The 288,358-nt window shown below is 39.5% G+C and overlaps 3 protein-coding genes and 1 long non-coding RNA gene across 5 annotated transcripts; 2 read left to right on the top strand and 2 right to left on the bottom strand.

The window, feature by feature from the left end:
• Positions 1-8,422: 8,422 nt before the first annotated feature.
• C1H5orf22 (chromosome 1 C5orf22 homolog) lies at positions 8,423-21,470 on the bottom strand. Its single transcript, XM_054633177.2, has 9 exons — positions 21,316-21,470; positions 18,769-18,914; positions 16,751-16,900; positions 14,361-14,820; positions 13,687-13,749; positions 12,565-12,686; positions 11,605-11,671; positions 10,877-11,016; positions 8,423-9,691 (listed from the first exon to the last, which is right to left on the bottom strand). Exons 1-9 carry the CDS (start codon positions 21,418-21,420, stop codon positions 9,559-9,561), a joined length of 1,386 nt encoding a protein of 461 aa, XP_054489152.2. The 5' UTR covers positions 21,421-21,470; the 3' UTR covers positions 8,423-9,558.
• Positions 21,459-95,784, top strand: DROSHA (drosha ribonuclease III). Its single transcript, XM_054641348.2, has 33 exons — positions 21,459-21,536; positions 23,134-23,253; positions 24,390-25,247; positions 27,655-27,747; positions 28,682-28,913; positions 29,470-29,611; positions 32,062-32,216; positions 35,598-35,678; positions 37,364-37,450; positions 37,558-37,644; positions 40,489-40,560; positions 42,105-42,186; positions 43,360-43,434; positions 46,734-46,903; positions 51,458-51,582; positions 55,279-55,378; positions 58,302-58,409; positions 63,234-63,341; positions 65,687-65,825; positions 66,511-66,571; positions 68,471-68,530; positions 70,465-70,564; positions 72,828-72,930; positions 75,874-75,944; positions 77,015-77,059; positions 79,829-79,986; positions 81,548-81,653; positions 85,212-85,353; positions 86,323-86,405; positions 86,519-86,622; positions 88,615-88,707; positions 89,505-89,551; positions 92,492-95,784. The coding sequence occupies exons 3-33, from the start codon at positions 24,397-24,399 to the stop codon at positions 92,620-92,622; spliced, it is 4,011 nt and encodes a 1,336-aa protein (XP_054497323.2). The 5' UTR covers positions 21,459-21,536; positions 23,134-23,253; positions 24,390-24,396; the 3' UTR covers positions 92,623-95,784.
• A 17,954-nt stretch (positions 95,785-113,738) lies between these two features.
• Positions 113,739-224,951, bottom strand: CDH6 (cadherin 6). 2 transcript variants are annotated; one of them, XM_077181870.1, is made up of 12 exons: positions 224,747-224,951; positions 173,180-173,535; positions 143,373-143,667; positions 141,849-141,968; positions 139,719-139,886; positions 138,015-138,202; positions 136,422-136,675; positions 130,568-130,704; positions 125,979-126,100; positions 125,063-125,180; positions 124,724-124,975; positions 113,739-120,934 (listed from the first exon to the last, which is right to left on the bottom strand). In XM_077181870.1, the coding sequence occupies exons 2-12, from the start codon at positions 173,405-173,407 to the stop codon at positions 120,444-120,446; spliced, it is 2,373 nt and encodes a 790-aa protein (XP_077037985.1). In that variant the 5' UTR covers positions 173,408-173,535; positions 224,747-224,951; the 3' UTR covers positions 113,739-120,443. The 2 variants fall into 2 exon arrangements, with proteins under 2 accessions (XP_077037985.1, XP_077037986.1); XM_077181871.1 differs by lacking the exon at positions 224,747-224,951 and adding an exon at positions 224,364-224,498.
• LOC143694592 (uncharacterized) lies at positions 138,172-143,467 on the top strand. The gene is made up of 2 exons (XR_013183162.1): positions 138,172-138,294; positions 143,248-143,467. It is a non-coding gene; the product is annotated as an uncharacterized LOC143694592 (long non-coding RNA).
• Positions 224,952-288,358: the final 63,407 nt, after the last annotated feature.

Consider the following 288,358-nt stretch of genomic DNA (forward strand, 5'->3'; position numbering starts at 1 on the left):
AAGGGCACAATGCACGCATTTTGCAAACAATAGCTCATTTTTCCTTTCTACCAGGAATTTAGTGGTACATGACATCAAGTGTCTTAACTATCAAATACAGGAAAAACTTTTGTGAAACAGCCTCATGTTAATTTCCCTTATGGAATAGAATGATAAAATACTTTGGGTTAGGAAGAGCCTTTAAAAGCCTTCTTGTTCGACATCCCTGGAAAGACCAGGATACCTTCAACTTGTTCATGTTGCTCAGAGCCACATCCAGTCTGACCTTGAACTTTTCCTGGTAGGGCATACCTAGGCTTACACAGTGTCAGGGTCTTTTCTGCCCCTCACTGCACTCAACCAGAGAGGAAGCTGACTTTCAAGCAGCTCCTGAGACCCACACCACAGCTTCTTCACCCTCTTCTGCTTTTCCCTTCTCACTGTCACACATCCTCTTCATCAGCTACCACTTGTTACAGCCACTAAAAACCACTTCTGCCTTGTGCAACTCCCAATTCACCCACTGCACTCCCTAGACCCTCAATTATATGATTTACCCAGCAGAAGCAGACTTGGGGCATCTCCTTTGAAAGGTCTGTCACCACTCTTAATATGCTTTTTCCTTTTTATCAGAGAAATGTTAAACTATATACACATTTAATGAAGGGTAAAAAAGCTAAAAAGAGAGCTATAACTAGTTACACTGAGATGGGGAAACAGAAAGAAAAAATTTATACCCACTGGGTGAAGCAGCTGTTGCCCTTACAGCAGGTGCTTTAATGCCTGCAATTACTTCATACCTAGACATTGCTAAGTGGCACACTGAGCACTGTAAGCAAAAGTAAATGAAGCATTAAGGTAGCCAGTGAAAAGCCTTTCATTTCCTCAAGTCAGCAAAGACGTATAAGATCACATAAGAACTAAGAAATTTTATTTAGAGATCTAGAAGCTTGCAGATGGCTGAAAGAGGAAAGCCTGACATAAGTTAGCACAACAATTTAATATTCCAGGAGAATAAAAAAAAAGATTGGTTTTTTTTTGGGTTTTTTTTTGGTGATCTCTTCCTAAGTTTTGTCTCAGTGTGCAATTAAAAACTAGTGGAAATGAAATTTGCTGTATATACATATTACTGATTACTTAATTTTGTAGGAGGCAATGTCCAGCCCTTTTAAATTCTTGAAGTTCCAGGTTTCACTTTGCAAGGCAAATTGGTGAGACAACCTTTAGCAGCTGCTTTATTTGCCAATGAAATAGTCTTCTAAAGTAAAAAAATGGCTCAATTTGCAAAAGGATCATGCTGGTCGTGACCTTCATTTAACCCATAGAAAATAATTTATCTTCAGTAAAGGGCTGATTCAGATGGTTTTGCCTTTGCTGCTGCTGTTGCTAAAAAGCCCAAGATTCTTCTCAGACTGTCAGACAATTTATTCTCAATCTCCAGCAATGTGAAACTCATCAATTTCAGATTACCTGGAAAACACTGTGTTAAGAGCCCACATTTTTTTCTATCATCTCTCTATCCAATTGTTAGGAAAACCTCCAAACCTAGTAAAAGTATATTCACAGATAAGTGTCATCAAGGCATGTATTTTTCACAGGCTCAGTGTTGCATGGAAATATCTTATCTTGGGCAACCTGTGTTTCAGGGAACAGCTATGTCCATTGCATGTGTTGTTGCTGATCTTGACCTTAACTGTGTTTTCCTGCTGCAGATATTCTGGAGCTGTCTTTGGTTCCAAAATACTCTGATTTGCTGATCCATGAATTTCCCTTCCACCTCTGCTAATCCACCCAAGAATTTACAGGAAGAAGATCAAAAGGACCAGCCAGCACTCATCTGGGGAAAGGGAAGATGGAGAACAATAGTCACACACAGTCCCACCATATGGCGGTGATAGATGTCTCATTCCTTTAGAAGGCTACACATTTTGAGAACTTCTCTAGCTCTGCTACAGACCAAATTGTTTCTCTTGGTCTTCCATCTATGGATGAATAGGGTTTAAAGTGTTCATTCACATCCTTTCACATGATGGTTTATTACACAGGGCAGGTAAGTAGGTCCGTCATTGTCTTTTCCTTCCAGGACTGGAGAATCACCAACATCATCTTTTGTTGTCCTGAAATCTTCCTCAGTTTATGATGTAATTAAAGCTTCCAGACTAAAACTGGGATTGTTTTTCTGCCTCATCAAGTATCAATGTGACTTGTGTGTGTGACTACATTGAATTCTTGCTCCTGGGAAAACATAGAAAATTGTTTTGTCCAGAAATTTCTCCTCAGGCTTATGCTTTGCAACTGGAAAATCAGTTTTCCCAACGTGCCAAATACAATAACACATTGTTTTCACTTTGTGTTTCATTTTACATTCTTATAATCTAAAGAAAACAAATATGTTTTCCCTCTCTATAGCTATCATTGTTTAAAAAGAAATACGTATACAACTTGACCTTTACCAGCAGACTGATTGCATCTAGTATTATTCCAGCCTCAGGAAATACATAATTCTGAAAATCAAAATTGTACCATCAAAGCATAGCCACAGCATTGGTCCTAGTGGCCATGGGGAGAACTCTAACAGCATAAACAAATTTGAGATAATGTCAAAGGCACTTAGTCGTCATCTTTCACAAACAACTTACTAGATCCTGTGTTTTCACTGCTAAATCACAAATACAAAGAACCACAGATACAAACATTTTCTAGTAACAAACATGATAAATAATGGAATTACATTTCCCTCTTCCTTTTTTCCTTTACTCAGTGGAACACTCACTGTGATTGTGAAGGTTCAGTGAAGTATAGGTTGATGAAGATTGATGTATGTTTAAAATTAGTCTTAATAAAAGATGCACTGCTGTGCACTGTATCATTACAGATGGTGAGTACAGTTGCAGGTACACACTGATGTACTCATCAGGGATTGCATTGTACAGATTCCAGCTATGGAATTTAGCTACAGATTCTTCTAGGATCGGAGAGCAATGAGCTGTTGATAACTCTTTAAAATGTTTTCTATGGCCAACTATCTAAAGACATTGGTGACATACTTGTCATACGTACCCTAGGTTTACAAGTTAAATTGCATATTTATTTGTCTTAATTGATTAGTAATATGCCATACAATACAATGATAATTTTCTTTGTATATCTAATGTGCTGCCATTTGCCCATGACAGGATGGGAAGGAGAGTCTGGAAAAAAAAATTAAATCCTGTGTTGAGATAAGAACAGTTTAATAATTATAACAAAGCATAATATAATGATGATAATAATAATGATCATGACAACAACAATAATACTAAGGGAGAGGAAGAGGGCGAGCTAAAACCCAATTGAAACAAATTATACACAATCCAATTGCTCAGCACCTGCTTGCTGATACCCAGCCTGTCCCTGAGCATCAGTCAGACTCCTTTCTGTGTAACTCCTCCAGTTTATATCCTAGGCATGACATTCAGTGTTATGGAATAGCCCTTTGGCCTTTTCAGGTCAGCTGCCCCAGGCATACTCTTATTCTTATATATCCTAGCTACTGCTAGGATATTTTTTTTAAAATTTATTTTTCTTCTGAAGTATGCAAGTTGTAACATTTTGATCTTATTTCAATTAATATATTAAAATTTTGAGATGAAAATACTTATATTCATACATTGCTTTAATCATACAAAAAATTAGGCTCCACATTGAAGCATATACATTTAAAACATAAACAATGTTGACCGACCCAGTATGAAATATTTTTATAGATTAATAAAATTACAGATAAAAATGCCAATGTTTCATTATTGCTGGTGAATCAAAGAAGAGGTGAATTTTTCTAGTTACCTAAACAATTATTACAAATTATTAATTATAAAATTAGGCACCAAAAATAAGACTGCAAACTACAAAAGGGAGAAATGGAAATTTGAGGAAGTATCTTTGGCAGGTTGGGAAAAGATGTAAGACACAAAAGAAAGGGATTATAGATCACATTTATATTTGGAATTTTCTCCTAAAAAATCTTAAAGTGATCAGACTCTCTTCTATTTCCAGTCCCATTTCAAACATTTATTGGCCTGTGGCCGGCATTTACCAGGATTTCCTTAGAAACCTGATGAATCACAGGCAGCAGCAAAAATAAATAATAGTGGGAATTCATCCCCAATAGCATTCAGTGCTTCAAAAGTGTTTCTTCTCCATGAGGCCAGTCCCTGGTATTTTGTTCACTGAATTGTCCTTCATTTCAGCTGTTGGACCTAATTATGAGGCTATTTTGGCAACAGGCTTGAGCAGCATGGCTGTATAAATAGTTTCTTAGTAAGATTTCCTGTTGATGATTTTAGTGTCACTTGCTCTGCATTGTGCACAAGGTTATGGTTTAAAGAATGAGGCATTCAGGGCATAGAAGTGTTCTGTGTCTTATGTGTTTTTAAAGTTTAGTATTGATCTGCTGTCTAGAGTGAGAAAATATCAAAAGAATTAAAGGCTTAGAAGGAAAAAAGGAGAGAACCAAGGCAAGGAAGTAGATCTAAAAAATCCAAGAATGAGTAGCTGGGACGGGAGGGAATAGAGTTTTGTTACTAGAATTGGTAGCCTCCTTGAAATCTGAGAAACAGGGAGAAAAGGGAACTATTTCTGGATTCCTGTACTGTCTAATGATACATGGAGTGACTTATTAGAAAAGAAGCAACATCCATAACCTCATCAAAGGCAGAACTTTTAATCTGCAGATTTCATTCTGTCGAATTTCCTGTAAGAACCAGAGTACCGTATGTATTTTACAAATGTATTTCACAAATGTATTTCTATTACTGCAACTTATAAACAAGGAAACTAAAAGCCTTATCAGTGAAGTATTTCTGTCTGACATGATATTGTTACATTCACTAACACTTTTGGACTATCTGGGAAATAGAAGTCACTAATGCACCGTCTTTAGACTTGTACTTCTAAGGAACTTTTATGAGCTAGCTTTGAGCAGTGCCATATTAATTTAAATAAAAGAGCACCTAGAGGTACAGAAACAAAAATGCATCCATATTCTGACTTTAGTTACAGACTTACCTAAAATGCCACTTAAAAAAAAAATCAGGATTTACTGAGGAGGATCACCCAGATCTCATTTTAAGGACTGGCCTGGAGCGATGGTAGAGAGTAACTCAGAGAAGCTAGTGATCTTACTGGAACAAGGGCATCTGAGTCTGGGCAACTGGAATTACACAAATGATATCAGACATTCAGTGTCAGTAGGAATTGGGTAGCTGGTGACTTGTACTTAGAGTGAGAAAATAAATAAAGATGAAGTAAAAAGAAGAAAGTCCCAAGGCGGGCTTTGATACATTAAAGTCAGGGATTTGAGTTAGCTTGACCATTAGTATTCAGAGCTGAGCAAAATCAAGCAGCAGGGAAGGACCACCTGGTGCAGGGCACAGTGTTCCAGAAGGCTTTTGTCTGCCTTGGAGTCTTATCAAATTTGTGTTGTCCAAAGCATGTTTAGAAGCAATTACAAGAAATGCTGGAAGAGATGCTGGGTAGCAAGCAGAGTACAAAGGACATAAACACTAGAAAATAATGTAGTACAGCAATATTCAGTATAATATTTGTATTAGTAACTCTGCTGGGAGATATTTATTGACCGTACATTGTGACATCATACAATAAATAAATACAAGATTTAGTACTGCCTAGGGCAGGCAAGAGATGGACATATTTTAGACTTGTTTTGGGAGACCCAGCCCTAAGTTTGCAATCGACCTCATTCTGTAAAACAGTGAAAGACAAACACAAATTAGTACTTATTTGTTTTGGCAAGGACCTTGAGTAAAACAGCATGCTAACACTTCTGCTAAAGGCATGAAATCCCTAAGAATGCAGCCCAGCAGACAGTGCAATCCCCTGTGGTAGAAGATGTGCAAAACCATCAGGACATTCATGGAAGCTGTTGAAAATACATAACTAGCATTTTGCAAGGGAAGGCTGGAATGATTTTTCTCTCTCCAGTAAGATGGCTCCTTCCTTGAGAGGGTAAGTACTCCTGTTTGAAATAATTCAAGCTCAAAGGAAATTGCAATAAAACTGTAAAAATAATACCCAACCACTACACAAAACCAGACAAAAATTCAGACCAGAGCCACTTCTTGAATGCTTGGGACTACAGTGTGTAAAGCTTTCCTTTGCAGATGAGATCTCCTTTACCTGAGAGAGGGAGGAGTTGGGAGTCCCTTTAAGTCTGTGGGGAAGTGAGCACCAGTGAAGGGGCCCATCACCTTCCAGAGCTGTGCTTGCGACAGAAAAGCAGGGCAGACAGTGGTCCACAGCCTCAAAGGCAAGTAAGGATTAACAATAGCTTTGGGAGGCTGATATGATTCTCCCTTGGAGTCATTGTAAAACTAAGCCTCTCTCCCAGGACTGGTCTATGGCTGAACCTGATGACGGTGAGGGAATTTGTGCCAAAGCAGGAGCTGGGACTGTGTTTACTGGGTTCCTGACTATCTACACTGGGGGTGGGAGCTGCACCTCTGCTGTGAGGACAGAAGATTTCCTCTTGCAAGAGACATTGAAGCTGAAGGCAGAAAATGAATGTTTTTCATCCTTCCTCCTGAGAATGGGGTTGGGACTTACAAAGGGTTTGTGGCACTGATGGGGACAAGAGGGGCCATCAAACAGGACAGGACGGCACCTTCCAGTGCTGTTCCTTGGATGTTCCTTGGTTAAGGAGAAAGGACCCATATTCTGGGTCTCCTAGAAATAGCTATACAACTGTTTAGATTGGAAAATACCTCTAAGATCATTGAGTCAAATCATTAACCCTGCAGTGCCAAGTTCACCACTAAACCATAGCCCTAAGTGCCACATATGCAGATCTTTTAGATACCTCCAGTGAAGGGTCTCATCCCTCAAGACTCATCTTGCTGGAGAAGTATCTTCTTCTTCCTCAGTAGCAGCAGAAAGAAGATATTTATGGAGTTGACTCTTCAGCCCCCACAGTCCTGCTCTGACCGAGGCCAGGGCGACTGACTCACAGCATCATTACCAATAGACAGGAAGGGACAGAGCTGCCACAGAGACTGAGACAGAAGCCTCAAGGAGGGGAAGAAATGGTAACAGAGAACACAGTAACCTCCACCATCTGACTCATCCCCTGTTCATTCTTCTTGGAAAAGCTCACTTTGTTCCAAAGTGACAAGCTGGGAATCCACAGTGCAGCTGGGGCGCAGAGCTGACAATGCACAGGGAAGGCAGAGGCTGCTCAGCATATCTGGTTTAAGGCCCTATTTCATTCTGCACACAAATGTGCGTGTGGCTGCTCAGGGTGATGGTGCATCTTGGAAGCTGAGCCACAATTACAACAGAACTATCTCTACCACTGAGGAATATCTGCAAATGCCCTCCAGTGTGGGCATCCTGTGCTGCCAAAGAGAGCAGCAGAGCAGGCAGAGGCATCTAGACACAAGAGCCAATATGAAGCTGCTGACTTAGACAGTGCTGCTACGCTAATATCCTCAGGTGGGTTTGTTTCTAATGGGCCTTCATGTCCCATCCTTGCAGCACTGATTAGAGGAGTTATGCACTGTGATTTCACTGTTTTGTTCTGCATAATACACTATTCTGAAATAAGCTGAGAGGAAAATGAGGCAGACACAGGGAAAGGAGGATTTGTGCATCTGGTTAATAAAGAAGCCCTATAGGGCAAAAGAAAGAAATAAGAGACACCTGTTTCTGACTTGGCTTGATTACTTTTCATCAAAGTAAAAAACAACCTTGCAAATGTCCTTAATGTAGAAATTAATGTTTTGTTATTATGTGAGACTGGAGTTTTCTGGCATATACACAGTCTGTGTAAGTCAGATATTTCAGATGATAACAATTTGACATTCATAAACAAAAACTATGCTTGAAAGATAGATTTCTTAATTAACTTGGAAAACAAATAGACAATTCAGGATGTTATTTTGATCCTGCAAAACTGTGAACACATGTGCATGAACCAGCATAGGCAGGGCACAGGAACAACCACAAGACCACAGATAAAATGCAAGGAAGTAAGTTTAATTTTGTTACCTCACCAAACAAGGCACCCCAGAGCAGCATCCAGGCAGAGATGCAGGCACTGTTGGGTTTGGTCCATACTAAAAGTTCCCCCACTTGGATCCCTCAGCCCTGGCTGCCACCAGCATTTTGCCCTCCCTTGCCCTGGCTTTGCCCAAGGAAAACAGGTTCGCACCTGCCCACCCAAGAGGGGCTCAGCCATGCCCCACATGGGTTTTTTGTTTTCTACAACCTTATGAAAAGCCCACCATGACTTTAAAAAAACCCAATCTTTCCACAAGCAGCATATAACCTGATTGCACTTCAATGCTGCATGCAATGTATGGCTGTTTATAATTGATGAAGTATTAAGGATATTGGCTCCAAGGCTCCTTGTGACAGACGCATCACAAAGCCACAAAGAAAATGGATCCATGGTCATGGAATTTATTCTACTAGAACAAATATTTTAAAGGAATGATATATTTACAGTCTATAATATAGTCTTTTTTACCAACAACAGAAGTAGTAAAAAACTCTAAAAGTGCACAAAGTCTTTGTAAAGCAAAGTTAGCAAATGAACTCCATTATTTCAGAAGAAACTACAAGCAAAATTTATTCATAATAAAAGACCATATTCTAGGTAGCATTTTCCTGTTTCAGTTTCATTCCCAATAAATGCTGTGGGTTTTTTTCCTCTGAAAGTGCCAGTTTTCTCTATAAGTATATTGATTTCTAAGTTAAGTAGTTCTGAAACTGTTATTTCCTAAATAGCAATACCCAAATGAGTGAAAACCTGGAACAGAATGTTTTGCTGCTGACTTCAGAGAAGCAAAATCTTTGTTTCTGAAGAAGCCATCAATTCCTTACAGGATTTAAAACATAAAAGCATGCACATGCACACATACTTTTTATCCTCAAAATAATGTAAAAATGAAAATACCAAGCCCAATGTCTGTACATTAGGGATATTATCTAAGCCACCAATAAAATACTCTAAGGCAAAATAAGACATTAGTGAAACAGAAAATAAACATAAATGAAATTCTATGGATGGGCCAGAAGCTATGAGCTGCTCCAGAGAAATGAGAGGGTCATCCCAGCACAACAGAGAGGAAAGATCACTACAAAGACCAACAATTTTAAGGGCATTTTTAAAACCAGTTTTTAAAAGACATAATACAACTCAGGAGCAAATCTGTTACCAAATTACAAAAAAACATACATAATAGAAAAACATTTTAAGAAATTATGTATTTTATTTCTTTTACAGACACAAAGAAATGGGACATAACCCCTCAATTTATAGACAAAAAGTCGTTTCTCTTGCACCAATTTTACAAAACAAAACATTAAAAATAATAATTGCAGCACTAATCTGAACAAAGCCAAACAGGTAACAGTTCAGATGCAGCCGATGTGGAGAAAGCAATGCAACTCAAACCCTAGCTTGGTCAGCTTGGGTTCTAGTGCCACCTGCTGAAATAACAGCAGTCTTCCCCTTGCAATCACAGCTAATGAACAATTTAAAATAATCCTCTGCACTAGACAGCAACACACAAAGAAAGGTCACGAAGAAGATGAAGTGCTTGAGTAATCAAAGTGCACATCCAATGAGCCATACACTGAACGTAGTAAATCGAGAACCTTCTCTTGAATGATGTCAACCTGCTCTGAAGGGCAGTAGTCATCCAAACTTGATCTGTAAAAAAAAAAAAGAAAAAAAGCATGAGAATACAGATATCATACAGATATCACAACCATAACCCTGTAATGCCCTGTGGTGAGGCTGAAGCTTCTTTCAAACTGTATCAAGTTTGGCCTCCCAGTATCCCTTTGAAGCATAGTGCTGTGCTTCTTAGCACTACATGTTAAGTTTAATAGAAAGTCTGCAGCAGATCAGGAACATGATCTAATCTTTCCTGTTCTACTTTCTTCCTGAAACTGGTACAGAACACCCTGGCAATCAAAGGTCAAGGAAATTATTTAATTAAAGGACACATAGAAAATTTAGATTAAGAAATTGAAATGCTACTGGTAAAGTAGGCAGGAAAACTTGAAAAACATCTTCACAATACCCGGCATATAGCATTTTTTACAGTATCTATTAATGAACTTCAAACAGATACAAGTAAAAACTGGTTTCCTGAATTTTTTATCTGTTAAGATCTACAGAGATGATTCTGGTTTCTCCACAGCAGTGGATAATAACCCTGCAATTGGCCCAGGGAATAGAGTTTATTTTTTTGCAGGCATTAGCCATACTAGTTCTTGTTGCCAAAACCAGTTTCATATCAGCTTCTGCTATTGTTGCTGGCGCTTTAAGAGCACAATTAATATTTCTGACTGATTAAATGTCAATATTTTTTCAAGAGGCACACTGTGGTATTCAAATTAGATTTTTTCAGGCCAGTTCTTTGGTTCTCCCAGGTCTCTGGCTTCAAACTCCATTCTGTTATTCTAAATAAAACCTTTACAGTTCTGGAAGCCTAACTTTTACCCCATAATAAAGTTTTACTAGAACTTTGAAGAATATAAATGCCTTTTAGTCTACTAGATGAAAACTCATTCCAACAAAGTTTCACTGAAAAAAAGAAATCCTATCTGTAGTACAACAAACCCTAGAGTAAGAGAGTAAGGAAGGTGGGATTTCAGCCCAAGCCACCTTTGCCCTAATTAGCTCAAGTAACACAAGTAGAGATGTATGAACTCCAGTGACAGCTATCAATCCCAACATACACAAGGCCTCAACACAGCCCTTATATAACCTGTGCTGAAGCACTGTCAGGCTTCCACTTTAAAAGAACTAGTGCTATGCTGACAGGATCATTTAGCTTCATAAGCATAGTCCGGACATTTTGAAGTGAAAATATCTGAGCAGTCTTACCGAGCAACTGTCACCAGTGTGGGCTTGGGCAGATCTGTCAGTAGAACTTTAATGGATTGTATGAGGCCTTCGATCTCGTCTTCAGTGCTAACATGGTGAGGAAGCTCCACATAATCACAGGTCAGACCAGCTTGATGGACCTGTGGGTAAATTAAGGAGAGATTTCATTTCTGTTGATGAATTATTGATATACTTATGCATGTAGAAAGTCTTAAGGATACCATCCCTAGCCCGTCAAGTAACTTGTACCTCTTCACACAGGGGGGTTTTCCCCCCAGCTTGTTCTTTAAACAAGTAAAATTCTGGAGGTTGTATGGATTGTTATCTCCAGTACACTGTAACTCTTTTTATGAATTCAGAGTATGCTGCAGCCCTTGAAGATGATATAGCTGTGATACGTTATAAATAGGTACCTTATTTTAAGTTCTACAAAGGAAACCAACAGACTGGTGAAATTTAGCCTCCATTCACAGGATGCAGCCCAAGACATCACAGTCCTGGGAGATCACACTAAAGTTCCCTAAATATAGACAGACAAGCAGACTAAAATTTTAGCAGCTTTGAAAGGAAAAGCTGGTCTAAGTAATAAGACATAAAACCTGAGGAAAATTACCAAAATCAGAGGAAATTCTGAATTCAGAAGCAAGTCTGAAAGGAAGTATGACTCTCTCCCTCTCTGCTGAAGCTATGCTTTTGACATCTGTCTGCTTTCTGCTTTTGTCACCTACCATTTCATAGTCTGGGCTTTCCATCCTGGTTTTCAAACTGTGAACTAGTTGAACAAGTGGCTTCATCCTGGAGTTAAAACAAAACCAAAATTTTTTACAAACAGTTGGAAACATTTATATACCTTAAATGGCTAGGAAAAAAAAAAGGTGAGGAAAAAAGAAGGAAGTAGAAATGATGGCCTAGGATTTGAAAAGGAAATTTGCTCCTCTGTCATCTTGCACTTGCAAAAATAGAAATTATCAGTATTATTGTACTGTTTCACCAGGTCTTTCTTATAAAGTCCCTATATTTATACCTGCCTCTGGCAAATCTTCCTTGTGCTTCTTTTAGGGTATATCTGCAGAGAAGCTGTTGCAGCTGAAAAGTCTTATGAACTTTATAGGAGACACTTCTTGTCACTGTTGTTACAGAGGTTGTACAGTAACTGCTGCATTTGATGTGGAAAATGAGTGATTTTCCTATGAAGGAAAAGCTCAGACTTTCCCTGTCTTTTTTCACCTGAAAACTTTTCATGTGAAAACATCTAGTTTAAAAGCAGAGTGATGCAGGTTCAGATGTTTAATGGAGACTTGCTCAGGTACAGTTCCATTAATTTCCATTTTTCCAAAGAAAGCAGAACCTTTGGGAGCACCAAAGAACTGCTTCTCCATGTCCTCCTCGGTTTGTTGCCTTTTTTGAGAGTTGTGCTGCACATTGATGACCGAGGTTTTAGTCACCAAATATGCCTCCATCCATAGACAATAAAACTTGCATGGATCTGTACAAGACTGAGCTTCCAAAGCTTACAATAGTACTGAAGACAGTAGACTGCCTTTCCTTTTGTTTTGTTTCTTTCTCCTCTAGGACTAAAGAAAAAAGCGTATACTTGCAGAGATCCTTTCCTTCTCTGTTATCAAAATGCTGGACTAATCAGTTCTCAAACTTCTATTTGCAATTTAGGCCTCTTAGAAACCTCCTACCCAGGATATGAAGCCCATTTCTGTAGGGTTTCTTCGTCATCAGTGTCACACAAATCCGCAAATGCTGCTTCCAGATCTTCCAGCTGATGAACGCGGGTTTCAACACAATCCAGCAAGTCTTCCTTTAAATAAGCATATACAAAAGTATGTTAGGAAAAAAAAAGAGCTAAGAACATCATGACTTTCCCTATGATTTAATTTCTGTAATGATTGATCTACTGGAAGTGGGGAATCAGAAACAACTGATTCATTCCTACAGCACATCTTTTCAAGAGGATCATAACAAATGCCTGCAGAAACTGTTGTACCTTCAGAATAAATCATCTCACTTTGTCCTGGTTTTCCCACTACAAATTTTAAAAAGCCACCTTTTAAATATGTATCTGTTTTTATTCCTGATTAACTAAGAAACATAAAAATCTATCTGCCAATATTCAACATATCTTTATTTCTTTATTCCCACATATTAATTAGGTTTCATTTATTTGTGATAATTAAATGTGCTGAATCTCTCAGTATTAGTGTTCAGATGAGATTATGAAAGCCTGTATTTCCATGTTTTAGAAGCACACAGCACATAAAATGAAAAGTACATTACAGTACTTTTTTGCAGGACTTAAAGTACAGCATAATACCATCCTTTCCACAACTGAACAAAAAGGTAAAATACCAGTTACACATTCATCACAGCTCTGACAATCATGAAAGAACAACAAGGGAAGGAACGGGAGAGCCTGGAGGGAGGTATAAAAAAAAAGAAAAAGAACCAGCCACCAAAAAACCAAAAAAGAAACACCCCACCTAAACCCAGTTAAACCATAAAAAGAACAAGTTTGCTGGTGACTTATTAGGTTTTCATTCCTTCCATGCCAATTACCGTTTTGTTTACAGAAACAATTTTTGACACTCTTACTAAATATTTATGCAATTCACATATTCAATCAAAACATTTAATAGAAAAAAAATTCTAAGATGCTGCTGATTAGCATTTGGCTGCATAGCTTAATGTGAGACCACTTCATTAAGCACCTTTGATAGGTTCCTTCCTGTTGTCGTAACTCATTTTCATTGGGTAAATAAAAAGAATCATTCCTTCATACGTTCCACAAGGAAGCATCATACCTCTGTTGCATTTTTTTGTGGCTTCTTGAAATTGTACAACTCTTGCAAAAGCTCATATTCTGTCTTTGAAAAAGAAAAAAACAGTAAGAAAATGACTCTTCAAATGAGAAAACCAATCCTCAAAGCCTTCAATAAAAGATCATTTCCCTACTCTAGTATGGCAGACAATAATGAGAATAACAGCCTTTCATTAGGACAAGCTACCACTCTTTGGATAATCAACACTACTGTGCCTTTTGAAAGGCAGTCTCCTGATACCATCATGGCTTTCTCAGCACAGGTTATAGAGGGTAAAAAATGACAAAGGCTATCATCTCCCCCGATGAATCTTGCTGCGGGTATTTGGAAGGTAATCTCTGGGAACCCAAGCATAGCTTTTATGTCCCAAGCAAAAAGCAGAAGTTGAGTATATCCCTGAGTTTGAACATACACTCAATATTGATACCAAGTGTAAGAAACTCCTCCTGTTTGGTGGTTGAAATTTTTTACCACATACATTCCCTTAGAAATACTTCTTTAAAATGGAAATACCTCTTCAAAATATTACCATGAATCATTAACCATGATCAGCTAATCTGCTAATTTAGCTTAGATGAGAGTTTCTCCATAGACATAAATATTAGGGCTGGGACTCTTTCGTGAGTGGTACGAGGCTACTCAATTTCCATACTTACCTGTGTGTACATTTCTTTAAATGGATTTTTAACTGAAAAAAAATCTAAGTCGATGTCCAAAACATATGCATCCCCCTTCTGCAGTACTTGGCAGACATCTTTAGCAATGTCCCTTATTGGGCATTCACTGTTTTTAAGATGGCTTGAAGCTGAGTCTTCTGCCAAAGTTTCTGCCCCATTCAGGGCACCTGCATTTTGCATTTCCTTTTTCTTCACACTCTGGGTGATGTGATCAAAGTCAGCAGGAGCCACTGAAGAGGCAGAAGTGGCACTTGCTGTATCACCTGTATTTAGCTTCAGTCTTTTAGCAGATGCTACTTCACCACTTCCTTCACCGCTGTTTGATGATTCAGTAGGATTGATGAGAATGACATGCAAATTTAAAGGCTTCTGGTTTTCCAGCTGATCAGCAGGAACATAAAGACCATCACTTAAGAAGTAATTATCTGTGCCTGTAACCCTACAATTGACAATAAATCCCAGTTAATACACATCTTGGCAAAGAGCATAGGAAAAAGCATTTTATACTTTAGGGACCCAGAGCAGAATGAATAGATGTTTGATGGCTAATGAAAGCCATAAAACTGTGTAGACAAAATTATTTCTTTTAATCCTCAGGTTTAAATTATATTAAAGTTTTTTCTACTTCTTTATTGTGGAATATATTAAAATTCACTCTGTATTTATTATAATAGCCCTACAAAGTTTTAATGGATAAGAAAAAGATAATGCTTTATGTGCTACTAAGATTAATTTGAAATTGAATTGCATTTTGAAGACAACATCCAGAATTGACAAGATACTATGGCACATAAGATTGCAAAGCTATGGATATTTTGTCTTGTTTTGTAATTTTCTGGGAAAATTATGATAGTTGGGTTTGCAAAGTGCCCTGAAATGCATAAATATTTACTTAGTGAAACTACAATATTATGAATCCGTAAGTAGAATTTAACTTTTTTTTACCCCCAACACATTCCCTAAACATGGTAACTAGAGGATAAGTAGCTAACTATCAATTGAATCCACTTAAAAATCCCACAAAACAACTAACCAGCCAAAAGCAACACTAAAACTTCTGCTTACAGTGAAAATTTAAAGAACAGGATTTTCAACCTGTATTGCAGTACATTAAGCCTTAATCATCATAAACTCAAATTACAAATAAGATTAAGAAGTGTGAACTGCTGGCTTGTGGTAAGGCCTTATTTGAATACAGGGTATCACCATCAATCAACCACAAAGACAAATCATTTCCTAAGCAGGAGAGATTTGAAGTTCAGTTCCCCAGTGTCTTGTGGATGGATTATCCTCAGTTTGTCAAGGTCAGGGGCTGGATTACAACCCCATCTTGTTGACTAGGCAATCACAGCACATCTTCCCAGAAATTCTGCAGGGTTCACCATGAGATCATAGTGCATTAGTGTCCACAAATGATGAGGCTGTATCTATTGCCTATCCATCTGTCGTCATCAAAACTTTCAGGACATTTGTATTTATGAGAACTCTCTCTCTTTCTTCCTTCATGGTTTTGGTAAGCCTAGAACCTTGAAGAAAATGAACCCAACTGTCTTCAAAAGGAAGTCTGAAATGTTGTTTTCTTGACTGCTAAGGCCACCAGTGAGAGAGCTACTCAACTATCGTGACTTATTCCTATATATTGGCTAAATGATTAAAGTAACAGAAAGCACTAGCTATTTTAAAAAAATCATTTAGGTTCCCTTTAGGCTTCAGATTCAGAATTGTAGAGCTTTAAGTGTTTTATTTAAAGTGGTAAAACAAAGCATTTCTCTGCTGTTTTCCATTAAACTTGCTTCAAAAGATTTATTTTGCTATGCTCACAAGAGACGTGATTTGCAAATATCCCCTAAGGCTGCACAAAATCCCAACACTGTGAATATGGTGAATGCAAAATTATTATGGACTGCATCCTGCAGAATGATGAGGGGCTCTGATTCAAACTTGAATCACAGAATAATTAAGATTCAAAGAGAAAACTGGAAGTTTCTAGTCAATCATCTGATCAAAGCAGAACTGACTTCAAAGCTAGGTGAGGCTGCTCAGGTGAATTGTCCTTTATCACATGATGGAGAATTCACTATCTGAGTGCCTGTTTCAGGGCTTAACTAGATCAACTTCAAAAACCAAAAAAACTCCAAACAAACAAAAAACCACACCCCATACTAGAAAAACAGTCATGGCTGATACCAAATAACAATATTACTAGTTAGACCACAGACTAAGTTGATACAAGTGTAACTGCATTAGGTTCTAAGGAAATTATAAATACAAATTAAATGTTCATCTTTATCCAAGAAAACAAAAAAATTCCAGTGAAAAGCTATAGAGATGGCTTTTATATTACTAGTATATGTCAGCAGACAATTTACCTGATCGTTGTTGTTGATACATCTTTCCCAACTAGAAAACTGTGTTTCCCTTCTGAGATCTGCTGAGCCCAGCGAGGGTGAAGCCACACTACTTGAGAAATATGGCCAGCATAAACAGCAGGCATAATCCAGTTTTCAATACTTAATTCACTGTAATCAGTAGAGAAAGACAGAAGATAGCAATGTTACTTTCCCTACAAATAAAAATGGTCAAGAACACCACAAACATCTTCCACATCTTGAAGGCCCCCATGCAAATCATCTAAAACTAGTACTCCATGTAAGGGTAACATCAACAAAGAAAGAAAAAGAGGGAAATCTTTATTCATAAGACAAACCAAGAATGTCTGTAGTAGGTATAAAAAAGTTCTGACCTAGAGTGAAATTGGCTTCACTCTTAGCGTGGCACTATGATTATAAACTCCTTAGTGCTGGACCTGGCAGTGTTAGGTTAATGGCTGGGCTCAATAATATTAGAGGCCTTTTCAACCTTACTGACTCTGTGATTCTATGCCCTTTATCTCTTGATACATGAGAGGAAAATGCAAGGAACATCATCAACATTGTTGTAAATAACTTCAAACTGACCTCATGAGACTGTTTTACTGTAAACTGCTCCAAGTGTATTTTAAATATCATCCCAATAATTACAGTGAGTCAATCCACATCCACAGGATTAGCATCTTTCCTCATTATCAAGACCCCATTTTTTAGGTGTATGATGCTAGCTGTATCCTGGGCTGCAGCTAAAGAAGCATGATGAGCAGGTCACAGGAGGGGATTCTTCCCCTCATTCTGCTCTTGTGAAACCACACACCTGGAGTGCTGCATCCAGGTCTGGGCCCCCCACATAACAATTACATGGTCCAGAGAAGGCCACCAAGATGATCAGAGGGCTGGAATGCCTTTCCTGTGAGGACAGGTTGAGAGTGTTGGGGTTGTTCAGCCTGGAGGCTGCACAGAGACCTTATGGTACCTTCCAATACCTCAAAAGGAACTACAAGAAAGCTGGAGAGGGACTTTTTACAAGGGCAAGCAGTGATAGGACAACGGTCTACACTGAAAGAGTGTGTGTTTAGATTAGATATTAGGAAGAAATTCTTCATTGTGAGTGTGGTGAGACACGCCACCCAGGCTGTCCAAACAGTTGTAGGTAACCCATGGCCAGAAGCATTCAAGGCCAGGTGGGATGGGGACTAAGCAATCTGGTCTAGTGGAAAGTGTCCTGGCCCATGGAAGGGCAGTTGGAACTAAATGATCTTTAAGGTTCCTTCCAACCCAAAGCATAAAATGATTTTGTGATAGAGTCCACAAAACCTTTTATTCATCCAATAAAGAGAACAAAATATTGACTCTGGCTAAGGTGATTCAAGTATATCAAATGCATCAGCTTGTAATTGCTGTAAATCACCATAATACTGATGCAAACAGTATTTGAAATACTGTTTATTTATTTTAAAATTTTATTTAAAAATATTTATTTTAAAATAAACATTTATTTATTTTAAAACAGGAAGAGCAAGACAATAGCAGAGATCATAGTGGCTTATTACCTATCTACCTTAGGTGGGGGAAAATAGTGGTTTTTATGATTGTAATAGGAACATCTTGTTCTACTTCACATATTCAGCATGCCAACAAAGGATGTGCTATTTCAATCTCAAAGTCAGTTTTTCAGTGTGACAAGAGAAAGACTGTTTCATAACTACAGCTTTTCAGACAAAGCATGCATGCAAGTGTGTTTTCCTGTTACCCAGAGGAACCACTTGGGATAACACCATCATACACGGTTGAGCCAATATGCAAAGCAAACTCATACATCTTAAATTGCTTGATAGGCAAGGTAACTTTTGCCATTAAAAAATAAAGTTTCAGCAAAAGTGAAAAGACAGAAGATACAACTTGAATCTGACTTTTATCTCTTTTGTTCATCCTTCCTAGGCAGTCACAGCAATATCCATTGTGAATCAAAGGCAGCAAGAATTAAAGTCTACTCTGATGCAGTACCCAGGACATACCTAAAAAGAGCTTCTTTGTCAAATACAGTGTCTGCAGGCATATTCACAGGAATAAGAAGGTCTGGATGGGAATCAAGATGAACAAAACTGATGTTACTGGCAGGAAGATGCTTTGAACCAATGGCACGATAGATGAAAGGCAGCACCTAAAGCAACACAAACAAAAACATTTTAATGATAGCCAGTGGGCTGAAAAATGCAACAGCTTTAGCAGTAAAACCACCAGTACCACTTTTATTCCTTTAGAATTTGGATTTGAGGGAGGAGACAGAATACAATACAAAGGGGAAATAAGTCCAGTGGCAAGACAACTCATAAACAGTAATCATTATAAGTCCAAGTGTTCCAGATGAAAAACTGCTGAAGAATCACAGCTTTACACCCTGTTTCCTTCTTTATAGGAAGTCTTGTTTGCAGTAGCTCTTCTCACTAGCCATTCAACTCAATTCCTAGAAGTTTGAGGGTTTTTTTCCATTTACAACTAAGACCCAGGAATGCCTTTCCTCTTCTGCAGATCATTGCATTCTTTCTCCATGATATAAAACTTCCTCACCATGCACTGGTGCTATGGAGATAAAAACAGTTTGCTCCTTATAAGTTAACTGATACAGATTGAAAACCGACCCTACCATGATTTAAACTTTAGCTGACCATTAAACCTATTCCTCTTGAAGAATTAATTCCTAATCCCTCCGTGACTGTTTGCAACAGAGACTACCTTTCTCAACTGCCCAACTTTATTCCCTGCTTAAGTTCTTCACTCAGAAGTGTGAAAAACAGATGAGGCAACTCACCAATTTACAGCATAGCAAAGCACTGAACTGCAATAGCATAGGGTGGTAAAAATGAGAAAACTGATGGCTGATTCCTCTTGGAGCTGCAGTACACAGACTCTCTTCCACAGTTAGAAGGCATCAACTGCCTTGGCTACCAGAGCAAATCCAACAAGGATTGTGAATCACAGCCCTATTATACAGGGAATGTGAAGACTGTAAGAAGCAACAAAAATTATGTCTGATCTCTGCATTACCACAGCAACTGAGCTACTTTTTTTGGCATAAAACTGATTAAGATGACAACCCCTGCACAATGCATAGGCATGACCATAAAACATATGTATATTATTGCAATAGTAGATAAAATAAAACTAAAACCAACATGGGTTCCCTGGCCCATGGCTTTTACTTCTTTGTAAAAAAGAAGCAATCTGGCCTACTAAACAACCAGTATTTACAATTAAAATTGAAGCTTTACCTCAGGTAAGTGCAACTACCGATTGCAAGAGACAAGAGAGACTTGTAAGTTCTCTAACCTTGCAAGTTCTCCTGATTTGGATTAGAACAAAATTTCCTTCAACCCAGCTGTTAGTATTAATCAGTCATGATGCAGCTACTGACAACTTGCTCTGGAGGAACATCACTGTCAGCAAGGCTGATATAAAATTTTCTGTGAAGTTCTTACACTTTGGGACAAACAGCCATTTATGTTTTACGCAAGATAGACCAATTAATCCACATTCCTACAATGAAAACATTTTAAATTAAATATATAGTATTAATAGAACTTTAAGCTAATGAAAACCAGAAATATAGAGACTAAAACAAAGAAGGATCATTAAGAGGAATTATGTCAGAATTCCTATCACAGTGACAGTCTAAGTCCTTGGCTACCATGAAAAACCAGCTATCACAGCATCACATATTCACTGAGTCTTAGCAAAAATGAATTGTATTAAAGTACTTAAAATTTGTAAAATTATTGTCTTTAATAAAATTTACTACATTAATACTTTATCTTTGCAAAGAATCTAGTAAAGAATCTGTTATTTTAGGATTAAAGCCTCAGTTTATGCTATTATAAAAAACCTTACGAAAAACCAGATGCAGCAGTTCAAAAACAATTCCTCCTTCACTCCCTTTTTCAAAGACTCCACGAAAAAAAAACATAGTTCCAGATTTTTAACATTTCTCGTCAAGTGGGAGTCAATCTACTAGTTGGGATGGGATTATATTTACTTATCCTCTGCTGACATGCCATACACTGGGTAGGGTTGAGTTTCCAAGCACCCCCCTAATAGCTAGCAAATTATAACTGCAGTGTAACGTAAGTATTATTTCTTTTAAATCACAGCAATTAATGATACAAAGAAGACAAAAAACCATTCGGCAATGAGTGCTTTAAAAGATGTCAAAATGCGATCATGGCAATAAGTAGCTCAGTCGCTGAATCGGGAAGGAAAATCAGGTCACCTGGGCGCTCAAGTTCATTGAGGTTTCAGCAGCGGAAGGGAAGGCAGCTTTAGGGTTTGTGTGCGGCTGCGGAGGAGGGCCGTTCCCAAGGAAGCGCCCGGAAAACCCGCACACAAGACAGGAGAGCGCATCTCCTGGGGAGGCCGCCGGTGACCGCACCGGGCACTTCTCTTGGCTTCCATCCGCGCCGCGGAGAAACTCACCAAGAGACTCACACGAACAGGAACAAACGAAACCGCTCCCCATGCCCCACCCGGGGGAGTCCCCATCGCCCGGCAGCCCAGCGCGGGGCACTCACATCCTGGTGGTCCTCCACCACCCACACGGGCAGGGCCGGGTAATGCCGCCGGGAGGCCGCGCCGGGCCGGGAAGCGCCGCCGGGCCCCGGCTCCGCTCCGTTCATGCCGTCGCTCCCCTCGGGCGGGCGGCGCTTCCGCCCGCAGCGCCTCCCACCGCTTTCCTGTTCCGGAGCCGGGGCGCTGCAGGCGGCGCTGGCCTCGGCGGCGGCGGGGGCGCCAGGTGAGCTCGGTGTGCTGGGCTGCCCGCCGAGGAGCGGCGGGGCCGCCTTGGGGCCGCTCCGCGCTGCTCGCGGGGCTCCGTAGGGGTCGCGGCCTGGGCATGGCGGGGGCGCGGTCCCGGGGTCGAGAGCGCGGTCCCGGGGTCGGGAGCGCAGCGGCTCCGCGGGGCTGGCGGGGTCGGGCTGGTGGGGCCGTGCGGCCGAGCAGAGCCCGGAACGGGGAGCGGGGCCCGGCCGGGGGCGGCTCAGCGCCTCCGTGCCCCGACCCCCGGGCCGTCGGGAGGCGGCGGTGGGGTGAGGCCGGGTGGCACTGGATGGGTCAGGTCGGAAGGGACCACAGTGGGTCGTCGGGTCCAATATTCCTACTCCAGCAGGGTCATCCCAGAGCACATGGTCCAGGATTGTGTCCAGACAATTCTTGAATGTCTCGGGTGAGGGAGACTCCGCTGCCTCTCTGTGGAATCCGTTCGGTGCGCGGGAAGCCGCACACTTAGAGAAGTTCTTCCTCATGTTCAGGTGGAACTTCCTGTGCATCAGTTTCTGCCCATTCGCTCTTGTGCTGTTGCACGGCACCGCCGAGAAGAGCCGGCCTCCATCCTCTTTGATACCCTCTCTTAGACACTTACAGACATGGATGATGTCACCTCTCAGTGCTCTCTCGTCCTTGTGTCAGTGCCCTGTTGCCTTCAGCAGGGCATCTGCACGGAGAGGCGAGTTTATTCATTGTTTTTTAGGGGACCAGTGCTGCTTTAGAATGTAATGGCTCCCGTCAGTGCAATAAAATTCCTCTTTAGGTGACAGGGGAAGGGGAGTTTGCCCTTTTCTGTGTTTTTGAACTTACTTAACTTTTATTTAAAGTTGAATGGTACTTGAGTTTGCAGCAGAGGGAGCTTTAAAATAATTTGGGCATGTAAAATAGTTTCTTGTCTTCTTGAATCTTTTTTCCAGTTGTGATACTGTGCATCCCTGAAGGACTGAAATAAAGTGGTAGAACAAGAGCAGTTCTCTGGTGGCAGGCAGATCTGAGAGCTGATAAACAAGACCCTTTGTTTGAATGCTGTGACATGTTAGAAAGGAGCCCACCTAAAGACAAGGCACTGTGGTATGGCCTGTTTAAATAAAATGTGTATGTGAATGTTAGCAAAGTCTAGAACAGTCTTCTGTTGCAAGCCTGAGTTGTGTAAGAGCACAACAGGAGAACCAAAGCAAAATTAATTCAGCATCTGATGGGTTATAATTAGTAATATCAAAGGGGTGCCCTATTGCCACACAAAATGGACACTGACTTTCTTTTTTTTTCTCCTCTGGTTTGTTGTGGCTTTTTTTTTTTTTTTTGAGAGCCCTTACAATATTGGAGGGTACTGAGCAGGTACAGGTACAGGCTGACTGGAAGGAACAAGTGGCTTTATACCATCATGGCTGCTGTCTCCTCAAAGTGTGGAATTCTCACTTACATTGGCCCTTGGTTGTTCTGGAGAGGGAATGACCACTACCAGTTCCAGTGGCTTCCACTAAGCCCTGCATGTGAAGAGTCCTCTTGATTCCTCCTCTTTAATATCAATCCTTTGCCCCTGTGTTTCTTTTCCTTTCTCCCTCCAGTTCACCAGAAGCTGTCTACTTTCTCTCAGCAAGTGCTACATCTTTTACTGCAGTGTCACCGGAATGCAGCTGAGAGTGGTGCTCTGAGCAGTCCAGGTCGGCCATGTTGCACTATAGCAGGTGGGAGAATATTCTGTGCATGTACTTCAGCATCAGCAAAGCCTCAGCGAAAGGGAGGCTTTATTTTCTTTTTCTGGTGATCTTTCCAATTGTGTGTGTGTATGTCTCCCCTTTCTTTCTCGCTTTCCCTTACGGAAAACAGGATTTGACTTCTGGAAGTGCTTAGGTAATTTTTTTCACCTCTCCTTCCATTCCAGCCATAGATTTTCTTTAGTGTTTTTCCCCTTTTTTCAGGTTTTGAAACTTAACATTGTTACTAAAGAATCAATTTAAACTTTAATGAAGCACAGTGCTTTCATTTATAAATGTTAATGCCTTAAATACATGCCTAGTTTTCAGTAACACTTAAGCCTACTTTAAGCAGTGATAGTTTCTCAAGAGTAGCAGGGCCAAGAATGCTGTTGAGGGATTTCTTGGGAATCATTTATTTCAACAGAAGTTAAAGAATGGCACAGTCTACATGATTTTTTTTCATAACCTATAAGATGTGTAGCCTGTTTTTCCACAAAAATATAACTACCTCACTTAAAACACTTTGAAGAGTCTGTTGAATTCAGTCCTTTAGTACATTGGGGACTCAATAGTGAGTGTAAATTGCTAGTATTTAATTTAAAATTTACATGATTTGTTGGGCCAGGTGGCATGCACTGAGGTGTTAGTTAAGTCATTCTGCCCAAAGTTTGGAATTGTGCTCGAGAGAGAACTCTTTGTTATGCAACTTTGTATGTACTAATAACTGCAGTTATTAATAATGAGTGATTTCTTTGGTGTGGGGTATCCAAAGATTTTATATCAAAGTGTCGAAGTGCTAGTGGAGGTGCTTGTATCGTTGACCTGTCATCATAACAATAATTTGTTGAAATTACATTGCCTCAACTGGTAAAGCATGATCTAGCTTGGGTTCTGGCTTAAAGACATAAGTGCTTTCATGGATTAGAGGCTTGAAGGAGTCAAAAGGGGCATAAATAGCCTGCACTAATGGTCTGAGGAGCACAAAGCTCCCAGTGAAAGTGGATATCATTTACTGCTTCTGTTAAAGGAAACTGCAGTTTCAGCACATCAGTAGCTCCTGCAGATGCATTGAGGACATCTTACAAAACCTGTGTGACTCTGGATTTTTATTCTCCTCAATAAAGGTGAGCCATGTCTTTCCATTCTGGGCGAGGATGTCCCCGTGGCCAGGGGGGACCAGGAGCAAGAACTTCAGCACAGACCTACCGCCCTCAGAACCTGCGGCAGCTTCACCCACAGCAGCCCTCCGTGCAGTACCAGTATGAGCAGCAAACTGCCCCTCCAACAACCTACTCCAACCCTCCCGCCACCGGTTACATGCCTCCCAGGCCAGACTTTGTGCCCTATCCTCCTCCAGTGCCCCCTTCCACACAAAATCCCATCAGCCAGTGTCCCATGAGGCCACCATTTCCAAACCACCAGATGCGGCAGAGCTTCCCAGTGCCTCCATGTTTCCCTCCCACTCCTCCACCAGTGCCAAACCCTAGCAACACTCCCGTGCCAGGAACACCTGCTGGACAAAGCACCTTTCCTTACATGATGCCTCCCCCCACAGTACCACACCCTCCCCCGCCGCCAGTCATGCCACAGCAGGTCAGCTACCAGCCCGTGTACTCGGCGGGCTACTCGCAGCAGTCCTTCCCGCCGCCCAGCTTCAACAGCTACCAGCACAGCTCCCGCTCCTTCCCGAGCAGCACTGCCAGCAACAGCGCCGGCAGCAGCCACTTCCGGCACACGGGGCAGTACCAGGGAGAGAAGTCCCAAAGTGAGCGGCGCTCCCCGGACAGGAGCAAGCACTACGATGAGCACCGGCACCGCGAGCACGGGCACATGCACGGCGACAGGCACCGCTCCGCTAACCACGGGGATCGTCGGGATCGCGGCCGCAGTCCGGATAGGAGGAGGCAGGAAAGCAGTCGGCACCGGACGGATTATGACAGAGGAAGGATATCGCCTCATCACAGAAGTTACGAGCGAAACAGGTAACAGTTATCTGCCTGCCGGGGGGGAGATGTCATCATTGGTGTGTGTTTGCATCAATGTTCTTGCCTTACCCTTGTTTGTCCCTCTAGCTCGGGAAGTTGCCAGTAGTCAGGTGTCATGGAAAAATTACTGTTTAGACACCTTCCAGGTACACTGCTTTGCCTCACGGTTGTGAGCTGGCAGACCTGTTGCTCTTGTCCACGGAGATAGTTTTCAAACAAGAGCTTCTTTGCATCCCACTGAGTGGATTGTTGAGTAGTGCTCAACATATTTACCTTAGAAATTTATGCGCATGTAGCAGGAAAATAGAGTTGGCACTCTAAAACTATGGAAGGTTGAGTCTTCCAAACAATTAACCCCCAGCACTTCAGATTTCAAGATTTAGAAACCAGAGTTAGGGTGCCAGGTGTTACTTTCTTTCAGTAAGCCTTGTATTTGTAGAGAATACTGATTTGGTGAGGTTTATAGTCTGATAGGGGCCCATAGCTAATACTTGCAGTTAGGTGTTTTGGTGAAGAGCATGTTGTGTTCAGAGTAAAGACCTCAGCAAGCCAACCCATGATCTCAAGAGGACTGAGTTGAAAAAGAGTATGGGTGAGTTGCAGGCTTCACTGATGTCATTCAGAGTGTGCACTACTTCTTTGGGATTTATCACGTAATGTCTCTCCCTCTTCTTCATGGACACAAATAGCTTGGAAATTATGGGCTGACCTGATATAATTTGCTGTGGCACATTTTAGAGCAAACCGTCATCAGTTAAATCTTTCTCATATCTTGGATTTGTTCTGTTTGTAGCTCTTTATGTGTCTAATGAGCTTTGCCAAAATAGTGAAAGAGCTACTGGCAAGTAAAGTATTTATCAGGGTTCCTGGATCACATGCTCTTAATTTTAAAAGCTCAGAATTTTTTCATAGCATATGTAGAACATGAATTTATACATAAAGCCTGCGTAAATGAAGCCCCTTTGATTTTAGATATGCAGAGACTTAATTGCAGAACCTTAAGACACCTGCATTCAAACAAAACCACACAAGCCTCACACTCAGTAAGTTTACTTTGATTTTTGAAAAAGGATTTTCGTGGAACTGAATGCAACTGGCATTAAGGCACTGGCCTTTTCTGTTTAACGTGCTTGTGTAGTTTTCTCCTTTTTTCTGCATAATTTCAAGCTTCAGTTTTAAGTTTTAAAAATGCATGTTTTCAGTAGCTTCTTTCTCAAACACTTTTGGATTGCTGCATTAGACCAACAGCTTCCAGATCTACTTGATAATGTATCCACTTATTTTGATTCAGAACTGGTTGCCAGACTCGAGGTTGATTTTTTTGTGCAGCATCTGTCTCTCAAGCAAGTCAGATGGCGTAGAATATGCTCTCTCTGAAGATGGAAATCCATGTCTGAACAAGGCACCAACAAACAAGGATAAATGGGGCTGGGGAAAAACAATAGATAATTTATCTGAACTTTTTGCTTTGTAAATTTGCATTGTTTCATATTTCATATGCGTGGAAACAAACATATATATATATATATATATATGTTCATGAATAATTTTAACTCATTCTGTTAACCCACCAAGCCACTTGAGGCAGCTGTTTATAATTCCTAGTGTATCAGCAGACTAGAAGTTTTAACAGATGCGCAATGACTTACCAGCTGTTACCAGAGTATAAAACCTGCCTGTGTGATCTTTCCTGCCTAATAAATACAGTAATTTCATAGAATCATTTAAACTGGAAACTGTCTTTAAGATCATCAAGTCCAACCTGTAACCTAATGCTGCTAACTCCTCCACTTAATTGTGTCCCTAAGTGCCACATTACATTTTTTTAAAGTGCCTTCAGGGATGATGATACCACCACTTTCCTGGGCAGCTGTTACATTGCTTGATAACCCTTTGAGTGAAGAAATTTTTCCTGCAATCCAAATAAAATCTCCCCTAGTGCAGCTTGAGGCTGTCTCATTCTGTGCTTGTTACCTGGCAGAAGAGGCTGACCCTCCCCTGGCTACACGCCCCTTTCAGGCAGTTGTAGAGAGCAACAAGGTCTTCCCTGAGCCTCCTTTTCCTCAGGGCATACAACCCCAGCTCCCTCAGCTGCTTTGCCATTCATAACAGGAGAAGAGGAAAAATGGTCCTGTGGGGAATTCATAGATGTCACCTCTGCATGGTGTGAATTAACTCTAGTATTGAGATAGATGGCTTTGTGACAAAGGTGGAGAACATGGACGCTTGACTGTCTTTTACAAGTTTCCTGAAGGTCAGTGTTAAGATCATCTGGGCTTTTAGCAGTCAGCATGTGGATGTCATTTTGTATAACATGATCTTAGGCTGCTATTGTGTTCCTTTCAGGTGTAGAATGTACGAAATGCCAGATTTCTCATTTAACTCATTTTTTGAACTTTTCAAGGGAGCGGGAGAGGGAGAGGCATCGTCACCGTGACAGCAGAAGATCACCATCACCAGACAGATCCTACAAAAAGGATTACAAGAGAGCAGGAAGGTAAGGAAGGCTGCATGTGGTCTCATGAGCATTTGAGGCTCAGTGCATCCACTCATGTGAGGTTTTGTGTTTGCATGTGAAACCCAGAAAAAATGAGTGTCTTAAATTAATAATCTACTGATGCATGCCAGTTATCTCACAAACTTGTAGAGTTAGAAACAGGATTAATCTCTGGAGACAGAGAGTTTCATTATTGTATCCTAAAGACTTTCTCTTAAGTCTTCTAGTCTGTAAAGTACCAAAATTATTTAGAGTCACTCTAGGTTATCTTTTAGAGGCTTTTCTTATATTTATATTTCTTATATTTAGAGTCACTCTAGATTATCTTTTAGAGGCTGTTCCTTTCTGAAAGTTAAAAATATTGCAACATTATTGGTTTTGTAGGCAGAGGAGATAAAAAAAGTAGGTAGTTTCCTTACTCCTCTTTCAAAAGCATTACTCTTGTGATGAACCTTGTGTTGTTCTAAGGTGTATTAGAGTAACAAAAGTGTTGGTTCTGTAGAATCCTTTTAATAAAACTCAAGTTCTTTTGTCAAACCAATAGTTTGTGGGCTGTGCTTTGAAACTTCTTACTGTAACTTCCAGTTATGACTGATGTGACTTAGTTTTTACCAATGAGTTCCTAACTTAAAAGAAATTCACCTAGAATGCAAGTAAGAATTTTAATTTAAAATGGCATGTATTTTTTTTTTTATTTATTGAACATGGCTTAAAATAAAAAGCACGTCGAATTTTAAGTCATTTTTATAGTAGTTCAAAACTACAAATTACTCTTGTACTCTTTATGGTGCAAAAGTAAAAAACTTTAAAAACTGGAATGACAACTAGATTTTGCTGCAATTTATATGATAGAATGACTTACTGATCTGAAGCAAACTGGTTTTCATTTTAAAATAATAAAGCGAATTGCTTTTGTTTGCTTTCTCCCACTAAGCCGGTCTCCAAGCAGAGAGAGAAAGAGAACCCGGTGGGAGGAGGACAGAGAAAGGTGGTCTGAGAACCAGAGCTCCAGTAAAGAGAAAAATTATACTGCTGTCAAAGACAAAGAATCAGAAGAGAATGCATCAGAAAAAAATGAAGAGGAAGATGAGGAATTGCTTAAGCCAGTCTGGGTTCGCTGTACCCATTCTGAAAGCTATTATTCCAATGACCCTATGGATCAAGTGGTATGTCAGCGAGAACTCTAAAATGACTGCAGGCAGTCCTTTATAATATGAACCCCTCAGCAGGATCATAGTTTTGTGTCATTTAATTCTTCTCTCTTCCCAATCATCTCAGTATTTTAACCCTGTTAGGGCTTCATTTGTTGCTGTTCTCTGTTTTTATCAGTTCCTTCTGTCTGTTAGCATTCAGATAAGTGGTACATGGAAGAGGCATACCTTTTTTCTTGTCTTCAGGAGGGAAAGATCTATTTTTTCCCTGTTATACACTGTGTTTAACCTGTGAGCAAAAATGCCTCAAGCACCATATATTCCTGCAAACTCGGAGAAGTGCTAGAAGTGCTATACCAGCAAATGAAGTAATTTCTTTGCTAGTTCACCTGGTGAAGAAATGTAATAATATGCTAAAGCTTTATTAGGTGTTCCCATGTTTCACTGAAAGATCTGTCTTTCCCACCTTTTTGGGTTTTTTCATGAAATGCTGATAGATGTTGACTTCTTGTGCTATTTTAACACTGTCCTTTTTTTGTTCCGTTATTGTTCTAATTTCTTTTATTAACAGGGGGACTCTACTGTGGTAGGAACAAGCAAGCTCCGGGATCTGTATGAAAAGTTTGATGAGGAGTTAGGAAAGCGACAGGCAAAGGCCAAAGCAGCCAGGCCACCATGGGAGCCACCAAAAACCAAGCTGGATGAAGATTTAGGTAGGCTGAAATGATGACAAAGCTCTGAAATGGACTAATCTGCAGTCAACCTGTTTTGGCAGTTGTGTGTATTTAATAACGTTGATAAGTAATTTTAAATCCCTCCTTTGTATTTCATATCCATGGGAGTTTTACTGTAGCTTTTGATTGAAGTAGGGCTAGATTCTTTACCCAGAAAGCCTAGGGGGAAAAAGGGAGTATTGAGCACTACCAAATGCTAATTTCTTCCATGGCATGAAACACCCTGAGCATGATCAGATAGTCCAGAGAATGGCATATGAAAGGCTTTAAGGAGCTCCTGGTTTTACATTTCTAAAGAGTGAGCAAGAGTAGTGGTGATAGACTCTGTGCTGTAAAAGCAAACATCTGAATTTTTCTTCAGTATTGTATTTTTGTTGTGCAACTGTGCTTAGTATGGTCAGACATCTGCAGAAGTTTCACAACATACTTTATCTGCATTATCTTGTTCCACCTATATGGATCTTCTGACAGTGAAAAACAGTGAAGATGCTGTATGGATCTTCTGACAGTGAAAATCCAGCAGCATCAAGTACTGGGGAAATACTGGTTGAATTAGCAGTGCAGAGGTTTTTATAGCAATTTGTCTCCTCAGATGTCAGTGAAAGCTATTTTTCTTGGTTTGTTTTGTGAAAATTGTTGTTCTTTTCATACTTCCAGCATTTCAGTGTTTCATAGCGTGTTTTTTAGTCAGTTGCCTTAGTTCAAGAAATTTGTAGGCATAGCATGATAATTCAGATAATCTGTTGGGTTTGTTTTATAAATATTGCTTCATGTTGGCCAGGTGAGCTGCTTCAAACTCTCAGGTCTCATCTTAGTAACTCATTAAAAAGTCGCATATCAAAAATTCCAAAGCTGAAATACAGGCATAATTACATGGTTACGTGCTGATGGTATAAAAAGATGCAATGAACAGGAAAGCAAAAAACTAAATACAGATGAAATAAAATGTGAACTTACTTTTGTAAAGGAGTTCTTCACATTTTTTTGAAGAGTGAATTTGCATATATTTAAACTCCTTCAAGAATCTCTAGCAAAGTTAACTGTAGGGTTTTTTAGGAGGTGTTTTTTCATGTGTGAATGAATCAAGGACATGGCTGCTACACTCAACATACCTGTGTAAAGCCCTCATTCCTTAGATCTCTGAGGAAGAAAGCCTGCTGCTCCAGGCTAAAATATGATAGAGCCAAGGGCAACTTCTGCATTTTTTTTTTCCTCTCTTTCTGGAGAACCCTAAGGCTGTATGTCTTCATTGCTCCCCTGGGCTAACTTGGTGTCCGTGCCAGCTTCTCCTACAGCCATGTAGGGTCTAGTAGTTTGTCTTATTTTGTACTTCAGTAAAGGCTGTATCTGTTCTGGCTTGTGTTAGCAGCAATCATGTGTTTCAGTGGGATAGCAGTGCCCTTTAGGAGCACTTTTAGATCATGAAAGGCAGATGATGGAAGAAATTCTTTACTGTGAGGGCAGTGAGACACTGGAACAGGTTGCCCAGAGAAGTTATGGATCTCCTATCCCTAGCAATGTTCAAAGTCAGGCTGGATGGGGCACCGAGCAACCAGGTCTAGTGGGAGGTATCCTTCTCCATGGCAAAGGGATTGGAATTTAACAGTCTTTAAGGCTCCTCCCAACCCAAACCATACTATGATTGTATAATTTCAATGCATTACATCAAAAGGTTCTGTGTTAGTCTCTTGAAACTCCAACTTACTCTCACAGTTTCCATGCATTCACGTTTTGCACCTGAAAATAGACTTTACTATTAATCAGATGTATATCAGAGAACTTTTAAAACTTTAGTTATTTGTAGGAATACATGTGCATACTTTGTGAGGAAACTATTTCAGCTGGGCATAGATGACTTATGTAAACCATGTGTTCCAAGGATGTATTTTAATAACACCTTATGCCAAATTATGAACCGTGTAAAAATACATCTTGAGAAAAAAAAGGGAAACATTTTCCTAGTGATGTTCTCTCATTTTCTCTCTCTCCTTTTTCTTTCAGCTAAGAAGAGTCTTATGTTCAGTAAAAATGTGTACTTTGAAATCATAGTTTCACAGTATTTGAATAGTAATATATTTGCTCTTATGTCAAAACTTAAAAAAAAAGGAAGAAATTTTGCCTTTTAGTCCAAGAATAAAATAAGCTTTACTTGCATACTGGTAAATGTCTTGGCTGTGAAGGCATTTATTTAAATTGGAGCTGAGGATATCTGTGGAAATGAGTGACTAGAATTCATGCATAAGAAAGGGAGTTACTCCACAGTACCACAGGAGATTAGAGATACTGAGATCAAGATTTTTGTGTGGGTTTTTTGTTTTTTTTTTAATGTTAACTCCAGACTTTAACTCATGATAGAAAGTGCATTACTATGGAGAAGAGAGCATGTGGACGTGTTTTTCAGCCATCTTTATTTCTTCTGTGTGAATCAGAGAGCTCCAGTGAGTCAGAGTGTGACTCCGAAGATGACAGCAGCTGTTCCAGCAGTTCAGATTCGGATGTTATTGACGTCATTGCGGAAATTAAGCGTAAAAAAGCACACCCTGATCGTCTCCACGAGGAATTGTGGTACAATGATCCCGGACAGGTAGGGTGTGAGGGAAAAGTACTGGGTGTCCAAAGGTCACTCTCCCAATACATTGAAAATTTTGTTGTCAAACATGCAGAGTGACTTCTATTTCAAAATGCTTTATTTACTCCTGTTTTCCCTTTTCTCTCTCATCTTCAAAGCACTTCACTTTTGATTTCAAGAGTGTGGTTCCAGCTAATTAATCCTGGGGATTATTCAGTTGGAATTATGTCTGACAGTGTTAATAAAAACTGAATGCTAACAATATGCTAATGCTGTCCTTTTAGCCTTGAGATAAAGGTACACAACTGAAGAAAAGGCAATATGTTTACATCCTTTACAAATTTTTCACCTTAAGCTCTCGGCTCATAATGATAAATAATGTTTTAAATATGCAGTTAATGCTTCTAATTTCTTGTCTAATGGTTCTTTTGTAATTGCATGGAGATTGTAGTTCTCATTAAATATAATTGCTGAGCTCATGAAGTGCTGTTTTGAATGTACACATTGCACAGAAGACTAGTTTTTGTTTGCAAATCCACTATCTTCATCTTTCTTACTTAAGTATTTTACAATCTATTCTCTCATTTCATGTGGCACCTCAGTAAATTTATTTTTCTGTCACTTTGTGTGATGTATGAGTTTAGCATGCAACAAATCATAATGTGAAGAGATACTGGAATGCATATTGCCACTGTGGTAATTCAAAAGTCTGTTGAATATTCTATTACAGATTCATATTTATGCTTCTAGTTAAAAAATGATTGAGCATAGCTAGCTGTTTTTATTTGTATGGAAAACAAAATTAGCAAACTGTTCAGATATTTAACAGAAAAATTTGTGTAGCTCTTGGGCACACTTCAAAGTAATGTTCTATGAAGAATATTAACAGAAAAAAAAAGTGAAATGACTGTAGATGGAATAGATCCGGGAATGTTTGGTATATGAATTTCCTGCTGAAAAACGTACTTTACCAAAAACTTTCTTGGGACTGACTCTTGATCTTTCTTGAAAAGGCTAAAATCAATCATGGTGAGCCTGTCAGTGCTTTACTACTTCTGTGTAGATTTTATTTGAAAACATTTTATGAAGTTTTTATAGGTATTTATCTGCTTTCTGTCAGTAAGTAAAACAGGAATGATTGCCATGCACTCTGACATGTACAGGTACACCATCTGACATGGAACTAGATTTGTGGGATGGATCTTCCCCACCCTTCAATCTGAGAAGCTTGTTTGTTAATTTGGATAATCTCCAGCAGTGCTGACAGTTGCCAGAAAATAAATTGTTAAATTCAATCCCACCACAGTGGCTGTTGCCTTACAAATGTGATCTGCTTGTTTGTGTTGCTCTGTTGGTCAGAGAAGGCATTGCCTATGTAAATTTGTGTTCTCTCACCATCATTTTACCATCAATTCCTGATGGCTCTCTGCAATCTCTGCATTATTTTTCTATGAGCAGTGTTGTTAGGGACAAGATAGATATGTATGTGATTGCTTCTCAAGTCTTGGGCTTTACAGCTGCTTCACATCTCTGTCAGTTTTGGCCTGTGTGTTTGAAATAATGGAGGCTGTATTCGTGCGGAGCAGTTCTAAGAATTAAGGATGAGATTTTCAGAAATACGTGATGATTATTTAAATAGCCTCAGTAGATGCTTCTTTTTGGAGCACTGATGAACAATTAGCTGTTGACTGCTTTTTTAATTCTCTTCTGTCTTGTTGCTGTACAAGCCACTGAGAAAGTATGCTTCTCCTGTGAGCATGACTCTATTTCTTTGAACCAGTTCTTTCCTTAAGGGTCTCAAGAGAATGGGAAAAACTGTGCCAACAACAAGCTGTCACATCACTCCATTGTTAAGGTTGGCTGACTAAGTTTCCAAAGGAGTAGGGAAGTGTCCTGCTTCTTGTGTTACTTTGCACATACACATTGTGCCAGTCTGAAGAAACTGAGGTTAACATCAAAACTTAAAGGTTGCATCCCTCCTATCCCAGCTGCCTAAAGCTAACAATGACTGTGGTTTTGGGATTCTTCCTTCCTGTGATATCTTCATGTTATATTTAACATGTGATGATGCCATTTAGCTCCACCGTGGATGCTGTTTATATTTTCAGACTACTTGTAATAGCATGGAAAGTTCTGCTAGTTTTTCTATTGCATTGCAAGTTTATTGTTTGGTTGGTTGTTTTTTTTCTCTAAGGCTAAAAGAAGTTTTGTGACGGTGTTCACAGGGGTTTTCAGATGAGGGAAGAGATCAGAATTTGACTCCATATTTCAGAAGGCTTGATTTATTATTTTATGATATATTTTACATTAAAACTATAATAAAAGAATAGTAGAAAAGATTTCATCTCAGCTAGCTAAGCTAAGAATAGAAAAGAATGAATAACAAAGGTCTGTGGCTTGGACAGAGAGAGAGCCAGCTCTGCCATGATTGGCCATTAATTCCAAACATCCATGAGACCAATCACAGATCCACCTGTTGCATTCCACAGAAGCAGATAAATATTGTTTACATTTTGTTTCTGAGGCCTCTCAGCCTCTCAGAAGGAAAAAATCCTAAGGAAGGATTTTTAATGAAAAGATGTCTGCAACAAAGTTTAACTTCTTGGATTCAGGCTTTGATTAAAAACGGGGGTTGGGAACTTAATTTGTTTTTCTGGTTTATTTCTGGACTTCTTATGTTGGATTTCTGCAATGAGCATAATGTAAGAGCAGAAAGCTTAAGGCTGTTGCAGTAGTTGATAGTCTGCATTGATCTTTGTCATAAAAGTGAAAAGAAAGACACCAGCTTTATGATGTATTGCATTGGCCCTTTTTGGTATAGGTGCTTGATGCACCCATACAGAATACTCAAGTGATATTTTTTCCTCTTTTATCTTTTTTACTGATCTGTTCACAGGATGGATTTGAAGTGTTCCCATCAGTTCTTTAAAGCACCAAGTAAAATATTTGAATGGCCTGCATTTTAGAGGATAGCCTTGTTCCATGGCAGAGGGCTTAGTTGAGGATGGATTTTTCCATCAGAGAACTCAGTAGAACTATTTGAATATGGAGAATTCAGCATGTAAATATTGACACATGCATGTTTAGGACCTAAATTTTGTTTTAGGCAGTCAGCATGCTGTTTGTGTATATAAGCAATGGAAAAGAGGTATATTATAGCAGGGTGGTAGAATTCTGCTGAGAATGTTTTTCCATCTTGTGCTTCTGAAACAGTGATGGAGTTCTGATGCTGCTGTGCATTATACTACAGTGTTTTTGGTTTTATTGGCTTAAGAACATCCACTTAATCTAAGCATGACAGGCTTTTAGAAGCATCAGCACTCAGGCCATTAAAACCAACATACTTTTCCAAAACCACTTTTCGATAAAACCAGAATCCTATTTTGTTTTTGACAGATGAATGATGGACCTTTGTGCAAATGCAGTGCTAAAGCCCGGCGAACAGGAATCAGACATGGCATTTATCCTGGTGAAGAGGTATTAGTAATTCTAAGGATTGCAATTATGAATACAAACTTGCAGCTGTATACTCCTGCTTGGGTTGATTTGAGGGGGTTTTCCCATGATTTATGGGCTGAGTGAAAAAAACCTCTTGTGCAATCTTAAATCACTTAGTTGCACAACCTCACATTTAAAATGCAATACTGGTAATGAAATCCACCTGGAAACTATAGAAAACTTTTGCCTGTGTTTGTTTAGCTTTAGGATTGTTTGGGTTTTTTTTTTTTTAAGTTTCTAAAACATGATTGTGTTAATAGAACTTGTGATCAAAGATCTGCTATCTTCTAGTGGATAATTGTGTTGCGAAGGGCCCACTTTGTGAAGTGATTGCTTTAAAGCAAAGTAAATAATAATTCTGCTGCTGAAAGAAGCAGGAGGCTTGTCAGGAGGCATTCTTACCTTAGCATGTAGGCTTTACTGCTTATCTTTTTACTTTCTCTTGAAAAATTTTATTTTTCAGTTGGCCTTCTTACGTATATTTACTGAAATAATTTTTTGTCTGCAGTTAAGGAGTTAGGAACATTTCTGTGAATTATTTGAGTTCAGAAAATTCACTTTGGTCTGAAGCTTACTATAAATTTCTCCAGTTCAGGATCTATTCCTCCCCATGTTGCATCTAGGGTTCTTGCTGAAAAGGAACAAAATTTAGGAGGCGAAAACTAGTATATATAAAACTTGCTGCATGAAGGCAGCTGCTCCCTGGAACAATGCCATCTGAGAATACCGAGGTTTCACAAAATCTTCTTGGATATAATGCTTTTCACAGTGTCCAGTAGGTGGAACTGCCTACTTTTGAACTAGCTTGTTTGCAGCTGCCTTGTTGAAGCTTTTTTGTGAGAAGCTTATTTTGGGGTTGAAGAACCACCTTCCTTACTGCCAGAGCAGCGTAGTGGTGTAGCTGTCTTGCCATCACCGCAGGCCAGCTTTTGTCCTGCGGTTCAGAAGAGTACCCTGCTCACTGCAGTGGTTTTATTCTTTTTCCCAGTGTATTCCAAACAGGCTGGTGGCAGCCTCTGAACCGCAAGTTGTATGTAGGGCATATGAAAAAGTGATTTTGTCTGACTGTTGAGGGGTTTAGGTCTTTACACAGGACTGCTTCAGAACAAGCTGGAAGGAAACATGAAATCACAGGTGTCTGGCTGCCTTTGGATCTCAAAGTCAAGCATTACAACCTGGGAGATAAGAGTGGTATTACCAGAGCGACCTCTGTGATGCTAGACTAATCCATTCTCTTCAGGCCTCAGATTTCCCCCAAGCAAATTAGCTGATACCTGTCTATCTTGATGATGTACTTCCAGATCTTCTCATGTGATGTCCAGGCTCCTCTTTGTGAGCTTTTAAAATATGTTTCCTGAAAAAAATTTATATAGGAGGGGAAATCAGTCTGGAACGGCTAACTGTTCTGCGTAAGAGAGATGGAGAGTTAAATGAAAAAAAAAAAGCCCCTTTTTTGCTTTTGAATAGCTTTAAAAATATTTCTTAATGTGAAAATGGAGATAAGGCCACACTTTCCTCCTTCCCAGAATGCTTAATTATGACTACCTGCTTTTATTTAATTTTTCCTAATGCATATTTCATGCTTATTAGAAATGCTTTATTCTCTCTTTTAATCTAAATTTGCCTTGACTCTACACATAATTCTACTTATCTCTTTCTTTAAGCCCATTAAACCATGTCGTCCCATGACCAACAATGCTGGAAGACTATACCACTACCGAATTACTGTGTCACCTCCCACAAATTTCTTAGTAAGTAGTTTATAAATAATTCAAACTAGGACTTTGATTTTGTTTTCTGTGACAAAAGTCATAGTGCTTCTTGCTTACTCCCTGGTGGTTTTGTTTGCTTTTTTAAGACAGACAGACCTACTGTTATTGAGTATGATGACCATGAATATATCTTTGAAGGGTTCTCCATGTTTGCACACGCCCCGCTGACAAACGTAAGTATGGCCATTGCTACATAATTGAAGTTTCATACAGGGGATTTCTTTAGAAGGTGCTCATTCTGCCTTGAAGCAAAACCTCTCTCTAACAACAATACATGTATGCTACAAACATCTTACCAGCACTGGGCATAGGGGAAAGATATTTGTACTAATGAATCTCAGGTTTTGTCTTGACTGATTGTGGTCGGCAGTGTCTTTGAACTGTGACTGAAGCTGTGATGTGCATCGAAGAAATATTTTTATGTGTTTCATGGTTTGGAAGTGAATTAAACCATGGAAGAACTTTCCAAGACTGCTAATTGAATTTAAATTGACTGAGTGGGTTTATTAAGTTGGCAAAGTTTAAAAAATAGCAATAGCAACAAAAAAAGATTTTCCTTTTAACTGACAAAAGAAATTTTCAGAGATCCACTCTAAAGGGTTTTCTCTCTTAAAACTTACTGAGATGTATCCAATACTTTGTAACAGCTGTTCAGCTTCTTCAGGATCTAGCAAGTTACAACTTTTTGTAAAAGTTGTAGATATGTTGTACAGGTTTTTAATTTTGTCTTTTGAAAGCACATGTAACAAGAAAATTGGTACCCAACTGCCTTGCTTTCCAATAGAAGCTGAGTTAGCCAAACATGAATGGAAAATACGCAGATTCTTAATTTCAGTACACTTGAAGATTTTTTTGTTATCTTGGTAATTTCAAAATTTTCTCAAAAAGTTCAGTGTGTGTTAGTTTCTATGTTTTTTATACCTATTACTAGCTACCTCACCAGTGCCACAACTCAGTGAATGGTTATCAACACAGGATGGAACATACATAATGGATATGATAACCCTTCACTTCTGGTAGTCAGGGGAAGGGAGTCTTGTTCAGAAGTCAGTGAGAGAGTGGAGTTCAGCCTCTGGCATGGCAATGGGAAGCACTGCTACCCAGGATCATTAACTCAGCCTCGGGGTTCAAGGCAAATTTATCTCAAGGCTTTATGTTTTCACTTTGCAAATGAGTGAAAAGGAGAAGTTTTGTTTTACTCACATTAAATAATAAGGAGATCCCCTTATCTTTAAAATTTTTGTGCCTACTGTATGACAGGAAGGCAGAGAGTTATGGAAATCTTTAATATACAGGCAACAAGGAAAACTCTTCTTTGATATGAGTAGTTGGTGAAGCTGTAAAGCTTACTGTAAAATGCATGTTTACATGCATTTCCAGATAGGGGAAGTGATCAGCTACAAATGATTCTTTTTGACAGAGTTGAATACAAAGCCACGCTGTGGTGCCAATTCCTGTTAATAACAGATATAAAGCCCTTTGGAAGGAATCCCTTGATGTCATGAGATGATTTTGGCATACAACATAAAACCTGCTCTTTGAGGGACACTTCGGAACATTTTTGGTAAAATGGAGCAAAAGGTAGTAAAAATAGAGATCTGAACACCAACATCAATATCTGTAGTATGTAATCTTAAGTTTGTATAATTAGGGTTATTACTGAATTTGTACTGTTATTATTGAGTAATAATTGAGCAGCTCAAGTATTAGGGAAAATGATTAGTACAGTCGTAGAAAAAATTATTTTTATATTTAAATACCAAACCAATTTTATAGTACCAACCATGTGCTCCTTTAAGTGTATTTGCTTGTGTACATGGAACTCCAGTTCAAGGAGATCTTAGTTGTGGTCACTTCTCTAAAGTATTCAGCTTCTAGTTTAAATTATGTGTTAGTAAGTAAACAATCTATCTGTGTTTTTTTTAAAGCCTCACTGATTTAAGTGTGACAGGTTTTCATCTGCTCAGATTCTAAATGGTATATTTAGCTTCCAAGGTTTTGGGAGGGTTTTGTATTCACATTTAATACCGTATCAAATTGTAAGAAATGCAGTTTTGTTTGGTGCAGCTTTGTAATTTATCAATCTATCAATAGATTTTTGTAGATATCAATAGATTTTTGTAGTCAAAATAGTCTAATGTTTGACAGTGAGCTGTAAGAAGATGCAAGCAGAATATTGCACTTAAGCTATGTACATTTATTTCATTGCAACCCCAGCACTGTTCAGATATTTATTTGTGTGCTTATAAATGTAAAATAACCTTGGGTTGCTTCACTTTCACAGATCATGGAATTGTTCTAACATTCTTTCATACCTTTGAGGCCAGTGAGTAGTAAAATTTGGTAAGAGCTGTAGATACGTAAGGGAAAATTAGGCATTTTTGTAGTCTTTTAGGAATTTAGCTTTTTTTCTCAGAAAATCCTATTAAAAAAATGAAACACCTTCAGCAAATTATGGACTGTAAGAAGGTGAAAAAAGGAATTAAATGTTTGTCTTGCTAGCTAGTTGGATGAAGTTGAGAATATTTATGGCATGAATTTAGTATAAAACTGCAATTTATTCCTAAGCTATCGCATTTGACTTAAAACTGCATTTTAAGACAGTACAGCTGACACAATTGGCAGTGTGCTAAAAACATCTTGCTTTCAGATCACTCTATCAATCTGACATGATGTGTCACAAACAAATTCACTTGCAAATATCCAATTGAGGGAAGATAGAGGTTTACAGGCATACTTTTTCTCCCAAAGAAAATTTCATCTCCAGTAGATGGCATTATTTAACTTTCTTTCACCATCCCTGCTGTCAGCACTGTGTTTTATTATTGAGGTGAAGGCTAGAGCTGGTACTCCCTTTACACAGGCTTGTGTTCTTGTCTTTGCATGATCCCCCAAAGCAGCTGTTTTAGTAAGGGCCCTTTTCAGCAGACAGTAGTACCTTTGCATACAAAATTGTGTTAACAATACATTTGATGCTGTATAGTTTTTAATGCTGAAAATTTTCTCTTTTCTTCCAGATTCCTCTATGCAAAGTAATCAGGTTTAACATTGACTATACAATTCATTTCATTGAGGAGATGATGCCTGAGGTAAGATGGAAAATTAGTCTAAAAGTCAGAGTAGGTTATGAGTTGTTGATATGTTTCATGGATTAAACTCTTTAGTGTCCCACCTTGTGAGATCTTAAGAGACTGGCTCTGTTCTGAACAAGTGGCTGAAACAGAACTTGAATTTATAGGTACTAGCATAAATCCATCTACCTAGGCTATCATATATTAAAATCAAACAATAAGAAGTGCTTATATCATAGGTTCCTTTCATTTTAAGTTATATGCAATATCTGTAAATTGAAGTAGGCATTACCCTTGTCTTATATCTGACAAAAACAAGTCATGTGGAGGTACTTCTTTGCCAGGACCGCATAAGACAATGGTGGAGCTGAAACTTAATCAGGAGTTTGAAGCTCTGAAGATTGCTTATCAGTACTTAATATAAGCTGTTGCCAAAACAAATTTCCTGTGGCTACAAACAAAGCACATTGACTTCATAATCTGTTTGTGGTGGGGTTTTTATTACTAATTAATGCCTGGTCAAGCCAGTTTGCAAAGTAAATTGCTGCAGTGGAACAGTGTGTATGGGGTACAGAAGCACCTCTGCATATTAACTATGAAGATTGTATTTAATTTAGTCATATATATTTACATTTTTCTTTCTAGTTTTCTCCTTTTCTGTTGCTCAACAGCATCTAAATTTGTGCAACAGCCCTAAAATGCCTCAGAAAGAATAATGTGATCAAAGCAATTAATTTCTTGATAGTGAATGTACTATGTTGTCTGCAGATCTTGAACTGAAACAACAAATGGCCACCAAGCAAAATAGGGAAGTCACCATTTGGGAGGGCTTCTGGGTAAATGGCTCCAGCATTATTTGCAGACTATCTTTACAAATGATTTTTGAAAGAGGTTGTGGTGTTGAGTTTGGAATTTACGGCCAATATCATACATGCATAATTTATATCAATCTGGCCTGATTCTGTTTGTTCAGGAAAGTTTCTATGTTTGTTTGCTGAAGGAGCCACTTCTTCACTTGATGCAAAGAATCTGGTTTTGGGTTTTTTTTCCCCATTTCATCTTTTTTCTTTTTCTTCTGTTGGCTATTTAGGTCATAATCCTCAATTTGTGTTGTACTCATACTTGCTATGGAAGTGATCGTGATACCACAGATTGTGATTTATAAACATTTATTATGAGCATGTGGGAAAAAGTGAACTATGAAAAAGAATATTTCTCAGAAATGTGTCATCTTCTTAGCTTGCTCAGGTGGAAGGGGTTTTAGTGCTTGGCAGATTATTGCAGATTCATAATTTTTACCTACACTGTTGATTTGGTCATTGAGTGAAAAGGATTCAATACCATTCTTTCTTGACAATGCTTTCTGAGGAGACCACTGTGCTACGTTAGAGTAGATGATCACAAATATATCAATACTGTTTACAGAACCCAGCATCTAGTGGTTGGCAGATGTGAAGACACTGGTTTTTTTCATTGTGTTTTATTTAACTATATATGAATGGCATTATTTGTATTGCAGTATTATATATTTATAGTTTTATTCTGTTCTTTTGTTTCTCCAGAATTTTTGTGTGAGAGGCCTTGAACTGTTCTCTTCATATCTATTCAAAGATATTTTGGAATTGTATGACTGGAATCTTAAAGGTAGTGTTCTCTTAGAGGGGGTCCTCAAAATAGCAATGTATCTGCTGTTTTCTATGAGAGGGACAAACTTCAGCTATTCTTCAAGAAGATGAAATTAGAGTTCAATAGTGTGAGCTGTTGCAATGAAAATGCACAAACTTGGCACTGTAGTCTCACAAATAAACTGAATTGATCCATAACTTTTATATTTAATCAAACAGTGAATATTACTGCATGTTTAATATTGCACAGTATCATGTGCATGATATTTTGAAAGTCAAGGTGTCAGGTAGAGTATTCTCTTATTTTACAAGGTAACAAGTTGCTCATACAGTATTTTTCTGCTGTCAACTCAGAAAGCAGTGTCATACAGACAACTGTGGAGAGTTAAGGTTATCATTATAGCTGAATGTTTGTGTCTTTTGACAAGATGAAAATGCTTCTTTCTGCGAAGACCGCAACAAGGGAGAATGGTCTAAAAGAGAAATGAGAGTATTAGAGGAATTGCATTTCAGTATCTGTAGGGTGTCTTGACTTTGTCTGTGGAGTTGCACTCTGGACTTTATGTAGTTAAGCAGAGGAGCACACAGGTTTAATAGATTTTGTGCAGCCTTTGGTTTGATACTAAATATATATACTAAATATATTCTAATATCAGTATTGTCTCTCCTGTCACTGCTTCTGATTGTTCTTTCTTTTTTTAACACCAGGTACTTACAGGTTTAGTTTTTATTTTCTTGCAAAGCTTTATATAATGAATAGGAAAGTGAAAAAAAAAAACCTCACAAAACAGTACTATGGAAATTTCCTTGTTCTCTTTGTTATGGTGAACAAAAACCACCTCACTAATTGGGAGGAGATAAACTTGTGCTTGTACCTGTAAGACTTAAATGTAATAATTAATTTATTATATAAACCATTTTTTTTCTATTACTGTTTTATCTAAAAGTAATGGGTTTTTTGTTAGGTTCTTATTATTTTTAAATTATTTAGATTTCTTTTAAATTGTGTGAAAGCTTTCACAACAAGTTGTTTCTCTGTTTTGTTTTTTTTTGTTACTTTTTGGATTGAAACTTAAGCCCTATCAAATGTAATCACCATTCATTGATTTTTATCTGCAGCAAAGTTGCCTCTGTTCTCCTTTTGCAAATACATTGCTGTTCATAAATTTTCTGTATTTTTTTCGTATTTAAGGTCCTTCACTTGAAAATGATTCTATTTCCTGTCCCAGATACCACTTCATGCCGCGGTTTGTGAGATTTCTCCCAGGTAATGTTTGTATTATATAGCTTTATACAAATTAGATCTAAAAATCTTATAAAAAAAACAAAAACAAAACAGAAATGAACCCTATCCCCCAGAAGAAAAACCTCCACAAAAAAGCCTTTATTGCAAGTCAAATAGTTCAGTCAGTGCAGAGATCTGGTGCTTCTGCCTGAAGTCTTTAATGCTTGATGGCAGTGTGGATGGTTTACTCAGAACTGGGATTCAGATGGGCAGGCTAAGTCTTGCTTTCAGCTTTTGTGTCTGTAGTCATTTTAGGCAGTGCTGGGTCCTCCTTTGGCATGCTCTGTGATGGAGCTATGACATTTGAGGAGTGCTGTTATCTAATTTTGCACATTTCATGTGGCCCCAGCTCTTCAGGGTACCATGTGGTTAGATCACAGTTCTTGATGTGCAAGGGTCAGCATCAATGGCACCCCATTGCCAAGCATGTTTTTCTGATAGTTTCTTTACCCTAATGCAAGCTTAGACCTTGTAGCAAATAGTGAAAGACAAAAGCTATCATTCCTATGCAGTTCAACCCTGGCCTGCCAGCAGAGGACAAGATTCCATGTGGAGCGTTGCGCTCATTTTGAGTGGATAGCTTACGTAGGCATTTAACGCGTCCTAAGACACCAGGACAGACTTTCAGTTGATGTAAATGTCATGGCTCCATTGAAAATGTCCTGCTGAGATCCTGCCAGTGATGGCTCCAGGAGGGTTGTGTTGACAGAAGGATGTGTTTCAGCTGTGGGATTTAGGGTGCAGATGAAATAAGGAACAACCTTCATCAAGAGGGCTGTGACCTGGAGGTGTTTTCTGGTCTGGGCTTTGAAATTTTATTGGGATATTAATTATAGCTGGTGCAAAATGAGTTTTGGCTTGTTACTGTAGAGAGTACTGATGGCTAGATGACTATTTCTAATTGTTGTTCCTTCCTGGATACACAGTACTCAATCAGAAGCAGAGCTCTGAGGTTTGCTAGCAAACATTGATTTGGTTTTGCTGAAGCAATTTACAAAATAAGCTATCAAGCCACATGTGGCTGATTAACTTGACCTCATCACAAAATGAGAACAAGTTTGTCCTGCCTAGTTTGTGTAGCTTGAGGGTGCTTTCCTGTTCAGGGTTTTAATATTCTGATTTATTTTTTTTTTTAATTTTAGATTAGAAGTTAGCTCTTTCTGTGCTGTTGGGTTGTTTACTGATAGGGAGAGATAAGTCTCTGTAATATGTATTCCTGTGTATGTGTGCTGCTTCTTCTTTAAGGTCCCCAGCCTTCTAACTCTTTTTAAAAAAATGTCTTTTTTCTGATATTCCTGGATATGTAGTTGCCTTTTAGCATCTTTTTGACAGGTTTTTTTTTAATCAAGCTTTCATTTTTTATTGATTATTTTTTGAAGTATCCTTGAAGATTTTTAATTTTCAGAGAGTGGAAATCTATTTCCTTCAGGTGTGTTTGCAGAACACTTCTTAAGTCTAATCAAAGAAGATGTTGGTGCATCAGATCTCCACACATCCATCAGCTCTCTCTTTAAAGATAGGAATGAATTACTGATTTCCCATCCCTTCTACTTTTTCTTTCTTACTTTCCTAACATTGTCTAAAAATAATGAGGTTTGGGATGTCAGGTTTTCTGTGTGGATTTTCTTAGACACAGGCCTTGGAGTAGCTCTGACCTAGTCATATCCGGTTTACTGAGATGCACAGCATGCAGAACAGTATTCACTTTCATAGGTTTTTATGATGATAAATATATTCAGAGAAAAAAAGCCTAGGAAAAACACATTTGAGGTCCCAAGTACTGCATATTCTGATATAGAAAGAGTCTCTGACTTTGGCACAGCCATCTGTAGCAACCTGTACATAATCTTCCATGGGTAAGGATACACTTACATTTTAGTGATTGGTGGGTGGGAACTACCTCTTGTGTAAGAGTATAATCCAGTTGTTGACAGAGAGCAGTCTTGTAAGTGGAGTCCCCCTTTAATTTGAAGGAAAACTTTGCACATTCAAAAATCTGTCCCTGTAGCTATTTAGAAGTATTTTCTATTTTCAGTGAAGTTTGGGGTGTATTTTCCCCATTTAAGATTCCATCTTGGAGTTTGGGTGAGTTAGCTGTTCTGAGAGGCCAAGTTACACCATTGCTTGTCATCATTTCTGTGCAGTAGTGCTGTACTCCCAGCAGAAGTAAGAGAAGGGCTTGGTTCCTTACATACCTTGCAGAGGACATCATCTTACACAGTGCTGCTGTTGTGCAGCAGCTCTGCAAGGCTTTTCCATCATGCCTGGGATCACACTCCTTGTGCTGTGGTGTCATCCCCCATATTGCTCTAAGGTTTTACTCCTGGTGTGTCACCGTTTCTCTTTTGTGGGTGTAGTGATAGAGAGAATATACTCAGTGGCTGGACTCTATTGTGTCTGCTCCTTGAGGGAGGGAAATCAGCATTTGTGTTCTGTGGGGCTGAAATGCAAAGATTCTTTATAGCTGCAAATTAGCCCTGTTATTAAAGGAGAGAATTAGAGAGATGTATGTCAAAATTTTTACTGACATGAGCAGACTTAGTGAATTTGAATAGTCAGTGGTCTGAGTGATCACTGAGTGGTGATTTGTCAGAACCATCACTCACCTTCCCTGTTTGCATATTCACATCTATACCTGGTTACCTGAAGCCAGGCAGGTTATGGTGTCTTCTTTTATTACAAGCAGCCTGTGCTGTGCATTTTTCCTGGGGACTCAGAGGTATTAAGTAATTTTCACATGCCCTTGATTCATTTAGTGACAGAAGACAGCATGAGGCTCTTTAGTCTTCATTACTGCAGTTATGGCATGTAAGCACTACAGATGAGTTTAAAGTGCAGGGATAGCTTACTACATTCATCCAGAAGTATCCTGTAAAATTTTGAGTGTACTTTAAAAAAGCTGCCTAACATCTAAACGCTTTTTAACTGCTGTTGTGAAAAGAATGATAAAATTGTGAAAAGGAAGGTATAACTGGACAGCATATCTGATTGTTCTGCTTGCTCATTTTAAAGTTTATTCAGGCAAGTTAGGAACTTCAAGTTTACAGTACGATGGAACTGTTACTCTTGCCACCATTACTGTTACTGCTTTAGTTTAGCAATTATGTTTATGTGTGAGCAGTATTCATCAATAAAACATTTGCCTTCATATTTGTCAAATCATATAAGCATTTTGTATTTTATTTTGTTCATACAAATGCTTTGTGTTCTGCATATTTTCTCTTATGCTCATGCTTTAGGAATGAATCTCTAAAATGTGTTTTTTTATTTATGGTTTTAAGATGGAGGAAAAGAAGTACTCTCAATGCATCAGATTCTTCTCTACTTGTTACGATGCAGTAAAGCTCTGGTGCCTGAAGAGGAGATTGCTAACATGCTTCAGTGGGAAGAACTGGAATGGCAGAAATATGCAGAAGAATGCAAAGGGATGATCGTTACCAGCCCTGGCATGGTAGGACAAATAAATAATTTTTTGTTTTTTTGAACAATCCAGTGACATGTACATGTCTTCTTTCAGAGAGTTTGTTACAGGCTAAAATAGAACAGAAAAAGGTGACTAGTGGCAGTTGCAGATTGCAATAGGAACAGTTTATTGACTGGTTCTAACCCTGAATTGTCCCCTCTGCTGCTGTACTAAAGGGTGTATTTTCAGATGGGCACTGTTTCAATGTGCACATTTAAAGGAAGAGCTATATTTTATGTGTGTAAAACTTTCCTGTTTTCTCAGACATTCTTTATGTGCATGATCTCATTCTCTTTTCTCAGACACAGCACCAGAGAAATAGTAACTATTTGCTATTTACTTTCCTCTTCCTCTTTTGACCCCCTATTGACAGCTCTGTTTAATGTGTGCTGTCCAAACACTGGCTTGAATATGGAAAAGGTGTTTTCTGCCCATGTAGTTTTTTCCACGTTGTTTCTGTGCTGCTCTCACTCATACTGGGAATTTTGTGTACGTTAATTAATGCATGCAATAATTTTCAGTACCTAGTTTGAAACCCCTGTGGCCTTATTATTTTTGGAACAATTGGTATTTTAAAGCACTTGTTTTCTGCACACAGCTCCTTTCAACTCCGGTGTGTATGTGAATTCAGCCCATTATTCTTTTAAGAAATGTGGGTCACAAGAATAGATGAATGTCCACTAAAAACTGCAGGATTGTATTTGTATAGTTTGCAAAAGAGTATCTTAGAGGCATATTTTGGACCTAATATTTGAGACCGACACGCAGCTTTGTCAGTAGTAATACCTTTCTTTTTCTGACTTCATTTTCCTCCTTTGCTCATAGCACAAATTCTTAGTTTCTGAAGAAAAAGTGTAACTTGGTACCATGCCTAAGAAGGAATCTAATTTTTTTTACTGAAAAACCTGTCCCCAAACTGCAGTCAGAGTGACATGCTAAATAAATTTTTCCAGTTCACATTTTTAAGTATGGCAGCATAACATAAGTAAAATACTTAATAAGCTAATAATAACTTGGGTCAGATAATTTTCTCCTTGATTTCATTCTGAGTGAAGTAAAACTTTTGAAACAACAAGAAAATTAGGCTGTTTCTGGAAACACGAAATACAAAAATACACATGAACCCTCGCTATGGAAAATTCTGCCTCAGCTGCTTAAAATGGTTGCTAAACCAGAATCCCATAGTAGAAGTTGTTAGAAAACCTCAACAGCCTTAACTTGCTTATGGTTTCTGTGATACAAGGTACAAGCCTGTCCACAATTGTCAGTGTCTGAATGCTATGCCCTGACATAACTTCAGTTATTTTGCTGAAGATATGCTGATTTCAGCTAGCTGAAAACTCCCTTTTTTGTTTAGCATGGAGGAACGCATATGCGTTCCTTGCTTGTGTCACGGAACTCTAAGTGTCTGTGTGATTTGTGAGCTGTGGCGTTAATTCTGAGATCCTGTGTGATTTTCTACTGGCAAATCTTGCATTCTACAAGGCAGCATCTTTAGAGACGTGTGGACATCAAAATGTGTAAGCATAAAAGAAATCTGTAGTGCTTTGAAATGTCATGTTATAATGGCATCATTAGAACGTGTCTTTTCTCTCAAGATTGTCTTCTTAGTTTGTGGATTTTTCCTGTACATTGCAGCATACTGCACTGATTATGAATGTAAGTGAAAAACAGAGTATGAATCTATTACCTATGCATTTTACAGCATTAGAAGATAAAACAGTTCTGTTGGAGAGACAATATGAAACTGTTTCAGAAAATGACAGCTCTTCAATTCAGTTACATCCACTTGAAACAACAACGTAAAAACACTGAATTTTATTTTGTTGCACAGCATTTCTTCAGAAATAATAATTCCTCTTGTGATCAAATCTAGGTTTTATGTGTGTGTTTTATTTTCTTTTCAGTGTGAGGTGTATATATGTGCAATGTGGAGAAGGGAAAAAACTTATAATAGGATATGAATCCCACTTAAACAACTAACAGTATTTCAGCATTATTTAAAATTATTTTGCTTATTTATGGTGTTTCATTAGTTCAATGAAACTTTGTGTTGGAATAGACTTAGAAGTTCACAAATTTTAATCATCTTTCATACTTCGCTCTTCCTAAAATATTGATTCCTAAAATATCTACTATGTAGATATACGTATATATTAATATACTTCTGTACTGCATCTGCATGCTATTTCATGTTTTGTTCTAATGTCAGCAGAGCCTTGATTGATGAGATTTGGAGTAGGAAACAAAAATAACAGGCCTCTATTCTGTTAGAATTTCTTTGGTTTTGATGTGACTTTAAAGGCAAGGTTGTGATTATTGGATAGTCTATCAAAGCACTTTTAAAAGAGCACAGGGATAAAGCTCTGGAAGAATAACATCTAATTTGCTTGCATCCTGTCTGCTGGTGTGCAATTTATACTCGATGTTTCTGTATGTTGCTGTTTGTTCATTTAACCTTCAGAAAGGGCGCAGGAGAGAAGGCTGGTGTTCATGATGAAATAAAAAAGCATAACCCAGCTACACCCCTCTCATAGCTGTCAGTGAGGGAGCAGTTGTGATTAGGTCTTGGAGAAGTTCTTTTGTCCTCGTTGCTGTCAGCTCTCTGTGAACAGCTGTGTAACTGATTGACAACTGCAAGGAACTGTCATGGAAATCAAGAGGAATCTGGTTTTGAGTAGTTCTGAGGTCACACATTTAACACAGACCCTGCTACATGCATAGTGAAAGATGTCCTTTTTGCACTTATGAGTATTTCATGTTAAAGTATCTAAATTGTATCTGTGTTTTTTTAATTGCATTGAGTATAATTGGTATGTTGAGTACAATTATTGTTTAAAATTCTGTTAATTATATTTTGCTGACCTGGTTCTCAAAGGAGTGGTGTATCAAGGCTGCTTTTTTAAGGGGTACAGAGATGGGAGAATTTCCTCAATTTAATATTAAGGGTAGGGAGAACCAACAAACAACTTATGAGGAGACAAACTTCTCAAGCTGGTTTTGTGCAATCTCCAAAAAAATGAAAAACAACCCCCTAAAAATAAACTAATCCTTAAAAATCAGGACTTATAAGCTCTTGTCTAGGGGACAACATTCTGTCTGGTACAAATCTTGCCCATTATTTTCTTTTGGGCTTTTTTTGTTCTACTGCTTTTTTATAAGAAGTGCTGTGGGGAAGACCTTTATTCTCTTCTCCTCTTCTCTTTTTTTTTTTTTTTTTTTTTTTTTTTTTTTTTTTTGTGAAACCATCAGCTTTAACTAACTAATTCAAGTAAATTAACTATTAACTAATATAAATATTTTTTTCCTCTTTTTTTTTTTTGGCTGGGGAGATGTAACTTTATGTTCAGTCATCTTGTCTAAAGGGAAGCTGATAAGCATTTTCCCTTGGAAAATATTTCTTTATCTTAAAGCCAAGCATTTAAGTAAGTTTGGTTTTTTTTTTAGAATAGGTTGAACTGTTGCCATATATAGAATTGACTTTGCTTTTCCGTGTGGAAAATTATTCCTGTGAACAGTTTTACCAAGGTGGTTTGGAGGGTAAAAGCTTTGTTCTTGACACAGTTTTTATTGTTTTGTGAAGAGAATGGTGAGAGCTGTTTCTGTAACACTGAAACTCATCTTTGAGCGCATCTTTACAGTGCTAAATGAGACGTTCTGAGATGCAGGTAACTAGAAGTAAGGTGCTTTTCCTGAAACCTAAGACAAGCAAAATATATTGGCCTCATCCAGCTGATTGCAAAGCGGGGAGAAAGCAGGCATATTACAAAGCAGCTTGACAGGTAATGGAGAAGTTGTTTACTTGGAGACAAACTGTGCACCTTCAGCTGAGTTTTTAAATATGCTGGGTAAGTGATCAAAAGCTCTGTGAGCAGCATGTCTGCCACAGTGACGAGCAATTACTTACTCTCTGCATTCAGAGAGCTGAAGTTGCCTTCTTTTGCACTGTCCTTTTTACCAATAAAAAGAACTTCTGTTTTGAACTGTTAAAAGGGCAAAAGTCTCCTCATTATACAAGACTATATTCCTCCTTGTACACATCAGCCTAGGAGCCTTTTCTGAGAGTAGTATGACAGATTTTTGTTGATACTGTTTAATCAGTGTGATTGAATGGATCTAATAATGCCTTTATTTGCTTTGGGAAATCATGAACTAAAATTAGAGAGGTAAACTGATCTTAGCAAACTGCTCAGGCATGTGGGTTTTTGGATGCCAGAATGCTAATCCTAATTTTTATTTCTGGTGTGATGCTTGACCAGAGAAAGTTGTTTTAAGTTCTTGGAAATAGTAAAAGTAAATTTCCGGATGTTTAAACTTGAAAGGCCTTTTTTGGTTCTTTTTCTTTGAGTGTTAGGTCAATTAACTTTGTTTCAGTTATTGTTGTTGCCAAATGTTTATAATAGTATTAATGATTAGTTTAATGTGCATTTTACCAAGTTTGGAATGTTGTTGCTTCATGTTTCCTGGATAGTGTGGGCTTGAGGCAGTAAATTTTCCATGGAGCTGCTGTCAATTTAGTTGTATTTTGTTTTTTTCTCCTAGAAACCCAGCTCAGTTCGTATTGATCAACTAGACCGCGAACAATTCAATCCTGATGTAATTACCTTCCCTATTATTGTGCACTTTGGGATACGACCTGCTCAACTCAGTTATGCTGGAGATCCTCAGTAAGATGCTTTTCTTTCTTTCTTTTGTTCAGAAACTCATTACTGTTGTCATTTGTGCCTTAAATAGGGCTTGGTTATGTGCTTAGTTGAGTCCAGTATAAAGCTTGGCACTTATGATATCAGACACAAGCTCCTGCAAGTTAGAAAATACGAGGAATAACTTTCTCTCTGGAATACTTCAGGATCTGCTGAATAATCATGCATGCATGTGTGGTATGAAACTTTTTAACCTGACAACAGCTCTTCTGGGTCAAGCAAAAGGTGGTTTCTCAAGCTCGATGTTATTTCTCTGAGAGGCCAGTGGTGGGTTTTCAGAGACAGAATAGTGTAACAGGAAGGCAGAGAAGCAAAAGTAGTTACCCAAGCTTCCTAATGTCTGTAGCATATAAATTTATGAGCTAGAAGATGTATTTAGGTAATTTTGTTAAACAGCCATGAATGGATGTTTAAAATTTCTCAAATCACTGTTTGAGTCTTATGCTACTGACAGGGAGAAGATTTCAGGTAATCACTTCACCAGTACTGCTGTGCATCATATGCAAAAGTAATGATTTTTATTTTGGAGCTGCTGCTTGATTGTTTAATTAGATGTTCTTCAGGTCTCACATCAAATAAGGAATAATATAGCCATTTCTGTTTGATTACTTCATGATGTTTGTTTCTTGCATACTGCTATATCCTACTTAATCATCTCTTTCTGTGCTTTGAAGGATCATGTCTACATAGTGTTTCCTAGCTTGGAAGCTCTTGGAAGCTCTTTTCTGTGCTTTTTATATCCTGTTAGAGTTTGGGAGGAATGTAGAGAAGGAGTGGAGAGGGAATCAGGACTTCAGGCAGACCAAGAAATATTGTTTTACTGTGAATTGATGAAGGGACGCAAAAGTGATGATTGGATTTTGTTCCTAGTTCTTTTCTTAACCTCTTACTATTTCAGGGAATTCTTCCAGTGATTGGGACATATGCTTTCTGCATTATGACAGTATAAAGCCTGTCTCTGCTGTATGTGTAGTTAAGGTTGTCTTTTTCCTCAATGCAGTAGTTTAAAAATGGTATTTCCCAATTAAGTACTCCCACTAATGAGTGAACCACAACCCCCTCCCTTCCCCTTCCACTGAGAGACACAAAAAAACAGAGATCACAGGTTGAGAGAAGAATGATTTACTGGAAACAGCAGTGAGGCAAGAAAATAAACAGTTAACAGCAACAATACTAAAAACAAAAATGTAGAAAGAGAGGATGATTTACGTGCAAAATGCTCAACAGATCTGCAGTTTTGAGGCCCAAACACTCATGTGCATGTATGACAGTTATATTGTTTTGCAACTGCTTGCTGAGGATTTTAAATCCAACATGGCAGGAAGTAGGAATATTGAGTGCTAATCCAGATAATAAAATGGGGGTTTTTTTGGCTTTGATCATCTCTTTTATTTTTAAAATATATCTCTTTTATCTTTTTATTTTCTTGTCCATAAAAAGGAAATAATTAGACCCAAAAATGTAAAAATTATCTCTACTTTGATGCTGAGTTTATTACTAACTGTAAAGTTCTAGTATTTTCATTGAAAATAGTATAAAGAGACAAAAATTATTCTTCCCACACATTTTTTTTTCTTTAAAATTTAGTCATGTGTTTGATTTTTGTTTTGGGTTTTAACCTTGGAGCTGCTTACAGAACATAGGTATGTTTTATTTTATCAAAGTAACAAAGCATTTTTGTGAAAGACCTCTGTGGTGCTGTCATGAATGTCAGGCTTAACTTTGGTGTATGTGCACCCAGAAGAGATTTTCCTCTAATGTGTCTTTTCTTTGTGGTGTTCTAATACAGAATTTTTTGTAATGGTAATATGTTTATTAATTCTCAAACTTAATTGCAATAACAAAGCTTGTTTCACCCTTGTCAATACTTGCAGAAAAATGTGAATTGTAGATCACAGTTTCGGGCTCTTGGTTTTGGGTTGAAACTTCCTCAAGGCATTTGTTGTTTTTGTTTTGGTTGATTTGTTCATTAACTAATTTTTCTTTTTTTGGATGGTGATTTGTCAAAAATAGATGTGCTATTCTGCAGATTGCAAAAGTGTGGTGAATGGAGCATGAGAAAAATCTATGTATTGACCATTTCAGATGTATTTGTAGACTGAAAAAATATCAGTATCTCCAGAGGCAGAGAGTATACATTCAAGAATGCTGCAGAGAAATAGCTAGGGAAAAAATGCCAATAAGAAAAGATTTGTTTATATGTCTGTGAATGTAGGATGCTGGGAAGATTATGAAATAGTAAAAGAGCTGCTGCTTCATTGACTGCTAAGCCACTAACATGAAAACTTCCTAATAAAACAACTGCTCTAAGTTGTTGTTGGGGAAGATTGTCTTTTATAATGTAAATACGTGTAAAAATTAACTTGGGTAAACTTCTTTCCTCTGGCCTCTAATTCCCTGCTTCCTATTCAAAGTCTGATTTATGGTTGTCCTGAATACAAGGACAACCTAAGGACACGGGGTCCTAAGGACAGGGTCCACATTTCCTAAGTGTAGGGGAATAGAATATAAGAAAATAAAGATAGTGTAGGAAGTAATCTTACCCCTAAGGAGTTGCAGCTGGGCCAATTATCAAAGATTAGGAACAGGCCTAACTTTAACAGGCCACAGCTGTAACCAGTGAGAAGAAGAGTGCTGTAAAAGAGTGGGGTGGCTGGTTGAGAAGGGAACTGGAGTCAGTTGGCTCCTTTGTGAAGAAGAAAGAGTCAGTGCTCTGAGGAGCTGCCCATGAGAAACACCAAGCAGGTATGAAACTCTTGTGGTAGGAGACAACAGTATGGAACCCCTGCAATAAGATGGCAACACTAAGGACGCAGAGTCTGTGTCACGGTTCGCTTTGTTGCTCCTCCCATTGTAACTTTTGGAGCTGTTGGTCAATTGCAGCTGAATATAATGTTGGGATGCGGTCTCCAAATGGAGTATGTTCTTACAAATTTGGTGAAAGTTTGTGTTAGATCACTGTGGGACTCCCACCAAGGAAAACATTGTAATTGGGGTTCACGTGTAATTAGACACTGCCAAAATAAGAAAAGGCTAGATGATTGGAGAAAACCAGAAAACTTAAGTATGTGCCAATCACAGAAATAACTTGAATTGCTCTTTCCATTCAGTGGAAATCCATAGGGAACAAAACTTTCATTTCACTTTTCACAGAGGAACTTCATGTTGCATGTGACTTGTAGAGCTCTTCCTTATGTGCTTCACTAAAATGTTTGAGCTGGTTTAAGGACAGACACTTCCTGGGGAATGGTACTACTCCTTTGCAGTGAGTGATGGGTAAACCATATGGAGAAGGAGTTTTCACCTGCCTGAATTGAGTTAAGGGGCAGGCACGTCTTTTCAGCATACAGAGGTGGCCCTTTGGTGGGTATCTGGGAGACCTGGGGTCTGCCTGGATCTTTGCTGTTCTTTACCTCACTCTGAGCACTAATGCCTCCTCTCTGCTTCCTGGCCCACCTTGCTGGAGCAGCTACCCAGGCACTGTCACCTATCAGAAATGACATTGAGATTGTTGTGTTTCTGTAGCAAAGAGATGCTTGTAGACGTTCTTTGTGTACGTTGTGTACATTATTAGCAGTTGGTGTGTTCCTAATGACAAACAGGGAGAGAGAGACTTTGGTTCACTGACCAAAATATTTGTTTTCTGGTTTTGTCCTTCAGATACCAAAAGCTGTGGAAGAGTTATGTGAAGCTGCGTCACCTGCTGGCTAATAGTCCCAAAGTCAAACAGGCTGATAAACAGAAATTATCACAAAGAGAGGTATTCTGGACCTTCCTATGACTGATAATTGAGCATTGTAATTTGGGATGGCATAAAGCCATATGACTGCCCTGTTTATGGAAAGAGTAGAAATTGTTTACAAAACATTTCCTGTCCAGACTCTTAAAACAGATTTTATTTTTATCTATGCTTGTTATTGAATGGAGGTTCTTTCCTTTTTTCTTGCTGTCAAACTGCTGAGAGTTTTTTACCCAATTATAGAAATTATTGTTATGGAACCATAACTTCTTTATAGCTGTTGCCATTAATGGTTTCAAGAATTAGCATAGAGAAGGACTTTTTATTTCATAATGTACTTTTAACTGGCTCATAATTTTAAACATTTCTCTTCTGAAATAAAAACTGCCACACGTGTGTGCATAGACCATAATTTATTAGGTGGTATAGTGACATTGCTTAGGATCTTTGACTTGAAATCATCTGGTTGTTGTATGATAGACAAGATATTTTTCTCATTTTGTTTTTTTTCCTGCAAAGTGATGAGCAGTAAGCATTTCGTGACTGCAGATGCTCAACCAATTGGGAATTAAAAGCAGAAAAACAAAGACTCCTAAATATAGCCTAAACTAACCTATTTCTATAAACCCATGGACTGAAGCTTTGAATTTGTCTGGTGCATGTCTATTGGGCACTCTTAATTTGACAGCCTGTGTAAAGAATACACAGAGGAGAGATTACCTTCTCAAGTACGGGATGGTATTTAATTAAGTGGTATTGTATTTTTATTTATTCATTAGAAACACTAATTATTCATAAAATCATAGACTAGCTTGGGAATGATGCTTGAGAATCATGGAGTGTGATTCCTGAGACTTCCCCAGTTTATTGGGGAAGTCTCAGAAATTGCACTTTTGGAATTGCTTTTGGTTGCAGAAAGTGTTTGATACATATGACATTGCACCTGATCTTTTTCATTGTTGCAAAGCATAGTATGCTGTTGTGTGAGCAAGTGTTAGTAAACATTTTATTTATGCTGATATTAAATAACCCCTTGGCTTCCTTACTTGTAAATGGAAAAAAAAGTCAAAAAGCCCCACAACATTGTGACTGAACTGTGCCGCAGTTGTAAAGGAAAAAAAATCACTGTCCTTACAGTGTGATTTTGTTTGCCACAACTACACACAGAGCAAGCAGAAGATCACTGTTTTATGGGCATATTTTCATTAGGGGGTAATGGATAGCTCATTTGTAAAATTGTAGTGGATTGTTTGTAAGGGGGTGATCATATTTTGCTCCAGAAGATAAAATGCTCCTTCGTTATTTAGCACTTGCTGGGGACTGCTGATTTTTGTTTCCAGACTGTATTATCTCAGATAACGAGTTTTACAAGTAGTTTGCCAAGAGGGAGGCATACAGGGCTGAAGCAGAAACTTTATGTGAGGATAATCTATATATTTGTCAGTAGAGGCGTCAGTAACTCAGAAGGAGCTGTAGGACTGTACCTGACTTGTACAGGGGCTTTTAAAAATTATGAATCATGTATTATGGAGTGCTTCTGAGCCAGTCAGACTGAGATACAGCCAGGTCTGGCAAACACTGTAGCACCTTTCTCAAGAAAACTCCATGACACACCTTTGACAATGCACAAGGGGTGCAGTTCTGGCAGCATCTCTGTTCCCTCTGCCATCAGTCATCCACCACTGTGAGGCTGTACAATGATATTATTTGTGACAAGGCCATGCCTGGGGCTTTGTTCCTCTAACCTAACTTTGAGCATTTACAGCAGGTGCATAAATTAGGACCTGAAGGCTCACTTTGAAGTCAGTGGAGGGAAAAATACATTTTTGAAGCCATTTATCCCCTTCACTGAATATAAAAGGAACCAGGGCTATCTAGCGTCCTACCCTAGGCACCTTTTTACTGAGGTGTCTGAGGTTTGATGAATCTGTGTCTGGACAGATGCACCTGTTGGAACTACTCTGTGAGTCTCTGCAAATCAGAAAACAGAGCCTCTTCCTGCCCAGGCATGCTCACAGGCTTCAAACTGGGAGCTGGAAAGAGACAGCTTTGAGCAAATGCCCTATAATGAGGAGAGGCAGGATAAGTTGCAGCTTTGAAGAGCTTTGTGTTCTGAAGAAGGCAGAGCACTGAGGGGTTAGTTCATGCTCTGTGGAGAGCTTGCACACCCCAGGGCCTTATAGTATTGGAACCAAGAGATTCTAATCCTGGGCTGATTTATTTTACCTGTTTTTCTTTCATTTCATTTTTACAGAAAATATTTTCTTTCAATGATACTGTCAAAATCTTTTAGTGATTTAATGCCTCTAGAAACCCTATCATGGTTTCTAGAGACAAATTGTTTGCACATCACCAAAATAGCCAGTGGTCAAGGTAAAACGTATATTTAATAATTTTTATTGAAATAAAATTGGTGGATTGCAATCAGCATAGTCTCCAGGACTGGTGAATGCTGACCCCTTTCCCAGACTGGGCAGAATGACCAGAATGACATAGCTGAACAGGAACTGTTGCAAAGTAGCCAAGATGACAAAGCAAAGCCTGTTTTGCTCCTCCTGAACGTTCAGACCAGGAGTACTCACAGTGACGGACATGAACGAAAAGCTTGTTTTGTACCTCTGGTAAAGAAAGTTCTTTCATTATAAGGACTTTAGCTTTCTTACTCATGTATCATTTTAGATGTATGAGTTGGACTGGTTTGTTTTATCATTTGCAGCACAGAAAATGTAGTCACCTCTGTTCTCTCCTTGGTCTACCAAAATCCCCTGCCTACACTGTATTCCAAAACATCTGCCAGTCTGGGAGTTATCAGATGTGTGCCAGCCTTAGAAACTGCTGGCCAAAACTGAACCTCACCATGGGTATTGTGTACATGCTGGTGTGTGCATTGCTGTGCTTTGTTGTAGCAAGCTCTTCACAGGAGCTCTGTTCTCTCCCTGCTTAGGAAGCACTGCAGAAAATTCGCCAGAAGAACACAATGAGACGTGAAGTGACTGTGGAGTTGAGCAGCCAGGGCTTCTGGAAAACAGGGATACGCTCTGATGTCTGCCAGGTGACTGAACCGGAGAGATGCATTTTCATTCTTGGTAGCTGCCATTTACCTTTGCAAGGGTTTCTTCTAGACTGAGGAACCAAATAGAAATGAGTACCTCAGTAATATCTATTGATCTAGGGAACTATTCTAGTGTTCTGTCCACCCCTTCTAAACACACAGAAAGGGTAATTTAAAATATAAAATTTTCTGCCAGGGGTTGATTAGTGCAAAGGAGAGAGGTTAGGAATGGCCAGTTTGAGGCTGGAGGTTTGCCAAATATTGAGTCTAGTGTGGAACTCTTAATCCATCGGGTTTTATATAATTTATTATATTTTTAATAATTTTATTATATTATATTCATATTTTTAATTTATTATATCTTTCTATTTAGATAGCTTTTAAAAACATCCCAAGTTTTACATCAAAGCATGAAGAAATATCTTTTTACTTGAAAGTAAAAAAAAACTAAAACCCTGCCACAATTACCTTTTAAGGTGAGCCTCAGTAGAAAGGTATCTTTCAGATACTCTGTTTCATATGCATGACATCTCCAAGGAACATATCTCTGTCAGATCCTGTTCTGAAGCAGTTGACAGCAACCAGCTTTGTGATATGATAAGAATAAATGCAATTTTTATTTAATTTTGTATTAGTAAAATTTGAGTAGTAGTAACAGCCACATAATTATGCTAGAGATATACTTGCATTATTTTTTTAGCTGTTGCTTTGATGATATTATTTAAGAGTTAAATGCGTGCAACTTCATATTAGCTTAACAATGTGGAGTATAAATTAGGGGGGTTGCTAGGCAAGGGTATAGGTAGAAATTTCATTATAATCTTAAAAGTCAAAGGGGAAAATTCTAGAGTGAGAGAAATGCTAGTAACTAAAATTGCTTTTCTTCCATCTGAAACATTTCTTGTGATTCTACTATTGCTTCAGAAGTAGAGGGAGAATAGTGGCACAATATCTCCTCACATAGCTCAGGCACATCACAGCCATTCCCTAATTTTTCTATTGTGAACTGTATATGTTTTTATAGCTTAAGTAAACAGAGTAAATTTCCAATTTGAAACTGTTCTGTGTTATTCATATCTTTTGTGATTCATCTCCTAATGTCTTGAATATTCCTGTCTCATTTTGTTGAAGGACAGCAGAACACCAAAGAATGATAAAAGTAAAGCTGTTTCACAATTTTTGTGCCCATCTGCAGCTGTAACATCTAAATCAGCCAGTTCTGGTATGAAGGTCCTTTGATTTGATTTCTTAGAGAGGCCAAGAATAGGCAACTCTGTGTCTGTAAAATGAAAGATTACTGCTGTTGCTACATGCTTTTTCCCAGATTAAAGAAGACTAAAACTAAATACGCATAAATCAGCTCTGGGGGCAGAGCTCAAGTGCACTGATTTAAAATTACTGCTTTTAAAAGCATTGCAGTTTAGAAGATTGAAACTCTTTTAAGTCACTCGTGATAGCTTATACTTGCTCCAAGTTCCATGTAGCCCTAATGACACTGGTCTTTGCTGTCTCAGAAATGAACTGCTTGAAAGGGGAGGAAATATGGTGAGTGGAATGTTCTAAAAAAGTGTAAAATGTCTGAGTTCTGACAGGCTCACTTGAGGTTACCCAGTATATCAAGTGTAGTACTTGGCCACTGAGCTGGGCAGCATGTAGTCACTCAGTGTGGCAGGATCTGGCCATGCTGAGAAGACACAACCTCTGTTCCCCCTCTCCACCCACACCATTGTTGCTGGTGAGCCCTCAACAGCAGTGTAGAGTGTTCAGCATTTCATGCATTCCAAAATATTTCAGCTCACCTGCTTCCCCTTAGCAGCTTCAGGTCAGGAGCCCCTGCTGTCTTGGGGGATGAGGGCACTATCTGAAGGCCCTTGAGAGAGTCTCTGCCTTGCCATGCTAGCTGCAGCAAGAAAAGGACATGCAAAATATTTGAAATCATACATATTTTAAAAACATCTCTTCAACAGAGATAAATACATAAAACATCAGAAACATTCAATAGCCATAGTCCAAGGTGATGGGTGTTGATTGAATCAATCCATCAATCAGTTAGTGCCAGGAAAGCAGCATTTTGTCAATATAACTTAAAGAGTCAAATTTAAGTCTTTCTGTGTGCTCCCAGGTGTCTTTCAATTCTTTTTTCACTGCACCACAGCTGATAAAAGTCTGAAACTTGGTATCTCAGTCCTCAAATGCAGGGACACACATATTGGTGTGAAGAATGTTAAGTGTTGCTTGAGGAGACTCTTTCTGTCCAGTATGGTGGAGTTTAGAGGCAGGGAAGCCCAGTTGTCCTGTGAAATAGTTTCAGGTTTGGTTGTTTTTCAATTAATTCCTTCCGTAGGAAGGAATTAATTGAAGGAACACATAGGAAGCACATAGTTTATATGGAGATAAAAGGGATGTTTTAAAAATACCCCCAAAAAACTGTAAATAAATGACATGGTAACAAACTAAAACTTCTTAATAACACTTCCTAATTCTGCTTGGAGTGGTTTTATATTTCTCTGCCATTTGGAGATCCAGGAAGTCTTTTTCTTGCGTATTGGCTGATTATTTCATCTAAGAGAAAAGGACCAGGGAAGAGTTCCTAGTTAACAGCTGGCTGTACATGAGCCAGTATGTGCCCAAGTGGCCAAAAAGCCCAAAGGCAGCCTGGCCTGTATCAGCAATAATGTTGGCAACAGGAGCAGGGCAGGGATTGTCCTCTATACTCAGCACTGGTGAGGCTGCACCTTGAATCCTGTGTCCAGTTCTGGGCCCCTCACAGCAAGAAGGACATGGAGGGACCTGAAGCGTGTCCGGTGAAGGGTCTGGAGCACAAGTCTGATGGGAAGTGGCTGAAGGAGCTGGGAGAAAAGGAGGCTCTGGGGAGACCTTATCACTCTCTACAGCTGCCTGAGAGAAGTTTGTAGTCAGGTGGGAGATGGTGTGTTCTCCCAGGCAGCATGTGACAGGACAAAAGGAAATGGTTTCAAGTTCTACCCAGGGGGTTTAAGATCGGATATTAGGAATAATTTCTTTGCAGATAAGGTTATCAAGCATTGTAACAGGTTTCCCAGGAAAGTGGTGAAGTCACCATCCCTGAGGGTATTTATAAAGGTCTGTGGAGCATGGTTTAGTTGGTGGAGTTTACTTCAGCAGTTGGACTCAATCATCTTAAGGGTCTTTTCCAAAGTGAATGATTCTGTGATTACCTTCCAGCCCTGTGTTTAGTTCTCAGGAATTTAATGGTCTTTTTCTTAAACAGAAAGTCTTGCCATTAGTTAGTCTTAATTTTTGATCTTGTAACATTCAACAGTTTGTATTTTCTGCTGTTCTGTCATTAGTAACCTGCAGAAATCTCTAACAGCATTTATTCTGTAAATTATACGTCATCTACTTCATATGCTTGTTTTTCTTGCTTCTCTCCATGCTATACTCATTTCCTCTAATCATACACAGTCCTTTTTCTGAATTAATTATGACAGCCCTCAGATTTTAATGCCCTTAAAACACACCTTTATTTTGAATATATTCATGTTATGTCAGTAATAGGAACAAGTAGAAAAAACTAGTTCACAAATGGTCACATGCATAAAAGTCTTCAAATCCTGCATTTCTCCTGTTTCTCTCTTCATTCTTATGCAAGAATTGTGATGTTGATATCATACTTGCTATAGTACTCTACTCATAAACTATACTAATTGCTTATTTCAACCCAGATGCATCCAAAGTCAATATTAGTGGAGAATTCCTTAGAAACACTCAGAGAGGGGGACTGCTATTGTTACAAAATAGAGTTGTTGTTTTTTTCAATGTTATTGATAGTTTCCCCAACAGGAGAACATTGTCTGTTTCTTAGACAAACAGCAACCTTTCTGATATTTTTTTAGCACATTAAATGTGCCAGACTACAGCATTTCAAAAATCCCACAATTCTTCCTCAAAAGGAAGTGAAGCAAGGGGCACAACTGTACTTGAAAATTGAGTACCTACTGTTGTTTGGTGAAAGCTGGCTAAAGTGGTGTAAAGTGTTTCTTCCTTAATGTAATGAGGCAGAAGGGAAGCAGTGTTTCTTCATTTTTGAAGCAGGGTGTTAAATGAAAAGGTACAAATATAGTGTTGTATTCAGTCATAGCTTCTTGAAATTTGCTGTTACTGGTGACTGTGACGATGTTCACACGGGTCCGAGGATGAGGGAGGAGACGAGGATCTGACTCTTATGTTTCAGAAGGCTTGATTTATTATTTTATGATATATATTATATTAAAACTATACTAAAAGAACAGAAGAAAGGATTTCATCAGAAGGCTAGCTAAGAATAGAAAAAGAAGGAATTATAACAAAAGCTTGTGGCTTGGACTCTCTGTCTGAGCCAGCTCACTGTGATTGGCCATTAATTAGAAACAACCACGAGACCAATCACAGATCCACTTGTTGCATTCCACAGCAGCAGATAATCATTGTTTACATTTTGTTCCTGAGGCCTCTCAGCTTCTCATGAGGAAAAATCCTAAGGAAAGGATTTTTCATAAAAGATGTCTGTGACAGGTGACCAGGTAAAAAAAGACATTTTTTTACCTCATTGAAGTTGCTTAAGTAGAAGACTGGATTTATATATTTATTTCTTTAGTCTGAGTGGGGCTGTGGAGATAAAAACATATGATTAAGTGCGTTAGTAAGTGAAGTATGGGAAACTATGATTTTTTTTTTTTCTTATTTAAACCAAAACAGTAAACTAGAATTGTAACAATTGGGAAGTGTTTGTATTTTTAGCTCAGTCAACTGAATTTTCTGTACAGTAAATTTGAATGATTTTGCTTATTGCATTTGTTTTTTCAGCATGCAATGATGCTTCCTGTCCTCACCCACCATGTCCGCTACCATCAGTGTCTGATGCACTTGGACAAATTGATAGGCTACACTTTTCGAGATAGGTGCTTGCTGCAGGTAAGATAGGAAAAGAAAACCCCAACATCTTGCTGGTTTCTCTCCATATTACTGAGCTCATGAAGTGCATGGCATTGTCACAGCTTGGATGGACCTGATTACTTGTACTGCAGATCTTCCGACAGTTGCAGTTTTCCCAAGAGACTTCTAAATAGAGATATCTATTGTTCACATAGATATTACACCTACCTTTGCTCCCATGGTAGATCTGGATTTGCTTGTAATGTGTAGCAAGACAAATGCAGTTACTAAAAAGACTGTCAAGTACTCATTTCTGGGTAAGTTCCTTTTTTCAGGTATTTATAGAGAATACAATGTTATTCTCCAGATGAGTGGATGTGCCCTGCTTCTTGTTTTTATAGCCAGTTGCTCCAAAAGAGAATAGTTAAAACATTGCCCTTTTTTTCATTTGTAGCTAGTGAATAGAAATTTGCAAACTTCTGTTTAGCTCTTGATTTTTGCAAGCACATGATGAAATTTTTTTTATTAAGAAGCAAGAGCAGGAACTGGAGAGGAGAAGTTCTTACTTGTTTTAGATGCATCCATGTCACATAAGCAGCCTTTTATGTTAGTGCATATTTGGAACTGATTACCTCTGAGGCTGGTTCTTTGCATGGTGGCCCCTTTCCTCTTAGACTTTTTTCTGAGTTTACTGAAGGAAAATGGGGACTTCTGTTCAGAGCTTCCTTCTAAAGTAAGCATCATCTCTCTCCAATGAGTGGACTAACTTCTAAACATGGCAGTTTTTGTCTTTCTTTACAGATTTTACTCCCGAATTATTTTAAGGAAATGTCTTTTCTCACAGCTTCTCTGGTTTCTAGGATTTGTTTTCCAGGCCTTTTTACTACTGCAAGTTACATTAAACATTGAGCATTTTCTAGGATTTGGTTGTTGGCAGGTTGTCTTTGTTTTAATGTCAAAGATAAAAATGCACTGATGAAAACTTTCAGAATGTTGAGGCCAAACACACAAACCAACAAGTAAATTTAATCAAAAAGAGATGAGAGCATAAAAATAAAGTGTTAATCATGTTTGGTTGTAACAAATGTGCTTTTTTAATGCTTTGTCCCTACACTCATTTATTTAAAACCTAAAAACATTTTCCATAGCAGGAAGAGCTTTTTAAAAATGTATATAGTATCAGTAATTTGCTTGGGCATAGGCAATGTTTGATGTATAATTCTGCATTGATTGTTACCTATTTTATCATGGTATATTCTTTTTAAAGTACAGGCAGGTTAAAAAAAGATTACACTGAATTATCTATTCAGAAAAGCTGTAATGTGTCATCTAGTCCAGATGGAGCAGAATTTCAGAATGTGTGATTACAACAAATTTAGTAATACTATCAAGGAATTAAAAAGGACTTGGAGAAATTCTTATTGTTGATTAAATATAATTTTACTCTTTAAGTTTTGTGCTTAGAAAGCAACAGACAATGTTTGAATGAATTACTGAATGTCTTTGCTCAGTCTGCAGCACCAGTCCTGCATGCATGTCAGAAGTAACTTTCTGCAGCTTGCATTTTCCAGTGTTCTCTCTTTTTTATACGCAAGTTTTGTGTGCACATACTTTTATACATGCACAATATTTTGATCTGTGTATGTGTACAGAAGGAGAAAATCTGTGAGTTTGCAGGATGGAGTTCTGAAAAACAAGCTGTAGTTCTATTTACTGCTGCCATTTCTGCAGTTGTGATGTCAGCAGCAGAGTAAGCTTTTGGTGATCTTTGGTGGTACATAGGTAAAATAGGACCAATCCTGTCATTCCTCTTCCATTTGAAGAATGAGTCCTCTATAGTCATGAGGGAAAGAGTTCTTCTGTGATTAACTCTGCCAAGAATAATGTACTTGTTGTTGTTTCATTCCTTGAGCTAGGAGAGTTTTATAGATACTTAAGTAATGTAAATATGGATGGTTGAGAAGCTCTTTTAATTACTTATTTTTTTAATATGAATATTTATAGTTCAGTGTTAGAGTGAATATATTTTTAAATAAGCAAATGTATTGAAATCAGGTCAGCAAAGCTGGTAAGCAAAAGCCTTAAAGCAAATTGACAATTCATGCTTTTTCTCTTCTAAACTAATTTTTCTTTAAAGAAAAAAATGATGAAAGTTAATTAGTTAAATTGATGATTGAGCAGAAATGTTCCTTCTTTCTGACATCTGAAATAGCTCACCCTACATTTAAATTGCTGGAACCAAGTTTCTGATTGACTGCATCACTTTGTAACCTTTCTTCAAACTGAAAAATAACTATTACTAGCTACTGGTCTAAGATAATGTTTTTCTTTCATTTGCAAAAATACATTTAACCCTTTTTTTTCCTGTATGTGTTGCACTATAGCTTGCCATGACTCACCCAAGCCATCATTTAAATTTTGGGATGAATCCGGATCATGCCAGAAATTCCTTATCCAACTGTGGGATTCGACAGCCCAAGTATGGAGATAGAAAAGTTCACCATATACACATGAGAAAAAAAGGTATGCTATTTACACCACTTACATTTTAATTTTTCTCTTACCTCACATTTAATCAGTAAGAACACCCTTTGTTCCATTATCATTTCCTTGGCCATTTTTCTTTTGAGAGATGCCTTTAGTAGAAGATTTCAATGATTATATGCAGACACTGGTGAGGTCTTTCTAAAAGACTGGATTTTGCAAATTAGTCAGCAAGTAAAGAGCTGAGAACAAGCAAGGGTAATAAATGGGAGGATGTATTTGCTTAGATTTTTGGCAAGTACAGTTTTCTTAATTTGCTGCTTAACATGGTGAACGAACTGGAATATATTTTGTAAATGTTTCTTACTAATGTGAATGTGTGGTCTGTCTGCTGCAAAATATTCCTCACCCCTTTTTAAAGTATATTCAGTGATAATGAAGTAAATTATTTGTTGTTTATGTAATGTTTAGAATGTCCTTTTCATGCAAAGGTGGTATTTATCTGGCTCCCTGAGTGCAAAAATTCAATAATGTTGTTATGGGACTGTGGTCAGTTAGGCAGAGAGCATTGGTAAGGATTATACTTTATGTAATGAGCCCTGTAAATAACAGGATAATCTTGTGTACAGCAATTACGAAGTAACATTTTGAGTAATTGTTTTCTACATTTATTCAAAGTGAATTAGTGTCTGTTTACTTAATAGTGCATTGTTTATGTTTTTAGGGATAAACACCCTGATAAATATTATGTCCCGTTTGGGACAGGATGATCCAGCTCCTTCCAGGTAATGAAAATAGTTGTTAGCAAGTAGGGAAGCTGCTGCAGTGGGAGATATTTAATAGAAACAACCAACTTACTGTCGGCAACAGCTTTGGCAAATAGTTGAAGTGAAAAGTAATTTTGAATTGACTTTTATATTATGAAGGTGTGCTGAGCCTCCATTAGCAGTGACATAGTAAATGTTTGGTCATGCCTGCAGAAAATGTCTGAGGAAGGTTTTAACAGATAATTCTATCATTTTTGTTGATCCTTGAAATGAGGAGGACTAAAAGGCTACCTTTTTGCTTTCTGCAGAATAAAGATTTGTTGTTGTTGTTATCAGTGCTATAAATTGGATTCTTCATCATGTTTTCTCACAGTAGCACCTTCCTGGCATGGCACCTTGTTAACAGGAGTGTGGTGCTGAGCATGGGCTTTGCTGATTTACTATTCCAATTTAAAGACAGATGCAAAACCCATTAATGTTTTAATGCAATAATCTGTAAATGACCACTAAGAATTTTGTGAGTATAAATATAGTTTAAGATGTGGTTTACAGCCACAGGCACCATATTGAGCTGAAGTTGAATACACAAAGCTCACAAAGCTAATGCAAGAAGCAGTTGCATGTGAAATCTCTTAAATGCATGAGCTAGATGGCAGTGTGTATTTTAGTCAGCTAGTGTTCTAGCTGGACTCAAGAGCCATCATTTTGAAAGAAGCTTGGGAATAGGAGAAATTTAATTCTGCATAAATTATTGTGGCACTGTTCCCTAAATGCTGTTTCATCTAGACTATGCCCTTTTCAAGCTTATTTGAATCCTCTAAAGGTAACATAAGGCTAAATTGCATTAATTCTTATGAAATAACACAAAAATGTAAAGTCACATTTCTGAGACACGTGTGTTTTCAGTTATGTTGCCACACAGAGATGTAGATTTGCTCACACACTACTGTTTTATACAGCAGAAGTGCTTGAATTCTTTCAGCCCATAACAAAGGCCTGCTATTTCAGAAATTACGCTAATTATATAATTGTTGGAGGAGTGAATATTACAATAAAAGCTGCCAAATACTTGACAAGAATCTTCTGGATTAAAAAAAAATCCTGTGGCAATTGCCTTGATTCTGTTACAATCATATGTGAAATCAAAAATGGTGCTGCTTACTTGCTTTGGTGTCTAGAGCAGAAATTTGTATGTATTCAAAGACAAGCTCACATTCTTTTTCAGCTGCTTGCCCTTATTAGTCCTTTGAATATAAGCAGGCAGACAGCTTGAAGGAAATGAAACTTTATGGAAAACAAAGGTAAATCAGGAGCAGTAATGAAAGAAAACAGGAAATAAAAGATTCTAATAAGTTAATGGCATCTTGGGATGCATCTCCTGGTGCAGCCATTCTTTCTTTTGAGCTCAGAGGAAGTTACAGAAAACAAGGCATTTAAAGGTGCTAGAGAAATCCAAGTTGCTATTCCCTCTGCCGTAGCAACGATCTGCTACAGGGTTGTCCTGCCCTGCAGGTGTTAAAGTTAATTACGTAGAGCTCCCTAGCGTCATGCACAAGGCTTGGAACAGGCTTTTTGTTTCAATCATCTGGTGCCCTCTGATGGACAGAGAAACCTGACCTCAGTGCCAGGCAGCAGTCCTGCTTCCTTTTCCCATTTTGTGAAGCTTTGACAATAGCTCAGAACAGAACATATGGAAATTTCGAAGGTGGTGGTGTCAGTCCTGAGTTTCATGATTGACATAGTTATTACTCTGTTTTGGAAAGGATTGTAATCCAGAGAGGGTGTGGGAGGCTGCAAAAATTAGCATCGTGACTGATTAGCAATCAACTCTGATTTTTTTTTCTGTTTTAACTGTGTTGTGTAAATAACCAGTATGTGTTACTTAGGTTATGGTGAACTTTAAAATGCCTTTTTCAGGATTAACCACAATGAGCGTTTAGAATTTCTGGGAGATGCTGTGGTGGAGTTCTTAACAAGGTAAATGGGGAATTCTTCAACAGTTCTCACCTTTGTATGTTATTATTATAGTGTTGTGTTCATTGAACTTTCCAGTGTCTACTTTCACTATGAATGTTTGCAGTCCTGCCTGATATTTAGACCTGCTCACCTGAAGACAACTCTCTTGATAATTCTTCCAGTGGTCATGATAAAACAAGAAAGATTACAAAATAGAAAGTTAGAGTTTCTCTTTCATGGAGTGCAGTTGGTTTGGGTTAGAGATTATTCAGCTGTAGACAAGTTGAACTTTTTATCCTTTTTTTAAAGGAAAGATATTTTTCCTAGCATGCTATTTTGTTTCCATGGGTTCTTTTGGTCTAGTTGCAAGGGAGAAACATTTATGGGTAATGTTGAATGTGTTGCAGTCCTTGTATTTCCAGTAATTAGGGCTGTAGCTGCCATAACAACTTAAATAGTTAAGCACAAATGCAGTCTATTCAAAAGTAATGAAAAAACCTCCATGGTTCATCAAAAATTTCTCCAGTTCTGGCCTGAGTATTCTGAAATCAGTGAACAATACAAGCATATTATTAGTTACCTCCATTGTTCTCCGTCACCTTACTAGAGGCAAACAGGTTGCACAATGTAAAGATTATAATCTATTTTCACCTGCTTTGTTCTACTGTTTCAAATAGGGGTGTAGTCTTGTTTACTGCTAATTTGCTCTTTAAGCCAGTTTGTTACATGAACAACAAAACTGCCTTTATATCTCTGTTCTCTACTAGCCATTAGCTACGTGATATTAAAAACTATTAGCCTATAAAGGTCTCCACTGCCCTTAAAACTCATGGCCTTTTCTCTCATACAACAGTACAGGCTAATAAGATGGAAGACTTGCTGATTAAAATGTCTTGCATTTTTCATTGTCATTGTTCATCAACCATCAGTTCACTTTCTGAGCTAACTTTTGTCTCGATTCAGGAAAAAAATGAGCTCTATTTTTGTTCAATAGAGCATGTAAGCACCTATTTAAATCTGATTTTTTTTCTACCTCTCTTAACTTCAGGTGTCTGCTGTTGTGAATTATGATGCTTGATTGGATTGCCTTGAGTTTTATGGCAGTTTTTGTCCTTAAATAATCTTGCATCCATCTGCATTTTTCTCCCTGTGTACTAGCTTAATAAAATATTTTAATAATTATTGCCATACAGTGCCTTAATTAGAGAATGTTGAAAATCCTCTATGTGTTAACTTTTTTTGACATGGGTTAGATAGTCATAGATGAAAGTATCCAAAATCATTTATTCATTACACAGATCTTGATGGGATCAGTGAATTACTTTCGTTTTGTTTCTGTTTTATGAAGAACCTTGCTAGCATGATGACAAATACCATTAAAGGCTGTTAAAAGCTTGTGATTTTTACTTCTTTGGTTTTTTTTTGGTTGTGGAATAATGACTTCACACATTTGATAAATCCAGGCTGTTGAGTTCTGGTCTTTGTTTCCATTAGCATTTGTTAAAGTACTTTAAGAAGCATGTATAAACAGATAGGTGTCCTGTTGGCAGCAGCAGCAGCACCTGAAAGCGCTGTGTACCCACAGCATGGCGTTTCTCAAGGCTGAGGCTTCCCTTGTGCTTTATTCCTCAGCATCCTCTAGGTGTCAGCTGTGCAGAACCCTCTGCTGCTAGACAGAAACCTGAGATGAGGGAACTGCAGGGATTTAGCCATTATGTGCTGCCCAGCACAGAAGCAGCACTCTTCCTGCTCTGCTGCCAGTGCTATCCCATCAGAGAGGATTGGGCATTGTTTGGATGTTTTATCTTTACCTTACTTAAAGCTGAGTTCCACTTAAAGGGACCCACCCGTATTAGCCACTAGGGTCTGAGGGAAGGGCACAGTTCTCTACAGGTGTATGTGGTTCATCTTTAATCACATACTAACAGCATCTGGTTTGCTTTTTGTTTTGCCAGTGTCCACTTATACTACCTGTTTCCCACTCTGGAGGAAGGAGGATTAGCTACGTACCGCACTGCCATCGTACAGAATCAGCACCTGGCCATGCTGGCTAAGGTACAGCTCTCTGTGCCTCTGTGTTGGACACCCATGCTATGAGTGTCTGTACTGCTTCTTGAGGGAACCACCTGCTTTGACAGGCAGTTTTCTTTGCTGTGTTTTGTGTACGAGATTGGGGATGCAGGAACCCTTTTCAGTTTGAAAGTACATTTTAAAGATAATGGAAAACTTTGTTTTCTCCTAAGCATGCTTTTGGGAAAAGTGATTTTTGCAGGCATAGAGATGAGTTTTTAGCCTTTGTTGAAGGTGTGCCCGTACTTGCCTTTAATTTGCACAATTAATGAAGCTGACAGTAGAACTTCAGTGAAGAAAAAGAATCAAACTTATAAACATGTTGTTTATAATTTCTGATAGACTGTGTAGGGAGAACGTGGCAACAGAAGCTAGAAAATATGGGGGGGAAAATGGCACCTGCTCCAAAACCTATGCAGTCATTTTCAGGTCCACTGTAGACTGTCAGAATAGTCAGCAGTATATTAAACAAGGTTTTGGAGAAGAGTTGTGTTACCTCCTAGGAAAAATTAAGATGCCTTAGAATTTTATTTAATTTAGTTCTGTGAACGATGGAGCTTTTTATATTTCTGTATATGATACTGGTGCATGGTAATATCATACATAAACTTGATTCAATCTATTCATAAATATGTAGATATTCCCTTATACATTCTTGATTTTGTTATTTTTTTTTTAAGAAACAGTCTGAGACTATTACTGATGTAATTGATTATGCCACACATGTGCACACAGTGTCCACTGTGTGCTGCTGATAGTTTTCAATCTTTCCTCTCTGTAATCACACAGTTCCCTAAACAACCTTATCCAATCTTGGGATTTTGGCAAAAACTGCAGGATTTCTAACATATCATCTTTTTGCTCAGCTCTCAGGAGAGGCACAGGGTAGGCAATGAACAGAATCATTTTCTTCCACGTCTTTTTTTATTAATTTAGGTAAGCATGAATTGATTGAAACATTTCATATCAGGGCCTTGTTTACAAATATGGTATTGCCTGACATTTGAATTAATGATACTATTTTTAAAACTGCATCAGGAAAACTCATATATTCTTAAAGTCTGTTCACAGCCTTTATCATTGTACAAGAACAATTTTTGAAAAATTTTATTGCAATATTTTTAAAACTGTAGGTGCAGCTGTAAATATTAGATATCTGTAAATTCCAAATTTTCCTCTCATGTGTCTTATATGATGTGCCTGGTTTCTTCCCCTGCAGTGTCATATTGCATTCAGTTCTCTTAATATATTTCTCAGCCGCTCAATTTCTCTTGAACTTGTGGAATGCTGTTCATAACTAAGAAGCAAGTGATGAGTATAAGAAGTTGAAATTTTATATAAAACAATTAATATTCTACTCTTATATTGACTCTAGCAAGTGTGGCTGTGCATTATGAAGTGTGATGGAACACTGTCAGTTGTAATTCACAGTATTCTGGAGCAGTGAACAGGCTGCCATTCATTGAAAATGGGAAACTCTTTTTGGCAATTGAAACATGTCTAAACCATGCATCTCAAACAACTTAGTATCCAGCTTTACCTCTCAAACATACTCTGGGAGGATGAAGTTAAAAGTTAACAAGAAATTAATCAGTAGAAACTTAATACCCAGCTGGGAAGAGCCTGTTCTCATACAAACTTTGCAAGATGCATAAATCTCTTCTTTAAAAATTCCAATCATGGTTTTGTGTCAAAAAGACAAATATGTAAAGAGAATCTAGGGGCTCTTGCCTGCATTTCTATAGCAGAATTATCATACATTATAGAAAATATCTGGCTTACTGTCTGAGATTTTGACTGGCAAGCAGAACTATAGTTCAGGCAACAGAAGAGTGTTAATGATGCACTTTTGAAAGGACAAAGGAAGCTAGGTGGCACTGCAGATTAAAATATGAGCCTTCTCTTGCAGTTCCCAGAGGCTACCACCTGTTGATGGTCTTAGAGGAAAAAGCCAGCTGTTCAATGGATTGTGTCTACCAGAGTTCCTATTCCTCACTGTTCTGCTTCAGTTTCTTTTGGTTTGATAATTCTAGTTTTTCCATGGTATCACACTCCAGTTTTTACCTCTCATAAAGAAGGAAATTTTTTTAATTTTAGCCTCTGTCTGAACTGAAACTTTGGAGAAAAGCTTCATAGTTCCTTCAAACCTAGTAGCTGCATGATGACAGTGTAATTGAACTTTAATGACTAAACTGGTACTCTTGTACTTCTAAAGCCATGGTTTTCACTCTTTCTACGTATTTTGCAGAAGCTGGAACTGGAACGATTCATGCTCTATGCTCATGGTCCAGACCTTTGCAGGGAGTCAGATCTCCGCCATGCTATGGCAAACTGCTTTGAAGCCCTCATAGGTAAGATATTTGCATTTGTGTGTGGGGGCAGGTACATTTTATACCTGTCTGTGTGCCATGTTGACTGTGATGGAGGAGATGTGGGCCTGTTGAGCAGTGCCAGTAGGTGTAGGCAATAGTAAGGCTTGTTGGATCATCTTTGTCCCTTCCCCTCTCCTGCACGTATGCCACATGTATAAACACATTGAGTGTGTAGTACAACCATGAAAATCTCACCTTCCATGTCCTGGCTTCCACACACTGAAGGTGAAGCTGTCTCATGTCACTGCAGAACTCCACCTCTCCTGTGCCAGTGTGGCCTGACACCTGCCCCCTGTGGGAGCAGGGGAGCAGTTCAGTCACTGTGGCCTGGCAGAAGATAAGCAGATTCACTGCTTCCAGTAGTGCTTGAACAGACCTGCAGCCTCAGCCCTGAATTGTAGCAGCAGCTTGCTCTCTGAATGCACCAGGCACTCCCAACTGAGTCACCAGACTACTTTATCTGTGCCCTGCTAGCCTTCGGTGAATTTGCAGAGTAAATACCTATTAGTCTTTGCATTTTTCTTACAGGTAAAAAGCATGGCAATACGGCTGGTGTAAAAAAAGCTACCTGCTAGCTGAGGGTGAAGGAGAGTTGTGTCAAATTTGCTGTTGGGCACTAGGATGCAGATTAATGACTGGCTGCATTGGTTTATAGGTTTATATTGCAGAGGAAATCAGGGCCTGACCACAGTTACCAAGCCAGGAGGGTGAAAATCTCATTGGTTACGTCTGCACAAGCTCTGTTTTAAATAGCAGATTTTTATGAACCTTTACTTGCTTGAGTACACAAAGCAAGTTAGTCTCACTGGTTTGACTTCATATTCATCAAGATGTACTGTACAAGTTGCTAGCTGTGGGAATGGTTTAGCCCTGTTACCGGTCTTTATGCACTACACGAGCTCCTGAAGCATTTTGTCCTGCTTTGAAAAATAGATCATAGTTGGCTGAGTTGTCAATAGTTCTGTGCATTCTGCCTTGGGCCAGATTGCATTTCCTCTTATCAAGAAATAAGAGTTTTCTTTTTAACTCTGTTTTGCTTTCCATGAATGCTTTGATCTTTAATTTAAAAATAAAAAGCAAACAGAAGAGGAACACTAGATATGTATCTGTGTCTTTGTTCATAGGCTTCAGCCTGTCTAGGATGTAGTGATGAGAACTATTTGGCAAGCATTGAGATTTGCTGAGAGAGCAGGCTTGCTATTTAACCTCTAATACAAAGCTGTTCAGCAAGTTAATTGAGCAATAAGATTTTTTCAGTGCTGTAGCTAAAATGTGGGAGCTTGTTAAGGGACTATAAAAGTACATGTAGGGTGTGGAGCTCCTACTTTGAGGCTATTCTACAAAGTCTGGTGCTTCATCACGAAGTCCCTGTGATGAACATAAAAAACAGAAGTATGAGCAGGCTGCCTAGGAATTGTTTAAAATTTTGTGCTCTCATAATATTCTTCTTCCAGATTAGTCTTATAAACCCCCAAACTGTTCTTTGAAGAGTCCAAAGAAAGTAGGTGGCCTAATGAGGAATCAAAGGGGAAGGGAAAGGCAAGGCAAATCACGTTCTTTCTCTGTGTTCTTGATGTAGCTGTGTATTCCATTTGCTTTTATGCTTACAATAACAAGTTTGAGATTTTCAGAAGTTCTCCTGTAAAACACATTAGAGGACAAAATGTTGATACTAATTTAAGAAGTGCCTGTGCAGATATAGAGTATATAGGGTACACAGGAAAATATGTGAAGTTTTGCAGAGCTTGTTACTGATGGACATGTGGAGAGAGCTGTGTGTGAAGTTTAAAAAAAAACAAACATGATCTTCAGAAACTGAGACATGCAGAGATGCCCTTTCCAGCTCAGACAATAAATTATTGTGGTACCAGTAAGGAAGGAGGCTCAAGGAAGACCTTGAGCTTTGCAATAGTCCCAACACATCATTTATATGCAATGTAATCTTATTGCAAGTATAGAATAAATGGTAATTGTTTGTTAGTTATTGAAATTCATTTCATGGGTTTCCCTATCTGCAAATGTTGTTGTGGTTTATCCCCAGCCAGCAGCCAAGCCCCATGCAGTGCTCGCTCACTCCTCCACCAGTGGGATTGAGGAGAAAATCAAAAGGATAAAAGCTGGAAAAGTCATGGGTTGAGATAAAGATGGTTTCACGGGGAAAACAAAAGCTTTGCACACAAGCAAAGCAAAAGAAGAAATCATTTCACTGCTTCCTATAGGCAGGCAGCTGTTCAGCCATTCCAGGAAAGCAGGGCCCTGTCACACATAATGGTGACTTGGGAAGACAAACACCATCACTCCCAACACAACCCTTTCCTCCTTCTTCCCTGCAGTTTATATACTGAGCATGATGTCATACAGTCTGGAATATCCCTTTGGTCAGTTTGTCCTGACTGTTTCTTCCCAATGTCCCAAGCACCCCCTAGTATCCTCTCCAGTGTGGCAATACCAAAAGCAAAAAAGGCCTTGACTCTGTGTGAACCCTACTCAGCAATAACAAAAGCATCTCTGTTTTATCAACCTCTGTCCAGCAAAAATGGAAAACGTATCCCTGTACAGTCACTGTGAAGAAAATGAGCACTGTGCTAGCTTAACAGCACAATTGTCTAGTTAGCTGTTTACTGGAAAGTACTTCTGGAAATATAGGTTAATTTGTATAAACTTTGCTCTTTGGATGTATAATTTTCTATCACTGATATAATTATATCAGGTTTTTCTTTGCATTTTATGACTGTTGATTTACACTGGTGTTTAATGTGCTTTAAATTTTTCCAAAAAACAGGTGTTGCTACAGAAAGCATGCTTTTAAAAATGAATGTGTTGGAGATGAAGAAGTCCAAGATCTTTGACTTTCTCATGCTTAGTAATTTTCTGAATGCTAATTGCATTATTGACCTTTGACATATTGGTCCCCTCATGTAGGAGCTGTTTATCTAGAGGGAAGCCTAGAAGAAGCAAAACAATTATTTGGACGTTTGCTCTTCAATGAAAAGGTATTTATGTACTTACATGATTTGATTTCCAGTTCAAAAAGAACTTGATGTGCTTTCGTCTCCATTGTTTTACTTAAGAATCACAACTGAACAGAAATACTGTTTTATGCAGTTCCTGGAAATTGAATTAAAACAGCAAGCCCTACTGATCCAGGCAAAAAAATTATGGTATTTTCTCAGGTGTGCTTTGGGTTGCTTGACTTGGGTAGAGAAAGGGTGGCTGGTGTGGGAAACGTGACAGCTTCTATTCAAAGTGCTGCTCTGAAAACATGAATGGGTGCTGCAGATCCAGGTGTTTGGCTCTGAGGGAATGATGCACTTGTCGAGCAACTATTCCGTTTCATCAATTAAATCATCCTTCCCTAAAAGCTTTAAACATATGTTTGGAGAGAAAAAAGAAAGGAGGGTGTTTCATTCAGCATTTAGCCAATTGCACAATTACAGTGTGCAAGAATAGATCAGGCTGTATCTTAGATGGCTGTTAGTTAGAACATGTTCTGTATAAAGGTGAAGGAAAGTACCCACTGCTGGGACAACACACATGGCAGTGGTGAGAGGATGAATTGTGTATTATTTTCCTTCCTTTAAGTCAGTGAAATGACAAAGCTTATTAGAAATAAAAGTATTTCGAAGCCTATTGTAAGTCACTGTTTATTTGCTGCTTGGTGGCTGTAGTGAAAGAAGCCTTTATGAAATAGAAGAAAATAAGTGAGATTTTTTTTTTTCTTTTTCAGTCCTTTCCTTTGGAGAAGTCAAACTTGCTACTGAGGAGTACTTGCAAATAAAGTTAGTCCTGAGGCTTAAACAAATCTTTTTCTTCCTTTAACCACTTTTTATGTGGTTCAAGGATTTTTCCACCTCTTTGACACAAGCTAATTGGGAGGACTACAGGCAGTTTGAACAGCAAATACACGATTTTAAAAATTAGTTTGCCAGCACTATTGAATTTGCAATAAGCAGAGTCAGCATCTGAAATAGTTCAGTATTTCAAGTAATGACATTTTATTTAGTACTGTGGAATTTGTTAAATGACTCCCTTGAGCATTAAAGGCATCTCTCATTGTTTGCAGGACCTGCGGGATGTATGGCTTAATTATCCACTACACCCACTCCAAGTAAGTGTATCCCTTTCTGTAATAAATTTTGCTGTTCTGCTTTTTTTTTTCAGGGATGCTTTTCCATAGGTTTCCATTGTGATGACATCTCAGAAATTGTGCTAAAGAGTAGCCAAAGGAATATATATATGTTTTCCTTCATGTTTGGCTTGTGATTTGTTTGGTTGTTTTTTTTAAATAAGTAGTGAGTTTTTGCCTTGCTGAGAATTAATCATTCACCTTTCCTTGGCTCATGTTTGTTGTATAACTGTGCCTGTACAGTAAATCAAATGAGAGGTAGTGTTTTGACAGCTTCTTGTTTGTTTTCTCAAAAGTGGAGGAAAAGGGTGCAAGAACAATCTATGAACATTTTTTCTTAACCTAAAATTAGGACTGAAACCTTAATAGTAGGAAGGCATATTAATTGAATGCCATAAAAGTTTTGATTTGATTCTATTTTGATTTTGTGTGTTTGTGCCCATGCAATGATAGTGTGGTTGTTTCAGTGATTCCAGTAACTTTAATACCATGTAAATGCTAAAATTACGAAGATGTCTGAAGGCTAACTTATCCTCCATGTATCGAAGGATACAGGTTCACAAGCTGTCAGTTTGAGGCTGGAAGTTGGGAGATTGATGTCCCAGTCCATTCTCCCTTACTGAATTCTTGGGCAGACATAGAGCAAGTCTCAGAGCCTCTCTGCACTGTGCCTCCTTGTCTTCAGTGCAAGCAGGAGTGTGCAAGGTTGCTGCAAAAAGAACAGTGAATGCACATGCAAAATCTTCAGTAACAAAGCAGTGCATGTGAAGAATTTTTACAATCACTTCCCTCTGGGTATAAATACAAAATACTCTTAATGGAAGATAACATTTCGAGATTCGGCACTAGCTGTCCTGCGTGGTGGCACACAGCTCCAAAGAAGATTGTTCTTACTGTGAATTTCTTTCTTTTCTCTTACTTAATTTTAACCTTTTTATCCCTGCTTTCACATAGACTTGCACTCTGCTTAGAAATTAGCAAGTCAGTGTAGGAAGCATATAATTTCTTGCTTACTACCTTGACTTGTGTGATGAAAATTGTTTTCTTCCACATCCCAAAACCATCTTAGGGGGTTTTGCCAGTAGGCGAAACACAGGCAACTTGGGCTTGCCTTTTGGCACAGCTAGTCTGAAAAACGGTGTTTTTAAAAACTACTAAAAATCACCGTGACAATATGCCTAATGAGATCCCAATCAATTAAAAAAAAAAAAACAACCCTAGGTAAGATAACAGAGTTATAGGTCTTCAGTTCTGTGTATTTGGCAGTAGCCAAGTCTGTAGAAATGGTCTAAAAAATAATTAGTGGTCATCTGGATACATATGGACTCAGAAAGAATCAACATGTAAAGACAAGTCCTGCCTCACAGATGTATGGGAAGTTTTAGGAGACAAAACAGCAATGATAATGCAGATGATTCTGTCTGCTGGGTTTCCTGAGAGGCTGTTGGAAAGACAGTCAGGAAAGGCTTTTAAAATTTTATCTTTTTTTTAAGAAGCAATAAAAAAAAGCAACTTCAATGAAAAATGTCAGTCCCTACCAGATTAAAAGGAATGGCTGAAACTTAAGAAAGGGAGAACAGGAGTGAAATGACCACATCTTGCAAGGAATGGTGATCACTGGCAGATTTCCCTCGGGATCTTTGCTCGAGTACAGGCTGTTCTCATTGACAGCCTAGGGAACAGGATGAGCAGTGAGGTGGCAGTTTGTTGACAGTACCAAATTATTTCAAGTAGCAGGGACAACAGCAGACTGCAGAATTGCACTCAGGTTGTGAGAATGCAAGGGTGACTCACTGTGGAGTTTTAAAAAGCAGTGTAAGTAAATAGAAGGGGCTGTGCATGATGAAGCAAAAAGTCTCAGCTCCATATGCAGCTGAACTCCAAAATGACAATTATCACCCAGGTGTGGAATGGTGCAAGGGTATGTAGCTCTATGAAAGTGTGAACTGAACGCTCTGTACAGAAAAAAGGCAAATTGAATGTAATCAATTAATAGAAAAGGGGCAGACAACAAACCAAGAATTATTTCGATGCCAGTTTAAAAATCTCTTGTTATTCTTAGTTTTCTTTTAGGCATCCTTCTGGTAATTCTTCCTCTAAAACATTACTATACCAAAGAGATGCTCAGAATGGGTAGAGGAAATGTTTAAGCCATTTCCCAGCTCCACAAAGGCATTTAACAGTGTCATCACAATAAGGACATCAGACAAGAAACTGATAAGAAAAGATATTGACCCAAAGCAATAATTTTAACTTTCTTGTGTTAGTGTGCCCTTTTAAATTTCATATTTAAAGTATTTATTCTTGATTTTTGATACTTAAGGGAAGTGGAAAAAATTGATTGGGATTTTGTCTCATCTTGACATGCTGTCAGTCTGCCAGCCCTATTCTAATAATTTTTGAATGTGTTGCTCAGTTGCAAACAATGTGATAATGTTAGAAAATATATATACAATTGTACATATTTTGTGAAAGTTTGTATTATGCTACAATGCATCCACATGTAGAGACATGCAAGTGATGGGCTTAAATGCCTCAGCTGTTAAAGAAGCATACATCAGAGCTCATCTTTTCCTTGGCTTGTAATTACTCAAGACCAAAAGGCAGAGGAAATGTGGTTTTCTCAGTTCAGCTGTCCATGGAACTTGTTCATTGTATTCTTTGCCCTTGATTTAAAGAATGCTTGCTTTTCTCTGAAAATTTCTGCAGCAGTCTGAGTTTGTCATTACTTACACTTCATTTTTCTTGCAGCTGCAGGAGTCCAATACTGACAGGCAACTCATTGAGACCTCTCCAGTTCTTCAAAAGCTTACGGAGTTTGAGGAGGCAATTGGAGTCATCTTTACTCACGTTCGACTTCTAGCACGTGCATTCACTCTGAGGACAGTAGGCTTTAACCATCTGACTCTGTGAGTACATGACAAGAGTCCTCATGTAGCTCTGTTGGCCCTTCTGTTAGAGTATTTCAGATTGCCTAGTTTGTAAACAAACTGTGTTACATTTATTTCCTGAAATAGAGCAGCCAGCCCACCTGGCTCAGTGTGCCACCTCTGACAGTAATCAGTAGCAAATATCTTGGGAAAGACTGTAGAAGGTGTTAGAGACCTATCCTGGTGTTTATTTTGAGCTTTTTGCATGACTGATACTTGTACTTCACTCCTGAGATCTTAGCAAAACATACCTGGAGGTACGTTTGGGCAGAGAAAAGAAGTAAAATTACACTCTTTGATCCAAGCACAGCCCTTGTGTTCTGTTGCTTGCAAAGCTGCCAGGCCCTGTTTTCAAGCAAACAGTATTACAGAATATGCTGAGTTGGAAGGAACCCATTGGGATCATCAAGTCCAACTCCTGGCCCTGCATAGAGCCCCCCCCCGGAATTACACCCTGTGCCTGAGAGTGTTGTCCACACACTTCTGAACTCAGACAGGCTTGGTGCTGTGACCACTTCCCTGGGGAGCCTTTCCAGTGTTAAACCACCCTCTGGGTGAAAAACCTCTTTCTGATATCCAGCCTAAACTTCTCCTGACTCAGCTCCATGCTGTTTCCTTGAGCCCTGTCTCCCTGTTCCCTGAAGAGAACAGCACCCGCCCCTCCATTCCCCTCTGCAGTGAGGTGTCCCATAGTCCTCTCCAGCTGAACAAAGTGACCTCAGCTGCTCCTCAAACGGCTTCACCTCAAGACCTTTCACTATCACAGTTGCTCACATTTGGACACTCTCTAACTGCTTAATGTTGTCTTTTTACTGTGGCACCCAAAACTGCCCCCAGCACTTGAGGCAAGGCTGCTCCAGAGCAGAGCAGGACAATCCCCTCCCTTTCCCAGCTGGCCATGCTGTGCCTGATGCCCCCAGGACACACTTGGCCCTCCTGGCTGCCAGGGCACTGCTGACTCATGTTCAAATTGCCATTGACCAGGTCCCCCAGGTCCATTTCCACAGTGCAGCTCTCCAACATCTCATTCTCCACTTTATACCCACAACTGGGGTTGTCCTAGACAGAGAATCTGGCACTTGCCCTTGTTAAACTTCATATCAGTGCTTACCCTCTCCAGGGTCTTGTATGAGTTTAAACCCTGATCCTTTTCTTTCTTGTGAATGGACATTTTTCTCTGTTGAAGTATTGCATTCATTAGTTCATTTTCTTAAAACAAGTTTGAGATAGAGATCTTATCCCAATACAGATTTGATGTTAACTGCTCTTCTCCTTCATTTTCTCTGTGATCTCTAATCTAATGATTGCATTTATTTGTAGCTATCCCACATTGCTTTTTGCCTAAGTTGGTGTTACTACAGTAATGAGCTGTGTTTCCATCTCACCTGATTAACACTGAAAAATTGTCTTAAATGTGTTTGGAAATGAGCAAGGCTCACTTTCAGATCACTCTTCATTTTAATTTGTGTGTGCATGCTGGTTTTGGTTTTTTCCTCATGAGTGCTTATTGATTTTGCTGCACTGATGTCTCATTTTTCAGAGGCCACAACCAGAGGATGGAATTCCTGGGTGACTCCATAATGCAGTTGGTAGCCACAGAGTATTTATTCATACATTTCCCTGATCATCATGAAGGGCACTTAACGGTAAGACTGCCATCAATCATATTCTCCATAAGAGCAAGAGTGGGATGGAGACCGAAATTATCGGAGCAACCAGTGAATTGTTCTGAGCTTGATTAATAGAAGAAGCCTCAGCAACCACTGCTCTTAATAAGGCTTTGTTAATTTTAAGTCATGAGCACTGCAATGAATAGAAAATGGTGATTTATGACTCCACTGCAATAATTTCTGTTCAGTCTGTGAAATTGATCAAAAATTTTAAAGATGTCAGTGATAAAATTGAGGGCCAAGACTAGTTCTTGTTTAAAGATGGGTGTCTTAAACCATTTATTTAAATAGATGTATCATGTGACATTTTTTTATTCCTGTCTTCTAGTCTGTTGAACATGCATACAGGCAGGATTATACATCCTGATAAAAAAGATTTACAATTTATTTTAGTCTGCTTTTCCTCTTGTCTTCAATCTGAACTTCCTGAGGTAGCTTTTGAATTTAATTTTAATATAGTTATAGTCATCTGTTGATTGCTATAGCCTTTTAGCCTCTCTTATCTGGACTTTGAACAACTAAGTTTGGAGACCTTTCAACAATTTATTTTAACCACAGCATGATACTATAAGTAGATTTTTCCTGATTAGCTCTGCAGCTGGCGAGTTGTGGCTTTCTCTGAAAGTAACAAATTTTCTTTGGCTTACTAAATTTTTTTAGTTTACTTGATCAGCTTGTTAGTTTACTTGTACCTATATCAGGAATGTTAGTCAAGTTTTCTGGGTAAAGTTAGGAGGTAGCAAGTAGCCTAATTTTAGAGTGGTTCCCTCAGATCAATAAAGGCATGACAATGCTAAGTCTCTAGCAGGCAATGTGTTATCAAGAATATGATTCTTAAATCTTTTGGGCTAAAGCTGTTTACAAGAGGAAGAAAAAATGACATGCTGGGACTAAAAATTACTTGAGTTTTTCTTTACCATTTCTTAAGTTTCAGTTATATTTGTATGGATTCTTCTGCACCATTGAGGAGACAGGATATAAAGACAGGATATGGTGGTGTTTTTTGCTTTCTACATGACTTTTAAGAATGTAGGCATCTGTGCTCTTATAACTCTTGCAAGAACTATTTGGCCAGAAGAATATGGATGTTGCTGTTAATGGGTGTAAATGCTCAGAACAGTGATTAGAATGTCTTTTTGTTGCTTAGTGTAATGATTAGTGAGTTGGAAAGTACAAGTTGCACACATTCAGTTTTTAGGCAAAACTGCCAAGTTAAGAGTGGAGTGAATGCTGAAAACACATAAAAATACAAAGAAGCGGGCAATGCCTAAAATAAAATTGAACTGTGGAGATGTGTTCATGTGTAGAGAAAATGATCTTAAAATGTTTTTAAATTTGATGACAAATGAAATGAGACATTTGAGAAAGGAGGCTGATAAAGTAGAATCTGAAGAGAACTGCAAACACTAAGCTCTTTCTCATGTCATCTGGGGACATACTTAAATTTGAAGTAATAATAGAACATCAACTAAATGGTGTCTGGTGTGTTGAGGGCAATTTTGGTCAAGGACTCTACTTGACTGGCAATGCAGTGGCTTCCCAGTATGGAGTGATTGCTTGTCTGTAAAATAATTATGTTTAAGAAAAAGAAAGGAGAACATAGTCTCATCTACATACTTGGAGATAGCCAAATAATGTACCAGAAGAGAAGTTGACATTTTGTTGAATGTTGGAAGATACAGCTTCTCTGGTGCTGAGTTATGGATCCATTCTTTGGTACAGTCGTGAGTAGTAGTATGTTGGGTGAAGATGGAAGAATTAGGAAAAAAACTGCTTTGTAATTAAAGCCAGGCTCCAGTTGAGCATATCATGTATCACAGCATCTGCAGTGATGCAGGCTGTGTGTTACCAGTGTAGAGACCAACTCTAAAAAAGCTGTTGGAAAGTCACAGGGACTGTGTCTTCTCTGTGTCATTAAAAGGAATTGAGTTTCTTGCCTGATCACACTTTTAGAGGAGGCAAATTCTAATATAGAGCAAATTGATAACCACAGTGCTAAGAGGATAACTGGGCTTTTTTTTCTATCTCTAATTCACTGGGTTGTGTATGTGTTGCTCTTTGTTTTATGATACTACTAATCATGATTATGGATCCCATAAAAATAAATAGTCTGCAAACAAAACAAAAGAAATCCTTCTTCTCCCATTACAAGAAACAGATTTTTGTCATGGGACACTGCACTTCTGTCTCATAGGTTACATATTAGGATACTGTACTTATATATTGTTGGAGAAAGTAGAGTTTATTTATCTTAAGGACATAAAAGGAAAGAATTTTGATAAGGAATAAGTAGTAAATGAGTTTAAACAAAGGTTAGGGAGAGAGGTAATAATACTATCTACAGTTTGCCTAGTTTACGAAGATCAGGTTATGAGTATCTGCTTCATACATCATTGACAAACAAATTATGAACATACTGTTACTTGTTTATCTGTTGTGAGAGATGAAGTATCAAGTGCAGCAAATAAATCCTGATTTTTCATAAGCTCAGTTGACATGCTGGAGCCAGGTAGCATATAACTTGTATCTAATAAGCTGAGCAAATGTGATATGGAAGACAAAAAAAGGAAAAAAATGTGTGTGCAGCATCTCAACTCTAGATTGCACATAAACTGTGGAAAAGGGGGACATTCTTTACTTCTCACTCCTACCTCCTGTAGTAGATGTAACTTCTTTAATGCTGTTCCATTTAAAGCAAAAAAGCAGGAAAAATTCTGACCTCTCCAAAGGTTCAGAAATTCTCCCTAAAATTCCAAAATACTCCTTTAAGCTGTGTGGGAGCTCTATGTCTTTGTTAGAGCTCTATGTTTAAGTAATGTGTCTGGAGCCAAGGTTAAGTATTTTCATGACACATCCTTGACCTTGTCATATGTGGAACACTTTAGGGCAGACCTGTGTCCAGCATGCATCGGCTCAGCTGTGCTGCCTTCTAGCAGAGCAAATAGTGCATACAGGCTGTCCATCTGTGTGTTTTTTTCTTTGGCCAAAGGAATGGAGCAGCTTCCTCTCTGCTCATTCTGAAATACTGAACTGTCTTGCTTTAATGTGTATTTGTTTGAGTACCATCTATTTATTTATTTATTATTTGGTGGACACTGGGGGCTGTTCCATGAACTCCAGAATATTGTTTACTTACTCTTTATGTGGGAAAATGTACACAACTGTGTATTACTTAAACTAGAAAACTGCAGATTAGCTGAGAAAGTACAGGCCTCATGAAGACATGGTACATAGTTGCAAGGAAGCTCACAAGGAAGCATTTTAAATGCATGACATCTATACCGAAGTAATGTGTCCATAGAATAGTAAAGATTGGTGAGAAGAATTGAAACAGAAAGAAAAATCTCCAGTAGAAAGAGTGACAGAGTGTGTGTCTATATAAATCACTTGAGATGCCCTGAATCTAAATGTCAGTGAACTGAGAGAAGTGAGAAACCTCCAGGATAAAAGTAACTTTTTCTCCCCAGCTCTCCTAGGTTTTGTAGTTTATTATGGGTAATTGTTACTAAGGAATAGAACTTCTTTCTTTTGCAGCTGTTGAGAAGTTCTTTGGTGAACAACAGGACACAGGCCAAGGTGGCAGAAGAGCTGGGCATGCAAGAGTTTGCCATCACTAACGACAAGACAAAAAGACCTGTAACTCTTCGAACTAAGACTTTGGCTGATCTCTTGGAATGTGAGTTAATTTGGTTATAATAACTTCGTACTTAATGACTTCCTTTTCCTTGGGGCTTGTTTAAGAAAGCCATTAGAAATCCCCTAAATCGCTATTAAAAATGTATGTTCAGGTTTCCTAATGATTTATGCCTATACCTCTGAAAGCCAGATCTTTGAAGACTAACCTAGATTTTTGAAGTCTGTATAAAAGCATGAAGGACACATAATTGCAGATAGAAATTTGAAGGCTTAGAAATTGAGGGTTCGAGATGACCAGGTCAAAAGCATGTGTTCAAAGTTAAAGCTTACACTCTGAGTTGAGCTATTTAACAGCAGTTTCAGTGTTTAATTAGTATGTTCTTGACACTGTTGGAAGACAAAATAGTTCCTTAAGCAGGTGAAGAGTTCTGTGGTTCATTTGTCTGCATTTGAGGAGGTTTTGAAATGGTCACTCCACAAGAGGAAAGGCTACATGGAAATGAAATTATTTTTAGTCAATTTTTGGAAGTTTATGCTGCCTTCTTTCCCATGAAATGGAAACAGTGATAAATATTCTGCAAAGAAAGTTAATCCCTGTCTTGTATATTTTGATGTGTTTTGCAAGCCATTCAGACCACTTGGCTTTTGCAAAATCCCATAAACAAATGGAAATAGCACACAAACAGGAGTGATTTATATCTAAATTATTTTATGGAACCCAGTAGTGATTTATTTGTAAGTATTCATGGTCTCCTGGTTAAAATGTGAGATTAGAAGCAGTGTTGTTTCCAGCACTTTAAATGACTGGGTGGATTTGGGTAAATCACTTAATCTCTTGGTCAACTTTATTTTTTTTTTTCCCCAAGTATGCAGGATAATACCCTCAACAGATCACTGCTCTGAAACGTAATTGAATATGGCTTTAAAGTACTCAGTGATACTTGTTTCTAAAAGTGAAATCCAATAATGCTCTCCTTGGAAGAGTGACAGTACCTTTTTTTCCCCCCAGCCTTTATTGCTGCCCTGTACATTGATAAAGATTTGGAATACGTTCACACTTTCATGAATGTTTGCTTTTTTCCACGGCTAAAGGTAAGATCAGTCGATTTCCTCCTTTCCTGCCACTGTATTTTAACACATTGTGGCATTTGAAACCCTTATTGCAATCTCTCAATCATAAAAGCATCTTTGTGGACTTCCTACAGGAATTTATTTTAAATCAAGATTGGAATGATCCTAAATCTCAGCTTCAGCAGTGCTGTTTGACTCTCAGGACAGAAGGAAAAGAACCGGACATTCCTCTCTACAAGTAAGAACAGGCTCCTTATGGACACCAGCTAATTATAAATCTTCTTTGTATATGGAGTAAGATGTGATCAGTCACTCTACATATTCCCCACAGTTTGCTTTTCTTGTCATTACCCAAGCCCTATAGTCTGTCTTTGTCTGAAGATGGAAAATACCGTTTCCTAAGCCTTAGGTGTTTAAGTCATTACAAGGAAGAGTTACTGAGCATTTAACCTGTACAGTTGTAAGGGAAAAATAGAGTTTTTATTTTGGAGTGGAGTATTTAATTGGCATAATTCTTTATTTGTTTTTCTTTTAATGTAAGGAATGGCAGTATTAAATGGAAAGAGTTAAAGAAATGGCTGTTTTGTTATGAGGTCAAGATATCTCCATTTTCACTAACAGATGAAGTTTCTTGATATTATTATACAAAAATAATAATAATGCCTTCTGTTACACTTGCTGATTATAGGCACTGTTTCTCATTCACAGTCAGGCACTGAAGGGCAGCACAAGTTTTGGACATTTTTGCTGTGTGGTTCAGCTGACAAATTTTCCTGTGTTCAATGACAAAGAGCTCAGGGCAGTGAACCTTCTAACTTGTACACCTCACTTAGCTACCTGAAACTGGATGGGATAGATCTCCCTTTTTACTTCCAGTTGCTAAATAGTGTAATAGCTGCTTCAAAAAGATAATAAATAATAAACCTTAGGCTGTATATTGCATCCATATCCATTCAATTACTGTAGGAAAGTGTGCAATGTTAGCCCCAAAAGAAGAGATAAAGGGTATGAAAATTCAAGGTTTGTGTTGTTGGGATTATTAGATCAAAAAGATATGAAGAAAGTATAAGTGCATCTGTCACAGGTACTGAAGTAAGGTTTCCAATGCAGTGTAGCAGTTTAGTGACAGTGACACACAGTGCGCTTAAAAGTGCCATCCCCTGAACACTGCAGCCAGTGCTCTGCAGGTCTGACTCTTCTGTCTCTCTGTGTGAGGGTTCAGGGCTTTGTCTTGGCTGAGGGGAATGAATTCAATAAAAAACAATTTCCCATTTTTGTAAAAACCACTTAACATCAAGTACCAAATGTTTGTTTTGTTTTGCTGTGATGATAAATTGATTTTTATAGTACAGCTCAGACCTAGAATTACGCTGTTATCTTTCTATTATCTTGTTAATTCCTTTTCTTGGGGTTATCTCTTTCACTGCAGTCAGTACTATTGCTTTTAAATTTAGGGTAGGTTTTATTTGCTCTTGTCACAGTGCATGGAGAGATAGAGTGCTTTAGTTAGATACTTTAAAAATTGATGTGAAATTTGTGCTCTTTCTGAAAAGAAATAAGGTAGCAGACAGAACTTGATCTGAAAGTGGGGAGAGCTTTGGGACAGCGGTAAGAAACTGCAAAAGAAGCAATTCATTGCACATCTAGGGAATTACCTTTTCCCTTTCTGATGGTTGTTGATGTATGTCCTAGGCTTCAGGTCAAATGGAAATTTGTTTTGTGAAAAACTAACTTTTCAAAGCTGATGGAAAATTTCTTTGTACTGTGATAATTCAGTGTAGAGAAATACCATGTCTAATACAAAGTCCTTATAAAACCTTGCTACTGCAAAACTCTCAGAGACTAAACTTCTAGTGCACACATAATTGTATGGGTGTGTTTACTTGCAATTGCACAGCTATGCATAATTTATTACTTTATTACAAGTATTTTCACAGTGTTTGAACACTTCATGTTACAGTTTGCATTTTTGCCTTTAGGTTAAGTAAAGTTTTAGTTTTCATGTGGTGCTCATGAGTGAGCCTGGAGTAATAAACGTGATTGATATAAATACTGTTCTGGTAATCTCTGGGTTAATGTGATCTATACAGACATCCTTCAACCCTTGCTCTGTGTTTTGCATTAATTGTACTGTATGTATTGACCAGACTGAAAGCTTGGTGAGCTATGTGCCACAAACGGATTCCGTGTTTTAATCCTCCCTGCTTGAATAAAATATTTCTTCTTTCAGGACCCTGCAGACAGTGGGACCTTCTCATGCCAGGACATACACAGTAGCTGTCTACTTCAAAGGGGAAAGAATAGGATGTGGTAAAGGTCCAAGGTATAGTAAAAAATTCTTCACATGGTGTTAAGAGTGTGGTGGTGTCCAAAATTACTAGCCATGGAGATAGACCGTTCTATGGTCTGCCATAGGAAAGGAAAGCTGTAGAGTCTTCTTCAAACTTCTCTGCTTTAGGAATACCTGAAGGGTTCAATGTTGGTATAATTCTGGATCTTAAGCTTTTTTTGGTGAATTTGCCTTCCAGGTGGCTGGCTATGCAAACTATTTATGGCTCCTGGAGTAGCAACTGCAGAACAGCTTCCAGGAAATAGTGTCTTTATCTTGGTATTTGCTATTGGATTACTATGCAATTTACACTGGCAAGTTAAGAGTGCCAGACTATTATGCTTTTTTTTTCCCGAGGTAACTACTTCTAGGCATTTTAGAATGGTTCTAAGAGTTCAAAGATTCAACCATGCACCCCAAAACCCTAATTTTATGCTGCCAAATCTGGTGGTGGTTATAAAAATATCATTGCATTTTTTAACATTCATGCATCTGTGATTTTGTTCCTTTTTTTCGCTCAAGTAAAAACAAATGCTTTAGTGAAGAATGGACTGGAATATTTTGTTAATATTAATGGTCTAAGTTAAGAAATACTCTACTGGAGCTGTAGTACTATTGCTCACACATTTATGGAATGGCTGATATATCATACACTCTGGGACTTACAAGCTGCTGCTTTTCCAAAAAAGTTTCATTACAAAAGCATAACTAGTGGTCCACTTTGTCAGGAACTTTAGTTTATTCTGTACAGCTTAGATCCCATGTAACATGTTTTTGTTTGGTTTTCACAGTATTCAGCAAGCAGAAATGGGAGCTGCAATGGACGCACTTGAAAAATGTAAGATATTTGGGCAACAGACAATTCATAGTTTATTTCCTTGTTCTTTAGTGAGGTGCAGATTTTGTGGGGGATGAGTTTTGAACAGAACACATATGTTAAGTGCTGTCAGCTTCTAAGCAGCAGGATTTTCTCTTAGTACTTTCAAGACAGTTTTGTAGCGGTTGAAGTTAATAGGATCCCAACAGGTATTTGTTAATGGGAGCTGATCAGCTACAGGGGATGCAACTTCAAGGGAACCCTGTGCAGTAAAGTTTCATTGAGGTTTTCCATGCTTATGCATTCAGTGAGATAAGACTGCATAGTCTCTGATGCTTGTCCTTTATTTCGGGGGGAGCCAAGTGTGACCTTAGAAAATAAAATTTGATCCCAGATATCAGTAGACTAGGTTAAAATCTAAGAGGCAGGTCTCCAGCAATTTAAATGGATATTTATCTGTCAGGAAGGGTTAATATCAGCTGCAGATCCAGGGATCTGTGTATACATCTCTCTAAATTGTATGCTGCATAGCCAGCATGGGAGCAGTCCTTCATTGAAATGTAGTCTCAGATATGAATGAGTGCGGGCAAGCTTCTTATATTAAATAACTTTGGTCAGTTGGGTTAACGTGTCAGGTGTGGGTGACCTGCAAGCAAATAGATTACAAGCATTTTGTGCAGCAGAAATTCTCTATTGAGAAGAACATGGGTAGTCCATTTTTTGCATTTCATTCAAAGGAAACCCATGCAGTTCCTCAGATGTCAAAGGTTTTTAATCTGTTATCTCTGCATCTGGAAATTCAAAGGCTTAAATATTTCAGAAAGCAATGAATCTGTGTAGTTCAGATATGTTTTTATATCCATCTGCTAAGCATATACTTCTCACCACCAGTAAATTTGACAAGTAGAAAAATGTAACTTCCCTTCTCTGCTGAGTATCTGCAAGATGTTAGTGAAGTTTTCTTTGAGTGAGTTTTCTTGTGACAGTATCACCACTCAAGAGAGCTCTGAGTTTCATGGCCTATCAATCCAAGGACTTCACAGCTATCTTCTGACATATATATTTGTTTAAATACCATAGAACTCTAGAGGACTGTGCTCCTGCTGCCCTTCAATTCAAAACAGCACTTGAAAAATGTAAGATATTTGGGCAAACAGATCTTTCAAGTTAGTTTCTCTGTGCCTTGCCAGTCAAGTTTTAATTGTCTTTTGGATGGAGGTTACACAACCCTTAAGGGCCCCTTAAGGGCCCTGTTGTATTATGTATATGGTGGTGCAATAGAGTTGTTTGGTTTGGTTTGTTTGTTGGGTTTTTTAATGCATAAGTAGTTAACTTCAAGTGAAAGTGGTTTCCATATGCCTATTTATATGATAGCCCTGATGAATTTATTATAGGAGTTTCTTTCTTACCGTTCTAAACATATTAGAATAGGTTGCTACCAAGCTGAGTTCTTAAAGAATCATGTTACAGGCGGTGCTGAAAATCTGATTTTCATTTTATGGGGCACATGAGCTACAAAATATCCCAGAACTCCATTAAACAAAGCACTAGTGCTTTTAAAAACAACAGCAATTTAAAACCAATTTGTTTAGATTGCTTTCTGGTTTAAATAAATATACTCTCCTATGCTCAAGTTGTAAATAACTGATGAATAAACCTTTTATTCCTGTAGTATGTATAGTAAAGGGCACAAATTTCACTGGCCAATAAAACAAAGCAGTAGAAAGTTATTCTACTCTGCCACAAACTCCTGCAGTTTATGTGGCCTTCTGCACTGCATTCTCTAGCTGAGAATCCGTGCTGCCTGGAACCCAGGAAAAAGAGGAAAAAGCTTGGTGCCATGGTACTCCTCCCTGAGAAGCCTCAGCTGAATTCTCTCTCAATAGCCAGCAAGAGAGAACAATCCTTTGCTGAGACATCTACCAAATTTACAGCTTTAAAGATCAGTGTAGTAACCTTTTGCATTTATCTCAGACTGATCAGGTAGCCAGTGCTGATCCCAGAGCTCTGTGTGATCCTGGCAGGATTCACCATCAGCTGCAGTCTGTCACATACTCTGCCACCCCTTTGCTTTCTGGCTGGCTGGAGGGTGCAGGTTTCCACAGCACAGACACATGTGGATGTCAGCACCCTGGTCATGCAGAAAACATCACATTCTGTGAGCCGTGCACTAAAGTGAGAGCAATTCTGTTCACTTACATAAGCTGTTTTTGCAGTCTCAGTACTAATGTGTACCTACACATCAGCCAATGGACAAATGCCTGAAAGCAGAAGCATCCATCTCCTCAGCTACTTCTCCATCACCTCAGCCTTGTCCAGTCTGTTTCAAGCAGTCTTCACTCATCCATGCTCTTAGACTACGCTAAGGCTGCCTTCTGGTACATAGCCAAGCATTAACTTTTTCAGGAGCAGACTCAACTGCATTCCATCTTGCTACACTATTACTTTCCCATTAGGATCCCTGCCATAGTGTGGGGCATGTAGTTGATTCTGCATGGTCTAAAACAATAATAAAAATAATGGAAACATCTGTGCGATGCTTGAAACCAGTGGCTCATACTTTTCGGAGTGGGAGCAAGACAAAAAACCCTGACAGCATTGACAGTAGTTTCACATTCATTTTTCAGTATCAACCACCTGTTGCTAAGGGAACAGAATGTAAAATCCAAGTAATACCTGGCCATGTTGCTATTCCAGGATTTTATATTTTGTTTTTGTGAGTATATTAGATTTGGCGGTGCTTTGTAGCAGGAGAAACAGATGTAAAGAAATCATGAAGAAAGCAAAGTCTTATGAAACAGTCCTGGTTTACTATGTATTATAAGAAATAAATGAGTGAAAATGGGAACAACATTGTTCCCCCCCCTACCTCTAATAACATCAAAGTTTAAAACAAAACGAGTTGAGGCTTTCTCTGTTACCAGTTTGTTTATTAATGTAAAATATTTCTCCTTGTGTCAGATAACTTTCCCCAGATGGCCCATCAGAAACGGTTCATTGAACGGAAGTACAGACAAGAGTTGAAAGAATTGAGGTGGGAAAGAGAGCATCAAGAGAGAGAGTCAGAGGAGACTGAAGAAGCAAGGAAATAAAAGGAGGGCACAGAAGCAGTGGCATATTTACTTACTTAATAACTCTGACTGTGGCCTATGGAGACCTAACCTAGTTTCTTGCAGATGAATGAAGAGTGCCTGTTAAAATAAAAAAAAAAAAAATTGTAATATCTTCCTTTAAAAGTGTGTGCAAATATAGTATTTCTTTAGTTTGGTTTTAAGTTTGGCTTTTTAATAAGGTTTGGTTTTAAATCCTTTTAATTTTTATGAAAAGTTGTTGATTATTTTTATTCTTTTTACTGTCTTGTATGAAGTAATAAAGTATTAATTTCCAAAGCTAATAGGAGGAAAGGCTGTTTAACAACTGTCTCCTATGTCTAAGTGCTGTGTTGTCAGTGATCAGCCAAGTTATTGCATGAACTCTGCTGTAAGGGGGATGAAAGTATTATGAAAAACTGATTCAGCTGAGCACTTAAGCATGTACCTTACTTAAGTTTTGCAGCTAAATTTATTTCTTGAGTCTGCTAAACCAGAGCTTTAAAGTTCAGGCCCTTTTTACAGAAAATGGTGCAGTAATTAAAAGGAGATACTCAGTTTTGCTTTGAACAATGGATGTCACATCTGAAATGTGGCGCAGATGTGTGTAGAAGATAGAGTAGTTTTTTTTTTAAATCACTGTTATAAACTTGAAGGAGAAGATAATTATGAAACAAGAGAATGGCAGTTTTTGTAGAGAATGTACATGTAGTTTACATTAACAAGTTTAGTTTCTTTCTGAGCTTCTTGTTCTGTCAGGCTGGTGTCTAATTTAATGGATTTCTTTGACAGGAAGATACCAGTGTGGCCATTACTGTGAAATGGTATATTAGAAACTCTATATGGGTGCTGTTCCAGAGACATTCATTGAAAACAGTTTTTGTCAAAAGAAGGGCAGAATTTATCCCCAAAGTGGTGTGCAGTTTTAAGTCACCCAGTTTCCTTGGGTTTCTTTGGTGTCTGTGGCTTGTATTAGACAGACATGTTTCTTCTATAAAAGCTCTGAACAGCACCAGAAATTAAAAATCCACTGTGTCTGTTGGTATTTTTTCCCACTGGTTATCAGTGTTGTTTGTTCTTTTAATTTTGCTGCTTCAAGCCATTCATTTCCATTAAGCTGGTTCTCAGTTAATACAGTCCCTTGGTAGGTATTGTGGAGTCATTTTTCATCTTTCTTTTCTGATAAGTGAAACAGATTGAACCCTTATTTTCCTTTGCCGTGTGTTTTCTTCCTGAAAGAAGTAAAGATCCTTTTTGGCCAGTCATTTAAGCATGTCCCACATGTCCCACAGCTGTATTTGTTCAAGTATGGGGCAGCATGGATGCATGAGTTTGGCCCAAGGAATTTGTGCCAACTCAAGGAAGAAAACTTCTGCCTGATGGCCACTCTGCACCAAGCAGCTTCTTCAGTGAATGTCTGAAACACCTCTGTGTAGGTGTGGGGTGGACATCAAGAGAAGCACTTCATTGCAAAAGTGCCAAAGTAGACACCAAATGAAGCTGAAAAATTCAGGCTGCACAAATGTCTTCCCAAAGTTTCACTTCTGAGCTAATCAATATGTGTATTTTCAGAAGCATACCTTTCTACACTTGCAATGTGAGATGCACTTAAATAAGGGGGAGTTTTTACACTTGAGCCCACTACCTCACTTCTTCCAGCGCTCTGATTTGCCTTTTCCTAATGGATTGATGCTTAAAATCCATTTCAGCGGATGAGAGAAAAGAAAAAAAACAAGCACATTCTCTAATTTAGAGAGTGATAATAATGGAGGGAATAAAAACAAGGTAAAGGCAAGGAGCTGCTCTCTGCTGAATGCTGCTGCCATTTGACTTTTGAGAAGTGGTTGTAACTTCTTTTAGCTTCAGTCGGTAAATAAAAAGCTGAAATGCTTCTGAAGAGTAGGAAGCTTGAAAAGCACCAGCAAGTCCCCTGTCCACGAGACTTTTGTATTTCAAATATTTTTGTAAAATTGCCCATCTGCTTCTAGCACTAAGATGAAATGGTGCGGTGCTAGAGGGTCAAGTGTAATTGTGTAAACCATTTTTTTATTTTTCCCTCTTAACTGTGACCAGTTTCATGTTTCATGAATAGAAAATTGCTTCATTTTCAGGTGTATGATGGCTTAGCAAATTTCATTGTATTTGACATCACCAAAGAACCCCGGTGGAATTGCTAGTTCATAGTTTTAACGTTACTTTCATTATTCCTATATACAATACCACTTTTCAGCTGTAAGAAGACTGCAGTCTTATTCATAAATATTTTCATTAAATTAGATTGAATTTATCAGATAGGGGGAGGAACCTAGGACTGTTCTTTTTTTCTTTTTTCACCCAGAAATTGCTTGGAAAAAACAAAATAATTCCTGCATTCCAGTTGCTGCAGTTAATGAGTTTTAGGCTTTCCTCAATAAAGTGTTGGTGATAACTGTGTTTTTACAAGTGGGCTATTTTCCCTTTTTTGCTGTGTAAGTGTGGGCTAGGAAGATTGCCTGAAGCAGTTTTGTTTTCCTTGTCTTCAGACCAAAAAAGTAAAAAAAAATCCTGTTTCCTTTATTCAAACCGCAGTGTCTTTCTGTGTGTGGCCTGTCTAACAGCAGTGGCTGTGAATGTTCCTGTTGATTTCAGGAGTTGTGTAGAATGTGTAATAGGAGCACAGTCCTTTACAGCAGCCACCAAGGAGGGGAAGCCTCTTCAAGTTGCCTTGGTAAAAATTATCATTGCACTCATGCTGATCAGTGGAACAGCTGTAGCTTATAACTAGGCAGCTTGTGCTGCTCCTTTGTAGGTGTGAGGGGGTCTCTGGTTTACTGATAAAATCAGTCCTTTTTTGCTTCAGAGCCTGTTCTCTGAGCTAGAGGTTTTCTTGCAAGATCAATTGACAAGCTGGGTACAAGTAGATGAATAGAGAACAAGACTGGGATCTGTGTGAATCCAAAAGAATATTTTTATTGTGAATATGGACAGAGCATTGAATAGAATTGTAGCTTATTTGATTGGAGATTTCAATCGAATTAACATAAAATTCATGATGTTATTTGTAGACTCTAAGTTTGCTTTGTAAGATTTCAGTTTCTGGAAGATTATTTAACAGCAGTACTAAGAGAACCTTGGTCTTTAAGATTGTTGTAAACATTGTTGCTAATAAAGTTTCCCAGAAAAGACTTCAGGCATAGTTGTTACTTGCTAAAACAATTTGGAAAGATCAAAAGGCAAATCCTGATCATCTGTCTCCCTACTTCAAAGACTCTGATTATACAGGCTACATATTTAAATGAAATAAGTGGTTCACTTGTAACAAGTTTTTTTTGGTGGAAGTTTGTAAGGCCCTGTAAGAGCTCATGGAGTTGTTCATCTGCATCATTTACCACTGTACGTTGTCTTCGATGAGGATGGTGTTGGAACAATTGTACCTGGAAGTGTCAGTCGTGTGGTTTTGTTGCTCTTCACAGCACCTTTGTGGAGGGACTATTCTGTTACTAAGAGATGAAAAGGATGAAATTGTCACTGGGGGCCAGGGCTCAATATGTCTGTGGGAGGGCAGTGATGCCTCATCCAGTGTATGACTTAGTCTGTGGATTTAGTATTTTTCCTTGCAAGCCTTCTGTAATTCTCTTGCCACGCCTGAGAGGGTCTTCAAGGGAGAAAAAAGAACTTGGTTGTGCAGGCTGGGCACTGACACCCTCATTGCCTTTTCCTGTGGAGACTTGGAAAGCAACTATCAAGAAGACTGGAGACTCTAGTATAAGAAACCAGAGTCCAAATGGTGTGTTGCTTGTACACCTCTTTAGAATAAATAAATAAATAAATAAAACCTTCCACTTTGAGCAGACATTTCAAAAGTCATCCATTAGCAAGGGACAGGCTCTTGAGCTGACAAATTGTGAACTTTCACTGGTGACAGAAGCATCAGTGGTCCAGAAGTGCTGCTGCAGTGATGGGTGGGTAAGTGTTTGTCACTGGAGGTAGCTTTGTTACTTATTTACAGATGGGGATGGTGGTCAGGGGAGCCCATGGGACCCCACTGATGCAAGCTCAGCCAACATTTCTAAAAAAAGAAAATAAAGTTACTTCTTTCTAAAAAAAAAAATAAAGTTACTTCCCTGCAGGTTTCTTCCTTCAGTCATTTACTCTGTCAGAACAGTTCTGACATGGTGACCAGTTTTTGCTGCCAACTAGAATTACATTTCAAGTATTGCAGCTGTTTCCAGAGGGATACTTGAACTGACAAACAAAAAGCAGCCATCTCTCAATCCAGCAGCATTTGAAAATGCTAATATTATTCTGTATCCAATTATAAATTTCTTTATTATAATAAAAAAAAAATTAAAATTCTGTAAGGTAAGAATTTTTAATGATCTCATTGAATAATTCTAAATTGCTACTCTTACCTTTTGTTCTTGTGATGAAAAACATTGTCAAAATACATGTGTCTTTAAACTTTATCATTAAGAAAAATTAAATATACCATCTGAAAAAAAAAATTCTTTATCCTTGATGTTTAAAATTTCTGTCATTCAGTGTTGCTGTCTGCTTCCTTCCAAAACCCAAACATTTTAAATGTGTGTTCTACCTGTCAGAGTGTGTCAGATTTTACAACCGATATCCCATCTCAGTTGATGTCTGTACATTAACAATCAAAATCAATCTGTAGATTATTGCTTTCTCAGTTTTTCAACCAGGGCTTGACCAGACATCCAAAATAGTGTGACACTTCCTACCTTATAAGACCTCAAGCTTTCAGAGAACTCAATGGCTTTAGCCCAAAACAGGTTTTCAAAGCTTCCCATTACCTTAGCTCCCATTGTTCAGCCTGGAGAAAAGGAGACTCAGAGGTGACCTTATCACTCTCTTCAGCTTCCTGAAGGGTGACTCTGGTGAGCTGGGGGTCGGTCTCTTTCTCCAGGCAACAACAGACAGAACAAGAGGACACAGTCTCAAGCTGCGCCAAGGGAGATACAGGCTAGAATTAAGGAGGAAGTTTTCCACAGAAAGAGTGGTCAAATACTGGAATCATCTACCCAGGGAGGTGGTGGAGTCACCATCCCTCGATGTGTTTATAAAAAGACTGGATGTGGCACTTGGTGCCATGATCTAGCTGAGGTGTTAGAACAGGGGTTGGACTCAATGATCCTGAAGGTCTCTCCCAACCTAGAAATTCTGTGATTCTGTGATTACTTTTATTTTAATTATTATTATTTTTCAATGTTTTCATTGTTTATTTGTTCTTAATGTGATCTGTAGCACTACTATCTTCTATTTCAAGGTTCCCTGACCCTTACTTCTGCTTAGCAGATCAATGCCTTGCTCGCTGAGACTAGAAAATAAATGACCTTGAACTCTTTGCTCTTGCAAGTCACACCTCAACACTTATATCAGAAATCAAGTGCCCACAGCAAGAACAAAAACCTTGCTGCACATCCGTGGAAACAAAGTACTGAATCTTTCCAGTACAATTTCAGGGATTCTGTCAGATGTTTTAAGAGAGGCAGTGAATTCTTGAGGCATGCAGTGATGTACTTTTTGCAGCTTATGTTGTGAATTTATGCAATTGGATTAAGTTTGGCATCTATTTCAGCTGGAAGCTTATAAATGGACATTTATATGTGTAAGTGAGGAGGGAGACGTAAGAAAAGGCAGAACAGATGCTGAAAACACTAGAAAAAAAGCTTATTTCAGCACTGACTGCTGAGAAGCAGATTGATTTGGATTGAAAAATGTTAACTACTTTCAAATACAGACTGAAAAATATGAGGTTTCATTGTAACATAAATACAATTCTGTGTCGTGTGCTTGGGATAATGATGGCTTTAAAAAATGCATTCAGAGTGGAGTTTTATGCAAAGCTAGAAAATAAATCTTATTGGTAAGATATAGCAAATCTATTAGAAGTGAGACACTAAAACTTTAGTATCTTAGAGATACAGAGGTGGGAAGTGATCTAGTAAAGTTGTGATAGTTTTCTAGATTTTAATTAGGATCATAGTTGAATGTGTGTGTGTTTGGTGTAAATGCAGTTATGCATGTATATATTTATTTAGTTAATGATACATCTGAAATTTTCACTCATTGCAACATGACACCTTTTTACCAAGGACAGAAAAAGGCTTCCCTGTGGTCTATTTTTAACAGGTATTTAGATATTGGTTTTATTGAAGTAGTGTCCAGAGATCTTCACTGAGACTGGGGCTTTTCATGCCAGCTGCTATGAACACAAAATGACAGGCAGTCCCTGACCCAGAAAGAAATAGAAAGGAAGCAATGACTTACTCAAATCACCAAAGAGGTCAAGGGTAGAAATGAGAACAAAACCTGAATCTGTCAAGTCCCAGCTGAGATTTGTCCTCTCCTCGTACTGCACACTTATTTACAGCATTTAGCTTTAGATGTTGTAGTTGGTTTATTTCTGCATTAATATGGGTATTTTAAATTTCATGCACAGCACCCTGAATGGGGCTTTACTTAATCTCCTTCATGCTGAAAGCTTATAAAAGCAATTTTGAAATAAGTGAAAGAAAATCCAGGTCCTGCATGGTGGGAGCTTCTCTCCACAGCCAGCATGCTCACATTTGCTGTTGAGCTCCTGCTGTGGCAGCTCGAGCTCGTAGCTCCAAGGCCACTGCTCAGCACCTCAGGACAGCGTGTGACAGGCGTCACTCGTGTGGGAACAGCAGCCTTGTCACATTGGGTTGGAGCTGAGGTGTGGCCCTGTTATACATACACACAGGAGAAAGCAGGTCTCCCTTCTGGATTCACAGCCTGCTGCTAATGCCTGTAGTTTTTTAAGTCTCTCCTCACCAAATTCATTAGAGGTTAGTATGACTCTAAGCACAGGATACATTTCCAGCGTGGTGACAGAAGGAAATAAGCATGCAAACAGCTGTGCTCTCATCTGTGAAAAGTACTTGGCTGCAAAGTGCCTAAGTTATTTCCTTGGTTCCTTGAAAATTAATTGTTTGAGAGATTTTTGTGTTATAGATAGGTAGAGGGAGCTGTGAGTAAACATCACAAAAAGAGAGAAGCATCCCCTCTTCTTAGTCTCGAGCTGCCATGTGTGCTGGTTGCTGCAGGAGGATTGGTGGCTGCTGGCTCCAGGGCAGCAATGGAAGGTGGAGGTGTGGGCTGGAGCATGATCCTGGGCTGGGAGTGTTGTGTGCCAGTACCAGGGCTGGTGGGAACACATCCTGTGCCTTTTCAGCTGTTTAGAAGGCAAGCAGAAAAATGAGAATGGATTTTATCCTGGCCTTGACTGGCAGAAACTGGTGAGATGGTAGTGAGAGCTGGAAATAGAAACATGTTCTCCACTCTACATCTGTTGTTGACCCCTGACCAAAACACTATTTCCTGCAAGGCAGTGAGGAGTAAGGCTGGAGGGCCAGAGGCCTGTACATGATCAGAAGGGATCAGTTTCATCAGATGCTGTTTCCATACTGTTTGGTAATGGCCTGTCTCATGAATTCCCATGTTTTGAGGGGATTTTTGTCTGGTTCTATGCGTGCATCCATTGTACAGGCATATGTGTGCACATGTGTGTATGGAGTGAAACACAGGAGGGCAACTGTGTGGGTGTGTGGGTGTGTGCAAAGGAGTTTGGGACTGTGCAAGTGTGGAGATGAAGGAGGCCCAGAGAGACAGCTGCATGACTCCTTCCCCTCCCAGGCAGATCTGTCATATCTGGCTCTCAGATTGGCTTGTTTATTCTGTTTAATGATGCTGACCTTTGTGTTGGATAAGTTGGCCTGTTGCAAGGCTAGGATTTGTGGCCTTTTGGGACTTCAGTTGTTTGGAAGACTGAGGATATTTTTTACTACATTGGGTCCTAAGAAAATGAATTCTGATGACCCAGCTGCCCTGATAACTCATTTGCCCTTTACCTTTTGACAGACAAAGTGACTTCAGACTTAGTCATATGTTAGAGACTGTCTAAATTTGAAGAGCATCCTTATAATAAATGATGTCCTGTGGCAAAGAAAAATTCAAAGTTCTTTTGAAAGTTCCTATTTTTACAATGTATTGATATGCTTTCTTGTGGAATACTAATCTTGAATTTTCAGTGTTAGTTTTGGAAAGGACTTACCTGGAAAAGTAGAAAAAAAAAATGGATACATTGGGGGGAATATTGCCTCAAAATGTATTGTCTTCCTTGAGAGATCTTATGCCAATGTTACTTTATTGGTCTCTGTATGAACAACCAGTTTCTTCAGAAATTGTCTCCAAATCTTACTTGATTTTGGGCCCCCCAATCTGATTCCAGAATCTATTTTATTTAAACAAATTCCTCAGGATTAGTACAGAAGTGTTCACACCTGAGTTGTTTGTTTTACAGCACATCAACCAGCAGCTTCATCTGTTTTCCAGTGTGCAGTGTTGACCAGTGTGGTCATTGTCCTGCAATCCTTATGCCTAAGATTAATTTTAAACACATGACTTTCTGTGTCTGTTAAGCTGAGCACATCAGCTGGAAGTGGGAAATCATGTTGTTTTCACTTGCCATCAGTGGCAGCAGCTCTGCAAGCTCTGCTGGCAGCTACAGCTTCACTGCCAGCAGCAGGAGGGTCATGCTGGTCACAACCCAGAGACCCACAGGCTGCTCAGGTGGCCCTGGAGCTTGGTTGACTGTCACATAAATACAAGAGCCAAAAATTCTGACCGGTTTGCTCCCCCCTGGCTCCACTGGTCCTTTTGGGAGGAAAGCAGGGAAGGGGCAAAAGAGAGATTTTAGTACTTTTCATGGTAAGTTAAGCAGCTCTCTTTCTGACTTCTCACAGGAAAGGGTTCTGCTGAGTAAGAAAGTGCTAATTTCACATTGTTGTTTTTCGCAGTAGAGCTATGCTGTAAGTACCAAGCCTGAGAGGAACAAGAGCATAGTCAAATTAATGAAAAATAGGTTATGATGATAAATTATTCAAGTGGATAAAATTACTTTGGATTTGGAAGACACTGAAACTTAAAGGCCAGGTCCTTTTCTGGTATAAAAAGATTCAGCTTCATCACTTTCAGGGAAACAGAGGAAATTTACATGATTCAGTTCAGGATCTGACTGTGACTGGCAGCATAAGCAGTCATTTAAAACTCAACGGCATATATTTCATCTACTTTGGGTGACAGCCATAAGGTGAATGTTTTAAATTCTGACATGGCATAGCCTTTCTTTTGAGATCAGTGGTGTGATTTTAAAAGGGATGAGATAAAAGCTGTGCCTCTCCAAAGGCACATTTTCTCTGATGTTAAAGGAAACAATGTAGAAATATTCCCACTAAATAAATCATCAGGGACTTTCAGAATAGATCACATCCTTATGTCTTAAAACTTGTAATACAACTGAAGTTGTTCACCTTAACTCAGTTTCTTTTGTTCAGCAATTTTTCTGTACAAGGAGGCATGTGTAGAGAAGGCAAGTCTGAAGGAGACACCCCTTCAGAAGAGGATCCAGTGAACAGAGACAAAGAAGCTCCTCTTTTGACTTCTGGCATGGCTCTATCAGAAGTTTAATCCTTCTTAATCCCAGTCAAATTTCTGAGGAGGTGATCCTGGAGAACAGATGGAAGGCTGTTATTCTGCTAAAGGTGAACGCCAGCAAGCTGTGAGTGTACCTGGCTCTTCAGAATGGCCTTGGGTTTTTTAAGTGCTTTAGCCAACATAGGGGAGGCAATGTGCTGATTTGGGTTCTGCTGCTCTAGGCTGAATTTTCAGTGGCATTTTCCCTCAGTTTACATGCATGTATGCACACAGAGGGGTGGAGAGCACAACCAGCTGTTAGAGGCCATGTCTGAAGCCAGAACTCGCAGTCAGTTGCACCTGTAGAAAAACAGAATGTTCCAAAATCAAGAACTTCTAGTAAGTTCTTTTATCACACTAAACTCTGAGGCTGAATCACATCCTACCAGCAGCAGACACTGAAGTCATAGCTATGGCCCCCCTAGGCCCCTGCTGTGATAAGTGCAGAGAGAAAGCCACGTCTCCAGAGACTAGTTCATGGCTTAGGCAGGATGAATCACCCCTTCTTGTCTGAGAACCAAAGGGTGACACCTCTTTTATCTTTCTGAACAGTCTAACGCCCATAGTTATATGAGCTGAGTCTAGGTTTTAAACATTTGTGGCATATAGCTATAAGACACAAGTGCTCACATTAAGCCAGCATGGCATGGCCTTCTTAACACTTTGCATAGCCATTGCTGTGAGGAGAACTCTTCTTTATCCCCAGATGACTCTTTCAACCATCCCCTTATGTGCAGATGCGAAGAGGACTGACAGTTTCTCCAAAGTGAGAGTATTTTCAAATGTCAAGAAGCTTTATTTTTTAATGTGTTAAACCATATAAATTCCCCAGCTAATATAACTCATAAATGAAATGAGACTAATTAGTAGAAAAGTAATGAGAGAGCATTTACGGAGGTCACATCCTGAGGTCCAGTCACAGCAATGGAAAATGTGGGAGAGGGGTAAAAACTGCAATCTACTTTGTTCCTGTAGCACTGGCATTCATAGTTGTTAATTAACCCCAGCAAGGGCAACTTTAGAATGGCAAAATAAGGAGAAAAATGTTAAGGGATTATGAACTTTGTCTTTCCTTTCTCTCCCCTTTGTCTCCTGTCAGTGTCCCTGGGCAAGCACGAGCTCCTTACTGCCTAGCCAGCCTGCCCTTGCATCCATAGCAGGCCTATGGCTCTGTCCTTCTTTCTCTTTGCTACAGCCACACTGTAGGAAACTCTGGTTCAAGTGCTTTTTCCAGGAAAAACTCAAGAGCTTCTAGGACACCACAAAGTTCTTTTGGCACAGGTCACCAAAGCTATGTAGCTGCCCAACTCCTTTTTTAAATGAGAATCTATCACCCATCTGGAAAGGCAGAAAGAAGCACTTCTTGACTTTGGGAATTGGAAGGGTAAGTCTGTTATGGGTGTTTGAGCACTCACATACAAAGGTATGGAGAGTTGTGTGAGGACTTAAAGCAGACCGTGGAATTGGAATACCATCTGTGACAGCAGAAGTGGAAGCTGTTGTACTGACTGCACAGTGAAGGATCCAAATGGCAAATTTATGTTCAGGGTTACTTAAGCTTGAATAGAAGTATAAGGTCTCTTTCTTAACTCATCTGAGTCAGTAGGGTTCTTCCCTTGACTTTAATGAGCATCTATATTGAGCTGAAAGTCGAACCTTGAAATGAAACCTTGGCATCCAGGTAAGTGAGATTTTAAAAGCATGAATTTACAGTTTGACAAAACATCAAGGAGATACTGCTGATGAAACAGCATCTATGCTACGAACTAAATCATAATGTGCTTAGTGAAACACAGACATCTCTAGGAGGAAAATGCCTGTTGAGAGCCATGTTGAACTACGGTCATCCAGTTGCACAGCTTTGAACAGTCACCCACCCCTGAACAGCTACAGGCTCTCCCAGAACAAGGACAAGGCAGAATTCAAAACATTTGAGGCAAGTGCAACTGAAGGAGCAAGCATTCAGTGCTCACTGCAAAAGCAGCATCTGTGTCTGCAGAATGATTGAAGGAGCTGGATGGAAAGGGAACAAAATGATGAGAGGAGGAGATGCTACGGCTGAATTAAAACTGCTGAGAAGTCAAATAAGAAAAAAAAAAGAATAGCACTGATGTCAGTTGTCACAAAAAAAAAAAAAAAAAAGAAAAAGAAAATATGAAATAATGAACAAGCAGGCACCATGACAAAACAGGTATGCAAGCAACACAATTTAATCACTGTGCCAATCTGAAGTTTACCAGGTCATTGTGGAGAAAAATCACCAACAGAGTGCCAGAGAGCACTTTCTTCTTTGTTTCCTCTCAAAACTTAAATTGTTTAAATTTGTTCCCTCTCAACTTTAATGGATGTGTTCTCTTCATATTTTTATTTTTAGTCCAGCTTTCTTGAATATGTGCATTAATTGCACCTCAGCTACCTTTGAATTTTTCACTAGCCTAATTACTCTTAGAGTTTTGCTCATGTTTAGGCTGAACTTTTTCTTTCTTTGCTTATGGCCATTACTTCTTTTTCTGTTGTCTTCTGAGACTTGGTGTAATTTCCTTCCTTCATTTACATTGTTACCTTGAAGATATTTACAGGGAATGTTCATTTTCTTCTTTAGGTTTCTCTTTTCCCCTGTGTCGATCCCCTCAGTTCCTTTCTTCTTCCTTCTCTCTCCCTAATTTGTATGCTCTCCACCTCTTATTACCAGTACAGCTAACATTTTGACTAATTTTTCATGTGATTTTTTTTTTTCTTCATGTATTTAAGATTAATAGCTAAGTAGCAGAACTGACCTTAAAAATCTGTGAGGGACATTTTCATAAAATATACTGGATAGTGTCTCTTTTTCACACTGCTTCTTTTAATGTCCATCAGTGGCAAGCTTGAATTGTTAAGCCACAGTTACACACACATACACAAATAAATATCTTTAGCCTTCATTTTTTGCAAGTAGGACTTTCTGTTCCCATTTCTTTAACAGCTCACTGGTGCATATCTTATATTCAAACTGCCCAGACCTGCACAGGTTCTGCATAACTTGTGTACATATGTGAGACTGGTGCATGCATTTAAACAAGCAGAGTCTGTGCTCAGCTAGGAAAGACTGGAATGGCATTCAGTGGGACTGTCCTCCTTCAGATGCTTCTGGAATGCCAGTCCAGGTTTACAGGTTTACATACTTACAGTATGTAAGTGTATATAAGACCTGCATGTAGACATCTAACAGGGTTTTCAGAAGTGACTAGGCAGGCTGAGCTCCTCATTTCCTGATTTTACTAGTTTACACCTGAATTCCTTCATATGTTTGCTACCTATAGTTTGCTGTAGGGGTGGGAACTGCCATTTTCTCCATGCAGTACTGAGAACAGCAGAGCCCTGCTGTGACCAGTTCCTCAGCAGCACCAACGTGACTGTACCAAACAGCAGCAAAGCAAAACCACAGCAGTGCCCAGGGTACGTGCAGTGGGAATTAGCATGGAACTAGAAGGAGCCAAGTAAAAACACACCACAGAACAGGTTCATCTGATGATGAGGGAGTGAAGCAATGAAGATCAGAAAAATTCTAGCACTTTAAGATGAGGTACTGTCTTTCTGTTCTTTGCAAACAGACTGATTAAAAACACCACAAACAAAGAAAGGTGTTGGATGTGTAAAAAATGTTGGAATGTATTTTTCCTTGAAATCTTTGGCCTCACATTTGTGTATAAAAAATATCTAATAGAGGGATGCCACCTGAGAGTGTGTCTGTGCAGGTAATATGGTGCCAAGGAATGGGAATCTCGAGTCTGTCAGAAAAAGAAATGTGTTTAACAAGGCACAAGCTCAAGAAGATACAGTTCCTTTGCCCTGAACCCCCTGCTGTCACTGGCTGCTGTCAGCTGGAGGGTTTGATTTCAACGTTGTAAGAAACCTTAGGCAATCTCACACAGTGCAAGTGAGAAAATGACAGCCCTGTGATGATGCAGCCAGTTTTCCTGATCAGCGTGATTGTATGAGAGCGCTGTACTTAGTTATATCGATTTGTCTCTGAGAGCTCTTTCTGCCACATACATCTCATCGAAAATCTTTATAAGATCTTGCCCCAGAAGGCCACTATGTTATTTTTCTCTGTAAAAAGAAGCAGAGCCAGGAATTCATTTCTCAAAGTTTTAACTAGAGCAGCCCATTTATGAGGAAGGTGTGAATTCATCTGTTTTACATTTTGAAACATCTAAAAACAGCTCTGCACTTCATGATTAACCTTTACTTCTAAGCAGTACTACAAAGAGCTGTATTTATCTCCTCTCCCTTTCTTTCTTGGATCAAGAGGTTTGAATAAAGAAAATCACCTTTCTTTTAGATGGGGAATTGGAAAGAGCATTGTGCTTATTGTAGCTCAAGCCTTAAGTACAATAGGCACCACATTAAAAAGATACTATTTGTGCCACTTTAGTTAAAAAGACTGATAGCACTTCCCTTATGGAAGTTTTCTTTAGAGTGACTAAAATGATTTTGAAAATAAATAACCACTTTAAATAAGGACCAAGTCTTTCAACTCAGCCAGAGCTAAATAAGCTCAAAATACAAATTTACATTAAGTCTCAACAGCATTATCAATATGTCTGAGGGATAAAGTGTGTCTTTATGCCTGGCAGACTCATTTCTTCTAATATATATATAGAAGTGAATATGAGAAAACACAAGAAGTTTGACCTTTTTTTAACTTGACAAAACCATTTTTTTTAAGGAAGTCACTCTTGAGTTTGAATTATCTGTCACAGAGAAAGAACCTGAACACCTATAGGTATGTGAGTTTTAGGCTGTTCAGGTACAAAATAGACTGCATGAAAGGGCTATAAATGTTTCCGTAACACTAAATATTTGGTAAAATCAACTTTCTTTTTTTTTCTCTTTGAGAGCATAGTAAATTATTCCTTGGCTTGCTCTGTTGTTCTGCACAGATGTAGTGATCTGTGCACATACTGTAATAGGAGACTGAGGACTTAATTTCCTTCTTCTCTTTTCTTCTAAATAAACTAACTCCAAGAACTTTTACAGCCAGGATGTGCCAAAGTGTCATTTATTCATTTAAACTGTGCAGCCTAGTGCAACTTAAATATAATTACTCTACATCAGAACAAAGCTAACTTCATAAAGCCATGACACGGCAAGCAACATCTGGTTAGACAAGCATCCTCCTACAAGTGCAGAACCATTGGCAGCAAAGGAGGGTACTGCATTAATCCAGGACAATAATAGCAATTAATGCCATATTTACAAACTTGCTCCATTGGAGGGGACAGCTACAGGGCTCATTTCATTGAAACTGGCTTAATACAAAAGTACTGATTTACCCCTCTGCAATAAATGATAAAATTATGTTCTGCTTAATTTCCTATTATGTCCTAGAGCATATTCATATTTGGGAGTTCTCTCCAAACCTTCTTGCTCTAAGTATTCTTTTTCTGACTTTATAGTAAATGACTTGAAGTTGCTACAGCAAACAGATAAGTCTGATGCAGTAAAGCAGCAGGGTTTCTGAGGCCTGAAACCAGCAGTGTCTAACAGTACATTTATTACAAGTCTACATTTAGTCACAAGTACAACTCTCATACCTGAAGCATATCAGCACATCTTCACTAGTGTGGAAGTGCTTTTTAAAGTGACAGACTGATTAGAGTTTGAATCCATGTTCCAGACTTGAAGAAAACAGTGCATGAATCTTGCCTGGATTGATCTACGTTTCTCACTTTATGCACCAGAACTAGTGCCTTTAGTTTCCCTGAACAGACGGACTAAATAATCACCATTTGCAAAGAAATTGGAAGTCAGTTTCTGAGCCTCCAGGTTATAGAAGCCAACATCATGTTTTTTGGAGCAGTCTTTAAATCTCTGAGCTCCCCTTGATCCCCCCTTCCCCTGATACTAATGGTTCGGATTTATGGGAGAGATGTAAATATGGCCACTAACACTTTATGACATTCTATTTCTGTCAGGAACAGTGTTTCTCTAGCTGCCCCTCAACACTCTTTTAAATTTCCTTCAGGGGCAGCCCTCTTTGTACTTAGGTGAGACAGACAAAGACTCTTGTCTCCTTCTTCCATGGCGGATAGTAAGGGAATGGAAGGGTAGGAAGAGAACACTAGCTGGCTGCTGTGTGCATAGGAAAAGGTTTTCATAAAGCTACTTTTTGGGTCTTCCTTTCAGTGTTGGAGGAATTATATTTGTGTCTTTATTTCCTAAATTCAACATCCCTTACACCAAACAAAAATATGTGCCTTATTTGCCAAGGAGCATAGAAAGTGTTCTGGTGGCCTCTAACTCACTGCTGTCCCAAAGAGATTAGGCAATGGGAAGGCAGCCTAAATGGGGAAGTGTTTTTTTTCCCTTGAGTAATCAAAACATCTTCTGGAGTTAGCATTTTCTCACTTCATCACAATATTAGCACCAGCAATGACAGGAGTAACTCATGCTGACAGTACTGGACATACAGAAAAGGGCTTTTGGAGTTTACCAGCTATTAAAAGTTACTTAGTGAGTGCCCAGAACTGTCTGCATCAATGAAATGTGAATAGTTTATTCACACTTGCAGGGGTAAATCAGAGCATGGGCAAAGCAGCTGTCAGGATTTCAGAAGACAGGAGAAAGTATGATAAGACTGTGCAACCATTAGCATAACAGATATGTATCTATATATATATATGTAATATATATGGTGTAAATGTTTATGGAAGTATGTAGGTTACCCAGAGGATAAAAGAAAGGAGATGCAAGAACAAGAGCTCAGTGAAATAAAAGTTTGAAGTTCAGCTTTGGTCCAGTTGGTCTGGAGGCTGGGTATGCAGGAGGGGTGACCAGAGCTGGCACAAAGCAAGCACTGCCTCCAGGAAAGACATGACCTTGCAGTGCAGAAGAATTGAGAGAGGGAAAGCAGACAGCTGACAGGGTTTGATGATGTTTTAGCTGACATACAATGAGAGTTTGGTTTTGGTTTTGCAAGGTAATGGTTAATGGGTAGTAATAATGGAATTCTGAATGTTTGGCACAATGTTATATATGTCATGACCTTCCTGTCAGAGATCTTTGTTCACACATATTTCTTTTATTTCACAGTCTTCAGGAGCAGCATGTATGATCTGAGTCCCCTTTTGTCCTCTGCTGCACTTCGTGCTGGTCATCAAACAGTTAATCTGCATTGCCTTTCAGGAGTCCCATCTCCCTCCTGCCAGGATCAATGATAAAATTTTGACTGTGAAAGTGAGAGAGCCCATGGGCCAGATGGATATTTGGTAGCAAAACATTTGAAGGGCTCTTTTTGCAATAAAGAGCTACACAAAGTACTTGCTCTAAAGACAAACACCAATATCTTGTCTCCACAGTGTTTGTAATCAATATTATATTACAGGTTGATTAAATATCAAGATATTAGAGTGGTGAATCTCAAAAGTATGTTTTTTGGCTTTTCCTTGTTTCTCAAAAACAACTGTAGAAATTATTTAGAGAAATGTTGACAATACCAGAAAACAACAAAATCAAAATAGCATCATAATCAATATCTCTGAACAGGCAATCTTGGCAGGGGGGAAACACTCATCATTGAATGAGTACCTGGCAGGTGTTGTAGGTGGGCAAGAATATTACAACTTCATGGCCTAAATGTTCGGCCCATTTATCCTGTGCTAATAAATATTATAACATGTGGAATAATTTCTACACATAGCTTCTCAGACTAGTATCCAGTGTGTGCATAAAAGGTGGATGCCACTCAAAAAGGTGATGACATCCCTAGGAAGCCAAATAGAATGGTTTTAATCCGTTGTCTTCACAGATGTGTAATAAAGGATATGTCTGGTGTGCATTTGGCACTGGAACATAAAAATGAGCAAGCAAGAGAGTGAAGGCCATGTGAAGAGCCATGGCTAACCAAGCCATAACTCATAGCAGCAGCAGGTGGCTTGGCCCTCTTGTCTCTGGATGACTTTTCTCTTTAGGCTGTTTGTCTTTGGCAACAGACATTGAATCGATGTCTGTTCGAACACGAGTGATAAAGTCTGGGAGCAGTGTGAGAAGGAGGAGGCAGAGAGAACCTGGCTCTGTACTCAAACAGTTCAAAAAAGTGGCAAAACAGAGATGCACCTGCCTCTATTTTTTGTTCTGACAGCTCCACCTGGGTATGTGGGGATAAAAGTGGGTATAAAAGTCTGTGAAGCAGTGCCAGGCTGAGGGGTGCTCCCTCTGAGAGCTTGCAGAGAACAGAATTAGGGGAATGCTGTGTTGGAGACCAAGCCAGTCAGAACCACACTGTCTTCTTACATTCCAGCTTACTCACTTTTTGCTTGCCAGAGCTCTTTTATTCAGTCCTGTCTTCAATGTTTTGTTACCAAAGTTTAGGTTTGTTCTTCGGGGGCATTTTTGGGTTTATTTTATTAGAGGAGGTTTGAGAGTTTGTTTGTTCTAATAAGCTGGAGCTGTAATTGGGAAATGGGTTAAGCTTGCTTCCAATTAAGATAATTGACATGAAATACCCAATTGCACTCTGAGAGAGAGAGAAATAAGTTCCCCAGCTGAGCTGTAGAAAAGAGCAGCTTTGCTAACAATGAAGGTAGAAGCAGATGTTTAGAAAAACATGTAAAAGGAATCAGGAGGGGATTTATACATTTGGTTATTAATTAAGATGCATGCATGAGCAGCCAGCCAGCTGAAGTTCTGAGTTAAGAAAGGCAAAATTCCAACAAAGGGTGCAGGGAAAGCCGTATTTAGAAGATTCCTGGAGTTTTAGGGGTTTTTTATTTGATTGGGTGTGGGGAGAATGTTAGCTTGTTTTTTGGGGGTTTTGGGTGTTGGTTTGTTTTTACCTTCTGTAAAGAAGGAACGGCCCCAAAGGTTTTTGGAATTTTCAGACTGGCATGTGCCCTTGCATACAGTCTTCTTGACTCTGTTTTCTTGATCATGATAAGTTTGTTTCTCTTTTGCTTAAATAAAGTAGGATATGATTATAAGGTCCTATCAGGCCATAAGTGTCTCCACAACCAGTAAAAATATAAATGGTTTTGTGCACTCCGTGGTTTGCCAAGGTCAAAAATGTGTCATGAATATTGGAGCAATTAGAAATAGTGGGTGACTGAGGATTCTGATGATGCTTATGTTTGCTTCTGTGTGGGGAATAAAGGAAGTGGAATCAGCCTTTCTGACTGGAGGGACAGAGGTGCTTGAGGATCTGATGTGGAGATAGCTGCTGAAAAACTGTTGTAGCAGTTTGGAGAAAAACTGAAACAGTTTGGAGAGGGTATTTGCTGGTAACTGTACTACAATCAGGGAAAGAAGTACTAGTGTTGGCAAGAAAGAGGAAAAGCTTCTAAGATTTTGGATTAAAATATACTGTTGGTTTGTTTTCTTTAATTTGTGCCTCATCCAACAAACTCGAATTTCCTTTACAGCAGAATGTTATATGAGAGTAAGATTGGAAAAACCAACACTGAATTCACTTGGCAGCTTATTTAAGTAATCATTCCTGCAATTTTTATGCAAGAATTAAAGCATCTTAAATGTCGGCTCTTTTCTTGGGTTCTCTTGTTTGAGCTGTCCTTGAAATGTATAGAATCACAGAATAGCTTGGATTGGAAGGGACCTTAAAGATCATCTAGTTCCAATTCCCTTGCCATGGGCAGGGGGGACACCTTCCACGGGACCAGGTTCTCAGAGCTCCATCCAGACTGGCCTTGAACCCTTCCAGGGAAGGGGCATCACAACTTCTCTGGGACACCGGTGCCAGTCCCCCACTGCCCTGACAGTAAAGAATTTCTTCCTAGCATCTAACCTAAACCTACTTTCTTTCAGTTTGAAGCCATTCTCCCTTGTCCTGTCACCACCTGCTCTTGTAAAAAAATAATTTTCCATCATGCTTGTCCCTCCAGCTGCCTTCAGGTACTGGAAGGTATCAATTAGATCATGTCTTCTCTGCTCCAGGCTGAACAATCCCAATTCTCTCAGCCTTTCCTCCCAGGAGAGGAAGTCCATCCCTCTGGTCATCTTGATGTCCCTTCTCTAAACTCACTCCAACAGGTCAATGTCCTTCCTGTGATGGGGGTCCCAAAGCTGGATGCAGCACTGCAGGTGGGGTCTCACAAGACTGGAGCAGAGAGGCAGAGGAGGAGGAGACAAATTCAACAAGAACTTAAAAAAAGTAAAAAGGCTGTTGGCTTTAATGGCTTGGCTAGCTGACTTATCTCTGTGAAGAATTTGGTAGTATTAATGAAAGATGAATATTTGCAGGGGGTTGTGGTTGGTGTGTTGCTTGTTGGGGGAGGGATAATTTACATAGATAAACATGGTAAATTAATGTTGGAAAGCCAAATAATTTTTTCTGGCTGAAATGCTACCCTTTAGTTGAATTTTCTTTATGACTGGTCTTTGATATAGTAAATTAAATAAGAAGGCAAGAAATGTGACAGGTTCCTCTATCGTGTAAATAAATGTGGTTCTGCTCTCAGCACATGTGAGAGTCTGGACCACCTTTCAGCAGGTGGACAACCAGGATGTCTTCTGCTGTTACTGCCATTATTTAGAAGATGAAAAGCTCAATCTGAGGTTTTGTGAATCTGAGGTTTTGTGAAACAGGGCTGCTCTGATGCACAAAGGAACAGAGATGGGGTCACTGCAGCCTCTCTGTGCTTGCACCTGCAAATGTGTGTGTATGTGTGTGCCTCTGTTGAAGAGAGTGGGTGGGCAGAAGATGCATCCTCCTGTACAGTGCCATGCTTGGTCTCCCTGGTTTGGTGTTCAGACAATGAGGTAAATAAAAACTGCGTTGACTTTTGCATTTATATCCTTGTGATCTCCTATTGTTTTTAAAAGCTGAGGGGTTTTTGGCCATTCATACAGAGGCAGCTTCACCAAAGATTGCAGGTGGATATCTGGGCTAATTTCTCATCAGTTACAGAACTTAGTCCTTTCATATGGGACTATGGGTTCATATGGGAACCCTATATGGGTTTCAGTGCTAAACTGTTTGAATTTGTGGTTCACTCTAATGCTTTTAATGAAATATTACTTTGCTGTGACCTTTCCCACTCTTTCCTTGTCCTTGTCCTTTAAAATATGATGGAATTTCTGGAGATATAGACAGCTCTTTTATTAAGGGAGAATTAAAATGAAGAATTTTCTCTGGAGGTTGTTCTTCTTATGTAAAAAGATACTGCAAATGACATTTGCACTCTCCATAACTGCAATGAGACTAATTTTTTTTTAATCTCACATGATGAAAGACAAATAACTGAGCAGTGCTATTATAAATTATGTGATCTTTATATGCTTAAATAAAGGCATTTTACACGCTTTACCTTGACAAAGCTTCTGCTGCCCTCCTGGGGAACCTTGGCTAGTCAAAATTAGGCTTGTGATCACAGGCTAATATCCTCCTTGTGGATGATTCCTCCTGGAATTACACCACTCTTGGGAGGCCTCAATGATCACAGAATAGTGATCCTACTGCTTTTAGAGCATGGTGCACACCAGACACTTAAGAATGGAATTTCAAAGACTGAGTCAATTTCGCCCTTTGTCTTAAAGTGATTGGAGAATCTTTTCAAAGGTTTATCTTTATGATAGTGTTGTAAACACATAACATAGATTGAGAGAATTAGAAAAAAAAAAGCAAGTTAGAAAAAACAATTTATTAAGTAATATCATATAAATAACTTGTTACAAAAATCAATTTGCAAAAAGGCAAATTCACTCTGTCTGTGAGAAATTGTTGTTCAAATTGGTTTCTCATCAAATCCTTAAATTTCATCTCCCCCTGCCCTCCCCAACCCCAAAAAAAGAAGCCAGTACAGTGAACAGGAAATATAAGGGAGAGAGTGCACACCTTCCATCTGACAAAAACAAATTGCCCATCCACGCTGCAGAAGAGATAATCATTCCAGCATGGGTCCCTCTGCAACACAGGGAAGTTCTAGGTGTAAACCTCTTGGGTGACAAAATTGTCACCCACAAATGTCTCATTGCTCTCTGCTGAGCAGTGACAGATCCATGCAATGCTGAGGCTCCCTTGGCACAACCAGGGGATGACATCATGAGAGACTGTGTGGCTGGAGCATGCCAGCAAGTAAATCTTCCCAGGTGGAGGCATCATTTTCAATTTATGCTTGGAAGTATTTTTAATTTAAAAAAAATCAATTCCAAAAAGCATTTATTTTAAAGGGTTTAAAAAAATCACAAATCACAATAGGAGTTTGCCAGATTGATTTAGCTCAGTAACACAGTTAAGATGCACATAGCATTTATTATAAGGCCTTTCTTTAAAGTTTAATTTTTTCAAAGCAATGAAAGTAATCACAGAATTAAAACAGTACAGTGATTCTGAAGAGTTTTTTATGTGTCAAAATCCAGAAAGATTTTGTGTTTGCAGTGTTTTTTCTTTGTTGTGTTCACCTGAATGCTTAATAGTTCTATAAGTTTTTATCTTTAATAAACACTAAAGTAATAGATCATAGAAAACTAAAAGCTTATAGAAAGTGTTTCCAAGTATATTTACATAAATAGTGCAGTCTCATAGGAAAAGTCAAAAGCCCATGGGAATGGAAAGGATTTCTCTATATGCTGGACTTATGCCTTATTTGTCAAATCGAATTTGTGGTAAGAGAAATTTAAATATAGCAGCTCCTTTTTATTTTTTTCTTTTTTTTTTTCTTTTAAAATTTATTGTTAAAGAAAGCGAAAGATACATGAAGAAAAAAAGGATAAGGGCAGGTTCTGTAAAAACTCTTTTGAGATCCAGTAACTCTACACACAAGATGATAGCCTTGTGGCTTTTAAGTGCCATGGGCCTGCCTTGCATATGACTGACTACCTCCCCTCACCCCCCATGCAATTCACCTCCTGCTCTTCTTCCTGAAATGTTCAGTTCTCTGACACTTGTACTTCCTACGACCCCAGACACAGCTCTTGGATACCTACCGCTGAATTTTATGAACTCTTCAGGAAACTGTTTTAGTGTATGACAAACACAAGTCTGGGCTCAAAAGTGTAATATTGCAAAATGATGGGCAGGATCAAGATTGTTTCAGCTGGCTTAAATAAAACTGCTGAGGGCAGAGACTGGTATTAAAGCATTGTGTTGGAGTTCAGTGTTTTTCTCTCTTTCTGGAGCAACGCATGAGTCTGTGGACATCAAACATGCTTTTGTTCCTCTTTAAGTACAGAAACAATCTCTGAGAAAAGAACTCTTTCTAAAGACTGAACTGAAAGCAAAAAATATTGTGGCTTTGACATTTATTGGATGAGGCTGCTGTTTCAGAGGTGTGGATGGGTTGGAAAAATCCTGCCTTTCACAGCTTATGACGTTTCATACTCACTGGAAGCAGCATAATGACTGTTACTTTGTCAGCTCTCATTTGATGAGGCAGCTCAGACTCCAGCGTTAATTGAAATGCAAATGGGCAGGAGGATGGCAGCATCCATTTGGGACAGTGGTCTTCTGAAACACTTCAATGCTTCTCATAGCCAAAGGAAACGTGGAGAGACCTTTCTAACAGATGGTGGCAGGTAGAACTAACACAGTGGTGTTTGCAGAGAGTTACCTGCTCAAAACCACTCTCAGGAATCACCCTGCAGAAGACCATGAAGATAGTTCTGCTGCAGAAATTTAACATGTGCCTTTCTTTCCAAGAGATCTACAGCCTGGATGGAAACAGCCTGGATTTACGTTGCTTGGTGTAAAAGAGATGTCTTTCTCCCTATCCATGCAGATCTCTCTCTGGTGTGTCAGGAAGCCTGAAAGTGTTAGAAGTCCACTGCTGGTCCTGCTCAAAATGCATAATTCTGGTTTTCAAACATGTGTAGACATACATTTTTAAAGCCATTTCTCTCTGCTATACTTCGCTATGACTGTTCTGGATTTTATGGTACTGCAGATATTCATTCTCTTGGTTTTGTGGGATTTTTTTTTTGTTTATTTTCATAACAGAGAAATGGAAAAGCTGTAACTTGTAATGTAGACTACTACTTCCTAAAGTGGATTATTTGAAGGTTGCCTCTTCCATTCACATTTAACAGTAAAGAAACACTGGAAGCAAGACCAGACAAATATGTTTCTTAGGAAAAATTTAGAAAACATTTCTGTTGGTATACAGGTGACATATTCTTCTACTACCTATCTTTTCCAGCAGATTTTTAACAGATATAATTGAAAAATACATACAATTTGGTTTTCTCATGGTTTGACACAATTCCATCTCTGTCAGGTTTGAGAACACATCTCAGACCTGTGATACTGCTGGTAGAATCTTGTGCAGAGCTCTCTGTGAGTCTTTGCTTCAGCTCTCTTCCAAGCACAGAGAGATGTCCTGAAACAGCTGCACTGGAGGCACGGGCTGCTGTGTCTCCCTATACTGGTGCTGCTGTGGGATAGAATTGGGTTTAACCTTAAGTAGTTCTCCTGGGGTAAAAACCACCCCAGCAAACACAAAACAAAAACAACTCCTCACCAGTTTTCTGGGGTAAAGTGACTCTCTTGGGAGTTGAGATGAAATAGTTACTGTAGAAACCTTATTCTATTTAAAGTGTAGAGATGTTATTGTTCTGCAGTAGCATGGCTGGCATAGCCTACCAGGTCCCTGTTTCACGTTGACTCCACTGAATTCCTTGGCATCTTTTAATATGTTTCCTGTTGTTAGGTCAGATGCTTTCCCAAATTAAAAGCCAACTGCATTTTTATCTCTCTACCTGGCTTAGCTAAACTGCCTAATAATATTTCTTCTTCTGAAGTAGGTGTGGTTGTAAGAAGAGCAGGCTTAAAACAGCCTTGAAAGCCACTTCATAGCCCATAGTCCAACAACTGGTTATCTACAAATGGCAACTGTAGCACTGTGTGAAAGCATTGTTAAATACTCATTTCTATCATCTAGCACACCACCATGCAACAAAGTGCAAAGAAATACTACTGCAAAGGTTTGTATTCACTGCAATATGGCACTTTCAATATTTAGAATGCAGTACTGATTTTATAAATTGCACTTTGTGGTACTGCCAAGCAAGAAGAAAAGAAAGAACTGAACTCTCCTTGCTGTGTGAGAGATGCTAAATCTGTTTAATTTGCAGGAAAAAAAATAGACCTTAAAACCTAGATGCATAAATAATAATTTGGATGCAAGTTTTCCTCAAATTTTCTTAGAAGAATGCATTTGCTATTCAGGCACCATATTTGTGGTGACATAACATAATTTTATATATATAATATATTTACATAACAGGCACGAGTAGCCACTCTCTATTATTTACTGTGTCACTCAATGGACAAGATAAAACCGGCTTTGAATTAAAAGGAAAAAAAAAAAACCAAATCAACCTAAAACTTGCGCTTGGACTGCTACTAACAATCACTAAATCACTGTACAAACATAGGAAAATAGTTACAAGGAGTCCACTGGTCCTGCTGTCTCATTATCCCACCCAAGAAGTGACTAATGCAGGCTGCTGACTTGCAGAGTGGCCCAGCCCCTTCAGGGCACCGGGGCTGTCTTCAGCCAAGCGCCACCAACTCCCTCTTCCCACTAAGCTGGAGGTGGCTTGCAGGGCTGGACAATATCACAGCCAGCCCTGCCATCCCCTCCACACACCAATCTGTTTCCTTGAGGCTTAAGGAAGGGAGGGGACAGTTCACTGGCTCACTTCGGGCATCCAGCTGGATTCTGAGCTTGGGGATATTTGCTGGAGGCAACCCCAGAGTGAAGGGAGAGAGAGCGATGTGTTAGGAAGCCCCTGGGCAGAGCCCCTGGAGGGATGTGCTGGCCCCACTGACACTGTGTGAGGAGAGCACCCCAAGGTGAGGGACCTGGGGCAGGTGGTGCTGAGCATCTGCTGCTCCTCCACATGTCTGAAATCCATAAGGTCTCTCCTGTCTGCCAGAGCCAGCTTTTGGACAGATTGCTTCCTAGAAGTTCCAATTTCAAGGAAGTCATCAAGAGCTAGGCTTGTAGCATCTTAAATTACTTAGGGGCCCTGAAGAGGACAAAATAAGGCTCTAGCCATGCCATTGCCATTATGATGGGTGCAGCAGCTCAGCACCTCACCAAGTGATGGAGTAGGGAACCATATTCTTTTGGACATAAACACTCTGAGAGGCTTTCACCAGGGAGGCCTAAGGCTCTGGACCCTTGGAAACTCTGGGCCCCTCTGCTCTGAAAGCATCCAATCTATAGTGCTGGGCATCTGCCAGCCATTATCTACTGTGCCCTACACCTACAGGTGTGCAGTGCTCAATGAGTCCTTTCCTGCCCAGCCAGGGCCACAGCATGGCTGGATCATCCTCTTCACTCTGAGCTGGTCCACAAAATCTAAAATTCTGATATTGTGGTTGTAAAAGTCTTATACTTGGGACTCTTACTGCTCTCTTTAGCTCAGAAGGAATAATGAATTCCAGGGATTAAATTTTAATTGCCCTTAGTTTTCTGTTTATTAACATTTTTTCTCATCTCTCTTTATTTCTGAGGTAAATTGAAGCTGTTTAGTTTTCAAATTTATTCACTTAAAATTTGGGGGAGGAGGAAAATAGATCCATTCCTGCAATTCTGGTATTAAATATTGTTTCGTGAAATAAATTAGAATAGTTACACGAGGTATTTTAAAAATAGTAATTACTTCTTTCCTTGGCACAGTGCTATGGGCTGGGTCCCTACTTTGGGACACAGGGCGGCGTTTAACTCCTGGAATGGGATATGCCCATGGCAGACCCTTAGGGTTTTCTCCAGAGAGCCTCTCCTAGATGTCTGGGTTGGAAGAGCAGCCACTACATGTTTGAAAAACCAACTGAAATACTGTGTGGTGTGCAAGCTATAAAGAGAACTGTTTTGGCCCAAGATTATGGCAACATACCCCCCTCCACACCAGGACAAAAATTACTTAGCTTGGCAAACCAGATAAACACAGAGAAAACTGTGGTTACAATTTTACCTTCCATTGAAGTCTTTATCAACCCTTACTGAGTAGTTTATTTTAAAAAATGAGTTATAATTATAAACCTCCTTTTCAGGCCACTGGAATGACCATTATTTGTTTGTTCAGGGCTTGAGTCTAGAGAAAAAAAAAAAGAAACAACTACCCAAAAGCATGAAAAGTTACTTCCTCTGGCAGAATGCTAGTGTTTTCAATTTCTAAAGCGTTTTCCAAATGTCTTACATAGTTCTTGCAACATCCTGATGAGGTAGGCATTATTTCCCCATTTTACAGATAGCAAAACTGGGCAGAGAGTCAGTCAGGAATCCACCCCGGACATCCAGGCAGAGAAAGTCAGGCCAAAAAAAAGCACTTTCCTCCTCTGCAGTTGCTCCTTTTGCCTCAGAGGGTTGCAGTCACCTTGAGGTCACTCCTCCCCACCTGCACATAAGAACAGGCAGGAGTAGCTGGGTATGAACATCCTGACTACAATGTCTCCAGGATAGTGGCCATCACTGAACTGATGTGCAGGTGGAGGCTGACTGAGGAAGTGCAAGCAAAAGCCCAGTTATGATCTGTTCCTTCCTCCAAGTCATGACCTAATCTGGAGCTGGATTGGATGACTTCCCTGTATCACAAAGCAAGCCTGGGTTAGAATGAGGAAACCATCTAAGAATTATATATTGGGGCTACTGACCACACACACGTGCACACACACACATCTCTCCAGCAATGCTAGGTCCAAAGAATATATACAGAGCAGTCAATGAACTATATATATGTGTGTGTTAGTATGATTCAGTGCAATGGGGAAATGGTGAGTTCTAGAGAAACACTCAGGTTTAAATGACCATTAAGCCTCTCTACCCTCCTCATGAGTAAAATGCGTGCTTGATGTTCTTTTCTCAGCTTACTCTACTTGTATAATAAACCTTCATTCCATCACCACTACTTTTGACTATAATACATAGGGTAAACTAGGGTACCTCATTACATTGGGATGTGCAATACACAATCGACAGAGCAGTCGTCTGAGCTGAATAGTCTGAATACAAGTAAAAAGCAAGTGAGCTTAAACAGTAATATACTCCACTTTACAATATAAGCAGAACAAGTAAAAATATTGCTCCCCATCTGATCCTTTTTTTTCCCCTCCACTACTGCTGTGCCTGTAAGATTGGCTTGGTAAACTGGATGCACTCAAAAAATAAGGATTTTGCCTCTTGGAAGCTCATAAAATGATACTAGAGAAAGTTTACTGATGGCTAACCCACACAGACTGCAGTCATTAGACAATTCAAATGGGTAGAATAGAGAACCCTTTCAAACAGCTGTGGAGAAACAGAAAGAAATAGCCACTTCACATATCCCAATGCTGTTTCTGGGAATGAGGAACAGAAAAAAGAGAAAAAAAACCCGAATACAACATATTAAGAGTCTTTGTCACTGTCCATTGAGCCATACATATCTGCCAGCTTTTTAAACCGAGGTCCCCAGTCACTGAGGTAATCGTAGTCCTGATCTCCGTCCGTAGTCACTGACTCCAAGGAGCTGAGGGACTCGGCCACAGAACCATTACCTTCGTACGCGTAGGTTGCTAATGAGTCATACGGGGGTGCTGTTGGATCTGTATCATTTTCCTTTAACCTTTGGTTAATGAAATCTCTGACATCCGTGTTATCTCGCGCCGCTGCAGTCCGCCGCGGCAGAAAAAGCGTTTCTGGCACAATGTCTCTGCGTAATTTATTATCATCTATGGCTTCGGGATTCCTCAGCGTGCCAATATCAAACGCCTGGGTGTCTTCCTCTCCGCCACCTTCATCGTTATAACTGACAATGTTGTCTCTGATGTCTTCTTTGGAAATTATCAAAGGCTCTTTTTTCCGCTGCCGTCTCAGTGCTGCAAACAGCACCACAGTAACTGCAAACAAAAACAACAGCGAAAGAGAAAGGGAAAGAAGGTTAATCCCCAACTCCATTAAAGCCCAGAAGAAATGCTGCGCCTCTGCTTGAGCTTGAAGTTTGAGAAGATGTTTTGAAAAACTGAAAATGTGCACATCAGATTTTCAAGCTGTGCTTGCTCTGCCTGTGAGTTCCTTGGGAGATGAAATGGCATGGATGCACAGAAGAAAAGAGATCTCAAGCCTGTAGGAAGCCAAGCAGAATGTCTTTTTGCTGGTAGTCACTTTGTTACCCAAAGCCAAATCCTAATTTTGTCACCTTGAGAACAGAACTAGTTTCATGACATCTGGGAAGGAGGAAACACTTTCTCCAGAATAAGTAGTGTCAGATGTTACTTATGTTGAACCCCTTGGACAATATACAACTTCTGCTATGGACAAGGATGGCATCTACTGATATTAGCAAAGCAAAATTTCAAGATAAGTAAATCCATGCTCCTCTGGGAAAAAAGCTTGGAATATGGAACAGATTTTCAGCCAGCACAAAGTCTGAGTTTTATTAACTTCCCTGGAATGTTTTTACAGTGTACATCACCTTGAAAAGTATACAAATTAAAAAATGGACTGATGAGATATGATAAAAGTATTTTTTAATGTGACAAAGGCAGATTTCTAGAAGATATTTTATGCCCTTCATTTTAAAGTGTGTGTTTGCATACACATATTTTTCATTTATTTGGAGGGAAGGAATTCTTTCCATGATCCTGATGCAAATTTTAATGTTTTTATTCAATAATGATTTTCAGTAGTGATGGAGAAGTGGACACAGCGCGTGGAAAAGGGATATGGTCAACACTTTCCTGTAGAAGCTAGTTTCAGATTTCTTAGCTGGATTCTACATTAAGATGTAAATGGCTGAATATTGACAAATGAACAGTAGCAAGGAGCAGGGATGTATTTCTGCTGTCAGTGTTGCTTTGGTAGTCTGAGGTCTGCAGTGCCCAGCATTTCAGCTCTGCTGTGCAAACTCCAAGGAAGCACACATCTTGCTGTCTTTACAGTTTTTTCATAGCAAAGCAAAGCAGAAATGCCTAAACTCATTGATGTGAGTTGATAAGGTGGATCACAATGATCCTTCATGTCAGCTTTGCTTCTAAAATGGCATGTGAGTCAAGCACAGTAACTGTTAAAGATTTTTTTTTTCAGTCCTTTCCTCAGTTGTAACCTTTTAAGGCCAACATCAAGGACTAAGGATGTCCCCAGCCCAAAACTTTATTCCATGGAACCTTAAAATTCTTAGTTTCCTTTGACAGACAAATTCTGGTGAGTTTTTTCTTTTGGTCAGGGAAGGTGGTTTTATTTTGTTTCTTTTTGTTTGTTTATTTTGGTTGGATTTTTGGTGGTTTTTTTTGGTTTGGGATTTTTGTTTGTTTTATGTGATTGCTTGGTTTTTTTAATAATGAGTTCCCCTGAAGGATTGCTTAGAGCAAAATACTGTCTGTAAGTGTGCCCAAGCATCTTGTAGATTGACTACAGAAGGTCACCAGAAATACAGGAAAAAGCTGGAAAATGCTGTGTTTTACCACAGGAATACTGTGAATAAGGAAGAACATCTGCAAATATGAGTTGAAAGAAAATGGATGGTGAAGTTGAAGGATTAGGAGAGGTAGTTTAGATTGCATTTGGACCTCAGCCTAATGATGAGAATTTACTTATGGTGTCAGAGAAGGGTCCTAGTTTGAGTGATGCTTCTTCGTGCTGCTGTGCAAAAATGCAGTGAGAGATGATTGTCTTCCTCAAGAGCAAAAAGCTATTGCACTGTGTAGAAGGACTGGTGAAAAGTGTGTATGAAAGAAGAGAGATCTCTGGAGAACATTTTGGAAACTTGAAAAACACAATGTCAGTTTGGAATGGGCTTCTGGAACAGTGACTGGTAGAATGGTCTGAGAAAGCACAGGAATGATAGATTTTACATCAAAGAGTTGCTGAAGTATCACATTACAAAAACAAGTGTTACAGAGAACATGCAAGGATGAGACTTTGATAAATACATCACATGTCTGATACGTGGATTTTACTGCTTTGTGCTGAACTTGCAGGGAAAAGACCCCATCATAAGCTACATGTTGAAGTACATTGCCTTTATTTGCATGTCTGTGTTCAGCAGTATCTGAAACCTCCTGATAAGATGATAAACTTACTCAAATTGCATATAAACCTAGCAATTTACAGGCCCTTTTTGTTGCTGCTAAACTTTGAGTTGTGGTTCAGGTCTGCCCAGAGTATTGTTTTTCACTCAGTAGTGGTTGCACATTCAAACCCTGCAACCAACCTGAAAATAGAAAATTATATAGCTGAGTTAATTGAAAATCTGCTTATGGTGCATGGTGGCATGAGCAGTAATTGACATAAAGTGCTGCTTAGCACACAGAATCAATTATTTTCGATTGACATAAAACAGGAAATCGTTTAATGTCAGATTGATATTAATGAGCACAGTTGTACTAACGAGTGCAAGACTACCTGCAGCATTACATTACTTTTTCTGGTAAGGAACTTAATACAAAGTGAGCTCAGCCCTTAGGGGCAATGATACCATGTTTTGAAAAATGAATTTAATGGTGAATTAAAGATCAGATTGTTATTGTGGGAATCTTTTCTGAAAATGGGATGGAGCTTATTTGAGCAAGCCACGACTACATTGTTAGAGTCTGAGAACCACAACCTCATCTTAGACTCATTACTGGAGAAGGAAATTTTGTTAAAAGAAAAGATCAGGATGACTCTGCAGTGGTGAGAAGCATGTCCAAGGAAGATATGAGTATGGTAAAAAGAAGTAGAATCATAAAGGAAACATTTTGTCCCCTGCATGACCCTACTGCTGTAAAATTGGTCTGACTCCCTCCTTTTCTCCTAAGATCCTAATGAAATCTCCCAGAGAACAGCCTATGTTGTATTGTACAGTTGTCCCCAGATGAACAGGTACAGATAATGGCCGAGTGACCAACTACCACTGTTTGCAGTACAAGAGGGGTGGAACCTGACAGGTATGTGAGAGATGTTGCAAACTGTCCTTATATATCTATATCACCTATCTCTCTCTCTCTCTCTCTCTCTCTCTCTCTCTATATATATATATATATATATTTATATTTATTTTAATTTTTAGATTTCTATTTAAAGTTGACCACCTGTAAGTGCCATAGCCAGAGCCCTCTGCACATCCTCCACACTCAGGGTCCAACCTCTTACTAATGGTGGCTGAAATGGAGGACCCCGCAGCCCTTGAGAGAGTCCCTCAGTATCATTCAGCATCCTTTTCCAACAGAGAAAAAGCACTGAGACTTTTTTCTCCTCAGTTTAGAAATGGAAAGTTAATTCTTCAAAACTAAGTTATCTGCCCTTTTTCTATGGGCCTCAGAAAGGGATGGACACCTGCAGAGGGTTGTGAGTAATGTGTCTGGTCCTCCTCAGATACCAATAAAGGATGGGATGGGATGGGATGGGATGGGATGGGATGGGATGGGATGGGATAGATGTCTCTCTACAGGTGTCTCTTTCCATTGAACAGAGTGTAGAGCCCAGCTGTCTCCTCTCCCTCATATATCGCTAACTTTCAGATAACTAAAGTTAGATTGGTTGTGCCCTATGCACCCCATCTGTTGCAGCCCTCAAAAGAAGAAATACAGTAACATACGTACAGGATAAGACAATGATATCTTTACTTTTCCTTTGTCCTAGTCTTGGAATAATCATTACAGCAATGCAAAATGACCATGAAAGGACCAAAATGTCCCTGAGTTACTTACCAAGTAATATAATGATGCAGAGAAGAATGGCAATGAGAGCGCCAGTGCTAAGACCAGTAGGATGAATCAAGGCTTCTGCATTACAGGACAGCATCTTCCCTCGATGGTCACAAGCACACACTCGAATGGTCACTGTTTCAGTGCTGCTCTGGATGGGGTAATCATTGTCTGATATTACCACTGGCAGGAAGTAGGTACTTGTTTCATGCCGGTTATATCTGGTTTTTCGAGTGAAAATCCCTGCTGTGTTGTCTGGAAACACAAAGCATGCATTAAATCTTTATCTGAAGACTGAAAGCAAGGATAAGATAATAAAGAAAAGTCTTCCTAGAAATTCACCTCTGTTGTCCTGTAGTGTAAAGTTTGAGCTGCTGGCTGCCTCGGGAGCTAAGGAGAATGAAAACTGATGTCCATTGTAAGAGTCATCTTTATCAACAGCACTTAATGTTTGTATCAGCTGAAACAATAAGAACAAAATTATCTCCTAAGTCAGTGAACTTTATATTTATTTATATACTCTAAAAAAAACTGTAAAAGCAATCTTTTGTATTAATTTTTTATTCTGCTTCAAGGCAGGTGATGTTGCTATGGTGAGCTCAAGAAAAGTCATCCACATGCTGCTGATGCTGTTTGGGGTCACCATACTATTATATCCTATGCCATCAGGGAGTGACATAATGATTTTGAAAGCTGGCAGGAAAATCATGTTGATTTCACCAGAAGGCTTGGGTTAATGCCACTGCAGATGGGTAGGAAATCTTTGCATGTGACAAGGAATAGAGATGAAAGGTGAGACAGTCCAAGCTGAATTTATGTTTATCTACCCAAATGTCATGTCACAGAAATAGTTTGGCTGAATTTTCCAAATCATCTGCAACTTTGAGCTGCTTCACAATAGGAGTGGTAGACGAGAGCTATCTAACAGGACATACTTGTATCACAGACAGAACCTGTAACATTTACAGACATGAAATTGTTTTTGAAGGAGACAGTGGAGGTGCCTAGATAAAGCAAAGGATGAAAGAATGAAAATAAATCAGGGGCAACAAGGTGCAGTACAGGAAATAACATTCAAAAACATGCCATCATGTCAGCTGGAAGAATACTGAGTGAAATCAGATAATGTGCAGTCACTGTTTAATTTTGCAATTAAGTTTGATGCAATGCAAAGTACACCGCTTGATGAGGTAATGCAAGAGTAGCAGCAAAACTCATTTAATTTGGAATATTTTCTGAGTACGAGCAGGCAACACACCTGTTCTGCCTTTGCGTTTTCGCAGACGAAAGTCTCGTAAAACATGGCAAACTCTGGAGCGTTGTCATTTACATCCAAGACCTTAATGAACACAGGGACACGGCTGCTTTGTTTGGGGTTGTCTGAAATGACAAAACCAGAATGGAGATTTTATTTAGCCCAGTTACTGACTCAGTGCAGTGGAAGAAAAGGACAGACTTGGGGGTTCAATTCTTCTCACTCAGAGCACTTCACTTACATTCTGTTGATTTCTGGTGTGTTATGGGATGAATGTAGTATCATTACTCTAATTCTGTGTAAATACAGAGTTATGATGGAGTAGGAGTCCAGGATTTATAAATTCCTTTGATCGTTCCAAGTGTGATTATGAATGTATGTGTGATATACGTAAATATAATACTGGAACTAAATTAAATCTATTTATTAGCCTGACTGATACTGTTTGGTGGCAGTGAAGTATTTAGAACATATTCCCTTCCTTAGCTCTCTAACAGAAAAAGTCATGAGGATGAGATTGAGTGGGTTTTTAATTCTCCACTTGTTAAATATGGTACTCTGTGCCCTACAAATCTTGTGGCACAGTTCCTTAAGCTACCATGATTATCATTATTTTATAGAAATAATATAACTGCAGCTGTGATCACAGATGCTTTCTAACCTGTTGTGAATTGTTTTGTCTGATGTTCTAGAGTAAATACTGAAGTGGATCAGCTGAAAAACATAAACTCCATACAGAACCTGCAGACCTCCCGCTATGTAAACAATCTTTTTTTAACCTATAAGGACTGCATAGTGCCAAGAGATTGAAATTGACAAAGATATTCCTGAGCACAGAATATTAGTGAAAATACTGTCATCTTTCTGGATAAAAATAAAAACACCAAATAAAGCACACCATACTGTATAGACCATTACTTTTCCTGATGGGAGAAGACACGCTTAAGTCAAAATGATACAGAGAATAAGGAAGAAAAGCAGCGACAGTAACCTTGCCTAGGGCCATGCATGGTGAAATAGGCAAGATTCTGAGGCAAAAAGTCACACCATAACAACCACTGACTCCTAAAATGTACAAGATCTGGTCCCAAAGAAATTTGTCATCCCTAATTGAAAGAAATCCAAGAGACACTGCCATTGATCTGTCTCCTTTGTGCTGCATATCACACAATATCCACCTAGGATTATGTGGGTATGGGAATGTGAGAGAGAGAAATATGAGGAAAAGAGTGTGATTGAGATAATTTATTTTAAAATAAGTACCTTCCCCTCTCCTACATGAGGGTTCATACTGAATTTCCTATGTTGATCTCCTACCCGCGTTAATATGGTTTATCAATGCATTTTAACCTATCATTCAAATGAAAAAATAGTGCAATAAAATATAGCAGATCTAAGACTCTATATTCTTCTACAAGCATTCATTATGGTAGCTTGCTGGTTTTATTATTATATTTATTCATTATAGCAACTTCTATTTATTCATTATAGTAGCTTGTTGACTTTAATAAAAGTCCTATTAATGTGTTTATCATCCTTTCACAAATGTGAAAATGCTTGCTCCAAAATTGACATTGCTTATTTGTATTACGGAGCTCAGTCATTTGGACAAAATATTGTGCTTTAAGGCTCCACAGTCCCATTGAAGTTTATATGATTCCATTAGGCATAAACCTCTTTCTAATATCAGCCATTGGGCTAAATTCATTCGATGTATAAAATAACAGTTTATGTATAATATGGAGTGAGCTGAATTCTTTGCTAAAATACATCAATAAAAGAGTTGAATTTTATAACAGGCAGAAATCAAAGGCATTCATTTGAGGTCACAGGACTATTGGCAAGACTATTTTGTAGGGCACACTTTGCAAACAAATACATTCAAGTATATTGATAAACATGTTTCTTTTCCTCTAAAGACAGAGAATTGTTTTGTTTCCTGCTTTTTAAACCTAAACATACATATTTTCATTTTACTTATAGGTGCTTAAGGTTCTCACAATTTAAAATCATACTGTAATAAACAGAAGCTTGATATAAACTCTAGGCTCCAAGAACATATTCCTCTTCTCTGATTTAATGGAAATCTATATACATCTTCAAGTCTTTGTTTTTTTGGATATTTTGTGTCATCATCTTTCAAATTATTTGTGCAAATTAATTCATGTCGGTTCATTTGTTAGCATTATCCCTTAATTACTGCTGGGCTCTATATCTCCACAGACTCTACAAGGTGCTTAAATCTATTTCTTTGCATAGGGATATGCTTTCTGCTGAGCCAGCAATAAAACTTTTACAGAGGTGATTTTTTTTCAGAATACAGCCTCATAGTCCTGACAATGTTTGACTTAGCCATAAATGTTAAGCAGCAAATATTTAAAAACACTCTGGGAATTGTCTTTGGTAAATCAGCTGTAATTCTGCAGCTGTGGCTCACGAGCCCTGTGTCCCCTGTTTTAATGCCAGTTTGCTGTCTGGCTGTGGCAGATGTACTGACCTGGGATTTCACCAACTGCTTATGTGCAGCAGTCACAGCATGATTGATTCTCTGGGCTGCTGAGCAACTGCAGCTCATACTGGTGAAAAAGGAGAGCATTTAAAACTGGAGCAATCTACACTTACTGACAATTCTAGACAAAGGCAAAACAACTTCTGTATTTTTTTTAACTGTAAAATCAAATCAAGAGCACTCATCACAGAAAGGTGTTTCTCTTTATGACTTTATAATTATTTTTTTCATATATCAAAGGGAGCACCCACCCATTTGAAGGCATATCCTGCCTGTAACCTGACTAGATATTTTTTAGATTACTTCAGTGAAATATAGTTGGAGCTTGATGAGATAATGTCACTGAGAGTAACAAGTGATTCTATGGAATTTAGTGGAATGGGACTTTAAGTAGCCTTGCTAGAAATTTCTGGGCTTGCCAGGAACAATAAGCAGTGGTGCTTTCCAGTCTAAGTCTCTTGAGACTAAAATTAGTGAAGTGTCCTGGATCATAAAAGTACATTTCAACAAAAAAAAAAAAAAAAAAAAAGCCTTTGGGAAACATATACCCTAGTATTCCAAATTTTGTCTAGGCTTAGTAAAGCACACCCTGGGAAGCAGGTTTGGGGCAGCCTGAAAGGATTCAGACTAAAGAGGAATGGTAATTAAGACAGAAGCCTGTGTCAGACACAAGAGGTTAAGCTGAGAAGGTTTGGTGCAGTAGAAGGTCTGTGCTTAGGGGAGGAAGCAAGAAACCAAATGAGTACTTCCTATACAATGCCAAGCTGGTTTTTGGACAGTTTTCTATACTGCATGTTATTTCAGCCAGCTGGGGTCAATGCAAGTGTTCTTGCTATTGTCAATGCCAAATATTCTCGCTATTCTTTCCTTTTTAGGCATGTATTTTTCCCTTCTGCTCTACCCAGGAGCTGCCTATAGTGTACAAATTTTGACCCTAGAACCCACCTTCAAGAACTTAACAGAAACACAGCCACATGACTAACATTCAGTGTTTGGTGTGCTGAAATCCCATACCTAGCATTAGAAAATGCAAACTTTCATGAGAGGGAGAAAATTATTAATGTCCTGTCATTCCTATAGGCTCATACCCACTACCTCTTCATATAACCCCATTTGCTTGCCTCAATAACATCATTTTATATTGGTTTTCAGTTTTAAAGAAGACTTACACAATGAAGAAAGTTGAGTCAAGTAATTTCGAGCTTTTTATACTCATCTCACTGTTAAGCAGGTAATTGAGCCATACACACATACAAAAAAGAAAGTAGAGCTTATATCGTCTCAGAAAAATCAAAAGCTTTTTAGCCTCTGGGTTGCAGAGAGGCATTGTAACAGTCACAGAACTGGTGTTTATATTAAACTTATCTACCATTCCACCATAAACATAGGCACTGTGACTCTGCAAAAGCAAATGGAATTGCATTTCCTGATATTCGAGCATGTGATGTACTTACAGATAATGAATTAAAACAAAGTGGATTGTTTATTAAGGCCATCTCGAACATATGTCTTTATCTTAGACCCCTGGCATTTCGACTTCTAAAATCAGCATGTCTAGTGTTATCACAAGATCAATACTTTGGAACAATCCTAAACTAAGTGACAGACTGATTTGTAGCTGCAGCTTGTAATTTCAAAAGATTTGCACAAAGTAAAAACTGGAGATTCGTAAAAGGACTTAGATCTGAGCACCCAGCTCAACCAAGCCACTTTAGCCTTATTTGAAAACATCCAGCCTGAATGAGACTGAATTCAGCCAAGGAATGCACTTTGGCTTTAAATCACCTGTCTTGCTGCATACCAGTTTCAGAATTCAATGACCACGTTCAAAATGTAAAGTGGCTATAATGATCAGAGAACACAGAACTGCCACCTTTTCTCCCTGCTCCGTTACCTCTTCATGAACTGTGTCCCTAATAAACACAAAACTGCAGACGACCTCTTGCAGAGTTACTGCTTCTTCATTAGTATTGAGTGGGCTATCCATAAACCTGACATGTGCCCAGCTGCGCTTTCCACACACTCAGCTAGAAGGCTAAATTCATTACAGCAGGGACAGGAGTCATATTTAGCTTTAACTTACTGATCTCTGCTGCTATTACTGTAATGTTGTGCCACAGCAGTGTTTCCCGGTCAAGGGGTTTGGAAGTGAATATCGAACCATTTCCTGAATTGATGTTGAATACTCTGTCCATATCAGTGTGACGATCTACAGAGTACCTGCAAATACAGAGACAGGGGTTAGAGGAATGCTTTCCTTTTAATTTCTATGTTCTAAAACCCTTTTCTAAGACTAGACATCAAACAGCTAGTAAATGGGGTTTCCTTTTGTTTTCAGCACAGGCTTCAGAGTCTTTATGTATTCACACAAAGAGCTAGTTCTGAGCTACTGGATAATGACACATTGGAGGTTTGATTTAGAAGGTGGAGTATTGTCACTGAATAAATGAATTGCTGTGGAATTTACATACCTCTGAGAATCATCAAAGCTTTGTTTTTAGTGAAAAATGTGAAGTCTGTGCCCTGAAAGATACGAAGTTTATTTTAAGGCTGAGTTGGCTTTTCCTTTATAAAACCTTCTTTTTATGGATTGATATCTCAACTGTTCCAAATAATTTCTGATACAAAATGTGACAGCTGGAGCGCATTTGTACTTTTCACTTTTCAGCATTTAAAAAGGTTGCCCTCCCAAACCAAGTCAGCACAGAACAGAGATTCATTATTCCACATATCACAAAATGATTTGTTGTAACTCATTAAAACTAACATTCTCAGCCCTGCTTGATGGTATCTGTATGTGAAAAGGAATGCTAACAAGCTCTGGATGAGCTCAGAGTCTAAATACAGATTCAAATTTTCGATCTGATCTTTTGCTTTTTCAGCTGAACTAAATCCAAGTTTAAAAGTAGAACTCTCCAATTCCCGGGAGAGAGCACTTCCACCTTGATCCAAATGCTGTGACTTGGTTTCATCTCTCCTGAAGGGAAAATTCTTGCATAAATTATGGAGGGTTTTGACAGAAATATGCCTGTGATGTTGCCAAAGCAAGAATGCAATTGCATTATTCTGCTCCTGTTTGCAGCCCAACTGTGTGCTCATGTACAATGCAGGACAGATCCTTTGGAAGCCCAGTCTGTTCCCTTGGTCTCCTTGCACGCCACATCGATGGAGACAAGGCAGCTACTGCTGTCCCTCGTGTCCACACAAGGGTGAAGACAACAGCTGAGCTGGTAAGCAGTCAGATGAAAACTGGGCCAGCGAATGGCATTGACACCACAGAATTCAGGGGAATGCAGAGGCTGGAGAAGAATTTTTCTCCCCTGCTCTGCCCTAGAAGCAGCTGCAAGACACGTCCTCCATTCTGCACAGATTTCCTACAGAGTGCCTGTGCAGTGTCTCTTAAATTCTGAGAAACATCTTGCATGAAAGAAGGACTAGAAGAAAATAGCTGAAATGTGATTATGCCAAAATTTTAAAATTCACTAACTTGTTAATTATCTTGTAACTTTATTCTTTGTAAATAAAATGTGGGATATAATGCCTACAGCAAATTAGACTTATTAGGTCTTATTCCAAAATAAGAATTTAAGTGAAGCCTACCTTTCTAAACAAAACAATGGCAAATATTACTTATTTGCACTAAACTGTTTTTCTTTTTCCATGGTGATTCTTAGGGAACACCCAAATGACATTCAAAGGTACTAGTACAAAAAACTAACATATTTTGGCAGGACTTGCATGGGCACACTTTGCTAATTATTCGAGAGTTCAGATTTAGTTTTCATTCATTGCTGTCACTTCACTGACAGCTAACTGCAATTTTGGCTGCAGGAAGTCAGCTGTGGTGTCACTAACTTAGTTCTTTTATGTAGCACTGTGACGTTACCATCAGCTTGAAAAGTGCTGCTTTGTCTAAATCTAAACAGCACATGTGAAATTGTTGACTTGGCTGAAATATGTAATGGGAATGAGTTTGTACAAACTGGTCTGACTCTTTTATATTTTGACTAAGTATTTGATATGGTAAACATTTCATTTTAACTTTCATTCATTCGGGCTTTTATATAATATTATGTTGGTATCTTGTGAATTCAATTATTTTCAGATATTCTGTAGCTCATTTCCACACCTTTCAGCTGAAATACTTTGGTATTTCCATTTTGCAGTTAAATCTAGATTCTGTATTCTTCTTTGAAATGAAATATCAGGATTTTCCACAGTTTAGCTGTTCCAGCTAACTGTAATACTATGTTTCAAACTCTTATTCAGCAAGACATTTAAATAAGCAACTAGCTTTAGGCATGAGCTGTCTGTTCATTGGGAGTTTTTGCTTCAATTTTACTCTCACTCCAGCTTCATATTTTGAATGCACTTAAAATATCTTACTATCTTAGCACATTTTAATGCCTTGGTATATTGCAATCACTATCTTTGAAAGATTTTCCAAATTCAGTCTGTGGTACAGTATCTGGAAGAAAAAAAGAGGTTCTGGACTTTTTCTAAGATTACCAGAGCTGTAACACCGAGGGCTTCTTCCTCATCAAGATATTAAGGATTTTAAAGTACAAGTATTTGTAAAGGCATAGGTATATTCAGTCATTTGTAAAGTGGAAACTCAAACTCATAAAAAAAACAACCCAGCAGAGACAGTTTCTTAATGTAATGTTAATTTTATTTCTTCATATCCCAAAGAAAATACATACAAGGTCAGTGCATTTAAAGTATATTCCAATTATACCATTAAATCTGCTCTAGAAGGATGATATTAATAAGCTAGACTGTCACTTCTGTTTCTCAGTTTGCATAATCCAGTCTCTTTTGATCAAGGATTTTTAATTATCTTGAGTTGGTGCTGATTCTGACTTCTGGATCACAACCTAGTAAGAATTAAGTAGACAACATCAAACTAATTTTTACATTTATTTAATGAAATTACGGGTGTGTATTTGTCAGACTTCAGGACTTCATCTCTTTCAAGCTCTGAGGAATTGACAAGCTAGGAAGTTAAAAAGTATCTTTGAAGACTCCAGTCTCTCCTTGCACGCAACAGGAAGAAGGGAAGGGTAAAAGAGAGAATCTAACACATGCAAATATGTTGTCAGTAAAATACACAAACAAAATTTAGCCTTACATTTGTTTGCAGATCATTCTCATCTGGGGTACTTTAGTAAATCAAATCACAGCGGGAAGACAGTTCCAGTGACTGATGAACTTCATTATGCCTCTGAGGAGTTACTATAGCAAAAAAACTCAGCTAGCAATTTAAAAAGATCTGATGTACAATACAGCAGTGCCAGTTTCAGCATTGTTTTTTTTTAAATCAGTATGCAGAGGTTCATATTATTTATGTATGGATCAAACACAAGTAGAATGCAAAACTTTTTTTTTATAACACCTCTGGACTGTAGAGTGCTACTCAGGAGCATCTTAATGTTACTATACTTGGACATATATTCAAATATAGCCAAACATGTACTGGTGTATTTTTGTATTTTCTCAATGTCATATCAGAGCAAAACTTAGAAGACTTAGCCTGATGCAATTTAGCTCTGGCAATACACAGGTCACAAATGGTTCTGCAGCCTTACAACCAGGGCAGATATCCACTTCACATTTTGCTATCGCTTCATTGTCTTCTGATGCTCAGCAGCTTGCTGTCTAATGCAACCACAAGTCAGGAAGATTTGTGGGTCAGGAAGGGATGTGTGTGTGAATTTTTCATAATGCATTTTCATAATGATATTGTGAAGGTTTCCTTTAATGGAAGATCAAAGTGGCTTTCATCTAACGGAGTTAGGGCTCAGTTTGTTTAAGAAGAGAAATCTTCACTCGAGTAGAGGAGAAAATGGAAGGTTTTCATTGTAATATCAAGTGTCTAAAGATTTTATTTTTAACTGTCAAGAAAAATTGACAAGCAAGTGACAAGTCATATATATACAGTCTAATTGCATCTTCCCCGAAGCTCAGAGTGAAAATCGGATTTAGCATCTCTATTGCATGATAGAAAAAAAAAAATTACCCTGTCAAAAAGATGCAGACTCAACCCATGCCCCTAAATTCTAGCAGATACCCAAGATATTAGCACCATAAAATTACATTTATTGCAAGTTAACATCTCTCAGGCTACTGCTCTCTGCTGATTTCCTTTCTCTCCTACTGATTTTCATGTTTTTTCTTGCTATGTTTATTTCTATTATTCTAACCTCTTTCTGATTTTTATTTTTCTTCTCCTTGCACTTGGCTGTTGCATGCTATTAAGGTAAAAAGTAGACAAGCTTTCTGCTGCACTGCATCAGTTTTGACACTTCTGCTAAATTTTGCTCAATAACTATCTGATACTAAAATATGCAAAGTACTTACACGGTATTAAAGAAGTGCCCTTTGAAAGTTAGAGAAGTTTTAGCACACACATTCAATTAATAGCAAAGAGCCGGCAGGCAGTACTCAACAATGAACAGCATAGTCCCTAACCACTGTAAATCACTTATAATTAGGAGTTGGTGCTGGTGTGAAATGCAAATGGTTGTAGTTATCACCACAGGGAAGGAGGGAAGCACTCCCCTTACTCTCCGGTGCCATTAGATAAAAAAAAGCAGGTTCCTATGAAGACTGCAAGGGGCCTGGGTGTCACCCCAATCAATTTTTCATCTTCATGCTAGCATGCCCATGCCCATAAAAATGTGCTACGGAAGATGTTCATTTTGTCCTGGGGCTTCACCAAAGTCAGCAAAACATTATGCTGCTCTTTAAGTGACTATGCTCTGCTGGCCCAGAATGCCAGAGAATTGCTGCATGTCCGGATAGAAATTTAAGAAAACTTTAATTAAAGTTGGAAGGCTTAGTCTTGAAGAAGAATTCATGTATAGGTCATGCTATGCAAACTGAAGATAGTTTCTGCCAGAAACATTTTAGATTTAGCTTGTTCATCTAGGAAATTTACATTAAAATATTTACTGCTCTCACAAGATGAGCTAAGAGCTTAAAACTTACTCATTACTGTAAAAAATCTTGATGAAAGATAATTGTTCACACAAGTGTAAAGTATTGATGGACTAAATTTTTATTAAACATGCACTGTTCTATTTTGATCAAAGGCTACTATTGAATTTCCGAGGTGCCCAACTCAGAAACCTGCTGAAAATTGACCTGGATTTAATACTGCTGCACTTTTTGATTCCTCCTCTTGCTGCCTTGTCAGTAGAAATGAACTTTAATTAAAGAACACAAATATTTAAAAGTTCTTTAATACTCTATCCAGTATGACTTAAGTACTCCAGTACGCACTGAAACAATACACAATTGACAAAAAAAAAAGACTTAGGTATAGCTACTCCAACCTTAACATTTCCTCCACTTCCTCTAAGAACAGTTTATTGATTCATGGCAAGTTTAATTTATGCAGCTCATGAGACTGACTCTTATCTTACAAGCCTTGCACTGATACAGGTGAGATCAGAGCCTGGGTGTGCACATGAGCTGATTTTGAGGCATTTCTACTTGTGATTTAGAAAAGATGACTGTGGCCTCTGTTAAGCAGGTCTGGACAGAAGAAGAAAAGGCTGTTGGATCACCCCCCTGTCATATATCCAAGAGGATGCACTGCATTGCACTAGAAAATGTTAAAGGTGGAAGGAAAACACTAAGATTTTCTCAGTGGTCTCTTTACAGTAAATTTTTTCATGGTAGAAATAACCACATAGATTAGTTACTAAAGAGATTAGGATATAATTCAAGATGCAAAGGCCATGCAGACACATTCACACATACCTAAATATGTTCAAGCATGAGATCATTTACCATGTACAATACCCCATATTCAAGCATGCCCTACAATTCACGATGTTACAAGTGAGGATTTTTTTGTGTGTGCTGACATGATAAAAGCATAATCAAGGCTGTAAAAAATTTACAGGCAAGTTGAAGTAGTATATGCTTACTTGACAGGATTCTTGGCAGCATCTGGATCCTGAGCAGTTACTGTTCCTATTACACTGTTTAATGGAACATCTTCTTTCACTTCCATTATGTATGCTGGTCTGCTGAACATGGGGGGTTCATCTACATCCTCCACCTGAATTCTGACTGTAGCTGAGTCCTTGAATGGCCCCAGGTACAGGAATCGAGGGTCCACATGAGTGTTGGTAGCTTCCACTTTGAGAATATACAAGTTTTTGCTTTCGAAATCCAGTGCCTGGGAAGGGAAAAAAAAAAGTTTAGGAAGTCTGTAGAGATTGCTGTGATTCTCAGCCAGATGAGCAGGGTGAATGGTGGGAAGTCATGGAGAGGCCTGTGCTAGATAATGGGAGCCTGAACTGGAATTAAAATGCCAGCAGAAAGGAGAAAGGGCTATATGCCCAGATAATACATTAGGAAGAAAACCACTTTTTTCAAGGAATTCTATGCCTGGAACTCCTAAACATCAAGCAATTTTCTCATACAGCTTTAACTCTTCATGCCAGTTATTCTGTCATTTTTGGCATTTGATGATTTATTATCTATTTCCTGCCCATAGGCACCACACACTAAAGGAGGGAAGATTTTTTAGGTGTTGCTTGTTTAGATACTGGCATTCCATCACAGAAATGAAACACTGTGGCATCTACTGTCTGGATATGCAGGACCACTCACAAAGCCAAACATGATTTCATGATAGGCTATGACTATAGCACACACCCTTAAAACTACAAAGAAACAGCGTTTAGAGACTCTTTGTTACTACTTGGAGAAATGTGGGGAGAGAGTAGTCACCCCGTTTTTCCATTACATTGTAGAAAATTCACAGCTTCTGTCAGCAACAGACAGAAATACAAACAGAGTTAGACTGATATCATAATCAGACCCTGGAAGGCATCTCCTAAAAAACAAGTAATGACAGGTGTCGTACTGATATCAACAAGCAAGTGCATGTTTGGAAAATCTACACAATGTCTATCTAGTGATGACTGAACTTGAATTGATGAAGGATGATATCTGTAACCTTATCAAGTTTGCCTGATAACCCACTGTAAACAATATTTCTCAAACCTTTTTTGACAACCAATGTGCAACCTAGTAGATGATGTCCACTGTGATCTCGCAAGGCACTGATTTTTTTTTTTCTAAAGCAAAAGCATGCTGATAGATATATTAAATTTTACAAAATGTAAGTCAAAAGAAATTTGTCTATGTACTTTAATATATTATAGCTGCTGAATCAACACCCTCTTATAAGGAAAAATAGTCAATGTGGTACTAATTATTTCTGTGGTCTTAACACAGTATCTACTACTAAGTGAGCAAAACCTGTAAGCATCATAGGGAGAAAATCGCAGTTGGATGGTGGAGCTTCCTTGAGTTTTCCTGTGAGTATATTCAGGTTGCAGAATTTTTTCTCAGTTGTACCCCACTCCTTAGGTAATTTACTCTCTCAGGTCCTCCAAAGTTTGTGCATTACTTCAGTAAAGAAGGTATAAGAGGAAGGATACCAATTGCTTGCATAAAAGAAACTTTACATATGTAGAGGCTGGGATGAAGTATGTCAAGATTTGTACCTTTTTCACAGTTATAATTCCTTCCTGTGTGTCCTTGTCTGTGGTAATTCCAAACATGTCGTATCCGTCCCCCTCAGTGATGCTGTATTCAATCTCTGCATTTTCATCCACGTCAGCATCATTAGCTTTTATCCTGCCAACCGGGGAGTCGAGCGGCGTTGACTCGGGAGCTCTGAACTGGTATGTGCCTACAGCAGACAGACAGGGAAATCTGGTTAATCAGCCTCAAGGTGCTTTGGACACCATCTCTCAGCCCACTGTCCACGCTGGGAGTGTGCAGGTGAGTTAGGAAGTCACTGGGTCTTCCTCAGCCAAAAGCCTTCAGCTTCTGCTGTACTTTCATGGGGGTAAAAGTTACTTATTTTCCAACCTGTTTGCTCATACGGAGGATGGGCATTTTGCTTTGCTATAAACATGTAACTTTAGCAACAGATGTCCCTTTCTGGGTGCTCCCATGGTCACTGTTGGCTGTATCAGAAATGTGTATGAAAAATGTCTTGAGGCCAAAGGGCAAATATTAAGAATTGTCAGAAGCTAGTGCAGCTTAGTATCACTAAAACTGAATCCAGCTCAAATACCCATTAAAAATGTACTACATTGAATTTTTGTCAGAAAAAACCTCTGCTTTTGGAGTGTTGACATTATGAAGCTGTATCTTTGCTTTTTACATTGAAGACACTTATGTCCAGAGATGTATAATTAACTCATGGGGTGCAGAGTGTTATATTTCTTCTTAAGTTGCTCTAATTTAAATGGAAACTCTTTGCCCACAGCTAAGAAAAGACTTTGAACCTAAATGACAAGTTGCTTCCAATAACTTTCCCAGTGACTTAACTGCCAAAGCTCACTGATTTGTCTGATAGTATCTGCAATTATTTTCTGTAACAGCTGCTCTTGACTTTGACACACACTGACACTGCAATACACACACATCATACATAGAGCAGTGGTTAGACAAAGTAAAAAGGAAAAAAAAAATAGAGAGAGAAAGAAGGAAGTAGAGAGAGAGGGAAAGAGAAGAGGATAAAAGCTGAATCACTTTGAATCCCTTACAGCAATGAATGGTCATTAATAGAAATTACTCTCTAAGAGAGCTTGTGCAATTGATTCCCATAAGCATCACACAGATATCTACTGAATTATTTGAGAGAGGGGAAGTAAATAGGCAGAAACACCTAGAATATTTAAGTATGTGTTTTTGGTTATGTATGCAAAGAATATAGGAAAGTTCATTGCAGCAAATGCTTTCTTGTTATAAATACCCATTTCTATAGAATTGTTCTTGGGATATTTTTGCATACTTAAATAAATTTGTTTCAAAACTTCAATATATTAGATTACAACAAATACCTTAAAATACAATCAATCACGAAGTCTGAAAGATAGTGAACAAGAAATACAGATTACATTGATCAGTTATTTAAAAAGTAGGGAAAAAAGAAGTTGCTTCTGCACATTAATTCACCTCTCAGACTGTCAGTTGCAATTGGAGTAAAAATATTAAATATTAATTTCCCAGTTATTGCAATTAATCTTGGCATGATGCTATTGCTTAGTTATGTGCTCTCTTTTGCTTTCCTAAAGGAAGTTTGATACTCAGTAAACTCACAATACAAGAAACAATACCTAAGGTGAACAAAAAACAAAACAAGAACCATTTTTGTCCATTTTAGTGTTAGAACATAGAATGTAAATATTCCGTACTCTGGGGGAAGCGAGGTGGATTGTCATTGACGTCAGTCAGTGTGATGTTCACGGTGGTGGTTCCTGATAATCCGCCCATCTGGCCTCCCATGTCTTTAGCCTGGATGACCACTTGGTATTGCTCCCTGTTTTCACGGTCCATGTTCAGTAAAGCAGTTTTAATAATGCCTGTAAACATGAAAATTAAAGAGTGGGGAGTTCACAGGTAGTGACTTTGATGGAAATTCTTATTAAAAGAACAAAAAATGATCTCTGCAGAGTAAGTAAACTTTGCCCAGTACAAATATTTACTGTTATGAGATGGTTCATTAAATTACAGATTTGTCATGTCACATCTCAGGCTCCTGCCTATGTGACAGACACAGTATAAGTGGTACCCACAGAAAAATGTTCTACTTATTTGTGAGCCATGTTATTTTACATAACTATTTACCCTCTTTCAGTTCCATGCTAAAATCTCTCACTGAACTGGAAAAGGGCTGTTTGTTCATTATTTTGACAGATGTGGTAAAAAAAAAAAAGTAAAGCTAACTTCAGCAAAGCACCATTGAAGAGTGCAGCAACATTAAATGGAAGAAAAGAAATTAATTAAGAAAATTATGAGCATTCAAACATGCCTGAGTATATATACTTCTATTTATACATTGATTGAAATGATTTGCCAGTTACTTCCTTCTTCAAAGGCACAAATAACAGTTATAAGGCCAACTACTACTGAAATTCAATCATTCAGATTTACCATGAAGCAAAGCGTTTGCATTCTCACTGGGTCTCTCAAGGTAAGAACTGACTCCTTTGTAGGCAAAAGGGGTGAAATTCAAGTACTGAAATCCATGACAAAATTCACAGTGGCTTTGAAAGAGACATGTTTCACTCTAAGAGTTCTGCAATTGATTTCCATGGCAGGAAGATCAAGACTGTGGTTTACTTAACTTCCCGTCCCCCACACAAACCGCTTGATAGAAGTTTATTACTGGTGAACTCCCAGCTACTCTATCCTTATTATAACTCTAGAGGAGTACACACTGCACTGTCCATGTCAGAAAGAGTGCATCAGTGCAAAAATCCTGGCTTCTGTTATCTAATACCTTATGCTTGAAGGGAAGCTCCCTTTGATCTTGGCTCTCCCTCTTCTCAGAATTGTGTACACCCTTTCAACTCAAGTTTCACTTTGAGACATATAGTCTCTCCTTCTTTTTCCCTGCCTGAGTCTCTACGATTTATCTAAGAAACAATCCTAAACCTGATGAATTGTCTGGGATAATCTATTTATTTCCTGTAAGGATGTTGTGGAGAACTGATTTCCCTAGCTTCTAGAAACATAACACAGTGGATGTTCCACTGAAGGAGTTTCTTGAGATAGTTTGATTTTTCTTGAAAAACCTAGTCAAAAAGCTTGGGAAGAGATTATCTATGTAGTCAGGTAGTCAATGGTACACCAGATTCAGTCAGACAGAATATATATGCACAGGTTCCAAAGCTGTCTGTTAGTCAGACCATTAAAAATTCCAGTCACTGCATATAATTTAAACATCTTCCAAAAACAGAACTCAGAACTTTGGGATTCTATTTGTGATCTTCTACTTTAGCGCAACAGTCAATTTTACCTCTTCTATCATTACTCTTAATTAAGATTTCTTTCATAAAATTAGCATTAAAGTGATATGTTGCAGATGCAAGAAATTATAATTGCTTTAAACAAGTTTTGAAGAAGCAGACGGAGAAAGAAAACTCACCTGAACAAACCCTCAGTCTTAATTTAGCTATTATGAAGATCTATGAGGATTAAGCACTTTTTTCCACACCCACCTGTTTCTCTCTTTCATCTAAAAGCCAACCTATTTGGTTTAATTTAAGCATCCACTGCAGTTTCTGTACCCACTGCTTGTTAAAAATGATTAAAAACTAGTTCACAACTAGTACTAATTGTATTTATTAGACTTTGCTGGTAAGATTAAAATAATGTAGGTGTCATGTTTACAGATGTATCGCTCTATTAAATTTGTCAGATTTTGCACTGAGTAAGATGTAATCTTTTCAAAGTTTGTTTAGTAATTTATCCTAGCTTGGCTTAGCGTGTCATTTTGAATTACAGACATTGTCACAGAATGACAGATAAGGTCCCCTCACCTGTCTCAGATTCGACAGAGAAATATGGTTGTCCCTGGAGAATGCTGTAGACAACTTTAGCACTGTTCCCATATGTAGGATCATCGGCATCAGTTGCAGTGACTTGCACAACAAAGGTACCTGCAATGAAAAGTTAAAGAAAACAAGAATTAATAGGTTTTTTTCACGGCCAAGACAGTTTATGATGTAGAGAAAAAAACAATTCATGTTCAGGTCAGACTTGTGGCAGGAAGTTCGTGGCAGAAATATTCGTATTTTATAGAATTTTCTCTGCTCATGAAGGACATAAACTCAAAATGTCTTATTCTCAGCTCATTCAAAAACAGTTATTGATTGGATATGTGGATCCTTCCTTCATGAAGGAAACAGAAATGCACCCCTCTTCAGATATTGTAAGCATTCAGCATTCCTTGAATCTAGGTCAAGAATATACTTTTGTAAATCTATTCATACTCGTAAAGTATTTGACGTGAGAATGTGACTATGGTTCTTCAGGTGTTTTCTAGAGAAAGAAATGGTATTGACTCTTAGGCAAGGTGTTAAGAAACATTAAAAATTAGCTTAGATTTTGGCATTTAAAATAATTTGTGAATAAAGTGTTCACATATTAAAATGTGAATATTAGGTTCTCACTTCATCAGATGAGTTTTCATCCATGTGACAAGTCCCATGAAGGAGGGGAGAGTGTATGCCCCAAAGTCTTTATTTTCATATTGCTTGAGCTTTATTTTAATCTCACTCTTGATCATGATTAATTAATGCTTCTCTCCCTGGACATTATCTCAAATTAGAAATGTACTTCTTGGAATTTAACCATCCATTGCTCTCTGACAAAGAAATCAAAATGACCTCCCTAAGAATCAAAACCTGTCAACTTGTCAGGAAAAGATCTCATCTTAAAATAATTTTCCAAATAAGTTTTTTTTTTTTTTTTTTCTTGTCTTGATTGATTTTTACAGCTCAATATATTTTACATCAATAGAAAAATTTCAGTGGACTTCAAGGGACTTTGGAGCTCTTGTCTTTTGCATGGAAAGAATAAAAAAGGTCATGGGAAGTTAATGGCATATCGCAGAACAAATGGGTGACAGAAATGTGTACAACCCCTTCTGTACCTCCTTTTCCATCATTTTGTTTACCTTCCTGAACTAAATAAGGGCTGCTGAACAGATCTAGGAACAGTATTGACACAAATGACCATGAAATACCATATTACTAACATGCAGGTATCACATAACAGAGCTCGACTCAATTTAATTGACATTAAACCAGATGGTATTAACTTGCATTTTTTTTGTGGTACAACAGAGGGAGCATGTTTCACCCAGCTGACACCTCTGATTCCAGCAAACTGTTGCCACTATTTTCCTGGATTTTAATTTTTTTTTTAATGTCTCAGGTGCTTTTAGTCCAGACTCAAACAGCAGATGTCTCTATTCAACACTTGTAAAGTCTGGGCCCTTCAATAACTCCATGGAAAGAAGCGAGACCAGCCACTGAAACCAGTTATTAATTAGCACCTACCAACATCTGACATTTCAGGAATGCTGGCATTGTAAACGTCCTTTGTGAACATTGGCTCATTGTCATTGATATCATGGATCTTAATGATGAACTCAGATTCTGGTTCCACTGGTCTTCCAGTCCTTCTGTTTATAGCCTGGGCACGGAGTATGTATACAGGCTTTTCTTCCCTGTCTAGTCTCTTTGTGGCCTGGATGTCACCAGTGTTTTCATTGATAATGAAGAGGTCTCCTGCTCCATCTCCAGAAAGGATGTATTTAAGTGATCCATCTCCTTTATCCTGGTCTGAATGCAGCTGGTGGTGAAATGGGAATAAAAAAAAAAGAAGGGAAAATAAATATAATTGGGACACAATTCTAGATACTTTAACCAATATCATGATATATGCTTTCCTATCAGTAATACTCAGCCAGAAGGCTGCACACTGCTTTTGGGAAATGAGTTAATACTACAGTAGAAGCAGTGAATAGATTGAGTTGTGTCTTGATGTCAGAATTGAAATGGTCAGCAATATTATAAGAAGTTGCCTGAGGATAACCATAAACTGAAGCTGCAGACCACTTTCCCAAGCTAAATATACATCAATCAAATCCAAATTCTAGTGACTTAGATGGAATCCTAGGAATATATAGGGCAATGATATCCTGCAGTGAAAAAACAGTGTGTTTGGGAATTGCAGTAAGCATAGAATTAAAAAGTGGCCAGTCAAGCCACTTCTTAAATTTAAATTCTGTGTGCTTGGCTCTTATGCCCCATGGACATTATGTAATATATCATATAATGCACAAAAAAATGACCTACCAAATACATACACAAACAGCAGATAAATACATGCATTCACAGATCTGGCAAACTAAGGCCAGAGCCAGGCAGGTGTAACTGACCATTACAGCACTGGAAGTGAAGAGATCAGTTGCCTTATCCAAAGGGGCATAGATGAAGCTGAAACATGGTGGGGGAAAGGGAAAGAAAAGAATGATGGCAATTAGCATACAGAGCATGCGCTGCCTGAACCATCATCTTTTATTTCCCCAGATGATTTCCACATCTCTTGGAATTCTGTTGAGTGACTCAAAAGGTGTAACTGATTAAATCATACCCTTATGGGTATTCCTTAAAAAAGCCTTATTTATTCCCCTGGCCTTAAAATCCAGGCTACTCAACTACAACTTATTTTATTTTTACATTAGAGAAAATAAAAATTAAAAAAATGAAACATTAAAATGGCTTCCAATGTAAGAGCATAGGTCATGAAGACAATGGGGAAAAAATCTGTTAGGTAGCAGATTCCTGGAAATTGTTTCTTTCATAGACAAAACCTGTTTAAGAATCGGGAGAGCTGGATTTTCTCAACCATCTCTTTGCTTATCTTTTCCTGAATAAGAGTCAGAAAAAAAACCCTGGTTGAGTGTTTTGCAAAGCACTTAGCATTGCTGGATGGCATGCAGAAGCCAGTAAAATTTGTAGATTTAAAGAATCTTGGCATAGACTCCAGCTGTGCCTGGCTATGCCCTACCATGCTGGAAGGGCAGCCTACAGCATGACCATATGGCCAATGTTTTGGGCTTCCTCCAAGTTTCAGTTCAAATCAGAAATCCACAGACACCACACTTGGTGGCACAGTGCTCCACTGTGTGTGCATATGCCAATGATCCCTAGAGAAAGCATGTTCTGTGCAAAAAGTCTGCTTTAAGGGCAAAGCTCTCCATCACCACACATTCCAAGACTGTCCAATAATACAAAATATCATAACTGTGGCATGGTTAATCATTAGCACACATGCTGAAGCACTCTTCTTAATTTTCTCCTTCAGGGAGAAAATGGGCATTCTGTATAATTTTGCACGGAGCCCTTTCTCTTGATAATAAGAATAGCAATAAGTAGGTCTTGTGCAGAATTTTTCCTAAACAGTTTTCACATCCCTTCACAAAACCAGTCAATACCATTTGCTCTGTTTTCTGGATAACAAAGTTTCCCAGAAGGCTAGTCTTGGAATTTGGAATAGAATTGAATTCTCTTAAGTGGCATTCAGTTGGCCAATTTCCTTGGCCAGGGGGCCTAGAGGAATTATATTATTTACTAGACATAAGTTCAGACTTGTTGCGGTGTGAAGCAATATCCTGTTTCACCTATCCCAGTCCCCCAGGTGTGCCAACCTCTCCCTTCCTCTCCCCCTTGCCTCCTTGCTAAGAGCTGTCAGTCAATCTTATCATTCCAGCAGGGGCATCGTGTGATTGGCAAAGGTTCAAAAGATGCCCCTCAGCCCTGGGGTCATTGGCCTGTCCAAGTGTCCCCTGAGCCTTGCCCCCCTCCCACCTGGTTGGTGGCTCACCTGTCCCTTCCCTCCCCCTGCCCCCGAGCTTAAAAGACACGGAGACCATGCGGTCGGGGTTCTGTGGAGCTGTTACCAAGATTCAGACAAATGCGACTCTGGGATAAAACTCTGGATTAAACCCTCTGCAGAATCCATCTCCTTTTCCTCTTCACCTAGCCTGGAGCCTTTCCACTAGAGGTAAACTGAGTTTCTACCATGCCTGGACGTGTTCAGGGTGCCTAACTGCAACTTCCAGCCAGCCCAAGGTGTCTCTGAGGTGAAACACCACAGCTGCCGCCTTTGGCCCAGCAGCAAGGGTCAGACGAGCCCAGGCATGTTCCACCTGGTAATATTGGGATTTTATTCTAATATTTGGCGCCCAATGGGAGGCTGATCGAATCTGCAGCCCCAAGAAGTCATCTCAGAACCTTGGAAAGACTTAGGCAGTTTAGTGTCCATGGTAGAGCTTCGGTTGCATAGCTCTCCAGAGAGACTTTGGGACTGAACCCACAAGAAGCCTTGCGGAACGCTCTGCACCTCTGGAAAGTGCAGCTCCTTTCTGGTGAGCAAATTTTCCAGGGGAGAATAGGGGAGCCCCTCCTGCCCGTGGGGTCCTATTCAAGTGAAGAGACCAGCCTGCCTGACTTTGCCAGCAACAGCTTCAATTTCAGTGAGTATTTCTGCTCCTTGTGGGGGTAGAAGCTCAAAAAACAGTCTCTGCCGTGAGTTCTGCTCCGTTTTGCTCTTGCATTTAGGCTGCACAGCCCTGCGGAGCGAAAGCGATACCCTGTTAAGCTTTAGCCCACTGCGGCGTGTTTTTGCCCTTTTTAGAATTGGCGGTGCCGGCTCGGAGGAGTGGGACGGCTCTGCCTGCCCCTCGCCCTGGCTGGGCAGCGCAGCGTGCTCGGCTCTCGGTGCGGGGGACGGGGAGTGCTCTCTACATGCGGCACGGGGCGGCCCTGGTTTCGGCTTGCTGCACGGTGTGGGGAGGCTGCTCTCTATCAGCACTGCGGGGTGGCTGCATTCCCGGGCAGGGGAGGCTTTGTCTGTCTCTCCACACGGCGGGGCGGGTCCCCATTCCCTGCTGCTGCTGCCGCGGCAGTTTTAAAAGCAGTATATACAGCTGCATTGTGAAAGCTTTCGTCTGATCGTTATCGCTTTTTAACCGTGGTCTTTTTAGAAATCGGTAGCTGATTTTGGCTTTGTATTCGGTCGGCAGGACTTTGTTCTGTGCCATTTACGTCTAAAATGGGCTCGAAGTTAAGCACAGCACAAAAAGTAGTGTATTGTCATATTGTTGGAATTTTAGTCAGTTGAAATGTAAAGTTCTCTAAAGGAAAATTGAAACAGTTTATAAGGTGGCTTTTTCTACACTTCCCACAAACTTCTCCTGAGGAAGCCCACAATATTCAATTTTGGGATAAAGTAGGGCATGAATTGATAACCTTGGGACAGTCTGGGAATACATCTTCAGCTAAATTTGTGTTCTGGAGTTTACAAGTTCGAACAGCCTTGCTCAAACAAAGAGAATTGGAGAAAAAGCCAAATGTCAAGCAATGTACCTCTGCTCTCCCTGTTTCTCCCTCTCCCAGCTCTAAACCTCTTACCCCAAAACTTGGTATTTTAAAGAGAGCACACTCTGCCCATTCTCTGCGAAGTCGACTCCCTGAGCTCTTTAAAATGCCTGAGTTTCTTTGTCCACAAGGCCCTGGCCAGACCGCATGGAACCTTTCCCAAAACCCTGTGTCCCCTGCTCTGAAACCCAGAGCACGTGTTTGCTTTTCAGAGAGTAGTGATGCCCAAAATGGCCCCCAGTCCCTAGGGGGTACACAAGATGGAGGATGCCACGTGGCACCATCCCAAACCTGGTCATCTTCTTCCCGAGATTCCCTTAAGCATCCCAAAATTCCTTCCCCTCCTGTTCCTCGTGACACCTTCCCTCCCCCTCCCTTACCTGCTGTACCCTCAGCTCCGCCCCTCTACTCCTCCCAGGGAGCGTCTGCTGACGTGATGTCACCAGGTGTCCCCGCCCCCTGTTCCCACGGTATCCCCGCCCCCTGCCTTTCCTCTGTCCCCGCCCCCTGTTCCCATTGCATCCCCACCCCCTCCCCGGGTTCCCACGGTGGGGGCACACCCACTGCATTTCCTCACAGCTGTACCTGTGATCCCATTGCTTCTGATTCAAAGGATACAGGGCAGGGAACCTCAGACCCAATACAGGTTCCCACTTTGCCATTTGCTCCTGCTACATATCAGCCTGCAGCACAAGGAGGGGCGGCCCCAACTGCTAATTGGAGCTCTTTTGAACAACAATTGATTAAAGAAATCTGTAAATGACACAAGGAGTATGGCCCACACAGCCCATACTTCCATGGCCTTTTAAATTCTGAACTGAGTAGGACTGTAGTAGTCCCACATGATTTAAAACAGCTTTTCTCATGCCTCATGACCTCTACAGAATTCAAATTATGGGAATTAGCATGGAAACAACTGTTAAAAGAAGCTCTCCCAGGCTTGCATGCTGATCCAAACACAGTGAAAGATACCAATGGCATGCCAATGACCATTGAGCATCTCTCTGGTGAAGGCCAATGGTCTTTACCCTCAATCCAAGCCACTGTAATTCCTGTAGAAACACTTGAGAAAGTAAAACAAGCAGCTGAAAAAGCATTCTTTTCCCTCCAACCTGAGGGGCCTTTTGAGCCCTATAGTAAGATCAAGCAGCTACCATCAGAGCCTTTTTTGAAATTTGTAGAAAGGTTAACTAGAGCTATTGAAATACAAGTTAAAAAAGAGAATGCAAGGGAAGAGGTTTTAGAGGAAATGGCATTTACAAATGCAAATGAACAGTGTTGAGCGGCAATTTTGAGTCTCTCTCTAGAACCTCCCCCTACACTAAAAGATATGCTTCTAGTCTGTAACAGGAAAGTGCCTCTGATGAGTGTTGCTGAGGACACCAGACCAAGGCTGCTGCCAAGACCACCACAGCGTGTCACCGTTGCCAGCCCTGCGCCCATTCCCTCAGCACAGCAGCACCCTGGGCAGCAGCGATGACTACCAATGGTTGACCCCACAAAGCCATGCCTGCTTTGCAATAACCTTGGGCATTGGAGTAGCCAGTGCCCCCTGAAAGGGCAATTTGATGAATTTAGAAATGGCATGGGAGGACAACTACAAGCACTCCCAGGGGGTCAACAACAACAAAAAAACTGAAAGGGGAGCACCAGCCTGCCAGGAGTGCAGTCACAAAAAGAGCAGGCCAAGGGAATAAGGGAACCAAAACAAACCAAGCGCACGGTAATATTACTATTTCTGTAAGTGAAGCAGATGCTTCAAAGACCATGTCTGCTGATCCACTGTTGAAAGTTAAACAAAATAACCTTTGTTATGATTTAGGTGAACCTATGTTAACCATGTCTTCTATCAATAAGCCTTTCAGGTTGCAGCTGACAGAATCACTCCACCTGAAAGACACTGACTGGCATTTTGTCTCTGTCAACTCAGAACAGAAGGGTACTTGGCACCGAATTCGCTGTAAGTACATCGTCATTGGGGACACCAAACACACACCACAAGAGATTGAAATTGCTCCAGGAATGACAACACCAGATCCTGATCAATTCGTTCTCTGGCTGCACTGTTTCCACCCACCCATGTTTCTTCCTAGAGGACAAATTGTTGCACAAGCTATCCCTGTGCCGTATTTACCTGAAAGCACCAAAAAACAAGGACCCATAGTTGCCCGGGTCCAAGTTATTGGGAAAGACAAACCCAAATTATGGTGTAATGTCAGTGGGGGTGGGGAGTCAAAACGCATTGAGATGCTTGTAGACACGGGTGCAAACTGCACAGTGATCCCAGTACAAGACTGGCCAGCACATTGGCCTTTGCAAAACATTGCTGGTCATGTTCAAGGTGTAGGAGGCCTGCAATTGGCAAGTCAATCCAAAAGCATAATCCAAATCGAGGGACCAAACAGACAATTGGCAAATATTCGTCCATTTGTGTTAGATTATTTGGAACCTTTGTTAGGGAGAGATTTAATGGCCCAGTGGGGTGTCACAATTGATATTCCAGACTCTCCACAGCATTTTTGTACAGCGGTCATTGAACAGCGCCCCACCCAAAGACTGAAGTGGAAAACAGACAGACCAGTTGAGGTGAAACAGTGGCCGCTCAGTAAACAAAAAATAAAGGTGCTTGAGGAGCTAGTAAAAGAGCAACTGAAAAAGGGTCACATTGTGGAGACCATGTTCCTGTGGAACTCTCCAGTGTTTGTCATTCAGAAAGCTGACAAAAAGAGATGGCGGCTCCTCCACGACTTCCGACAAATTAATAATGTCATTGAAGATATGGGCTCTCCCCAACCTGGTATGCCATCCCCAAAGATGCTTCCCCAAGATTGGAAATTAGCTGTTATTGATATAAAAGATTGTTTTTTCCATATTCCCCTCCACCCTGACGATGCACCGCGTTTTGCATTCTCGGTCCCCACCATCAACATGGAAGCCCCTATGAAAAGGTACCATTGGACAGTCCTTCCCCAGGGCCTGAAGGTCTCACCAGCGATCTGCCAGTGGTATGTCTCTTCCCTGCTTTCCCCAGTGCGTGCAGCTGCAGAAAAGTCCATCATCTATCATTATATGGATGATATCCTGTGTGTGCCCCCAATGATGATTTACTCACACATGCGCTTGACCTAACGATCGATGCATTGATTGTTGCAGGGTTCGAGCTCCAGGAAAAGAAAATTCAAAAGATGCCACCTTGGAAATATTTGGGCCTAGAAATTGGAAATAGGACCTTTGTTCCTCAAAAACTAGAAATCAATCCAAAGATCATCACTTGCGGATGTCCACAAGTTGTGTGGGTCTTTGAATTGGGTAAGACCATGGCTCAGTCTGACTAACGAAGACCTTGCCCCTCTTTTCAATTTATTGAAAGGGGGAGAGGACCCGGGTGCTCCTAGGTCTATTACCCCAGAGGCACGGAAAGCTCTAGAAAAGGTTCAGATTGCAATGTCCACAAGACAGGCCCACCGATGCTGGCCTGACCTGCCATTCAAATTTATCATCTTAGATAAGTTGCCACACCTCCATGGAATCATTTTCCAGTGGGAGGAAAAACAAACACCTAAGGCAAAGGAAACACCCAAAAAGGGCCAGGACCAGAGGGACCCTCTCTTGATCATAGAATGGGTTTTCCTCAGTCACAAAAGGTCCAAGAGAATTACAAAGCCTCAGGAGCTGGTAGCAGAACTGATCCGGAAAGCAAGGACCCGGATCAGGGAGTTAGCAGGATGTGACTTTTAGTGCATTCACATTCCAATTGAGTTAAAATTGGGTCAAAACACTATGCAAATATTGGAACAATTGTTTCGAGGAAATGAAGTGTTGCATTTTGCTCTGGATTCCTACTCAGGACAAATTTCTGTGGGGCGACCTGACCACAAAATGTTTGAACAAGATGTTCAATTTACTCTGAAATTGAGAAGTGCTCAGAGTAGAAGACCTTTAAAAAATGCTCTGACTGTCTTACAGATGCGTCCGGGAGGTCCCACAAGTCCGTTATGACTCGGAAGGATCCTCAAACCCAGCAGTGGGAGACGGACATTGCTGAGGTGGAAAGTTCACCTCAGGTTGCTGAATTAGCTGCTGTTGTTAGGGCTTTTGAAAGGTTCTCAGAACCATTCAATCTGATTATGGATTCTGCATATGTGGCAGGAGTAGTATCCAGGGCAGATCAAGCAATACTGCAAGAAGTGTCTAACATCACACTTTTCGAATTGCTCTCAAAACTTGTAAAGTTAGTCACTCACCGAGAGCAACCATTTTATGTGATGCACATCAGGTCACACACCGACTTGCCAGGGTTTATCACTGAAGGCAACAGAAGGGCAGATGCTCTTGCTGCACCTACAGTGATGGTCACTCTCCCAAATGTTTTTGAACAGGCAAAAATCAGCCACCAGCTTTTCCACCAAAATGCACCTGGCCTGGTTCGTCAGTTTCACATCACTCGAGAACAGGCCAAAGCGATTATGGACACATGCCCAAATTGCCAACAACATGCACTCCCTACAGTGAGTACGGGAGCAAACCCTAGGGGGTTGAACAGCAGTGAACTGTGGCAAACAGATGTTACACACATACAGTCATTTGGACAGCAGAAATACATTCATGTTAGTGTAGATACCTTTTCTGGAGCAGTCTATGCTTCTGCCCACACAGGAGAGTCATCTAATGATGCCATTAAGCACCTCTTACAGGCTTTTTCTTTCATGGGCATCCCCAAGGAGTTGAAAATGGGCCTGCCTATAAATCCAAGGAATTCGGGAGCTTCCTGCAGCAATGGGGAGTAGAGCACAAAACTGGCATCCCCTACTCCCCTACAGGTCAAGCCATTGTAGAAAGGACTCACTGCAATATTAAAAGAGTCCTGGACCAGCATCAACAGGTTCTGAAGGTGGAACCTCCCCACATCAGGTTGTCCAGGGTGCTGTTCACAATCAATTTTCTGAATTGTTCCTTTGGCAGCCTGAACCCGCCCATCCTACACCACTTTGGGGGGAGCAGTCATACGTTGATGAAAGAAAAGCCTCCGGTTTTAGTAAAGGACCCTGAGACCTGGAAGACGGTGGGACCTTAAAAATTGGTTACTTGGGGATGTGGATACGCCTGTGTGTCCACCCCCTCTGGGTTAAAGTGGGTTCCTTCCAAATGGGTAAGGCCCTATGTTCCCAAGGTCTCAGAGCAATCAACAGAAGCGCCCCAGGTTGCCAATGCTGCCTGGAGAAGGAAACGCCGCATGAGTTCTCTGGAGGAAATTCCATCTAAGCCTCCTATCTGGAATAGTTTATAATATATATATATATATGTTTGTCTTAAGTTCCTTGTACCAGTTTAGATCCCACGGTTTGTGTGTAGTCTCAAGACACCATGAGACCAAGCCTGCTCCTCATCCTGCTTGTGATCATCCCACCAGCGATCTCCTGGATAGGCCATCAGCCCAAAGCACGTATGGACTACCTCGGCAAAAGACCTCGGACATCAAGAGAGAAACTGACGACTGGCTGAGTGGACTGTTCAAAGACTGGGGACTCTTGGGCTGGTTGGGATCTATTCTGAAAACTGGTTTTAGTACTGTTTATATTAGTTATTGTTGTTGTAGTTGTTAGCATTGTTTTTGGTATAATCAAACACATGGTTCTCAAGTTGATTTCAAGCTCATCTCCTCCCCCTCCTGAAGTTTACCTTTGGGAGCCCTTAGTGCTCCAATGAATGACATGGAAGCCTCAGTGGAAAGCACTGACCCTCCTGTAGAGGAGGAACCAATTTACCAACCATGGTTTGGCAAGCAATCTGCACCACAAACCCAGTCCTCTTCTTTTTAAACAAAACTAGGGGGAGATGTTGCGATGTGAAGCAATATCCTGTTTCACCTTTCCCAGTCCCCCAGGTGTGCCAACCTCTCCCTTCCTCTCCCCCTTGCCTCCCTGATAAGTGCTGTCAGTCAATCTTATCATTCCAGCAGGGGCGTCGTGTGATTGGCAAAGGTTCAAAAGATGCCCCTCAGCCCTGGGCTCATTGGCCTGTCCAAGTGTCCCCTGAGCCTTGCCCCCCTCCCACCTGGTTGGTGGCTCACCTGTCCCTTCCCTCCCCCTGCCCCCAAGCTTAAAAGACACGGAGACCATGGGGTCGGGATTCTGTGGAGCTGTTACCAAGATTCAGACAAATGCGACTCTGGGATAAAACTCTGGATTAAACCCTCTGCAGAATCCATCTCCTTTTCCTCTTCACCTAGCCTGGAGCCTTTCCACTAGAGGTAAACTGAGTTTCTACCATGCCTGGACTTGTTCTGACTGCCTAACTGCAACTTCCAGCCAGCCCAAGGTGTCTCTGAGGTGAAACACCACAGCTGCCGCCTTTGGCCCAGCAGCATGGGTCAGACGAGACCAGGCACGTTCCACCTGGTAATATTGGGATTTTATTCCAATACAGACTCTAAAAAACATCTATCAGACCAGCTTATTAAGAAGTCAGACTAGAAGTCTACTGCAGGAAGTAATTTCAATTAGTTATTTGAATACAACTTTCCTCAAAGGCAACCTGCAACAGAAAAGGCATGGAAATAATTTTAAAATTGTGTATTTTTATGATTGTTTCACATCAAAAATTCAACTTCTGTTTGCCTTGAAAGCCTGTTTAACTTTGTCTGTATCAGAACGGGACAAAAACAGCCCTCAGTAACGGACTATCATTAATTCGTATGAGTCATGGAATGTGCTGTTTTGAGACTTGGTAAAGGCTGAACTCCCAAGCTCATTTTTATCATAATTTTAATTAAACTTGGTTTCAACGAACAAAGTAGCAAAAAAGGTCAAGATAGAAAAGGTGTTGGAACCACTGGGAATAGTTTTCCATAATATTCTTTAACTAGCCTAGACTACTTAAAGAATTAAAAATGGAAACTTTTATGATTTTTTTCGTATCAATTGTTTATTAAATTTTCTCTTCTTCTCCAAAATTAACTCACTTGTGTAAGACCCACTGTGACTCCAGATAATAAGACAAAGTACAATCCATGGTTCAATCTTTAGACCTCCGTCTAAATCACTATCTTTAAAAAAAGATTCTCCCTTGGGTAAAATCCTTTCCAATATCTTTAGTCTTACAACTTTCCTAAGACATGACAGAGCAAACTAAGTGCTCAGCTAGCCAGGGTGTATGTGAGTTATTTACTGTGAGAGTCTGACCTGTGGGAGGTCATGTCCTGCATGTGTATTACAGAGAGCTGAGGCTGGCTGAATACTGGATGTTCAAACCAACAATGAATGAGCAGCATATCATCATGTGTGGCCTCATCAACCTGGTTCACAAAGGGCCTCTAAAAGTATGACCAAAATCTATTTGATTTCAGTAAGGGAGGATAGGTCTCGCCTTATCATAATGTTTTTGTGGGATAGTCCTGTATCACACCACCTGCTTAATTGCTGGGACAATAACTTTATTATCAAAATAGTTTGGATTTTGTTCCCTTCTATTCAGAAAAAAAATTAAAAAAAATATATATACATATTAAAAAAATTAAAAGCCAAGCAGATCTCAAGAAGAGTTTCTCACAGATGAAAAATTTGCAACATCCCCCAGTGAGGAAAATATATACATATATATATATAAAGATTTATTAGTTTAGATTAGTTTATCTATCCTTGACTGTTTATTTGGTAGAAAAGATCTACCCAGGTAAAGACAATATTCTTTTTTCATTTTTTAAGTGTCAGTTTATCTTGGAAGAAATATTTTGTTTGCATGACCTATATGAAGAGGGAAATTGCTACTACTACCAAGTTAAAAAAATAAATTTGCAAATAACATCAAACAACAAAAAAATGGTGCAAATTGAGTCTGGAAGAAAGGCCTGGAGGTGAGATGTACTTAAAACTACATTTGATGGGTTTTGCATATAAAACTTAACACCATTGTGAGGTTATGAGGATGAAATAAATGGTAATAACAACCCTGTTTTCTTTTTAAGTTGAAGTTATTTTTCACTTCCCCAGACATCTCATTGTGAAGAAAGTTTGCTGTAATGAAGTATGTGCATAAATTATACTGTGGATGCTTTTAGCAGGACTGTCACTAGCCAATACATGATATTATAGCTTCACTCTCTTTACTCATTTGTATTGCAAAAAGATGTCCATTATCCTCAGCATAAAGTTAGACAAATAAAAGAGCCATAGCAGATAGCATGGAATAGAACAAAATGTTTGGGACACAACCCTCATGTAATCTGGGCTGCACCATATAACCATTCCTCAAGACAAAGTTAGCGCAGCCAATTTTTTAAGTACTCCACTTTAGGACAGATTTTTTACTTCTGTTGGAACTCAGTGTTACTCACTGGTCTTCATTTCAGTTGGTGGCTGAACTGAGCAATACCCCAAAGGTAAGCAAAATGGTGAAGAGCTAAGTCTATGCAATAAAAAGTAAATGTATCAGCAATTGCACTGTATTAATATTATAATAAATTGATTCCCTCAGAATCTAATCTGGACACTCTTCTGACATTGTCCATCAATCACTGGCTAAGGCTGAGGATGAACAACAAATTAAAGATTTTACTATGCCCTAGGCATAGTTTTACTCATTTTACTTTAATACCACTGTAAAGTGAGCCATCTGGTTTGCTTTTAATGACTTACAGTCAGATAAAAACTCTACAGCCTCTATCTTTCTTCTGTTCCTCTCAAATGTCCTGGCCCAATCCATTCAAATACATTTGCCTGAACATGGGGAAGGCTGCATTCCCCCTGAAGGAAGAGGTGTTTAAAGTGCACTCAGGACTGGAGCAACAGCTCCCTGGATTGGACATTCTGCTTGTTGTCATATACATAATTATTTTAAAGTGAGAGCTGTTTGTTTTCTGTTTTTTCCCCCTTAAAATTAGCCACAATCTAAGTAGCCTTGTTCTCCACAGTATTTCTGGCAGAGCCCTCCAAAATCTCCAAGGGTAGTAGCAACGGACTGTCTTTGGCGCAACATCAAAGAAATAGGAAGTGAAATCTCTGCTCAAAGTATTTTTACACAAGATTTTTTTTAAAAAATTTATTTCTGGACTGAATATATTGACAGCATTTGTGTTCATCTCACATCATATCAACAGATAGCATTGCTTCATTTTAAAAGTAATACTCCAGGAAACTTTGATCTGGATTTTAAGAATTAAGTTGGATCCATTCTACACACTCAGGAATTCCTTCAGCAAAGATATGGGAAGAATTTAAGGGCATCTTCCAAGTGCTTTTGCAGCTAGACTATAAACTGCTGTGGTGCAGGGAATAGCATCTCCCAGGAGGACAGTGGCAGGGCCTGGCAGCCATGGCCTCTCCCACCACCCCAGGCAGGAGTGGGGCAGCCACACAGGTGACCAGGACAGCCGTGGTGCTGGGTACTGGGAGCTCCTGGGAATGGAGATGGCTGGACAGAGGTGTCAGGAGCTGGAGATTGGCCCCGCTGTGGTGCTTCTGGGGCAGGGCCATGAGGCTGACCTGGAGTCTTGGGCTCTTGGCAGGGGGACAGGGACAGTCAAGCCTGGGAAGTGAACTCAGGGCCCTTTTCTCAACATGCTAAATTCACCTTGATATGAAACTTTATGAAACATCAGGACCAAAACTGAATAATTGAGGAGAGATCCCATATGTTTTAAGAGGTTAAGACTAACCACTGACTTATTTTGTGTGTTTAAATGGAATACACCAGAGAGAAGTGGCTTTCTAGCACGGATATTTGTAACAAGGTTGTACTGAAAATGTACTTTTACAGCTGTGGTAATTAAATTCCAAAAAATTGAAATTGCAGGCCATGACTATTCTCCAGAGTTAAATAACACCCCTCCTCTACCTCAGCCTGTAACACTGATTTAAACAGCATAGTTAATCTCATTTGTGAAGTGGCTTTAGGTTATGAAAGACAGCTGTAAATTGCAGTTTAGCTCCCACTAATGTCATATAGCTGGTTAGGATACCTGGCAATTCCGTGGGTAAAATGGTTTTCTATTCACCCTACAGACCAAGTTCCTTTCCCTTTTGTGAATATTACATGCTTGCTGCTGAATTTCAGAGCAGTTACTGAATCTCTGCAAAGATCACTGTCAATTGACCTTGGGATGTATACACTGAACCATCAACCTACAATTATGCACAAATAAGCTGCCTGTTGTGTCTTATTATTCGTTTGTGTTTTTAAGAGTGACTTGATATTCTGGGGTTGGTGTGGTCCCATTTTTGTCTCCTAACACACAAATGAAATAGAGACCAACTATTAAAATAGTAAGCAAGCAGTTGGTAGGTAGCTAATGAAGGGAACCATGGTTTTACTCCTGGGAATATTCCTTGCACATGATTTTGCTCCAAATTTACTATATCCAAACACCTAAGTACAGTCTAGAAACAAACAAATTCAACTAAATATATTGCTTGAAGTTACAGAGTGCAATACTGAAGCATTTAGAGAAAACAAGGCATGCAAAAAACTGCTAATGCTGTAATAGTAAAAGCAATAACAACCTTGCACTCTTCCTTGGCTCTCCTGGTGCTCTTTACCCCTACATCACCAACAAAATCCCTCAATTACTATAATAACCAACTCCTTTAGTATCATCAAATAATCAGCACCAAAATTTTCACTCTACGTGGTAATTCTGTGTTAAAAGGAAAATGTCACTGGCTCTGCACATTAGGTAATAAGTATTTATATGTATTTTGGCGAAGTTTAAGTATACACTTCTTTCTAACTCACAAAAAATAACCCCAAAACCCTACACACGGGTTCCATATATCTCCATATGCACAAAATGGAATATCATCAGGGCAAACACCTACACAAATAATTTATTTCAAGACATAAAAGATGCTTTCTTCCAGAGGATATTTCAGAAGGTCCATGAAGAGATCTAGCATCACCAGAAGTGTCAGATTTCCAATGGATGTGTGTGCCATGTTTTTTTGGTCTCAACCATGCTAAGCTCTGGATCCTTCCATACACCACATAACCTACCTAACTCAGCCCTAAGCCAAAATCTCTTGTCTCCCTCATATCACTCACATCACTGCTCTGGCCCTTGTCCTCTAGAAACTGCAAAATGGTGCTGCTTCTCATGTTCCTTACATACTTTCTGGCGAAGAACCACCATGGGCCACAGTGGATGGTGGTTTATTTGCGTATCTATGGAAAAGCCAGCTGACCAGCCAGTCAAGGCTAAAAGTAAGTTTGTTTGCTTGATGTAGCTACTGTTCTTCAAACAGTATGTGAGATTAATGATTTTGACACCTTTATTCTTCTACAAAAATAAACTCCAATAAGTTAATGGACTATAGAGCTATTTAGAGGAGGCCAATGGGCAGAGATAGAGCTAGACTACTGGACCTGATTATTAGACAGCTAGATGCTTAAAAATAATTTTGAAGACAATGGGAGAAAGATGCTATAGTGATTCTAAATCTTCTTGGTGCTTACAGAAACTAAAAGGTATGGTTCCTTTCCATTCTTATATAAAGCAATTTGAAGATTATAATAAGAATTATATTCTATAGCATCAAAAATCAAGAAACAGACTTTGAAGTAAGGTTCAAACACTGCCATTTTCAAAGGAAATAAAACAATAAAAAAAGGACAAGATTAAAAAGAAAGAGAATTAGACCTGTGCTAGCAGATCACAGCACCATGATGCCTCATGCACAGCTGTCAGAAACAATGCTTTCACACAGGGGCTGTGTTTAAATTATTACCATAGGTACTTCAAGTAGATTCACACCCTTTTGTATCTCCTTACTAACCTGAGATTTGCTGTCCTAAGCCACCAGCAGTCTTCATTTTTAATCACTTTCTTGCCCTTACAGATGTCACAGTAATGAAATAACTGAATGGGTTAACTACAGTAAATGATTGGTTTAGTATAGTAAGTACAGCTCCTATACCATAGTTAATACAGTAAACCTAAATATTGTTCAGTGTGACTGATTCCTGAGTGTTTGAATTTATTAATCTAGTTTTATCTTGCTTGGCTCTCACCATATCTAGCAAAGAAAAAGCTGTAACAGGTTCACAGCTCCTGTTCAAAGAAATAGCTGCTCTTGAGCGTAGAAAAGATCTTGTTTCCCAAACTTAGATGTGTTGTTCTCGTGCCAGCATTGTGTTTCTAAGAGCCTCCTCCCACATACATCCATTCTTCCTCATCCTGCATTTACATATAATAATTCCATATGCTTTTGGTTTTTTTTTGTTTTTTTTTTTTTTCTTTTTGCTTTGTTTTTGTTATTTTGGTTTTTTTCTAGACTCCCAGCCTATATACGGCTTTTGCTTACAAAATAGGCACTTCTGAGTCCTCAGCTGAAAACCTGTTTACAACCTCAGTATCTTGTTTTCAAGTCAAGTGGATTCCAAAAAGAGCCAGTGAAGAAAAGGCCAGATATGGAGGGCTGATGTTCCTAGCTGGTTTTCTGTAATTGCTGCATTTCAATTGGCCTTTCTTCTGTACAAATGGACATAGATTTTGAAATGTTAATGTTTTCCTACCTGCATTAGAAACGAGTACAAAGATTTGCTATTTTCATTGCTATATCAAAATAGTTCTTCTAGACTAAAACACTCAGTTTTTTTCTCCTTCTTTGGTTCCTTCTCCTTCCATTTTATGACCATCACACATTGTCTATTAGATTTTTTTTCTTAATGACTCCTATTTCATGAACATTGCATTTTTTCCTGTTTCTATTCCTTCCATTTTTAATAGCTTTCTTTTTCTACTGTAGTATGTTCTCATAATAAAGGGTAAAATGAAATCAAGAATCATTGAATCACTGAGTTGGAAGGGATTTAACAGGATCATCGAGTAATCCAAATCTTGATTGAAAACATTAAATCTATAAAAAAATTGATGAAATAGAGCACTGAAGAATTACTGAGGTTATAGGAGGTTCCTGCATTTTAGTGTGTTGGTTTTTTTGGAGTTATTTAAAAATATACTATGTCTATTTGATTGTGCTTACATTTTTGATCCATAAGAGTTAGTATAGCAAACCCAAGAATACCTCAAAACCCATCTCATTCAGCTGTGGAATCCTATTAATATAATAATACATAGCAGGCTGTGTTTTTGTAGAAAGAACATATCTGAAAAATACCTTATTTATAAAAAGCATAGAAACCCTGGTTGCATTCAAACAGGCAAATTAGCAGAAAAATTGATATTGAAATAATAATAAGAAAAATGTTAAAGGATATAGGAATTCAATACTTGAACTATTAAACAAAAGTCAAATGCTTTATTAAGATAACAACCTTGGTGCAGAACATGCAAAGGGTAAAACAAAAATATCCTCTAAGGGTAACCTTTAACTTAAGTACTGGCTTTTTAAAAGAAAACAAAAAAAAAAGCAGCCGTGGGATTCGAGAACAACAACAAAAAAGCTAAAATTGCACCCACTGCAAACAGCAAAAAAAGCTACAAGCATTCTGCAACAGCACTATCATCTGCAAAACATATTGTCCTGATATTAAGAATTGCAGGAGAATTTAAAAAAAAATATCATGAGGATACTGTCTTTCTACTTCTTGAGAGTATCAAAATGTCAGTGAACTTTCTCATTCATTCGCAAAAGTAGCAGTGACAATTTGTTCCCTGTAAATGAATGACACCAAAAGAGGCTAAAACCAGTTTCATAGAGATGAAAAAATTCAGTAAATGAACAGATCAAAAAGCACTAAGCATATTTCAAGATTCAGAAGCAACCAGGTACTCAAAAGGCAAACTGAGTATAAAAGATGGTGGCATTTGATTTCAAAATAAACACAACACAGAAAGGTCAATATAATAAGAATAGAGGGTGCCAGAGTGGAAAAAAAAAAAATAAGAAATATAAAGGTCAGTGGAATAAGAATTTGTCATTAGATCAGAGACAAGATGTAAGGTGTTCTCTCACTTTGGAACCTCAGGCTCACACCCTTCAGGCAGGCTGGAAGTCTCTTTCTGTGAGACTTATGCAGGCCATATGGGAGGCCACATGGCCTGAGACAGACAGGGACCACAGTTTGGCTGATGTTGGGATCCTTGTTTTAAGGAATAGGCTGCCCAAAGTGTAATGGGAACTCGGTGTTCTGTTTTAAGTGTATGGAGCTAAGAATAAACATCCATACTCTGGTGACTCACACCTTTATTACACACTCTTCAAAACCACAAATGGGTTTTCTAACTTGAAGTGCAAACATGCAGCCACAGTTAATCAGCTTTGCAAAAAATCAACTGGAATATGTCAATCCTTTCAACATTGCCTGGGACCTCTCAAGGCTTCTCCCTCTTGGGTTCCCCAGCTGCTTCTGCTCTTCACTGTGATTAAACAGCGCCAGTGGCACAAGAGCTTTTGTCCTGCACGGCAGTACACCAAACTAGCCAGGTACCTTATTCTGACAGCCCTTGTCTCTAGGGGCAGCTGATTATCAGATCTTAATGAATATCTGGCAAAGCTGCAAACTAGGTAAAGGTATTTTCATGTTCTCTTAAGCTGAGTGCTGCTAAGGACTTGTGTGGTAATGCACTTTATTTGCTCCTCTTCCTATTATCTCTAAGTCAAATTATAGCAGGAATTTACAAAGTTTGCCCTTACAAAGACAAATAGGTCTTTAATTTGCAAGGAACAAGACACCATGGTGCCAAGTCTTATCTCTATACATATGGGCTCTTGAATTTCATGTCCTTTTATCAAACTTGCTTTTCTTTGAACTACTGTATAACACTGGAAAGAAGCAGTCTTCCTTTCAGACTCTAACGAACTCAAAACAATTCTGACTCTGAGTAATAACTGACCTCTTACTTGAAAAAAAAAAATCATGGTTGCATACTGAATTTTCCCAGTTTTACTTAGAGCAGTTGGGCTTCATTATGCCTTTGAAAGATCAAAGAGCTCTCTTCAGCTAAACAGTAGTGATGGTAACAATAGAGCATTATACAGACTAAACTACCTTCACAAAAGCGTGAAGATCTTGTTCTTCTCTCCAGGCAGGCCAAGGCAGTTTAAAATCCCTGTTTTATGCTTTTGGTACATCTATTTAAACATCTGGATTTCTTTGTCAAAGCAAGAATTATTTCTTCTTGCCAGTGTTTTCAAAATGTGGGGTAGCAAAAGGACCTGGTAGATACGAGGATTTGCTTTAGTTGAGATATCGGCATTAACTTACTAAAAAGTATAAATGGATGAGCCAACTCCAGACTTCTCACAACCTAGCTCAGGTACTAAGAAAATTCTCTTGAATGGCTGAGCAGAATAGTAGAATAGATTAAAAAAAAATATTTTATCTAGTGTATACAAATCAGTGATCAGGAATGATAATTCAAGCCTCTGAATTCTTGAAAAAGCTGTACAAATCATTTTAGGAGACAAACATTGCTAGCATTACAAATCTGCCACATTAACTGAATAGTCAGTCATTGGCTTCAAGTTTTAATACGGCTTTTGTCACAGTCTTCCTGTCTGATCTTAGATCACTATTTGATGCTTCTACATTCTCCCTGCAGTAAAATGTTAACAATGTCCAGTTCTGTATGTAATGATTATAACATGATTTGAGAACCTTGGGTACAATTTGTTCCATGTTTATATAAAGACTGGGTATCATTTAACTGGAATCAAGAATAGCAACATTGTGGTTTTGCCATAGCTTACTGTATTTAGAGGGAGGGGCAGATGGCCTCTCCTTAATGCAGCTGCAATGGTAGAAAATGGAATTGTTCTCAGGTTTTTGTTATTATCCCACAACTGAAGGTTACCATCACTAAAGGTTTGGATGGGTAAGTGGAGAAGTTTCTGAATTGCAAGGTTGGCTATATTAGCTAAAATAGCATTTTGAGGTATCTTAAAATTTCCTCAAAAAGGAATATGTGTGCTTTCATATGAGAAGTTAAAGAAAATTAGGTGCCTGACTTGTAATGACATTCAGTGGGAATACAAAGAGTTCATAAAGGATACATTCTTCATAAACCCCATTCTTCATAAACCCCATTCTTCAATTAGAACTGTGCCTACAATTCAAGAGCACCAAATTTCTTTACAGCTTTTTCCCAAGTCAGAGGAAATTAATTCAAATATTCTGATATCCTTCCACTGATTATAATGGGACTTCTGTCCTGTACTGCATTAGTCAATTAGAAAAGGGAATTCAGATAGTAGAAGACGGCAGCAGGTATTCTGTTGTGATTAGGAGAAAATATTTTTTTAAAAAGAGTACATTCAGCAAACTTGCACTTCAATAATAATTTTAGTGCATGTGCTTTAGTCTTTAAATTATGTGATATGTATAGTTAGTGAAATAGGTCTGTATTATATGTCCAGATTTATTTACCTTTGATTTCTCTGGGAATTTACCCAGAGATGGTTGATCACTCTTTATCAGTGGTCAGAATTATCTGTTTAATCACTGACAAAATATTTTCTTTGGAATCATGAACTTTCAAAAATGCTTCATAATTAAACTGTAAGCAAATACAGCACTTTAATTAAGGTATATGAGCACATACATTTCTCATTCTGTGAAAACCTCTATTCTCCTGTGGTAGTACAGGAGAATCTATCTGAAAGATGAACAGCAAAACAAAATAAAAAAAAAAAACCAAAACCTTGGCCTAATATCCAGAAATGTTTTTACTGGGATACAGTTGAATAAAACATCAGGCTTCTTCAGCAAGTAACAGCTTCTGACTACTCCCTGATGGATGCGCTTGAAAGCAAATGCTCATCCTTTGCTTACTGACAAAGGTGACCCTTTGATATTCTGAGTGCTTGATGCTGACAATCAAACCCTGAAATGTGTGTATGAATTTTATATGCTGTATAAAAGTGTGTGTATCAGGGAGGAAGAAGCGGGATGGAGAAGGGAGGATACAAACACTAAAATAAATGGAAACCCACATTCTGATTTAAATGAAGACTTAACAAAAAGGATACTAATTCATATCTACAAGTTTAATTGAGTCTTTAATCTGTTTTCATGCTTCTGTCATTTAGTTCTATAGGTCAGAAGCTGGGAAAATGAGATATATTTCCATTCTGTTATGTTCTTTGTTTCTAAACATAAGTTTGTGTTATATATACCAGATATTAAAATGTTTGTGAGGCAGTAGATGCAATACAAAAGGCCACACATTTATGTCTCAACATGACCCTTTTGATGAAGACTCCTCAACCTGGAAAAATGTTTATGGGAAAAGTTAGGCAAGTATGGCATTGAGTAGATTCTTCTTTCAAATAAGTATTCCTCCAAGTGCCATTAATGAGGCTGTGAAGGGACAGCTCAAGTGGCCTGAATGCTGCAGCAGAATGTAGATCCTTACAGAGGCCAGGTCAGGAAGGCAAGGAGGTGGAATAGCAAATAATCAGCACATGTAGGTGGAGCTTTGCTTTGAAACAGGTGACAAATCAGTCGAGATCTTGAAGATAAGAGGACAAACCAACACAAGACATCACATTAGGTGTCCGCCACAGACTGTCTGCTCAAAGAGATGAAGCAGATGCAGCCTTCTTTAGACAGATGGAGGAAACCCCTGTGCTCTTGGGGGACTTTAATCATTCTTATGTTTGCTGGAAGGGCAATATGTCTGTGTGCAAGCAACCCAGGTTTCTGCAGAATGTCCTAAGACAACTTCTTCACCCAGGTGATTAATGAGCTGACCAGAGGGTGTGTTATGCTGGACCCATTCATCATGAATAAAGGAGAACTGCTCAGGGATATGGAACAGCACTTTGCCCACAGGCCCCAAAGAGCCTTGAGTCAGCCAGAAAATTCTGGTAGAGTGAAGCATTATCCACAGCAGAGAAAAACCAATAAATCAGGAGCCTTTTAAGTAAATTTGACACAGTTCCATAAAAAAAAAAAAAAAAAAAAAAAAAAAAAAAAAAAAAAATTTTGCATCTAAGGACAGTGACAGGGATGAAATGTTTCTTTCTATAATGTCTGAAAAGCCATGGTCTTTGGGGAAGGTTCTTAAATTCTGTAAATAGGGAAAGTAACACCAATTCAGGTTCAAGATCCAGGATAGCCTGTCTAGGAACGAATATTAATTTTGACTGGAGAACCTGGAATTCCTTTGGTGAAAATACTTGTATCTATGCTCTCCTAATTATATAATATCTAGTATTCATGAAAGGAAAGAATTCTCTCTGAAGCACATATAATTGCTGTGATACCATCAGTCTAAAAATTCTAAAGGAAATTGTTCATAAAATATTTCTGCAGGTAAAATAACAGATATTTATAAGGTGAATGGTGTAGATCCTGACAGGATCTACCTGCAAGTAGCATGAGGGTCAAGCTCACCTGAGTTTACAAATACCACAAATATACATGCAAGGGTTTTCTTCCACAGGCATTGGCTCTTTGCCTGCAATCCCCTTGGCAGTTGTTATTCCCAAGATGTGGGAATTATCTTATTCCCATTCTTGGAGCAATTTTAGCCGTTGTAAGAAGCATTAACTATGTTTTAAGCAACTGACCTGAAATGCGCAAAACTACGTGAAGTGGAAAGGAACTATGAATGAATGCTCTGACACCTCAGTTTGCATGTCCTTTAAATCCTCTGCCAGTGCCCTGATCAGCTTGATTGCAAGGGCTGTTAGGCACGAGGAAATATGTCAAAGAGCCAAAGGTACACATATGCTGTTTGGTTCTGTCTCTTGGGGAGAACTTTCCACTAATGACATGATGCTAAACACAAAAGTTATACAAATGACTTTGTCGCCTTCCAACATGAAGATATAGAATGGGCAGAGATGACCAATATGCTAAAGATAACTAAATGATCATTATGTGAGCCTCTGCAATGCATTAAAACCTCCTTTGTTCCATCAGACATCTAATGTGAAACATCACTTAATGTTTCATAGAGACAAAGTATGAAATAAAGCCAGAGGGACGATATTCCTATAAAGAGAGACCATTTCAGCTGAGCTCTCCAGGAGCCCTGCCCTGTACCACATGGCATAAGCAAGCTGGGGATAGAAGGACTGCAATCTTCATCAGATATGACTCCAAAATAAACAACTCTATTGAGAAAACAGTGGGAATTAGAATTTGAACATAAACATTTGCTAATGTCTCCCCCTTGTCCTTTAATGTAAATTTTTAAACTTCAAGCTCACTCAGCATTTTATTTCTTTACAAACTGTGTTTTTCTGTTTTGAGGTGGATTTTTTATGAAATTAGAAGACAGAAGAGAAAGGACTGATTTTTTTCCTTCTCTTTCCCTCCTCTGAAATTTCAGAGGACAGTTCTTTCCTTTTCTTCATCTGCGACCTCAGACTTTCATGACAACTACAAGCTTCACTGCACCCTGAAGTACTTGCAAGTGCATGCTGAGGTTTCTTTCACCCCATTAATGGTGAAAGCAAGCCACAGTCTGCATTAGTGCATACGGATCAAGAGTAGGCATTCACATCACAACACATTTTCAGTTTGTGTTTTGAAATGTTACACTGACTGGCCACAGCTCTCAACCTGCTGTTGCCCCACTGTGAACTGATGTTCACCAGAGAGAGAAATGGCAGAAAAAGAAAAGGGAGGCACAGACAATATATTTAATTTAATAAAGAGATTTCTCTAAGCTTTATGGTTTACTATATTTGGTAAGCCAACTGTAAATAACAAATGGTGGAGTAACAATGGTTGTCTTAGGCCTGAAAGAGGGATTTTATTTTTCAGTTATCCCTAGCCTTCAAAATTTATATTCATGATGTTGCATCTTCATAGTGGGAACACTATTGTACTATACAAACAAACAAAAAAATAATAATACAGCTCCAAATAACAGAGATCTAAACAATCCATAATCAAGCATGAACTTCACATGTAGTCTCTCCCTAGAGAGGAAGATTAAGATGTTCAGCTGTTTTTCTATAACTGGAAGACTAGGGACACACAATTCAGGACTTTGTGCAGACTGCTAACGAGAGTAGAACAGGATAATCTGGGAAAAGATGTGATCCAAAATATAAGCACCGGTATGAGTGGGTAATTAGCATGTGGAAAACAAAATTGTTTTGTTTAGGACACAAAAATGAAAAACAAGAATTAACAGAAATATTGCCTTGAGGGTCCCAGGATTTGTTTTTTTCTGTAGGCGGAATGGGAAGAAGGGGAGGAGGTTCTGTATAGTTACACTGTAAGTACCATCATGTGCCATCATGTAGGAAATGTGGTTTGTTTGAAACAGATGGTTGTAAGGCACTTATATTGTGCAATATATTTGGATACAAGGATGATGCCAAGTAGATTCACAATTATGATGATCGTAAACATTAACCATGCTGTATTTCCTGCCTTTTCATTTTCTGAACAATATCCTTGCCCATCCCACCCATTGCTCATTATCTCCTTTCTTAGCCTCTGTGTGATGGTTTAGAACCTGCAAGCTGTTTCTGGATTGTTGTCGTGGGCCTCTAACCTCTCAGCTGTCCCTCATTACAGAGTTATCTCTATTCCGCAGGGACCGACAGCACACAGAACTTCTACCAGCGCCCGTAAATCTTTCAAAGAGGAATACAAGACAAGTGTGTGTATGTGTGTGCAATGCAATATAGAAATGAAGGGCACTTGGGAAAGTCAAGTGCTGGAACATAAAATATGACTGATGGATGAGGAATAATGGAAGCGCAGATGCGCCACAGCATTTGTTCTACTTTTTAGGAGAATGACAAGCACTGAAGAGGGAGGCAGGTGACCTAATCATAGAAACTGGCGGGCAGGGGGGAGGGGTGGGGGGGTGGTGGCTGGGCGAGGGGCTAAGAACTCTGATTTTTTTTTTTGTTTTCCAATCTCTGCTGTAAAATTTCTGACTTTTATCTGTGCGGAAGGCCACTTAACCTCCCTGCACACCAGTTTTGTCACATGCAAAAGGCTGGTCTGCATTGCCTCTGGATGCAGAAGGCAAAATCTAGACGCCGAGAGAGCCTATTCTAATAATCAAAAATGAATGGAAAACTCCTTTGTGATACTCTCTGAATAAACAGAAGTTATAAAGGTAAGTTTTAACTTTAGGCGTTGTAAAAATAACAAATAGTCACTGTGCTTGGAACAGGAAACTGAAGGCATCAAGTATACATCATAGTGCAAGTTACAAGGCTAGGAAAACAAATACTGAACAAGTGCCAATAAAGCTGCATAAAGAATCTTAGAAGTGCAGGTGGGGGAGTCATTTTAGTTTGACTTTTCACATCTTGCTTTTTTGGGGTACAAAAATTTTAAAGGGAAGTACAGAACACTAGTGCACTAAAATCTGAGAGAAAGTGAAGATTTCTCTTGCTAGTTATCATGCCATCCAATTAAAATATGATACCTTTTAACCATTGGAGTAATGTTACCCATTACTTCCTAAAATGCTGAAAAGGCATGGACTGTATTACATGACAGTAATTTTCATTGTTTAAATAGCCCCTTGTGTGTGCTCACAGCCAGATAATTTTGCCTCAGTATGTTGTTTAGTCCCACTACTTGCAATGGCTTGGAAGAGATTCTGCCTTTTGTTTCATTTGCTTCTGCTGAAATACACTGCTGTGCTTGCCTTCAGAATAGTTGTAGCCAGAAGTAAAATCATACAACAAAAAAAGAAAAACACTGCTGAAACGATACTGTGATAAAATTTAATTCATCCCCTCCTCAAAAGCAGGGTCAATAGTACCTTAAATCATTCCTTGACAGAGGGGAATTCATCTTTCGAAGAGGTTCTTTCAACACCAAGCAAAAAGATTCTGGGTTTGCCTACAGTAACGCAGTATCCCTTTTGCTTTGCCAAGCCACATACCAGCAGGGGTTTGACTTTATCTTCCCTGAAAAATGGAGTTGTCAGTAGAGGTTGATTGTTTATGATGGGTTGTACAGGTAGTAACATCAGATAGCTTCCAGGCGAGCATACTGCTTGAACTATATGAACATCAATAAGACACAGCAAAAATGAAAAGGATGTCTGGAAGTTTCCTTTTAGTGCCAGCCATCCAGAGCATTACAAAACCATTCCACAGTTGTGCCTCTTGTTACCAGGAAAGCAGGTTGGTCCTTTCCACTGCAGACTGCCAAAAGCTGTTCTTGGGTTAACGAGTAAGATTTAAGACTTGTTCAGATCTATCTTTAGTCTTAAAGAAAGTGGAATCTCATCCCTTTATGTAAGAATAATTCTAGGTTTGTGCTCTAAACTCAGTGATGGATGCCAGTACATGGATTTATGTAGCCAGTGGGACTGCCATGTCAAAGCTGTCAAATGCATACAAAGAGTAACTGTACCTATGAATATGATCTTGCAACAGGGCAGATTTTTTTTCTTTTCTTTTCTTTTTTTTTTACCCCTGGAGTATCTGAAGATCTCTAGGAAACACAGCATATATTTTTATATATAGTTGTACTATCACTTCATTGTTTACCCGTGATTTAAAGCTGCATTCACCTCAGCCCTTTCAAATTGTACTAAGCAGCCACGTGTAGAACTAGATCTCTTTTAAAACTCAACTCGGGTGTTGCAAATTTTGGTTAGGTAGTACTTCTAGACACGTCTCTACTTTGATGCCCATGTAATTCTTTTATTTCATTTTTGGATTGAGTCCCTGCCAAGTGCCACAATTTCTGAACCAGAAGAAAAGATATCTTCAGGTTAAAATGTCACTGTGCCCATCAGTCACACTTCAGTGCATAGCCATAGTTCACAAGTTATTCAGCAGTGCAATGAATAAATCCAGTCTAGAACTTTTCTTCAAGTTCCTTGAGGTCTGAGACTACAGTGACTGGGGGTGTGAATTTAATCTCTTTTGTAAAAGACTTTATTTCAAAAATACACAGGAATGAAATTCAGGAATAGAAGGATGGGCAATAAAGTGATCGATCTGGTGTCAGCGCCACAGCAAAATCAACTTGTGTTTGCAACACTGTGAGCGTCTTGTTGGCAGCTGCACATCCTCGTCCAGTGAGATACAGCTGCATGTTTGGGCTGACAATGAAGAGTGAGGCATACAAAAATGGGGAGAACTCTTTAATAACTGACAGTATCCACAGCTAAAAAAAAAAAAAAAAGGTTCATATGTGCTTGGACAATTAATTCCTTTCCAGTTCAATGAATAAAAGAGTATGCAGAGTATAGACAACAATAGTGCTCTGGTCTGGGACTCAGATGATGCTACAGCATTCTCTTCAGTACTGCCTTGAGCTCTGTCTTCAGAGATACTACTTTTCTCTTTTATTATCCCAACCTGAATGCATCCCCTTTCACTATTATTTTCCTACGCTCTAAAACTACTATGATGCAAATCTGTTTTTTGTAGTTTAAACAGTTACAGGATTTCACAACTGTAATTTGGGCATCTCATACAAATAAAGTTGTTTTTTAGAATCTTTCACAACAGACTTCTTACATCTCAAATTTTGATGTAGATGTTTGGATTAAACAGATGTTAAAAAAATGAAGAGGCAAAAGTGAAACCAGCATGAGTAAAAGATTTTTTTTTTTTGGAGCTCATATAGAATCTTTTCTTTTTATGGTTATGACGTTAATGCCCACCTAGCTTTAACCACTAAACACAAAAACCCAAGAAGATCCCTGTTTGTCTGTTTATACAGTAAGGCATAAGCACAATTCCCTTTTATATACATATATTACTATTGTTTTAAAAGATTTTGCTGTTCAATTTTCATCTTTGTATTCCTACCATTTTTTAATCTATATTTAAGGTTAACATTTAGTCCTCTGAGAAAAAAAAATATGCTTCATAAAAATGTTCATAATCCTCATTTGCCCACATCAATCAAGTTTAATTGCTCCATTAAATTGCCTAGTTACCTCAATTTAGAGACATTTAGATGTTTCTATCATTTCCCCTCACACCAATCCTCAACTTTAATAATAAAAGGCTGCTCTTTCATGCCTCTTGGCTAATTGTTCAGTTAAAAGAGTGTGAGTGGTTCTGGCATTTGAAAGATGTGTGAAAGGCCACTTGTGAATGGCTTAGGAACACAAAATCAATGACATTTATACATTATGTGTTGTTTCTATGCTTTACAACAGAAAGTGTAATAAAGTACAAATAAGTGGAAGAACAACTTTTAAAAATAACGTACTTTTTTTAATCTATCTGACTCCTTTTGAAAGTGTCTTGGTTTTCCGACCAAGACAACTAGACCATTTTTAAACTGTCTCTCAGCAAATTTGTTCTGCAGGAATATTCATTTCCCCATCAGTCCCTCTGAAGTCAGTAGCTGGTGCTCTAATTCTGCAGTAGGAAAAATGGGGGGCTGATGAAGTTTAATGTCAAAATTCACAGTGCCAATGAGAGATTGTAAGATCACCTCAGGACTATATGCTTTGTCGTTGAACAAAAAGATCCCCATTACCCTGACTACCCTCAGCAGACTGTGAAACAGGGGAGTGTGTGGCGGACTGCTGTCTTTCAATTTGTGGCCTTTTTTTTTGTCATTGAGTCCATGTTTCATACCTGTTTGTTTTTTTTTTTTTTTTTTCCTTCACTGTCTCATCTTCTGGTTTTGTTTTTGCTCTCTTTAGGTAAATTTTCTCCCAGCTCTTATCCTCTACCCCATTTAATGTCATTTCCCTCTCCTTTCCATCTTGATTCCTCTTTATAAAGCTTGTGTTCCTTCCATCTTTGTCTTTCTAGTTCTTTCCTCTTACTCTCTTCTGTTTTGGTATCTTTTCTTACCCTCTTATCTTCCTTCTCTATTTCTCCTCTCTGAGGGCTCTCTGCCTTTGGCCTTTTCCTGTAGATTGGGCTCAATGGTACCTTTCATGAATGCTGATTATCCTGGCTGGAGTTCTATGAGTATTACACCAGCTGAGTAGCTCTTCATTTGAATCATGCCTTGCAGCCATTTAACAAGAAAGGAATGTTGCATCCAACTTTGACTGACAGCTGACTGGCAGGCAAGAAAAGCAGCCACCATCTCTCATGGGAATGCTCAGAAGCTTGCAGAGGGAGATAAAATGTCAAACCACTGTGATCTGCAGCCTTTGCTAAGAGGCTTGAGAGATCAAACTAGATCAGATACAACCCCATTTTTGTTTGGAAAACCAAGCTGTATTGTTTCTGCTTTGAATGTCATCATCAGTAGCATAATTTCTGCATTCTGCAAGACATATTCCTATAGACTGTGGCACCTTGGGCAGTATAGACTCTCTTTAGGCTCTTGACACAGGTGCATTGCTCTACAGATTACATAAAGTCTGTCACCTACATGGGAGTCTGCTGCTCAGGGAGGTGGATGTTCTCAGTTAAGCTGTGACTTTTCTTCTTAAAATTTTTTTTTATCCTTTCCCAACTGACAGCATGCTTAGAGATTAGAAATTTTCAGCTGCCTGTTGCTTCTTAGTGTACATGCACAGTGTGCTCCAACCATGCTTTGTAGTAGCATGGCTGGTGCTGTGAAGGTCATGTCACACAGTCATCAGTGGCACCATGAAACCTCAACAGAAAATGGCTGTAGCATTGTTCTGTGCAGTGGGTAATAAAAAGGGAAACAATTACCTTTTGCTGGGTAGAGAGAATCCTCACCAAAAATGTAAGTACTGGGAATCCCAACTTAGCTCTAAACCTCTCCTGGTTTAAAGAGTTTGACTGCAGCAAAATTAGTAAGCACAAGGGAAAACACATATCCCAGTTTAAAGCTAAAAATCTAGCCTATAATTAAGCTGCATTATTTCCAGACACAAAATAAAATGCAAAATCTTTAATAGAATTGCCAGTGATTTGCCACGGGACTTCCTAGTTAAATGAAGACTTGTTGATTACATTCTGAAGCTGAAGTGCACAGACCTTTCCACTGAATTACTCCTCAGCAGAGGCTGGGCACACAGGAACACAAACTAGAAGTTGTAGCAGGCATTGTTCTTCCCTACTTGCTACTGCTGGCTTTCCGGTGCTTCTAAAATCAAAACACAGGTGCATACGAAAGTAACTTACCTTGCCAACATACTGGTAGTCAGTTCCTGTGTATTCCTCCAATAAAAAGAACTGATTCCACATCCAGCTCCTTTTGGAACGATGGAGGTCTTGCCTGCTGTTTCCAGACAACACCAAAACCTTTTCCTTTTCTGGAAAGCCACTAGTCCTTTTGGATAATGGAGTTAAGAAACTTTGGTGGGGCTGACCAGCCCAAAACAGCAGCCAGAAGCAATGGTAAGTTCTCATCACGGCAATACAAGTAGGTCTAAATAATGATTTTTTGTCTTGTCCTCAAATTAACCTACTTTACTGCACTAAATCCAATCTCATGCCGTCTTCCTTCTTTAAATAGTCTTTGCAGTCTCAAAGGATCCCTGAAAAGAAAAATAACAATTCTTTTAGCATTTCCAAAGGTATTTAACGTCATCACTGCAGCAATAAGTCCACAAGGTGGATGGGTAATAATGATTGTTGAAAACCTGGGCTGTTTCTGATTCAAAATGTTGCAAATGATCTGAGTGGATCCATATTGAGTATGAGGAAGGAGTCATGATGTTTGAATTCAGGGTGTGTGTGGCTTCCCTTTAACCCCATTTGCTTCCCTTCATTGATAAAGGCAAGCCAGATATTTCTCTTTTTACTGCCTGAACTTTGGGATGTAACTGATTTCTTTCTGATTGAGGATCTTGATGAGATTACCATATTACATTAAAGAAGTGCCAGCAAAACTGCACACTGTCTTCCCAGGAGCATTCTGTTGCTATAGTTATGGACTGAAAAGACTGGACTTGACTCCAGGATTTTTCCCTCACATTTAAGGAGTTTTGCCCTTGACTCCATTTAGAAAGGTGTCAACCTGGCTCAACAGGTTAGTGAAATAAATGTGTATTTATCAATATCTCACACATAACAGACCTGCTTGTTATTGCATAGGAAATGAAGTGGACATTTTGGTTTTCTCATTATCTACAGCCAGAGTTTTGAATCTTTAAATATATAGTTATCTATGTAAATGCTTTCACTAATAACTTCTAAAAATAGAAAACAAACCACAGCTAGTTCATTGCTACCTGTGGGTTTTTACTAGCTACTTCTTCCTATGATTACAATACTAAATATCAGTGTACCTACAAAATAATTACAAAAATTATCTCTGTCTCTGAATACTGCATAATTTTCAACATGCAAAAAGCTACAGATACAGTACCCCAGAGTACTGTGGACAGCTCTTCTGTTTTTGAAAAACCTGAAAGCTTCTATTCAAAAGGAAGAAAATATACTATGTCTCTCAGGTAACCAGTGCCTAATGAACAGCTTTGGAACATTTTAGAATGTGAAGAAATCAGAATTAGTTGATAGAAACATTCTACAACATATATTTTTGTTGTAAACACTTCATTGAATTTTTAGTTCAAACAGATCTATAACCTCAGAGAAGGATAATTTGATTAATTTTCATTTTCTCTCTCACTGATGCTCTTTGAAAAAAAGTTAGGATTTTTTTTCAGCATTCCAATCAAAACCCAATAAATCATTCTGAACCAGCTCAAGATTCAATACAGCATCTCTCAGTATTTGGACTGTGGAATGACAATCTGACTACACGAAACTGAAGAGAAAATTTTTTTATGTTTCATTGTGCTTCACAAAACACTTCTTGGATCATATTCTACATCAAAGATGATTTTTTCACCTATAGTATGTTTTTGTCTATTTAAAGGTGTACATTAGACATAATTTAGCCTTTGAGCTATGCTGAAGGAGTTACAGCACCTGCAATGCCTCAGGTTAGCTACTCTGCTCTCTCTGTCGTTGTTCTTGGTAATAAATTGTGTGAAATAACCTCAAGTCTCTTAGAGTTCCTGTTAGTAAATCATTTTCCACAAAGAAACACCACTTAGCTTTTATATGAATAGTAGGTAATGAAACAGGACTGTTCAAACAATATAATTTTACTGTTTCAAAAGGTAAAATACTGTTAAGAGGTAACTTCTGTGTGAGAAGGAGTAAGATTTTTAGCATTAAGAGGAAAAGTGTAAATAATACAATTAATTCTGACACAGTGCAATTTCTTCTGGAGAAGAGGGAGGGCTGTAGCTAGCTTTCTTATCAGCCAGGGAAAGACAACTCTGTCCTGCAGGTCATGGGAGCTGTGTCCACACACAGCTTTGAGAGTTTGTGAGAGAGACACAGACCCCTGGGTGTATTCACACATGCACGTAACCATAGACACAGAGAGAACAGCAAGAACAGAGCTGCATTCACACAAGACCTTCCCAGAGGAGGAACAGGGAAAGCTGGCATAACTAAGCTTTACAATGTGTTCGACAATTGCTTTCAGTTCAACTGATGGAGCAGTGGCAAACTAGAGTGCAGGTTGCTAGAGCAGGACATAAGCAGCAGGTTCAGCAGATTCAGACACCAGGATGGGGAGAGCTGAGGTGGCTTTAACCCTCTCCATGTCTATAGTCTCTTTTCTCCTCCTTCTGTACCCTTCTGACCCATGTAAGGTCTTGTCCTTTATAGCTCTGCCAACATCGATTATTACCCATTGAACTGTATTCAAGTGGACACCCTCCTTCATGAGGTATGGAAGAGGAAATTGTGTCTCACACAACATTTTTGACTTCCATTTTCTTGCCAGGTTGCTCTGGGTCCTGCCCAGGTGAGTTAAGTACTGCCCCAAGAAGGGGCAGACCTGGTGATCTGCCATGTACCAGGATGGATATATCAGGACGATCTGTGTTTGGAGGGCAGATGTGGAAAGATGTAGGGAGTACAGCACATGAGCAAACGTACTACTTTTCTATTAGGGAGGTCTGCATGTATTTTTGAGGCATACAGAAGTGAAAATCATCACCTGACAGGCTCCTCTATGGCCAGATCCTGTGGTGGGGCTCCATACCTCTGCTCCTGCACATAACATTTCCAGAGAAGTGCTGGCTGGACTATCATTACCTAGATGGGATTTGTGCCAGCCTTTTAAAGGATCAGTCCTTCAAATACCAATTGCCAGGAAACAATTATTCCTGTGGGGGAATTTTCTGCACTTGAAGTCAGCTATATTTCACAGCTCTGATGTCATGGGAAAGGTTTTATAGTGGCTCATGCTGAATTATAGCTCACAAGAATGATATCATAGCTGTGAAATACAGCCCTTTACTCTCCCCTGCAGAGATGTGTCCAAAATGCTGAAATAAGGGCATGATCCTGTAATGTCCTTCTTGACTGCACAGCCTTCATGATGCAGCAGAGCAGCTAAGCCCCAGCAGCCTCCTGTGAGTGGCAAGAGAGGAGACACACCTGTACAGACCCTGGCTTAAGCGTGCAACTGGGGTAAATACCAGCTGAATCTAGGGTGTCTCTGCCCTATGGGTGCTGATTACTCTTTTATGGGTCATAGTGACAGATTTAGCAGAGTGAATAAAAAGGACAGAGCACTACACTCTGAGCTGAGCCTTTAGTAGAGTGAGCTCTTGTCGCTCTTAAATGCCATTCTGTGCTCCAGTCCCAGTGTCTCATGCTCCAGAGAGGTCTCTGCAACGGAATAGGTTTTTTTGTGCAATCTCTCTTTATTGTGAAAACAAGTCATTCACCAGGGAGATTTTATTTTCTTTAAGTGTAGATGTGCAAATATAACTGATGGGACCCAGGGATGGGGGCTGAAATTTTTTTCTTCGCATTGCACAAAGTCAGGTAAAAAGAGGCACTTTAAACATGGCATTTCTCTCAACCATCAGGTGGTCAGGTGGCTGGGGAACTTGCTGTGTAATCAACTGTCAAGAGTGAAAAACAATTGTAGTGTACAACAGCCTCAGATAACTGGCTTAGCTCTGCCAGCTCAAATATATAGCAAATAACGGTTTTCTTACAAGAAAAGAAGGAATGTGCACATCCAAGCTTAAAAAAAAATCCCAGTCTAACTTTAGCTATGGTCATAGTTAAGATAAAAGCAATGTCACTCGCAGCTACAGAACTTTTTTCAGTGTGACAAGTTGCAGATCTGAAGTTTATGTTCATGCCTCTTTGAAAGATTTAAACCTCAGACAACTGCTTAATCACTATAAGTATCAATTTCAAAATTATTTCCCCAGGTGATAGTAGTCATAGTCAGCCTTTCTATTCACCCTCTCCAACACTTCATTAATGTAATGTCTTAATGTGAGAACTCAGTGCAAATTTACATCCTTTCAGAACAATATCCAAGTATTTAAAATATAAATCAAAAAAGAAATGCATCCATTGGAGTTACTCCTATGAATCAGGGAGCCCTGCCCTGGAGAAGCCTTTCTGGCATAGTGACAGGCATTAGGTACAGATTCCTGACATGAGGAGCCCCAAAGAGTTCCACCTCTGCCTCTGCTCAGCTCTGTGGGTTGTAATGGTCTTCCCAGCTGGTTGTTAAATAAAACAGACTAGCAAAGAGCCTTCCCATGAGAGGCATCAGCAAGGAGAGGGAAAACAGCTTTCCCTCATTCCTTTCTGTTCAACCCCATAGCAGTCACTCCATCAGCAGATTCTCAAAGGAATATTCTTTATAAAGCGTACTAGAGTCTGGACTTTAGGATAATTTCTTTTCTGAACCCATGCATTCAAATATGCTACTGTATGAATTTATACATCCTGGATGTTTTGTGCTGCTGATAATTAGATTTTAAATAGCTTCTAAATAGGCTAGCAACCATCGGCATCTCTAAAGTTTTTGATCCAACCTTTATTCAAACAGAAGTGGCAGTTTAATTGATCCTTTTTTTCCTGGTCATCAAGGTACAGTTTCATTGTTTGAGCTCTGCATGCAAAGCTTCACAGGTTTGGATCAAGGTCCATTAGCACACTGAATGAACATCAACTGTGTCTTGAAGCACTGATAACGTCCTGCTGTTCTCTCACAGAAACTGAATGGGCAGGTGAAAGTTAATATTCACTTTGGCATTGCATATAGGAAACTGAGAATGAGAAATGTTTTAGGGCTTGAGGTATGTTTATTTATTTATATATTTATTTATTCCTGTGACACAACTAATTGCCTCTATCCTTAAGGAGTTTGCTTAAGTTCTTAAAGAAAGAGGTACAAAGACGAAGAATAGACTCTACTCTCTCAATCTAGCAGATGACACGATGAATGCACAAGTATATGTACCTTTACTGCCCCAAATCAGGTCTAATTTAGAGTTGGTGCTAGAAAGATACAAACTACTCCCTGGCTTCATCATCATATGAGGTGTTTACCAGCACTTTGGAAGAAAAGAAGGGTTCTACCCTGAAAGCTCTAATTTATCTTTAATTTTGTTGATGACGTGAAAACACATTAAAAAAACTCTGACATCGTTTTCTAGATGCTTACCCAATCAGCACCAATTAAGTCTGTCAGGCTAACTGAGCCTGCTTAAATCCCAAACAATTCAACAGAGCCAACTGGCAGTGACAGTACCTGGACAGCAGGCTCTGGATTCACAGCTTCCCTACATAGGAGACTCACTTCCTAGTCCCCCAGCGAGACCCTGCAGTGAGAGGAACCCTCTGTACTCACGTAGTCTTGCTGGAAGGACGCTCCCCTAGCTCAAACATCACATGCAAGTGTTAAATCTGTCAGGACTGTGACAGGGGAAGACATCAACAACTAATTGTCAAAGCCTGATGAACCAAAGGTGAGGAAAGCATTAATGGGGGAGCAGAAAAATGGCTAAATAGTGACTTCTGCATTTACTGCATCAGATGTGAGAGTCTGGGGTATGGAATGAGGCATTCTAGGTAAGGATCTGGTGATCTGTTGCTTGGATTTTACTTTATTGCAAAGCCAAAGGAGCAATGTCCAAGTCCCTAGGAGAATTTGAATAAGTCAGAGAAGCCAGGACCCTAGGGTGTCCTTGGGGCCATCCTATCTAATGTGAAGAATGTGATTCTGCTAGCCTGGAGGCAGACTGCAAGGAAATTATTAAGTCTCTAAAGAAAATCTGAAAAAAAATTACTTTCTTACCATGGATGTGGAAAGGTTAAAGTGACATTAGTTCTCAGAGAAAAAAAAAAATTATTCCAGCTAACTTCAAAAAATAGAAGCTTCCAAATTTATCATATTAACTTCTTTTCAGTATCATATTAATATATTTTAATAAATCATATTAATACATTTTCATATATAGCAAAGAATTTCTTGCTGGATATTTTTGGTAATAGCTAAGTTTCATGTGCTCAGAAGCTGTAACACTGCAGACTTGTCCATAATTGACTTGGACTTAAAACGCCGTTGTTAAGTTTGAGCTTACTTTACAATTATGTCTCTCTTATGAACATTTAAATCTGAAAGTATTCATCTAATAATTTTCTCAAGTGTGAATAAGCTTTTACAGCACTGAAACCCAAATGCTTTTTATTCTTTATTGTCCATAAGGGTTGCCTTTGTAAATATCAGTCATAAATGGAACAAAATGCCACTTTTCCAGTGTAAAGATAGCTGATGAAATTTTAATCTTCTGATAACTTTTTTTATATCTTTGTTATATAAACCCATATACTCTAGCGATCATTCCTGTAAATACACCACTGAAATAACAAAACAGAACAGAGCCAAGAGAGAATTCAAACTGAAAGATTTGTGGGTTTAAACTAGAGGTACTTTATGAAGACATCAAGTACACAATGTAATTGCAGCCAGCAGCCGTTGATTATAATGTCTTTCAAAGTCATTTTTTTATTCAGTTCTCTCAGCAGGAAAAAAGGTGCAGCACTATAAAAATAACTAAATGCAGCAGAAATACTAAGATAACTACTACCTCCATCCTGCACTGGGAACTATTAACATGGTGGTTTTGTACAATACAGCTGATTTAATCCTAGTGGACCTAGTGAGAGCACCAGGCCTCACAGAAGCACCCACTGACAAAAGAGGGGAAGTGAGAAGTGTATCTCCTTCTTAAGTTCATGAATGGCCGTGTCAAAAGATGACTGTATGAATTTATTCAATAGCTGTTGCGTGAAATGATGATGGTATTTGTCTGTTCTCAGAGATTTTGATTTTTTTTTTTCACCTGGCATTTGGAAAGATCCTTAGTGTCATCTTGTTCCAGAGATGCCCACTGTCAGTCTCTGTAGTTAGCCACACTGGGAGTGTGTCTTTTTTCCACTGTGCAAAAACAGTCTCAACACACAAGACAGAAGAATGGCACAGAAAAGGAAATCGTGTTTTCATTGTATGGGTGCATTAAGTGATATTTCTGTGGTCATTCAAGAATATCTATGGAAGATATTCTGTGGAATATCTGTGAAATGGCTGGAACCTGGATGTAGATTCTTGAGGGCTGCAGCAGTATTGTAATCACCAGGATATTATTCTTCCTTTCTGATGGAAGTCCAAGCCATCCTACCCATGCTTTAAGAAGCACAAGCAGCTTTGCATGTTTTGCACAATGCTGGACATTGGTATGAGCTGGAGGGTGTATGAACACTGTAGCTGGAGCACCTGGAAAAGGATTTGGCATTCCTTGGGTGTGAAAGCAAGAGCAGCAACCTTAGGTAGGTATCACAGGCTGGTCACCTCTGCAAGGAGTGATATGGGAGAGGAAGGACAGACACAGCCCTAGCTGATCCTGTCCTCTTTGTGAGCTACCTCTGGGTGGCATTAATAAGGAGCAGGAGCTGGTCTTGCAGAAGGCTTCTAGCTTCTTCTGCCTTTGCAGGTGATGTGGGGACAGGCCTCCACAGCATTTCAATGTCCCCCTGCAGCAGGAAGCACCCTGCTAACTCTGTGTTCTAATCTAAACAAGGGACGGGTATGTGACTAGCAGATAGTACAGACTAATACTGTAAATTACATTAAGTTGTTCCTTGATAGAAGACTAAAACAGCCAAGCAATCAACTACGTTTAGTAGAAGAACAAATCAGTAGTGCTCCTACTGCTATGCATATTTGATATGCATATTTTTTATTCCTGATGAGTACCTTAATGGCAGAGAGTAGCAGATGTGCATGGAACTACAGCCAGAGTTTCCAGCAGTACTCAAAGTAACCCTGAAGCCATGAAAATCCTGTAGGAAAATCTTATTTCTTGTTGCAGTTCTTGATATAAGTCTGCAGTCTTGTCATCTCATTGTGCAAGTTACTGTTTTTCTCAGACATGTAGTAAGTTGCTATCAAATTATAAAGTTGTGGTTTTCCCTATGCCTTTTTATTTTTTTATTTAGGTATGTTAGAACAGAGAACTAGCAGGTTCTTCAGAACAGGCATGTCGTCAAAAAGAAATTCAGTCTATACTATGCATCAAACTTTATGCCTCAAAAGTAGCCTGGCCTTCCTATCCAGATAATAGAAAGACTTTTAGGTGACCATCAAATGCCTAATTTAAAGTTCTTTGTCTCCCACTGAAAAAGCTACATGGTCTGAATATCTGCTGTTGTATTTCTGTTTAGACACTGGAATTTGGAAGTCTCCTGGACATGGCTTTAGAAGTGATCAGTGACATTTAAGACTCTTGATTGTTAAAAAAAAAAAAAAAAAAAAAAAAAATAGAGCTGTTTTACACAAGACTCCAGTCTGAGAAAGGTATGGGATGCCACCACTCAAAAATATCTAGTAAGGAAACTATTACAAATCTTTGGAGGCATTAAAGAAAAAATGGTCAGCTTCTCCCTTTAAACTGTTTCTCTCGCTCTAGGGGAGACACCCTGTTTAGCTTTATTCTACGCACACTCAGCCTACCATTTATTAGGTATCTACCCTCATGCCATCTGAGGAAAATCATCCACAAACTCCCATAAATAAGACAGAACCACAGGCAACAGATCCTTTCTGTGCTGATCATCAATTACTCAAAGCCAAAGTGTCAGCGATACTCTCCAAACAGAGGAGAAAAATCTGGGCTTGCAGATGCTTTAGTGGCATTGCAGTTCTCCCTGAAGAATTGTAGTGTGATAATGAAGGCACAGGCTATACTGCCACATGCACAGCCAGGAATAAAATAAAGGGGGAGGTAAGGCGTCTTTTTCAATAGGTACAGGCATATCTTCTCATCAAAGACTGACTATTTTTGACAGTAGCAATTAGGCAGTTCAATAACAGACACAAGTAAAAGAAAATTCTTTGACAGGGGTGTTTTGGGCAGAGTGTGAAATATGATATTAATTGCTAAAATCCTGATTTATTCCCTTCCAAAGAAACCCAGATACTCTAACAAGAGAATCATTTTAGCAAGTGAAGGCAAACAGGTAAGCAGAACTCCCACAATTCTAATTTAGGCATTTTAGAACTTATGCACTTTTCCTATGTACAAAGGAGATTATTCTTTTATGTTATTCTTTTGTATTTTTTATTTACAGCTGTCTGTAAATTCACATTTCTAGGATAGCCACAATGCCAAATAGGATGGCTGCTGTATCTTTTTTTTTTTTTTCTTTTAGTGACTTTAATCTTTTCTGCCTACGTTTCACAGCTCCCTGCTACAGGGGCTCTCCTCGCTACCCCTGCTCCCAGTGAGCCCCATTTCATCTGTGGCAGAGCAAAGCAGTTGTCTTTCTTAAGCAGTTTCCTATTCACCAGCTGCTGCTTGCATCTTCCTCTCTGCTAGAGGCTCAGTGCTCAGTTCATTTTTCCTGACTTCTTGACAGAAACATATGCTAATTTCCCACTCTGAAGTTAGGGGAAAACAAATGAGGTGGGACATAAGGTACTGGAACCTGGGCATGATAGAAACAGCTAAACTTTGACTTTGCATTTGATTGTCAGGAGCTTTCTTCTCTCTCTCATAGACTTTCATGGCCATTTACCAATGTGAAATGGGTACAGAGAGCTACTAAATCAGAAATGCCTGCAATGCTCAGCTCACTGTGGGCAAGCAAACTCCATCTGTGCAAATATACTCCAATGGCAGAAGTCAACTAGAAAATGCAGAGATGCCCATTAAGACTGATTTCATTATGAATGTTCTATTAAAAGAACTTTAGATTAGGAGGTCATGCCTCTTTTTTGATGAGAAAGTCTGTTATTTCTTTGATCATGATAGTAACTGGCTACACTAAAACACTATAGAATCTATAAAAGCTTCCTAATGTTACCCTTATTAATTACACAGCTTAAGAAGCTGTAGCAAGAGAGGAGAGCTAATGAAGATGGGCTGGTCTCTCTTCTTAGATCTTTTGATCCTACTTGTGATCTTGCTAAGGATCTCGGAGTTCTTCTCAAGCAGGGCTAGGCTGGATGGCAGAGCGTGGAGATAGCCAGGATAGCCCAGGAGGACTAGCATGAGGAAGCAGCTGCAGCAGTGAGAGGGACTGACCATTTCTGAGAGACTTCAGAGTTAAAAGGACTGAATAATGGGTATTAAAATGGGAATAAGGAATGCTTGTGGTTCATTCAGGGTGAATAAATACCATGCTATGCTGGCAGGGATGTTCAGGCAATTTGACAAGTAGCACATTCTATTTCCAGAAGGATGATATTTATTCATTGTTCAAGTGCCTGACAGAAGCAGCTACACTCAACCTGTGACTTCAGGTGAGGCAATAAACTCTACCACTTCAGTGTATATTTCCAGCCATGATGACTCATTATTTAACTGAGGTTTTGTGAACAGTGAGTGATGTTTCTGAAACTCTTGAAGTTTCTTGAATAGGAAACAAGCATACTCGTTTTTCAAATCACTAATCTGAGAGGTGGATTTCTTCTTTGAGAAGTGCTTTTTAATATATTTTTGCTAGTAATTTTATGTTTCTCAGAATATGAAAATGTATAAAAGAATAATGTTACTTGTGACTGAATAGCTTCTGAAGTATTTAATAATGCCACTTACACCAGTATTTCTTTGAAAAATCTTAATGAGTTGTTTAATTAGAAATACTGAGGAAATTTGAATGGCACAATTTTATTTTTTTTTCTCTTGGCTCATACAGCTCTATATAAATACATTGTGAAAATCAAATACTATACAGGTGGCTAATCCCTTTGCTTTTTTTGTGAAAGCATACTTCTCTGGTGAGGAGTTTTCTCTGGGCATTGAAATCAATAAAATGTATATGATCAAATCCCTGTAAAAATGTTTTCTTCTTAGGCATGGGGAAAAAAAGGAAAAAAACATCAGCAAAAGTCAGGAAAGACTGCAATCTGATTTAGAGCAATTGGAGTTTCTGGTATTGCTAAATTCTTTGCAATTATAGGCGGAATCTCTTTGGGATATAGAGAGTTTGGTTTTTTTGCAAGTAGAGTCTATAATGGAATTACTGAAATCTTCCCCTTGTGTAATGGAGACTTGAATATGGTGCTTTATTTTTAAAATCTGCTCCAGACAGACTCTTTTCTATTGTTTTCCATGTAAGGGGACTGGAGCCGTCCTGCAACTCTTAACTATATTGTTAACGATAAATAACTATGTAATCATCATATGCAGCAAATTGGGGATTAGAAGCTTCTGGGACAGCTCTGCTTTTATGTTTTAGACAACAGAAGGAGCTAATCCTAAAAATACAGAATATATGATTCAAGTGGTTGTTCTCAGTCCAGGATTCAGTAGACCATTGCTCTGTGCAAGCCAATGAAGACAGCAAAATTGGCCTTTGCTCACTGGAGTTTTTGGTTTTGATTCTGAATAAATTCCATGGAGTTGCCAGGATTGATAGCCAAGATCAAAACCACTGGAGAAGTAGTCTGGGAGGAGCAGAATTAAAAGAAATAATTTCTGTATAATTTTAGCTTTTTTGCCTATAAACAGATGTCCCTGTTTAAAAACAAAAACCCGAGGAGATACCAATCTGGACAAGAGAGACCTTTCTTTCAGAAAATCCTTTTCATCAGGCATTCCTTTGAGCACTTAATGCTCAAGAAAATTATTTCCAGTAAGAAAAGAAACACGACCACCTGAGGTGCCAGTATAATTTCTGATGTTTCCCTTCACATGAGAGAGGGGTAAATCATCTATTTTTCCATTAATGGAAAGACTACATGTGTCTTAAGTATTTTCTTGAAACAAGCTCTTTTCTTAGCTCTACTATAGCTTCTTTCAATTTTTATTACTCTTACTGGCAAAATTTCTGTTAGCCTGGTTTTTATGACAGGAGCTTAAATGACCTGACTTAAATACAATTTGAAGTGATCAAATGTTTTTTGACTATATCCAGAGAAATCCATGCTTTTGCAACAAAGAATGCAATTAATTAAATCTCAAACATTTCTAAAAATTGGACTTATTTGCACTCCTAACATGTTCCACTTCGGTATCTTAAATATTACATGCACTTCTAGTGCATTTTGACTGTCATCAGCTTGGGCTGCTTCCTTCTGGACAGATAAAAGCCTTCTTCCTGTCAAGGTCACTTAGCTTTGATCCCAAGGTCCTCCCAGTTTCTACTTTCCTGTTTCCTTCTCACCTCTAGTTATAGGCAAACTGATATAAGCTGAAAATTGTCAAATTGTCCTGCAAACTATGAGTGTTTATTCACCTAAGGTACCCACATAGCCTCTATTACCAAGGAATTTGATCACTTAATAATCATCACTGAATTTATTCTCAGTGTAGTTCTGTGAGAATTGTAAAGAACAATTTCTGAACATAAAAAGTGAATGTAAAGACCAGAACTTCAAAGACATTTAAAAACCTAACTCTTACTGCAATCAAGTCAATGACATTTAAGTTTCTTATACCCTGACATTTTAGACCTAATGCAGAAACAGAAGACAATATGGACACCAAAAAAACCTGAGAAATTATTATAAATTGAACAAAATACATACATGTTTCTTTTTCATTACTCTGTAAGATTTAATGTTTTTCTACATAAGTCTTGTCAACTTTCCTTTTAATGATGTCTTCTTAAAGAAGCTGTAAGACATTTACAATTTTATGATGTTTCTTGCCTGCTGGATTGAAGACAAGTTTAAAAACAAATTGAGGTTACACCAGCAGTTTATTAGCTCTATCTACACATTATCTATTGAATTGTCTTGTGAAAAAATGTTGTTTCTTCAATTATATAAAAAATCCATTATTTTTCTGGTTTAAACCAGAAATTAGATTCTTTCTCCTATTTAAAACCCTTCCAACTTAGCCACCACACAAATGTTGAGTACACACAGGTAATGTGAGGGGAATTCTTCCCCAGTACTAGGTGCCTCTTCTCCCTTCTCATAATCACTAACCAATACCCCTATCTTCTGCTTTACTGCAAGCTGCTTTAGCTTGTAGGTGGTAACATGACTGTTTTCCAAGTACAGGCACTTGTAAAGCAGTAGGGATTACCCAAGATTCAGTCTGTCTATGGTAAAACAAGATTCAATCTACTTCAGTCTAAGATTTATGTTTTAGATGTTCATTTCTTTCTGTTTATCTATGCCTGAAGTTTGTCAGAAATGTGATACATGGTCACTTAGTACCATATTCCAAGTGTTGAGTTTACATGTGCATGTATTTAAACATATATATACATATACATATATATATATATATACACACACACACTTATGCCTGTACCTCTGTGCTATACACTAGTACCTAAACTAATAATGGCTATTGCAATCTTACTATTGTCAGTAGGAAATGAACTTTAATTTCAGTGCTGAATAGTTCAAGTGATTCCTTGATTTTAGTATCCAGAATACGATGGAGACTTAAAATCACAAGCCACTGTTCCTCAGAATGGAAGTGTGACTCTATCAGATGTGAGCAGCTTGAATGAAAACCTCAGGTGTTTGGGGGAGTGACATGGAACACTTGGACTGAAGTTTATTTGGCTGTAGCTGGAAAAAGAACAGGCAAGAAGAGTTTTACTGACACTAGCATTGATGTAATTGGCACGTACAAGGCTGCATCAGCAGTACCAGTGTGAGCACAGCTTTTATAGCCCTGCACCTTAGGAAATAAGATCTTACCATTGCTACGGAAAAATTGCAGATGTTTTACCTGAACATAGGCCACTTCAGTCTTTGCCTGGTCCTGAACTTACATTAGCTTGTTTTGGCTGAATCAGCAATTGCCCAACAGATTACTAATATCCAACTTATTTTTGGTGTTATCTCCACTCTGTAAAATGTAATAGTTTTACCCTAAAGAAATTACAGCATGCATGTTGTTCCAACACCTCTTAAGTGGTAACTTAACTGGTAACTAAAGTTGGGCACCAATTAAAAAAGTGGTATTAACAGACTGCATAAAAAACTCAAGCAGCCGTGTGACTCAAGATATTCCTCCCAGTGAAGATTTTAAGGTGCTAATTATTTGCTGTTTCTACTCATAAGAAAGGTGAGAGTGATATAACAAAGGAGGTAAATACCAGGAAGCTGATGAGTAACAAATTGGGTTGTACTGTTAATGGGAATTAGCAATAATTAGATAATACGAACTGTAAATATTAGCCTCATTGTAGCTGGACTTGGAATAACTGTTTGATTAATTTTGATTTTACTGTTGAAATAATAATTAGACTAACAATAAACTCTAATTGTCGGCTCTGCATAAAAGGTGTGTCCTCCTGTGCCCACAATGAGATTTTGACTGTAATACTCTTTGTCAGATGGGCAATTTTTATGCAGCAGAAGTGGGGGAAAAGGGAAAATAATAAGTAGCAGCAAGGAGAAAGAGGAGTGGCAGCAAAGAGGCTTCTAGCTTGGCAGTGCTTCAGAGCTGGGACACAGCTGGTTATCCAGCTGTGATCCTGGGATGCAGCCAGACAAGGAAGACTCAGGGCACACCCCTCAGATGTACCTTTTCATGCATTTATATTAATCTCATGCCAGCAGCACTCTGACATGCCAACCATCAATGCAGGGGCTGGATTCCAGCCCAGCAATGATCTGAGTGGGTGCCCCTCCCCTGTGCCGTCCTCTCGGAGCAGCATTGAAGGAAGGGCACTGTGTGTGTCACAAGGGCTGTGATTGCTCTCTTGGTCACGAGATAATTTTTGGTCTTGAAACAGCCCCTATTCTCAGCAGTTTTGCACTGCAGGGACAAGCCCCATGCCAAAACAGACAGCATCAATTCATTAGTCAAGGCTGACTGAAATTCAGAGCCACATTTCAGAGGTGCAGCCTGTATGGATGCCTGAGGGAACTGTGGATGAGGGTGACTTTAGGCAGCCTTGCTTTCTGCCATGCTCTAAGGCCTGAAGTGGCCTCTGACAAAGCCTAGGCAGTCCTGAGGAGCTCTGTAGTCACCACATCAGCCTGGGTTTTGCAATTTAGCCTCCACCTCTCCAAATCCAAGACCATCTTTGGACATGCACCCATGGCTGATAAAATATGTGAGCAGAGCTGCTGAAATTCAGTTCCCGTGCAATGAAGTCTGAGGGAATGTGTCCTTCCTGATAGTGTCTGGGACTTCTAAAGTTCCTTATCAGCTCCTTAAACAGACCCTCTGGTAAATACAGGGAATCTGGGAGTGATGGCTGGGTCCCTGTTCATATCCAATTGCAGCAAAATGTGTGACAGACAAGTTGGCTTCCTCAGTCATAAAAAAGAAAAAAATAACATGCCTCACTGCTCTTGAAAGCTAAACAGGGAAAGAGAGCCTTTCACTTCAGTGGAGTTGCATACCCATTGAACTGACATGGTGGGGAAAGGCCAGGATGCAGTTCCTGTGGGGACTCCCACTTAAAAGGCACTCAAGTCTTGAGTCCTGAATAAGCATATGAAAGAAAATGAGTTGTCTTCAAGGGAAAAATGGCAATGTCTGTCTTTGCCATTCCTTCTCAAATGGGAGAGTACAATCTATCATTCCTTCTCGAACTCTGCATAATTTTTTAAGCCTAACATTTGGATTTATTAATAGTCCAACTTCCCTCCTCCATTCCCCCAAGATAAGAATTCAATCTTTTTTTTCCCAGAAGCCACATTTTTATGCATACTTATGGGCAGGCAAGGTTTGCAGAAGGTGACTCCCTACAGAAAATGTGTGGCTTCTTAATGTCAATTTGTTTCTGCATTTGCTGGAGGACCCTGTAGTAATCTGGATGAATACTTGCTAAATTGATTACAAGATATGATGTCCTAGAAAGTATATGCTAGCATAAAACATGAGGGAAAAAGAATCCTCATTCCATTTTAAATTAGCCAATCTGTTACAAAATGGAGAGATTTCCCTTTGTGTTCTGAAGTAATTTATAAGGTGGGATTTTTTATTACAGCTGTTTGGTGAGTGAGACGGGAAAGAGACAGATAATGGATGAATGTGCTTTTTCTGACGTGGAGGGATGTAAGCACAGCTTGTGGCTGGGGGTGAAAGGAAGATTAATTGTCAGCCGGTCTATAGTGCAAAATTTTGAAAGACTTCTATGTAGTGTAGTGTAGGATCTATACTTTTTAAATGTCTTTTTCTTTCCCCATATATATGTGAACATAATACTTGTAGTGCTAGGTGTAGCAAGAATTATATTAAAATGCAAAACTGGAGGAAGAAAATCAGAAGTAGAATGGGTCACTATTCTGCTTCTGAACATTTCAGAGCCTGGGAGGGATGGGAAAGGGACGGCAGACAACTTTGGTTTGGTCAAACAGAATTTCCTTATGGGTTGAAAAGGGAGTGTGTGCTTCCACTGCACCTCTTTCACCCACTCTGGGGGACAGTAGGCCACAAACACTCCAGGTATCTAACCCTACTCCTAATCTGCTTGGCTGGATAAAATCAACATTGTGGCTGGGGGTCAGTCCTTCTCTGCCTTTTGCCTGCAGCTGCACTTGTTTAGTCATGATTAGCTTTTTATCCTGAATTGCTCCTAATTGCACTTTAAAGCTGCTTTATCCTACTTTATTTTCATCCTAATAGTAGAAGGGAAAAATCCATAAATTCTATTTTAGACAAGGAAAAACGATCTGAACAAAATTTTAAACTGTTTTTTGTACTTACTGTTATTTATAGGCTTGATCTCCAACCCCATGCCCCAGCTCACCTCTGTTCCAAATCACATTAAGCCTTAACGTGAAAATCTTTAGGGTGAGATCATAACAAATAAATAGCTATTTACCCATGAGTCCTTTCTATTGTTTCTCTTTTTGTGTGTGTATGTGTGTGTGTTATAGTATCTCTGCGGTTTAATAGGATCAAAGTAATCTGACTTTTGTATTCTCATAGCCAGTCACAGGCTATATGAACATTTCTCAAATTCAGCCTTCCACCCAGGACATGTACTAGCTCTCAAGGAGGCATAAAGGAAACATCCCAATCCAATGACTGCTGCAGATGTGTTCAATAAAAGCAGAGCTGTAACTACACAAATTACCTTTGCTAAGCTGCAGGGTGCTGCAGAACTGCTGGAATGAGTTTCTCCCTGCCACACTTTTCATTCTCTCTGCTGGTTGCGAATGAATACAAATTAAGAAGAAATCCCCGAAAGAGGTTATAGGCCTATACAAATATCTTACAAGAGAATTGGGCTGCTCATGCAGGTCATTTTTTACATTGCAGAAAGTTTTAGGAAGAAAGGGATGTCACCTTAGAAGCCTGAGTAGGGCAGGAATGCGAGATGATCAGACTGGCAATTTCATTACAAGTCTTGCAGTAATTGTTATTTTAATTAAAGTCCCAGCTCTTGGAGAAGGGTTAATGTTGGAGAAATTCCATTTTCTTTTAGGAAAGCATGTTTCTAGTCTGATATTTGCCAAACAATATTTGGAAATATAACCTGTGTCCTAGCCTGCTAGCTGGGCTCAAATGCAATGAAAGCTAATCTGAATGCACAATGTGTTTTCATTGTTTGAGACAAAACACCTCTTGAGTGGAAAGCCAAAGTAATACACACTGGGGCTGTGCCCCAGACTTTCAAATGTGGTATAGTTAATTCTGGATGTTCAAATTCAAGACCTGAATCGTGCTGAGATTGAGAATGGCAGATGGAAGAGGCTGTCATGGGAAGGAGGATGTGGTAGGGGTGCAAAATACCTCTTGTGACCAGGAGCAACACAGCAGTCCTAGCAAATTTGATCTGCTAGGTGTACATCCAGGACAGAGCAAAAAGGATGATTTCTGCCAGGGAGTGAAACACTATCAGAAAAAAATTGCTTTGTTGCCTTCTACTGCAGAATCCAGTTTCTCACAGAGACTGATTTACTTGATCTTTTGGCACCAAAATGCCATTAAACTGTGCATTCAAAACTGTATAAAATGAACTAGGCCCTGGTTTCAGTCCATAGCCAAGCTGTATTCTCCCCAGACCTCTATATCTGGCTGAGGCTCAGGCAAATTCTTTCACCGCTGGCACTCTCAGCTCTGAAGGGTTCTAAGAAACCCACCTGCTTCTCCTTCTCTGGTATTGGCACAGGGAGGAACTGGTTATATTTTGGCCTTGTGGAAGTAGGATTTTTACCATTCTTCCATACTTACAGGTTTATTTTTCCTAGCAACTATTTTGTAGAGTCTCTCCTGCTGCAGAAACCTGGGAAACAAGACCAGGAGTTTATGTACATGAGAGAAATATGCTGCCATAGTTTGTTTGTGGGTTTTGGTTTTTTTTCCCCCTCTTATAAATTTGCTACGCACAATCAATTTCAAAATGCCATAAAAAGAGCCAACATGAAAGAAATTCAAAACCCTTAGTGGAGTGTTGCCTTTAAAAATAACAAGATTGTGGCTTCAGGCCAACCATGCTGAGAACAAATGGAAGAAAAATTCTCTTAAAATATTTAATATTACACAGTGGATTATACTGGATTACAAATAATCAAACATGTCTGTTTATTTTTAAAAAGACATTCATGTCAAGTGCAGTTCTGTAGCTTTCATGTTTGTTTTTTACTACTCAGTAATATTTTAATAAAAACCTCTTACTGGCCAGAAAATAATTTTTTATTACTCATTGTATTTTGCCTTTTTCTTATGCCTACTCAAATTCATAGGATTTCTTACATGGACTTCAGGAGGAGTAGGATAGAATCCATTTCCAACTAGCAAATTGTACTTTCTTCCTTCCCTACCTCATGAAACCTGTCACAATCCCATGGAAGACAGACATGAAGTGACCTAGTTTGTTGGATAGAATCATTGGTTGGAACACCCCGATTTAACATACTATCTGCCCTGGCATTAGGCAATTTGATGCCTTTTTTTCTCCCAAATATGGCTGATAACAGTCGCCACTTATGCAATTGGCAGAGTTTTAAGAACAAGCTTTAATAATTTGTCCACTTTTAAAAGGATGAGCATATCAGGAAGAATGGGATAAAGGAATGGAATAAGAGTGGCTATTATGTGGGATTTTTAATGGATTGGTGACATTCAAGGAAAAAAGAGGGTTCCTCAAAGTGCAAAAGCAACTTTCATGTAATGGAAGTAATACTTGTCCAATCATTGAAAATAAACAGCCAATGTGATCAGTGTTCCTGGACAATTTGGACCCTGAGGCTCAGTATTTAGAGCCTTTGAACCTCTTCTCAGCTGCCAGCTCACCCTGGTGGTGCCAGAATTCCCCAGGCACTTGTACTTCTGTCATCAAAGCCCTCCAGGTGCGTGCACTTCTGCTATTGAGAAAGGGCAAAATTATGCAAATCTGATGCAGGCAGGCAATGTGGCAGGCAGCTAACACTTGGCATGATTCACAAGCTAGACCCTCATTTTCCTATTTCCCCTCAGGAGCCTCAGCTGGGACATCAAACTGTGTCTACCAAATTGGAATGGCATGCAAGTCCATTTCCCACCTCCAGCCACTGTGATCTGGTGGGGCTCTCAGAGGAAAATCCTTTCCAACCGGGTTGTGCTAAAGCTGAGTACCACACTCCAATATTTATAGCACCCAGGCTGCCCATCTGACTGCACAACCACCACATCTGAGACCCATCTCCAGCCTTTCTTTGGTGTGGTAGCAAAGGGAAAGCTTTGGCTCAAGTTCTGTCTCCTGTTTATTTTCCTTTTCCCTGCTCCTGCCGAAATGGATGGAGCATAAAGAGTGCTGCAACTCTACCTTACACAACTGAATGGGCTCAGATGGAGGAGCAAAGTCTTGTCCACATGTTCTCTCTCAGCTGCAGCTGTGTTGGCTTCGTTTTTGTCACTAAATGCTCATCTCTACACCCTGCCAGGAAAGGAGGTTGTTAAGCTGCACAATGCCCTAACCAATCTCAGTTGAAATAAACTCATTGTAGCTTGTAGATCTCAAAGCAAACAGTTGACACAAAGGAGGTGGGGAGGGGTCCCAGGGAGGGGTCCATGTGAACAGTTCTGGGAAGGTGGCCTGCAGGTGGAGGAGTGAGGAAGTCTCCTTCACCAGCACAGCATAGCCAGAAGAGGATATAGGAATAAGACTTCAGCAACATCAAAAAATGGGGGCTAATGAGGAGAACTGATGAAGGGACTGAATTGTGCCTGAACTCCTGTGCTTGCTTCTATTTCCTGGCCTAGTCTGCAGGATGCCAATTTAGCTATTAAGGTCTAATAACAAAATGGAAAGCTTAATTATAAATGATGAAATGTTGCATTAGAGGTTAACAGAATGGTCTGATAAATAAATCTGTTGTTGCATTTCATCTCCCTGTTAACAAATTACTGGTTTGTCAGTTGTCTGCTTCCACCCTTCCCTACTTTCTTCCTGCATCTTTTGTTTGTAATGCAGGTGGTTGTATATTATCCATCTTTTCTTTGAAGGTGACAAAGTATAACTAAGCCTTAGCTACATAGCTTTAGCTAAAATATCTCCTGTTATGTTGTTGCTAAAACCACATCTTCCACTTCAGTCATGCAGAAATGGATGAAATGGGAATCAGACTTAGGGGATTTAATTGCAGTGCCAAAAGGCAGGGAGAGCCCTGGGGAATCAGCACCATCTTTTAGCCTTCCTACGTTGACACCTGGGAAATTTGAAATGAATGTATCGGATAGAACAGAGCTTGCACATCATCTCCATAAAAATCCCCACTGTTTCCAGTTTCACTGAACACTGTACACTCAGGCACTTCTGCCAGAGTTTAAAAGCACTTTATAGGCACTGAGAAGAGCCTTGCAACACATCTTTATGCTAAGTGCTATCTTTATTTAAAAGATTGAAGGGGGAAGGAGAGGAGGGAAGGGAAACCAAAAGGGAATAGTGCCGAGAGGGACTTATAAAAATACTTGTGCAACTTAATGGGAATTAGGCACCCATCTGACTTCAATGCATCCCGTGAAGGAATCTAACTCCTGTGGATGAACTCCCTCAGGGACTTTTGCAAGTCTCTTGAAGTAACATTAAATATTTGCAAATCTCATACAGAAGAGTATGTCAAGTCTGAGCCAGCTATGATTATGGTTGAATGTTTCTACCTCTCACTGCAGTAAATGGGACTTGTGACTATACAAGAGGTCAGCCTATCCAGCTCTAAGGAGATGACAGTGAGCCTGGGTAATCCAGAAGCCTGCCACACTAGCTGGTTAAGTGTGCTCAGACATGAAAGGCTCCACATGTTCTGACTGTGTGTTCAGGATCAACTTTAACTTGGTACTGAAGGTGGCCCTGGGTAGCCCACAAAAGACTAAGTCACCTCTGGGGTGACTTGCACATGCCACTCTGTAATGGAGCAGGAAGTACAATCTAGCTCATCTTACACCAGCAATGAAGGTAGTGCTGCTTCTTGGTGTAGGTTGTGGCAGGGCAGGGAAGGCACTGAGACAGTGAAGACTACAATAAAGCAACCTGCTTCCTCTGAAGTCTTGAGATACCTGGGAGATTTTTTGTGCCTGACTTCAGAAATGTTCAATCTTTGTGATGCTAAGTTTCTTTCTTCTTCTGGTCTCTATGATACATCACTTAGTGGTTTAGTCTCTAAGCCATGTCTTTCAAATTACAGGATATATTTTAAAATTTCCTCGTCTCCTCAAAAATCAAGCAACATCTCCTTCCCTCCAAGATCTCAGCAAGACAGCTGGCAAATCCACACCCACAGTCAAAAATTACAGAAAACACAAAAAGTACATGGACAACAAAAGTAGGGTAGGAATTCAATGTAGCATACTGCACTCCCTGAGCACAACTATAATGCTAGCTCAGTATAGATGAGACCCTGTCAGAGCTTTTGAGACCTCTTCATACATTTTACAGTGTGCTGCAAAACTAGGAGACTTGGCTCCACTGCTTCTCTGATCACAAAGCCAAGAGAAAAGCAATAGAAGAAATGAGAGCTGTGTCTGCTGATACAGTGAATGCTGTAGAACCTGCTGGAGCATTGCTGCTGCATGTACGAGTGTGTCTGTTTGCTCAGGTGTGAATATATGTATTACCTCCCTTTGTTTACATGGAGGCTTTGGTTGCCTGTGTTTATACAAGCTGGTTCTAAAGGCTGGCACATCTCATTTTTGAAGCTGTGAATCCTGCAAATTCCATCCAAGCACACTGCCAGCAATCCACAGCTGTACACAGCAAGAGCAAGTGAATAAACCAAGTGTGACTGGAAGGAAAGCAAAGCTGCTTTGCTCTTTGTGAGCTTTCTCTTTAGTTCTGTGAAAGACCCAATTTAGCAGAGCACTTTACTTTCAAACTGTACGCTTTTACTGAAGGCTGCTAGAGGACCTACAGATAAAGATGTACCTGAATGTTTTGCTGAATTGGGGCCTAAGAAGGAGAGCAAAACACAGAAAATGTTGATCATTATCTAAGAAATGATGGGCTGGCATCATGCTGATAGAAGTACTTTTTCAGTGCACATAAAAACAGTAGGGATTACAGGTGAGGAATAGATTTCTGCATCTTATCTCTCAGTCATTGAAACAAATGGTTTTATGTTTCCAGTAAGTTTGTTTAACTTATTCTTTCCAAATAGGCATTTTGTTTTTGAGTCAGGTAGGAACAAAGGTGAATGAACTCTTCTGATTGTCCTGCAAGTTCAGAGCAGCCTTAGTTTTTGTCCAGTGACACATTTTGTTCTACATGTTTGCAAACCAGGAGTAGGATGTCTGTTTATCCTCTGTGCTGGAGACCAGCACACCATTTGCTAAGTACAGCAGCGTTTCTGAAACTAGGAAAAGCAAACAATGTTCTGGGAACATAAATGTCTTCCCTGGTTAACAATTTCCCTTACAGAGAAAAAGAAGGGAGAGGAGAATTTGAATTTGAATGTGCCCCCCTTCACACACATGCTTACACACCTCCTGCCAAAAGATGCATCTGGTTCTATAAAAATCCCATATCCTCCTGCATGATTGCAATCTGAAGTCATAGGTTTGCATAAGAACCAAATCCTCAGCCAGAGGGCTGTGAAGTATCTGTCAGCTCATCAGCTGGATACATACAGAGAGATCTATTTAGAGCTGATGTTGCTGCTTGGAAGACAGGGACTTGGTTATCTTTTTACTTCTGTGCACCTGTGGCCTGTCTTGCCTATTTCATAATGCTTCTACTCACTTTTACATCCCCTTGTTTGAGTTAAGGGCAGCTTCAAAATAAGTGGCTGATGTTTGGGTGCTCTGACCCTTGGGCAGGGCAAACCTTTACCCAGGGGCAGTGAGGCAGTGGTGTGTGGAGGTGCTGCCTCGTGCAATGGGGAGGAAAGGCCCTCCATGGAAGGAGAGTACAGTCAATGTCTGGGAGAGAGGTAGTCAGCAAAGCCAATGGGAATGCATTTAACCCTTTGTTTTTACAGGGAGGTAGCTTGGGAAAGGTTTGCTTTTATGAAGGAAGCAACTGCAGCACAAAAATCACCATATGAAATAGTATAACGCAAGATTCACAAGAACCTCCTACCCTTGTCTCAAGTGATGCATGCTTTGATTTCATTTCTGCTTCAAACAAACTACAGGCTTTGAACAAAGATTCAGCTAAAACAATGCAGGTTAAGCAAACAGGCTTTCAGAAATAGTGCATCATTGACCGCATCATCCTGCAAATAACCAGCTTTGTAACAGAGGGCAATAAAAACAATGACTCTCTACCCTTTTAAAAATAAAAGAAAAAAATATGCTTTTGGTCCCATTGTCTCTACATGTCAGCTACAGGTCCCTACAAACTATCACAAGCGTTACTCAGAGGAGACACTACAATGCCTGTAATGCTGGTACCATCAGAATCTCTTTCCAGATTCAGGTGCTGGCCAGCAAACTTGAAATTGCATCCCACTGTGATGTTCTTTTCCTTATTCCACTGAAACAAAAGGGGTACTGGTTCACTGCTGACTCTTTCTCAAAGCGTGGTGTGTGGCAGTGATCTTGGAAACTGGTCTGCAAGACAAGCTCTTCTATTCCTGCTCTGAAGTGCTCTAGCAGATTAAAAACAGTGGGATGGAGAAAGAAAGGTTGCTGAGCAGTTAATGGCACTAGAATGGAGAAATTGCATGTTGCGATGAGCATTGCCAAAGTTTGTGACCTTGCCTAGTGCATGTGGTGCTGATTATACCGAAGTCTGAAGCAGATGTGAGTGCAAATTGAGTTTCATTTCCTCCCAGCTACCCCAGGCCCTCTTTGGTTAAGTGGAGGATTATAATGCTTTAGGAAAATAATGTATATATCTCTGTGTGGCTGTAATAATGATGTATGTTTTCCCCCAACCCAAGTAACTGTGATAGATGCAGCTGGCTGCAACCTATGATGAACACTAAGGTTAATTGGAAACAACGGCACAGCGGTCCCTAAGTAACATTATTCTGTGTTATATTCACATGCTGTCATTTAGTTTTCCTATTTGTTTGACTTTACAAAAACACATAGCAACAAAATCTGTAAAGAACAGAAATAAGAGCTCTATTATACCTCTTACCAAGGTAGTACTGAGGATGAGGAGGAGCTGAATTAGCCAAGTGCTTGCTGACATTATGCTTCTGTACTGCCTAACGCCCCCACGTAGCAGGAGAGCACACTGTGCAGTGGCATTTGCTATGTCTCTGCTCTTCTGTCTCTTCTACCTGGTTTGTTAAAAGATTGATTATCATAACACTTCCAGGCAATGGCTATTTTATTATAGCAGAGCTCAACAGGAGTTAGAATTTGAACTCTTGAAGCATTGGGGAAAAAAAAAAAAGGAACATAGGACTAGAGCTGTTGAGCAGTGTGAGAATGAGCACACGGCAGATGGAGTCTGATGCCTCTTCTCTGAAGGTGGCCAGCATCTGGTGGATGACCTGCATTTAGAGGAATGGTCAAAGATCCCAGCAATAGGCTGTTATGGGGATAATCTGCTTTCCACATGGGGAGCCTCATCTGCTAGAGTTACAGACTACTTTCAGCTTGAAAAATCTGAGGTATTATGGACTTTCCAAAAGTAGTTATGGGGATCCTGAGGAATTCTCATTCCCAGTTTACTGTTTGTCCACACACACACACACCCTTCTTCAGACACTAGAAAAATTTGGTTTATCAGGATTCTGTGTAGCAGCAGTTCCTGCAGTACATAATCCTGTTAGATGAGAAACCCCACATTTCCTATACCCTGAATTTATACATTTAGGGATGGGGCCATAAAGCTTAGAGCAGTGGAAGGCTCTGCAAAGCAGCTGTAAGAGTAGAACACAGCAAGAATTACAACAGCTATGTGAATGGGAACCAATGAAACACAGATACCTGACAAACAATGCTTGTCTCTGCTGATCCCACAGAGTTGCACAAACATGCATGACAACCAGAGCCCAGACAACACGTGAAACAATATGCACTTGTCAAACAAAACCCAAACTACTCACTCCCTGTCCAGCAAACAAAGCAGTAAAAGACCTTTCATTTCATTATAAAAGTCAAAAAATCCATATCTATATGGAAATTATCCATATACTTATATAAAACTGATTTTTACAAGGTTTTATTTAAATGAATGGTGACAATACATGAGTATATTAGTATGTGTATAAGGAGGACTTTCAGTTTTAAGTATATTCAGATTACAGGGAAAATTAGGCCCCAGTGATCCATCTCAGGTGAGACCATAACTTCTAATACCTTTGTAAGATTTCAGGGAAGAAAAAGCGTCAGATGCAAACTCTATCGCCAACTTAACTCCATGAAAATGGCCAAATTATGATGTTTGGCCATCAAAAATAAATACACACACCAAGAAAAGCTACAAGTGTCTCTGCACTGCCTACAAGTAACTCTGTATGTGCTCATTTTCACACTTGCACCCTTACAACATATTGCAAGCACATGAGGGAGAGAAGGAAATGGAAGCGGGGGCAGGATTCCTGCATGTTACAGATACTGCTAACAGGTTGTTTTTTTTTAGTCCTTCCTCAAGACCTTCTGGTTGCTGTATTTCATATAGAAGAAAATTTCAAGATCCTTCCCTTGTTATCACTGATTCTAACAGCTATGTGTGCTCTGATGAGACTAATTTTTTGGGCATATTCCTATTAGTGCTCTTAAACATGTCTTTCTATTTGCCTCTTTTGGCTCCACTGCAACACAAAGCTGTAGGCATACTGCTAAATGAGGATATAAACTTTTCCAGACTTTTGCAAACACTTAGACTTCTGAAGAAGATAAATTGTTATTGCTTTTGCACTGCTCCTTTCTTGGGAAAAATGAAAAATAAAAAAAACACTGCCACTGTGTCAGTATTGCATACAAGTTTATTGGGTGAGCAATAACATGTCATTGTCAATCGAACTAATAAGCAGCAGAAAAGCTGGCAAGTAAAATTCAAGCTCCTGAAAATAATTTCTGAATCCATTTCACATTCATATATTTAATTATTCATTAAAAGAAACCAGAATGACTGAAAGGATCACAATCCTTCTCAGTGGACCCTAAAAATTAATCAGATATTAACTATGCCTGTGGTGGTTTTTTTTTAGTGGAAATGTAGCGAGGAAGTAGGAAAAGTATAGGTACAGTTTGAGGGAATGCACTCCTAAGTCATTATTGTCATGTCAAAGATTTTAGAACAATGTATTTCCTGTATTTCAGAAGGGAAATGTAAGACTTGGACGTACATCACCATGGTGAGGAAGATCTTGCTTTTGGCCAGTATCAAACCAAGCTATTTTATGATGCATTTTTCAGCTCACAAGTATAATGTTACATGATTCAGCAGAAACCACACAGCACAAACTCCTACATGGCTGTAAAGCACTCCAGCTTTAAAATGAGTCTCACAGATCTTTTTTGTCAGAGCCTCAGACTTCTAGAAAGGATTACTGAGTTGACACTACACAAAAGCAGTATAGGGGGGCCTGACTCATGCTAAATTGTGGCTTAAGAGCAGCTTGGGGAGCAAAAGTAAAGTTAAAGGTGGCTTTATGACATCCTTATATATTACTAGTTCTCTGTCAGTTTCTGCCAGGTCATAGCCTGGATCACTTCCTTTCCTTTACTACAATGTTTCTGCCATTTTTAAACTGCTTCTGCATCTTATACTTCAGGTCTCAGGTGCATTACAGGATGAGGTGAAGAGTGAATTGTGTTCTCCCACAAACTAGACGTGTATTACATGGACACTTGTTCTTACGGAAGAGCTGGACTCAGTGTCCCAAATGATTTCCTCTCGTGCTATGGGAACATAGCACTAGAAAGTACACTAGAAGTTCAGCAATATTTAGCGTCGTATGAAGGCTATTTTAAGTTGTGCCAGCTGCTAAACACAGCAGGGATTCAACAGGGTGATAAAGGACATTTTAGATGAAGTCCTGACTTACACTCACTGCAGGGAGGTAATACAAAAATTGCTAGGAATGCTCTGTTCAGTCTGAGAATTCACCTATTTTGGAATAAGCTTTCCAGGGCTGAGTGAGGGCAGATTTATACTAGATGAATAGTGCAAATCTATAATAATGCAAACAAGGTCTAAATGTGGAAAGGGAGTAACAATAGAAGAACCATTTAAAGCCAAGGATTGATATTTCAGACCTGGCTGGCTGGAGGCTGGGCTTTTGTTTGGTATTTGATTTTTTATTCATTTAACTGTTAACCCATTTTCAGTCCCTGTTAATGCAACTCAATTGGATCAGTGCTTTAACAAGCTGTTAAAGAAACCATCATATAGAAATGGATAGGCAAAATTGTGTCCATATTACTGCACTTTTACTCTAAACATGGGCATAATGTACTGAGCATGATATAGTGCTCCTTCAATAGTCTCACTATGGGTAGTAACAAGTAAAGAAAGGTTGGGATGTTTGAGGGAAAATCTCTAAGCTCTGAGCTTTATGTGTGATTCAAAAGCCAAGATTTTGAAATGACACTAGGCAGCTGTAAATTGAAGCTATGAGAGGCAGCAGTGCATGCAGGTAAAAGTATGTTGCCTTGTTACATGTATTGAAAAAATAACACTGAAAAACTTGATGAAGGGTTGGATGGTGTCAGCTCTTGTGACTACTCGTGCTCAGGAGCTAGCTCAGGCAAGGGCTGTAGTCGGATGGTGGAGGCACCATTGCAGGGCTCAGATCATGTCAGTTACAGGATTTCAGATGGAAAAGTCTTTGTCCCCACACTCGAACACAGTGAGGTCCGCACAGGTGCTGCTGATCCACAAAGCACACTTCATTTACTTGTTAGTGGAGAATAGTTGGAGTTTGTCCAGGCACCAAACTTAATACTGTGCTCTATCAATTGCAATTGCTGGTAGCAGCATGATGACATTCAGCTGGTGTCAAAAACCTTTCAAGCCACTTCCATGGTGCTCTCCTGCCCCATGGCTGAATGTCTCCCCTGTTCATGCTCAATAGAACGATGGGGTATTTTCGGCCCCCCACTACCTGCCTGCGCTGTGTTTGCTCCGTCAGCTCTTCCTGCATGGAGGCTCCTCTCCTGTGAGGGGATGTGACCTTACAATTGCCATGACACTTGGCATCCCCTGGATCACACCCACGGGTTGTGGTGCCCGGGCCCACCGGGGCTTGAGACGAGGCACAGCCCAAGGGGGTGCTCAGGCCTCCCCAGTGTGACTGCACTACGCTCTGGAATAGCTCCCCTTCCTCACTGCTCAGGGAGGAAACCTTACAAAACCAGGCACGGCAGAAACGATGAAAAGAGAAGTTTCTTAGTTTCTTCCAATTACCAAAAAAAAAAAAAAAAAAAAAAAAAAAAAAAAAAAAAAAATTGAAAGCGGTGCTTCGGTGCACCTTTAACTACCGATGTTCGCAGGGCTGAAATTCCGGTGGACTCGTGCAGCATTATTCCCAGGCGGGAGGTGCGGGGCCCAGCCCCGCTCCCGGCCCCGCTCCGGCCGCGGCCGCCACGCGGGGGAGCTCCAGGCCTGGCAGCGGCCTGGGACTCACCCGGCCTCAGGCCCGGCCCGCCGACACTTGGGAAAAAAATAATTAAATCCGTGCTCTGATGGGATATCGGCAAATAATTTAAGAGCAAAAGGGAAAGGATAGCCAATGTTCAAAAAACCCCAAACCCAAAACAAACAACCCCCCCATCTCCTTCACTGATACACATTTTAAACTACAAATAGCTAATCCTTACACTATTTCCTAGTAAACTATTTAACTGTGAGAAGACAAGGGTGGGTTTTTTTAGCGTTTTAAACAGCTCAGCTGGAAGCAAGGAATTTAGCATGAAGTGAAATATTTGTGGAAGCTTAATACAGTTAAAATATTGCTATTTTCCCTGACATAAGAACTGAGGACAATTAACCATTTCTAATTAAGCAGCCTAAAACAGCACACTGCAAGAAATAGTGCCCAAACAGTGATGGACAAACAGTGATGACCAAACTGTAGAAGAGAGACTGGCTGTGAACATGAGGTAAATAAATTTCCTATACAAAACCATAAAACTACTACAGCATGGAAAGTCAACAACTGGATGAACGAATGAGAAAGGAGAATTACGCTCAGAACTGACATTACTAAATGCTGTTCTCTCCAAACCCTACCCATTAAATGTGAAGCTTTTGTTCGTCTAGATATTCATCATATTGCATCACATAGCTCTGCTACACTAATGTGTAGTGGAATACATTATTTTCTACTCATCTGCCAAACTCGAAACTTCTGTCATTTCTGTTGAGATTTCTATACAAAAGAAAGCTAAATACAATATGCAGTAAGAAACATTTATTTAGTTTCGTCTTTGACTCAAAAAGTGCCTAATCAGGGTGTCACCAGACTGTGATTACGTGCATTTTTATTACTCTGGAATTTTTAAAATTGGTTTTTGTAATGTTTAAAGTTTTTGTTCTCTAAACAGTTGACACTGGAGTGGGCAGTTTGTATGTCACTGTCTGGAGTGGGGAAGAGAGTTAAAATTTCTCTGAAATGGATGAGGTAATCTTTACAGACTCATAACCAGGCTGTTGCTGGTGCTGTTGTTTGCTCTTCAAGGTTGGGTTAACAGTGTGACTGCCATGGTGACTCTCTGGAAACCTGGAAATGCAAAACAGCACTTTAGCAACCAAAAAAGACTGAAACTTAGTGCTAGCTTACTGTTCTCCTCACAGCTAGAAGAAAAATTTGGAAGAAATCCGTCAACCCCCAAGGCTGTCTCTATTTTCACATTGATGATTTATGATGACAATTTTCTCACGCTTTGTAATGACACCTCAGGTAAACTGTCTTGCTCACAACACAGAGCTTGGCCACAATGGGGAAAAAAGTGCATTGCAGCCTCACATGTAGAACCTGACAAAACCTTAAGATACTCTGATACTTTTGGGTGTTAAAAAAGCAAGGTCAGAGTGGCTTTCCAAATAACAAATGTTTTCCTTCGAGCCTAGGATGAATATATACATCAGCAGCTATTTTTCAACTGCTATTTTTTCACAGTTCAGCCAACTTTGAATTATTTGTGTTGGAACAATATCTTAAAGAGACATAAAAAGGTGCTGGTTTAAGCTACAGTCTCATGATCTTCCTTGAGATCACTGCACGTAATGATTAGATCTACCCTAAATCTCTGAATGATAAGCAACTGGCTATACATGTAAGGGCTTCAGACTGTGTCTCTAAAATTATCTATGTGTGTAACTATTTGCAAGATTGGGCTTGTCTAGGCTAACTTGTGGGCACCAGAGTTAATTCTCACTCTAGCTTAAATTAAATTTTTTTTGCACTTGTCCAGTACCTTCATAGCTTAGCCTTGCCAGTACAAAAAGGAGCAGCGACTTGAACTGCAACGCAGCTGGAGAGAAATTCCAAACTCCTGAGAGGAGAGAGATTTGCATTGACCGGGCATCCACACCTCCCGGCTCCAGGGAGGCCAGGCATTCCTTCTCTGCTCCCAGCCCGGCACCAGGCGCCGCGCAGCCCTTGCTGCCTGCCATCCCAGGGAGCCGCGCTCTTTGTCCGCAGCTCCGCAGGGCTGCGCAGCCAAGGGCGCTGAGCAGAGCCCCCAGCTCCGCCCGGCGCTGTCAGCAGCCCCGCCGGAGCAGCACTTCATCCATCCTGCTGCTGGTGGGCTGCTGCTGTGGGATCTCTGCCTGGCGCCGGGCTTGGCGCTCGCACAGGTACCAGGCAGCGCCGGGACCTGCAGCACAGCACTGAGCCCCTCCACCAAGATGGTCTTATCACCTCGGCATCAAAATCAACACTGCCGCTGTCAAACACTGCCTGCGAAAGACATCTGCTATTTAAATGTATTCTAGCAGATGAAAGGAATGGAAACATAAAACCCAAACACTTCCCTTTTTTCCTAATGTAATCAGTATTTTTAAGCAGTTTATCTGCTTATTAATAGGAAGGTTTTAAAACATTTTGCTTGAGCTGACATTCTTTAATTATAATATTCACACTGCTGAATATGCAGTCACACCAGCAGAAGCTCTATTGTGAAAGAACACGCAGATTCAATCTGTTTCTTTCTCTGAATTTTTCTGACTTGGTCTTATTTTTCCATTCATCATTATATTTTTGTTTGCTTCTCACATTTCTTTTTAAATGTGTGGGTTTTTTCCTCTTACTCTGTTGTTCCACTTGAAAACACCAGGATTAGCATGCAGATGTTTTTTTTGATCAGAGACTTTTTTTTAATCATTTCCATTTTCCACAGTCTATTTGGGTAGCTGGGGATTTTTTTTGTTTGTTTGCTTTTGACCCTGTTTTGTTGGGTTTTTCTTCTTTTTAATGTATTACCCTCATCTGAATGTAAACACCTTCTGTTTGCTATTGTTTTCTTAAATCAGCATTTTAGAAGATTAACTTCTTCTAGTTATATAGATCATGAGCTATGCTAGCTCTGCCAATAATCTAAGAACTTCCATGTTTTTAGTGCTTTGATAACCGTGAAAGCTTAAGTCAAATAGATAGTGGTTTAGGAAGGTTTTGAAAAAAAAAAAAAAGAAAAAGAAGGATAAGATTTCAGCATGTACATTATTTGTGAAAAAATTGTGCTGTAATACCTTCAAAAATGGCTTTTAGAATTCACGTAGTTATGGGATTTACTGAACATAGATCAATGAGAAAAGAATTCATACTCCTTGACAATCAGAAAGGACCAACTTCTATTTTTTATTTAATTAAAAGGAATAATGACCTCTTTAAATGAGCTCCAGTTGGAATTTTGGCTAGGTCGTTATCTGCAGGCTATTGTTCACAGGAGTTGAATTACACTTAATTTTTAGAAAGCTGAGAAGAGAAAAAGACATTCAGCATCTTAGCCCAGGGAAACTGCCATCAAATGCTGCTTTAAGAATGAGAAGCAGAAAGAAAACAACCCAAGCTGTTCCCACCCATGAAACTTGCAACATCCACCTTCACTAAATCTATATTATAAACACTGAAGAGGTTCAGGAATGCCTTATCTCTTGCATTAGAAGGAGTGATCAATGGATTTTACAGCGCTGGTATTTCAAGATCAATTTTTAATGTCAAGAAACTAAAGTTGGGGGTGGGTGTTCTTCCATAACCGTGAACATTTCCAGTAACTAAGATATCCACCACTGCTGTTTAGTGGCTGTATATTTTTTTAAGAACATCCATGCCTGAAACATCTATGGATAGGAAGCTCATCTCCACACCATCCCTTACAAGGAAAGGCAAAATTGCCTGCAGTGACATGTGCTAGGCAAGCTCAGGAATGCCATGAACATGTTGGTTGGGGGCATGGCCAAGACAACAGAAACTCCTGTTCATTTCCAAAGTTTGTTTAATGCCTAACACATTGTAGGGTCCCTCTTATCCAAATTGCCTTAGTTCCCTGAGGGGCCACAGCAATAGTATCGCTGGCACCCCCAAGGAGCAGCTCCAGGGCAGCTGCACAGAGCCTGGAGTTCAGTACTGAGAAAGCACAACATGCACAATTTAGTTAGAAGGTATCTTAGAAAGTATCTGCCACCACCTCTCTCATGCAGAGCCTTCCTGGAAAGGCTTATTGGCTAAAGTTAAAAAAAGATTATATTAAAATGTGAATTGTCCCTTGAAGGTTTCTTACAAGTAAGCAAATGCAAAACAAAAAAAACAACAAAAACCCAAAACAAAACAAAAAGGAGGATGCTTTTTACTTTGTTTCTAAATACATCATTAAAAATGTGTAATTTTCAAGTGTTTAAAAAAGCTATCTTTTTTCCCCTCAAAATAAAGCACGAGGTTATCTATTACCTGAAGCTATAATCAGGTTAATATAACAAATCTGTTTTTTCCCTGCAATCCTATTTCTTTTTACCCAAGTAATCAATTTTTAGTGACATCACATACTTCAAGGAGAAAACACAGGATGACTCTGCTACACCAGTACAGCAGAGCAGCAAAGAGGTTTGGTTTTTTTTTGTCTTGCTCTTCAATATGTAACTGAAAATGCTTTAGGGGTTAGTCAGCTTTCTTTAAAGCCATGGCCATTAAAAAATGTTTTCCCAACCCTGTTTCTCTATCCTATCACAAACAGGCAAAGGCAGAAGTTCCTGTAGCCCTGCAGCCCCTTTGCACCAACAAAGCTGAAGCAAAGGCAACGCAGGCAAGGTACAAACCTCTCCCAAGTAGGTGTTAGTGGGAAAATGTGGATATGTGCCATCTCATGGGAGGGACCTCGGTGCATGAAGTTACAGAGGGATTATCCTAAAGATGCTGCCTTCTATCTTGTAATCTAGTGATTTCCTTTCCTAGCACAGCAGTTTATTTCAAGAAGAGTATGGTTTAACAACTCTTTGAACATACCATTATTACCGAATGAATGGTAATTAGTTCCTGCTTATGAAGCACTTGGACACAGAGGAACATGCAAGTGTTAAGTGTTACAGTCATTATCATTCACCTTTACTTAATACATTTCTGTTTTATTTAGCTACTTGTGACCAAGGCATCCACATGTCTTTGGCCAGGCTGCACATGGGTGAACTAGTGAGACCACAGGAATGGAAAAGTGGAGTCCTGAAATATGCCCAGCTCCAGAAAGCTATGAGATAAGTTTGCTGGTAATAAGCAACCAGTTAGCAAGAAGAAATTATAAATATTTTTAATTAAATTTACTATATTGCAAACCCCAAGTCTCCAAATTACTCATAAGCTGAACTGACTTAAAAATATCTTGAGACTGTTCGTTTATATTTTTTTTCTTTGGTAGACTTCATGTTTTCAAGGACTTCTTCACATGCAAGAGCTAAGGATTTAACTTTTTTAGTAAAATCCATGTTTAATAACATTCTTACCTTAGCAGGTCAGAGCTTTAAGGAAATAAATTCTAAGAGTAGACAAGGAGTGATATACACAACAAATTTTCAGAAGAAACAAACATCACCTAAAACCTAAAATATTAAATATTCATTAATTCTAGTCACATAAGCTGACAATTTCCTTAAAATCTATGAGTTAAAATCTCAGCCTTGCAAACTCATAGAAGTCCACTGAAAATGTCACCAGGATCTCCTGGTGGGTAGTGGGGGACCAATAATTCAATTTAACCAAGAGCGATTGTAGGTCCTGTCATTTGGCCAGACAATCTAAATGACAGAAGACAGGATCGTGTCCTTTTATAAATTTCATTGAGTTTGGCTTTGCTTTTTCCTTGGAAGAATACTGATGTGCTTGTCTGATTAACTGAAACTTAAGGCTGAGTTATAGATCTGACTTAGGTTTAAGTGGAAGAAAAAGATGTCTGTATGGGATGAACAGATACATGCATTCTAGGTGCATATAGATCTATTTGTGTGAGGGCAAAAATCGGTTCTACTTACAATTACATGCCATATAGTCTTTTTTTGTACATGCCTGTGCTTCTGTTGGGGTGCATATCTAAAAAGCTTGTGCACTCAAACAATCTTCAAACCCCAGTGTCCAGGTCTGCAAATATCTATTCCAGTGAGTCACCACCAGCTTCATGAAATAATTTTCCATTGTAAACTTGCAAGTGATCTGCTCTGGGGTATAAAGACCTTAAAAGGAAGTGATAAAATGCACTTTAGGAAAAAAAAAATTGAACTCAGCATGAGCTCACTCATGAAAGGAAGGGCACGGACACTCAAACCTCAAGTTATCCAATTCCTTCTTTAAAAAGTGGTCTCTAATGGGTGGTTGCAAAACTTTATTTTTTGTGCTCCTTTCCTGTTTCTCCTCCATCAGAGGAGATATCACAACTCAAAGTTCTACACTCAGATTTAAAAATGTAGCCTAAATACATCAGGTACATATTTATATACTGCAGGTCTTTCACTGTATGACTAGAATGTGAGACAAGTGAATTCCACCCTGAGATTAGAGACTTCCCTGTAGTTCTCTGCAGATATGAGAAAACACAGGCCACAGGCTCTTTGAGCAACTCAGGGGCCCAAAAGTACGGGACATTTTCCCATGATAAATCAGCTACCTCAGAATGTGCTTTTTCTTTTTCCCTTTGAATTTTTTTTATTGGTGCAATGCTTCTGCAGTATAGACACTGTCAGCCTCAGAGCTTGAAGGTTTATTTGTCAACAGAACAGATAATGGATAAACAGCAGCAATGAGAGTTTATTCAGTCCACTGCACCCAGGAGCCTAGAGATCACTTGGCAGTGCCATCCTCCACACCACTTCTGCTTCTGGTTCATGGGCCAGTGCCACTGAAGTTATCAACAGATGATGCTATTAGTACAACCCACTACTATTTATCTTTTTTTCTGTATGAAAGGGAATAAAATACTTGTTTTGCTGACACAGTCCTGTGAAGAGCCATTAGGTGGTACTAATGGTGCTTTTGACTGCTGGCATCTGCTCTAGATGGGGTTGGAGTAGGGGCCTTGAAGGTAGAGGGCTTTCAAACACCCATTTGCTTGCCAATCCCCTGAGGAATAACAACTACATTGGTATCAATGTACTGAAAGATGTGTGACACCAGCCAGCAAGCCAGGTACCCTCAATGGCAGAGTAACACTTTATTGAAAGAGACAGGCAAGTGAGGGCGAGCTGTGAAATAAAGATGCAGAATTTCTTGTGAGGCCTTTTAAAACACTCCTACTGAACTACCTTGTTCAGGTAGCATTATTTAAAAACTTTTGGAGAGTATTTTATTCTGTCCAAAAATATCACTCCCCCAGAGTGATTTATCAATCCATCATACTGTGGGGGGAGAAAAAATTCTAGGAGTCCCTCTTTTTCTTTTTAAAGATAGACAGAATTTTAGATGTAAAGTACAATAATTTCCTCTAAGAATTCTTACCCTTCTACATTTCTTGTGTTGACATTCTGCATTTTTTCCGGTGCCAGTGGCCTGAATAGTAATACTATAGAACAAGCCAGACTGTCACACAGTACTTGTCCTGAGCAGGACTCTGGGTAAAATGTTCATTCCTGTGTCTACAAGAACTGGTGTTATAATTACAATATTTTATTTTATTTGGGGCCTTTTTCCCCGATAGAAGAAAAACCAAAATATCCTTTATGGTGTGAGATGGTTGCAGATCATTTTCCCTCTTTGCTTGTGGCTTTTAAAGAGATCATTTCTGCAAAGAACTAGGATTCAGCATCCTATTTTTGGCACAGTGTCCATGCTTCTGACTTTGCATGGGAAGGGTTAGAGCTGAGAAAGCAAAGCTGAGTATTTATATCACATAGGTATGTGAGCTGTGCCTAGAGCCAAGCAGTACAGAAGACTTGCACTGTATAGATACACACCCCGTTCTGCACAGTGGACAACAACCAGAAGGCTGCCTCTGTGAAAACGTATTCTGTCTTTTTGGCGTGCTTTCAGGCAGGCAGAAACAATGCATAGCCCAAATGCTCCAAAGCATCATCTACTTTGCAGTCACAGAGGCCTGTTCTCTAGCTGGTAAAGGCAGTAACAGTTCCTTAAAGTTACTAGAGTTAGACATGGATTTACTCCAAATTAAGGACTTGGCCGAGATTTTTTTTTCTTTTTTTTTTAATGCATTAGCAGATGGCAAATATGCACTGAGCACAGAAAAACTACTGGTTTTTGAGGGCAATGGTTGCTTGCAATGCTAATTTGAGGCTTTATGTTTATGCAAGCTAACCTGGAGGGACACATTTCAGAGCTGGGCTGAAGCTGCAGAAAGACTCAAGCAGCAAAGTGCAGAATACCAGTAACCCATTTAAAGCTGGGTGTGTGAATGCAGGGTTGGGTGTCTGCTCGTTCTGAAGAGATTCAGAAAATAAGGCAGGAGCAGATGTTAGGAGATCACAACTTTACATATTTCCCTCATTCAGTCATGTCAAGATGAGACCATTTGTGAAACTTACAAAATGGGAAGGTACTTGGCTTAATGTTTGGATTCTGGCTACCTGACACTCCACTGCAAGCTGATGTCCACATGAGAACATTTTAGAGCACTCTTGTGTGGTGGAAATCAACTCATAAGGAGCATCCAAAAGCAGATGTTGAGAGATGTCGACAAACCAGGCGCTGACAGACTGTTTTCATCTAGCAGTTCTTTTGATAGACATACCGGATCCGTATCTGCAAACTGTGATGACACAGACAACCTTTCCCTCCAAACTCTGTTAACCTTGCAGCAGAAAGTAACCTGGGATAACCACAAAGTAGCTATTGACCAAAGCTGAACAGCTTATGTAGTTCCAAGAGTGTAGACACAGAATAGGAATAAAATGAAAATATCAAAGCTCAGAGAAGAGGTCATTTTGCTGGCAACAATCCTACCCACAAATACAGGGGAAAGATATGTCATTCTCAGAGCAAAATTTATCCTGAAGACAACTGAAGTCACATAGTATGGTCTTCTGTGACTCCCGGCAAATATTTTGTACCTCACTTTTTATTTCTTACTTCTTTCTATTATTTTCTTTAAAGAAGTGTGATATTCTGTGTTATGCCTGATACCATGCTGTTCCTATACATAAGACATTCTTGTGTCTGTCTTACAGTCAGACCTGTTTTTTGTTGGGTTTTGTTTTTCTATTTCTGATTCATTTTAGGGAACCAGGAAGCCATTTTTGTGAGTGAAAAATCACAGACCTCACCTGCAAATTCTTTGTGCAGAAGACTTTAAAACCATTTCAGTGGCTACAGAATGAATCACAGTACTGCAGGTATTCAGCTATCTTTTTTAATAAGTATGCTTTAATTGGACAAAAGTGTAGCTGACATGTTTAACTTACACATCTATTATAAGGTAGAACTCACTTAACCACTCTCTTCCAATATGATTTCCTGTGAAGTTAGCCATATTTTGGTCAAATAATCCTGCAACTAAGACTGATTTCTCTGAACATATTTGCCAGCTGGGACTCTATTAGGTTAGAGCGCTGCTTCCCACAATTAGGACCCATGGACATAAACGCCATACAAATAAATATGTGTTGCTGTAGAATATATTTGATAACTAATTCACCACACAGATTAAGTACGAAATATCCACTTGCACAGTTGATTTCTGTATCTCTGGCCACAGAAGTCCCATGATATTGCTCCTGCTCTCTGGATACGTGGCTGAGGATTTTTTAATGGGAGAGAGAGAAGAGAAAGTGGGGAGAGCTGACTGCTCGAAGTGCCTGGGCATGTCCACTGTTGATAATTTATTCATGCATTTGCTTCTGCTTCCTTGGTCTGGTTTTTCAGCTCATATTTATCATTACAGCTCCTTGGAAGTCAATGGAATAATATTCGTTTGTCCTCTTTTGACTGAGAATATGACTGGATAAAATTTTAGTCAGAACTGAAGAATAAGCTAGAAACCTTGAGTGTTGTTAATCCAGCATCTAAGGGGTTTATTCCTCTCAGGTACTTCTCCCTGATTCAGCAAATCTTTTGAGCATTTGTTTAAATCCCTCTGTCAATAATGACCCACAAGCACAGGCCGAAGGCAAGTGTCACAAGAAAATATTCTGACTGCAGTTCTTGGAGTCTTTCTAACAGCAGATTATTGAAATGTGAATGCAGCCCTAAAACTTAAATTCAGTTTAGCAAATCTTGAAAAGCCAGAAAAATGAGAAGTCTTTTGCTGAATGTGGTAATGCTTGTTTTTGCTCTGAAGAACCAGCAGTTTTCAGATTATTTTAGTATTTTAAAACTTAAGAGCCCTTAAGACCAAGACAAAAACCATGCTATTGGTCATAAAGAAAACCATGGACATGCTGAGAGTTCAAATAAAGTAAGGAAGATCCTTAAATATCAACATTTCTTCACAACCTTTTAGTTTCTTACTGACTAGAAAAACTCAGGAAAACCAAAATACCGTCTCCCTTGCTGTGAGCCAGTGGAGTTCATAGCCCCTAGCTGATAATCTTTTCCCTTAGCTCTACATGCTATGATCACCACATCCAGCCCTTGGTGAAATGAGTGTTAAATTCACTGAAGAGTATCAGAAATGGAAATACACAGGGGAAAAAAAAAAGCCACACAATTTTCTAAAGCAGCTGAACTTGGAAAAGACAGTCAATGGGGGAATTAGGACAGTTTGAAATGAGGTAACAGAACATTGTTACTATTTTCTGTTAGAACAGGCCATTGTTAGTATTTTCTATTTGAACAGTAAAACAAAAATAATAAAAAAAAAAATCTCGGCCAGAAGTAGAATAAATTCCACTCTGCTCCACTAAGCTCCATGTGTTTGACCTGATTCCCTGTACAGGAGAGTGAGCAAAGTTTGGCCAGCAGATTTAGGTATCTACTCCTCACCCCTTTCCCACCTGGTAGCATGCCTCTTTCTGGGCTGCCTCCGTAAGAGCAAAAAAGAGCAACAACAGAGCTCCTGCTCTGTTGTATCCCAGAAAATACCAGCAGAATCACCCTCTGCTCCTCTCCTAGCAGAGGTGGCCCAGAAGCAGCCTCATAAGCAGGACTGGGAGCCTTATAAAAAACTGAGACACTGGGATGGAGTTGCTAGTGGTTGTGCAAAGTGAACGTCAAACAGGAAAATTCCCCTCTGGGAAGGTACCTCAGGCAAGCCTTGGTCCTGTACATCTGGATTTTACTCCCCAAAGTAATGTTAGCTGGACAACGTTCAGCTCCTGGTCTTGCAGATCTCAGCCTGACTGCCAACTGCAGATCACCCTGTCCCAATGGACTTCAGGGACAGTGAAGAGAAACTGAGCCCAGCATGAGTCAAAAGCCATCACTTTGCAGGATCAAGCCCATCACAGGATGCTAGAAGCAAGTTATCCCTCTGACACATGTGGGGATGAGGTACCAAAAGATCAGCACAACCAATTGGTGCCTGGAATATTCACAAAAGTAACATTTCAGAGGCAGCAGAGCAGCAATAATAATAATAATAATAATAATAATAATAATAATAATAATAATAATAATATAAACCTGGGTATTATTTCTCTTAGATGTAAATCAAGATTTAAATATAAAAATGATAGGCTTTTGTTAATCCTTCTTAGGAAGTCATAAATTGTTAATCAGACCTTAGGCAGTGTTGTTTAATACCAACTTTAATAAAATAGCTGCCTGAAGCAGAAAGACAGTTGGGATCCTGACTCTGAAACTTTGGTAACCTCATCCACTTTTTTGTAGCCTGAGGCTCTTACACTACCACTGATACTAACTCCTTTGAAATATGCTCATTTTTTAGGTTGCTAAATTATTAAACACCTTATTAGTTGAAAGATTAGATGGAAAAAAGTCATCTCTGTATGACGGAAAATGGATTGGAAGAGGAAGAAAAAGTTGAGGGAATATTTACATAAAAGATACAGCTCTGTTGTTGATATACAGAGGTAATCCATAATCCATAATTCATTTAAGAAATGAACCCATCAAATTACATAACTATGTATGACAAATTGCTACTGTTGCACTATCCTACAATAAATTACAAGGAATCATTCCTGTCAAGAGTGTATTTTGTTTGAGACTAAAAAAAGCAATGTCGCTACAAGGTTGTTTTCCCTCTTGTTCCATAGGATTTGTCTATCACATACAATCTCTCACACTTCCACCATATAATTTGATTGGGGTAGAAAAACCTCCTTTGTGTGGAGTAACCACAAAGTCTCCAAAATTAAAACTGCTTTGAAAATTCCAAGAAAAGAGGAAAGGATGAAAAGGAAGAATGCTTCTTCCTCATTATTTCTTAATACTATTTGTCAGTCAGGTGAGCAGATCCTTAGAGTAAAATACAAGAAACAATCATTTCCTGAACTGTGATGTCTTTTTTAGTGTATGTCCAGAGCAGCTTGTTAGCATACTGATTGTTTCATTTAATATGCAATACAGAGCATACTTACTACTTTGAAGTGCTTATTCATGATGTCATGGATATTAGTGTATATTTCTTAATTACAAAACAGAACAATCTTTCCTCTTTCAACCTACACTTTCTGCTGCTCTGATTGGTTTCTCTAACTAGCCAGAATAATCATTTTGCCACACAGAAGCAGAAAAGGGAAAAAAAAAGTAAACAATTTTAAAAGCCATTTTAATTTAATAACAAATTGGAAGCTGTATTCTGTGTTAAATTAGCACTGCAAGCCTCATATCAATTCAAGGCAAGGTTCCCTGTTCGTTACTGCTTAATTAATCAGTCCTGTTTCCATCTAAATTAAAAGTTTTCTCTCCTCCCTATCATCTCTAACATCTCATTTCAGGCAGCATATCAAGTTAATCTTGCTTGCATTAGCAACTTATTTCTAATGGCTCAGTTCAATTATTTGGTTTGAGCATGGTGTTAATAAAGCCAAGGTTGTGAGTTCAATCCCTGTATGGGCCATTCACTTAAGAGCTGGACTTCAAGATCCTTATGGATCCCTTCCAGCTCAGAATATTCTGTGATAATTCATCCTATCCCAGTTTGCAGATGAATTCTGCTTGGTCTCTGCTTTGTTTTGGGCAGCTTGAAGTCAATGGTAAAACAGCAATTGCAAAAGCGAGCTCATCCAGCCTCGTGATAAACCCACAATGTGACAACAAACACCTACTTCCAACACACTGAAGTCTTTTGAACTTTTGGCTTCCTGGTGTGCCTTGTCCTTCCTGAGGAAACATGGTGCTTAAAGATATGGTTTAGTGATGGACTTGACGGTGCTGGGTTAACTCTTGGACTTGGTGATCTTAGCGGTCTTTTCTAACCTTAAACGTTCTATGATTAGAACATGCACAGGGCTGAGCAAAGAATTAGTATCTTATAAAACAACAGACAAGTATATAACATTCTCATGGAAGAAGAGAAATCTGTAAGGGAAGGAGAATACAGGAAGTTGGGTGGTATCTGAAAGCATGTCCTCATTAACCCCTTATGCAACATATCCTGGAAATGAAGCTGCAATCAGCATGAGTCCTGCACTACCATCAGTAGTGTATATAAAAAAGTATCAAATAGTCAACCATGTCACCTTTGAACGAAGTGAAAAATAGGACTTGAACACCATCTGGTTGAATATCTCCTGCTTATGCTGGCCCCACCATTCCCAGAGCCAGAAACTGCTCCTGCTGCCATAATCTGGTACTTTATATCACCAGCAGCAAAGTACACTAATTGTGGGACTTAACAAAAGACCTCTGGTGTTTTGGATTGCACCAAGCTGGCCCCAGTCAAACACTGACTGAAGCTGCAGCTGCTCATACATGCTAGTCTTTCCATTTGCCTTGCTCAGCTCAGCCTTCAGAAGTAAGTTTCCTGGCTGCTCCTAGTGCTGGGATACCTGCTTGCCCATGCCAGGATGACTGTTGTTAACACCGCGACCCCCCCAGGCACCACCCTGGCTCCAGCAGCTCCATCCACAGAGACCCACAGCATCCGAGACGTAACAGATACCTGCTCGGGTCAGGGCTCGAAACTAAATCTGAGCCTGAGGTGTCTGCGTCACATGGAGGCCGGTTTTAATGCCAGCTTGACAAATATAAATACTTCTGCAAAAGACACAAAACACACAATATTAAGTGACCATTCCAAGAGGATGAAAACTGTTCTTCCTGAATAATTCCAGTATTTACTTTTGCTCATCCAGGACTCAGGATGTTATTGCAACAGGGAAGAAGGATGTGCAGCATATTTTAGCCTTCTAGATTTGCAGCAACCAGCCTCTGACCTCACATTTACCAGCCTGGTTGAAATTACAACCTGCTGCCAAGGAAAACTCTGTCATACATTAAAGTAACTCCAATATCAAGTAGCTTTGAGATATCTGACAAGTGAATTACGATGGATTAATGAGAAGCTGCTTCAGAAATCCTGCAAAAGCGACCCTTACATGTTACAATATGGTAATGCATTTCATTTAATAGCAATATAAATTATGTGCTGAGAAAAGTGGGAGCCTCTTGTGTTGTTTTGTTGTGTTTGGTTTTTTTTTTCCAAGAGGAACAGAAATCCTTCCTATAAATCAGAGTGCACACTTCTGGTTCTGATGGGAAACACCGCTCTGAAAAGCACTGAATTTTAAAGCTGCTTGAGAGTATATTGTCTGCAGAATTGTGCTGATGGCTGTAAATATTAATAAATATGATACACTGGGCCAGCTTTTTTTTCAGATGCTTATGCTCTGCTTCCTCTTAAGTGCAGATGACCTGAAGACACAGGCACCAAGAGGAAGAATCTGAGCTAAGAATTGGTTTTAGAGATGCAATACACAGTGACACTTGCACAAAGGAAGGATGTTCCCATTACATGCCAGCAGAAACTGCCAGGAAGTGAAAATCTCAGTCCAGTCCTCTCTATCCCCCCTGCAACTGCTGATGGGAGCTGACAGAGACTGCAGAGAATCCTTCTCCATGCTGTACAGATGATCCAGGGATCATCTGTTGGCATCAATGGGAAATGATGGTTATTCCTTATACAGGTTTTCCTTCCATCCCCTGTTAGTGTAGTCTATTATTTAGGGATACAAATTATGCAAACATTTGGCAGTCGTGTTGTGGTCACCATGAAAGTAATTGCAAAGTTGTAAACACTTCATTACAAACCCTGACATCTTGATCCAGAAGAACACTCAAATATTCAAACAGCCTTGTAGACTTCAGTTCAGTTTATTGCTACTTTTAAAAGCAAAATACTCTGGGACCAGGTATGATAAGTCAGAGAGAAGAACATGCTTCATTTATGGCAGAAAAAACTTGGTAATTATCAGCAGTGAGAAGGGAAATACCATAGCAGAGCATTCATATTATTTAGGCTTAAATGGAGTTTAGATGAAATACAGGGTTTTATAAAACTGGTTGGCACAGCATGAATTGCTTAAAGGGATGTGGCTGGTGGACTTAAGAGTTGCTTCTGTATCTTTTTCCCTTTCAGCCCTGACAGCTAAATTGAGCACCAATTTCACAAAAGAAATTTGCTCCCTGAAAGAGATTCTACCTCTATATATTCCTGCTCTGTGATCTGCCAGGGCACTCTTCACACTACGAAAGTGAGGAAATAGGCTCTCTTGAATTCTTGTAGAGCTTGATCAGTTTGTCAGGCCAGCTCCAAAAGCATTAGGTCATAGTAGGTGGCACAGAGCTCAGGACCTGGTACTGCTTCGATCTAAACTGGCCACGTAACTTTTAAATTTAATGTGTCTTTTTTATGTGTCTTTTTCTACTTCTTCCTCTATTTTATTTACACTAAGATCAATACCCGTGTCAGAGGTATTGGTGTACACCATGTCCTTATTCAAGTAGCTTCCCTTTGACTCACCTTCATATCTATGTGCTAGGAATACTACTCCTTAGATATTTACAAAGCAGGGGTGCTTTGAAATGAATTCATGCAGGCATGGACATGAACAAGAGATAGTGTGGTATGACCTCTGGCTGCCCCAAACCACAGGGAGCAGCATGCAGAATAGGCAGCCTTTTATGAGATTTCTTTTTTATCCCCTTCTCTCCCACAGGCATAAGTAGGTGGGAATGTATGAGGCAGGGAATGGTAAAGAAACTCTGTGGCCAGTCCAACTCGGCCAATGCAGAGAGCAAGGTCATTGCCACCTTGCTTGGGGACAGCTCAGATTACTTTCTCCTGGGAATAAGATACTCAGCCTTGTCTCAGACAGCTCTGGAGCTACTCAGCTTCCCCCCCTTCCCCACCACAGAAAACATGGCTGAACAAACAAGCAAAAAATATCCAGAAAATCCTTTGGGGAGAGAGTGTCAAAGCAGATGCAAGGAGTCCTTGAGAAAAATAATTGGCTTTCTTTTGGATGAAAAAAAGAGACCCAAATCTGACTTTTCCCCCCCATCCATTCTTTGATCAGCTACAACAACTGAAGAGAGCAGGAGAGAGGCAGGCAGGTTGACTGCAAGCTGTACTTGCTATAAGAGCCTGGTTCAGCATCCCTGCTGTGTTATGATCTCCTCCTGTGACCTTGGGCAAGTCACTCACCTTCGTGGTGATTCGCTTCCCCCGCTGTAAAACACGGCCAATTATACAGGCCAGCCTCACAGTGGGGCCATGTGGTGAAGATGTGGAATTCTGGAATACTTGAACAGCTTTTGAGTGAAGGCCTCACATTAATGAACTACACCTTGTCCCTTACTTGAAGTGAGACTCCCAATGTGCACAGAGTATCTGTGGGTTCTTGGGGAAAGTTTAGCAGACTACAATAAGCTATATAATGTTCTTTTTGTCCACGAAGATACTTGTGTCAAACAATGATTGCCAGACTAATCACACACTAAAGTTACAAACCACCAGGCACTCAAAGTGAATCAATTCAGTGAAGAAACAGATTTCACCTGAGTCCTCAGGGCAAAACTAAAAGGAACTGTGCTTTTAATTATTTTTGCCATGGTATTGGATCTAAGAGGATGAGGGAGGAGGAGACATCTTTCTAAGAGAGAGGGTTTTCCCTGGAGTGAAACTGTCACTACGAAGGATGGCCCCAGTGCTGCAGTGCCAGCACCCCAGCTGGGGCCCACGGGCACAAGTGGTTCTCCCACCACTCCAGGGCCTCTCATGCAAGTCTGGATCACCATGACCTTCAATGCTAAGTGGAGTTACCATCAGAGGCAAGTATTCTCTTTGAGTTTGGTGTTACCCTCACAACAAAGCAGAGCTACATGGTAATGATCGTGTTGATTAAGCAGCCTTTGTGCTCATAGAAGCTATTAGCTGACAATTGTAATGAGGGAACAGGCAGCTCTGCTTTCCACCAGACAGGCATGAACCTGCAGTACCTGGGGAAACTTGACTAGTGTTTAATTTTTGTGCTAATTTTCAATTCCTGCTGACCCTTCTCCTAGGTCCTCCTGCTCTGACTCTGCGATTAGATGCAGAAGTGGGAATGCTGGAAAGATACACCACCTATTATCTCAGAGGCAGCTGTAAACATTACAGCATGATAATGAAATTAGTTTAGCTGAGAGGAATTACGGTACCCAGTTAGTACAGGACGGATCTCATTCATAAAGTGCTCTCTTCTGTGCATTGCAGTGTGTCACTAAGGAAGAGCTGAGGACCTATGATGGGTATTTATGTCGCAAATGAAATCTAATAGTTGCATTCTGGCTAGAATTTTCTGACTATATATAAATATATATGCATATCCTGACAAGAAAGGCTAATTAACCCATAAAATATTTGCCCACAATGCCAGAATAAAGCCATTATTGAACAGGTTACTTAAAATATAGCAAAGCTGGCAGTGTTCTCAAATGAGACCAGATGGAAATGTATATGCACTTTTTGTCTATGTGCCTGGTGCAGAGGAGGGTATGGAGAGGTGTCTGTCTTGTGGCTGGGTGTGAAGAAAGATAATGCAGTATCACTCTATCTTGGATGTTTCAGCATGGTGCTATCAAGTGCTCTGGCACCATCACAGTTAAGCAATCACTTCTTTGCTTAAAGATTTTTTCTGGAGATCCAACATCCAGACTCAGGAAGGACACCATGCCAGCTGAGTGTTTTTCATCTTGACAGGGCTCACAGGCTCTCCTCACCCTTCCCCATCTGCATTGATCCTCACTGTGCTCAGAGGGTTGCAGCTGCAGAGGAAACTATCCTTTCTGGTTTGTTTTCAGAGAGAAAAATACTCAAGGAGCAGGCAGCTCCACAAGACTGGATGTACCGACCAATAACATTAATTCACACCACTCTATAAACACTCCTGAAATTCAGTTATTTTATTTTCTTCTGGGAATGCTCTTGCTAACAAACAAAAAAAAGCATAAACTCAAATATTTACAGTCTTTGTTTGGGCCTTTCAGTGCCAAATGCACAACCAGGAAAATAAAGTGGAATATAATGGTGGCAGCCAGCCCCGTCTGGAATAAGGAGATGGTCAGGGATACAAAGAGGGATAAGCCTGCCTGAAATGGGATGGGGAAGTAGATAATGGGTGATCAGGATCAGGACACACAGCAATGCCCTAAAGAAGCTTAGGAACCTGAACCTGGATGGACTCCCAACACATACCAGCTAGTCGTTGGGGAAGAACCAAAAAGAGATTCTTAGGCTGAGATGTATGGCATAGAAAGCATAGCTGGATATGAAGAACTCACAGTCAAACTTTAAAAATGCTTTTATCCAGCACTTTGCCCACCTAATTCCACTGCAGCAACACTCACAGCACAACCCAGAGAGGATGATTTTTCTGCTGATGTTTTGTGTTAATTATGCATCTTCAAGGGTGTTTTTAAAACAGGGATTAATAATCTGCCCTGTACCTTTTGTTAAGCAATAAAGACAACTAAAAGCTGCATTTAATACTAAACGTTCATGCTACCTCTCATGTCCCCCCATCCCAAATGAAACAAGGCAAGATGCCATACCTTTCTCCTCACACAGTATAGTTTTTTTCAGACCCCTTGGAAAAGTCTGCCATGACTAAGCATGCAGCATGAGCAAACCAGCTGCTACTGGATTTTTATCTCAACCAGAATACATTTAAACTTGAGAATGGTGTTTATACTCAAACTGAATCCTGCATAGAGTCAGCAGAAGAGATTTGATCTCTGTGCCACAGAACTCTTCACTCTGTGCACAGGATGGGAGACTCACTTTAAAGATTCACATTGAAAAGATCCTGAATTTGGCCCCACCATGGCAGTCAGGATAACCACAACTGAGTTTATCAGCCCTGTTTCTAAGAGCTATGAACCCAAGAAATTATATAGGAAAAAGAAAAAGGAAAAATGACGCAAACCCCAAATGATGCAAAGCCTTTGAAGACACAGGAACAGTTACTGCAAGTAACTAGGTCTTCAAGGAGTTAATGAGAAAGTCTTCCTAACACCCAGCTTCCAAGGCAAAGCCTTTCCCACATGCTTATGATAATCAAAAGATACTGAAAACCAATTCTCCTTCATTCTGGTATAATTGCAGCAGAGCCACTAGAGGAATTGTAACCATTATGTAAGATGAGGCACCATCACAGTGGGGCTTGCTGCTTCAAATGCATTCTACCCACTCTTTTTTTATAGATTTCAGCTACCTTTTATTTTAGTAATTAGCCACCATTTCCAAGGAGATCCATAAGTAATTTCCTGCACATCTTGAGCCATAATGCTGCAAGATTGCACTAGAAAGGTAACAGAATTTAAAAGTAGTCAACAAAGGGAAGGTGACACACTGAAATGTTCAGTTAAGCATAAGACAGTGACCATCATTTCATAACAACAGATAAATGTTGCTTGACCCCCCCAAACAGCACACAGGCAACCACCAGAAAACCCAAGAGTGGTTCCTTCCAAACCCCAAAATACTGCAGGAGTCTATTAATAAGCAGCATATCAGCTTGCCGAAAACTTCTTCAGTCAAAGCAAAAATGATGTAGCACACTTGAGGGGACAGTGGACTGGAGAGAGGCTCCTGCCCAGAGGAACCCAGTATGCCCTTGAGAAGAGTGCTGCTCATTTAGAGAAGGATCTCAGCTGGTGAGAGCACAGGCACATTCATAACTTCTATCAAGTTCACATGAGTTTTGAGATCTTCTGCAGAAAGCAGGGAAAAAAAAACCCCACACTTCTTAACATGTGTATGTTTTGCTTTGAAGGAAGTCTCTCAACTAAATATTATTGAAACAGCAGATGGCAAAATGCAAACTTTATGAAAGGGAAGGCTGCCTTGAGCGGCAGGTTACTGCTTGCATGGAAGAGCTGTGCAAGGGAAGAAGGGAGGGAGGAAGGGAGGGAGGGAGAGAAGAGTCAGAAGTTAAGATGCACATTTCTAGCCAAACAACTTGGTTAGAAAATGATGACCGCGTCTATAAATATAATCTTTAGAGTGCTGGCATGGAGATATGCAAGAGCTGTGAACTGGTGTGAAAATTAAAATACCTAGAGAGACTAATAAGTCCCTTCGGGGACCCCAGTTACTTAAACGGCTGCAAAGGATAATTGCAGAGAGCTACAACAGGACTGAATCAATGCCATTTTCCAGGGGAAAAAAAAAAAAAAGAAAAAAAAAAGTATTACTGCTCTGATTATGTTATTCTGAAAAGACTGGCTGCTTTCCTCTTCCCTCCCTCAGCTCAAAAGTCAACTGCAAACCACCAGAAATATGTCCAGAAAGATTATGGTGCAGCTGAAAGCCAGAAGCATAGGAGATTATATATTTACTGGAGCTGTGTCAGATAACATCTGAGAGGAGAGGAAAAAAGAGATTCAGCTTTGCAGTCTTTATTAGCATGTTTGGGCTCTTTAAAGGAGCTATCCAATTGTGTCATTGCTGCCAGGCCTTTAAAACTGTATATATCCATGATAAAGGAATCTACTTAATCTTGATCACAAGCCTCCGAGCCCTACCCGACTCTCCTGTGACATGCAAACTTATTGCCTTTAAACAGGAATTAGAAAAAAAAGAAATGAACAGGGATGCACCATTACCCATAGCATTATATTGCTCAGGAACAGATGTTAATCAATTTTATGGAATGCTTTAAGTAACATGCAAGTACTTTTGTAAAGAACTGTCTTGCATAATAGAGATTTCAGCCCAGCAAATACAGGAGATAAGCCTTTATCTTGACTGGAGGAGTTATGTCTATTTTGATTAAAACCAAAGAGGTCTGCACGATCAAGTAATTTTATTCCCTTGGAATTATGTCATTTCTAGAATGCTAGTACACACTACTAGTGTGACAAAAAGGAATGGAAATAACCTTGCTCTTGATTGAAATGTTCTCCTTGCATAAACGTTCATCCATGTAGCTCAAGAAGTGCACATGTAGGATGTACATTCTATCCTCAGAGATTCCTGAATAGACAAGAACTGTACTCTTTATTCCAGCTGAGCTAGAAGAACAGTAAATTTGGAGAAGGGACTGACCTTACACTCTGTAAGTAATCTGTGCTACTCAATCTCTCATGCACGGCTAACAGAACTTTAAAATCCCAAAACACACACAAGTAAAAGGGAAAAGGTACCCTATCTTCTCAATTTGTATAAAATTGTAGTAGCTGTGCCATTGTGCTGGGAGTAATTTCGGTCGTTAAACTTCTCGAACCTTGAATGTCATCAGGAGTTACTTAGGTGACCATCCACTTGCACTTAAAAAGTACTGCATTTAACTCCCCGTAAAATATGGATTTTATTGCAGCAGTGACAGGACTCCTTTCCACAGCCACTGACCTCTACTGCTATTGCTTATCTCTTGACTCGACCTTCTGCATAAGAATACACAGATGTAGTATGCAAACTGTATTCCCTGTGCGTGCATGTAAGTAGGTGTTACATACATATGAATACATAAATAGTTCAACCTAGCTGACACAGAAAGTATGTTACCAGCTCCTTAGAAACATTTACTACACCACCAAATTCAGTGCTTGCTTTCTGCAATTACCCAACTTCTTTCCTGTAAAAATGCCTATACGCCTACCCTCTTACTTCCACCTCCTCCAGCACTCCTCAACCCGTTCTTTTATCAAATAAAAGACTTCACATTTGTCAATTCCTGTAACGTCTCCCGATCTGCTCGCTCTGCCCCCTTCTTTTCACTGAGGGAGCGCCTCAATTCAACTGTGCTCTACATTCAGTTCTGCACTTTGCCTCGGATTTCGCTCATGATTCGAAGGGCTTTGCCCTGTGTTCATTTCAAAGCAACTAGGCAGTATCAAGAAACAGACTTTAAAAATTATTACGTTCTAGTTATTCATCCTTTTGCTGTTGTTATTACTAATTATTACTGTTATTCTCTTCCAAGCACACAGGACCCCTTCTCCCTCTCTCACCGCCTCTCCTCGCCCGAAGTGTCTTGCCGGCGATGACAACCCCCAGGAAAACGCCGCATCCCTTCGCTTGACTGGCAACGCCAGCAAACGTGGTCCCCACACGCCCCTGAGCGCCGGGCAGGGCGCGGAGCCCCGGGGGGGGTCACCCCGGCGCGGCGGCGGGGGCAGAGCCCTCCGCAAGACAGCTGCCAACTTTGCAAAATAAGTGCTGTCCCCCTCCTCTGCGCCCCCCACCCCCCCACCCCCCTTAATTAGCATCCCCAATAAGCACGGCAGAAATAATAAGAAAGAAAGCGGAAAAAAAAAAAAAAAAAAGCAGAAGGCGGCTGGCTGGTGAGAGCTAGAACTTGCCCCTCCAGAGGTGCAGAGCCGCATCTCCTTACCGGCACGCAGGGACGACGCGGCCGAGCCTCGCCCGGGTCGGCGCAGCTCCCGGCCCCTTCTCCCGCCGCTCAGCTTCCCCGCCTCGCACTAGGGCTCCCGCTCGGCCAGCAGCACTTTTTAACTCCGGCATGCAGGCAGCCCGAGCCGAGGGGGCTCTCTATCTGATTGGTTTCCATTCACTGCTCCTGATTAATAAAAAAAAAAAAAAAAGAAAAAAAAAAAAGGAAAGGAGGAGGGGGAGGGAAGAAAAAAGAAAAAAAAAAAAAAAAAGCCAAACTCCTCCCTCTCGGCTGGGCTCCCTGGCAGGCGCGCACACACACCCGCACATACGCGCACCCGCACCCCTGGCGCCGGCGCTGCGGCTGCCGGGGCTGCCGGGGCTGCCGCACTGGGGCCGGGGGGGCGCGGAGCGGGCGCGGAGCCGATTCCTCCGGGCGGGCAGGGATTTGCAACTGAATGCAGTGGGAGGGCAGAGGAGGAGGGTTGTGCCAGCGAGCCCCCCTTCCCCCCCGAGAGCAGCTCCGTGCTTGAGGTGGAGAGCAGCCAGCTTCTTCCCAATCGTTTGGTAGCGATAGCTAAAGCGGAATAAAATCGGGGGAGGGGGTATAAAGAGGAGGCAGAGGCACGCTCCTCTGTTGTTAACTGTGTGTTTGTGCTGTGCGGCTTCTCATCCTCCGAGCTAGTCTTAAGTCCTCCTCTCGACATTCGAGATGCCCCGCTGGTCTTTTCCCACACTTCCCAGGAAGTTCCTGGACTTGATGAATCAAGATATTTCGGTGAATTATTAATGGAGATGACACTTCGTGGTCGCATGTGGCGGTTTCTATGTGAATGGAAAGCAGCGGAGGGGGATTTTCCAGGTGCCTGCCTTTGCTTGGTCCCTCTCTTCCCAGAGGGCTCCCCACTCAGGAGGTTATGACTGATCTTAATGCAGAACAAACTGAAATCTCAGCTTTTGCTTGCGGGACTCGTGGAGCCCTCTGCACACATGCATTTTGTACAGTCTCTCCCCCCCACAACCCCCAAACCCCTAAATAGAGCCTGAAATAAGGCTTTGCATTTTCTTAATCTATGTTTTAAATTACAAGATGGAAATTTCCAGCCAGTTTATTATTTACCTGACAAGAGTCTGCTCCAATTCAGCTGCACGGTGTCCCCTTAAGATTCATAGGAAATGTTGCAAGAACTGAAGCTTTCTGCCATTTGATTCTCGCATCTCCACCGTCTTAGGTTTGACCTTTATGATTTTTTTCCCTGCCAGTAAATCTAAAGTCATCCTGTTTTTCTTTATTTTTCTCTTCCTTTTTTCTTCTCTTGCTCCTATCCAACTTTCACAATTTCTACATGCTGTATGTCTTAAGGATGGGTCTGTGCTGGCTCTAAGCCATCTTTGTGTCCTGTTTTTGGACTATTTCAAGGCTTTTAGTTTAATTTAAATACCCTGAGCACCAGGAATTCAGGTAGCAATCTTGCTGCTTGTGCTCAGTGCTGCAGCACCATCTTCACAGCACAGCTGAAACTGGTGCTGGGCTTGTTGTAAAATGTGGAATATGTAAAAATTTTTAAGGAAATATGTTCTTTAATATTTGATCTTTGTGTACTCTCAAGACTAGTCAACAAGAAGGGAGATTTAATCCATGAAACACAGCTAACAATCATGCTCTAAGTGATGTCCAGGTGTTAGAAAAACAAATTACTTGTTGGTAGAATTGCCTTGTTAAGGGTTAGGGCCTGACATGCTTCAGTGATCTTGGACCTAGGGGAAGGTTACCAGAGCTTGGGAAGAAGGATGTTCCATTAGTGGACACAAAGAATGCAGAATTTGCAGGCCACAAGGACAACTGGCAGAACTCCCAAGGTAAGGAAGAAACTAATAAAGATAACTCAGCAATTGTGCTGAAATCAGCTCCAACTGGGTAAAAGGTAATTCTGGCAGGGAGAGATCATGGCTGCCAACTCATGCATCATCGACCCAAGAAACCCAACAACTCAAGAGAAAGATTGAGCATAAAGATTAATTAGCATGAGAAGCAAGAGAATCATTAACCAATAGAAGATAGGATAGTAACTAATAGAGAACTATGTAACTTGTCACCAATGAACACTAACTCCTTTGTTTGCTGAAATGTATAAATAGTAAAAATTTGATAGCTGGTGTGCTTGATTTGTGGAATACCACCAAGCACTCAGGCTTGTGCAACTGTGAAATAAATAATCAATGTCTCTCTTGAGTGTATAATTATTGGCTTGTTGCACACCAGGTAATGAGTCTGATTTTTGTGGACAACAGGCTCCTTAAGAAAGCCTTCAAGCTATTTCCCACAGCCACTGTGTTGGCAAAATTAATTATTTTAAGGACTCTGTATGATACTGCAAAAGCCAAAGCAGTGTAAAGAAGCTGCATTCTGCTTTGCATATATTTGTGAACTCAAGCAAATCACCCTGAAAACCCACTTAGGTACCACTGTCACTATCTGGCTATTTTAGTCTTTCCATGGCTGAGTTTTTCCAGCCTGGAGATCATTCTGGTTGCTCTTCTTTGAACTTCCCCTGGTTCCCTCATTATTTTCTTTTTTTTTCAGCAATGACAGGTCAGGAACTGAGTGAATATTTGCAGAGCATTCCCACGGGACCTTTCTGGACACAGTCTATCTCTCTTTATGACAGACCACATTTGCAGGCTTTCTTGTTCCCTGCCATATTGCATTGTCGATTCACTGCCCACTCTAACCCTGAGGTCTCCTTGGGCATTATTCATTCCCAGATGCGTCATATTCTGATTAGCCTTGGTAAGGCTGCTTTTATTATTTTATTTTATTTTAATTTAATTTTTATTTGCTCAGACAGAGTGAAATTAATAATATCCAAGAAGGACTTCTGTATTTTTGTTAAAAAGGAAAAGTTAGTGCAGGAACTGTTGTGTTCTCCATAACATGTGCATAAGATATTTATCTTCTAATCAATTATATAAATTTGTGGTTCACAATTTGAAGTCCATAGCTGTGTGAAGAAAACTTCTTTCATTTTTGAGAGATATTTTCAGGATGATGCTTTTCTTCCTCAGCCCTCTTCTATTGACAGCTATAATAATAATAGAATTAGCGGATTAGATCACATCATTAGCCAGTGAAGAGTCCTGTATAACTGATACATTAGCTGAGTGAAGGGCTCAGCTAGGATTGTGAAAATTGGTCAAGATTGGCTGAAAACAACTTCCCTGTCGTGAGGTGGAGAATATAAGACAATTCAAAGAAGAACTGAATGTCCATGAGTCTAAGACTCCAAGACTGTAAAGGAGACAAACATTGTTTGCAGCTCTTGAACCAATCTCGTATTTGGAAATCAGATGAGCACTCAAGGTAAAACTTACTGTCTCAATGCCTGTCTAGTCTGTGGCTGTTCTCTCAAGCAAGCATTCCTGCCCATGGACTGACAAGAATTAGCCAGAACACAGACTTCAAGCAGCAACTTCTGCCTCTGCAGTCTCTGTGGAATATCCAAACCCTTCCAACTGTGACCATAATGTCCATGAGTCTCTGTCACCAGCACAAAAAGGACATGCAGTGTGAGCTAGGAATATATGGCGATATTCTCTAAGCTATTCAGGTGTAGAAGATGTCTATGTGGGATTTGAAGAGTAAACAGCCACTTATGGTTCACTACAAGCTGCAGTATCTACAAAACAATCTGAATGTCTTACTTTGTAACTCCACACTTCACAGTTTGCCCAGCATCTTCCAAAAATAGAGGGACCTTATTCTGAATTTATAAAGGGGAAACCTCAGTCTAAGAAAATGTTTCTTCCCTCTTTTCTGCTTTATTTTTTTTTTCCTAGAGGTGGGGAGCCTTGCTTTTTCAAGCTTGAATGACACATCTTTTAAGTGTTTAAGCCCAGTCCTGTAGATCTATATGCAGTGATCAAGGATTAGCCAGGCAATTGTAAGGGTTGAGATAATGTCACATTTTACCATTCTTCAAGCAAGATGTGCTTCTCACAGCACTGAAGCAGCCCTGGTGTCTTCCTAGTCCTAGTTTGTTCCAGATACCTAAGAAACAGGATAGCACAAACCACTTTCCCATTTTATGTCAATTCATCCTGATCTGCTTGGCCACTGGAAGAGTAATGGCTTGCCCAAAGGATCCCAGTGATTGCATGCAGCCCTGCGAAGCACATTTGTCCTCAATTTCTGAATAGTTTTGTTCTTTGTCAATGTCCTTCTTCCAGTGAGGCCCCTAAAATTGTAGGAGGAGATTATTCCAATGAATCTGAATGCCTTGTTCTAATTTGAGTTAGTTACATGTTTTAGCCCCTTCTAGAAGTGATGAAGAAAAGCAGCAGATGGTTTGATTGGTTCCTTCATAAGCCACATGAGGAAGGAACTACTCCATTTCTGCCTACTCCATAGATATTTTAGGGTGAAAAAGATTCCCACTGTGAGATACAAAAGAACAAAGAAGCAAAATGTGAATCAGAGCTTGCTGATTTTGTGGAAACATTATAAAATCTGCCTGTTTTTTCTTAGCTTGCTGTCTGAACCTCTCAGCTGCTTCCCAAGTAGGGAACCTGATACTGCAAATTCTTGCAGTTTTATGGTTTCTTGAGTGTCTGTCTTTTGCCATTTCAGTGGTGTAACTCAGGGAATGATAGTAATTAGAAAATAGTAATAGCATTTTTGGTTTATCCTTGAAGTAGTTGTATTTATTCATTAATTGTGCAGTTCCTCTGAGCAAACTGGAACTTCTTTTTGTCAAGGTTGAAGATGAAAATTTATTTTCAAAACTATTCTGGAAATTTGATTTTCCAGTCAACTACCATGGTAGCCATTCCTATCCTTCTCTGGGTACTGTTTCAAAGAAACACAGATTTTCTTTAAGGAATAGCTTCACTTCTGAATTGAATAAACCTGACCATCATGGTCCCTCACCATTTTTTTCTTCAGTGTTTAGTCCATGCCTTTTTTGCCTAGGGATGGCAAAAACAATTTCGTTTTGGAACAAACTCATACTGAAACAGATATTTTCAAAACTGTCATATACCTCTGAATTTCTTAGCTCTCCTAATTCCAGTGGTATTAAAATATCACAAGAACAGCTGTTGTTGTGTTGCTTGTGGAATCAGTAATTGCAGTATTTTGTTGTGAAAGCAACGAGCTGAAGGGTGGCAGGTAAGTTTCACACACAGATAGTTTAAATAGGTTCAGCTGAACCAAACCTTTGTGTTTCAGGGTTCACCCCTCACTTATGGCAAGCAACCAAGAAACTCTGCTCTTAAAAGTAATACAACAGCATCCTTCACCTTTTGCATTCCCAAAATGTTGGATTGATCATTCCTGACAGAAGCATAAAAATGTCAGTGTAACAAATAAGATGGGTAAATAGCAGCTAATGCCCGGGGAGTTTCATTGCCTCATAAGGTACATGAAGTTGTAATTGCACTAATCAGCATTCCTACAAGCAACCAGCCCTTCAACTTGCCTTAGAAAAGGCCTGAAAGGACAGAGACTTCTTCCATGCAAAACACCATGGAGATCAACTAAACCTCAACGGGTATGGTCTTTAAAAATGAAAGCTTACATCATTAGGATAAATGAGAAGCCAGCACACATCTACATGCAAGGGATGGCAGCAAATGAAAAATCAGATTCTATCCCTCTAGCTGAATAATCATTATACAATAGAATCAGTTCATGACCAAATTTCACTGTACGTCGTCCAGCTGCAGTCAGACTCTTGATAGCTTCCCTGGAACTGATACAAAAGGTTATCAGTAATAATCTGATGCTGCTGTTGTAGGAGTTGTTAGTCATGGACACTATCAGAATCTGGAGATACTGCCTTTTTCCACATGCCATGTTATTGAAGCAAAATTAGAAGGTAATGCATTTTTCCACATCGGTCAAAGTTTTGGATGCTTTGGGAATATTTTACAAGATACATATAAACATTTTTCAAGAAATACTTAATTTTCTGTAAAAAATATCCTTTAATTTATTGTGCAACCTGCAGAACTCTTCTATATGATTGCATTTGTTGTCACAAGCTGCACTTTGGCCAAGGAACCTATTATTTATTTGTGTGAATCTAACGTTCTTACCAGTCTCCTGTCTGTTTGTATCCATCATTCTCTCTTCTCTAAGGGCTCAGAGATTCTGTGTAATTTACCATGGTTTAACCAGTTACTTCTCACTGCCTGAGCCACAGTGACTGTCTGTATGCACTGTCAGATGGTAGAAAACACCATGTAATTTGATTTTGTCAATCCCTTTTCACTGTGGACTGGGCTAGAAAGAATTATCTTCCATGTGTTCCTGGCTAAGAGTACCTCTATGAACAGGTACTATGCCTCAGCTGGTGTAGGCTACTCACTATGTGCAGTAATAACTTGCTTGTGAGTCTGACATGAACATACTTTGTATTTTAATAACCTCTGGAGAAATAACTGTCTTTTCTACCTCAGCTTGCACAGTACCTAGTACAACGGGAGAAAAAGCACTAAAAAAGTCACGCAGATAATTAATACGTCAAAATCACAGTGTATTTTTCAGTAGTGCGCACATATACACATCCATTTGCAGATTTCCTGGCCCAAAGGATTTGTCACCTAAATAGAGATGAAAGGCAAATGCTAAAAAGGAAAATGAAGAGATGAAGTGAGTTCAGATTCATGTCGTGGGTCAGTTTAGATCTGGGGATAAAATTCAAACCGGGCTCCTACTCTGCTCTAGCTCAAAACAGTATTTTATCCTCTTATTCAGAGTGCCTGTCATGGCTGGTCCCTACCAAAGGTTTCGATCCAGGTGTATCTTTCTCATTTCTCAGATAAGTATTGCTGAGAACCACAGGTCACTCTTTTCCCCCAGGCTGATCAGTTCCTCCTTCTCAGGATTAGGACTTAGCCCAAATCTTTATCTTTCCTCATAACAGTGTTGACACATACACACTTTTCTGTCTATTAGGCTAGGTGGTTTACCTAATGAATAGTAGATAATTTTTGAGTAGTTTTCTAAAAAGTGGTACTTTGCTTTCCCCCATCTCCTCCCCTTTTTGACTGATAGAATCCCAAGGATGTTCTGTGCGTGGCTGCAGTGACCTGTGGGGTTTTACCAGCTCCGAATTCTGCGACATACCCACTCACCCACAAACCTCTCTTACACTAAGGCTGCAAATGCACATTGCATTTTTCTTGACAAAGCAGTTCAAGTCATTTCCCCTTCCTCTACCTGTGGGCTCATCATTCCTGCCTCTGCCCCTGCTCACCTCTCTCCAGTTTTGTCATCAAAACCAATGGGATGTGCTGTAACCTGGGCACAGAGATCAATATGGTTAGAAATGATTCTTGACAAAGTTAGTTTTTTTATTTGGACCGTTTGGGTCACCTGTTGAAGTGGTAAATTAGAGTGGATTGTGAACTACTGCACCTTTGTGTATGTGCAGGAGAGTGGTTGGGGGAAATTTCTTAAAGACTGTGTCACTGGAAAAAATGTAGCATCATATTACACATTAAGAGATACATTCCCTTTTAGTAGAAGTTGTGTAGCAGCATAGTAATAAAAATGATGAAAAATCCCCAGGACACTTGTGAAAGATTGTTCTCTAGCTATATACAGAATTTGAAGTGACCTAGAGTTTGTATTAGCATTTACTTGAGCTAATCAGTGGATCTGCTGCTGCCTTTCTACTTGACAATGGATATTGTCATCCCAGAAGAAACAAACACCCTTGGCACCACATTTTTATGGGTTTTTTGTATGCTATTTGCTTTATTTAAGAACATAATTTGCTGTTCCTGATGTTTGGCTGAAGGCAAGGGCCTAGCAAATTTCTTTTTGTGACATTTCACATGGGCTATTTTATTCTTCCCTACAATAGGTCTTTTTTCTCCCACTCCTTCTTCTTTTTGGAATTCCTCTCCTCTGGTTTGTCACAAAAGCCTTCATCTGAAGAGTGGAAATTGCAGCTCCTTCTGCCTTTTTTTGAAGCCACCAGGCAAACTTTGTGATTCTAGTTTATGAAGTCCAGTGACCAGGACATTTTCAGAACTTTTTTGGTCCCTATCTCTTGTGACTGTAACACTTGTTACTGTAGGAGACTGGCACTAATCTCAGTCTGCATCATAAGAAGGCAGGGGTATTTTGGATTTAAATGGATTTCTGAATGTCAAATGAAAGTGTGATTGCAACTGAAAGTGTACAAATGTCCATGCAGTGTCTATAAATACATATACTTCTCTTAGAAGGCTGCAAAATTTAAAAGATTTCCACCTCATCTGCCTCCATGCTGGTAACTTGTAACCCCTCATTCTAATCCTCCAGGGTTACTTACATGGTTGCCCAGTCATCCTGTATCCTGTGTCCTCAAGCCCTGAGACTTTCAAGGAACTTGTAGAAACCAGGACCCAAACTCTTAGCAGAATTTTTTATGACTCCCTTCAAATGGAGTTGCACAACTATGTGTGGCATTAGAAGTAGAGTCCCTAAGGATGAGGCAGCTCACTAATGGTTGCTATGAAATGCAAAGGAAATATTGAAACTGCATAATGCAGCTGGATACTCAGCCTGTTGTAAATATAATTTTGGACCATTTTTCCTTGAATGAAGAGAAGTATTCTTGCCTCTGTTAAGGATTTCCAGTCAGAAAGAGATGCAGGAGGAGCCTTTTATTTTGCATTTAATGAGAATAGTCCCCACTAGGAAAGAACGTATTTTCAGGACCTTTTTTTATTTACATTCTCAATTGCAAACTGTGATAGTAATTCACAAGAGAAATAACACACTGCCTTCTGCATTTCACTGTCTCCTTTTCCTGCAGCTATTTCAGGAACTGCAGTGCTGTGGGACACACCTAGATCCCGTTAATAGGTACTACACTGAAAAGGAAAAAGCTAAACATCCTCTACTAGATCCTCCTTCTAACCTTTTATTCAGCTGGCCTTCTCTTAAAGTAGGAAGTATTTTAGCAGGAATTAGAGTGATGCTGATGGGCTCTTGTAGGAAAAGACCATCTCGTAGTTGACTGAAAATAAGTATACTAGCAAGGACCCATAAAAATGCAGGGGAAGACAGTAGCTTCTTTGGGATTCTTGTTGGAAATCCTACTTTATTGACCTGGGTTGCCACTCTGCAAGTTAATAGAAACAGACTAAACTTAGGGCACCAGGGCAGTCCACCCAAGTATGGAGTGTTCACCTTACATCTCTGTTGAGTCAGGGCTCAAGGTGGTATAGGGATTAGCACTACAGTACAGCTTCACTGCAGACTATGAAGAGTTAAAAAATCCTGTTTACATGTTCCTCTTGAATTGGGTGAGGAAATATTTCCTGAACCCACAGGCTTTGTTTCACACTTGAAATACTGTATAGCCTATTTGAATATTTTTGTAGTGCTTAACATTAGCATCTTTCACACAGTTTACATTACTTTGACTTATGGAAGTCCCACTGTAGAGGATTGGGAAAATCTAAAGTTCTGTATTAGTAAACCCATGACAGAAAAAAGAGGCAATTATCTCTTGTTTTAAAAGCTCCAAAGTGTAATTCTTGCAGTTAATTCCTAAAAGGTTCAGAGAATCTAGGGTGAATTTGGTTTGTGGTAGATACTTACTTTCTCTTTGGATCAGCTATGTATTTTATATAAGAACACTGATTTCAGTAACAGTCTTCTATTTAAACTTGCAAATCAAAGAGACCCTATGGGGCATCTGACGTAATTAGTGAACTGTTGTTCGAGGTCCAGCTGAGTATCTGATGCTATGGATAAAAATAGGTTTCTTGGCATGTCCTTAAAAAAAAAATGTTTATAAGGCTTTTTATTGCTAGAATTAATTTCCCCTTCTATTTTCTCCCATAAGATTAGTTATATATTAGCTAACCACCACAGCAAGGAAAATGCCCAACAACTATCTGGAGACATAAAATCAGCCTAATGTAACAGACCCCCAGTAGGAACATAACTCATAGGAGCTGCTGGGATGGGGCCTTTGGAAAGAGCCATAATTTATAATTGGCCACTGTTCATCTGACAAAAAAGAGAGAAACTGTGAGTTCAAAAGGGACTTCAAAATGTGAACCTGTCAAAGCCTGTGCATTGTATTTGCTCTGGATGGTGCATTAACATCTCTAGCAAAGCTTATGCTATTTTGAATGATGGAGGTCCTACTGCGTAGGGCTGGGGAAAAAGAAATAAAGTTCTGTATTAGTAAGCATGTGACTGGAAAAAAAGGCAATTATCTCTTTCTTTTAGAGCTACAAAGTACGGTGGTGGAAGCTTCTGACAAGAGTAAACTAGATGTGCACAGCTTAAAGGCAAACTGAGGACATGCAGATGAAAAGTTCAGCCCTTTCCTCTTTCCCCCCTCCTTTCTTTACCCACCCTTGTGATCTCTTTACTACAGCTGGAGAGAAAATCTGGGGCACTTGTTTCTTTCATTTCTTCCAGATTGTTATTTTATCCTCATTCTTGGTAGAGTGGTAATGATATCCAGTGGCTGCTTAGATGAATCACTGATAGATATTCCTTAGGGATATTCCAGAAAAATGCATCCCAGCCAGGCCTTATTTCCTAAGTCACAGCATGAATTTGAAACCTATACAGTCTGCCAACAGTAATCAGCTCCTATCACTGGTCAGGTTTCCATTATTTTTTCCTTAGCTCTCTTCTTCAACCCTTCTATTTTATCCACCTGCACCAGCAATTAAAGGCTGCAATGAATCTCTAATGCACATAAGGAGGCAAGAACACACACAGAATCCTTTCTTACCCATGCATTTCATCTACAGAATATTATGGCTCTTTCTGTCCTTTTTGCACTTACTAGTTTATGCTGGCTTGGTTTGGGATTTACAAGATACTTCCATTTCTTTTCTCGGGTAGTTTGCAAGAGAAAACCTGGCTCTCTGAAATCTGCAAGGAGTACGGGCATAATCAACAGAAAAAAAAAATCTGAAATATTATAGTGAAAAGACAGGTGAGCTTTATTCAGGGATCCAAAATCTTGAAATGAAAAGTGACACATACAAAGGCTCCATATCTGTTAAGGAGGTGAATACTGCTTCTGAAAGTGCAAAGTAATCTCATCAAAGTATAGTTTGTGTCACAAGATGACCAAAGAGCCTTGGAGAGGGTCTCTGTTATTTCTGAACCAGTCTTCAGAACTTACGCAGTCTTATTACCAGGATTGGTTTGGAACTGGGAACTGATTGTCGCAGAAGCTTCCCTAGACACACTGCAACATCTCCCTGCAAAATCTCTGAGCTGCGGCATTACCTTTTATGGAAAAGTTCCCCCTCCAGTACGGCTTTTGGAATGGCACATCAGCTCTCCCTCCTCAAGAAGGCCTTTCCAGTTGGCCTTCGCCAACTGTGTCAGCTGCCAGGTAGAAAGCAATCCATCACTGCTTTCACTCTCTTACACAGCGGGCAAATTTTTAAAGGAAAACGCTGTTAGAGCTGGATGAAAATAATTTCCCAATCTTGCACGACGATGTATCCATTGCCATAGCAGCACTGAGAGCTCCTGTGGCCGAGCTGATGTGATATCAGGTGAAAGCTGCTGGGCTTCCTTGCGTGGGCCCATCCTGCTGGCACAGAGCTGGGGCAAGCCAGGCGTGAGGCACAGGGTGGGAGTGAAGCTGTCTTCATGCCAGCCTTGCCCAGCCTGTAATTCCACACTCCCGAGCTGTGGATCTGTGGGCTGGGTTGCTGCAAAACAGACATCTGGCCTGGATCAAGAACCGGCTCACAGTTGCTATTTCTTTGGTTGTTGAACAGAGCATAGATTCACAGTAATGAATGATGATGTGTTGGTACAGTGGCTGCATGCTGGCTATGGGGCAACAGACAACTGCTGATACGGCCAACTGGTAAAAATTCACCTGTCACCTCTGGCAGAGTGAATTAATACATTACATCCACGATCTGTGATGAACTCTGAAGCCAAATGTACTATATTCCCAAAACACAGCATTGTTATTTTTGGGATTTTTGGTAAGAAGCATCCAGCTCCTAGGGCTGCAGGGGCTGAGGAGGGTGTAATTACTTGTTCCATTTGGGAAGGCTGCTTGGGAAATGCTGAAGACTGCATTGCAGTTCACCATCCCAACTCCTCCAGCTCTGCTGACACAGCTCGATGAGAGCTGAACCAGTGAGCTAGGTCACTGAAGTTATTTTGCTGTAACTTCTCAGGGTTACTTTTAACCCCAAGCAGTTGAGTGATCTGGTTTACAGAGCAGTCAGATAACAGTTGCTGTGGCTCATCAGGAAGAGCAAGGCTGCAGTGTGAAGTGAGAGGCAGAGCGGGTAACTGCACTGACCCAACCACTCTGAGCTCTCTGACAATGCCTCCCTGTCAGAGTTGAAGAATATGGTGTATATTTTGCAGCACGGCTCCCAGAGGTATCATAGGAACAGCCACTTCTCACTGTACAGCCTTCATCTTAAAATAGAACAGGCTAAAAGATGTTTGTTTACACTAAAACAAAAGCTCTAGATGGAGCAAATTAGCCCTGTGGTATTTAATTTGTGATTCAGGCTCATCTATGACTCTTCCAGTTTCTCTTCAATTAAAAGAGCATGTAACTGCACGTAAACATTTAGCCTCGTCAGATTTAGACAACATTAAGACTCGGATGCCAAACTGCTTGTACTTTTCAGTGGCATTTGGGTGGTAAACTCTTATTTCTTCCTTTAAAATATTGACAGGATTCCAGGCAGTATTTTTTCCCCTTTTATTTTGTGAATGGTTCTTATATTAGAGAGATCAGGTGAATATACAATTCTCCCACTAGTATTGCAATAACAACTCCATAAAATATTGGCATTTCTGTAACCAAAAAAACCACACACATAAAATTTTTACCAATCCTAGCCAACTAGTACATTTGCAGGGTGCCCTGTCATGATCAAAACCTTCTGTTATCATCTCTGTAGGAACATCCCAACGAGGTCACATTACATTACCCCCTGCTGGGGATTTTCTCTCTCATGTCTCCTGCTTGGGGCTAAAAAGATTGTAGAATGGGTGTTCAGTGTCCCACTGAATTAGCCAAAATCCCAGATTAGAAAGCAGCGATTTCTACTTATTTTAATCAACTTTGTACCAGTCTTGTTCATCATCCTTTCAACAAAAGAATTGTTTATCCCATTTTTTTCATTAGATCTCAAATTAATATCTTCCAGGGGAGTCACAGAAACTAATTGGAATAATAAGTGTATTCATATTTGCTGATGTGGTTTAGCATACTACGATCCCAGATACAGTGCATATGAATAGTACTTAATAAAAGTTTGCCTGATGGAACACAGGCTAAAAAGATACCTCTTTTTTTTTTCTCTTTTTTCTTTAGATCTGACTGTAGTTATGTGAATTTCTCATGTTATACTTCCCTCTGCCTTTCTAGGCGTTTGTACTGCTGATGAGCAGAAGGCAGAGGAGGTAAGGTCACTCTTCCTTTCCTGTTTCCCTGTCATCATCATCAACTGATGTAGTTGCAACAGAAATGATACTATTCTTGTTTGTTCTCTCCTCTGAGACCACCAGAGAAACTCTTCTGAATGTTAACAAAAGGCTCGAAGTATCTGTCTGGTATGTAGAGAAAGGCCTCTGTCATCCTGTTTCCTGCTCCTTAATATTGAAAGTAGCTGCCAGAATCATAAGCCCAGCATGGTGGCAGTTGCCACACACAGTAACTCCGTTTATTTTGTCTGCATGAAGCTTTGAAGTTGGATCCTCGTGGTCCTTTAATCATGACAAACTCATTGGGTTTTTAGACTTCATTTTCAAACACTGACTTATCCAAGAAGTGGGATGAAAGATATGGTGTGGAGCAGACAAAAGCTGAAAAACACAAATGTGATGTTTTCTAATTGTTTACTTGGATGACTATAAAGTTGGGAAGTAGACAAACTTTCTTTATCTCTCATTTTCAGTGCTTTGTCCTCTGTTACCATGCGCATGGTAGATACATTTCCACCTATCCATGCATAATCTATTGTTGTCACCAAGGTGTTCTTGGGCTGCAAGGCACTTTTTTTGTGTTATTGGCTTTGTAATCACAGAAAACAAAAGCTCGTCATGATTACTTTGTAGTGAAGAACAAAATCCTTTTCTGTCTGTCTTTCCATATTACCTTACCACATTCTGTTTGCAGAAATATGTGCATTCTCTGGAATGGACTCACTAATAAGGTGCAAATCCATCTCCCTGCTATGTATCCATTAATTCCTACTGATATTATATAGATGTCTTTAAATCTAAAAAAAAAAAAAAAGAACAAAATTAAAAAAAACCAAACAAGAAAACATAACCCAAACCCTATCTTGCTTTTTAAATAGTCACCCTCCTTCCTTTATTAGCAATTTTTATTATAGTTTGAAAGATTATCACTTGCATCAGTCATTACCAATCCCATTTTTGACCCATAATATTCTCATGAGGGTCTACCTGTATAGTGTTTCGCTTTGCTTTTTTTCGTCTCCACCTATGAATTAAAAGACAATTCAAGTGTACCAATGTGTTTTTCTGGTATTGGTATGAATGAGTGCAAGAGTGACTGATAGGTCAGAGGGTCATGCTGCCAGCCAGAGGGACCTTGACAGGCTGGAGAAATGGGCTGACAGAAATCTCAGAAAGTTCAACAAGGGGAAGTTTAAAATCCTGGACCTGGGGAGAAACAACCCCATGCACCAATGTACACTGTGTGCCACCCAGCTGACAGGCAGCTTTGCAGAAAAAAACCTGGAGGTTCTGTTGAAGACCAAGTTGAATGTGATCCAGCAACATGCCCTAGTAGCTAAGAAGGCTAAGGTTATCCTGGGCTACATTCAGCAAAGTATTGCCAGCATGTAGAGGGATGTGATCCTTCCCCTTTGTTTAGTGCTTGTGAGACCACAACAGGAGTATTGTGGATGTGGCCCTGGACAGCTGTCTCCAGGTGATCCTGCCTAAGCAGGAGACTTGGACCAGATGGCCTCCAGAGGTCCTTTCCAGCCTCAACCATTCTATCATTCTGTAATTCTTTGATTTGGTTATTCTCCTATTTAACCAGGCATGAGCAATCTGTAATTATGCAAAGTAACCTACTCCAAAATGTTGCTCCTGAAAGACAATCACCTAAGAGAAGTTTCCGTAATTTGCCAGGACAACTCTGTTTTCACTCCTGCCCTGCCACTTCATTCATATCAAGGGCATTTCAACTCTGCAACAAAGTTTAAACAAATGTCAAGGCTTCTCCAGTTCCGTGAGCCCTTACTAGTTCCAGTTCAGACCATTACCAGTAGTCAAGGTGTATGAACAAAGGGTGAAGTTGCACATTTGGACAACAATATTTATTGTGGAGAATATGCAGTTTTACATACTCCTGCTGAGGGTGGAGTGGCAACAAGGTTACCCAGGTTCCTTTCCAGCTGACAGTGCAGTTCCACAGTAGGAAAATGAACGAGCAATGCCTCTGTGGCAGGAGTGGCATCTGCCCAAAGAGTGCCGTGCAAAGTACTCCAGCAGATGCCATTATGTTGCAGTGTGGTTTCCTGTCTCACCTATCCCATCCCCTCAGGTATGCCAACCTTTCCCCCTCCCCGTTTGCCCTCCTGCCTGGAAGCTGCCCATCAATCTTAAACCTTCCAGCAAGGCGTCGTGTGATTGGCAGATGCCCCCCAGGCCTGGGCTCATTGGTTTGTCCTAGCATCCACATCCCCTGAGCCTTCCCCTGCTCACACCTGGTTGGCCCTCACCTGTCCCTCCCCTCCCCCTGTCCCCGGGGCTTAAAAGGACACGAGACCATGCGGTCGGGGTCTGTCTGTCTGGAGCTGTTACGACATTCAGAAGTCTACCATGCTACAATAAAATTCTGGATCTAAGCTCCACGGCAGAACCTGCTTCTTTTCACTGTCGCCTGAACCATTTCCTATTTTGCCTGGACTTGTTCTGAGTGCCCAGCTGCAGCACCTAGCCAGCCAAAGGCATCTCTGGGATGAAAAATGCCACAGCTGCCGCCTTTGGTCCAGCAGCGAGGCCAGACGAAGCCAGGCAGGACACACCCCAAAACATTCGGGGCATAATATTTAATACCATTATCTTTCTGCTTTTGCCTATTCACAGGCAATAGAGAAACGCTGTCCCTGTTCCCCTGTCCAAGGATCTCCGAGGAATCAGGCTGTAGGCTGCCAGTTGAATTATACTGTAGAGTGAGCTGAACAATACAATCTTTTTTTATATAAAGCTCTATAATTTCCAACCATAAATTTAATTGGAAATTTTCAGGATAAGAGACTACTAAAAGTGAAGTGGTTTAAAAGTTATTGACTGAAGTAAAAAAGAATTGTGAGCTAAATAGGGATCTCAATTGCGAAAAAGAAAATTAATCTATCTATTTAATTATTTGCATGGGTAATATCATAATATCTGAGCACTTAAGAGGTATTATGAATTTTCTCAGTTCACGGTAACTTCATCAGAAAAAGTTCATATTGTGCTCTGAGGTGGGACTCACTGAAGGCATGCAGCACTTCTGCCATGGAACTATTTACTTTGGTAACTGTCCCTTGACAGGTTCAAATTTACACAAGATTTCCTGTATGTTAGTTTGTCTTAGTTTATGTTCTAATCAAAATTAGGTTTAAAGTCTACAGAGCATTTTGATTTTAGAGGGAGTTTTTCAGTTAAAGATGTAGGTAGCGCACCCTGAAATGTCTTGCTCATATGGATTCTCTCCCCTTTTGTCACACTAGAGGTATTTAAAACAAACTCTTCCATGAACTACAGTAGTATGGAAAAAATCAGAAGAAAAGATGAAAATTGAAGGACATTTCATAGGTGTGATACAAGTTTACAAGTCCTCCTCTAATGAGAGAAACTGCTTCCAGATAAGCAAATTCACTGATAGCACAAAGCTAGGAGGAATAGGCCAACCCCAGAGGGCTGTGCAGCTCCTCAGAGGGACCTCAACAGGTTGGAGAGATGGGCAGAGTGGAACCTTCTGAAATTCAGCAAAGGCAGGGTCCTGCCCCTGGAGGAGGATAACCCCATGGACCAGCATGGTTTTACCTGCTGGGGAGCAGCTCTGCGGAGAGTGACCTGAGGCTCCTGGTGGACAACAAGCTGTCCATGAGCCACCAGTGTGTCCTTGTGGGCAAGAAGGACAAAGGTATCCTGGGCTACATTAGGAAGAACATTGTTGCCAGCAGATTAAGAGAGGTGACCCTGCCCCTCTGCTCAGCCCTGGTGTGTCCAGTTCTGGCCTCCTCAGCACAAGAGAGACAGGGAGCTGCTGGTGTGGGTCCAGAGGAGGGCGAAAAAGGTGATTAAGGGACTGGACCCTCTCTCTTACAAAGGAAGGCTGAGAGAGCTGAGTCTTGAGAAAGCAAAACTGAGAAGAAATCTCATCAATGTCTATCAGTGTCTAAGGGAGGGTGTCCAGGCTCTTCTCGGCAGTGCTGTGCAACAGGTGAAGGGTCAATGGGCAGAAACTGATGTACAGAAAGTTCCACCTGAACACGAGGCAGAACTTCTGTACTGTGCAGGTGACTCTGCACTGAACAGATTGCCCAGAGGTGTTTTGGTGAGTCCCTCATGGGAGATATTGAAGAAACACCCTGATACAATTCTGTGCCATGTGCTCTAGGATGACCCTGCTTGAGCAGAGAGGTTGGACCAGGTGACCCAGTGTGGTCCCTTCCAATTTGACCCATTGTGTGATTCTGTGAAATTATTCCAAGCAAACTGTGCTACTTCATTTCTGTCAGTTTGCAGTGGTTCACAAACTGCTGGACTTTTAGCCAAGGTCCATTTTGCTTTCTGTTTTTGTGCTTTTCCCCCTACATTATGTGTTCAAGTACTCCAAAACAAGCACGTTTTGGGTACCAAAATATTATACATTAGAAAGAGGAGTGACATGCATTCAAACAGTGCTTTGGTTCTCAATGCTCCCAGTGATTTCAAATGCAGAAGCAGTTAGCAGTTGAAAGGGAAAGGGAAAAAGAACAGGTGACAGAGATAGAAGGATGCAGTCGATAATCTGGCAGTAACACTAGAGGTTAGAGTGCACATTGCTGTGTCTGAAGCACTGCTGCAGGTGTTTTTGAGTTCTTTTAGATATGTTTAATACAGAGTGTTGCTACCTGAGGCAAACTGTGTATTCCAATCCCAGACAGGTGGGAAGCATGCTTTTCTGAAGCCTTTCTAGGTTATGCTAGCTCATTATGCAGGTTGGCCCATGTGGGGATATTTGTGCTGCAGTCGTGCATCTCAGTATTGCCAAACTCTGGGATTAGAGATAATGGATGAGAGAGAGAGAGAGAGAGAATGAAAGCATGTGGGTTTATATTCAGACTTTATCCAGGACTTCTAGTCTACTGGTTCTGCTGCACTGACTACATCTGAAAAGTTATCATGCAAGGACTAGTGTGGGTTGGAGTCAGTTCTGACCTCTATGTTGCTGTGTTTATTGTGCCTGGTACTCACACTAATTGGGTGGAAACTTGATTAAGTACCTCCACACCGTGCTGAAGCCATGGGTGAAGCTGCAACGTCAAGCCATACCTGGAGATCTGCTAATGCCAACAGGAAGGACTTCAGTGGAACAAGTGCTTGCTGTGCAGTGAGCAGTGTCAGGGCCCAACACTCACCATAATGTTTGGCATCTACAAAATTCCAAAGCTTTTGCTTTCTAGGACTTTTTTTTGTTTTATTAAGAGTAGTTCATAACGCTATGTTATGAACTAGTTACAAAGGCATCATAATGCTCCCTCAAATCTGGGAATCTTAGCTACTGATTCTCAGCTGGTAGGCACAGTCTCTTTAAAATAGACGTATGGACATTTCCCTCTTCTAGCAGGAAGGTAGCCTATGAGCCTTGGAGGCAAGCCTTCTGTCTTAGAAGTGGGTGATTTGAGGTTGGAGAATTGTTCCTTATGTATAGGTCACAGCCTTTCAGTGATCCATTCAGTAGTAAGATCTTCTTACCCTGTCATCTCTTTTCATCAAACTCACAGGAATTTAAGACTGTTACAGCCTCTGCCCTTTTGTTCAGCTTGTCTAAATTTGGCCAATGGTTCAAAAGTCATGCTAAGAACAAGCTCTTGGAGGGATGAATATCCACACAAACAGTAGAAGCACTTTGGAAAACAGATTTGAAAATAGTATCACACTATAATAGAAAAAGCTGCTTTGCTTTGTGTGGTTTGTGGAGCATAGTAATGGAGTTGCTTGCATGTGATCTGTCTGGGCAACAATTTCACTGAAGCAGGATTTTATGAAATTTTATGGAGATAGAGCTCATTTATTTGTGATTGGTATGATAACTGAAGCATTTGTTTTAAATTTCCAGAAATCGTAATTCCTAGATATATAAATTCACCTGGCAGTCAAAACAGCTATTGGAAATCCCACCAATGTCTTTTTGTTTTTAATCCCATATCCAGGCAAGAAGCCAAACCCTTCAACAGTTTGGGCACTGAGCTTTCTGAGCTCAAGAATTGAGTCTGTGCTGGGTCCAAATAAGCAGTCTGTTGCTGCTGTCATTTTATATGGTCAGTTTTACCCCTACATTGCACTCTCCAATCCCCACAGATGCTCATTTTAGTGGTACCAGTGCTGACTCAGCCATTGGGATGAAGTGGTCCTGCCTTCATAACGAGGCAAGGAGGTGCACAGGCAGGAGGAGTGGGGCTGAAGCAGCCCAATCCACCCTAATCGACACTGGTCGCCAAACTGTAGGCCATTAAGAAATTATGGGGACATCCCAGCCAAATCTAAGGAAAGAATCTAGCAAAAAGGCTCCCAAAGGCTCTTGTGAGTGCTGTGAAATGGTACTTGTTTCAATGAATGGCCTGGGGTGGTGTGTCCAAACCTGACATGAAATGAATCTGACCTGATTTACGTGAATAATTTGAGCTGTAACTTCTTCCAACTGACAACGAAGGCTCTGGCAAGAATGATCCCATCATAATTTATCAATGAAATGGGCTTCCAGCATGCAGAGTCAGCAGGATTGCTTCCTTAGCCTGAGTAACATATCATGGTACCTCTTGCTTGGTCAGAGGTGAGATACTGCTCTTTGGCCTCATTGAGCTCATTGGAGAGCCTGGGGGTTATTTAGTTAGAGTTTAAATAAAACTCCACTGGAAAGCCTTTGCTGCTTTGGGACTTACCATTTTTCTCACAGTTAGGTCTATTTCTGTGAAATGCAGTCATGCTCTCAGGTATTCTTTCCAGTCTTTTTATATGGATAGTCATGAAGGATTTAAAGCTGAACATAGGTTTTTGTTTTAGTCTGTGAGTTATCTATCTATAGTTATCTTATACTATGTACACTTATACTAAGTTACCTTATACTATTAGTTTATCAATCTGCTTTTTTATGCTTTCTAAAATTTGTGGTTATGCCAAAATGAAATATAATTTATTAATTTTCTAGCACTTTTTCTAAGCTATTACCTCATTTGATTCACAGTTTTCTCTTCATACTGTTTTGGCATGATCTTGGTATAAATTTAAATGTCTCACGTAGAGATGCCAACATTTTATTAGCCTTTATGAAGATTTTTTCTCCTGCTACTGGAGAGTATGCTGTATTTCTTTCATGTAAGCATTTGCAATATCTTAGAATACTACAGTTGTTAGGGAGGCAAAATTACTTATTTCAAAAGCCCCTCATTCATCAATGCTTAAAGTCACAAAGGCCGCAACCATCCATCAGGACCTTAGCTTCCCTAACTGCCTGGGAGACTCACTTCCCAAATAAGAGATAGTCACAATACTGTTCTTGAAGTATGGTTTAGAAACTCTCTTCATTGCTGCATCATTTGCAATTTCAGTTAACTAGTGGTATGTTAGAATCCCTTCTTTCTGAAGAGATTTCCATCTCTTCTCAGAGGTTGAACTGAGCCCCCAAAATGAAGAGGTTTTCCAGCTGCTAGTGGAATGAGTAAGCCTCCTTGTGTCTACAGGCTTTGCTTGTCAGGAACTGACTATGGCGCTGTTTGGCTCATATAGACCTATAATGGTTCGAGCTAATTTTTGAATTAATTTCTCCCTGACAAAGCAAAAATTTGTGATCCCAAAGACACCTGTTGATACTACAGCACCAAAGATCCAGAGTGATTTGGAGTGGTCCTTTTTACTTCAATCCAGCATAAGAGCCAAAATGAGAATAATGTACAGTTTTCTTCTTTTCAAAGCTTCTATGTGTTGGTGGGAATGACTGATCTCCTTCATATTTTCTAAAGCTCTGATAACTGGGACATGGTGGGAATGCTGCTGTTAAGCACCATATAAAGCCTAACCACTGGCAGTCTTTAGGACATGCTCAGCAGATGAAAGGAAAACAATGGATGAAAGGAAAACAAACCCAGAGTTACCCAGATGGCATTCAGCTATACACTGTGGACTTTTGCAGGAGAGTTTTTTCTTGCATTCAGCATGCAAAATGCACAGCCAGAAGAAACACTGTCAACCACTTCTTCTGACCTCAGTAATCATGCAGGCCACAGGAAGTTCCTAATTGACTTATCATCTGAGCTTGTCAGAAAAAAAAGACATCCCACCCTTACTCTGAGGCATTTCCAGTAATGGAAATTCCACTCTATTATTTCTAACACTCTGGTAGTTAATTATCCTTACTATTAAAAAATTCTGCCTTATGGCTAGCTTGAATTTTGTCTAGCTCTGACTTTCAGACTTTGACTTTTCTTCTGCTTCTCCCCTGTTTTTGATCAAATCATACCTGTATCCCCTTGTCATAAAGCTGACATGTCACTCTAGGGCATGTGATTCAGTGAATATAAACATCCAAGCAGCTCTTCTCATAGCCTTTGTCAATTTAGTGTCATCCCCCTGTAGTGTGGACATTTGAACAGGACAGCATTCTGGCTGTAGTCTCACACAATGTGAAACACCTATATACCTTAATCTCAGCTGGGATCCTCTTGCTTATTTACCCAACAGCAGCACAAGGAAAGGATTTTGTTTAGCAGAGGATTTTGACAGAGCTGAATACTGGAAACTGTTAGTGGCTATCACACAGCTTGAATAGAGTACTTAGGTGTTTCATGAGGCATTTCATGGCTTGTAAAAACATGTGGCTAGTGCTATGAATAGTGTGTATTTGCTTTTCAACACTCTTAGAACACCTCTGTAGAGGAATATGTCTTCCCTTTTCAGTTTACCACATATTCCAGCTCTTCTGAGCAATTTGTATACAGTCATGAACTTCAGTATGTTAGCTATCCTAGATTAACCACCTTGCAGAAGCTTACTGGTGCTCTCCTGCTTCCCTCTCTGTGACATTAATTGCAACGTCTACTTCAAGGGCATCAAGCTTGAGATGTCTTATGCTTGCTACTCCTCAGGAACCAACAATCCTAACATTATCTGTTCTTCATCTGTTTTATAACCTTGTCCTAGAAAGTCTTCATTTCTTTTTTCCTCTTTTTAAGAGGTTTGTTCCTCTTACCAGCTTTATCCTGGAAGTGAGACATTAATTCCTCTGACTCAGTAATTTACTCCTTAAGTCCAAGTTTCTGCATTTGTGTATAAGAGATTCGGGTCTACAAAAATAGCTCTTATGCATTTAATCTTTGTTTTATCAACAGCCAGTCATCTCATTCCTTCTCTGAGTTTGTTGAGCTCAAAGACTTGCTCAAAGAAGTGCTTGTTTTAAAGAAGAGAGTTTTTCTATGGGTGACATCTTCTCTGCCCAGGGAACCCCTGTTCTTCAGGAGGAGGATCATAAGAGATGTCTTTTCTCTTGCTGTAGACCTGAGGGTTGCATGACTTGTGGACCTGGGGTCTTTCTGCATCTAGAGGGCTCTGCAACATCATCTGGGTAGGGATTGTTAACAGTGTCTTGATGAAGAAAGATTATGGTGAGGGAAGTTAGGCAGGGCAATTACAACACACCAGTAACTTGTCTTTCTTCCTTTGCTTTCCATTACAAATTTCAAAATTTCTTTGAACCATCATGGTGCCTTTGGGGAGTTAAAAATTAGTCTGAATATCTCTATGCCTAATTTTTTTTTTTTTTTTGAGAGAGAGATTTCTAGGACTTTCTCTTCCAGCTGAGCATAACAACAGCTTTTGTCTTTTTATTTCAGCATCTTCACTTCTACTCCCAGCTGGAAGTGGGAAATACACTAGCAAATGAAATTGAACAATAACAAGGACAAAAAGGGGAAAAAATAATAAAATAAAGAGTCACAAAGGGTTCAAATGTTGTGTTGTGTGTCTTCCTCCTGAGGTGGGTCTTGATCCTGCCAACTGTTCCCCTGTAAGAAGGTTTATGCCTGTGGGTGCTCCTGCTGAGTTCAAAGTTGCTCACATGAATAATTGATTGCAGGGTCTGGGACATAGTTTGCAATTCCTTTTTCAAGAAAAGTTCATTATCATCAGATTTCATCTTGCTCCAAACATTGCTGGGTTAGGGACAAGTAGGTCAAATGGATACTGTTGGGTTTTTTTTGTTGCAGGAAGACCAAGCAACTGGCAACCTGAAACAGTGATTTAATAATAAAAATAACAACAACAACAAAAAAAAGTCACTGTCACTCAGTTGTTGGGGTAGGGTTTCAACTGAGTTGTGAGCTTTGAACAGCTTGTTCAACAAGAGTTCAAGTCTCTGGGGAAGGACAAGAGCTCAGAAAAGCTTTACATTTTACAAATGTTTAAGTGGTATTATTCATAACATAATACACTACCTTGGTGTGTGCTTCAGAGTTATGCTGTTGCATCTTCTGCCATATAATTTTCCAGAAATCACACATCTCCAAATTTATATTCATGGTAATCAGAGCAACATAGAGAAAGTAGATAGTAATTGAAGTGGATTTAAACTACTTCAGCACAAAGGGCCTTATTCGGATATATTTTTAGAAGATAGTGTAGCACATTGATACAAAACACCAACTCACAGAGGGAGAGAGGGGAAAAAATGTGTGGAGTTGTAGAGGATGTGAGAAGGAAGAAAAGAACAAAGGACTTCTCTCTAGTTGAATGCAAATGGAAATGACCCTAAAGATTCAGGGAACACAGGCTTTCTCCTGACAATGAAGATTTTCATGCAGTGAGATCCATTTTTGAGACTCATTAGTAAATGCTGTGATCTTGCTTATTTTCTGTAGCAGTGTTTAGTTGTTTCAGTTTGATTAGGGAACCTCTGATATGAGAGTGAATCAGGAGCTATTCCAGGTATTTCTGTAATTAGTTATCATGCTTAATTACAAATGTTTAAGTACAACTAGTTTGCTCTGGATTTGATTTTTCCTGCCTTTCAGTTGCTGCTTAGTGTATGTGTTAGTTAAAAAAAAAAAAAAAAAAAAGATAAATTAAACTTCCAGAATGCTTTTGTTCTAAAAGAGTTGAAGATTTACAGAATGATGAATTAATTTAAGATGTACTATCAATAATGATTGAAAAACAAAAGAACTAGTCTATCTATCTATTGATCACCTATCCATCTCAAGGTCATCTGTCTCTGTCAGTGTTGCCAGCCTGTTTTGGGTCTAATTACAGCTCCTTCTGCATGGCAACTTCTATTTGCTGCTTACTGGTTAAGGCCTTGGCTGCCGAGAAAAAGGTCCTGGAGCTGTTCTCAGTCACAGTGACATGCCAGTTTTGCGCTGCTCTGTGTGCTAAACTTCATAGTACAGAAATGAGAAGATGCAGTAACCTACCATGCTTGTGGGAACTTCATAAAGAAATGCATTTGTCAGGACTGTGGTAGGTTGGGGAAAAGCCTGTGTTTTGAAGGGAAATGAGACATGTGGAAGACAGTTGGTGTCATTTGGCATAGGCACCTGGTTGGTTTGCAAGACTACAGCAGCCACTGACAGCACTCATAAAAAGAGAACAGGCAATAGAACCTGGAAACCAGGACAATAGAGAACACTTATAGTGACACAAAATCATTGTTTATCACAGGCTGGAGCAAGTTGCTTGATCTAGTTGTTTATATCCCTAATTAGTTACAATATTCCTATTAACTGAATACAAATACCCATTTTGGGCTTTTCCTCATCTAGAGGGGACAGCAGGTCAGGGAACTAGCAGTTATGAATTTTCACCCATACCACTGAAGTTCTCTGGTTTGTGATACAATTAACATTCTAAAGTAAAGGAAAATATATTTATCACTCAACTCTGTCAAGAGACTAAATATTGCTAATGAGGAGACTCTACCAAATGTTCCTTCCAAATCTTAGTTCTGTTTTGCTCAGTCATAGCTTTAGGCATCATCACCTGTTCTGCCAAGCAGGGTAGTGCTGTGCCATAAGAACTGTTCATTCTCATTTCCATAGCACTGTCTAGTAGGCAGAAAAGATCTCTGAAGAATGAATAAGATTTAATGACCCAATAGCACAAGTGTAGTTAACTTAATCCACAATACCTTGCAGCACCTGCATCATCGCAAGCACTTCTGTGTGCTTGGATGTCTTCTCATTAAATTAGCCACCCAACCAAACTCTCTGTGTTTGAGTTGCAATTCATTTCTCAATATTATCTCTTTGAGGTTGTTCTTTGGCAGGGAATGCTCTCCTGCATCTTCTCCTGAAGGCTTCTTCCAAGGGGCCAGACAAATGAGAAGAGGATATTGTCCGGCTAGGTTGGATCGCTGTCGCTTTCAGTAAGCTCATGGACCTCATTTTTAGTTACTTGTTTTGGGGGAAGATTATACAAGAAGAGTGGCTGAAGTCCAAACTTGTCCTTTGTCCTGCATCAAGTGCTACTTGTTCTGTGTTGCTGAGACTTTCTGGTGTAACCTCATAGGAAGATGACTGATTTCTAGCAAACAGTAATCTTGCACATTTACTTGTTTCCCAAGTTTGTAAGAATTCAAATGTCAGCTAAATCTGAGGAGACACTAAATGTTTTTTCATTTGATAGTTGGTATTATAGGAAAGGAACATGGGATTTCTGAATTAAAGGGGGAAAAGTCTGTTCTGGTTCAGGCAGGGTTTTTTTTCATCATTTGTGAATGTGAAGTAGAGAGAAGAAACTATTTGCTTTTTCTTTTGATATTGATGTAGTCACACCAGCGTTCCTTGGTTGCAGACTAGAAAGAACTGTAAAACTTTTAAAAATCAAAACCTTAATTTAAATCTTGGCTAAATGAAAATTCTCATGCATGCTTTTGAAGAAGAAAAGGCAAGCTCTGAAGGCTTTTTCTCTCTGTATGCAACTATCAGTTCTTGCTGTCCAAAGTATTCTCTATCAGCACTTCAGTTAAGCCTCTGTGCTTCTGCTGGCACTAACATTTTTCATTAGATTTCCCAGCGTTTGCACAGCACTGATTCACCTCTCTTGGTGATAACAACAGTTAGAGGGGCTAACTGGGACTAGCTGCTGGCATTTTAATCTTGCTCAGAGCAGGCAAGAGTAAAAATCCTGTCACTGCCTAGCCTGTGCTTATCCTCCCTGTGGTGAAACTCTGCTGTTGGCTGTAGTGCTGCAGAGGTTTTGAGAAACAGCTCATATTGTGAAAGTCTCCTGGCCCTATGACAAAGGAAGAGACCTTCATTTGACAGGTTAAAATGTTTACAAGAGAACACAGGTGTATATATATGAGAGAATAAGCAGACGCCAAAGTAGCCTGAACAGGTATAAAGGAGAGTTTCCTACTTACTCTGGCAAAGAATGAATCTGCAAAGTCTGAACTTTGATATTTGTTTTGAGAGTTGAATAGGTATTTAAATGAGATAATTTCACTCTGTGGATTTACTGGAGCATAAGCTAACTGTTCGTCGCCTTTCTTATTAAAAAAAATACAATTTCCATGGAGATAAAAAGAAAAAAAAACATTTCAGAAGACTTGCATGAGGATACTTTGCTGAGATTAGTGAAGACTAAAGCACACAATGTGATAAGAATAGAATTGCTGGAGTCTGCTCTCTTCTCAGTGGGTGCCCATTCTCTTCTTTCCTCAATATGCATACCCCCCACAAATGTTAATGGCATCTATTCACAGACAAGAAGAGCCCCACAGACTCCAACATATGCAACTCCCATTCCCCATAATAAGCAGGGAGGTTTGATTCTCTTGGTGCCAGACTCAGGTCTCTCTGAGAACTTGTGCAAATAAGCTGTGGATAGAGGCACCCAAATAAGTTTCTACAGAGGAAGTGAAGCTGTGAATTTGCAGTGTTTCAGCAGCTCCATGGTAACATTTTTGCATGTATACCCTTGTGCCATGGTAATTGTAAAGTAACCTGAGGTATTTCATCCTTCTGTGAAAGAAGAGAAAGTATAAAACACAATGCATTAATCATAAGTTTAAGAATGTGGAGAAGGAGGTCGATGTACTGCAAATTTATGCTTTAACTTATCCTGCAAAATTCTGTAGTTGTCTATGGACTGAGAAGAGACCTGGGTAGACTTTGGTATGCAACTGAGATGGAAGGAGGGATTGAAAAAGGGGTTGATTATGTGATAGGGAGGCCCATTTTTTGAGGGTGTGAGGTTTTAGCAGCTCGTATTGAAATGTGGTTACAAACTGTCTAGTGACTGGAAAATAAGTGTACTCTCATCATGAAATCATTAAGAAAACTGATATGGATGCTATGATTGTAGGATCTTGGAGAACTGAGTTTTTCAATTCAGGTGAACCAGGGGTCCATGGATGCTGTCCAGAAAGGATGCTGACAGACAGAAGCCAAGGGCATCATGGGACCCTGGGCAGCCGCAAGTAGCACATCCTTAGGCTGGCCCTGAATTCTAACCCACTTAAGCTGTTGTTGAACATTAACAGGAGTCAAATGCAGGGATCAGGTGAGGCGAGATCCCTCTGCCTGTGTGTGCAGAGTGCTCTGACACTGGCTTTGGTGGATAAGCTTAACACATTAAGCATGGCTTTTCCTAGGAGAGAAGATGTCACAGTAGCTGCAGCAGCAATTCGAGCAGCAGGGATGGGGATATACTCCTAGCTCTGCCAGGGTTTTGCTCCATTACCTCAGGCAAGTTGCTGAACTGTCATTGATTTTGGGTCCCTGGGTTTTTGAATGCCCAGCTCAAATAATCTGGGGTCTGAATTTCACAGGTGCTTTGGTACTAAAGTTTTGATTGACCCTGACTGATACGTAGGGCTTGGCTCTTCTGGCATGTAAGGCTTGTCTGGCTCACCTGAGGTGTTCTGAGCCCTCTCTAAAAATGTTGTCATGATCTTACAGTGACTACGCTCGCTGCACAAAATCGATTGTGGTTGTGATATCTGCCAAACACAGGTATCCCAATATGAAGCATAAATAACATTAAATCCTTGCATTGGAAATGCTATATGTGTAAAGTATTTATTTCTTGTTCCCAGTCTAAGTATGAATTTATTCTTTACAGATTTTAGGGAGATTTTTGCCACAAGTAAGACAGTCTACTAAAAAGCAGAATTTCATTTGGTAAGTGTTTTAATGATGTCCTGTTACAGTCATCAATAACATTGCAAATAGCACTGGAGGAAGAAAAGGATGGGAAGCCAAATATCATTAATAATAGCTGCAATATTCTCAATGTTAACAAATTATCAGCTGCATAAATTTTTAATTAATAGGAGTATGAATAGGGATTTGACTGTCAACAGGCATCAGTATTGATGTGTGTGAGTGAAGCATGGCAAGGCAAAGATTGTTGGGGGGAGGATAACTCAAACCATGCAGCTGTGAAAGAAGATCAGCATTTTCTGGACCAAAAAAACCCCTCATGGATGAATCGCATCTCAGGGTATAGCCCTCTATAGTGAGGAGAAAAATGAATGTCAGTGAGGTCAAGCAAACATTTTCATAGTAAAAGTGAATACATTTTGTTTGAGATTTTACTGCATTTTATGCAGAACTCTCTTTTAATTACTACGGTAAAAAGGCTTGTAAGAATTTGGGTGGGGATATGGAGAAAGAGGAGTAGACAGGTCACCTCAGGCTAGGAACCCAGCAAGTAGGTAGGCTACTGTAGTCAAGTGTTTCTTTCTGCTACTTTTGTTAATTGCAGCAGTTTCTGACAAGCTACTTGACAAAAAAAAAAAGAAGCTAGTTAATTCAGTGAAAGTCCAGCATAATGATTCAAAGCCTAGAATAGTTTAGTTTAAATGAAATCCAAATATTTGAAACATAAATAAATTTCAATAAAATCTTTACATAGCCCTCTCCTGCTCAACTTGTCAAAGTTTTCTTTTCCTATAATTTTCTGGGTGACTCTGATTTTAAAGCTTGGGTTTGTTCTCTGAATTACAGTGTGCAGCATTTGCTCTCTTTTTTTTTTGTTTAGGTATTATTTTTGCATTCTGCTTCTGTGAATCCTCATAAACAACTTTTGTCTTTGGGTATCCTAAGAAAAAAACTGTTACATGTTTTGGGATTGTTGGGTTTTTGTAGTTTTCTTTTTTTTTTTTTTCCCCTTTCTTTTCTTTTTTTATAGTCTGGATGTAGAAATAGAGAGGAGGAGGCATTCTATGTACCACAAAGCACTGCTTTCCTCTTTTTCCAAGCTTTTTCTCAGCTTGGAAACTTTGGAAGCCATTTTTGTTTTCTTTCTGGAATGGATTCTCGCCTTACTAGTAGCTAGTAGTAGAATGACTTATTTTAAGTGTATGGACAGTATAAATGCACCAATTATAGATTAAAAATATTAATACTAGAGTAACTTTCCAGTTTAGTAGATTATACCAGTTTTTCTGTTCTACCATTAATAATCTAAAGATTAAAGCTTTTTTCACTTTTCATTTGAGAAGATCAAAATGCTTTAAAGACATTAGCTAATTCTTACGCTAATCCTGGGAGATTCGACAGTGTTATGATAATCCTTTCACAGATGAATAAATTGAGATAAGAGGGAGTCTAAGTGACTTTTCAAAGTCACAGATATAATCAGTGGCAGAGTTGGATATATAACCTTGAGGTTCTGATTACTGTTTCTATCTTAGAGACTATATATATATATATTTTCTTTATGCATTGCTAACAATAACAGTGAAAAACTATTACCATCAATTATGTTTATAATAATAATGCTTTTATTTATTTAGTGACTCCCTGCCAAGACAGTCAGGGTGCTGTTCCAAAGACAATTAAAATGCAATTACTGTAATAAATAAACAACAATAATTAAACCATCATAAAATAAACAATATCAAAAGCAATCAAAACCACTAAGTAGCCAAAGTTAGTCCAATTAATAATGGATCTGAGTGACTCATTTGTAAGAAATTGCATATTTAGTGATTTTTTTTTCTTTTGTGAAAAGATTTTTTTGTGGCAAGATTATAATTTTCCAGCTGCAGTTTTACATCCAGCCCTTGAATGGAAGGGTTTTTTGTTGGGTTTTTTGTTTGTTTGTTTTGTTGTTGTTGATGTTTTTAATATACAGCTATTTGCAGTTTTATGATGGTGCTAAATGATGACTGGTCAGCTAAATTACATGAATTACATGAATCACACTGAGTTAATAACTATTGCAGTTCACTGAATGGATCAGCCATACATAAATGTCTGGATTTCAAGCTCCTTGACCTAGGAAATTCAAAGGGCATTTAAACTGGGGGACTAGTTACTTGTTTTTCATATTGACTTCAGTACAGTTTATCTTACACTCTTCAACTCTATTTGCAGTTGCTTTTAGTGAATGTGTGTTTGATGACATTAGTTGATTTTAGGGTTGACCACCCCCATTCCCTGTCTGTCATTTAGCAACAGTGGCTGAACATCGCATTGATTTCTGTTTATTGTCTTTTAACAAGAGGCCAAATTTTTGTAGCATTGAAATGGTTTTGAAGATACTCTTTTGGAGAAAGGAACTTGCTAGAGACCTTTTGTTTAGACTGTGCTAAAGAAGTTTTAGGATGCTCAAAGTTTCTGAGTTTTGAAGTTCCCTCAGGGTGTTTTGGCCTTTTTGTCAGGCATGACATCAACATCTTTATGGCAGGACATTAAAGTCCATTCTTGCTACAAAGGAGTGATGACTTGGGATAGTGAACAAGACCTGGGCATATGGGAGGAAGACAAAACTGCATGGGTTGGGAAGGGAGGACAGAGATCCAGTGGGGCTGAGATAAGGTGAGATAGAAAGGAGGACAGATCTAACTGAGAGAGTGAAGGAAACAGGTGATTTACAAGAATAAGACAGGGGGAATAGAGTTGGCAGGCCTCATGGAGAGCACATGTAGTGCTGGGTGATGAAGAACAGTGAATAGACTGGGAATGGGGAGGCTGGATATGGCACAGGAAGAGCAACAGGGCCCTGGGTCTAGAAATTAAAGGCTGTGCATCCGATGAGATGAAGACTTGGTGGGCAAGCAGGTTGAAGGGGGTATGAGACCCCAGTCAAGTACATGGCTGCCCTAGGAGCCAAGGACAAGGAAGAGGCAAGATCAGGCTTCTGTGGACTGGTTTAATGAGAAAAAACCCCAACCTTATGAGTAGTACTAGATGTGTCTGACCTGCATTGGCATGCTCCCTTTCTGAGCCAGGTAGCTCATGAACAGATCTGAGCAGATATCTTGTTCCCTGTATCAGGGATCTGGGAATGTCACTGCTCTGCCTGGAACCATCTGCCACAATGGGGTGTTGCATCCCCCTTGGGCATGTTCCCGCAAGGAGGACAGCAATCTATTAATGCAAGCAGCCACTCCATTAGCTCAGTGGCAAAATCTGTGTGCTGGCAGGAAAGCCTTCAACTCTGCTGATGACCTGCATGTGTTTCAGGAAGGCTCCAGATAATGAAAGTTATGTCTGTGTATGTTTTATTGTCTTTTCTATTGTTTAGTTATTTTTTAGATAAATTTGGGACAATGCATACACAAAATGGTACTTTTTTTTTTTTTTATTAAACCCATGTTTTTTGAACCTTAAGAAGTGTCAGGATTTAAACTTTCTCCATGTGGGATTTGCATTTATATCAGTTCTATGTTTATAAAATGAACATGGTAATACCATATGCAATTAGGTGTCCTTTGTACCACTCACCATAAAGTCCTTCCCCTATTTAATCTTTTCCTGGTCCCTTTCTTCACTTCTGTATCCCCTTGCATTCTATATCAACTCTGTGTGGGATCTGTCTCCTTTCTCTCCCTTTTCCCAAGTCTCCTGATAGGGCAGCTATATTCCCCAGTCTGCCTGGATGCCAGCAGTAGGGGCACCAACTACACAGGAAAGACAATCGTGTGCATCTGAATCAAAGCAGCCATTATTGAGGGAAACCATACCTACGACCCTTGGCTTGAACACACTCCCTTGTTCTCTGCTTAGTAGTATAGGCAATGCTTCCTTCAAAAACAGAAGTTGTGAAAATCTCCAGCACATCCTGTGAAGATTCTTTGGGGAATTCAGCTGCTAAAATCAAAGCAGCCTATTGTAGATATGCACAAGCACCAGTTATTCAAACGTTTTTAACCTGGCTACATTTGGATTAATTTTCATATAGGCACAACCCTGATTTATTCCTTTTTCTCCCAAGACAAATTTCTGGTCTTTGCCTAATGCTCAATTTCAGGAGAGAATTCCAAGGAAAGGATTGTCATGAAGAGCATAATGTATTTTCTCATTAGCTTTTTTTCTTGGAAATGACTGAAAAGCATTGCCTGAAATCTTGCAGAAGAAGATATAAATAACTGCACAGATAATGGGCAAGTAAAATTTCTGCCAAACAGGTTAAACTGGGTAAAGTTAGAAGGCAGCTGAATTGAGGGACTCAGAGGAGGGTACGCAACTTGGCAATATTAATGAGTATAATAAATGGCACCCTCTTGATCACCCATTAGAGAAGGGCAGACATATCTCTATGTGTCAGTGTAGCAGAATGCAGGGATTTCCAAGCTGGCTCAGAACCAAGCTGGTAATTTCACTGAGCGCTGTGTGAATGCATCACTGCTGGCGCTGGGCTCCGCACTGTGTGCGCACCGAGGGTGTCAGCTGCAGGCAGTGCCAGCCCACTTATCCCGTTGCACACATGTGACACATGTGACACACCTGACTTACATGTGATGTACATGCAACCTCAGGGATCCGGCTAAAGTCACATGGAGCACATGTGGCAGAGCTGAGAGATGAAAACAGTTTTCCTGAGCCCTGCTTTAGTTCTATAACTGTGGAAGCTGAGTCATCTCCCTCCAGAGCCGGGATGGGAGCACAGTGCTTGACATCCCAGCCGGTGAGCATTCTTAGAGCCCAATCTGGTCCAGCTGGGAAATCTTGATGTCCCTGGCATGTACATCTGCTTCTCAGTGAGGCATCACAAAAGGGTTTTATCAAGGTGTGGGGAATAAAAAGCACTTCATGCACCTTGAACTGCTTTCACATATCTCTCAGCCCACCCAAAAGCTGGTTGAGGTAGTCCATGAGGGAATGCTAGCAAAGAGCACGTTGCCAAATACTCTGCTTTTGTACTGTGTCCTGGGAGGCAAGTAAGCCAAGCTCTGCGAGCCGATGCTGTAGGAACCCCAGGCTCTTCCTTTAGTGTTGCCTTAATCTAATTTTCCTTTGTATTTAATAAAATTCTATGGGTCTTGGGGTTTTTTATTCCTTTTCAAGAAGCAACAGAGGAAAGATCTCCTATTTGATCCTGCTGATGTTCACTTTCCGACACCTGCCATCAGCACTGCTTGGACATGTCCCTTTTATTTGCCATTCTCTTTCAAGTGCCGAGGTGACTTTGATATATTTCTGTCTCTGTCTGTAATGGCAACAGGATAGGGTGTTATTCTCAACCTGGACTTGTCATGATGAGCCTTTTATTTCATTAAAGTCACATTCCTTTTCAGAAACTGTTGCCTGAATTGGAGTTATTTTGCTTGGACTTAGGATGAATGTGTACCAAGGACAGCAGTGCAAAGTACAAGCATCTATAAATGAAGCTTTGATTGGATTTTACCCAACCCCTTTAAAATTCATATATGATAATCAAAATGGTGAGTGGGAAGGGAGCATTGCATCCTCTTCAGTTTATTGCCCTCATGTAAAAGCTCAAAATAAGAATTGTAACCAGCAGAATTCCAGTATTTATATTTCATGAGAGAAATGTCCTTGTGTAAATATTGGTTTCTTTAATGCATACACTTCCATCTCTTTTTAAAAACTCCCAACTCAAAGAGCATCTGACAGCATTACATGTCTCTTTCTAGGCAGCAATGAAAATGTGCTGATAATTTGAGCCCTGGGAGGAAGTCTGTTCCCCTGTGGATTTTACCAGTCACACTGCTCTGCCATTGTATTAGATCACTGCTGCAGTGCCAGAATAGCAGCTCTCTCCACATTTTAAAAGCACCTCTCTCAGATCACATCTTACTGTCAAATAATCACCTATTCCCAAATGGCTGGAAATTAATGATGGCTGAGCCCATCAGTGCTAGGCTTCTGCTGGTTATACAGTCCAGATCCTGAAAAGCCTTTTTACAGGGAATGACTGGATGAACTGCTTGCTTGGTTACTCTGAATTACTCCTTATCCCATTGTCACTGGCCACCTGTGGTAGAAATGATTCTTCCAGTTTACATTTGTCTTTGGAATAAGAACTTGAGATTACAAAGTGTGTGAAATAGCTTTTCTGTAGCATCAGTCATGAGAGGCAAGATTTTTCTTTCTCACCCAGGAGACCCCTCAATCTTTTCCCCTTTTCTCCAGATCTTCTGAGAAATGTGGAAAAGTTTCCTGTCCCAAGCAGTGCCTGTGAAAAAGCGATAGAAACAGCTGCCTGGATATATAGTGTTGAGAGATTTTGAAAACCAGGAGAACAACATGTGGATATTCTCCTTTTTTTTTTTATTTTTTTTAAAAATTAAAGAATATGGACTTCTGAGGTCAGACTTAAGGAAATTTGAGGCCTGCAGAATTTCTGTACCTCAGCTCAGTCCAGAATTTTTCCACAAAAATGATAATAAGGAAAATCTCATGACTGGTTTTTGTGTGATCCTACTCATCACTTCCCACAAGTAAAACTTCAGTTTTCAGACTCCTATTCCTCTCCTTCTGGTAGTTCAGTCTTGGGACATGAACTTAGTTAAATTAAAAACACTTTGATTATTGAATAATTTGCTGATTTTATAATTATTTGAGTGATTATTCAGAGAATTCTTCCCATGTTTTTGTCACATCTTGGTAAAGAATTTTCTATAAGTATGGTTTCAGGCTTGTTTGAGTGGTAACATATTAAACATAGACTATGATAAAGAAGTGGTATAGTGGTGCACCATGGTTTTTTTCATGTATTGCAAGACCAAATATTCAGCTTGATCATCTGCATGTTTCTGGAATAAAATCCTGAACCATACTTTTGGCATTCTAATTGGTTTTGCTTAGTTTGTTTGAGACATCAACATACTTACTATATATTTAGTGTGATTTCATCACTAATTTATCTGTTTGTCCTATGATGCTAATGAATTTTATGATAGCTGAATGCCTTTATTCCAACTTGGGAAAGATGTAGCATATGGTCAGCTCACAAGGCTTTGGAAATGACTCTTTGGCACCTGTCACAGAGTGATCTCAGATCTGTGTAAATGGTTCCTTCTACTCTGGAGATTAAGTACCAGATGCTGTCCTTTGCATATAAAAACTGACTAACTAGTTAGCTGAACACACTGGCTGAACTTCTGTGTGTTCAAGGGAACCTGAACTATACTGTGCCTCTTTGACACAAATCTCACAAATCTCATCTATTCTGAGATGAAGAAAACATCTAAAAAGGTTTCTTCTGGGCTGATCTTCCAAAGCACAGTTCTGTCTATATCCAAACAAAATATGAGGGTGTACTTAAAAGATTCTTTGCAAAAGAGCCTGCAGAATGTATGTCTGATAAGTCTGATAAACAAAATTATTTGGCTGCCAGCAGTAATATTCATACTTCAGGCACCCAAGTCAATGCATGTTCTAGTGGGATCTGTACTAAGACACTATTATGTTTTGACTTGTGGACTGTTCTTGCAGAAGCTGCATTTCAGTCACATGCTGTGAAATATGTTGCATGGTGACCTGTGTTAGTGGGAAAACTCATGCTTTCTTCACTGCCCTGTGAACTTGTACGTTGGGTCTTCTGTCATCCTCTCATTCTGCTGAACAGAAATTGTATTCAGGTGCAGAGGTGCAAGGTTTCCACAGTGGGTCTACCAGGTAAGTGAGACAGTTTGGAACATGTTAAAGGATTCCTAATTTTCATCTTTTGGTTTTGGTGTTTTGTTGGGGTTTTTTTGGGGAGTTGGTTGTTTTCTGGGTTTTTTTGTTTTTTGTTTTTTTTTTTTTTTTTGTTGGTTTGGTTTGGTTTTTTTGCTACTATGCATATTCAGTTTTTCTGTCTGTGCTTTTCAGAGCAGCTTAAAGTGAGGAAGGCCCAGGCAGGCAGGAAGATGCATCCAGCCCCTGCTGCCCTGTATGTTGTCAGTAATTTTTTTCTCTGTCTTGAGCATCGGCAAAAGACTGCCTCAATCCTGTGGAGAAGAGTTAATGAAGGGTTGATATGTACTGGCTGTGAATTGTGTGGTTGAGGAAGAAAGCATTGCATAAATCAGTAACAACAATATGAATGTGGGAAAATATTTACTGGGAAAACAAAAGAGGAGAAGTGCTGGGGAAAGAGTGATTATGAGGAGGATTTTGAATGCAAGGTGGAACAGGAGAAGTGCAGAGTTAAGTCTCAGGACTGACTATGAGTCCTGTTGCTTGATGTACTCAGGAGCTCTGCTCTGTCACCACAGTCAGCACATCTTTCCCCCTTACTTTCCCCCTTAGTAATGTAGGAACAGAGACTGTTCCTTTTTTTCTGCAGGGCAGTGAAGCAGTTCAGATGGAGAATGTTATGTGTCGTGTATAATCACCAATATATTACTACTAGACAAGGAGACAGGTCAGATCGAAAAAAAAAAAAAAGCCTGGTCTGCTTGCTAGCATCCTTGAAAAATGTCATTTGAGTTACACAGAACTGGGAGCTGTGCCAGAAAATAACCTGCACACTGGTTCCTATGTGGATTGCCCTGGAGAGTATGGCCAGACATCAAACAGGAGGAAGATGGGCCAAGTACTGCTGATGAAGTGGAATGTTGCCTTCCTCAGGCTATCCAAGACTTGATGTGCTCCACCACGGCCTTTCTGTCCTGCTGCAGCAGAAGCTTTCAGGATTGGTAAGAACCCCAGTACCAAGCACTGAAGAATTTGCCCTGGATGGGTTTGAGCTTGTGTCCCCCACTGTGCCCTTGAGTTCTGGTTGTGCAGCAGTGGGTCCAGAGCAGTTACACTGAGGGAGATCATGCGATACAGTTCCCAGTGAGACCATGACTCCCCACCTGCCCATCTGCCTTATACCAGGAGAACTGCAAATTCCAGAAACCAGGATTGTGAAAAAGTGATTAGCAGTTAAAAGTGATTAGCAGTAAAAAGTGATTAACAGCTTAGCAGTTTTATCTCTCTCCTCCTTCATTATTCTTATGATAAACATTTTCACTAACTACCACTTTACCAAGGTGGTAAGTTTGGCACCCTGACTTCCCTGAGGCTCCTGACAGACTCTCAGCCTTTGTTCACTCAGTACTGTAATGCTCTGTTTTCTACCTCAAGCCAGAGGAAGGGAGGGAAGTTTCAAAGGCTGGATGAAAATTGTGCCTGCAGTGCAGTATACATAACCTTTTGTGTTGTGGTTTTGTACAATGCTGGGTAATAGTCGCTGCAGCACGTCGGTGTGTCAAGGAAGGGGAAGGAATGATCACAGACCAGACTTTTAGAGGCAGTCAGTCAGTAGTTGGTTGCTAGCTGGGCTGCAGCACTGCAGGTGTGGTGAGAAAGTGCCTCAGCAGGAAACATGTGCCATGTGGCACTGGATTCCTCTCTGCAAAAAACAGATGTGTAAACTGGTACCGATGTGTCGGTGCGCCTTGTCAGCCAGGCAGAGCAAACTGGAGCGTGAGGGCATAAAAAGATTTTATGTGCATTTTATGTTCCAGCAAAACCCAATACAGGCTATAATTTTCTCCTTGTCATTGTGCCCTGCAGGCAGCAAATATACTTTCCTCAAGTATCTGGATTTATCTATCTGTCACACTGATTTCTTGTATACACAGTTCATGAGGGGCATTCTTTTCCAAAGTCCCTAGATACTAGTGGACCAAGGACACTGAATAAACTTGGATTTGATAATTAGCTGACTGGATAAGGCAATGCCCAGTGATTTTCCTTCTCATCATCAAGAGATGGAACATCCTGATTCCATCCTCAGAGTCATCCTGTGTACATTGCAAATGGGCTCAACAGAGCTTTTTGACCTATCCCATTCCTAAGCCCATTTCTAAGACACAACTTGGCTGCTCAGTAGTATTGCAAAGAGAAAACAGGGTTAGAGCAGTGTGCCATACTTTGGTCCACAGTACCAAAATTAAAGGATTCCATCAGGTAGCTTAGATCTACCCAGTCTTCTTGGTATGTCTCCATGCCTGTTAGGACTAAGTGCATTGTGTTGAGACATACCTGAGTTTCCTTTGGAACCAGCTTGTCTTGGTAGCAGTAATGGAGAACTCCAGTTTGCTCAGCAGCCAAGCCAGCTGAATGTCTCAGCACTGCCAAGGAGCTCCTTCTTAACCCCTTTTTTCTTTTCTTTCATTTACTCCTTCCCCTGGGGTCTTGTGTCCTCCCTGTGCTGCTTTTTCGACCTCAATTCCCAAGTAACTTCCCTAGCAAGTTGAAAAGTATTTCTTCCTCTTTCTTTTTCTTTCTTTCTTTCTTTCTTTCTTTCTTTCTTTCTTTCTTTCTTTCTTTCTTTCTTTCTTTCTTTCTTTCTTTCTTTCTTTCTTTCTTTCTTTCTTTCTTTCTTTCTTTCTTTCTTTCTTTCTTTCTTTCTTTCTTTCTTTCTTTCTTTCTTTCTTTCTTTCTTTCTTTCTTTCTTTCTTTCTTTCTTTCTTTCTTTCTTTCTTTCTTTTTCTTTCTTTCTTTCTTTTCTTTTCTTTTCTTTCTCTCCTTCCTTTATTATTATTTTTTTTAAAAAAATTTGCCTGGGTTAGTTTAGTATGTTCTCTCAGCATGGGGAGCAGTGAGAAAGATCATGCTGAATCAGCTGGGAGCATGGGAGCAGAGGCTGAGGATGGAACCTGAATCTTCCCAGTTTTTAGACCAGCACAGGCACTGTGGCTGCAATCCCCATGCAGTCTGGCCAGGATCCCCACAGAGGTGCCCAGGCAAGAAATGCATGATGAAACCTCTGCTGCAGTGGCTCCAAATCCTCATTGTACCCCAGCTCAGTTCAGTGCCCAGCTCAGGCTTCCCTAAAAACACAACTTTGAAGTTGGTTGTGCTATGGTGGAGATAGGCTGTAACATGGGGTTAGGTTTGCTAGCTTCACTTGTCTTCAAATTAGGTGTCTAATCTAAACATCCCATTTAGGCATGCTTTGCAAGTCAGAGGAGTGTGCCTGACAGCTCCTTAGTAAACAAACTTTGATGTCCAAAGTAGATAGGAAGAGTCCCCCTCTGGAGTTATGTAACTCTCTCTTGAATACAGAGTTAACCATCTTAGGTTAGTGTCCTGAGCAGCCAAAGTTAGATGGGTTTAATCTCACCCTTAGAGATGTGCAATTTCATCAGTATCAAAGCATTCTGCATCACACATTTGGTTGTAAAACTTGTCCTTAATATGCACATTGTAACCGCCTCCATGAGCTGGAAATGCATGAGCATATTTACAGCCACTTCCATGCAGAATTGTATCCCCAGAATGTGATTAAAGTAGCAAACAGAAGGCAACAAAAAAATCCTCCTTCTGTTTACCTCATGGAGCAATAAATTATGTTAAAATGCTACAGGATTGTTGTTGTATTTGATACAATTTGACTAGGTTGTAAATGATACTGTACTATACTGAAAAATACAACTTGTTTAATTCATCCTAGGCTCCTAAATGTATTACTTGCTACTGGGACATAGAATTACTAGTTTTTAAATGTCTTTAGTCCCAAACATCATATATCATTATTTTTCCCAACTCTTTCTTTTCTTTTTCAATTTTTTTTGTAAAGTAGCAGAAAGAAAACAGCTATGGTTCCCTCACTCTTACAAGCTTACACTAAACTTCAGAACTGAGAGGCTATTATAGATGTTGATTGCTTTTCAGAACTAAAGAAGTGTAAAGAAGTTTTGGTTATTTTTTTCCCTGAGGACTCTAATTAATTATACAAATGTTAATGAAAACAGAAAAATGAGAAGAGTGTGTATAAGTACTGAGGCTTCCTATCCTTTTTCTTTGTGATTTTGAAACAGGCTTCAATGAGTGAGTTAATATTTCTTATCATTCCTGCATACTTTCATTTTTTTTTCCTAGTGCCTTTAAGGTTGACATTTTCCTGTATTGTAGTGACATGGTAAAGTGTGAGATTTTCTAATGTATATCTCTGTGGCTGGAGTGTGAAATCAACATGGGGATGAGGAGAGATGAAGAAAAGGGGAGTGTGGTGAGATTTTAGCTTGATTGAAGAACCTGAACCATTTCTATATTCAGTTTTAGGGGGGGTGGGGGTGTTGAGAGTTTAAGAAGGTGATGATCCTTTGTTATTTTCCAGTTTAGGAAAAAAAATGTCATTGTACAAAAGATTTTCAATCACAGCGGTGGGAAGGCTTTATTTTATTCTTACCCTTATTACACTTTAAATATTATCCTTATTAAGACACTTTAATTTTTAGCATTTATTATCTTAATACTTTTTACTTCAGTAATTTTTTATTTACTAATTTATATTATTAAAAGCATTATTTCATTATTTAATATTATTAATATTATTTACATTTAAGGTCTCTTAGAAGTAAATGGTGAAATTTTAAGGTTAAAATCAACTACCTTTTAAGGACTTTAGTGGGATGTAATTAATAGCCTGCTGAAGGTATGCTGCTTTGTGATGATAGCTGTTTCATCGAGCAGTGAGAGCAGACCTAGCTGCCTTTAATCCCGATAACTCCTCTTAATGCCAACTCTAATGATCTTCAAAAGAAGGGCAAAAGAGAATGATAGACAGTGTGTCTTCATGTTAACTCTTCCCGCTGCAGCTCTGGACACGTTTACAATGAGGCTGCTTTTCAAATGCAGTACTGTTCCCTTGTTCTCCCCAAACCTATTACTCTTTTTTGCATTGCTGAGGGCAGAGGGATTTGCCTTGGGGCCTTTGTTTGCATAAGGCATTCCCTGTGTGTTTATTAACATAGTGTTAAACTATGTTCTCAGCAGGAGCAGGCGTCCTCTCAGGCCATCACCAGGCGCGGAGATAATCAGTGGAACTGAGCTGACTTCTCACTGGGAATGTGACTCCACTCACAGCAAGAGAGCAAATAGGAAATGACTCGGGGTGAGTCTCACTAAGCCGGAAAAATGAATTAGACACACTCCTCGACAGAATCTGAAAGCATTACACACAGTGAGGAGAGAAAAGGTCAGAGTGAGAGGTTGCTTACCATTCTCACTTTGGAATTGAAATGCATTTAGGGATACATCATACCTCCTTATGATGTGAGGTTTGTCTTTCAGTCGTGTTACCCAGAAAAGAGCCCATTCATTGAACAATCCCTTCGTTCTTTATATACAGTTCAAGTTTTGAGGAAAGTAGGTTGGGTCAGAGGTAAATCTCAACACTTCCCTGTGAAAAACTAAGGAGAAATAAATTTGGGAGTAAAATGGTGGAAATTGCTATGACCTTTGAGATGCCATCCTTTACAATACACAGTAAAAATATTGGGCTGCTCAGGCTTACATCAAGTTTACAGGAACATAAATTGCCACAATTGAGCTGAAAGCTTTATGTTCTTAAATCACATCATTATTCTTTGGGATATTGGAAGGGAAGGTAGAAAATAGAAGATTTCTATCCATCTCAAGAAATAATAACAGTCTTACTGATTGCCTTCAGTATTTTGCTGCAGTATATTAGGTCATTTTTAACCCCCTTATTTTCAAGAAAATCTCTTTTAGAAAACATCTACTATTCAGGATAAATCATGACATAGACAATTTATTTCTCTGATAAGGTGAACCTAGTACACCTGTTTGTTTTTGTCTCAATTGTAACACAGAAATGCACACACAGTGGTGGTAAACCTAGACAAGCACATAGAGCTATGGAATTATGTCAATTTAAGCCAGTTGAGGATCTGATCAAAACACCTCAATGTCATAAAACTAAAGCTAGCATTTGGTTGAAAATAAAAGTGAGGAAAACTTTAAAAAATCAAAAAGAAAAGATGTAGGAGACAAAACAAAAGAATAAAAATTTTAGCGATGTTAGAGAGCTCCTGCAGAGCCTGTAACAACCTTGCCTTCTGAACACAGTTACTGATTTAAAATAGACCAACCCCAGGATCATGTGAGGGAATGGTCATTTCCAATTAATTGCTAATGCCATGATACTGCACATGAATGATTACGAACATTTTTCATTTTTGGAAGTGGGGCATGGGGGAGTGTGTAAAGAAAAGAGAAGCTTTGTACAATTTGTACTAATAAAACTCTGCAGACTATGCCTGCTAGGTTACCATTAAACTAAATTAAAATACCAAAACCAAGTACTGCTAGAAATTCCTCATTTATGAGGTTTTTGCATCCCTTGGGCATTGGATTTAAGTAGGGACTAAGTGGTACCAGCTGGCTTTCATACCCAAGTGCTTGTGGGGATTCAATCTTTAATGAGCCAGAGAGCACAAAGGCTTCTCCTGAGAAGTGGAGGCTTGGGTTTGTGTTCCTTGTGTACTGCTTGCCATGAGTAACTTGTTTTCCTCACCTTATTTGGTGGGATGCATTTGCTAATCCAATAAGAGAAAGTGAGTGCAAGATGCTAATAAATAATGTGTCATAGATAGCAAAAGATAATCCAAACAATAGAAACTGTAGAAGGAAAGCATATGTTCCCTCGGGGAGAATTTATTGAAAGCTGAGGTGTAACAATAAGAAGCTACATTCACAAATCTCTAAAGGCAGCTTTGCACTGCTTCAGCAGTGCAGAGCATCTTAAATCCAGCTTAAATTTCCAGTAGAGTATGCTTTTGTGTAACTGACTCCTCTGGCTTCATAAGGCTTTCATAATGTATATGACAAGGGGAGAGCTGTGGCCCAGGTGACCTGTTCCCTCATGATTCATGCAGATGCTTTTGAAGCTACCCTTTGAGTAACCTCAAGCACAGTTCAGATGCAGCCCAGGAGTGCAGGCCAAATATTGTTGTTGTCTGTGTTTTCTTGATGAGAGAAAGGAGTGAAACTCCAAATAATTCAGCCATGCATAAAACCAGGTTGTGCTACAAACCAAGTTAGTTTCTGGTACTGATTTTGCTTAGACTATGTGTCGTTTCCTGAACAATCGTCTCTAAAGTATTGCTCAAAGCGCACCAGTCAGACTGTCTGCACAAATAAGCTTTGTGTTAGATAAAATCTTGGAGGTGTAGGGTTTCCCCTGTTTTCTGTTCTCACTGCTGATGAAGAATTTATGCCCTGCATATCTGCAGTGGCTAAATACTTTGTAGTCTTTAACGTTTCTGTGCATGGCATCGCTGTGACAGGTCTACAGCAGCACATAACAAATGTGGCACTGGCTGTGGATACAGGAGAAGGTCAGTAGATATTAGAGCTCTAATCAGACACATTGGAACCAGCAGAATACTTAGATGCTTTGAAGTAATGTGACACACTGCCTTGCTTTTGCATGTTGAGTGCCTTCAGCATCACAGTTCTTTTAGGTGTATGTAACCTATTGTATAAGGCACAGGATAAGCAAAGCCCTTCTAATGGGGTCAAAAACCCACTGAGTGTATGCAGAAGTGACCTGGTCACAGGTAGCAACAAGAAGCACATGGGCAAGTGCTGTGCCCAGAAATCTTTGACAGGCTCTCATAGTTGGGATGCTTGCTGTCTGGAGATTCTCCTCTGCTGCTTGTCCTCTGTCCTTTCTCAGTTGAGTGTGGGTATTGCTTCTCACATTTTTGCTGGAAGAGGACAAAAAAAGGGGGAGGAATTGGTGCTGGCAAAGAATTCTCTTCTTTTTTTTTTTTAATTTAGTATTTGCTGAAGAGGATTCAAAGTCTCATTTCCCAGGAGACTGGCTTAGCTACAAAAATCAAAATTGTTTGACTTTGGGGAGATATCTATTTCTCCTTTGGAAAATGCCTCATACTTGTGGAAAGGGTGGGAAAAAGAGTGTGACACCAGCTAATTGATTAGGTCTGGGTTGCAATTTCTCTCTGTTATGGCTAATATAATACACTGAAGCATTTTTATGAGTAAGAAGTGAATTCCTCACTTCCCTGCTCCTGGTTGAGCCACTGTGTGAGGGGACCAGAGAAGAGGAAGAAAAGGACCATTCAGGATACCAGCTTAAGGTTTTAAGTATATCTCTGGACTCACTCTTTCATAAGGCTAAGTGATTGGTTTACCACAGAGAAGTTTGTAGTAAAGCAGAGGCTTAAACCCAGTTCTCCAAGGTCTAGTTTGACACTTTAACTATTTTATTTGGCTTCCATTTTCATGTATTCACTTTGCCTTCTCTCAATTGTTGAACTGAGTTACAAAGATAGAGCTTCTCTAAATGGTAGATGAACAGCATGTGTTACAGCTTTGTACTGCCCAATGTTTCTTTACAGTAACAAAATCTCGGACTAAGAATCACCAATTTCTTTTTTTTGGTAAGCCAAATCAGACTGGTAACACAAAAATGAGAACATTTCAAATCTGTGGTGTGACTGAACTAGATGTGATCAATTTTGGATGTCTTTGCTAAAGACAAATCACAGAAATAGAAGAGTATGTAGGGTGTGTACTTCAACCCCAGTATCCACAGAGGTATCTCTTACAAGGGGGCAAGTTGCCTTGCACATCTCCAGTAAAGGGAGTGTCATTTTGTATGTATCAGTAAGAGTAATCATACTATCTCAGAGCTTGAAACATAAAAGTTGTATTTCTATGTAAAGAAATAAACTGAGGTTAAAAAAAAAAAGTAATATTTTTGTGACATACATTTATTTGCATTTGGAGTCTGCATGCTGGAAGAAACTCAAAAACTATTACAAAGGAAAAAATTTAATTTCTTAATTTCTTCTTTCTCTTTGATTTCTGTTCATTTCCATTTGCAAGGTCAGGTGAAATGCTTTGTAGGATTTTAATTTTTTTGGTTTTTTTTTGAATGAAGCTGAAATGAACAATGTTTCTTACTTGTTTAACCAAAGCTATATCTGCAGTGTATCTTGCCTGTTTCCCTGTGTATTGGTGCTACTTACCTGAATTTGCAGAGGTGGCAGAAACTGTTATATTTTGAGAACTGTAAAGAAAGAGTGAGGAAGAAGTAGGGGGAGGAAGAAAAGGAAAGGGTTGATTTTGTTTATTTTTTGGTTAAACTTCTGGTGTTGCACTGAATAATTTATATACACCATTTCAATATGAGAAGTAGCTGCAAAAAGCCTCATTTTGAGCGTTTGTGTGTTATCACAATAATTTCTATATTGACTGTATGTACTACTCAAGCAAAATCAATGTGTACATACAATTTAAAATATTGATTAACCTTGTAACTATATCCTGGCATCTAAGGTTCAGACTGGTGGATTATTTTTCCTCTATTACCACCAGCAGTAATGGTTCTGTAGATTAGCAGTTTATTCAAATATACCAAATCCAGGACTATCTACAGCTGTATGTGACTAACTGAAATGGAGCTCTGTAATATGTGTGACTATTTACACTGTCTTAGCTTGATTGCCTCTGTAGCACTAATGGGTATTTCTTTTTGTACAAAATTAAATAGTAGAGTATTGCAATGCACAAATCAGAAGACAGAAATGACCTCTTTGAAAGGCAGTTAGCAGATAAATTTGGGAAAATAAGTTGTAGGGTTTTGTCAGTAACTTCATTTTAAAATATTTCTTTTGGAGCCATTTGCAATTAGACCATTTTCAAACTAATTTATGTATTAAATCCAGGCACCTAAAAGCCAGCTGCCAGTATGATCCTTCTAATTCAGGAATTCAGAGTATTTCCTCCATCCAGTTCCTGCAGAACTTTCTGAAGGAAGCTGCTTCTTGTCCACAGCAGCATCTCTTCAGTACTGTCAGGAGTTACTTCTAGTGCATGATTTTAGTTTGAGGTATGGTGATCTATAAAACTTTATTCATCATTGTTTACTCTGAAGAACAATTGATAGAGCACTTTGATAGAGTGCTTACTCCGCTAGCTCTTTCTTTAAGGAATTATTCTTGCCTGACAAGAACTTTGTTTGGGCATGTGAAGAGAATGTGCCCATTTATTTCTTTTTAACTCTGTTAATCATAGGGTGTGTAAAAAGAAAAACAAACGCAGCCTTGCATAATGAAAGGAGAACCACAAATTACAAAAAAGTAATCAAAAACTGCATTGTCTGAGTAGTGTGCTAAAAAGATAACTGATTAACACTATGTGTGTACAAATATAAAACATTGCTATTAAATGATATCCGACTTAAATTTTGCTATCTCATTGTACAAAGTGATTTTCTTGGGTTTTCAGGCTTGACCTTAAACTGGGAGCTTCAGTATTAAACACAGAACTCATCCTGTCAGTTATGTGCTCCTGACATTGACTGTACTGGGAGAGTCTGAATTCTCAAGTCCCAATTCATCTAACATTCATATTGATCATGTGCAAGTGTTTGCTCAGCATAGAGTTTTCTGAAGTATTCTTGAGGAGGAGAGCTCAAGTGTGCTTACCTCAAGGTCTCCTCTAGGTAAACTGGGAAGTTCTGTTAGAGACAAGGCTGAGAGAAAATCAGTGTGGTCCCAGGAAGTAATTGTCCCTGGACTGGTTCTTCATCCTAATGCTTCAGTGTAGATACAGCCTTGGACCCCAAAAGACATAGTCCTCAGAGCATTTCTGTTTAAGGCTAAGATGCAATTTCTCTTTTTTTTTTTCATTCTCTTTGAGGGGAATGGTTCAGGCAGTCTCTGTAAGAAGTGTTTTTCTAACTCATTGCTTCCATGCTGCAAAATTTTTGATGCTTTTTGTTATGCTTTCTCTAGACAACTGGTGTGTATCTAGCCATGTCTGGAGAATATCCTTTCTAAGGATGTCTATTATCCTTGAAACTTGTATGTGTCCACTCTCAAAGCCACTTCCCATAAGTTTGACTGCTTGCCATTTATTTTTCAGATAGTGGAAATGTCATCTCCTTTTCTGGCAGCCTGGTTTACCTGCTTGTGGTTTTGACACTCTTCATTGGCATGGTTTTTGTTATGTGGGACTCTCCCTGATGTACCTTTACAGGAAGGTCTTTGGCAGCAATGTCTTGCCACACTGCAGCAGCCCAAACAGATTTGTCTCTGCTGCCGTAGTACCCCAACCATCTGCCACCAGCCAAGAGTCAGTCTAGACAGAGACTGTGGGCCACTTATCTCATTCAGCAGTATCTGGAGCCAACTGCAAAATAGCTTGATCTGCCTTTTTCTTCCACAGTTTTTGAGACTTGTTACATGGGAATACAATGACCAGCTTTCCACTTCTCTTGCTTTTCCAAAATATGATGGAACACATCAGTAAACAGAGCATATTGGTTCCAATTTTCTGGCAATTTATTTTACAGTGGCACCTTTTTGGTATGAGTCACCTCCTCGGGCAGTATCTGAAATACCTTTCTGCTTGGTCTTCTTCAAATGACTTCTTCTTGGAATTCTGGCTGGTTGGGTTTCCCCAGTCAAGTCCATCATCATGGGATCAGTGCTAACCACTTACCCCATGTAGCACTGGTTGCACTGGAAAAGCCAAAAGCAGATCTTGAGTCTTGAAATGGAGTCCTCAAGCTTGGTGCACAGCAATTAAAGGAGCAGGTAAGGGAATGAGAGAACTGGTGATGGGAACAAGAATGTCAGCACTGTGACTAGCAACAGCAAATGGTAACTTGCCAAGCAACAGCTGAACAGTTGTAACACCTGTGAATTTGGTCTAGCACATTCTCATAAAGTGTATCATTAACTTGAGCCCTGTGTAGTGTGTCCAAAAATGACTTCTGCGGGTTGGCACCAGCTGATAGTTTATGTCCCCAAGCAGTGTCTTGTTCCCACAGCTCCCCTGCAGTGCCAGGGAGCAAAGTACTGGAAAGGCAGAAGGAAAACCCTCATGGGTAGAGACCAAACCAGTTTGAGAAGTGTGTTTGTAAATACGAGTAAAGAAATGATCTGCTGGTGGTGAGAAGAAGTGGTCACTCTCCACGAGCAGATCAATACCGAGATGGTCTCCAAGCAAAGTCAGCTTGGGAACACAGCTGAGTATTGCCCTGTGTGGTATGGAATATCCCATTGGACAAACTGGTTCAAATGTCCTGGCCGTATCCCATCAAAACCTTTTCCCACCCCAACCTAATTGCTGAGGAGGGCAGAGTGGGAAACAGGGAAGATCTTACTGCTGTGCAATCACATTTGAGTAACAACTAAAGCACTGGTATATTATCAGCATTGGTTGGCCACAAATCAAAACCCCCATGCAGGTTGCTATGGGGAAGGTTAAGTCCATCCCAGCCAGACACAGTGCTGACTAGAAACATCTTGTAGAACAAATGCTTTTTATTTTAATCTCTTGTTCATATCTCTTTTCAAAATACCATCACCTCTTCTGACCACCTGTCTTTCGTTTTTCAAACTGCCAAAATGTTTGTGGTAAAATTAAATTCCTGTAGAGATGAACTTCTTCCTTTGTTGCAAGCCGACCAGAGATCTGGGTGATAAATGTGGAAAAAATTTAAATCAAGCCCATGCATTTATTGTATGATGTGGTTAGAAGTTCCATCTGCAGACCATGACTGTTGTGTGAGTTGCTGTACAAACTTGGGATCAAAACACGTTTTCTGCCATGATGGAAGTCACCCTTTCCATACCAGAGCTGATGACAAAGCTGTCTGAATCCAAGCAAATAGTGAGACAACATTGCTGTGACAGGCAGTGTTTTTGTCATCATTTCTTTCATCTACTGTTAATAGGCATTCCTCCACAAACAGAACAAGTTTAATGGTGAAGAGCAGGAACTTGTTCCCTGGATTTGTGCTGGAGTAGGGATGGAGAACTCACCTTTGCTCAGTGATCAAGAGATGTCTTGATCCTGAAAACACTTGCAGAGAGTGGAGAAGCTGTTCCTTTCAAAGACCTAAAGACATGATTCATTTCTTGTGTAGAACTGAGTGCACCTCGGCTTCCAAGCCTTTTCTCTGAGCAAGTGAGAACATGGGCACTTGGCACCTTTCAGAAAGTCATGAAATGTGGCAGAATCGTGATCCTTCCAAAAATTGAAAAGCCCATGATTGATGTAGTAGAACTCTTATTTCCCCTGTTGTCAAATTCTATTTCTAGCTTAGCAAAATAAAAATCCTTCTTTACTGAGGATATGCAAATTACATATATGGTCTACTTTATCTTTAGACACAATTTGCAAACTGGTGTATGGAGTTTTATGCCCCCAGTGATCACTTTGGAGGCAAGTCTCCTAACAGAACATTGTAATGAAAACCAAAACCTTGTAGGGAGGGGCTTGTTTTGTACGGATAAGTGTTTACTTATTTTTCTGTAGAAGTATCTTTTGCCTTTAAATGGAAACATTTGGAATCCAAGAATGATTTTTCAGAAGCAAAAGACTTTTTTATTTTGAAATGCCATGTCAGCAGATCCAGTGCCTCCAAAATAAATAGTTGCAAGGTGCTTCTCTGCCTTGAATTCCTCTGATATTTTGTCCTGGTTTTAATATATTTTTAAAACTGAGGTATAAATATAATCTCCCTGAACTTGTCTGCAAATACTTACTGCCAGCTAAAAAAGAAAGAGATCAGACAAACAAGTGGTTTTTGATGGGCTTTAAAAGCTTGGTCGTTCTTTCTCTTGTGAAATATGACATTCTCATAAAACCCTTTTTGCCTTTAATGCCAAATAATGCCCTGTTAATAATGTAATGCTGATGGCACCAGCCACCTCTAGTCATGAGAGAAATGAGCTGACCCAAGCAATATTGCACTTGAGAAACTTGTCCAAGCAAATGTGCCTCTCACCCCTCCATACTAGAAGTAGCCAAAGAGAAGAAACATGATGATAGCTTAACATGATGCACAGATGCTACATGGCTGGTTGTTGGGGGTTTTTTTGTTGGTTTATGTGTTTGTTTGGGGTTTTGTTTGGGGTCTTCTGTCAGTGAAATTAAAAATTTAATTTGTAAAGTACGAGACCACATCTTGAGCAGCACTATGTAGACATAGAAAATTCTACTGTGATAGAAACTATTTATTAGAAGGGTTTTTGATGTTGTGGGATTAGAAGTTCATGAAGCAATAAATATGTGATACAGAAATTTGCTATCTTGATCTCATCCTTGTGTGTGAGTCTAGACAGAAGGATGCTTTGAGATGCCTTTCCACCCTTTGTTTCTGTCCCCTTGTATTAGTGTGAATGTTCCAGGCCACTTTTCACCGTGTCAAAAGTAGTTGTTCCTTTTTTACACTTCACATTGAAAATGTGTGACTTGCTTTTAAGTGCTGCCTTAACCCCACAGTGAACTATGGAGATGAGGCTGCAATGCTGAATTCAAAAGAATGAAGTTTGCAGAGGATCAGTTACTTCTCTTAGTCTGCTGTTAACCTTTTACAGCTAAAGGCAGGAACCAGGGTGCTGTGGGTGTACTTGGCACTTGTACTTCACAAATTGCTAATAGAGGCCAAGTGGACAGAAGTCCCTCTACGGCTGGCCAAAGTGGCTAGACCAAATCTGTGCCCCACTAGCTGACCTCCGCACTCAGTGCTGCCACGAGTCCTACCAGGTGTGTGGGAACAGGGTCCTTGGGCAACAGGAGAGGAGGCCAGCTCTGCAGCAGATCCAGCATAGCTATTATTCTGGGAACTGAGGAGAGGTGGGTAAGGGGTGGACACAACAGACTCAAAAGTTATTTATGAGGTCTTTTTAAAGCAAAGGTCTCACTTAAACATAATGATCTGTAGGACAAGATCTAGTTATTTAAGCCTATTTCTGGAGCTTGAAGGTGTCTGTTTTTGTTTTCTTCTGCATATAGGAGTTTTCTGGCTGTTATTCCATAACTTCCATGACTGAATGCCGAGCTAGCTTATTGGAGCTCCATTGACTGCACCCTTCAGCCCCTTGCAGAACTAGCAATGAATGACCCAACAGGTTCACAAGGTGAGGTTGTAAATTTGTATATATAGAAATTTCTATATACAAGTACCTCTAAATATCACTGCTTATCAGTGTGACAGGTGCACAGTGCTCTGCTTTTGGGAACTGAAACCGCAGAAGAAGCCTTGTTCAGCTTTTAAACTTCAGTTGCCATGGGGGGGAATCCTCAATCTATCCCATTCCTACCAGTTTATTTCCAGGGCCAGAAAGAGCTGCCCTGAGTCTGGAGAGGATTGCAGGTCAGCAGGAAAACACCCAAAGAGCAGCACGAAGGAATTCCAGCCACTCCAGCTTCCTTGGAGGCCCAGCTCTATGCAAATGCATCTATCATGAGGAATAAATAAGAGGAATTAACTATGTGCACATGCTTGCAGGGCTATGTCACAGCAGCCAGCATCACAGGGATGAAAACCATTTGACACTGTGCCGTATGACATCCTAAACTGAAGAGACATGGATTTGATGTACAGCCACTCAGTGAATAATGAATTAGATGGGTGTTTACACTCAGTGAGTTGCAGTCAATGGCTCAATGCTGAAGTGAAGACAGGGATGAGTGGTGTTCCTCAGAGTACATTATTGGGACTGGTGCTGTTTAACAACTTTGTCAACAACATGGACAGTGAGATCAAGTGTGCCCTCAGCAAGATTGCAAATGGCACCAAGCCCTCTGGTGCAGTTGACACTCTGGAGGGAAGGGATATCATCCTGGGGGACCTGGACAGCCTTGAGAATTGTCTGTGCAAACCTAATGAGGCTCAACAAGGTTAAGTGCAAATTCTTGTGAATGTATTGATAAGAGCCCTTAGGAGAAGTACTTGGGGTTGTTGGAGGAAAAGCTTGACATGACAGAACAATGGGCACTTGCATCCCATAAAACCAACCAGATCCTGAGCTACATCAAAACAGCGTGGCCAGCAGGTCAAAGGAGACAATTCTGTCCCTCTTCTCCACTCTTGGGAAACTCTGACTGGGGTACCACATCCAATTTTGGGGCCCCCAACATAAGAAGGAAGTGGACCTGTTGGAGTGAGTCCAGAGAAGGGCCATGAAGAAGGCTGGAGAGGGACTCTTTACAATGGTTTGTGGTAATATGACAAGGGGAAACTGAAAGAAAGTAGGTTTAGAATAGATATTAGGAAGAAGTTCTTTAATGTGGGGACAGTGAGACACTGGAAGAGGTTGTTTAGAGAAGTTGTGGATGCTCCATTCTTGGAAGTGTTTAAAACCAGATGGGATGGGGCTTTGAGTAAGCTGGTTTAGTAGAAGGTGTCCCTGCCCATGACATCATAGAACTATAGCAGGGTTTGAGCTGAAAAAGACCATAAAGATTCCAATCATTCTATGATTTTCTTGGATTCAGTGGGAGCTGAAAGCTTAGTAGGTCCAGTGAGCAGGAGGATCAGCTAAGAGCTTCATTTGTGGGATGTATTCAGGCTCAAGCAAGGAATGTCTGAGGTGCTGTGTGAGCTTAGAAGTTGAAGAGTGCCACAAGAGCTGATATAGGTAGATGACAGAAAGGGATACAAGTGCCAGTGAGAAATATTCATAAGGGGAATAAGCTTTGCGTCATGATCTTGTTCTTGAATACAACCAGGGGAAATGGAAATCATATGAAGCAGATTAATGAGTGAAACATATCTTTCATGTACTGTTTGGAAAATGTGATGTTTTGTGTGTTAGTCTGCTCACGCAGTGCTCAGCACAGGTGTCTTTAAAACTATGTGTTGCTGGGGCAATGACTTCTCAACTGTGTCATTTCATAAGGAACCCTTAACATCTATTGGTGTAAATAATGCAGTGGTCTGTGGTTTTAATCACAAATTTATGATAATTGTGCTTTGCTAGTTATTCAGGGAAACAGATATAGGCCCTGTGGTCATCAACAGATATAGACCTAGCTAACATAAGAATAGCGGTGAAAATGGTTGGCCTACTGAATGAATTGGCAGAAATCCTCTTGCAGCTCCATGTCAGCACCTTATTCTCTGAGGGACCTTTGAAAAATCTCAACAGCAGGTACTGCAGCTGCTAGCTTTTCCCCTATAGTGTTCAGGGGAGCATTGAACCATTTTCATGGGAAAATATGATTAGGAATGTGGTCACTTAATTGATGAGTGAATGATCTATTATTTTTATTGTTGACCTTTCTTTCTGCCTCTTTTTAAATTTTTTAAAAATTATTATTTTAAGAGAGATGACACAATCTTCAGATAGTGTGAATTGGTCCACAACTGTCCATACTTCTATACTGCTGTGCTGGTTAATTTTTTACCAGCAGAAACTCTAACTTCCCAAGTGCAAGAACACTGCGGGGAAGGGAGAAATACTGTCTGATATTTTGGGAGAATGGTTATGAGTTGGTCCTGGATCATTGGATTCAGAGAGAATTTTGTCATTTGACTTTAATCAGAACAGGATCAGCAGCTTGTCACCAGAATGTGAAGTTCTGAACAAGGGCATCCTGAAAATGTATGTTTCACTCTGTGGCTGAGTCTGTTGACACGACAGTCTGGAGAAGTAGGAAAAGTTATTCTGCAGCATTGCATACTGATATCAATAATATACTTAAAACAAAAAACCAAAAAAATCAGAGATATTTAAATGTTCAGACCCTTTGCTTAGAAAAATGAGTAAAAGGGAAATATAAATTTTTGTTTGCTGATGTTGTATAGGATCAGTTGCTGGTAGTTGTAATAAATTCAGAAACCTGGAATTATGATTTGCTTATTAATATTTTATTTTTTGGCAAGTAAAGAAACCCATTGCATGGAGCCCTGGACAAACACATATCGTGGAATATTTCTTGCCCTGTATAGCTCACAGATTAAAAACCCAAACCCAAAAAAATAACCAAACACATACACACACATACCTCCCACCTCCCAAACAAACAGAAATAAAAAAAAAACAAACCCATCTACCTTAGGAAAACAGAAATCTAAATATACTTGGAATCTTTCTGTTTTTACAGTCGCTGTAACAAGATAAAATTAATTTTGACACCTATGTCAGCACTTGGTTCAAATGGTTGGATTGTTAGAGAGCTGGAATCCTTTTAAGAGATGGGTGATGTGGTGAGGGCTGGTGGTGACCTCATCCTGTTCTCTTTAGGGAGGAACGAATGGAAGAGTAGGGAAAAAAAGGGTCAAAGTTCCTATTCACTTCAAGAGACAGAAATGTTTACTCATTTAAATAAAGGAAAAATATGGGTTGTCCATGTTCTCCATCTGAAAACTTGAAGTCGTTTTCTGTGTACTTCTCTACATTAATTTTTAGACACATTTCATGGTTCTTGATTATTAGATGTAGAGACTTTTGGATTAAAATATCTGTGACTCTGTATTCATCACTGTGATTGTGGCACTGTATTAAGGTGTGAATATGTCCTCGGACTATTTTCCTATCTTGCATTCTTAAAATGGTTGTTGCACTTTGTGAGACATTGGGTTTGAGCTTAAGTCTATTGACTGTAGATAGAATCACTTCACAGGGTAAAAACTGGTAAAGAAAATTAATGGAGACTTATTAATGTATTTAGTGAAGAGTAAGCAGAATCAAGGAGGGCCTCAACAATATTGGTGGATGATATTATTAAATTTGTAATGAGAAATTTTAGAAAATAAATCAGCTGACATGGCCAAGGGCAGTCTCTGTAGAATTTGAAAGCAGAGGAGGGAGCTTGGTGATTCTTGGAACAGCTGACATCAATGTAGAGTTAGGGGACTGGGAAATGTTTTTTTAAATTAGAGAGGCCTGTAGGAAGGCCAGAAAATTGATCAGGCAGGATTTTAATTACCAAGATATTGATTAAGATAATAATTATTCACAAATTAAGAAAGGGTTCATAGCGCAGGATTGCTTCCTTAAGCTGTTTGTGAGCTTGCACAGTCACACAGTCTTGGATTCAGCCCCAGGGAACTGAGCCAACTGTGGCAAGTGAGGTGGAGAGGACTTGTGGAACACTGTGGCATCAGGCTGGGAAGGGTGAGGAGTACTTAGGGAGGAAGCACAGAGGGCTGCTGGCTTGGTTTGGGTTTGAGGTTTTTTTAGGTTAGTAAAGGGAAATTTTGAGGAAATGTGCCTGAGGAATTTCTTCTGGTTATGAAAATCTCCATCTGTACAACTGAAAAATAAATGTGATTTCCTCAGAGAGGATGTAATTAAAATGTGTCCTGGTTAAGTCTACACAGGTTAAAGGCTGATGGGGCTAAAGTCAGTATGAAATTAGCATAAAGTATTAAGAAGGTACTTTCTTAAACTGCAGTATAATCAGTGCATTGAGGAGCAAAATAGGGTGACACACAGAAACCAAAAAAAATACATAGAACTAAATTTATTTTCAATTTATAAAAATAAGTTTATAATGCTGCTTTTCCTTTAGCCACTCACTTTTCTAGATCACACTTTCAGAGCTAGGAATGTTTTGTCTGTTAATCAGGACAGGAAAAGATCGTGGTAACAGAATGTGTTGACAATATGTAATGGATTATTACAGGTTTTGCTGTGTAGTCAATGGGTGTATTTCTTTTCATGAAAAACACTACTCTCTTTTCTGACTTTTACAACAGTCCAGAGTAAAGGTGTTTGAGGAGTGGGGTGAATTATAGAGAAACAGTCTTAGTTTTACCACCCACTAGCAATAATAACTAGCCAGGCTTGAAGCAAGGAAGCAAGCCACGTCCTTCCAGCAGATAAACTGTGTTACTGCTTAAGGAGAATACAAAAATTTTCTATTCCCAACAGCTCCTGCAGGAAAGAAGTTGCATTCTCAGGCACAAGGGAACAGTCATCTTATTAGTGGCATTTATTTGGGGGGAGAGAAAAAAAAATCATCATTTTTATTCCCCTTTATATTCATAGAGCAGTAAGGGCCAGAGAAAGCAGTTCCAAGAAAAATGAAGTGGATTAGAAAAGGAGATAGGACAGCTCCTCAGTAATGTTTTATTATCTACTTTCCATAATGAAAGAATGGAAATAGGCTTTATTTACAGTATCTTTTTCTCAAGTTGCTGGAATAATCAGATATCTTGCAGTAAAACATGAAATGGCCTGGACTTCTTTGAATAAACTACAGTTATTCAATGTAACCAACATACAAGCCCAACTTAGTAAGAAAAGAAACAGAGCTACTGATGTCTTTGTTCTGGTTTTGTTTTTTGGGTTTTTTTTATATATAAATGCATCTGATAGGTGAAATGTGATGATTGGGAAGATGCAAGGCAGGGGCCATGTATTATATTTTAAAAATACCTTTTATTTAGCTTAAAGTTGATTTTTGAGGAAAAGAAAATGGGGCTCTTTATGTAGCACCTATATTTATGACAGAACCTGAATATAAATTAAATCAGTTAAAGGGAATTAAAGGAATATGCTTTGGTTGTATTTGTCAAATAACTTGGTCGATGTAAAAATAATCTATCAAATTATATCTGTGGGGTGAGGTAGGGATCAGAGGAAGGCTTCCCTCTCAAATGCTGTGGAAGATGACATTTTAGTTCTGTCATTTGCTGAATGGGTTTGAATTTGTATTTCTGCATTTCCATAAAGTGCTCTCCTTGTTGTGTTCCCATATGGCTGCTCTTACTCTCCTGCTAAAGCTATTTCAATTTATGTAATGTGCTTCATCCCCTCAGTGAGTTGCTGCTTGAACCCTGAAAGTGTTGCCTCCTGTGAGAGTACCCGGGCGCTTTGCATAACCCCTCAAACCCCTCATGATTTACTCCTTTGCACAGACATGTGGGCAAAACACCTCTCCCTTACCCTCCATGACACAATTTTCTGCATTAATCAGATCCCATGCACTCTCTGCACAGAAGAGTAGTGAAGTGAATTCCTATAAATCCATCCACTCTTTCCTCCCAAAACTGAGCACCTCAGGCTGGGTCACCACCTGCCTCCCATAAACAAAGGTTAAAGAAATTTACAGGGAAGCAGGAGAGGGTACTATACATTGGTATGTATCTCTGCTTTCCTTGGCTGGCAGTAGTGATCTGCACCGTGTTGTCCTGAGCTCTTCATTTAGCTGCTGCTTCCACTGCAATCTGACAAGTTCATACTGTGGTGTGGCTATGCTGGCCCAACTGAATGCTCTTTCTTTTCATTGCCTGGGTGATACAAAACAAAACCTTAAAGGGGAGATGTTTTTTCTAGTGATCCTAATAAATCCTTCTTCCTCCATATGCCTTCTGATTTCATAAGTGGCTGGAGTTGCCCCTCTATCTTTCCTAGCCTCCACTCCACACACTCACCAGTCTGTTATCTTCTCCCCTAGCTTCCATCTCTTGGCAAAGAGCAGATATGCTGAAGCTGCCCATCATTAGTATGGGGCCACCTTCACTTACAGCTCCAGTAAAAGCTCCTCATTTTCCAAATTTGGGCATCTGGGCTGCTTCTGCTGAGGACTACATTTAATCTCTCAGCCCCATGGTGCAGGTGAAGCTTTTTCAATCTCTTACTTCAGAAAATTGTGAAGGAACGAGGGAAATCACTTTGAGCAAGTGGATAGATGTTCAGGGCAGGAATGCTAAAATAAAGTAGAGGAAAATATTTAGTGGATATGGATCATCTTTTTGCTGTATCAGCCTATCCCTGTCCATCAGTCATTTCTGTGGCACAATGAACATAAACCAGAATTAGCACTTTGAAGTTAGGGTAGGGCTGGCAATAGAAATCAGTTGGGAATCTACTTTCTGTTTTATGACCAACAAAATGTTCGCTTGGTGCAGACACTTGCTAAGCCCCTCAGCTTTCAATGTGAAGTTCTTGCTGTGGGAGATAATGGCTGCAAGTTTTTGCTGCCTGCTGTAAGTGAAAGGGAGGAGTTCTGATCTTTTAAACTTAGCAGAGGATCACAGAAGCAGCAAGGTTCAGAGTTATGATACCTCTCTAATATCCAGCAGCAATGTAATTTTTTTCCTTATTAAAGACATTTGCCTAATTTTTATGTAAATAGCCACTGCCTGGTGGCCACTCTAATCCAACAGCATTACTGCTGGCAAACAAGGGATTAAGAAGAAAATGCTGTATTGAAATTAAAGCTGTAGGGCCTGACAGAGCTAGGTTGCCATTATATTCTATAGATACTCTCTCATTCTTGCCAGTTCCATTGTGCTTTATTTTAGTGCTCAGGGTTTTCTATAACTAAAATACTTTTTAAATCCTTTTTTCACACCCTGTAATGAAAACCTTGATGCTGAATAATCCAGTGAGGTTTGTGCATTTGTTAGATCTCTGCTTCATTAAATTACCAAATTTTAGTGGTGGCAGAGAAGTGTGGCAAAATGTCAATGTGTCTTTACAAAGCCAGAAGTTGCCTGTTTCTAAAGATGAATATGATTTCTATTAATGCTTGTTTTTGCATTTCAGCACCACCCTTTGTAAAGTGATGGAGGGATGGAAAGAACTCTAGGGCAGGCTTTCGAAGTCCAGTAACTTGTATTTTTCTCAGTCAACATTCCATTGAACCAAGAAACCTGGGGATATGGGTTTACAAGGACATTGAGTCTGAACTCCATTGCTGGATGTCTTGGGATTTGTTTGGTTTGCACTGTGTTAGTGATATCATATGGTCTTTGAGTGCTCATCAGTACTGTGGCATTTGATACTGCAAATACGTGCCAAAAGAAACAGAAGTCCAACATGAAACAGTGGAATCAAAGCTGCATATGTTTTCTAGTGGCTGATAAAGAGTCTTCTCCCAGCCATCTGAGTGTCTGATCTGCAGACGCTAATCTCTGGAATTTGTGATGATGTTCCTGGTCCCTAATCAGTGTTATATTTCATGTGCATTGTGCTGGGACTTGCTTCGGTTGAGGAAGGGAACTATTATTCAGTATAATATAATGTCAGTAGCAGTACTGAGAATCCTGATATGTATTTATTAAGTTCACCCTGAGGGGCATTGGTACAATTCTAGCATTGGCTGAAGATCAGCTAAATTCTTGATTCCAAGCTTGTGTCATTTTTTTTTCTTTTAATTTAAAATGCCCCACAGTTAAAACCCATTCTTTCAGAGAGGCTCTTGGTCATGTCAACAGGACTTTTGGTTAAGGAAGGAAAATAGACATTTGTTCTTAGGGCAAATAGCCACTACAATGAATTCTGCTAAACAAAACTGCATGCTGGTAAGTACAAAAGAGAATAATTTTTAAGGAATCTGTTAAAACCAATACGGGGCCTAGCACCCCATGTTGGGACAAGATTTTTCTGTCACTAGAATAACTAAGGGAAGTCTCATTTTTAACAGTGCTTGAGAGGTACTGGAGACAAGAATTTAGTCACACTTCACTTGGATTCCTCAGGAATGTCTTTGTTTAGTTTAATACAACTGATTTCAGTTGTGATGAGGCAGAACCCATACCTGAGTGGAACAAAAGCAGTCTCAACAGAAACCTGAAACAGGATTTACATTTTATGGTTTTTGACCTTATGGCTCCTAGGAGGAATGAATCATGCTCCTGTGAGACATGACCTAACCTCATGTCTTCTTTGGCTGGAACTGCAGAATTTGAAAGGAATGCAGTAGATGCAGAACATAGGCCTTGCAAGTATTGTATGTTTGGGTTTTTAAAAATTATACATACACACACATATATAAAACCTATTATAGTTTACTTTGACCTTTATTCTTGGACACTTTATTTCCATTTATCAGAATCCTGGTGCTTTTGCTTGATGAGAGCCGCTAGTCTGACCTGTGATTTCCAAATGCCAGGTCATAAGGGAAGGACAATGTATGGGAGTTGTGGAAATGCACAGAAAACTGCTGTGCAAATTTGCATCAGGTTCCTCAGACATTTAAGTTCTGTAAACTGTAAGTTGGTGCGATCAACACCAGGAATGTGAACAATTATATTAGGGTTAAAAAGGAGTTTCTGCTAAAAGGAAAATTGGGTGAACAGATGCTCTCACTATCAAGATGATTAGTTTTAATAGTGATGTATGATAAACTGTAGCTATCTAGTGACTTGTCTGTGTAAGACATGACACATACATAAAATGTAGCTACAATAAGGGATAGCAGTGCAGGAATTGAGAGATAGATTAACTAATCTAAATTATGTATATTCATTTTACCTTGAAAGGAATATGAAGTAGATGGCTTTTTGAAGTCCAAACTATTTCTATATAATCTATGAATTTTCATTATTTTCATTGCTTTTTATGGGGAAGGGTAGAAAAGTACTTTAACTGCAAACTTATCTCTTTGATTGTGCACATCATGTTACTTTAGTTGAGGAAACCTAATAATTTCACTGGAGACCAAATCTATTGTCTGTTGTTGCTAGTACTTTATGAAATTCTGTACATAAATACTGCTAATGAGTTTGCATGGGATATTATCTGCTAATAAATTCAGTAGTAGAATGAGTATCACAACTACAATTACTGAAATAACATATGCTGAAAATAACATAATTTGAAAAAGGCAAGATGGACTTGTGATACTGTTACCCAGTTCCATATGATCTAAATCCACTGGTCCTATAATGGTACATTGCTCTTGTCATACCTTATTAAATATGGAAGATGACTGCTAAGACTCTTGGATTATCTGTGGGACTCCCTCTGTTTCCTGAGTGGATCTCATGTGAAAGTACTTAGGATTTTTTTCTGCATTCTTTTTTTCACTTTTTTTTTTCAAATTTAGAGGGAAGTTCTCTAGAAAGAACAGCGGTGTATGAAAAAAGAAGGGAAATTGTCCTGAGAAAATTTGATGTTTCAAATGTCAGTATTAAATATAGTGTTACTAGATATGACATTGTCTTTCCAGGCAGCACGTGCCTACACTCCACATTGTCCCATTCATACCTAGAAGAAGACTTGTTCTCTGCACCATAAGACAGAGTCTGAAGGGCTTTACAGCTAAGACACTGTATCCAGTATTGAGGATTCAGCCTTGGATGTTACAAATAAAATTGCCTGTAGCTTTGCTAGTTGGGGTAAAAATTGGTAAGGGAGCTGAGTCTGTATGATAGAAGGGCATAAGCCAATCACTGACTATCTGAAACTGGCAAGAGATTGCTCCCCACAGTGGGAGGATAGTTCTGCCAAACTGTCCACTGAAGGGCTTTTATCCTTGCTTTGGAAGCACTTAGTCCTGTTTACTCTTGGAGTTGGGATAGAAGTCTGTGCTGACCTCTGATCTCATCTGCTCTGCCAGCTTTTGTGTGGGAGTCACACTGGTAAAACAATGACACTGTGTTTTCAGGGAATGTCATCTTATATATGTTTTGGCTGTGGGGGCTGAGAAGTACCTTGAGTGATTTATACAAGATTGGACTGAGAGGTGTAAAAATAACCAGGGCTGGGAACAGCACTAACAAGCAGCAGTTTCTGGGTTTGGAGTTGCAAGGCACAAGCCAAAAACCCATGGCAGGGGAGTGGGGGTCCAAGACTCTTAGCTCCTTTGTCTCATGTTTTCCTCCCCTGTGTTAGTACTAGTATTGGGTCTAGCAGTAAATCTGACCCTGATTAAGGGGTATTTGTCTAATCACGTGCTCCTGGGAGTAGAAAAGAAACAAAATAGGAAAAGTTGGGTCTGCTTCCTAATCTCATCATAGCCTGTGGGGGAAAGTAATCAGCTTTAGGTCAAAACCAGCAGTGGAGTACTTTTCCTTCCATGCTGGCTCAGTTCTAGTGGCAGATCATCAAAAGTGCAGAGGCAGGATCACATGTGAATTCCCTTATCCTGTGCTCTTGTTTCTCATGGGCTGTGTTACTTTGCAACTGCTCCCTTTTAGGGGCTGCCCCTGTCATAGGGGAAGGCATCTGAAGTCCTCAGCCCCCACCCCTGTCTCCCTGCTTGGCAGAAGGATGATCCTGTTCTAAAGCAGGGGCTCTTGTCCAGAGATAATTTTAGCTCCCACCCTTTCATGCATTGCTTGTTAAGCTCTCCACAGCAGTGTCTGGTCTCTATAGATTTGCATCTGTATAAAACACTATGAATTAATATCAGATGAGGACATTTCAGGCTGTATTCTTGGGACTTATGTGTGGAAGAGATTCTAAAGCAAAGATTACTTTGGCAAAGAATAAAACAAATATTTTCTTGGTCTACTGTTGTTTTGGGTTTTTTTGTTGTTTATGGGTTTGGGGTTTGCTATGTGGTGTTGTTTTTGGTATTTATTTTTTTTTTAGTTTTGATTGTTTTGGTAGTATGAGAGACAAGGTACTGGTCTGGCTGGATTTTTGGTCTGATACAATATTGACCATCCTCAGTAATGCTCTTAATGTTAAAAAAAACAAGATTACAAAGAAAAATAGTGTTTGTTTCAGCAGTAACTGTGGCAATCAATGTTAGACAATTTTTTGGTTTTGTTTTTTTTTCTTTTTCTTTTTCTTTGTTTATGGATACCTAAAATCTCAGAGGCAATTTCATTTTGTAACTGTAGGAGGTGCTCCCACTTTGGGGGGGTGTTAGAGGGGAGTACATGGGGCCTGATTTCTCTTGTGCTGCTTTGGTCTAGGAAGAAAATTTTGCATATAAATCTTAGGTAAAGTTTTGACCACTGGAAAGAAATTCTGCATGTTTACTGCTGGCTAGGATTAAATTGGTAGTTTATTTACATATGTGAGGTTAAATAATACATTCACTACTGCCAGGGTCTAAATTTGCTCTACTTACATGTATATATGTATGCATATTACAGTCTCTTAAGTATATGTGTAGAATGAGTGGAAATCTATACTGGAAAAATGTTTATATACATTTCTATAATCACATATATACCTCCTACATATGCATGTATGTGTAAATGATTGTTTATCATTGCCAAGTATGTACAATGCTTAAAAACACATTCATCAATACAGGTATTTGACTCTTTTATCAGTCCTGCCACAGAACCTATTTCCTGGGTGGGAGGAATAATGAGGGCGAAAAGGTGCTATTCATAGAAAATGGATCACTGAAACAAAGTTTCATGAAATGTTTTTTTCCTCACTTTTCATTAAACTTCTACCATTTTAAAATATACATATTTTTTTTTTCCCACAGGAAAAAGGTGTATTTTTCTAAAAGTCCTTTCCAAACTTCTTAAATGCTACTCTTTCTTATTTCACTCTTCAAAGAGCAGCAGCAACGCTATCCCTCTTTTCAACTTCAAACTGTGCTGCTCTGTTGGTCCGGCACAGCAAGAGTGCTTTGAACCTGAGGAGAGAATCTAGCTCCTTTTTTTGGAACCTTGAGAAGGACTTTTTGAGAGAGCTGTAATTAGCATTTTCTTTTCACCCCAATGCATCTTTCTTGACTTGTGCAGAAGTAAACCAAATAATAATAAACATATTTACACATATGTGGTTCCCTTGGGTCCAGCAGAGATGCCCTTTGTTCATACTTTATGGGGTTTCTTGGATCCTGCTAGCTGGACCTTTAGCCAGAGGTTGTGGTACCTATGAAACTTTTCACAGGCTGCTTACTCTGTGTGGGGCAAGCATGAATTGACTTTGGTTTCCTCTCAGGGGTGACTTTATTCTGCACAGAGTAAAAAGATTTGGTGAATGTCAAAGGAAGGAGCCACAAGTCATATTGA

The sequence above is a fragment of the Agelaius phoeniceus genome, chromosome 1, assembly GCF_051311805.1.
Source record: "Agelaius phoeniceus isolate bAgePho1 chromosome 1, bAgePho1.hap1, whole genome shotgun sequence".
Classification (NCBI taxonomy): domain Eukaryota; kingdom Metazoa; phylum Chordata; class Aves; order Passeriformes; family Icteridae; genus Agelaius; species Agelaius phoeniceus.

Bases quoted from the DNA above. Each gene is read 5' to 3' on its own strand.
- C1H5orf22 (XM_054633177.2), bottom strand. From the start codon at position 21,420: ATGAACGGAGCGGAGCCGGGGCCCGGCGGCGCTTCCCGGCCCGGCGCG. The intron at 16,901-18,768 runs GTATGTCCTGGG...TACTGATTACAG, and splicing joins GACAAAGAAGCTCTTTTTAG to TGAATTAAGTATTGAAAACT. The intron at 9,692-10,876 runs GTAAGACTGCTC...TTTTTTTTACAG, and splicing joins ACACTGGTGACAGTTGCTCG to ATCAAGTTTGGATGACTACT.
- DROSHA (XM_054641348.2), top strand. From the start codon at position 24,397: ATGTCTTTCCATTCTGGGCGAGGATGTCCCCGTGGCCAGGGGGGACCA. The intron at 65,826-66,510 runs GTATGCTATTTA...TTATGTTTTTAG, and splicing joins TATACACATGAGAAAAAAAG to GGATAAACACCCTGATAAAT. The intron at 66,572-68,470 runs GTAATGAAAATA...TGCCTTTTTCAG, and splicing joins GATGATCCAGCTCCTTCCAG to GATTAACCACAATGAGCGTT.
- CDH6 (XM_077181870.1), bottom strand. From the start codon at position 173,407: ATGAGAACTTACCATTGCTTCTGGCTGCTGTTTTGGGCTGGTCAGCCC. The intron at 141,969-143,372 runs GTAGGTGCTAAT...TTTTCATTGCAG, and splicing joins TCCTGAAATGTCAGATGTTG to GTACCTTTGTTGTGCAAGTC. The intron at 125,181-125,978 runs GTGTGTTGCCTG...TTATTGTTTCAG, and splicing joins AAAACGCAAAGGCAGAACAG to CTGATACAAACATTAAGTGC.